General features: G+C 37.3%; 7 protein-coding genes across 13 annotated transcripts; 2 read left to right on the top strand and 5 right to left on the bottom strand.

The window, feature by feature from the left end:
• Nucleotides 1-3010: 3010 nt before the first annotated feature.
• Nucleotides 3011-77875, top strand: slc35f3b (solute carrier family 35 member F3b). 2 transcript variants are annotated; one of them, XM_030156786.1, is made up of 8 exons: nucleotides 3011-3191; nucleotides 4167-4381; nucleotides 62568-62910; nucleotides 68587-68806; nucleotides 72595-72720; nucleotides 73131-73323; nucleotides 75181-75270; nucleotides 75561-77875. In XM_030156786.1, the coding sequence occupies exons 1-8, from the start codon at nucleotides 3094-3096 to the stop codon at nucleotides 75794-75796; spliced, it is 1521 nt and encodes a 506-aa protein (XP_030012646.1). In that variant the 5' UTR covers nucleotides 3011-3093; the 3' UTR covers nucleotides 75797-77875. The 2 variants fall into 2 exon arrangements, with proteins under 2 accessions (XP_030012646.1, XP_030012647.1); XM_030156787.1 differs by lacking the exons at nucleotides 3011-3191; nucleotides 4167-4381 and adding an exon at nucleotides 44604-44863.
• Nucleotides 77876-78529: 654 nt separating this feature from the next.
• LOC115434601 (5-hydroxytryptamine receptor 1D) lies at nucleotides 78530-83454 on the bottom strand. Its single transcript, XM_030156638.1, has 3 exons — nucleotides 83301-83454; nucleotides 80813-80973; nucleotides 78530-79852 (listed from the first exon to the last, which is right to left on the bottom strand). Exons 1-3 carry the CDS (start codon nucleotides 83449-83451, stop codon nucleotides 78530-78532), a joined length of 1635 nt encoding a protein of 544 aa, XP_030012498.1. The 5' UTR covers nucleotides 83452-83454.
• Nucleotides 83455-83690: 236 nt separating this feature from the next.
• Nucleotides 83691-100099, bottom strand: tarbp1 (TAR (HIV-1) RNA binding protein 1). The gene is made up of 29 exons (XM_030156591.1): nucleotides 99110-100099; nucleotides 97841-97938; nucleotides 97678-97747; nucleotides 97337-97485; nucleotides 97187-97239; nucleotides 96315-96412; nucleotides 96066-96201; nucleotides 95890-95986; nucleotides 94920-95009; nucleotides 93786-93909; nucleotides 93402-93668; nucleotides 92763-92860; nucleotides 92505-92663; nucleotides 92192-92409; nucleotides 91535-91778; nucleotides 91023-91211; nucleotides 90731-90930; nucleotides 90587-90658; nucleotides 90357-90477; nucleotides 89725-89835; nucleotides 89497-89646; nucleotides 89334-89420; nucleotides 89021-89232; nucleotides 88846-88927; nucleotides 87549-87720; nucleotides 87265-87450; nucleotides 86546-86670; nucleotides 85772-85908; nucleotides 83691-84427 (listed from the first exon to the last, which is right to left on the bottom strand). Exons 1-29 carry the CDS (start codon nucleotides 100002-100004, stop codon nucleotides 84247-84249), a joined length of 4821 nt encoding a protein of 1606 aa, XP_030012451.1. The 5' UTR covers nucleotides 100005-100099; the 3' UTR covers nucleotides 83691-84246.
• Nucleotides 100100-101410: 1311 nt separating this feature from the next.
• Nucleotides 101411-111965, bottom strand: zgc:172136 (FERM domain-containing protein 6). 2 transcript variants are annotated; one of them, XM_030155258.1, is made up of 14 exons: nucleotides 111805-111965; nucleotides 109373-109551; nucleotides 109148-109238; nucleotides 107971-108050; nucleotides 107714-107790; nucleotides 107387-107582; nucleotides 107141-107296; nucleotides 106634-106699; nucleotides 106088-106156; nucleotides 105803-105977; nucleotides 105034-105315; nucleotides 103763-103900; nucleotides 103596-103666; nucleotides 101411-103454 (listed from the first exon to the last, which is right to left on the bottom strand). In XM_030155258.1, exons 2-14 carry the CDS (start codon nucleotides 109448-109450, stop codon nucleotides 103179-103181), a joined length of 1755 nt encoding a protein of 584 aa, XP_030011118.1. In that variant the 5' UTR covers nucleotides 109451-109551; nucleotides 111805-111965; the 3' UTR covers nucleotides 101411-103178. The 2 variants fall into 2 exon arrangements, with proteins under 2 accessions (XP_030011118.1, XP_030011119.1); XM_030155259.1 differs by having other exon boundaries at nucleotides 103769-103900; nucleotides 111805-111964.
• A 1648-nt stretch (nucleotides 111966-113613) lies between these two features.
• fam135a (family with sequence similarity 135 member A) lies at nucleotides 113614-128407 on the bottom strand. Of its 4 annotated transcripts, none has more exons than XM_030155253.1 (21): nucleotides 128136-128407; nucleotides 126702-126830; nucleotides 125628-125707; nucleotides 124305-124444; nucleotides 123933-124003; nucleotides 123623-123796; nucleotides 123341-123467; nucleotides 122365-122518; nucleotides 121656-121733; nucleotides 121244-121293; nucleotides 120997-121155; nucleotides 120815-120888; nucleotides 120531-120685; nucleotides 118125-120072; nucleotides 117834-117994; nucleotides 117657-117748; nucleotides 117201-117298; nucleotides 116652-116803; nucleotides 116379-116489; nucleotides 116180-116293; nucleotides 113614-114751 (listed from the first exon to the last, which is right to left on the bottom strand). In XM_030155253.1, the coding sequence occupies exons 2-21, from the start codon at nucleotides 126776-126778 to the stop codon at nucleotides 114546-114548; spliced, it is 4221 nt and encodes a 1406-aa protein (XP_030011113.1). In that variant the 5' UTR covers nucleotides 126779-126830; nucleotides 128136-128407; the 3' UTR covers nucleotides 113614-114545. The 4 variants fall into 4 exon arrangements, with proteins under 4 accessions (XP_030011113.1, XP_030011114.1, XP_030011115.1 ...); XM_030155254.1 differs by having other exon boundaries at nucleotides 120997-121152; XM_030155255.1 differs by lacking the exon at nucleotides 121656-121733.
• A 3281-nt stretch (nucleotides 128408-131688) lies between these two features.
• col9a1b (collagen, type IX, alpha 1b) lies at nucleotides 131689-159718 on the top strand. Of its 2 annotated transcripts, XM_030156360.1 has the most exons (37): nucleotides 131689-132429; nucleotides 133559-133645; nucleotides 134219-134351; nucleotides 135202-135598; nucleotides 136329-136412; nucleotides 136921-136941; nucleotides 137246-137308; nucleotides 137423-137458; nucleotides 137547-137609; nucleotides 138602-138655; nucleotides 139199-139234; nucleotides 139337-139360; nucleotides 139458-139511; nucleotides 140388-140441; nucleotides 140628-140660; nucleotides 140745-140801; nucleotides 141441-141494; nucleotides 143215-143268; nucleotides 143361-143414; nucleotides 143555-143608; nucleotides 143689-143742; nucleotides 145284-145337; nucleotides 145422-145475; nucleotides 145617-145670; nucleotides 146307-146351; nucleotides 146455-146508; nucleotides 146596-146649; nucleotides 148024-148077; nucleotides 148773-148844; nucleotides 149034-149069; nucleotides 149179-149223; nucleotides 149338-149370; nucleotides 149472-149618; nucleotides 153821-153875; nucleotides 154779-154967; nucleotides 158545-158622; nucleotides 158705-159718. In XM_030156360.1, the coding sequence occupies exons 1-37, from the start codon at nucleotides 132390-132392 to the stop codon at nucleotides 158899-158901; spliced, it is 2727 nt and encodes a 908-aa protein (XP_030012220.1). In that variant the 5' UTR covers nucleotides 131689-132389; the 3' UTR covers nucleotides 158902-159718. The 2 variants fall into 2 exon arrangements, with proteins under 2 accessions (XP_030012220.1, XP_030012221.1); XM_030156361.1 differs by lacking the exons at nucleotides 131689-132429; nucleotides 133559-133645; nucleotides 134219-134351; ... (1 more) ...; nucleotides 136329-136412; nucleotides 136921-136941 and adding an exon at nucleotides 136708-136870 and having other exon boundaries at nucleotides 158705-158901.
• Nucleotides 159719-159846: 128 nt separating this feature from the next.
• On the bottom strand, nucleotides 159847-287161 carry LOC115434420 (collagen alpha-1(XIX) chain). The gene is made up of 53 exons (XM_030156358.1): nucleotides 287057-287161; nucleotides 283459-283580; nucleotides 281949-282023; nucleotides 281156-281255; nucleotides 275617-275740; nucleotides 274692-274967; nucleotides 273516-273596; nucleotides 272723-272842; nucleotides 271445-271507; nucleotides 265676-265720; nucleotides 262840-262884; nucleotides 253204-253239; nucleotides 251475-251504; nucleotides 251314-251340; nucleotides 250729-250773; nucleotides 233155-233199; nucleotides 231349-231384; nucleotides 226648-226701; nucleotides 226532-226576; nucleotides 216945-216977; nucleotides 211464-211502; nucleotides 211277-211315; nucleotides 210078-210113; nucleotides 209553-209597; nucleotides 207169-207222; nucleotides 206633-206686; nucleotides 202194-202274; nucleotides 200106-200147; nucleotides 194829-194906; nucleotides 194402-194437; nucleotides 194162-194215; nucleotides 193878-193931; nucleotides 193078-193119; nucleotides 191259-191363; nucleotides 191045-191098; nucleotides 189478-189531; nucleotides 188366-188419; nucleotides 188151-188204; nucleotides 183360-183404; nucleotides 181174-181224; nucleotides 180958-181002; nucleotides 179955-179981; nucleotides 178718-178771; nucleotides 177975-178019; nucleotides 177599-177643; nucleotides 177439-177501; nucleotides 176961-176996; nucleotides 175331-175375; nucleotides 174673-174816; nucleotides 172803-172869; nucleotides 172554-172691; nucleotides 169169-169246; nucleotides 159847-163353 (listed from the first exon to the last, which is right to left on the bottom strand). Exons 2-53 carry the CDS (start codon nucleotides 283544-283546, stop codon nucleotides 163253-163255), a joined length of 3327 nt encoding a protein of 1108 aa, XP_030012218.1. The 5' UTR covers nucleotides 283547-283580; nucleotides 287057-287161; the 3' UTR covers nucleotides 159847-163252.
• Between the last annotated feature and the right edge of the window lie 1197 nt (nucleotides 287162-288358).

Raw genomic sequence — 288358 nt, 5'->3', positions numbered from 1 at the left:
TATTACATTTATGTAAATAATGTATGGGTAAAACAATGTTAACCCTATAACGCTGAACATATCATATTTGATACATGAGTTTTGAAGCCCTCTACATGATCAGTGATATTTTTTGTCTTGGAAAAACCTGATGTATTCAATTAGATACATGCAATACACAGATAATCCACCAGAGGGGAGGAATTCATTCACCAGAGGCCTTTCCAGTGACACTACAACATTGTCAGGAGGCAGAACTGTGCCAATTTTGAAAAGTAATTACCAATTTGTTGGACATGTTTGTTCTATTATGTTTTTGTTTGTTCAAAAATAATAATATTGAGACCCGATGTATCAAATATGATACAAAATTGAAAATCCCACATGGAAATTGATATTTGGAAAAAAAATCTTTTGTTTTTCAGAAAGACCAATAAAGCCTCCAGTTTGAAAAAACTGGAATTTTCCGTCAATGATTTAATGGTTCAGGCTTTACAGGGATAATGAACATTTATTAATGAAGCACGCTTTAGATTAGACTAGATACTTTTTTATTGGAACCATATGACAAGGACGACAGAGGAGAAACCTCATTTCTCAGTGCCAAATACCCTCTCTCTGCATAAAATCTTATTATTTTAAGGTAAGAAAAGCATAGGGTTTAACAAATATCATCCACTAGTTTTAGGACAATTTTTCTCACTGAATGACTGAAATACTTCATGGAATTCAGCATCATTAGTATAATTAAAGACACTTTCTTTGCTGTCACATGTCAGTAAAAAAGTCTGTTAGTGCTGGTTTTATAAAACAGAATTTTTTATTCAGTTGCATTTTTCGATATGCCTGATGGGTGATGACTTCAGTCTCCTCTGTCTTGTTTGTGTTGAGAAAAATCATTCATCCTCACTGTATCTAGTTTATGGTTCTTGGCCTTCAGCTTAAGACTCTCACTTCATTTCTGATCCATATTTAGAAAAGAGTGCACTGCCCTGTAGATCGGGGGCGGCAATTATATCACTATTAGTCGTCTGCTGGAAGGGAAGATGATGTACAGGACGACAGTAAATATGGCAGGACCCCATTTATGTGAGCTATTCACTATTTCTTCAGCTGTGTCCGTGGAAAGTTGTCCACATTATTTTGTTTCGACAAAGCAGGAGGGCATGGTGTGAGAATTGATCTGACTCTGGCTGAGCTGTGAAGTTGAGAGGTGCATTATGCAAGATGAACTTGATCCTCTCCTCCCCAAGACTGTCGATGAGAGGCGTTGACCCGCTTATTGATGCTTCTACTTTTTTGCTCGAGTAAGCACTGATCCCCACCCGCTGTGAGGATTTGTGAGGTGTGGCTGTTCATTGATCAATGCAAAACCTGTCCTCAAAACCAGTCGGTGCTCTTGTGCCGCTCTCTGCAGTCAGGAGCCCACAGAATGCAGACGCAATGCAGCGAGTGGACCTCACACCTGGGACCTATGGACAACATCATCAGCATGCAAGGTAGCCCCACACCTTAACTGCATGTACTTCTAATGCTGAAAAAAATGCATAATATAAAGTTTGTCAAATTAAACATATGTAGTTCATCTTTGGCTTCTTTGGCACCTTTTTTTTTTATCATGAATGTAGAAAACTCCTAAAGCACACCGTTATTCATGCATGTCTTCATCTTCTACATGCAGAAAATAAAGCTTCTTCATTTCCAGTTTTCCATTATAAACATATTCGCCCTTCACTGGACTCATGGCGGTGCTTGGATGTAATATCCCTGTGATTGTTTCTGAGTTTTGTGCAACTGAACAGAAACATTTCTGTTGTTTCATTTCTACCATCTACTTCTCCTTTCACTCACACACTTGAAAAACAGGGTCTGCTTTCACCTTAAAAATATAGCCGGCCACTTTCTGTGAGATACACAATAAATAACAGAGAAAAGCAGCCACAGGCGCTTGTGAATCACTGGGGAATCTATAGTAGTATTTGCTGAAAAGTTCAGCAACAGCACTAGTCTGGTTCTGAAAAACATCAGTGTGACATCCTGAATACAAAATGGAAAATCCATGCTTTTCTTTAACGTTTTTTTTTTTTTTTTTAATTACTGTTAAAATGAGTTTTGACAAGAAAATGATTGATGCAAAGGAGTTACCAAAATTTATCTTAACCCATAAAGATACAGTGGTACTTTTGCGTAGGTTCCCAAATTATTTTTTCCTCTATATTTAACCTTTCTTATGTGATTTATCATCATTTATTGTAACATTATCCTCTTTTTTTTTTTTTTTTTTTTTGAGGTTTTTCATTATAAATCATGTATTTTACTATATTTCATAAAAGCTTAGATTAAAGTTGAAGGTTATTATATCTAAAGCAGAGAAAACTGAAGAAAAAGTGATTTTTTCAGGAAATCACATCATTAACTGAATATAAACAAAGTGTGTCCATTCACTGTCATTGATCCAACTCTATGGGTTTTACTGGTGAATCAATGTTGTAGAAGATGACGGTGTTTCCATGTTAACTATGGAGCCTCTGAACATCCAAATGGGTCATATCTAATGACCATGAGAAGATGACAAACTGCATTTTACACCAATTAATTACATGTATTAACAGGATTAGTGGATCAACAGGTATTAAACAGTTTAGATCAGGAGATGTTTGGGTCTTTATGGGTTAAAGCACAAAGTGTGAATGTTGCAAAATATTCTGTAACAAAGAAAATTTTTTTTTTTTTTTTTGCATTAATTAGGATTTGGATCCCACTGGAGATCCTAAAGAAGAAAAAAAAATCTATTTCCCCAAATCAGATCAACATCTCTACTGGAAGTCACTGTTCTGATACTTGAGCTGTAAGCTTTAACAGCTGGTACATATTCTAAGTTCATTTTCACACATAATAATAACCATAAATCCGGTAGATGGCGCTGACGCAGTGCCTCCAGCAGCATCCATCCACAGCAGAGCTCATCCTGTTAAATGTAGAAACAGTCAGTACTGTAGTGACCAGGCATATGTTTGAGGGAGTGAGGAGGAGCAGGACGATGGTGCTTGTCTCTGTCAGCCTTGATGAGGATTTAGATTTACAGTAAGCTGCCTTGCTCAGTGGCCTGTGAGGATGTATGGTGATGGAGAGGCCACCATGTGGGACCGGGTTGGACGACCACACCGGGACTGCATGTGCTACCTTGGACCTCCTACTACTTTGATGCCGATGTAAGACATTTAAACTTTCACAAATGAATTACAGATGAACAACAGAAGCGGTTGTTGCGCACCTGTTGCGCACTTGAAACGCACAAGTGCCAACATATCCAAAGCTGTCTAGATGTTGATTTTAGTTCATTTTAAATCAAATTAAAAAAGGGATTGTAAAGATTGTGTGGAGTTGGCTTAGTTTGTGCAATTTTGCTAAATTAAATAAATAAATAAATAAATGCACCAAATGGAATTGCAACCCAGGAACATAACAGTCCATTTTTACGCACGGATTGTTCTGTGGTTCTGTAAATTATATTCTGCATTTACGTTGTTGTTGATGGTTTTTATAACACTTAAGAGCCTGTCAGGTTATTATTGTGCTACTTTTGTCAAATAAATCATAATTCCAGCTTTATTTGCGCCAAATCCATTGAAAAATTATGATTTATCTCACCTGCTTGGAGCTCCCACAGCCACGTTATTGATATTATTGTACTTGATGGGGGTAGTGTATTAGTGTGGGTATAGCCTGGGTACAGTTTTGTGTTCCACTGCCTGTTTACGAAGCCCAGAGCTGTCACAAATCTTTCATCTCCAGCGCTAAATCATTTATGATCGATTCATTAGTTACAGATTCCTATAAGCCTATATAATCGGAGTCGCCCAGTACATAGTATACAACAGTTGCAGGACCAGTCACTTTCATTTAATGTCTTTCACCCATGTTTGTTGTGCGGACGCAGGGCCAGTGAAGGATGATGATTTATGGATTGTACAAGAGAGGCGCTGCAGGGGCCCTGAACGCAGCACTCTGTGGAACATACAACACTGACTTTCCAGTTTTTAGTCAAGCAGATCTCTTAAGGTTTACAGGCACCCCCTTCTTTTCTTTTCTTTTCTTTTTTTTTTTTTGTTATTACCCCTTTTGCCAAGCGCTCCCCCTTTTTTTTTTGTCTTGTAACACCGCCACCCCTTGTTCTCTCTTCCCAGCGGGATGCGCAAGTCTCCCGACGTGAGCCCCAGAAGGCTTTCGGACATCAGCCCTCAGCTCAGACAGCTCAAATACCTGGTGGTGGACGAGGCCATCAAGGAGGACCTCAAATCCTCCCGTTCAGTCGAGGACATCAACAGCGCATCCATAGAGGAGCGAATATTACGCATCACAGGCTATTATGGATATCAGCCTTGGAATGCAAGCTACAAGAGTAAGTGTGACTTTTAAAGGAGATTTTTTAAATCTTCTGTGACTGTGGGATTGGCATTGAAAGTGTTGTGATTGTCTCTGAACTCAGGGTGAGGCTGTTATTGATTTTTACCACATCCACAGAGACTCCTGGATTTATATAGAGCCAAGTTAGTGGTTAAATAAAAAGTGTTGTTTACCATCACTGAGGTCAGGATAGAGGATGATGATGCTTTAACATCTGCACCTTCTTGTGGTTGATAATGTTAAAGGGTTGCAAAAAGAAGTAGAAGCTGAATAAGTATATCATAGAAAAGTAAACTGAATCATAAATCTGTTCCAATGTGTGGATTGTCAGTTTTAGATGGAATGTTGTTGTGAAATTATATCTACTTTAACCCTTTCATGCACAGTGGTCACTAGAGTGGACAGGTATTCTTTATTCTACAGCTGTTCTCTTGTATATTCATGGATTTTGTTGTTTTACTTGCATATCAACCAACACAGTGGATACTTCGCACCATCCCATAATACACTGCAATTCATACCATTACTGTAACATTCCTGATCTTGATAAACCTGATCTGCAGCAACATATTTGAGTGTAAATCAATTGGTAATTGTTATTAGATTGTAATTAACAGGTTTTTTTTTTTTTTTTTTGCATATTATTTGAGTGAGTAATAACTTCTATTATAGTATGTTAAAATGTGAGAAAACATCAGATTAGCAACATAAAAAAAAAAACATTTATTTCATAGTTTTCACACAGTATGACAGTAAATACATGTTTCTTTGCTTCAACAATTAAAGGCATGATGTCCAGCTGAGTGGACATTTTTGTAACTCCATGAAAAATAGGTGTTTTTTTCATACTAAAGAGGAATAAAAACACTCGGGGAAAAAAAATCTTGATTAAGGTTCTCATAATTCATGCATGAAAGGGTTAAGAATTCTTCTTGTTTAAGTGTTGATTTAGCAAAATGGGGCTTCTAGGCAAAGGGTAACATGATGTGCACCACTGCATTAACCCATAAGGACCCCAAATACATTCTTTCTGGTTAACCTTTCCTAAGTGATTTTTCCCAATTTATTATACTATTATCCTCTGAATTTTGCTTTTTTTTTTTGTTGTGAAATTCATCTATTTTCCTATACTTAATTCACTGATCATGTAGATGTTCATAAAAGCTCAGAGTAAATTTAAAAGTTATTATATCAGAACAGAGAAAACTGAAGAAAAAGTGACTTTTTCAGTAAAATCTATCATTAACTGAACATATAAGCAAATTTTCCATCCACTGTCATTTATCAAACTCCATGGGTTTTACTGGTGAATCAGTGTTGTAGAAGATGATAGTGTTTCCACGGTAACTACAGAGCCTCTGAACGTCCAAATGGGTCATATCTGATGACCATGAAAAGATGACAAACTGCATTTTCCACCAATTATTTACATGTATTGGTAGGATTAGTGGATGCACAGTTTAGATCAGTAGATGCTTTTGGTCGACAGTGGATGTTTGGATCTTTATGGGTTAAAGAAATGGATCATCTTTCTGCTACACTGACTGTTAAAGCAATGCACACATGCTTAACCCATAAAGACCCAAACATCCACCACTGAACAAAAACGCCTGCTGATCAAAAATGTTTAATACCTGTTGATCCACTAGTCCTATCAATACATGTAAATAATTGGTGTAAAATACAGTTTGTCATCTTTTCATGGTCATCAGATGTGACCCATTTGGACGTTCAGAGGCTCTGTAGTGAACATGGAAACACTGTCATCTTCTACAACATTGATTCACCAGTAAAACCTATGGAGTTGGATCAATGACATTAGATGGACGCGCTTGATTTATGCTCAGCTAATGATAGATTTAGCCAAAAAAGTCATGTTTTCTTCAGTTTTCACTGTTTTGATACAATAACCCTCAATTTTAATCAGAGCTTTGATGAACATCTACACGATCAGTAAATTAAAAATAGGAAAATACCAGATTTTCACGGAAAAAATGCAAAACACAGAGGTTAATATTATAATAAATGCAGATAAATCACTTAAGAAAGGTTAAATATAGAGAAAAATTCATTTGGGAACTGACTTAAAAGTAGCACTGGGTCTTTATGGGTTAAGATGAGTAAGAAAATGATGATTTATGCTTTGTTTGCTACTATAACCACAAATTTTCATCATTATTCTTGCAAAATCTAAATGCACGCTCTCCTTTAGCTCTGACATTGAGTTGCTGAAGCGTTGCTGCTGCAGACATAGTAGAGCTGATGTTTGCTTCAGTGGAGCTTGTTGAGTTTAGAGGCAGACAGTGGAAATGTCGCTCAGAGCAGTTGATTCTTTGAAGAAAACAAAGTTGTCAAAGCTGCTTTTATTTTCCTGTTTTGGGTTTTTTCATCTGCACCACTCTAATGTCTAAGATGTAACTACTGCTCATCCTGATCATGTAATCGATATCTTTTTTTGACTATCTTGCCATGGCAGTTGCAGAACAAACCCCAGCCCCAACACCTGTCAGTCATCTGTTTGCTTTTTATTACTGCTCTGATGTAAATTCATTTGAGCAGACTTTTGCTGAGCGACCTTCTAGTTGCAGTTGGCAAATTTAGTTTTATAGGAGAGACTGCAATATTAAACAGGTTCAAAGCTTTAATATTCATAGTCCTATATCCAACATGAATAAATTGGACAGCTGATGGTCACATCTGAATCACTCTTCTTTGCTTCTAGTGCTATAAACCAAGAAAAAATGAGTCAAATGTGGTACATTATTTCACTGAGATAGATTCAATATTCAAAATATTTTTAATTAGAGCACGATTGGGGGTAGTTTTTATTTTATTTTGATCAAAGTAAGCATTTAAGAATGTCCCATAAGGATAGCTGAGCCAGAAACTTCTATTTTGCTTCCAAAAAGCATAGTGATACACAGACAGATGATGAAATAGATGAAAAATCAGATGGGAGTGAACTCTTGAAGGATGAAAATCTTATGTTAGACATCACTCCCCATTGCAAACCTCAAAACACCAAATGAAAAGAATGTATCCCAAATAAAAATCATCTTCCATCCTTCCGGTATAGAGTTTAGAGACTTGGAATAAATGTCAAAACCTCCTGAAGCTGGTGGACCAATGTCATAAACTGCCAAAAATATGTTAATGCAGAGAAAAAAAGCACTTGGCTATAAAAGGCCACTCGCTGGTCACAAAGTGTGGTCTGTTACTTAAAATAGGACTTTATGGACAACAGCTACAGTATAAGAAAGTATTTCAATGCGAGTTTCACTGTTGCGTCACACATTTTCCTGTGTGCACGGCCATCAGGGGAAATGTCACAGCTCAATTGACGCTGCGTTTTGCCTTTCAGGAAATGTTGAGGTTTGTTAGATTGCTTCAGTTTCTACTAAAACTAGCCTAAAGCAAATTAAAATGTGACACACACACACACACACACACACACACACACACACATATATATATATATATATATATATATATATATATATATATATATATATATATATATACTGGAAGGGCTCAGAGTGTCTGTGTGTGTATGTGTGTGTCGGCACAATTCTGACAAATTCAGACGTTTTTACCTGGCCAATTTGGTACCTACAGTTGAGGAATAGTCCGGTCTCTACATAAAATATCTCACCAAGTTGATAGGACCAATATTTTTGGAGATTTTAGTCATTTTGGAATATAATTGCCTTACAATCATGGAAGCGCAGTGATGGGAAATGAAGGCGTAGTAGCACGGTTCACATACTAGTATATATATATATGTATATGTTCAATCTAGCCCACGTAGGGACAGAAGTCACACATTGCACACAATTGTATGCCATGTGTTTGTACAGAGACAAGCCCAGCTCCCTCCAACACATATGACCTGACTATGCAGGGCCCATCGGCAACAAGAAAGCAATAGTTGATGGCTGTGGAGTGGAGGGTTAATGCTAAAGGCAGCCAATTTCAAAAAGAGGTAGGAGGCTCTACTTCACAGAGGAGTGCAAAGAGATGCCTGTTTGTTTCATTTACTGCAAGCCTCTCTACATTGGCACACATGCTCTTTCACAGAGGAGTAGAGTGCAATGGAAAGTACTGTAGAGCTTACAGTATTAAGCCATGACTGAGCTTCAGGATGAAAGCTGACAACCTGATTCAGGTGCTGCAGAAGTCATCCAAGCAAGGATGCATGTGTCAAAGAGGCAAATATAAGTCTTGTCTGAAATTTGATACATATATTTTCTCTGACAGGTCTCTCTCTTCACAACAGAAATGCACCCCAAATGCCAATAATTGATTTTTTTTTTCTAAACCAAAATGAAACATGTATCATCACATATGCTCTGTCTGCAAGAAGTATTGGACTCTGCCTTGAATGTAATCACAGCTGAATGGATTGATGTGTGCATCAAAGAAAAGGTCATTGGATGCTGGAGAAAGGTTGGTAGCAAAATACATTGGGTTACAATCTAGATACATATATCATGAAAAAGACAACTTATTGCTCTTAATTTCCCCCCTTTTTCTTTCAGTGTAGGACATATCTCTAAGAATGTATTTGATATCAGGTACAGTTTGTCCATTCACATAAAATAACAGGGAGTGCTTCTGTCAAAGCTACAGAAAAACTGACAGATATGTTCATCCATCTTGGTAAAACTGCAAAAATTATCTTCAGAAAAACTAAAATTCAATGTAAGTTGTGGGATTAAACCAGAAATGAATGTCTTAACCTTGGCCCAAAGAAATGTGATAGCACCGCCGCAGGTTAACTTACAAGGGAACTCATATCATATGCAAGAAAACAGCTGTGTACTCAGTCAAAATGCAGGAGTATTCTCCATTCTGTCTTTGGCTGAGAAAGCCTCAGGACATAAAACAGAAAAAAACATTTAAATGCCTTAAAATAAAAGGTAAGCTAGCAATGAAATCAAGTGATGATGCAAAAACTATAAGATTCATAGAGTGTTGGAATTCTTCCTGTACAGCATGTGTTTGAACCATCATATCATAAATAAAAAAAAAAAAATCAGTGTTTGATTATGTTATGCTAAGATATTCTTTTTTAGGAGTATTTTTTTTAATCCACTGACAATTTTAGACTGAGAGGCTTGTTAAACATCTGAACCTAACAGAAAGAATATTATAGAACTACTGTTTTCAAAGATTAGGTTTTTCCTTTGTCTGTGAAATTGTCCCTTTAGGTTTTGACAAGTTCCACTGAGAAGTGAAACATTTGTCAGACAAACAGACTTTGTTCTTTTCCTAATTTACGCGTACTATCTTTCACAAATGTAGCGTCCCCTCTGGTGCAAATTTAGAGCTTCACGAGGCATGAAATGAGGTTGGATTCTATTTTGAGCTCAGGGTTTGGGCATGGCTAGACACACAGTGGAGCAGGTTGGATGGAGCCTATGTACGCATATACGCATTCACTGCTTGCAGAAACAGGACAGCTGGAGGGGACGGGCAAGGTATGGGCAACTGCGACTGACAAGGAGAATGGCTCCTTTTACTCAGCTGGAGGTGCAGAGAAGACAGGCATAGTTATGTAAATACAAGGTCTTGCTTGCTCAGCGCTCCACAGTTACATCCATTTTGCTTGGTTGCAAAGTTCTCAAAGTCAGAGGAATAGTTTCTTAGTAGAGTTTCTACTCTGTACTAGTGTTCAACAGCCTATAAGACAAAGTGCATTATTGTAGATGAGCATATAGCCATTTTTTCTCACAAGGAGGAAGTGTCATTATTGCTTTCTCTCTGCTGAATCAATCTTTGTGAACAAGCTGGTGCATGTTGGAAATATTGTCAATATTTCCAAGAGCAGTTCTATAAGCCTCAGATCATATTTCATACACTCACTTAAAAATCTAGGTATCTAGGTTATGGTGTTCGACAGTGTATGTGTCTAAGTTTTTACATGTAAATGAACAGAGACAGACACGTTAATGGTCATGGAAAATAATCAGATGTAGTGCTGATGTTTTTAGGATAATCAATATTAGATTATCAGTTATTACCTCCGCCAAGGAGGTTATGTTTTTGCCGACGTTGGTTTGTCTGTCTGTTTGTCTATCTGTCTGTCTGTCTGTGTGCAAGATAACTCAAAAAGTTATTTACAGATTTGGATGAAAATATCAGGAAATGCTGATACCGGTGCAAGTAACCAATGAATACATTTTGGTGGTGATCAAGGGGGGGGGGGCACACTGATCTGCCTTGGCGGAGGTCTGTGCACTCCAAGTGCTTTTCTAGTTTTTACTTATTTTATTTGGCCAGGAAATGTATTTGTACACCAATATAATAGTAATGGTTTACAAAGAGGTGACATTTTGCATTTCCTATTGAAAAACATGGCATGGCCACTGTGCTGCAAAATGCTGCGGGCCTCTGTAATTATGTGAAAAGGAATGCACAGTTTTTGGTCAAATAACTTCAGATTCTTGGGAAATCCTCCAAATCCCACCACCGCAGCACTAAAGCCCTCAGAAAGACGGGGAAACCCTGTTTATTACAGCACAGAAACATGATATTACCAGAAAATGTTTCTTCACTAAAAACTGTGTGTGTGTGTGTGTGTGTGTGTGTGTGGGGGGGGGGTGTCACTGATCTGCCTTGGCGGAGGTCTGCGCTCTCCGAGTGCTTTTCTAGTTATCGCTTTTTTTTCCTCCAATTTTAAAACACTTTGTTGTTGCTGTAGCTGTTCGTAAAGACCACCTCTGATTGGTTAGATATAAATAATCGCCTGTTAACAGCAAAATGAGAAAAGAACATTTTCACTCTGTCATTATTGCAGCTCATCATAATTTATTCATTTTTACAGTCAGCTCAAAGGCATTTGAAGGTTTGTGTGGGTGTAATTAGAAAAAAATCATTTTTACATTGAAAATATTAGCTCAAAATGTTGGTTAGCGGTCGCCTGGATTTATTATAATCTGAGAAAAACTGTCAATTCCTACTATCTAGCACTAGGCTGCACAATTGATTGAATCTCTATCAGTATCAATCTATCAGCCTGTGCAATATTTTGTATATATTTGCAAAAGTCTGCTAAATAAATATCCATATTTAGGAGCATTTATGTTAATCTAATGGCAGAGATGGAAAAAACATAAGCACAATCTCTGCAACTGTTTCCCACAATAATCACGATATGAATTTTTCACCATATCATGCATACAACACATTTTTTTGTGGTGAAGCCACATTTCATCCATTTGTTCTGTGTGAGATACAGAATTATCACAGAGTGCATTAGACTGGAAGAGAAACCACTCCAACCTTGATCAACTTCCTCCGCATCTGTAGGGGGTTTTGAAGCCAAGTGACCGCACGCACAGAACAGCCATCGCTTCATAGACACTGAGGTTCAGTCAAGGAGTAACATCATCTACAACAGCAGACGGTGTCACTGTTACATTCACGTTTGTATACACATATACACATTTATTTGCAGAAAGACTCAGATAAAAAGGATAAATAAATGGATATAACAACAGTACGGGACTTAGGTAAACGATATACCCTGGTCTTCTCTGCTGTTCTTCCTTTAGGCATACATTTTTAAAACACTGCTGCATGTTTTAGTTATATGCATAACATACAACACACTAAAAAAGTAATTTACCCAGGAGACCTGAATATAGTGATACATTTAATATTTTATGTGTATAGTTATATGACAGAGAACCATTTATTTATGAGTTTTGGGTACAAATCCTTAGGAGATTTGTGTCACCACCTGACATGTTGCTTGACAGGATTGTCATTTCCACATTCGGATATTTATGTATCAGCAACTACTGAGTCATGGTTCCATCATCAAAGGAGTTGAGGCTTTGTATTAAGAGTAGAGGAGCTTCTGAGCGCCAAACAGCTTTCATTTTATGTCAACCAGTAGGGCAAAAAAAAGTGCTTTTTCATCACAGAACTACAGCCTCTTTAAACATCCTGGTGACTGACAGCTTTACTGTTATATATTTTTTAGTAGAATAGTTTGTAATTGTCTAGAAATGTATTATTATAACCAAACCACAGGAGATCTTTTAACACAGTTAGGGAGAAAACACAGACGTGTAATTGGTATAATTAATGAAAAATGGCTGCATCCCCATTTAGATGCATTAGTCTCATGGCTTTAAATTACACATACTGGTTCAGTGGAATGGCCTTCAGAGGCAGAGCTATTTAATATCATCGTCGGCACCTGTGTTTTGCCCACTTTTATAAACTAAAATGTCTGCTGTGAAAACGGCCTGCTTCCCTGTCATAAAAAGCGACATTTTTTGGTGTTCAAAAATCCTGTCTGAGATGAATATTTCAGGTTTCTGGCAATGTGAGCAGGGCTTCTGTGAACAAGCATATTTCATGTTTTTCCTCCAAATATCTTCACCAGTGTAGAAACAGCTTCTGTTATGTAACATCACGTCTATAATTGAGAAGGATGCATAGATCATCACACACTGGCTCCTGAAGTCCCGTTTGTGCCCAGCGGACTGAAAGATCTGCAAAACAGCTGTAAAGCTTTGAAGCCAAAAAAAAAAACCCTTCCCTTTTCTTCTTCTTCTTCTTCTTTTTCAGCATCTTTTTCTCAGCGTCAAAGAAAGTTGTAAAAGAAAGTTTACATGCAAAGAAGAGTAGCTGGAGAGGATAAAATGAGGAGGTCTTGTCTGTGTGCTGAGAGGAACATTGTGGAAAAGCTTTAGTTTCAGCCTGGAACTGAATATTTGATATTACTTGCTCCGCACACTTTGCTTGATGGAAATATTGCATGTGTTCACTTGTACTTTATCTGAAACAACTGTTCCCTTTAGTCTGGTTTTATCAGTGCTTGTGTTCCTCATTTAATCCGAAAGACAACAACAGTAACAGAATTACAGCTGTGGTGCTTCGTCTTTGGCGCTCACTGTTCCTTGTAATGGAAATTGTGCCAGTTTAATGTCAAACCCTATCCTGCTTTCATCCCTTTCACCTCCTCACTCCTTTTATCTGCTGTTAATTAGAAGTTGTGAAGTGATGACTCCTACTTCTGCGTAATTAATCCAAGGTCTGCGGTGGCCACACACAGCACATGATTGTCAGCGTTGGTCACAGAAGAGCAGCGTTCAGGAACAGAGAGTGAAAGTGTAAATGGGCTTGTGTGAGTAATGAGGAGGTTTATCTGCACATCTTGAAAAGCACAGATGAGTATTGACGGCGGCCTCTAGTAACGACACAAACTCTCTTCACTCTTGAAACTTAAATCTCACCCAAGTAGAAGACTCTTACATTTTGTGGCCACTTTCTCTGTCTTTTGCAGGTACAAAATGCAGTGCAGGGCTTATTAATATAAGAGAAAATGGTCCAAGAAGGAGGCGACCCTGTATTTTTGATGCAGGTGTCAAAAGAGAAAGTGTGGGAGAAAAAAAATAAATAAATAAGCAGATCTCTTCCCAAGTCTTGGCATTGTTGAATTTACTGACCTACTTATAAAAACCTGGCTATCATATTTGCTCAAGCAGTCCTGAGCCTTTCAATTTAAATTTTTCATCCATTTTTAACGCTAAAAAATTCAACTTTCTGTATGTTTCTGCCTTTTTCGCATAGCCAGTCACCACTGTGCTGCAGGAACCAGCCGCTGGCAACTAAAAACAACATTTAATGACTTTTGAACCACTAATCTAAGATGTAAAGCACAGGTGTCAAACATGCGGCCCTGGGGCTAAATCCAGCCCGCCAAAGGGTCCAGTCCGACCCCTGGGATGAATTTGTGAAATGCAAAAATTGCACTAAGAAATTAACAATCCTTTTAGTTCAGGTTCCACATTCAGACCAATTCAATCTGAAGTGGGCGGGACCAGTAAAATACGATCATAATAACATATACATAATGACAAATACAAATTGTTCTCTTTGTAAATGTAAATATTTTCAAGTATTTACACTAAAACATCAGATAACTTTGCAAAAAATGTGAATAACCTGAACAAATATGAATAACCTGAAATGTCTTCAGAGAAGTAAGTACAATTTTAACAATATTCTGTCTGTTATTAAATGTTTTGTGTGTTTGTAGATCCACTGTGATCTGTAAGTTATAATGTAAATGTGTAAATGATAAACTGAGGGAGAATATTGTTAAAACTACACCTATTTTTTCAGTTTGTTCATGTGATTCACATCTTTTGAAAGGATAGTTTGTAGATGTAAACCTTTTCGTAATGTAAATTTAATTTTTTCGCTCTAAAACATAGAGAAAAGTTTGAAGTTGACATTATTTATATATTATTATGTTATTACTTTGCTGGTCTGGCCCACTTCAGGTCAAATTTAGCTGAATGTGGCCCCTGAACTAAAATGAGTTTGACACCCCTGATGTAAAGGATTCAAGTAAAATGCAGTTTCTCAGTGTTTTTTGAATGTTCAGAGGCTCCGTAGTGAAAGTGGAAACACCATCATCCTCTGCAACATTGTCATTTGATAAATAACAGTGGTTGTAAATGCATGTTGTTAGGTTGAAAATGTGCCTTTTTCTTCAGGTTTGTCTGTTTTAATATAATAACCTTTGATTTTACTCTGAGCTTTTTATGAACATCTACATAATCAGTAAATTTTTTCTTTTTTTTTTTTTCCCTCTGTATTATTCATTTTCGGGGAGGTAATCATATAAGCCTTTTTTGGCTTCTAACCTCTCCTGTTACCTGTTTGAATGTTTTGTTTTGTTTTTTTTTAACTCTTGCTGTTTTATGATGTGCAAAAATAAATAAATAAAAAATTAAATAGAGGAAATACCTGATTTATACTGCAAAATGCAAAATACAGAGGGTAATATTGTAAAAAAAAAAAAAAAAAAAAAAGGTTATAAATCTCTTGGGAAATACTTTGGATGTTTCCACAAAAATACTTCTTAAAATGGTGCTCTATTTTATAAAGTGACATAAGAGACACATAGAAACTTTAGAGTCAGTGTATATTTCCCATACACTAACGTTAGATAGTTAACATTTTTCTCCATGTCTTAATTGTACACTTAGTTCTCTAACTGATGAATTGAAATGAGGGTGGAAATATGTTCTATTAAATATGATAAAATGTACAAATATGTAAATGATATTTCATCTGTCTAATATCCACTGAAAGGGCTGTGGAAATCTGTTTAATTTCAATGTATTTCAATACATGGCAAAGTAAGTCATGTAGAAATACTTATGCATTCAAGTCTTGCACTGTAAAAAATTTACTGTAGAATTAACACCAAAAAGTTGTAAAATTGCAACATGAAAAAACTGTAAGTGACAATACAATGCAAAGTTGTTTATTTGAAAAGATTTTTGTGTTAACGATTGAATCAAATATAGCTGTAGTTTTTACAGGAAGAGTATGTGAACAAAACCAGATTTGTTTGTAGAAATGATGTATTTCTATTGTTTTTAGAAAATAAAACTAAATTGAAAAACAATGTGGTGCTGTTTAAATTGCAAGACCATAATGTTGAAATAACAGCATATTTGCTTTTTTATACGTATATATATAAAAAAGTTATAAACAAGTAAACATTTAACAATGTAACCTTTTACATTTGGAAATTAATGGGTTGGTAGAGTTGGTAGAGCGGCTCGTCCAGTAACCAAAGGGTTGGTGGTTCGAATCCTGGCTCTGACTGTCCATATGTCAAAGTGTCCATGGAAGACACTGAACCCTAAATTGTTCCCAGTTGGACCTGGTGGCTTTGGACACCATGAAAGTGTAGAAAATGTGCTAAATAAGTGCAGTCCATTTACCAGTTAAATCTACATCTTAAAATGTTAAATCTACATGTTACTCCGCAAATATGTTTACAGTTGAATGTGTTTTTCACAGTATTATTCTGGTAACCACAGCTGCCATTTTTTCCCCATAAAAACAACAGGATTTTTTTTTTTACAGTGTGTGCATTCATTGTAAATCTGCATAAACTGTGTGATAATCCAGCATTTAGAAATTAATTGTAGAGTTAAAGGAATGTTTCTTAGATGACCAAGATGAGTAAACTGTCCACCATTAAAACCCAACACAAGCCTGTAAACATATTTATTAGCAGTAAGTAACCACATATCTGCAGCTGTGCGAGTGACTCGTGTTTCTGGAGGCTGACAGTAACAGTGTGATGACTAATTCTTCAAGTGTTTATTCATAATTGTCTTAAACTTGATACCTTGTCCCTCAGGACAAATGACGAACAGAGAGTTCATTTACAGATACGCCACTGGAACAGAGGAGACAATGTTTTAAGAAGCCACAGCTGATTAAGTTTGAGTTGTTTTGATGCTCGAACGCATGAAATTTATCACTGATTGTGATTGTGCACCGCTGTTAATATTTATGAGGTGTTCCCAGACAGGTGATTACAGTTTTGCTCGTGATTAGCATCATTAATGTAAAACCAGACAAATAATTTATCAAGAGTTGTGCAAGTCAGAAGAAAAGTCTGAATATTGAAGATTTTATTTTATAATGGATGTGATTATTCAAAAAGAGTTGTTTTATTCTTTACTATACTGTTTTTATTAGAATATTGTTTGTATTTTTTCTTAACATGTTTGGCTCTTATACTGTAATTGCAATATATTTTTGCATTATTCCTGCTTACTGAATGCAAAATGCTTAAAAAAACAAAAATAATAAAAGCACCCACCCTCTGACACTGACACCATGCAGGGTTACATGTGGTCCAGATGCAAGTTCTTGCTGGTTGCAAATATGAACAAAGCCTCATCCACTAGTTTACACTTCAGTATATCCTAATGCTCAATGGTGTGATTTTTCAGAGCCTCCACAGTGCATAGAAAGTAAAAATATTCAACATTGACGTAGGGATGCACACATACATCTACTAAACACTGGTTTAAGCCAAATATCAGATCTGATTATGACTCAGGTGATGAATTACACTGATGGCAGCGGCTGATGCTTATCTATTGTGTTATATTTAAATTTGAATGATTGAATTTGTGCTGAGTGATGAAGGCACCGAAGGACTTTAAAATAGGGTTGTTCTGTTTTTTCCTTAAAGATTTAACCCATAAGGACCCACTGTGACTTTTGTGTCAGTTTCCAAATGAATTTTTCTCTCTATTTAACCTTTCCTAACAGATTTATCATTTACATTTACATTTATGCATTTAGCAGACACTTTTTTCCAAAGTGACTTACAGGGGAAAACCAATCAAATCAATCAATCAATCAAAATTTTATTTATATAGTGCCAGATCACAACAAAAGTTATCTCATAACATTTTATATATAGAGTTGGTCAAAACCAGACTCTAAGCCAATTTACAGAAACCCAACAGAATCCAACAGAATTTGTCACTATATATTATAATATTATCCTCTGAATTTGGCATTTTTTCCAGTGAAAATCATCTATTTTCCTATGTTTAATTCACTGATCATAAACGCCCAGATTAAAGTCAAAGGTTATTATATCAAATCAGAAAAAAAATGAAGAAAAAGTGACTTAAAAGTACAATATATCATTAAATGAACATACAACCAGTGTGTCCATCCGCTATCATTGATCCAACTTTATGGGTTTTACTGGTGAATCAATGTTGTAGAAGATGACGGTGTTTCCACGGTAACTACGGAGCCTCTGAATGTCCAAATGGGTCACATCTGATGACCATGAAAATATGACAAACTGTATTTTACACCAATTATTTACATGTGTTGATAGGATTAGTGGATGCACAGTTTAGATCAGTAGATGCTTTTGGTAGAGAGTGGATCTTTGGGTCTTTGTTAAAAGAGAATAAACAATACAAATAAAATACAAACAGAAACTTCAGTTTGTTTGTTTGTTTTTTAACTTTATTGCCATTATGTTTTTCTTTTTTTTTTCTTTATTTCAAATTATACATTTACACAAACATGTACCCATACACAGGGAACTACACAGACACAACATATACAAACAAACCATACAACAAACGTACCAACCCCCCCCCCCCCCCCCCCCAAAAAAAAAAAAAAAAAAAAGCAACAAGATAAATAACGTTATCAACTCTTCTTTACAATACTCAGGGCTGAGTCAATACAACACATTTCTCCATCAAAAGGAAGTAGGTGACAGCATTGCCATTATCAAAAAAAAAAACAGGTGATTAACAGCACATAATAAGATTGCCTTGAGAGTAGCTTTCACCTTACATAAATCCATGTATAAAATTTCATCATACAATAATAATAAAAAAAAAACAGAAAACAAAATGCAGCCTTTCATGTATACATCTTTCTCAATGTAAATAAAAATGTATAAATGTACATTCGTAGAAACACCAGTTTTAACACCACATTCTAGTCAAAGTGCCTGTTAAATAATCAGTAGCAGCTCAGAATTTTACAGTAAGTGCATCCTACTAGCAGCCTCCTCATTGGTGATGCTCTAACCTTCTTCAACAACAGGTGACCAACATCTGCTCGTGCCATGTAAGTCCTAATGCACTCAGCATTCAGTCTTTTCTTACATATGGGACTGTGCGTGTCACACTATCGGTCATCCCCTTTAGTCTACTCCTCAGCATCCTCCCTGTTCTTGCTTACCTTCCCCTTTTCTCTTTCCTTATTCAAGGGATGCACAAGAGAAACGTATGCCACCTTATCTGCCGCCGCCGCAGCACAAGCCCAGTGAACTCAGCATGTGACACTTGAGATTAATTTAGAGAGGGTTTCTGTTGTCTAAGGCAGAGGAGAAACAAACAAGAGCAACCATGCATAACGTGTGGAAAAGAGCTTTGGTAAATGGTCTCATTTGGTCCAATGTTTGCCTGCTTCAAAGTCAGTTTTTGCAGTTGGATAATTAAATTGATGGACTTGCACCCCTGGGTTCATTTATCAGCCCATTGTGTTAGATAGTTCTTTAAATACAATGTGACGTGCTAATCTTAGAAAAAAAACATGCTGTAGGTGGACTTTGTGATGTTATAGAAGCATCACTGTAGTGACTTACAAATGGCACAGAAAGGGTTGATGTTGGAGGAGGGGTGGATGATGTGATGGTGCAGCCTGGGGCAAACCAGCAGGGGGAGAGCAGTGCAGTTAAGCCTCCAAGATACTATGCTTATTATGAGAGAAAAAAAAAAAATCCTTGTGTATAGCTAAGCATTTTCACTCTTTGTTACCAGTTAAAGCTTTGGATTAAGTAGGTGATGTGCTTTACATAATTGCCTGTCACATTCATCAGAACTAATCACAGTTATTTTGCACAATCACGGTAATTGTTCCCATTCACCTGTAGAAAAACAGCTGAAAAGAAATGCCATGTTACGTCACTATTCATTATTTTCCACCATTTTAGATGCTTCTCTTACTACCTGTCGTTATTTGTAATTTTTTTTTCTACATTTCTGTATTTGACTTAGTATATTTATGTTACTTATGTAAAATCTACCCTGCTTGTTCTTATTTACAAAGGCAAATGCATTTCTATTCATGTTTTCAAGTGTTCATTGCCAGTGAATAGCTTGTATTTTTCATTACATGTATGTATGTGCATAAATGAGTTATTTCTGGACTGATATTCATGATATTATAATAGTGAAGCTATTATTGTTAATCTTCCCCTTGTAAGTCGCTTTGGAAAAAAGCATCTGCCAAATACATAACGATGACCAGAATACAAAACCTCCTATCTGAAAAAATCACTTTTTTCAGGAAACAAAAAAAAAAAACCCTTTAGTTTTATTATAGTATGGTCTTTGTTAAAGATATCCAAGCATATTCTACTGTTCTCACACTCTCTTTCTATATTATGTGTTAACAATACATACTAGGTATACTAGGTTTAATGTGAAAACTCAAAATCTAAAAATTTGCAGATAGGAGGTGTTGTTTTTTGTCCATCGATAAATGCAAAATGTAAATGAAGCTAAGCTAAGCTAAACTAAGATAAGATAAGATAAGATAAGATAAGATAAATTAAGATACTACTGTGTTTATGAAAATTATTTCAATTTTTGCTGCTTGATATAATGCAATCAAAGCACAGCAAACACAGCAAAATCCTTATAAATATTAAATAACATGAATAAATTTGTCATTAGTAAAGTGCAAGAGGTGTGCACAACCACCCATTTATCAAAATGAACAGAAAAACACAATTAAATAATTATTTTAATGTCGGTCATCAACTAAAAAGTTGTCATGACATCCATAAGTTGAATATTTCTGATAATGCAGGACAGAAAAAACACAAAATCTGACCAGATCTGTCAGAAAAAGCAGAGCACAAACCTGTTTCCGTATGCTATAAATCCCCGTCTGTCTGTGTTGTTTACTGGTGAAAGGCCAGCTTGTTATCATCGGTCAGCGTTTGACAGCTAATTTCTTTTGTGCGTTCAAAAATGCACAATTCTCTCTGAAACATCATGCAGTGAAACTATCATCTTGTTAAAGATTTGTTTTCATGAACTGCCTGGGCTAATTTAAGCAGATGGAAAGAAAGCAACCTGCTGAGAGGTGTCAGCTGTGTTAAGTTGTTGAACAGAGATCTCGGAAAAAGAACAGTTTTACTTCAATTTCACATCAGAATCCCATTGTTAGTTGCTCACCGTCGTAGCTCAGAGTCTCCCATTCCATTTCACAGATTATTGTCATGTCTGTAGGAGTATCACTAATGACTGTTAAGGATGTGAGCAGTCGATTTCCTTTGGATTTGAGAAGCATGATAAAGTGCATCCAACCATCTCTCTGTTTCTTTACTGCATGTGGAGTTTCATAAATAGTAATGTGTAAGCATAGAGAACTCCCCAGATGACGAATCCTGACACTCTCAGATCTTAAAACGCTGGAAAGTTTCAGTGTGGTACAATACGAACTGTTCTGAACAATGAGTAGGACTTCAAAGAAGTGTCATGTTTATTCAATCATATACTCTGACAAAGTACAGACTGTCCTGAACGCATTTAGGTTTACAAAAAAAAAAAAAAAAAAGACGGCATTCAGCTTTTGGGCTGTATACGTTGAGTCAAAAAGATGAAGTCTAGACTTTTCACTTAATCTATTTCACTGAGAGATAATAAAGTGGACAAAACACACTGTGATAATATGTTTAAGTGTGAAAAAACAACTCTGATGAATATGAATGTATATGTTTATTTATGCATTTAATCCATAACCAAGTCATTTACATCAACCAGTATTACAAATAATAGAATGTACATAGTGTAGATAAGGGAAAAAAACTATAACGTAATGTAAAGGTTGCAATGTGTCAGTGTCAGGAAGAAACCTCGTAAGTCCATTTTTTTTTTTTTTGTTTTTTGTTCATAAAATGATTCTATTGGCCAGTCTTCATGTTGGCCTGACGGTTTTAGAAATATTTAACCAATAAAAAGTGTTGAAAATGGCTTGTGACTACATCTCTTAACCTCATTTATTTATTTAGAATATACATTGTTTTTCCAGTTTGCGGAAAATTAACCGTTTTGGACATAAGAGGTTGCCCAACAGCGATGAATGGCATATTTATTAATATTTAATTAGTTTGTCTAGCATTCAAAGATATACAACAACAAACACTCAAGTAATAAGTCCTCATTTGCAAATTAAGAATTGTTCAGCAATTACTTTAAACCTGTGGCTTACAATTGTTAACAGTTATTCTTTAATATACTACAAGTTAACTAGCGCATCGACACGCGGGGGTCCTTGGGTTCTAGATGTGGTAGTTTTTATGCTGTTGTGTATTCGTGCATGCTGTACTGCATTCGTCCAGCAGTCACTGCTAAAGCGTTCTGGGCATAGCAACGTTATTGTAAGGCTATTGTATTCCAAAATCACTAATATCTCCCAAAATATTGGTCCTATCAACTTGCTGTTTTCGCTACTGTCTTCCTTGACCAAAAATATATAAATAGGCCAAAGTGCAGCGGGCAGCTCTTTCCGGATTTTGTGTGATAGTTGAGACACACACATATGCATGCACATAGAGGCCACTTGGCTTTTAGTGACACCATTTATCATTATACACTGTTATATATGAAGTTAGAACAAAATATTTTTCCTCTTCTCACGAGATGATTGTGATGTGATTTATTCTTGATCATTAAAGTATAATGGGACTCAGTATGCAATCATTACTCCTGGTGGAAGGTTATTTCTAATGTGAATAAATGGCAATTAAAAAGAGGAATGCGTCTGAAAACAAATTTTATCTAACTTTATGGGCAACAGTGCATAAGGAACTAAACCACAAATGTTTATTCACACAAGAGAAGTTGTAATTAGGAAATACTTGAATACTTCCAAGGGAAACTTTGAGTCTCACAGGACTCTTCCCAGCACAGACTTTCTGTCAGACTCCGTTAGAAAAAGTGTTGTATGACCTAATATAAGGTTTAATTAAAGTATTAAATCAGGTGCTCTGTGATGAGGATGTAGTCAGTTGGCGCGAGTAGAGATAGCCAAGGGAGCAAGTCTTCCCCATGCATGTCACTATAAGTCATTATTATAACCCCCAGCCCCCAGCTTACAAAGTATTCTACGTGGGTCAGGAAATCAGGCAATTAAGGGAGCTGTGGACATGGATGAGAGCCGACAGCCAATGGGGGAGTGCAGAAGGAGCCAGGAAGGCTTGAACCTCCTCTCCCCCTCAGGGATCTGACTGGTCCACATCCTTCAGCCCAATACATGCACAGAACAACCACTTAATCACAATGCTTATTCAAATCAACCCAATGCACAATCCTTTATTCGCTTAAGTATTTCCTATGCACGGTTATTCCACACTTGAAGCGCAGTAGTTTGAGAGAATGTAGACTGAACATTTCAGTTTTCACCTACTGTTTTTTTCCCCAATAATATGTTGCTTGAAAGAGTTTTTTAGTGCCATTCGAACTTGAAAACATGGTCCAAGCTATAAGTCTATTACTTTACATGTAGGCGAAATTAACCCTTTAAACCCTAACCCTAAAATAGTCTATCTGGACTTTAAAAAGGGGAGAAAATAAGATGTGAGTGACCCCTTTTATCTGTTTTTCCAGAACACTTAGAACTTTCAAAATCTAGCAGTATTTACAATATACTGTGTGTTATAATACTGTGAAAATGGATTCTCCAGCTTCTATTACAGGTGTGAGTGAAATTACCGCAATGACCCTAAAAAGCCTATAAAGCACAATGTCTCAGGTTTCAGAAACTGTTGGAATTTTTCCAAACGCACAGTGAAAGAGCTACAGCCATCCAAAATGTATTTATCAGGGTAGAGACTGCGATCTGGTAGGATCGGCGATTCTACCAGTAGAGACTCCGATCGTAGTCTCTACCAGTAGAAACTCCGATCAGAATCTCTACTGGTAGAAACTCCGATCCTGCCAGTAGAAACTCCGATCGGGTTAGGATTAGGGTTAGGGTTAGGGTCAGAGACTCTGATCGGAGTTTCTACTGGTAGAGACTACGATTGGAGTCTCTACTGGTAGAATCGCCGATCCTACCAGATCGCAGTCTTTACCCTGACATATATGCGCAGGATGTGTCAGTGATGACACATTAGGTTTCAAACAGTTGCACTTCTTCCCATCCATTTTCAGGCATGTAAATGAAACTATTGTGCTGTTCTTCTTTCTAAGATTGTCTTGATTGTTGCCTGGATTTTACAAAGGTGAGAAAATATGCTGTGAGTGAGTCATTTTGCCCTTTTTTCCAGAAATTTCAAAATCTAGCAGTCATTTACAATTTACTATCTGTTATAATACTGCTGAAATGGATTCTCTGGCTTCTATTACAGGTGTGAGTGAAATTACCGCAATGACCCAAAAAACCCTTTAAAGCACAACAGCTCAGGTTTCAGAAACTGTTTGAACTTTTCCAATTGCACAAACAGTGAAAGAGTTACAGCCATCCAAAATGCGTATTAAATATGTGCAGGATGTGTCAATGATGACACGTTAGGTTTTAAAGGATTGCACTTTTCCCACCCCCTTTCAGGCATGTAAATAAAACTAATGTGCTGTTCTTCTTTCTAAGATTGTCTTGATTGTTGCCTGGATTTTACAAAGGTGAGAAAATATGCTGTGAGTGAGTCATTTTGCCCTTTTTTCCAGAACTTTCAAAATCTAGCAGTCATTTACAATTTACTATCTGTTATAATACTGTTGAAATGGATTCTCTGGCTTCTATTACAGGTGTGAGTGAAATTACCGCAATGACCCAAAAAACCCTTTAAAGCACAACAGCTCAGGTTTCAGAAACTGTTTGAGTTTTTCCAATTGCACAAACAGTGTAAGAGTTACAGCCATCCAAAATGTATATTAAATATGTGCAGGATGTGTCAACGATGACATGTTAGGTTTTAAAGAGTTGCACGTCTTCCCACCCCTTTTCGGACATATAAATGAAACTATTGTGTGTTCTTCTTTCTAAGATTGTCTTGATTGTTGACTGGATTTTACAAAGGTGAGAAAATATGCTGTGAGTGAGTCAATTTGCCTTTTTTTCCAGAGCTTTCAAAATCTAGCAGTCATTTACAATTTACTGCATGTTATAATACTGCTGAAATGGATTCTCCCGCTTCTATTACAGGTGTGAGTGAAATTACCACAATAACCCCCCAAAAAACCCTATAAAGCACAACGTCTCAGGTTTTAGAAACTGTTGGAATTTTTTCATTTGCAAAAACAGAGAAAGAGTTACAGCCGCAGGATGTGTCAGCAATGACACATTAGGTTTCAAAGAGTTACACATCTTCCCACCCCTTTTCGGGCATGTAAATGAAACTGTTGTGTGTTCTTCTTTCTAAGATTGTCTTGGTAGTTGGTTTTTGTATTATTATTTTGTATCATTATGTTTTTGCCGACGTCTGTCTGTCTGTCTGTCTGTCTGTCTGTCTGTCTGTCCGTGTGCAAGATAATTCAAAAAAGTTATGGACCGATTTGGATGAAAATTTCAGGAAATGTTGATACTGGCACAAGGAACAAATGATTAAATTTTGGTGGTGATGGGCACTGATCTGCCTTGGTGGAGGTCTGCGCTCTCCGAGTGCTTTTCTAGTTCTTTTTGTTTTACTTGTTCACATATATGTTAAATTTCATTGCATATTCGGAATAAATCATTCAATCAATCTATCAAAGAGTTAACTGTGAAGATGGGGTGATAAATAGTGTCAGAGTTTTCAGTGTCTTCACTACTTTTATTTACTTATGTTATAGTCAGTCCTAACAGTGCAAATTTTTTCATAACAGATAATTCCACCTATAGAGCCTGAGTACCCCTCTTCTTTTCCTCAGTGGGCATTTAGTCTAATATCTGCACTGGATGGAGCCTTATTCAGGTGGCATTTGTCAACCATGTTGCTTACACCAGGTTTATAATGAGGAGACTCCTTTATAATGAGAAGTGCTCTCAGTGGAGTGATAAATTGCCCCCATTTTTGCTGTTCCGTCACCCACTCATAAGGAAAGCAGTTCTTCCATAAACCCTATAACAAGCGCACAAAGCTGTACGTTTCCAGCTTTGGAAACGCAAGGGCATCGAGTTCTATTTTTGTCCAAGTGACTGCTCACCGTTTGCTGAGCTGCTTGGACTGTTTAAGGTTGGACTAAGGAGTAGAGATGGAGGACAGAATAGAGTGTGAATTTTCCACTCCTGACAGCACTCCCACCTGCTCCTGGCCTTTTGAAGGGCCTCCAAACACCTGCTGCTGTAGAGGATGGAGGATAGGTCTGCTTGTGATCAGACCCCACCTTGATGAGTGTTGAAAGCAAACTAGTTGAAAGCAGCATCCAATCTGAACACATCAAAGAATGAAACAAACAAATGTGAAGCTTGACAACATGATAACAGAGGCCAGAATAAACTCTTCATCGGATTTGGCAGTGAAAATAATTTCTCACGGCTGCAACAGTCGTCTGTCTTTAACTACCTTTCTGGCTTTTGAACCTTTATTCCCTTGTTATAAATGATTTACAATAAAAGGCAGTCTTATGCCCATTTGTGACTCCCCGCCTCCATTGTTTTCAAGTAAAAATGATTCATATTGCCAAATCTCTGCATAATTGAGGTGTAGTGTCTCTAGTGTATTATTTTACTGTTTGCTGGTCTCATTTGCGCACAGGATGTTCACAGATCTGTCGGCAGTCTCCATGGCACCGTCTGCAACGAAGATGGAGATTAGTTGAATCTCTCATTTAAGGTCCCATGTCGCTGGTGAGGAGACAGTTGAGCTGTTTATGCAAGAGTAGAGTGAAAAAAGAAAAAAAAAAGATGGCAACAGGTCCTTTATTGCCTGCATCCACAGCAGGAATCTGAGTCTGGTCAGTGCTGCAGCTCTGATAATGTTGTTTTCATCTATTTTATAAGTGTTTTAATGAAGATCTGCAGAAGAGCCTGGCTGTTTATGACTAAAGGTTAGAGTTTTGATCACCTGTGCAGCCACACACATAGGAAAGTCCTAATAATATTAAAAATCTCCGTTCGGTTTGTGTAACCTGATTAATTGGCAGGAACACACCAGCTTTCATCTCATTTAGAGAGAAGGGAAAAAAAAGATTTCCTGCTTGGGGGATCAATAAAACTATATAAAAAATTCAGGGAAGAAAGAAATTCATCGGGGCCTTGTTGAAATTCATGTTTCCATTTGATATTCATGTTAATTAACATCAGCTAACTGCCTGGATGTAAAGTAAAGCACCTGCAATGCACCAACATGAACGCTTTTTCATTTTACTGCAATACATGCACACCATATATTCCCCGAACATGCAAATTGTGGCTTTTTTTTTTTTTTTCCCCCAGGACACTTTACACTCATTCAAGCCTTTTGACACCTCACCATGACTGATGGGGAGCGAGTGCCTCAGAGAGTGAAAGAGCATTCGCAATGTCTCTCAAGAGGACAACAAAAAGAGAAATGATCCCATGGAGTCATCATTCTGCTTGTTATTTTGTGTGTGTGTGCCTATGTCGTTATGTTTTTTGTTTGTTTTTAAGCGTGCACAGTCTGTATTTCCAGACTATGTGGGTCACTCCATCACCCTTCATTACTGCTGTCCCACTTTTAGCTTCACTGCTGGGCTGCACTTTGATTTCTTGGCCATTTTTCATCCAAAACCCAAGCAGGTGTCACTAAGTCAAAACTGCACCGATGACTTTGTGAGGCCACATTGCCCTCTTTAGGTGAACAGCGGGCTCTGCAAGTCTCAGAAAATTGGATTTAAGTGAGGGCAGCGTATGTATCGGCCTTATATTCCCATTGTGTTCATGCATGTACAGTCATTTTTTCACAGCAACACATTGTATGAAATGTGTCACATATTTCCAGTTTGTTCTCATAAATCACTACTTGCATTTTAACATAAAAGCTTGTTGTAAGAGGAACAAAATGATGTTCAAAGAGCTTATTATTCTTAATAAAATATTAAAGTTGTTGTCAAATGAAAGGACTATCTAACGTATAAAGTTACAGCTTATGCCCAGATCCTCCATACTCAGGTAATTGCTTGATATGAATGCAAGTGATGGAGAAAAGCTTTTGGAAATGCTGCATATAATTACAGCAATTGAGAACAATTTGAATAATGTTAAGCACAGTGAGATAAGTGCTGCTTAAAGAGGAGACAGCTTCACCAAAACAGCTGGCAGGCTGTTTCATTTTCAGAGCCATAGACAGCTATGCAACTGAAGATGCATGAGATGTAGTTACAGCTGGACAGGTGCAATGTAAACGTTCAGTTCAATAAAATGGAATATTATAACAGGTTTTTATAACATATTCAAGTTAAAAGCTTTGCACCTTTTCACAGTGTAGAATTTAGAAAGAAAACTGACCAAAATATATCAAAATGTCATGTTAAAAGAGTCTGAAAATGACATTACTAACAAAACTAACAATCTGTAACATATTATATTTCAGAAATTACCAATACAATACTGGTCTTATTTATTGTGAATCAGGTGATATGGTCAATAATCGGAATCTCTCTCTTTTTTTTAATGTTGTCATTGGCTGCCTTTACTAAAACTAAATGCTTTATGTGCAGCATTATGAAGCAACAACAATAACAAGAAGACAGCATTTGCACTTAAATAATTAAATAAATAATAAGATAGATAGATAGATAGATAGATAGATAGATAGATAGATAGATAGATAGATAGATAGATAGATAGATAGATAGATAGATAGATAGATAGATAGATAGATAGATAGATAGATAGATAGATAGATAGATAGATAGATAGATAGATAGATAGGCTTTATTTCAGACTCATGGTCCACATTAAAAAGCAAACAGAAAAATACAAACACAATAACCCCCCCCCCAAAAAAAAACAAAAAACAAAAACCCCTCTATACTTTCAAGAGGCAGTCATACCAGTGTTTCCAGAACAGAGATGTGTAACGTACAGCACTATATGCAGGATTTGTCAGCAATAAAATTACGGTATTTTCTGAGTGATTCAGGCGACGCATAAATTTAAACATCAGATTTCTCAACACAGCACGCAATGAATTCATATGATTAGACATAGACAATTCACTGGCACTGGTCCATCTGGGCTTTTTTAAATAAAAGTCTTAGAGCATCATTGTATGCCACTGTCAGTTATATATTTATATAAATCAAATATAGAACCACTATAGCAGGGGCGGCCAACTCTGGTCCTGGAGAGCCACTATCCTGCATGTTTTAGATGTTTCCCTCTTCCACCACACCTGACGGTTGTTATCAGGCTTCTGCAGAGCTTGATGATAGACTTATCATTTGAATCAGGTGTGTTGAAAGGGGGACACATCTAAAACACGCAGGACCAGGGTTGGCCACCCCTGCACTATATCCCGAAACCTCGTACAAGACAATCCAGGCTCTTTTCATGGGTCGTTCCACATTGGTAGAACAATCTACCAAGCACTACCAGAACAGGGGTGTCCCTACCTGTCTTCAAGAAGCTCTTGAAGACCCAGCTCTTCAGAGGACACCTCCTGTCCTAGCACTTTCAAACATTCCTTTTTAAATGTATTATCATGTCTATTCTGTTGTTTTTACTTGGTATTTTTGTTTCACTGTTTTTAGGTGTGCAGCTGCTTTTATGTCTTTTTAATCTATTCTTGTATTTTAGTCTATTATCTTGCTGTTTATTCTTCTGTACAACACTGTTTTAATTGTACAGCTTTTTTTATGTTTATAATCTATTCTTGTATTTTTCTTTCATTTTTGGTTTTTCCCCTGTAAGTCGCGTTGGAAAAAAGCATCTGCCAAATGCATAAATGTAAATGTATAGGATTGGAGAAATATATCCACATGGATGTAATACTGTATAACAACCAAACAGGTTGTATTTTAAAGTTTTGCTCAGACCAAAAAAAGTCACTGATGTTAATTCAATGATTTCTCCCCCAATACTTTCCATTTATTTCAGTATTTTGCCCAGCCCTATCTGCTACCTGCTTATTGAAGATCACAGTCATACTGGAGTCTGACAACAGAGGGAGCCACTGCTATTTATTAAGGGAAAATGTCTCTGTGTGACATAGATTATCTCCTGAGGGAAGAATGTTCTCATATGTAGGACATCAACTTATTGATCTAGGGCTGTTTAAGTGAGAACTTAGAAAAATTTTCATTGCAACAGTCACAAGCTACATTCAATTCCCCCTGTCGACGTAGCTGTAAGTGCAGCTGTACTAGATTACAGCCAGAATCATTCCTGTCTAAAACTGAGGTGTCTCCACCCATCTGTCCTATGCTACAGCTTTTAGAAGATAAAATTTTTATACTGTACATCACATGTTGTGGTTGTGGAACAGCCTTACTGTGGAGGAGAAACGTGCTGTCTGGGACTGACCCCTCTAGTGGGATGTAAATTTAATGGAGGCTCACTCTCTCTGATTAAGCGTGGGCCACCGGAGAAGAGTGTGATTATATAGGCTATCACTAGGTATTACAGCTTGATGTATTTAATGGATGCTGCTGGGTTTTATTAGCTGTGGCGGTAATTAAGAGGAAGTCCCACATTACCACTTTTTAAGGTCTGCCTAACTCCTTCTGTCTTCCTCCCAAACAGCTCTGTGTTTAGAGTGGGAGGAGGTTATATGCTCTGTGACCCGTGCAGTCCTCTTCCAAACAACTGGTTCGAAAAACTGTTTGTTAGTGTCTGTGTCAGGATGTGAAACAGTGTGTGTACTTACTGTGTGTACTGTTACTGACACCAAAATGTTAATCAGATTAGTATGTTTCTCTCTCGCTTAACCCTTTAACCCCCAACGTGTCTGTGGTGAGCATTCTGAATGTATGATTTATTTCAAAATGTAATAAAAATTCAACCGTTTGCTCAATTAGAAAAAATCCCAATGTGCTTATAGAATAGACATTGTTCTTTCCATAGACATCTGAGCATGCTCAGTATACCCCCCACCACCTGTGGAATAGGGGGTAAAACACAGAGCAATGAATGAGCCTGACTCATAAAAATAGACAGTTTGGGCTTTTTTTTTTTTTTACACCATTTTCATTGGGGTTTTTGTTTTTACTATTGTTTGCAGTGTTGTGATGATTTTCTTTTCTTTTCTTTTCTTTTCTTTTCTTTTCTTTTCTTTTCTTTTCTTTTCTTTTCTTTTTTGTTGTGTTTTTACTGAATTTTGACCGTGTAACTGCTTTTTGGAGTTCAACCAAACACCAAAAAGCAGCTGGACTGATTTAGGAAAAAAAAGAGCCCCAAATCGAAAACTACTGGGCCAAAATTCAAATACTTGTTGTTGTTCAGTGTGTTCCAAGTCACAGTTCATGTTCAATGTCCTAAATCTCTTATTGATGTACATTCTGAGTACCCTATTTAGTAAAAATCTGTACAACTTCAATTCCTCTCTTTGTCTTTTTCTGTTATGCTACCCTGTTTTGACCCTAAAACACACAGTAAATCAAAACCACAGAAGAACAAGAACACAATCACATACTCACAGCAGCTTTTATGACACTGAAACAGACGCAAAGGCACAGCAGCATGTTTACCTGGAATAATGTCTCAGGAATTAAAGAGTTAACCAGAGTAGCAAAGTGACACTCAGTGACTTCTCATATCTCATCCAGCGACACAAACTATCATATTGATATAAATATTACATAGCTCATACTGGATTTAACTGGGTGTAATTAAAGTATTTCAGTGACACCAGGGAGAGTTAAAACCCTACCATTTATTTTTTTAAACATCATCTTAACAAGTGAGCCATAAAATTTAATTTAATTTTTTTTTTTACATGTTGTACCTTCAGACAACCCTCAAATGCATTAGTCAGAGTAACTTAATTATATAAGTCCCTTGGTACATTTTTACGTTATACCATGTATAATGCATGAAGTATGTATTGATTTCCCCAGACAAGGAGTTGTTAAAGAAGAATTATCTTGCCATAAGATTCTTCACTGATCAGCTGTATTTGTATGAACAAATGTGGTGCATTTAGTGGCATGTCATGCAGAGGTTACAGACTGTGACCAACTGAACCCCCTGTCCTCGCCCCTCCCTTTACACCCACTTCAGATGAACCTATAAGGTGGCTTTGCAGCTGTTTTTATTTGCATTTTTGAGTTTGTACATTCAAAACCCCAAAATGGTGTTGGGACAAGTTGAAAAATATCAATAGAAAACAATTTAGCAAATGATTATATGTCAACCAATAAACACCTGCAGCATTCACCAAATAAATACAATCAACAAACATAAGTAAGATAGATGGAGTCAGATGGAAACAGCAACAAAAAGCCACCATGTACTGAAGAGATATGACTTTGTCAAACCTTTGAATATACAATATTGTGCATAAAATTTGAATAATTTTATTTTCAGACACATTCCTCTTTTTATTCCTATTTCTACACAGGTGCAATGATTACTGAGTCCCAATTACATTGTATCTATCAGGAATAAATCCCATTGTCACAATCATTTTGTGAAAATATTTTATCCCAACTTTATGGGCAATGATTTTCTTTTTGCTTTAGTTTCTGATGGGCTGAAATCAAGGGTGTCATTTTTTCCTAAATCCACAAAAGATCTATTATTCTCAAATTTTGTATAAATATTTGGTTAGATCTGTGTTACCAAGGGGATCTGCTTTGGCCACCTGATAGATGTGCACATAAAGATGATGATTAGAAAGCACCATTACTGCACAGGTATATCGTAGGTTCGGCACAAAGAAATGTGCAGTTTTATCCTGAAAAGAGGCATTTATCAGGCACTGAACTATGGATTTCACAGATATGCAGAGGTGTAGTTGGCAGAAAACCATAATTTACCTCACATAGTGCAATACATTTCCTTCACTTGACTTTGTGAGGTTGTCTATTGTGGATCTGTGGAAGGTCGGTCCATTCCTCGTCGATGGCTGTGTGCATTGTAATGACGCAATGACAGGCTGCAGTCAGGTTAAGACCTTGGGGATGAATACAAGCTGCAGGTGAACTTCCGTGGGATGAATACTGACAGTTGGTGCAGACTTTCTTTGGTTATACAAAGCTGTTGTTAGTGGCTAGTTTCAGATGATCTTAGATGTGGAGATCCTGGTTGGATGTAGAGAGACTGGTTGGATGAGTTTGAAACAACATTACATGATCCAAATATTTGATTCTGGGGACAAAAGCTAATGTCAGACTCAGGTTTGTTACCTCTTACGTCATGTCTGTGCTCCTCAATCAACAGATAAGGTAGTGTGTTACTGCATGAAATACTGTACTATACCATGATGATGATGATGATGATGATGATGATGAGGATGATGATGATGATAATGATGATGATGATGATGATGATGATGATTACAACAAGCTCTAATTTTCCCAGCAGTAGTAGAAGGAAGCAGGCATATATTTGCATCTACTTTTGCAGATTTTCAGAAAATTGCATTAAAATTACAACCCATTTGGATGAAAACTCACCCTGAGTTAGCCGTTACTTAAAATGTGAACTCCCTAGAGCAGGGGTGTCAAACTCATTTTAGTTCAGGAGCCACATACAGTTCAATATGTTCTTAAGTGTGCCAGACCAGTAACATAAGAATGACAACTACAAACTTTTCTCTATGTTTTAGAGCACAGGTGTCAAACATGAGGCCCGGGGCCGAAACCAGCCCGCCAAAGTTTCCAATCTGGCCTATGAATTTGAATTTGCAAAGTGCAAGTTAGGGCATCAGACTCAAAAACAATATCACAATAACCTATAAATAATGACAACACCAATTTTTTCCTCTTTGATTTAGTGCAAGAAACATTAAATTCTGAAAATGTTTACATTAACAAACCATCCTTTAACAATAAAATGTGAGTAACCTGAACAAATATGAACAACCTGAAATGTCTAAAGAAAATTAAGTGCAATTTTAACAATATTCTGCCTGTTACTAAATGTTTTGTGCCTTTGTCGATCTGATCTGTAATGCATATGTATAAATGACAAGTCAAGGCATAATATGATAAAATTGTATTATAATATATACTATATTTCTTTACAAATTTCATTTTTTTCAGGTTATTCACATCCTTTTTGTTTGGATGGTTTGTAAACGTAAATATTGGCATAATTTAATGTCATTTTTTGCTCTAAAACCATTTGGAGTTGTCATTATTTATTGGCTATCATGCTATTATTTTACTGGTCAGGCCCACTTCAGATTAAATTGGGCTGAATGTGGCCCACAGAAGAAAATGAGTTTGACACCCTTGTTTTAGAGTGAAAAAAGTAAAATTACATAATGAAAATGTTTACATCTTCAAACTAGCCTTTAAAAAAAACCTGAATAACATGAACAATCTGAAATTTATTAAGAAAAATCAGTGCAATTTAAACAATAATACGTCTCAGTTTATCATTTACACATGAACATTGCAACTTACAGATCACAGTGGATCTACAAATACACAAAACATTTAATAACAGGCAGAATTTTGGTAAAATCCCACTTACTTATCTTTAGACATTTCATGTTGTTCATATTTGCTCAGGTTATTCACATTTTTTGTGAAAGGATAGGTTGTAAATGTAAATATGTTCATGTAATTTAATTTTTGTACACTAAAATCAAGTTGTCATTTTTTATGGGTTATTATGATAGTATTTTTTACAAGTCTGACCCACTTAGATCATAATGTACTGTATGTGACCCCTGAACTAAAATGATTTTGACATTCTTCACTGTTTTTTTTATTATTATTATTTATTATTAGTGGGAGTTAACAAGACATTGTGGACAGAAAAACAACAACAACACATAAACAAAGGCAAAATCAAACAAATAAACAAACCAAAAACAAGAACAATGACAGAGTAATGACAATCAACAACAATGACAACATCATATTACAATGAAAAAGATAAGAAATGTAAAGAGCAACTAAACAATATATCTTGATTAGAGGTGATAGGGAAAAGGGAAAGAGGGGAGTGAGAATGAAAGTGAGAAAGAGAGAGGGGGGAGTGAGGGGTAAAAAAATAATTGCTGTAATAATACAAAAATATGTAATAATAATACCGGTAGTCTAATTTGCTAGTATTATTGTGGCGGCGGTAGCAGCGGAGGCAGGCACAATACAACAATGGGTTAAATCAGGGGTCTCAAACTCATTTTCTTTCAGGGGCCACATTCAGCCTGATTTGATCTCCAGTGGGCCGGACCAGTAAAATAATAGCGTAATAACCTATAAATAATGACAACTCCAAATTTTTGTCTTTGTTTTAGTGCAAAAAACAAACAAACATTAAATTATAGAAATACTTCCTTTTATAAACTATCCAAACAAAACAGATGTGAATAACCTGAAAAAAAAAAAGAAATTTCTTGAGAAAAATAAGTGCAATTTTAACAATATTCTGCCTCAACTTATCATTTCTACATGTGCATTATGGACCAGATCTACAAAAACATTAAACACTTAGTAACAGGCAGAAAATTGTTAAAATTTTGCTTAATTTTCTTTAGACATTCCAGGTTGTTCATATTTGTTCAGATTATTCACATTTTATTGTTGCAGGATAGTTTGTACGTGTAAACATTTTCATAATTTAATGTTATTTTTTGCACTAAACAAAGACAAAAGTTTGAAGTTGTCATTATTTATAGGCAAAATGTAACATTATTTTTTCACATCAAACTGAGAAGAAAATATGGAGTCATTATTTTTTGTAGTTTATTATGCTGTTATTATTTTACTGTAGATCATATTAGTCTGTATGTGGAACCTGAACTAAAATGAGTTCGACAGCCTTGACTTTGTGCTTTGCAAATTCATCCCATGAGCCGCATTGGAGCCTTTGGGGGCTGCATGTTTGAGACCCTTGGGTTAAATAATTTAATATTTGTAATGATGTATTTGCATCAGTTACTATCCATTTGAGTTTATATGAATTAATTTAAATTAATATGGCTATGGTGGGGTGGGGGGGTGGAGCCAAGCACACAGAGCCCCCCTCCACAACCTCCAGCACCCCCAGCAACATAGCCATGACCAGCCAAAGGGTATTCCTCACTCTTCACTGTTAATATCTTCTATAAATTCATCCCAAAGGCCAGACTAGACCCTTTGGTGGGCTGGTTTTGGCCCGCAGGCCGCATGTTTGACACCCCTGCCATAGAGTCATTTTTTGGTTTGTCTGTTCATGGATACTGTATAGATGTAACAGTGTATAAAATGGGAGAGGACCTGCTCCCTTTCTAGATATAAAGGGCCCACTGGGCGTTGAGTAAGCGATACTAGACTGCAAACGGATCATTATAGTGAAATAAAGCTTATGGGGATGATACATTTACAGTGGGGTCTTGATCCCACTTATTGATTTTGGAGCTTCTACTAAAAAAAATAGTCATATAAACAACATAGCAACAGTGTGTTATACTGAAATACTGAGCATGCCATCAATAACCGATCACAATAGAAAACTCAAGAAAGCTGTGGATTAAAAAAACATATTTGTAGCTATACAGATGATTTTACATTAAAATATTATAACCCACATCTGCTCATAGATCACTGTAAAGTCATATCTGTCCCTTTTCTTGCAGTTATGGTATGAGTTACAGCATCTCTCTGGTGGAAGGTTATTTGAAGGATCAATGCTAGTGTGGGACGACACAATAGCTCTGTAATGTAACAAGAATGAGAAGTGTTTTGGCAACAGTTTTCTCCCTCCTACCCCACTAAGGGAACCCACTGAGGCCATTAATCCAATAAAGTGCTGCTGGTTGCAGTACCTTGACAGCCACTTGCCTCCACAGATGAGCTGCATCTGTTCTCAGGAAAAGCCCAGGAAGAGGGGAAGTTCATTTGACTTGACCTTTAAACACACTGTTGTTTAGGACTTGACGCCACCCCAATCATCCGCTCTAATGCCTGAGGAGGTGTTATTAAGTGTGAGGGCAAAGAGACAAACTTCACTTCAGTCTTGTAATGAGCAGTTAGTGTTCACGTATACAACACTACCTACTTTGTATGCTAAGCAGGAAGTGACCTATAGTCTGGAAAAGTGCAGTAGAAGTGGTTGACAGCTGGAACACATTGATTTCCTGATATACAGCATTAGAAATACTCTACAAATTATCGAAGAAAAAACACAGACACCAGTTACTATTAATATTAATCACTGCTGCATTAATATTTATGATAATATTAAATTTAATTGACCAATTTTTGCGTGTTTACAAACCATCACAACTTTTGCCTCTTAAGCAAAACCCAAAAGTTTGGAAAATTAACAAATTACACTTTTCTCCCAAAATTCATGTTTCAGTATTTTTATGCAAATAACGGTTCTTGTGTTAACTTTGGGTTTTATGATGATTAACCCTGTAAAGCCTGAACCATTAACTCCCTGACAGAAAATTCCAGTTCTTTGAAACTGGAGCCTTCATTGGTCCTTCTGAAGAACCAAATAATTTTTTTTTTCAATCAATCAATATCAATTTCCATGTATGAGTTTCAATTTTGTATCATATTTGCTCAGATATTATTATTTTTAAACATAAAAAACATAATATAACACAAATATGCCCAACAAATTGGTAATTCCTTTTCAAAATTGGCAAAGTTCTGCTTCCTTCCTCATGAATGACAATCTTGTAGTGTCACTGGAAAGGCCTCTGGTGAATGAATTCCTCCCCCCTGGTGGATTATATGTGCATTGTATGTATCTAATTGTTTACATCAGGTTTTTCAAGAAAAAAAATATCTCACTGATCATGTAGTGGGCTTCAAAACTCATGTATCAAATATGATATGTTTGGCATTGTAGGTTTAATTGTGTTTCTTTGGAGTCTTCAAGCTTCTTTCATTTACTCTTAAAACTCCCATTAAGTTGTTATTACTGGAGTTAGATGAGGAATTGATTTGTCTTAAATGAGGATTAGCTCCATCATCGAGAAGGAAATGCCAATAACAAATCTGTTAATGTTTTGGCAAAGAGGTGTCTACAATGGCACAAACAGACAGACCAAACAGCTGCTGTACACAAATTAAGCCAGGCAGATTTACTCACGCTGGCGCACTATTGGTTTATTCAGATCAGGCTGCAAGAAATCACTTGCTCTCACGCATCTTTTATCTCTACGAGTCAATCATCTTTCGCCAGAGGAGGCTCCGTGACGTCTGATTTGCAGCTGAAGCACTTTTATGTGTAATCAATAAAATCGATTTTCAGACCACCTCGTTTTCTTTGCTCATCCTGCTCTGTGAGATTAGAGTAAACAGCTGATTAGTAATTGTGAATGTGATGAATACACAGAGCACAAAGGCAGCAGATATTATTAGAACCGATAAGCAAACCTGATGAAACCGCTGCTACCTGCCTCAGAATCGTCATGGTGCAAATTCTGCTGTGTCATGCAGGTTTGTCTGGTGATGGTGAAATTTTAAGAACTTTGGTAGCATATATTGTCTATGGTTGTTTGGCATTTTTGTTTATGTCATGTGTAGACCTCAAAATTAGAAGCAATAAAACTGGACAAACACAGGAAATGACAATAACATATAAAATATACAACATCTACAACAAAATTCACCTAAAAACATTCATTCAATTCATTCAAAGATGCAAAAACTTACATTAACTCCATGATTTATTTGTTTATTTATTTTTGCATATATTATACTGCTTTTAACAACTCATCCACTACTGTAACAGAAATTCCTTTGTTGGTAAAAATCTTATTCACTCTTTAAAGCCTGACGTGTCATCACTGACACACCCTGTGCATATGCAGTTTGAATGGCTGCAACTCTTTCACTGTTGGTGCCATTGGAAATACTCCAACGGTTTCTGAAACCTGAGATGTTGCGCTTTATACGTTTTATTGGGTCATTATGATAATTTCACTCAAGTCTGTACTAGAAGCTGAAGAAGAAGCCATTTTAGTTGAATTATAACATGTTAAATTAAATTATAAATGACTGCTAGATTTTGTAAGAACTGAAAAAATAGGCAAACAGACTCACTCACAGCATATTTTCTTAATTTTTTATAGTCAAAATAATAATAATTGATCGTTTAAATGATTATTTATCTAAGTTGAGAGTGCTTGCACTGTCCTTTTATGTGGTATTGTTGTGAAAGATATTAATGTTCTGTCTTTGTCTGGTTTGTTGTCATGGTTGTTAGTTTTTGTCATGGTTTAGATCTATGTTTTTGTTGTCATGCACAATTGCAAATTAATAAAATGCAGGGTAAAAAATACGAAAAAAAGTCCAGGCCGACCATTTTAGTCTAAGGGTTTAAAGGGTTAAATTTCAGTGCACGTCTCTTATGTGCAGTGCCTAATGGTTCAGCACCTCCCTCATTTAACCCTTTTTTTCGTTTCAGACAAACATTGGAGACAGATTAATACAATCATCCTTGAAAACATCCTTTGGCCCTGACATCTGTCATACTAAGAGCTTCCCAGTTCTGAGTCGACTTAATAAATATGCGATACGGTATCCTCCCTCAGTTGTTTGCATTTTCTTACATTGTGTGATGCTTGTCTGATTCTTTTAAGCTCATGTCAATATATTGGATTGCTGTATTTGTGCCCAGTGTTTGCCAGATTTCCTTTAAACATTGTCTGTATAATAATGTCTTATATTCTTTTTTTTTTTTGCATTGCCTTGCTTTACATGCTGCCTGTGTCACTCCTTTGGGATTTTAGTCAGTTCTGTCTGCTTTCTCAGGGCTAACTATGAATGTTATTTTGTTGTTTTACCAGCTAATTCAACATCTGACCCCGGGTCTATAGCTGAAAATTAGCCATTTGCCAAACTATTGGCTGATTACCAGTTATTCATGGTTTGGTTAATGCTTTAACCCTTTCATGCATGAATTATGATAGCCTTAATAAAGATTTTTTTTTTCCTGAGTGTTTTTATTCCTCTAGGCATTAAAATAACAATGCGATTGATATTTTTTTGTAACCTATTTTTCATGGAGATGCAAAAATGTCCATTCAGCTGGACACCATGCATTTAATTTTCGAAGCAAAGAAACGTCTTTACTGATATACTGTGTGAAAACTATGACATAAAAACATTTTTAATGCAGCTAATCTGATGTTTTCTCACATTTTAACATACTCTAATACTGGTCATTACTCACTTCATGGAGATAATATGCAAAAAAAGTAAGCTTTTGGTTTAAGCCATAAAAAACCCAGTGCTGCTTTTGTCATCATTTTGTTTAAAAAAACAAACAAACAACCTGTTAATTACAGTCTAATAACAATAACAAGCAACTGATTTACACTCAAACATGTTAGTACAGATCAAGTTTATGAAGAACAGCAAAGTTACAGTAATTATATGAACTGCAGTGTATGGGATGATGCATGAGTGTCCACTGTGTTGGCTGATATGGAACTAAAATGATAAAATCCATGAATAGAACAGCTGAAAAATAGCTGTCCACTGTAGTGACCACTGTGCATGAAAGGGTTAATTGGTGATCTAAGCTCTGTCTGTTGTGTATACCAGTATGCAACATTCTTCTTGGGATATAATACGTCTTCATCACCAATCATTGAAATTAGGTGTAATTATATGTAATTCAAGTGGCTTCACCAAGATTTAATATGGGTAGAGCTCATTGGTGAAGTGACTGAAAACACCACTGTAATTGTAGAGGTCCTTAACAGTAATTGCATGTGTTTTTTTGGTTTCTAGAGTCAAAGATTTTCTGTTCCCGAAGAAGGAAATAAGCTTAATCTGTAATCATGATTATTAGAAGTATGACTTGTTTAAAGATCACTTGACCTGAGAAACAGACTCCCTTATTATTCAGCATTAAAATCATTCTCTGGAGTGCACAAAAACCTTTCAGTGTATGTGGAAAAATAAACCCAGCTCTACTTCTAACCATCTCTAGGTAGAATAAGACATTTAGAGAGAAGAGATTCAGGCTGTGCTAATGCTGAAAACTCAAAGGATATAACTTTGTAAAAAAGAAAAAAAAATCTTTTCTATTGCTCACACACATTTATCTCTTTTTATGTACAGTATGTGAATATGTGTGTGTGAGAGAGAGTTATCTTGTGGAGTCTCAGAGCATGGACGAGTTTGATCCTCCTCCGTGTTCAGAGATAAAAGTCGATGAGTCACTGACTGGGATGTTTTAATGATCTCATCCGCTCCACCTATTTCCACCTCCCTGTCTTTCTATCAATAATAGCATGTATTCTGAAAATTACAACATGCTTTCCCAAAGGCAGCTGGCAGCTGCAGAACCCGAAAGACTCAAATCGAAACATAGACACAAAAATACTGACACAGATTCTTTCATGGCGACACACAATAATAACATAATTCACAGCTGACATGTTTGTAATGTTTATCCATCAAACATCCTGTGCTGCTCTTTTAGGTCGTTCATTGTGAGTTCTTACACTTCATCAGTTATCTCCCATCCGCTGTTTCTGACATTTCCCATTTGGAAACCCAAACACAGGAGGAGCGGGAAGCGATGGAAAATAGTGAAAGATCCAGTGGGTTTTGTTGGTGAGGGATGTCAGAATGGGTCTGGGCAGTAAGTGTTTTTAGAGCTCCCTGTCCTAGTTAGGCAAGGCAGGGGATTCTAGCTTGAGTGTGAGTTAGAGTCTAAGCAGTGAATTATTCAGTGCAGCTTCCTTTAGGCATGCCCACACTCAGCAGCTTTTACACATACATGCAGAACCACTGCAGACATGTATGACTTTAAAAGACATTAAAGCATAGTCAGAGGCACTTTCTGATCAATACTGAGCAGTTCATATCAGATCTGTCTCTTCTAATATATCGTCTTGCTGTGCAGTGTAGCTCCACTAGAGTAAAAACACAAGTGACATGTGGAATGACATGATAAAAGTAAAATAAATAAATAAATAAATAAATGCTGTCAAATATAATTTTAGCCAGCCAGCTGCTACCACAGAATGTGTCAAACAGCTCTCAATATGGATTGTCACTTCGGGTTTCAACATCTATCACTGTGGTTGCTCAGACAGCCTAATAGACAAGAGTCAGGGGAACAGTGCATCATGTGCCCATCTAACACCTCTGTCATGGATGAGTCTGAAAATGTGACCAACTATTTTCACAGTGTCTCACACGGTCCGGGTGAACCTCTTTGGTGACTTTGGCAAAGTCACAGACAGGGCATGTAATATTTAGAGGAGGTTTTATGAAACTTTAGCCACCAGGAGTCTAACTCAGGTCAGACAAAAACAATTTCTGTTTTATGCTTTACAGTGCAGCATATGCAAGTGAACATAAATGAATGAATTAGTTCAGTTTGTGTGATATTTTGCTAATCAAGGCAGTTTTCAACTTTAACGATTTAAAATCTAAGCTTAAAATGGTCTGTTTGGACTTTTTTTTTCTTATTTTGACAATAAAAAGGTTAGAAAATATACTGTGAGTGAATCCTTTTGCCCATCTTTCCAGAGCACTTGGAACTTTCAAAATCTAACCATCGTTTACAATTTACTGCATGTTATAATTCTGCTAAAACAGCTTCTTTCCCAGCTTCAACTACAGACGTGAGTGAAATTATCATAATGACCCAATAAAACTTACAAAGTGCAATGTTTCAGGTTTCAGAAATCACTGGAATTTTTCCATTTAAACAGTAAAAGAGTTACAGCCATCCAAAATGCATATGCACAGGGTATGTCGGCGATGACACGTCAGGTTTTAAAGGGTTAAAGCAGTAAGAAAAGACATTTGAAGTGTCTGTTCATTATTTTTTCAATGACAGTGTAATTTATTGATATTAACACAACCACCTTTTATTTAAGTCATGTGGAGCTTCTATATTCAGAGCTTTCAGGCTGCCATTTTATTATTTTTATTTTGCTGTATCATGACTGAGAGCAGCAAAATAATGGATTATAGAAAATTAAAGGAGAAAAAAATAATACCTTGTGTTACATGTCGGGTCTGGGAAGCTTTAATGAACACTAAATGCAGGGATTCCACGAGGGTCCCCTGATAGAAATGAGGATTAGTTAGTTTCATTATGATTTAATTCAGCAGAAAACACTGCAATTAGTGTTATGGCTATTATCCATCCACGCACACACTGACTGCACCGTCCCATCACATGTGTCACAGGGTCCCTTTATAGCACAGGTGTCAAACATTCGGCCCGGGGGCCAAATCTGGCCCACCAAAGGTTCCATTCTGGCCCGCGGGATGAAAGTGCAAAAATTAACCTGAACAGTCAAGGTTGTCCAAATCATTTGGTTCAGGTTCCACGTACAGACCAATGTGATCTACAGTAAAATAACAACACAATAACCCAAAAATAATGACAACTACAAGTTTTCTTTGTGAAAATTTACGAGGAAAAAAATAACATTACACTGTGAAAATATTTACATTTACAAAACTATTCTTTCACAATAAAATGCAAATAAATACAGGGTGGGGAAGCAACATTTACAATATTTTGAGGCAGGGATTGAAAGACAGTGTATGACCAATTAGTTTATTGAAAGTCATGAGAATTTATTTGCCACAAGAAAATGGACATAATAGAAAATGTTTTTATTCTATGTGTCCTCCTTCTTTCTCAATAACTGCCTTCACACGCTTCCTGAAACTTGCGCAAGTGTTCCTCAAATATTCAGGTGACAACTTCTCCCATTCTTCTTTAATAGTATCTTCCAGACTTTCTCGTAATAGTTTTGCTCATAGTCATTCTCTTCTTTCCATTATAAACAGTCTTTATGGACACTCCAACTATTTTTGAAATCTCCTTTGGTGTGACGAGTGCATTCAGCAAATCACACACTCTTTGACGTTTGCTTTCCTGATTACTCATATGGGCAAAAGTTTCTGAAAAGGTATGGATAATAGTGTTAGGTATGATTATGACATCAATATATGTTTGGTTTCAAAACAATTGACGTAGTGCCTGCTGAGAAAAAACAACTAAATGTTCATTGTAAATTTTGCTTCCCCACCCTGTACATAAATAAAAACAACAATAAACAACCTGAAATGTGCAATTTTAACAATATTCTGCCTGTTACTAAATGTTTAGTGCATTTATGGATCCACTGTGATCTGTAGTTGTTTTAATAATAATAAGAGATGGAATATGGTAAAAATTCTTCAAATTTTAGTTCCAAACTCCAAAATTTTAACAATATTCTGCCTGTTACCAAATGTTTACGTAACATTGTGTGTCATGTACATGTATAAATAATAAGTCGAGACATAATATTGTTACAATTGCACTAATTCCTCAAATGAAATTTCTGTTTTTTCAGGTTATTCACATCTTTTTTTGTAAAATGTAAATATTTTCATAATTCAATTGGGGTTTTTTTCATACTAAAACAAAATGAAGAACGTGTATTTGTCATTATTTATACTGGTCTGGCCTGCTTGAGATCAAATTGGGCTAAATATGGCCCCTGAACCAAAATGAGTTTGACACCCCTGCTTTATAGCATTGGCTTTTACTTGGAGTGCGTCTTTTGCCCCAGAGGGACCAAGGAAGTGGATGGGTGGAGGGGTGGAAGGGTGGGGGGACTCTGCTGCTTTGGGACGGGGAGGTAGTGGGAGGTGATTGTTATGCTGTGAGGAGACTGATGGGAGTGTATGACGTTGGCGAATTGCAGCTATTACCAAATTGTACGTGAGGAGAGACCAGCCAGGACGCACCTCATACAGCAGATTTGGGGAGGGAAGGCAAGTGGAGGAAGGGGGTGGGGGGATACGACAGAGGAGAGAGAGAAAAAGAGAGAGAGAGAGGAGGAGGAGGAGGAGGAGGAGGGGAAAAAAAGAAGAAATACTCAACAGGGAGTTGGATGGATGCAAGGGGACAGAGAACAGAAGAGCGGCTCTAGACGCGTCGTGGGTCCCATCCAGAGGTCTGGTGTCTGCACCAAATCAGCTTCAGGGATGTAGTCGAAGCGGTTTAGAGCTCAGCCCATCCGAGCTCATCACCATGAAGAAACACTCCGCAAGGGTTGCCCCGCTGTCCGCCTGCAACAGTCCGGTGCTCACCCTCACCAAAGTGGAAGGTAGGGAGAGTTCTTATCGATTCAGTCCAGCCTGCACCGCGCACTGGGCACAGGGAGCTGCACGGAGGAGGCTTATAGGCATAGGGGTTTCCACAGAACATGATATGCATCCTTTTTTTTTTTTTTTTTGGGTTGCATTTCAGAGGAATGCATCAACCAAAATCTGATCTGGATGCTTTCCAGACAGGGATCAACTTTTTTAGGATCTCACAGTAGAGAATCAATGAAGCGCGCAAGTTATTGTTAAATGTGTTGCAGCAACATTAAGGCAAGAAATAAAAAAAAAAAAAAAAAAAAAAAAAAAACATCTGCTAAACATCCGTATTAAATAACACCAATGCGGTTTTTAATTTATTTGTAGTGTTTCTTCTGCTTAAATACCCCCTCTAATGGGTACTAGAATGCTGTGGTCCAAATTATGATACTGGTGCATTGATTCCCTTTGGAATAAGCACATCCAGTCTATATAGCCTTGATGAAGAATCTTGTGCTAAATTTACAGGTCCATTGGGAGGATCTTAAGTTGTTATTGCAGCAGGGATTCCCCTCACATTCTCCACCCTCAGCTCACTGCTTCAAAAAGTCACAGCTCAAATACCAGAGCATTATGTCAGAGCAGATGGGACATGAACCCAGCAGCAAACATGTTAATGGTCCTTGTAAAATGTGCTACTGATCTACACTGTGCTTCAGTGACTTTATGACAGATCAGTCTTCTCACGCTTTATGTCTGATCAGGAATATAATTAGGTGGCTGACATTTTCTGATGATATTATAAGTGGGGGGACAACTCCAGTCTGATTTCTATGTATGTGTATGTGTGTGTGTGTGTGTGTGTGTGTGTGTGTGTGTGTGTGGTCAATTTGTACCTATGTGTGTCACAGCATTACCCTGAGCGTACATGTCCTGCTGTCTTTAACAAGTATATCTCCTGACTACATTACGCAGCTCCTCTGATGTTCTCCTCAGCTTTTTGCCTGTACATTTTTTTTTTTAATCTACCCCTCAGCACACAGTGTTTGGCATAAGTGCAGCGTAAACACTGAATCACGCAGGAATTAGCTGCTGCTTTCACAGCACTCTTAACAGAAACAGCATTCAAAGCTCATTTGCATAAACAAAAAGATTAAATTTGGTTTTAAAAGGGGAGCTGTATATAGCCTAAATGTACATCTCAAGCATTTAATTATGTCTTTACCTTTTATATGATGAAATAGTTTAGGATCTTAAAACGTCACATAAAAGAAATGAAGTATCTCAGTAAGGTGCCAGTGCACATTTCTTCAAAAACAAGTAATATTTTTGTCATTTGGAGTCTTTTTTTTTTTTTTGAGCACTTTGGTTTAAAACCTATCATTTCAACTGCAGTCTGGTAACTGTGAAGGCCATAGAATAATTCACATCCTTTTTACACTCATTGAATAATTCATTAAGACCTTATGGCAAATGAATGGAAACATTGTCATCCATGATAAAACCGCTCCCATCCAGACAGAACTGTTTCATTACTCAGTGCAACCCTGTATTGATTTGCAGTGTCTCTTTTGTCTCTATGAGGACAGGTCAATCCAAACTGTGCCAGCATAGAAACATTCTCTTGGTGGATGCCACAATGCACTCGCCCACTTCTCGAGAATATGGAAAAGGATGACTCATCCGGCAATATCACTTTTTTCCACATCCTTAACTCTCACATGTGCATTCATCTTTGTAATGACAGGTTTATGCTCTGCTATCCTCCCATAACATCTCTTTGTACGTAACTGTCGACAGATTGTTCTCACCAACAGTCTAATCTTGTCTTGGATTGATATTCACAGTCATCTGAGGAAGAGTTGTTCTTTTACATATCACACAACCACACACATTTCTTGATCATCAAATGTTGGCAGTAGTATTTTATATATTAACCCTCTTCACTGACATCTTTCCCATAGATTTAAAGGTACATGTAGTGTTTCTACTGTCAAATATTTAAAAATGAGCTAAAATTATCAGTCTTTAGAATAAAGAGCTCTGAAGTTATGCCAAAAATGCCAGTGTATTGTATCTATTCATGTTCCCAGTCCTCCAGATTTATGTGACCACTAGAGGAAGCAGTGATTCATTTAGCCAGTCTCTCATTGTGAAGAAAACTAATGCCACAGGGCCTTTGATCGAAATGTCAGAAAGTGACGAGATGGGATGAGAAATGCTGAGAAACAAGTTTTACAGTCAGAGAAAGGGTTGTTTTTGCCACTGGACATAGCTCTAAATGAAAAGAAAGGAGTTTGATGCTGAAATCGCAGTGTTACTTCTATATGGGTGAGTTTGATTATGAATGTTGTTGATATTATTGTCCTGCTAATTTGTTCTTTGCTGATCCATGGTTCAGATTAAACTGACAGTTCTGACCTTGTTTGGACAAAACAGATCTTTAATGCATGTATTTACAATAGGCAGCAAAATTTATGGGAAACGGAGCTAAGCTAACAGAGATTTAATGTAAACTATCAGCTGATGCAGCACGAGAAGATTATAAGACATAATGTTGTTTTGACCGACTGTCCAAATGAGTTTTAGCTGGAAGAAAACTTGATGATACCATAATCCAGATGTGTAAACAATGAGCTTTATACTTTGTTCAGTGAGTGTTACAGTCTGCAGATACACTGAGTTTATTCATATGTGGTTTTAGTTTCATTTTCATTTCATTTCATTTCATTTCATTTATTTATTTGTATCAGACATGTAAATAGTTACAGTCCATAGAGTATAAAATAAAAAGGGTTATAAATGTAAAAAAGCAAAACAAAACAAAACAAAACCAAAAAAACAAAACAAAACGTACGCACACGTCCTATCTTCAATAACAAGTATAAAGATGCTGGTGCCAGTTTGTTTTATTTTTTTTTTTCATTTTTTCATTTATTTATTTGTATCAGACATGTAAATAGTTACAGTCCATAGAGTATAAAATAAAAAGGGTTATAAATATATATAAAACAAACAAACACAAAAAAACAAAACAGAGTCCTAAGTGAGTTCTTCTTCCCCCTGCTGATGAGAATTCACTACTACATACTGTCGCGGAAAAATTATTAGACCACCCTTGTTTTCTTCAATTTCTTGTTAATTTTAATGCCTGGTACAACTAAAGGTACATTTGTTTGGACAAATATAATAATAACAACAAAAATAGCTCATAAGAGTTTAATTTCAGAGCTGATATCTGGCTGTTTTCCATGTTTTCTTGATAATAACCAGAATCACTTCAGTTCTTACATCAATAGCTATGGCATTGTACTGACAAAAACAGTGCTTTTAGGCATTCCGTGTTTTCTTTTCTGTCTGTTTTAGTCGCATGATACACACAGGAGTTAGTACTTGATTGCATAACCATTGTTTTGACTTTTGATGGTCTAATATTTTTTTCCGCAACTGTATAATCCTTGTAAAAGCAACTTTCACTTTAGACATCACAAATATCCAAACACTAGACAGTTAATAAGTCTCAGTCCTGTACCTTTGCCCCAATAGTGAACCTCCTCTGAAAGTCACTTTGGTCTTTTCCTCTTGCCATCTGCAGTTTCATACATTATACATCATATGATTATATGTTAATGGCTCAATTGTACCATGTCGTGCTCCTCTGTTAGAAATGCATTTATTATGTCCACTCATTTATTCAGGGTTTTTTTTTTTCCTTTTTGGTCACTGCTTTGTGTATGCAGTGCAGAAATGTACGATAAAGTAAACACTCACATAAGCTGGAGATAGCTACTTTCCAAAATGTCACTGCATCCTCTAAAAAAGCCGCTTTCATAGATTTAACACAAAAGGATAATACATATAAAACCTGGTGAAAGTAGTTTCTAGAGTCAAAACTTGAGCTGAGCTTGCTGACTAAGACCTGTCATTGAATCTTAACTGTGTGTCTATTGTTTGCAAGTTCATACCAGTCTGGAGTATTAACGTGGAAGTACTGAAAATACTTTGTTATTCATAATTTATGAATAGCCCAGCTGCTAGAATATGCATGAAGCATTTCACACAGTTTTGTATGGACACTGCAGTAATCAAATTTAAAAAAACAGTACTTCTAGATGCTGTATCCAGTGTCTCTGAAGCACTGGAATCTCACAGCTGCTGGATTAGCAATTTATCAGTGTAAATGCCAGTTTATTTTCAGGGTGACTGATTGGCAGGCTGTAACACACTTATAAAGACAGTATTAACAGAGGCAGCTTTGTTATGACACAAGACTGGGAATAGAGAAAGGATTGTAAATATGTGTGTTTGTGTCAAGGTGATACAGTATGGTAAATTGTTGAAGGGAGTCAAAGCTTTGGAGTTTATGATGTGAGATTTTGGCTCCACATTTCAGCAGCTGCTTTGAAGGAGGAGGGAATCACAGAGGGGTACACAGGATCAACACACAGCTTTTCAGAGACTCTGCTGCTTATGTAACATCAGCTCCAAAACCTCTGTTCTCTTCACTAACAACCTGACTGTCGAAAGAAGTGTTTTTTTTTTTTTTTTTTCAGTTTGGGATCATCAGTGGCTTTTCTTTTTCTTCTTTTTTTTATGTCTTGTTAACATCTAGTTTCACATATAATGTCGCACCACATCGTCTGTAAACAGTAGAAGACTGATGAGATGCTGGGATGAAATGTGTTTGGCTCAGTTAATCCAGTATCAGATGTCTGGCGGAAGGTCGGCAACATTTTTTAAATCAAAACAGACCGGGACTTTAAGGGGAAAGGAGCAGCCAAAAATCAATTTAGATATGAAATTAAGTGCAGTGTCAACACTAGGCCAGTAACATGACAGACTATTATAAAGTACATCCCTGCACCATCCTGTTTTCTTCTTCTGCTGTTGCTGTCTCTTATAGCCAACAGTTTGTTTCAGTCTCGAGTATTTACCGCCTCCTCTCTGTGTTCTTGTGACTAATTCACCTGACCAGTGACCCATGAATGATGATTATTGATCTCTCTTACAATGCGGTTCTAGGGACGGTGTCTTTGGGGAATATCTGTGTGGCTCCTGCGTTGTCACAGGCAAAAGCACCGGAGTAAGAAGTTCACAGAAGTGTCTTTAATCTCTTTAATCTCATTACATGCTTTGAAATCGAACAGGCATCTTTATAAAAATGAGTCAGCACTCATACTTGCCCCAGGAAGCAGGTTGTTTTTCATCAGCAGCTGCTGTCGCCCCAACAAATCTTTCCCCAGGCCTCCATGCACCTTGATCACAGATTATACTTGTGAATTACCTAACTTTTTACGAACGTTGATAATAGAGCCGTTGAAAATGTGCACATACTGCATAATTTAATGTTTTCTCAAGAGGCGACATGAGTCTTTCCTAAACTAATCCCATTCTGTCACTGCTGTAACACTAGATGTTTTTACTTGTAACACTATTAACTTCTTAAATACATTACTAGTGGCAAAAGCAGAACATAGGAACAGCTTTTTATTCCTATATTTATTTCTCAGCTGCTGGACAACAGAAAGTCACTTTGATCACATTCACCAATCTGAATAATTTCCAATCACATGTAGGGATGTAACAATTACCGGTATAACGATAAACTGTGGTAAAATTGCCAACGGTTCGTATTACCGTTTAAATTCTAATTGTCATGATAGCTGTGTTTGATTACCGCACTTTTCCGGAGAAAACGTCTATGTAAAGATCTGCTTTTATGTCAAATATTTGAGTATAGTTTTAATTTTTTTACAATTTTAATTTTATATACCTAATATTTAGAACCAATATTCACTTTTAAAGTCTTTGAAAAGGTTCGTTAAGCATCTTTGTGTTATTTATGCAATAAATTATATACATTTTTCAAATCGGATTTTAGATTTTTTTTGTGTTTTTTGTCCTTTTGTGTTGATATAGTAGGTTAAAGTGAAAAAAAAATAATAGGCAGATTATATAGATGAAGTTGTGTTGAAAAAAACAATACCAAACATGGGTATAGTAAACATTTTTTTATATAGTATATAAAGGCAAAATCAAAAGTACTGAAAAATGGACAAAATAGGCTCAGACCACTAAGGGTTAATATTTGAATGTTTCTGCCAAAAGAAAGTACATTGTGCCAATTTTTTTTTTTTTTTTTTTTTTAATACAATTTGGTTAAATTATTTCAGTGTGTGTATAAGTACTCTTTTGAACATTTTGAGCACAATGTTAACAATACCGCGATAATAATGATAACCATGATAATTTTGGTCACAATAACCGTGATATGAAATTTTCATATCGTTACATCCCTAATCACATGCAAGATGTACTTTTAATATACACTGTGACCCATGAAGTTGGAATAATTTTGTTTTCAGATGCATTCCTCTTTTTATTCCTCTTTATACACATAAGTAATCACCTTTGACCAGGTGCAATGATTACATACAGTCGCGGAAAAAATTATTAGACCATCAAAAGTCATCAAAAACAATGGTTATGCAATGAAGTACTAACTCCTTTGTGTATCATGTAACTAAAACAGACAGAAAAGAAAACATGGAATGCCTAAAGACACTGTTTTTGGCAGTACAATGCCATAACTGTTGATGTAAGAACTTAGGTGATTTTAGTTATTAGCCATTAACATATAATTATATGAGGTATAATGTATGAAACTGCAGATGGCAAGAGAAAAAAACTTAAGTGACTTTCAGAGGAGGTTCACTAGTGGGGCAAAGGTTACAGGACTGAGACTTATTAACTGTCTAGTGTTTGGATAGGTGTGATGTCTAAAGTGAAAGTTGCTTTTAAAAGGATTATATAATCATGGAAAAAATTATTAGACCATCAAAAGTCATCAAAAACAATAGTTATGCAATCAAGTACTAACTCCTGTGTGTATCATGTGACTAAAACAGACAGAAAAGAAAACATCGAATGTCTAAAAGCACTGTTTTTGTCAGTACAATGCCATAGATATAGATGGAAGAACTGAAGTGATTTTGGTTATTATCAAGAAAAACATGGAAAACTGCTAGATATAAGCTCTGAAATTAAACTCTTATGAGCTATTTTTGTTATCATTATATTTGTCCAAACAAATGTACCTTTAGTTGTACCAGGCATTTAAATGAACAAGAAATTGAAGAAAACAAGGGTGGTCTAATAATTTTTTCTATGACTATATAAAATATAAATCCCATTGCCACAGTCATCTCATGAGAGGGGGTAAACATATTTTATTCCAGCATTATAGGCAACATTGTTCATTACTTGTGGCAAAACCAGAACATAGGGACAGCTTTTTATTTTATATTTACATCTCAAGTCCTGGTAGATAGAAAATCAATATCTGTATGACACATCACTCCCTCTTTTCAAAGCATTAATCTTCCAATCTGAATAATTACCAATTACATTCAAGATGCACAGCGAGCATAAGCAAACAAATGTGGCATGTTGGCTTCGTATGCTTAAAAAGAACAACAGTCTGGAATGTAGGGCTAAGTGATGAAACCATGTAAGTGTTAAAAAATGTAAATGTAAATTCAGTAGTTTGTTGCTTGCTTGTATTTTGAGGTTGAAAAGAGATGTTATATTTTTAATCGTTTACAATAATTATCATCCTTTTTCAAGTTCTGATCATAGCTAAATTAATTAATTGTTCATTAATGCTGAAGTGCTTGATAGTGTCATTAATCAAACATTACATTATTACATTTGAGCATGCTGTATTTCAAGTGGTCTGAGAGGAAACTAGACTTCTGTGTCTATTCCTTGCCTTTATGTTTTGGCTGTGACAACCAGATTTCAACTAATCACAATGGTTTTTAGACATGTAGGAGGGTTAAATGCATGATTGACAGCACTAATCACCAGTCAGAATCCAACAGGCATGATCTATTACAGTGGTTCTGCAGTGGGGGGGTGCGGACACTCTCTCAGGGGGGGGCGAGCACATGGGGGTCATGAGTGACATCGTCGTGCGTGCATGCAGGTGTGTTAGCGACTACTGTTGTACATCACATTATAAATCACTTGGCACATACTCTTCTCCCCCTGCTCACGGATTGAGCTCTGTGAGTGGGAGTGTGTGTGTGTGTGGGGGGTACATATGGTCTGGCACATTGTCGCAAATTTGTTTTCGGGGGGCAGCAGGTAATCAATGATAAGGTGAGTGGAGCTCAGTTTCAGTTTCACTTTCTCACAGCTTTATCTGCAGAACTATATAACCCACCACATCCTCCTCATACAGTTTTTTGGGCATGGGGGGGGGGGGGGGGGCTATTAGTGGGCCATGGTTAAAAAAAGGTTGAGAAACCCTTTTGAGTGCCAGAGCCCCTCCTCTGGTTGTACCCCACGGGACCTTTTTTCAGACAGAATAATATAATATAATATAATATAATATAATATAATATAATATAATATAATATAATATAATATAACATAATATATACTTTTTCACCTCACTGTTGAAGTGTGTTTATAGAATAATAAGTGAATAATAAAATGTGCTAAGGTAGTTGTCATTTTGATTTTGGTGTGGATGTAGATGCAGTACATTGAGCTGTTTAACTCTAAACTAGGTGTAATTTCATTTACCTACCGTCACTACAAACCAACACTTTTTCGGTCAAAAAAATGTTTTTTATGTTGACAAACATAATATGTATAAATAGTGGCACAAATGTATCACAGTGGGGTACACTGAAAGGGATCAGTCTACTCCATGTTTCTAAGTGAAAGCTTGGAAAAGTGGCCTCATTTTTCCATAATAGCATGAAACAGCATTAGATTAATCTATGTAGGGGAGAGCTGCAGAAAAGAGGTGTGTATTTTCAAATTCGGGTTTTTTTTTTTTACCTCTTGATTTTAGTGGCTGCAGCTTTAGTACCCACTGATATAGAAATTTTAACACAAAAACATATTAGCCATATCCCCCAGCCTTACCCACATCAGCTTAACTCACATGAAGATGAGTCTATTTGTACAGTTTAGACCCCAAACAAAGGTCAAATATGTGCACATACATGATAGTGAGTCACAAAGTCATCAGTCTTGACATTAGGTCTTTTCCCCCAGAGAAATTGCATAATAAGAAGAGTCTCACTTTCATCTCATGGATTTAATTGAAGTTGACTTTGAAGGTAGTCAGAGGAGTGAAAGTGAGCCTTCTTCTGAAGTCTTATTCGTTTTAAAAGCAGGTAAAACAGGCCTCTCTTACTTGATAGGTGTGGAATAAATACACAGTGACAGGGCTTTTATTTTATTAAGAGGCCAAGCTTTTGCTCAGGGTTAACAGATGCAGTGTGTGTGTGTGTGTGCGTGTGCATGTGTGTGCATGTGCGTGCGTGCGTGTGTGTGTGTGTGTGTGTGTGTGTGTGTAGAAGGCTATCAGTTTAAGTTACATTGAGTCTGTTTTTAATCAGATCCACTCATGTTAAGTGGATGCCTGAATTGCTAAATTGATTCATGGTATGAGTTCATTTTAGGTCAGCTGCCACTGCTTTTCCTGCTTCTTATCTGCATTTTTGTGTTACATATATGCATTACCTTCTGTAATAGTGTGCCAGAATTTCATCTATGAGCAAAATCCTCAGCAAAAATGTGCAAAGAGGAGGGCCCAAAGCCATAATCCTAAATTGAGTTGATCCTAAAAACTTTCTTCAGGGTGCAGGAAGGCTGTCTGTGTAGCCACTGGACTAAACTGTACACTTGTGGTATATGCAGAAGGCTAATTATTACAAAGCTGAAATAACAAAATATTTCCGCCATGCCTACAGCATTTGTTGTAATTGTGACCCGCCTGGAAATTGTGTCAGCAAAAAGGCGTGTTGTTTGCTTCGTTGCATTTCATTTCTGAAAATGACTGAGCTGGCACTTCAGACCTTCTAAATCTTGTTTTTACTTCGATAAACTTTTGATCCTGTTAAAAAAGGAATCTGTCATCAAACTGCACCAGTGACGTGATGGGAGAGCGCAGCAAAGATGTGTGTGGATTTAGCAGAATTATGAGTTATCAAAGTGTCATATGTGCCCTCTTTTATTTGTGGCCTTGAGGTGCAGGGAGGGAATAAAACCACTGTTTGGGCAAACACTTTCAGAGGACACCTGCGGTGGTTGCTTATCCATTACTGCAACAGGGACGCTGTGGCCAATCTTTTAAATATTGATTTGTCGCTGGAAAGTGCTGGATTCTTGCCAATCTTTAAAACTGCAGGTCCATCACACTACATACACTGTTATAAGAGACTGCAAGAGAGAGGGAGGGATACTGTAAGACTTGGGGATAAATTGCCAGGCAATAACCAATGTCATATATGAGTTATTGTTTTTTTTTTCTGCTCTAACACATAGTACACAGATGGGCAACACTGTGTTTTACTGTGTCACCAACCAGTGGCACCAGAGGGCTGCAAGCACTGACCTGCACTGTATCATGAGCATCTGTTGAACCAGCTTGGTAGGTCACAGCTGTAATTGACAACAAGTTTTCTACTTAGTGGAGAAGTTGCTCGATTGTCCTTTGAGGTTGAAGGAGAAACCGTTTGGGAATTAAGGAGAATGGGATCAGTAACAGCCATGCCGCCCTTGTCTGCCCTCCTACCTTGTCCTCAGCCCATGTGGCCCCACCTATCAGCTGGTGGAAGCAGCAGGGTGTGTGTTTTCCACCTGTCTCTCTGTGGTGTTATTGAGCGAGACAGTTCGTCAGATGAGTCGGCTCTGGTGTGTTGAAAGGCCTCAGACTGACAGCTTGGCCTGACCAAACTGTCACAGCCAAGTATCACAGACTCCCACCGTCCGTCAGACAGAGACATTACAAAGACAGTGAATGCTGTCTGCACGTCGCCTCTCTGTCTGTCCTGATAAAACGACCAAATTACAAAATGTGATGCATAAAGTTCTCCATTTACTCTCCGTATGATTTATATAAAGCTGTTTTTCCAAAGAGCACAGGCTGTAACCATGAGAGCGTTCAAACCCACACTTCGACTTACATGTCAGAAATGACAAGGCGCATAAATCAACATGCGATTGAAGGATTTATTTTTAAGATATCAATTCAGTGATTGATGGTTTGTGACAGCAAAGATGAATGTGAGGATAAAGAAAGAAGTTTGGATGCATGATTGACCATATTGCTTTTAGCTTGTTTTCAATCATCAGTCTTATTACAGTATTACTAAGGTCTCTTCTTTATGTTCCTCAGTGAAAATTACAGTTGGCATACAACTCTGGGTTGAAGTCTCTGCCAAGAAATCCTCCTCAATGGCTTTTATTACTTTTTCTTTCTTTCTTACCCCCACTATAGCAAGAAACCAAGACCATACCAACATTCCTACAATATTTTTCCATTTACTCCATTTAACATTTTACAATGGGATACAAAATGTCAACTGAAAAAGCTACTTCACTAAACTTCCAATGAACACTAGAAGGTCCCTTGTGGTCTCAGTCTACAATATTATTGATGTTGGCCTCAGGATCTCCAAAGTTAAGAAAGTTAAAAACACTAACATCATCCTTTTTATGCATCAGCTCCATAATGTTAGCAGTTTGTCCTTGGCACATGCCCTATCCTTCCACCAAGTTTCATGAAACCCCATGCAGTAGTGTTTGTGTAATCCTGCTGACAGAGTAAATAAGTTACACTAGTCAATTCATATTCATCGCCAAACTGAGGCCCACTAAGACTGGAGGCCTCACTTTGAAATATGTATTGGTGATTGATCTGTTTACCCTCTTAGATCACTGAGGCAGAGCACTGCAGTCTACTCTTATTCCCATAGAGGTGTCACCCAACAGACAAACCACCGTTTACCACAGTATCTCCCACTTAGCTGAGATCCCAGTAAAGCTCTCATGACAGTCACATGGCCACTTTGGCAAACTAACACACTGCACAGTGGTCGAGGAAAGCCTGATACCATTCATGCCGCTGCCTGTGATGCTCTTGTTCTTGCACTTGGAGAAGCGGGGTGGCGGAGAGAATGGGGGATGGCGTAGGCGGTGGCCTGTTCAGGGAGCGGTGGGACACAGGGATGTAGCGGGGCTTTCTCGGCCTGTCACAGCCAGGTTCTGTGAAGTGTGAGAGCAGGCAGTCAGGCAATGCTCTGCTGGCACGTTTGGGATTTGCAGCTATCAGCAGGAGAGATCTGCACTGCAGAGACTGCAGGGGGAGGAAAGAACAGAGTGGGAATGAAGCTAATTGGAAACAGGGAAGTATGGACTCAGATGGAAAAAAAACAGGAAAACTGGCTAGTTAAAGGACAAATAAATCTCAACACCGTCCAGTTTGACCCTAGTGGAAATAGGACATAAATTCAATACCTAACTGAGGAGGCGCCGAGGGTAAACATTAGAGGCAGACAAATAATTGTATAAGATAAAGATTGATTTACTGTGCCTTTAGCAGTAAGACTCATTACTCATAAATTCAGGTGTAGAGGTGACCAACAAAACTCAATTGATCTGTTAAAATGTTAATTACGGAACAAAGGCATAATTTGTTAAAATGGGAAATAGAGATATCCACCACTTCAAGTATACAGTATGAAAATATGGCACATATACAAGTGGAGCAGATTAATGTCTCACTGAGAGGATATATGATGATTTTATAATGTTAAATTATGTGTTGTATGCATTTACATAACAAAACCCCCAATAGAAAGGGTTTAAAATGTTAATTAATTCATTATCTTATCTTTAACTTTACTTTTTGTCAGTAAATTTTTAATTATTATATATTTTTCTTTCATTAGATGCATGATACAGATGTTACCTGCGCATACTGAACATAATAGCCACAATAGAGCTGAATGTAGGGATGAATATATTTGAGAAGGCATCAAGGAGAAACCATGTACAGCTGTCACAGCAGATCCAAGCTTTGTCCAGCAAAGATGCCAAACATTCTTTTGCTGTCCCAGTAATTTCACAGATATCTGTTAGTTCCATTCAAGTACATTTGGACATAGAGCATGCTGCGAAGATACGGTCATACAATGTTGAATTAGATCTCTTCTTTTTATCTGTTTTGGTATGTAATAGTCTCAAAACAGTCCCAATTCTAAAATATTGTAAAATATGCACATAATGTGACTAGAATCTGCAGTAAGTGCAGGTTACATCCGGTATTGCAGTTGACCTTGACAGTTATTTGATTATGATCTGATAAGGTTAAGAGCTTTCACTTAATCATCAAGCAGTTAAAGGTCGAAACTCTTTCTTAGTGTTTCTGTCATGGTAATTATGGCTTCAAATGTCATTAGTAGAGGTACTTTCCTATCTGTCTGAGCCGCTCCACTGGCCCAGATCTCTCATACTGATGAGTTCAGTTGTGCCTCATATTGTCTCTCACTGGTAGTCAAGGTTGATGGGTACAGTAGCATTAGTCACTGTCAAGCTAGGTGCAAAAGTTTGTTTCTTTTAAATTGCCTTCATTGATTTCTTAACACTTTATATTTTCATTTAATACGACTGTGTTTTATTACGATGTAGTTTCATTGAAGAATGAAGGGAAATCATAATGTGTAATGTGTGACTTGACACTAAATGTGTTGCCATATGCCAGGACTGTAAATGCTTAGCTGGGCCTTGGTGCCTCTCTGGGGGCTGATTGGCTTGGCCCATCACTGCATTTGGAAGATTAAACTGTGCTGCAGTATGGAGCAGTGGCCAGGGCCATGAGATGTGGAATGGTGGCCTAGGAAGGACAAACAAATTGGCCAGCGTGAAAGAGAGATGACCTTCACAACAGAGCAAACCAATGAGGCTTGGAGCTGAAAACAGAGAAGCTGAATTCTCACCCTCATGCCCAAGACTTTGATTAGACATCCATCTGTGTGTCTGTCTCTTTTTCATCTTTGCTGATTCATCATTCTTTTGCAATAACAGACAATGATCTTGAATCATTTTTCATCGCTGCCAAATTTGTCTCTCATTTGTCAGGTGCTTTTACAGTTGTAGATTGTTGTGGATGCCCAAGCAACACAGTACAATTTGATCATAATTGCATCACGTAATCTTGTTTCTTTTTGCAGGGGATAATGAAAATATGAGTCTCTTGAGCATTTTGTATAGAGCCTGGGGAAGCCGGAGCATTAGCATAGGAGGCGATAGTCATCAGGGAAGTTAATCTCTGATACGATGAGACCACCTGGCAAGGTCAGTGGAGTCTCTTCCAGGAAGAATGTGCCGCCTCATTGGTTGTGATGGATGCCCACTAATATAGCTCCTTTGTAAAATATGCAGCAAGTTGATATATTAGATGATAGGTATATTGTTGATTATGTAGTCCGTATTAAACTGAGGAGAGATCATCAGGGTAAAAGCACAAACACATAGTATGCTGACTCCAGTGTCCTGTTGATATGACGTTCTGCTGTATAATATTTTTTTTGCCCAGTTTAAGTTTGATTTATGCCTGTCTTACTCATGCTTTTTGAAATGTATGCTGCATTTCAGCGTACAGGGGAGATGAATTGGCGAGACACTTCCTGCAGTACATCATTACCTCTAGAAACACCGTCAGGGAGATCCCACTATATTTTACTTGTAAGAGGGCAGGAAAGCTGCAGAAAAATGCACATTGTATGAGCATTAGGTTATTTACTGTTATTCTCTGACTGCTTCGATTGTGTGGTTGCGGCCTTTTGTTTTATTCTCTGCGGTGAAAGTATAACTACATAAACAGTTAAAATGATTTATTTGCTCTTTGCTTGTGTTCGCCAAAGTGTATTAATGTCGTCAGTGCATGGCGTCACATAGGGATGGAGCCAGATAAAACTGTCTGAATGAATGTATGTATAAAGCAGCTATTGTTTTCTACAGAATAAATGTGCATGTGTGGTACCTAGACAATTGGAGGATAAACTTGGAAGTCTCATTTCAGCTTATCAGCTTTTTCATACAGGATTATGGCTGCATCCTATTTGTGGGCGAGACTACATACAGTTATCAGAAAGTTAGTTGAACAACTCGAGGCAACAAGATGAGGTTCACTGTGGGTGTGAGTGGGATCGAAAACAGCGCATCAGCAGCTGATTGCCTGAATTCGCACTTTATTGATGACATATGGAGGTTATCAGGTTTTGACAGGTGCAATAGAGAGTTAAGTGTTGCTATGTGTGTGTTTTTGTGCACTCAGGAACTTTCTATCGCACACATACTCAGCCGTCATTGTAACTTATGAGGTGTACAAGAGGTCATCTTGGATTAGATATCAGATCTGCCCTCTTTTGTCCTCTGTTTGGCTGCATCCTGTCATACTCAGTCACCACAGCTTTAACTCTGATGTCTGATTGATTAGCTTCAAGTTCAGCTAACGTGAAAGTAGCTGTGTCATTCCATAAATGTATCGCTTCAGTAAATGTCAAAAACTAAAAACAAATATCCAGTCATGAAGAGCGACAATAACTGTACTGTGTACTGTGAGTTACAGAATAATGAACCATAAAAATGCGCTCGTCTGCTCCCTCTTATGATGCAGCAGTTTTTGTTGGTCCCACCTGATTAATTTTGAAGGCCAGCATGAAATATCTCCAATAAAATAGCAATGAAACACTTGTATCACATTTACGTCCCCTTAAAATTAGCTGTCCCACATCATTTCTGCAAGAATGGCAAGACAAATTATACTACACTCTCTTCAATTTCCCTATATTATTGCCTCTTGTCATATGCATTAATACTGTTCTGAATATTATCTTTTAGAAAGATTACATAATTTCTCTTCAGTAGGCAGAAAAAAAGTGTTTATCCATAGCTAACATTTATCACTTACTTCTTGTTAGCATTTGCTGAGATGGAAGCATTTTATTTTCTGGTGATCTAGGTCATTATCACAGTGAGGAAATCAACCAAAACAAGTTATTTTTTAATGATTTCAAGACCCAGATCCCACTCAATTTGTTAAATGACCAAATTATATAACAGGGACTGGCTGAAAAAGACAGTATTCATTGCTGCTGTTATGCTGATGACACTCCGCTCTACATTGACAGGATTGCTGTTAACCCTTTATAGGACACTCATTGAAATACTCTGAAGTTGAAATTTTCAACCTTTGTATGTTATTGGACATCATCATCCCCCTCCTCTTGCCATACGACATCTGAGCAGCACTTGCTATAAAACAAAGACATCCAATAAAACAACTGCTATAAGGTCATAAATGGACAAAAATCACTCATATTCGCTATTTACAGCTTCATTATATCTATAAAATCTAGTATTAGTAAAACCAACATGCTTCTTGACCTACACTGAGGAACGGGATTGGCTCCATATTTAATATTTGTGGAAATTACCAAAAATAGTCACTTCCCTGATAAAGGGTTAATTTTACAGCTCATTAAAAATATTGGACCCCAGAATGTTGTTGCAAAAAATCTCGGTGCTGGTGTCTCTGGTGGTGATTTAAGCTCTTTATCACCTCAGAACTATTGCTAAAATAGATTTATTTTTAACTTTAGACACCTGGAAATAATTATACAATGGCCCTCAAAACCTGCCTATCCAAGGAAATTAGGATAAATCTGAATTAATGTCTACTTTTAGAGAGTGTTTTACAAGAATACACATCCTAATTTTATCGCAGTTGACTGTTTATTTTTTATCGATTCATTTGTAGGTGCCATATTTATACACTGAACAAAAATATAAATGCCACACTTTGGTTTTTGCTCCCATTTTTCATGAGCTGAACTCAACAATCTAAAACTTTTTCTATGAACACAAAAGGCCTATTTCTCTCAAATATTGTTCATAAATTTGTCTAAATCTGTGTTAGTTAGCACTTCTCCTTTGTCCTTTGCTGAGATAATCCATCCACCTCACAGGTGTGGCATATCAAGATGCTGATTAGACTGCATGATATTTGCACAGGTGTGCCTTAGGCTGGCCACAATAAAAGGCCACTTTAAAATGTGCAGTTTTACTGTATTGGGTGGTCCAGGGGGGGTCAGAAAACCAGTCAGTATTTGGTGTGACCACCATTTTCCTCACGCAGTCTTCTTCATGAATTCTCTGAAACAGCTTTGGAGATGGCTTATGGTAGAGAAATGAACATTCAATTCACAGGCAAAAGCTCTGGTGGAGATTCCTGAAGTCAGCATGCCAATTGCATATTCCCTCAAAACTTGTGACATCTGTGGCATTGTGCTGTGTGATAAAACTGCACATTTTAGAGTGGCTTTTTATTGTGGCCAGCCTAAGGCACACCTGTGCAATAATCCTGCTCTCTAATCAGCATCTTGATATGCCACACCTGTGAGGTGGATGGATTATCTCAGCAAAGAAGAAGTGTTCACTAACACAAATTTAAACAGATTTGTGAACAACATTTGAGAGAAATAAACCTTATGTGCATACAGAAAAAGTTTTAGATCTTTGAGTTCAGCTCATGAAAAATGGGAGCAAAAACAAAAGTGTGGCATTTATATTTTTGTTCAGTGTACTTTGGTGGGTTTTATCATTTTGTATTTTATCAATTTCTTTTGTAATGCAACTTGTACTTTGAGAAGTCTTCAATAAATAAAACTTCGTCTTCTTTTTCTTCTTCTCCTTCTTGTTGTTCTCAGTATTATAATATTGTGAACATAACATCATTTTGTGTTTGAATCATATTAGTCTAAAATCTGAAGTAATATTTATATCAATCAATACGACTTCAATTAGCGAACATATCCAGTTAATAAAAAGCTGTGTTCTAAAACTTTGTGTGCCCTCCCACAGGAGAAGACCGCACCAGGGAGAATGTGGTGGGCACTACAGATGCACAGTTGTCCGTTGGTGCATCAGGAACGGAGTCCGGCTCCAACAGACGGAGGCTCCACTGCTGCATCAGAGTAACCACGGTGCAGGTCCGAAAGGCCCTGTGGGGAGTCGCCATGGTGATGTGCGTGTGCTCTTCCTGGGCAGGCTCCACCCAGCTGGCCAAACTGACCTTTAAGCAGTTTGATGCCCCCTTCACACTCACCTGGTTTGCTACCACCTGGAACTGCCTCTTCTTTCCTCTTTACTACATCGGACATCTGTGCAAGAGTCCGGAGAGGCAGACACCCAGACAGAGATTCAGGTGAGAAGACACTTACTGCAACAACAAAACTGAGCCAGTGTTATTTATTTAACATTTACTGGAAGAAGAGAAAGGAAGGGTTAGAAAAGAAAGACAGAAAAGAAAACCTATGATATGAAATGGAGATGGATAAGTGTATAAATGACAAAATAATATAAATTGTAAAAAATAAAGTGAAGAAAGAGCAGTTATTTTGGTTTTATAGCAGCCAGTAATAGAGTTAAAGAGCAGCAGAAAACTCCTTTAAAGACTCATTTTGCCCACAAACAAGTTAAATACCAACGTGCCGATGTCAGGCCAAAATATTTCTCCAGTGGGTAGACCAGAAGTTACTGAGAGAAAAATACCAAACAGTAAATGTCAGGTCAAGCTTATCTATAGAGGATGATGGTTGGGTGTTCATGAAGAATACAAAGATAAATCCATCACAGAGGAGAAGAGGATCGTTCCACCATCAGCAGCTACAATGAATCAGCATGAAATGGTGTCATTACAGATCATGGTTATATTCAGGGTGCGATTTGTCAAAAAAAACAGAGGAGGGGATGTTTTGGTTTTTTTTTTTTTTGGGGGGGGGGGGGGGGGGTCCAAAACTAACACAACTAATGCTTCCGTGAAACTTTACATCAGGGGTCTCGAACTCATTTTCTTTCAGGGGCCACATTTAGCTCGATTTAATCTCCAGTGGGCCAGACCTGTAAAGTAATAGCGTAATAATCGATAAATAATGACAACTCCAAATTTTTGTCTTGGTTTTAGTGCAAAAACCCCCCATTAAATTCTGAAAATACTTACTTTTATAAACTATCCAAACAAAATGTGAATAACCTGACAACACTGAAATTTAAATAAAAAAGCTTAAGAAAATTTTGTGCAATTTTTAACAATACTATGCCTCAATTTATCATTTCTACATGTGCATTCTGGATCGGATCTACAAAGACACAAAACACTGATTAACAGGCAGAAAATGGTTAAAATTGTGTTTAATTGTTTATATTTGTTCAGATTATTCACATTTTATTGTTACAGGACAGTTAGTTAATGTAAATATTTCCATAATGTTATGTTATTTTTTGCACTAAAACAAAGACAAAAATTTGAAGATGCCATTATTTATAGGCATAATGTAACATTTTTTTCCCACATCAAACCAAGAAGAAAATATGAAGTCATCATTTTTTTGTAGGTTATTCTGCTATTATTTTACTTCATCATCATATTGGTCTGTATGTGGAGCCTGACCTAAAATGAGTTCGACAACCTTGCTGTGGAATTTTTGCACTTTGCAAATTCATCCCGCGGGCCGGATTGGAACCTTTGGCGGGGCGCATTTGGCCCCCGGGCCACATGTTTGAGACCCCTGCTTTACATATACTTTCAATGTCCAACTCCTGGGTTCTATTCCTCTATTATACAGCAGATCTTACACGAAATTTTCACAACTTCTAACCTGTATCCACTGGACCCCCTAGACTGCTCAATGGGCCCCCCACAAATGCTGGGCTCCATGAATTTGTCACGTTCACCCCCCCGCCCCTTTACGGCGCCCCAGTGCATGGGGACGTTCGTGAATTCTGAGACTGCCGACAGTTTGGTTCAGGTGAATGTTAGTGCCAGTAATGTAGGATATAGGTGGAAGAAAACTCAGTCACAACCTTCCTGTTATTTCAATTGGTTGGTTGCCCCCCCTCCTCGAGGATGAAATTTATTGAGCAGAAGTAGGGATGTAAAATCCAGAGGGGAGGTTGATCCCCCCCCTACAAATCGCACCCTGGTTATATCTGTTTTCTGGGTTTTCAAAAGACATTCTCACTGTTCTTCTTTTCGCTATTAAAATGCTATAAAAATGTTAAAAAGCCTTTTGAGAAAACTTCCAAGAGTAAATATGTGAGCAAATAAAAAGAACCACTGTGAGTCAGATATATCACAAACAAGTGGTGCCAGGAACAACAAACTCTTCCCCTTGCATATATTTCACCCATTATAAGTAAATGGGAAGATTTTAAAAATCCATTAAAAATTTGAACTTTGACCTGCTGTTCCCAAAATGTAATGAGATCCATTCTGGGTCACTGGCAGTCTATAAAGTCAATTTGGTATGAATTCAACCAATAGTTTTGCAGCTACAGACATGTGAAATTTCGCCCATTGTGAGTAAAAAGGGAAAAAAAGATTTTAAAAATTCCTAAAAAATTGAAACTTTGACCTACTTTTCCCAAAATGTAAGGAATATATTCTGGGTCAATGGCAATCTATAAATCAATTTTGGTATAAATTCAAACCAATAGGTTTACTGCTATAGACATGTGAAATTTCATCCATTATAAGTAAATGGGGGGGGTTAAAAAAAATCATTAAAAATTGAAACTTTGACCTACTTTTCCCAAAATGTAATGACATCTATTCTGGGTCAATGGCAATCTATAAACCCAGTTTGGTGTGAATTCAACCAATAATTTTGCTGCTGTTGTTAACAAACAAACCGAACCACAAACAATACCCCTTGCCTCCCCTTCAGGGGGCGGGGTAGTTAATCCTAACATGAGATCTATAGCGCCTTGTGTTCTTGACAATTAGAAAGATATCCTCAATGTTTAATATTGTCTATATATTGTTAGTTATGCACCGTCATTCCCTATTTATATTGGATTTCCAAAAGTAAACAACAGTTATTTCATTTATAACACCAGGTTCCCATGCCAAATATACTTGTGGTAGAGCAGCAAACAGAGAGAATCTAATCCTAAGTGGGTTCAAAATACTCTCACAGTTGAAAAAAAATCCATTAATCACTGTCTTTAGAGAGAAGTCTTATCTCTGCTACCCCCTGTGTTACCTTTGTACATGAGACAAAGAAAGTAGCTTCGTAGAAGTTGTGGTGCATTCAAGAGCCCAGGGTTTCTGATGTTTCTCTCTGATGCAGTTCTTCCTTTTGAAGGCTTACACAATGATCTAGGGCTCTGACTCTGGTCGAAGCTGAGGCGAGGTGAATATCAAACACTTACGTTTCCTTTGTGTTTATTCAGATTGAACCTGCAGGTGAATCGCAGGCTCTACAGATAAATACAGAGCAACGTTTGATATTTGTACAGTAATAGGTGCCCTGTCTCTTTCTATAAGATGGTGGCCAATAGAGGTAAAGCACTGACAGTAGTAATAAATGGGTCCTGCTGTCATACATATGAGTTCATTCCAGGGTTCTCTATAAGAAGATGAGCGGAAATTGGTATTTTTTTCCTCACTTAACCTGCTCATCATGCACTGACATCCAAATAGCCTGTCATATGAAAAAGCTGCACAGAGCAGAGATACAAATGAACTCAATATTCCTGATCTGAATATGTTCCATGACCCCATTAAAAGGAGTCGTAGGAAATGTTTCTTTTACCAGTGAAGATTAGAGGTCTGCCATGTGTAACACTAAAGAAGAAACAAACTGCAAACTGTTATTGGGTTGGACTCAAGGTGGTGAACGCAGAAGATCGACTTTAACATATTCACTGAATTAATGTTGTGTTTGTGAATGGGCTGTGAGTGATGTGTTTTTAGAGCCGACTCAGCTCTCTGCAGCTGATTCACAACAATGCTTTTCCACAATATCCAGCAGGACACTTTGGCAAATGTGCTACCTGCCGCTCTTTGGTTATTGCTGCTTCAGTGGTTTTACAGGGCCAGATGCTTTCAGGGTAAACTGTAACATAAGAGCGGTGTAAACAGAATTGGTCCAAATGAAACACTCCCAAAATACATTAATGTTTCTTTTTCACAGGGGGAAATGAAATAGAGATTTAAAGAAGGACAGTAATCAATGCTTTACATCCAACCAATTGGAGCCAGTATAAACCATGTACAATTGGAAAAACAATAAAGTATTTAAGAGCATTAATATCAAATATATTAACTGTGACACATCATTTAATGGTTTAAAGAAATGCGCGTCTGTATTCATTCAGTCTGAATATGATTTAATGTCTCTGCACAAGTATAATAATAGAAATATAATTGTTCAGATCTATTTTCCTCCAAATAACAGATGCAAATGATTGTTCAGTTTTTTTACTTCAGCTCTTCAGTGAACAGCAAAGGCACATATAAGGGCATACAACGCATATATTCACATGCAATAAAAATAATAATATGATAATCTTTCTATATAGAGCACGTTTCTGCAAAGGAAATTGAGAAAATATAAAATAAAACACAGACAAATTAAAACAGTACATAAATAAAATAAAATAAAATAAAATAAAATAAATATACAGCACAAATAAAAATTCCCTCCAGTAAAAGTATGTTTTAAGAAGAGACTGAAAAGTGGATACTGTGTTCAGCCTGATTTCCATGGGGTTATTCCAAAGTTTTGTGGCCATAATTGAAAGAGCTCAGTCCCCACTACTATTATAAAATTCTGTATGTAACCCAACTAACCTAATTCATAACATAACATTGATATGGTGTTAAAAGGACTAAAATACAATCTGGAGCCAGGCCATGAAGTGCTGTAAAAGTAGGCAATAAAATATTAAAATCAATCCTAAAACAAATGGAAAGTCAGTGTAAAGAAGCTAAAACAAGTGCAATGTGTTCATGTCTCTTTATTCTGGTTAAAAGTCAAGTAGATTTTTAGTTAAAACAAGTATAAAGGCTGTTGCGATAATCAGGATGTGAGGGGATAAAAGCATATATGATTATTTCTGCATCTCTAATGTTTAAAATATATCTTATCTTGGCAATATTTCTGAGTTGATAAAATGTATGAACTTGTTAATGTGTCAAATTTTAGTTAATGTCAAAGATAACACCAGTATTTCTTGCAAGAGACAAATTATGGAAACGTAGGAGACTGTTTGTTTGGGAATCTTTTGCTGGTTAATAACAAGAATTTCTTTGTTATTTAAAATGAGTTGTAGGAAACTATTCCACATCCAGTTTTTGATGTCATACAAACAGTTTTGTTAATAACTAAACATAATAGGGTCAGAGGGCTTCACAGGAACATACAACAGAGTGTTGTTTGCATAACAATGAAAATAAAGACTCCTGGGGAGCATGTATAATCAGAAACAGATTGGTCCGAGACTTGAACCTAGAGGGACACCATGCTTGATTCAACAGAAAGATGACATGAAGTTTTAATTTGAACACTCAGAAGTTCCTGATATTCAAGTATGATGAGAACCATTCCAAGGCAGTCCCCGAGGACTGGCACAAAGAGGGGGATAGGAAATGACTCAACATGTGATCTAACACCTGTTTGAAAATGTAAATCAAAAGCAGAGTCTCATCGGTAGTCATGATTGGAATCAAATCAAGAAAACCCTTGTGTCTATTATCAAATGTTACAGCTTAATCTCAGCTCAGAATTATTGAGCTTAATGTCTCATGGCAGGTCTGATTGCTTTTCCAAATATTTACTCATTTTTTCCATCAGAGTGGATTCGGTCCCACTTGCACGACTATGCTGTGTTCATTTACTAAATGTTAAAGTGGGAATTATTTTACAAACTCCTAAGTGATTACAGCCTCCGGTATCTCTGGTATCATTTGTTCACACAGAGTTGGATATGCACTTTATATTGATTAAATGAATTTAAGATGTGATTTGATTTCAAACTGAACTAAACGACTTACTTCATATGTTAACACTTTGCTTAACATTATGTGTGTGCATAGGGAGTGCTGCAGGTTTTTTGGGGATGACGGACTGACACCAAAGGTGTTTTTCACCAAGGTAGCACCATTTGGCCTGCTGTGGATCCTCACCAACTACCTGTACCTGCAGGCTCTCAGGAAGATCAACACAACAGACGTGTCAGCACTGTTCTGTTGTAACAAGGCCTTCGTCTTCCTGCTCTCGTGGATTGTACTCAGAGACCGCTTCATGGGGGTTAGGGTAAGTATGACCGCATGTGTGTCTGAGAGATTATTTTAATCTTTTGTTTACAGTTTTTCTCCCCCTTCTCAGACGAAACACTGACGCTGCGTCTTTAGATATGAGTCTTAGAGAGGCACTAACCACAGTGGAAAGATTGGTAGTAAAACAATGATTTTCAGATTATACCATCTAGGAAATGCACCAGCGGCATCCGTCAGTAATAACCAACAGAACAGCAGCTATATAAATAAGATCATTTGCATAATATAATTGGTACATTTTCATTTCACAGAACGCCTATCGATGGTGCATTGCATGTGTCACGTCTGTTTGTATAGTAAGGTCACATATTATGAATAAAAATGTAGCTTTTTGCACTTGAAAACTACAGTATGACATGATATCTTTTAATTGCATATTTGATCATTTCCTGTATCTTGAGTATCATGGTCTTAAGGCTAAATGTATTTAAGATTAGAACTGAGTATTGCATGGAACTTTGATATTTATTAGAATATAAGAAAATATATAATTTACACACACATTCTACAAATCGATATAGCACTGGGATTTTGTTTGCAGGTCTGCAGGTATTTACACTAATGCGACAATGACTTGCTGACAAAGAACGCTTCAAGGTCTCAGTGGATAGAAAGTGTGTTCTGAAATACAAATGTTTGATCTACAGTGGAAGAAGTTCCTCTCAATAGCAAGAACAAATTTGTATGTATAGTGTGTGGTTGGTTTGGCTGAATTTATACTTAACTTGTATGTGTGATCTATACACACAGCAGACTCCAGCAGAGAGTACATTACCTGTTTGATCATCCATTTCCTACCAATGATTGCTGTGTCATACAAATAAGTCTGCTGGTGTGTATCTGTGCGAGTGTTTGTTGTTGATTTCGTGTCGGGAAGGCAGGGAGAAGCATAAGAATAAGGGTTTAGGTTTGTACGAGCTTTGAATTGAGGTATCCCCCACTACTCTTCCACTGCATGCCCAAAACTCTTTCATATCTGCAACTCTCCTACACTCTGGGAAATGGATTTTACCCGTTTTTTTTTCACACACTCAAAAGCATCCCATCTCCCCTTCATGCTGCCCTGCACTCCCTACCCCATTATCTGTGATAAAAGGCACCAGTAAGAGACAAATACTGTAATAATGCTGCTTCTCGCTCTCTTACACCCCCCCCCTCTCTTTCCCTCTCTCTCTCTTTCTTGCTTGGTAGCGGGTATTGCAGTGTCTGAATGTCCGCAGCAATGCAGGGGATCCTAGATGAGTTTGTCATGAAAGTGAAGGAGGAGAGAGAGCGATAGGGGCAGATGAATCAATCTTGTTAAACAGTGATCTCAGTGATATTGTGAACGTAAAGACATGACTCTATTTTATCGGCTCAGTTTGGTGGGAACAGCAGAGTGGGAATAGTGCACCAGCTAGCAAGTCGTTAGAGAACGCTTGTGACTTAGGGTTTGTTTTTTCAATTTACGACAGCAGTTAAGACACTCTGTAATTGCCGCTCGGTGTCCAGTCGATCACAGGTTTGTCCTAAATGCATCGAGTCTGCACAGGATTTAAAGTCATGACCTTTTTACACAGTGATCCTCACATTTTTGCTGAAGCACCTTAAGGAACTAAAACACTTAACACCCACAGGGCGGCTGACCCTGTAAGCAAACAGCCCTTCACTAGAAATGAAAGGTGTAGCTGTGACTGACAGGCAGCCTGCAGTGCAGAAAGAGCCATTTTGCCAAAGGTGCCCAAGGGCTTTGGCCAAGCAAAAACACATGGCTCATTTATCTTCCTGACACTTCCTTAATGCAGAGCTAATCCACTCAGCTGGACTGCACCCTGTCCCTATCGCTATTCCCCCAGCCAATCAAACGCACATAATGACCGCATGAGCTAAAACACAAAGCGGAGATAAATGCTGAAAATGTTGAGGGGTGTTGTTCGAGAGTTGGGTTAAACAGATGGTCCAGTGTTGTCTTGAAGCTGTGAGAATCCTGTCGTATTCCCAGAGGCGGGAAACGGGAGTGTAAGTGAAAAGAGGGGGTTGCTGGATTGAGGATGGTATTTGGTTTGTAAACACGGTGACAGTGCAACGGAAATCAATGTCAGACAATCAGTCCAACACTGTGGAACCTGCCTGCTCTGTGTTGGAAGCACTTGAACTGTGAATATGAGAGTAGATTCCTTCTTAGGGCTTATGTTAACATGAACAATCCTTTGTTCGCTTTTTTGGTGTTGTGTGACTAATCCTGAAAATAAAAATGGCACTGGAAAAGGTCTTTTTTAGCTGTTAGAATGGGTGAAAAAGATCTAACATGGGCAACAATAATGTGAATTTACTGATCAGCCCAACATGCAACCTGATTGTTCATCGTAAATCCATCCTCTATCTATTCTTACATCCTGTTTAAACCAGAACCACCAGACTGTAGACTGTACTCAAAAGTCATGACAATGGTGAACAACTGAATATGTGCAAACTCCAATATGTGCAATATGGGTATGATTGAGGACACATGGATGTGTATGTGCGAGTGAGTTATGAGTGAAAGAAGTGTGCATTACTCTCTTTATTTTGCTTTTATTTTGTACTCATTCTGCTTTTCTATTTATACTGCTACTTATTATTACTATCTATTATTAACCCGCCCCCCGAAGGGGAGGCAAGTGGTATTGTTTTTGGTTTGGTTTGTTTGTTTGTTAACACTCTAGCAGCAAAACTATTGGTTGAATTCATACCAAATTGGGTTTATAGATTGCCAGTGACCCAAAATAGATGTAATTACATTTTGGGAAAAGTAGGTCAAAGTTTACATTTTCAATGAATTTTTATGTCTTTTTTTCCCTTCCATTTACATAAAATGGGCAAGATTTCACATGTCTATAAAAACTTTTTTTTTTTCTCAACTTACTTCAAACTTGGCACATATATAGAGACAGTTGATATGGTGACATCAGCACATGTACAGACCTGATGACATCAGCTGGATCCATGCCAAAACTAGAAAAGCACTTGGAGAGCGCAGACCTCCGCCACGGCAGATCAGTCCCCCCCCGATCGCCACCAAAATTTTATCATTTGTTTCTTGTGCCCATATCAATGTTTCCTGAAAATTTCATCAAAATCCGCCTCCCAATCACCACCAAAATTTGATCATTTGTTCCTTTTGCCAGTATCAACACTGCCTGAAAATTTCCTGAAAATCTGTTCATAACTTTTGGAGTTATTTTACTAAAAGACAAACAAACAAACAAACAAACCCCGATGAAAACATAACCTCCCCTGTTCCTTGGTGGAGGTAATAAGCTACAGTATGTGTGAGGGGCGGGGTTTGAATTGTATTATTATTATATTATATTATATTATATTATATTATATTATATTATATTATATTATTTTATTTTCTATCTATCTATCTATCTATCTATCTATCTATCTATCTATCTATCTATCTATCTATCTATCTATCTATCTATCTATCTATCTATCTATCTATCTATCTATCTATCTATCTAAAGTAACTGTAACTAAATACACCTACTCGTGTTTTTTTATTCGACATACACCTATCTGTACGTGCATTCCACTCGTCCTCGTCACTGTTAATTATGCTATTAAAAGTCTTGTCCTGTGAGGTTTGTGATTACTGCACTTGAATAACAAAGTGGAAGCCATGTGTTCTTGCTGCGTCCCTACACAGCAGTAACAGCTCAGGCTTCTTAATCGCCACACTGTGAGCAGCATGTTGTCCATCCGTCATTCACTGATGTCCCTTCTTTTCTTTCTCTACAGATAGTAGCTGCTATCTTGGCCATAGCAGGCATTGTAATGATGACCTATGCTGATGGATTTCACAGCCACTCTGTCATTGGCATTACTTTGGTCGTGGCCTCTGCTTCGATGTCAGCGCTCTACAAGGTATTTACATGTGTTTGATAAGAATGACTTAATATATAAAGGGAGAAAAAGTTAACATTTGTATGTGAGCTTTTGTTTTATTCTCTTCTTTCTCTTTACTAATGAAAAGAGGGAGATCATGAGTGAAATGTGTGATATATTTAGGTTTAGTCGTCAGTCTCAGGTCATGACATCCTAACCAAAGAGAGGGTTTACAGGACAGAAAGTGATATTTTGATGCGTTCTGGTCTCCTTTGCACTGCTGTCTGTGCTGCCTAATGTGATAAACAGACAACAGCGGCCCTATGCCAGAGACATGGCAGGTATTTGGCAGGAGCGTGCTCTGCAGTTCCTCACTGCTCCTTGAGGGGGGCAGAGATTATAATTCATGAGATGTTCCATTTGTAAATGTCTTCTCTCCTCATCTCCAGGTACTCTTCAAGATGGTCCTGGGCAGTGCCAAATTTGGAGAAGCTGCACTTTTTCTGAGTATTGTTGGGAGCGCCAACTTTGTTTTCATCAGCTTTGTGCCGGTTATCCTGTATTTCACACATGTGGAGTACATCGGTTCGCCTGAAGACATCCCCTGGGCGTACATCTGTGGGGTGGCGGGCCTGCTGTTTGGTATGTGAAAATGAAGCGTAAAAGTCCTAATTATGATGTGATGTAGTCCAGGAATATCATTTAGCCAGTTTAGTTATACAATCTAGTCTGGTATTTATTTATTACATTTTTTTATTCATATGGGGGAGTATTTTTATTATTTGTAAGGCTAATTTTCATCTGTTGTCACCATAGAAACCTCTGCTTGCTGACAGAACAGCACTGAGCCAATTAGACAAAAAAAAAAAAACAAGCCAAATTATACAACTTGTAATATATCCCACTCTGCACCATAAATATACGCATCCTAGCCAAAAAAAACCCCTCTCACTCTCTAATATTTTGTTGCCTTCAGCTTCGATTACTGCACATATTCAGGTCATTTCAATGAGCTTACACAATATCACAACTTTTATTTCTATCACATAACGTTGCTGAACCTAGACCTAACCAACTGAACCAACCCTAGATCATAACACTGCCCCCACAGGCTTGTACTGAAGGCACTAGGCATGATGGGTAATTATTTCATCTACATTTTTTCTCACCCTGATGCACCCATCACTTTGAAAGACTCAATCTGGACTCATCAGACCGCATGACCTTTTTCTGTTGAAACACAGCCCAATCTTTATACTCTATATCAATCTGATGGTTGTTAAGGAACGAGAAGCTGCTCATTACATCAGTTAAAAAGCCTAAACCAGTAAACCACTGACAGAAAATTCCAGTTCTTTGAAACTGGAGCCTTTATTGGTCTTTCTGAACTACCCAATTTTTTCTTTTCAAATATCAATTTCCATGTATGAGTTTCAATTTTGTATCATGTTTGATACATGCTCAAGTATTATTATTTTTGAACAAACAAAAACATCATATAACATGTCTAACAAATTGGTAATTCCTTTTAAAAACTGGCAAAGTTCTGCCTCCTTCCTCATTAATGACAATCTTGTAGTGTCACTGAAATGGCCTCTGGGGAATAAATTACTCCCCCCTGGTGGATTATCTGTGTATTACATGTAGCTAATTATATATATTAGGTTTTTCAAGAAAAAAAATATCACTGATCATGTGAGGGCTTCAAAACTCATGTATCAAATATGATACATTTGGTGTTATAGGGTTACGACTAAAGAACTGAAACATATTAATCACTGCAGTAATTATCCAATGGAAGGACCTTATCTATTTGCACAGTTAGATCCAGTTAGGGACTTTTTTTGGCCCAGCAGTGCAATATTCATAGTTATGGTTTCTTTAATGTTTAATGACCTGAAAATAATAATTGTCAGGGCTTACTGTTTATATAGATGAAGTGGGTCACCTCCACAAAGCCATGTTTCTACAGTAGCTCAGAATGGACTTCTTCTTTATTCCATTTTAGCATATATTTTACTGTGGATCAGAGTTAAAATCTCTTTAACCAAAAAGCTCACACTAGACTAAATAAACGCTGGCTCTTAAAATTACATTTCATGTTTTTAGCGGCCCCTGTAGAGGAGGATGAGGGGTATTCACATGGTTAGAGTCTGCAGCTTTACTGCTTTATGCCACTAAAAATTACACTCTGAACCTTTCAAACCACTGCCAGAACTGCAGCTCTTTATGTTATCTACTAGAGCATTCCACTGTGTTATGACTTTTACAGAGAAAGCCAGACGCCCAAAGGCAGTGTGATGAAAGGGTACAGTAAAGTTTCTTATAGAACATAATCTTGTGGATTTTTAGTTTTCAGAACAAAAGAGAAACAGCACTACAATACCAAAAAGATATGGATGCTCTGGATCAAGATATGGAGACAATTATGGAATGCATAAATGACTTGGCTGTACTTTCAGAATGACTATTTGTTCTGATTGCTTTTTCTTTCCACAGCTTTCAATGTCTTGGTAAACTTTGGCATTGCCATAACCTACCCAACATTAATCTCCCTTGGCATCGTCCTAAGTGTTCCTGTAAATGCCAGTAAGTCTCTTGGCTTTCCTTTCACAACCTGTTTGACTCCAGAAACCATTTGGTAATAAATTACCCAGAAAATTAGAATCTATTTTGGCAGAGAGAAATTCAATTTCAATTTGGGTTTGTATCTTTTTTTTTTTCATTAAACATGCAAACCTTTTAGTAAATGTGATTTAAATTAAATTGCTTTGCTGGCTCGTATGAATTCTATATTTTGTCCTCTTCTGTTTTTTAGTTAATTGCAATATTGACAAATGCATTCAGTTTTACATTAACACACTTTCATGTATTTCCAGTGGTGGACCTCTACACGTGTGAAATTAATTTCAACACTGTTCGCCTCATTGCGGTGTTCATCATTTGCCTGGGATTCCTCATGCTGCTGCTACCAGAGGACTGGGACCAGTGTATTATCCAGCTCAGCACCAAGTTACGTAAACGGGATGAACCAGCGGAGGCGGAGGCAGGTGCCACCACCGGGCTCAACTGGAGAGGCAGAGCCAGGACCTCCATGTCGACATTTGCACATTGACTTCAAGAACGATTATCATGCAAACACAGTCACACACTCACAGGAAAGGAGACACGTTAACACATATTAGTGTTGATGCTGGAACTTTTGATTACCATTACCTGCCTGGTGCCCTGTCCTCCTCATGCAACCCCCACCAGACGAAGAGAAAATTTTTCAGACTGGCCTTTAATCTGTCTCGGCCAAGAGGGGAAGTGCTAGAGGCATAAAATACCTACCTTTTATTTGTTTTCTGTCCATTCCACTCAGAAATACCCCGAGTCTGTGCATGGACTCTTCTCAATTGTAAACCTCACCCCAAAAAAATGATTGACTCAACCATTAATTTTGCTTCACATCTTAATCATTCCATCGGCTCATTACGTGTCTTGCGCCTGAAAAGATTTGCCAACTTGCCTGATATTTTTCAGTTCTGTTTAGGCAGGTCTAACACACTTTGAACTTGCTGGCTTTAACATGTACACATTCACACACTTTTAAGATCCAAAGAAGAATGCCTGAAAATGCTGAATGCCTGAAGACAAAAAAAAAAAACAAAAACAAAAGGGAGGCCCACAGTGGCGTCCTTCAGGTGTACAGACTTCATGACAAATACCTGCCTTTCGTGCACTGTACATAGCTGTATTTCACACCTCGGATGTCCTAGAGCTGTAGACCTGATGGGCTCATCTGCTGTGAGGGGACCTGTCCGGATATCTGAGGATCAATCAGAGCTGAAGAAGCTTTCACTATGCCTCTCTCTTCTCAACCATAGAAGAGGGATGTCAGGGCCTCTTTGACCACGCTGATTGGCTCCCTGTGGCTACATGCTCTCTTGGGGCTAAACCCCAACCTTGTCAGTGCTGACACCCATTGCTCAGGCCCACGCTTTTGCCACGAGAGACCTACAACCAGTACCCTTTTGCATATGCTTACATATCTTGGGATGGTTGAGGTTTTTCACAGCCTCTCTAAGTATCGTGTGCTTTCAGTCCATTTACGAAGCACTCACTTTTGCTTTTGCTGAGACACTAGAAGCAAATTGTGTTAACATTTATTTGTTATCTTGCAAACAATAACACATTTGTTTTTAATCTATCATCCTTTTACAGTGCGAACTAACTGATATATTACATGTAAACAGTGTAATGTGATGGACTGAAAGCACAGCTAATAAAACAGCCAGGCTTCATGAAATCTTGAAATTACCCCTTTAACTACTTCGAAACATCAACCACCGCTATCACTGAGCCTCCCTCTGAATTCCAGTCACATTTAACCTTAGATTCATATGCACACAAACAAACTGCAGCAATTACAATCTAATCAGATGAAAGCTGTCTCACCGTGGCTCAAAGAGGGGTGTGATGACAGATGAGAATGACTCGCATTTATCAAGCTCTGCTCAGTCAAAAACAACAGAAAGGTCTTGTTGTATCTGTTTTGGTTTATCACACGTCTGAGGCAAGTTAACACCCGCGATGAACCGGAGAGCAACTGAGGCACAAGCCTTGAAGAGCAACTGATAGAAACTCTGCCTTGTTGTGAATGTATGAACATCACTAAACCACACATGCTCTCGACGATACGTGCTATTTGATTTTTACAGTGCCACCACTGACTGCTGCAGAGAGACTCTTTAATACTATACTTCTTCTACTCATCTGACCAAGTTGCATTTTTTTGATCAAACTCATCGTAATGGACTTTTTCTATTTTTGCATTTGGTTGCCGACTAACCTGAGGGGACAGTGAGTGACATCTACAGGACGAGCATGCACATACAGTATGAGCAGAAACTGCTGACAAATCCACTTCACTGCCTTTTCTTTGTTTTGCAATAGAGTACATTAGCACTGTTTCCCATTGTCATTCTTTATGACAATAAATGATAATATTGTATTCCTCTGGAATTATTGCTAGACATAAATGTAAACCTTTGTAAGGAATGATGATTTTTACACTAAGATGCAACATATGATTATCACATTTGACGAAGAAGTATTTAGAACGTGAATAAATGATGGGTTTATTAGATCTACTGTTGGCTGTCTTCAAGTGTAATCACATGTACTATATAAAAGATTTCTTTTCAATACATTTTACTGTCCAGGTTTGCTTTCTCACCATTTTTCACAATTGCTGTGCAGTCCATGTCACAAATTCCATACTTTCTCAGACTCATATTCTCATTACATTTTTCAGACCACATTTAGCATCTAAGTGCAGATAATTTGCTGCTATTATGCTAATATATGATATTTGAATAAATCAAGTTCCCTGATTTAGGCAGGTTTATTATCTAAGTCTGCCTCCATGAAGCCAGTTCAGTGTAGTTTGGCTTCTGTCAATCTGTCAACCTATGCTTGGAAACTGGCCATAATTGCTTTGTGAAATCAAATCAACTGAAACTATCTTGGCTAATTTTGTAATCTTACTTCATGGAACAGGCCATATGTTGTTATTTTGCCAAGTAATTACCATAAAATTGTAGGACTGCCTGCCCTCTGAAAATACACTTCTACATTACGAATTGACATTCAGAAATTCCAACAGTTTTGTGTTTTCCCATACTCCATTTTCTTTCTTCCATGCTTGTCTGGACCCGATAATTACTACAATCTCTCTCCATATTTTGTCACCCTGCATAGGAATGTTGTGTCTCAACCAACATTTTATTTGATGCCCATTGGCCCAACATTGCAAAACAGTTTGAATGTCACAAATGGTGAAACAGAATCTGCATAAATAATACTAAGAAACATCATGTTCTACTCTCACTGTAATCTGTCCATAGAAGAAAGTGGCCTGTCTCTCATGAGTCAGTGCAGAATAAGGAAGTCTGGTGCCCTCCTGTGGCCGTGGGGGGACCTGCAGACAGTCCACCCTCCTGTCACCACCAGCATCTTGGCACACAGAACAGGAAGGGGAGGTAGGTGTAGGGTGACATATTTTATACAGATGCTGTTCAGAGTGATGTTTAAAGTCAGCACTAACAGTGAACACTGAGGAGCAATACTTGGACTCATCAGAGGTTGAACTGTCTGAGCTGGAAGGTGCAGCAGGACTGGTGGTGCTTAAGGTGCAGGGCTCACTGCTCCTGCCATCATCACCCTCCGTTCTGGCCTCCCCTCCTCCCCTTCCCACAACACTTCCAAGCCGTGCTCTTATTTTTTGCCTTAGTCCCTGAAGAGCACCCTGGAAACGCTTGCTTAGCAGAGCGTACAGTAAAGGATTGATGTCTGAGTTCAGCAACACCAGCCAGTAGGAGAAGGTAACAGCACCACTTGGGATGAGGCTGGACTGACCTGAGATTGCAAACTCTGTGGCCTGGACCAGGGCCACTCCAATGTAAGGTGTCCAGCACAGGAAAAAAGCTGAGATAACTAAGAAGAGACGCACCACTCCATGGTGATTATGGTGCTGCTGGGAGTTATGCAGGGATGACTGGGAAACGCTCTGGGCAAAGAGGGAGAACAAACGTCTAGAAGTAGAGCTGTTCTGTTCTGCAGTGGAGTCAGGCAGAGCAGGGCTGATATCACTCCCTTGCTCTCTACTGACCTCAGACACAAACTGTCCACTTACATGATAGATGAGTTTTGAAGGAGTGTGGAGGCTCCCACAGCTCTGGTGAGATAAGTCAGCCGGAGGGAAGGCAGTACTTGCATTCCTGCTGCGCTGGACAGAATCCTCTAGTGTATGAATCCTCCTGGCATGGCTGCGGGCCACCTTGACAATGTTCACATAGCAGAAGAGGATGACCACTGCTGGTATGAGGTAGGACAGAGCAGCCATGAACGCTGTGTAACTGGGACTGCTGGCCCAGTTGACTGCACAGCTGTACATGGAATCAACATAGCTAAAAGAGCCCCAGCCCAGCAGAGGAGGGCAACTGGTGGTCAGAGCCTGCACCCAGATCCACAGGACCACGGCACAGATCCTCCACAGGGTGCAGCGTGAGCTATAACGCAGGCAGTCCACGATGGAGTAGTACCGGTCAAGAGCAATAGCAGCCAGTGTCAGAACAGAAGCGGTGCAGTACACAGAGGAGGTGTAACCAACAAACAGGCAGAGATCCTGCAAAAAAAAAAAAAAAAAAAAAAAACAGTGCAAAGATGTAAAATTCCACACAAATGCACAGGGTGAAAATTACAGGAGATGGGTGTCTGTTTGGACTGATTCAAAGCGTTTCATTTATTTATTTATTTGTTTATTTGGTTTACTTGATAGGGACAGATACAAAAGACATAGACCAACTGTAACGCAGCAAACCCATGCATGCATCATAGTGCTTATAGCAAAAGCTAATTTGCAGCACCGGTTCCTACATGGGCTTTTATGAAAAGTTAAAATACAGAGAGGAATGGAGAGACAATGACCTTTTACGTACAAAACTGTGGTATAGGAAAGAAAATAATCAGGTTAAAGTAAAGAAACAGATAAACATTATCCAAGCATTAAACATTAGTACACTGCTGTTTCTGGCACATCTATTTTTTTGTAAGTTTTTTGAATAAATCTAAGCTCGTCAAAGATTTTATTTCAACGGAGAGTAGGTTCCACAGATTAGCTTTTGTTGTCATGTGTTATGTGTACAGTAAAGAAACAGCTTTCCCTGTACAATGAAAATCTTACTTGTACATCCACACTGAATGCAAAAAGAATTTAAGATAAGTATAGAAGTATAAGCATAAAAATTTAAATAGAATGATTTAAATAGGAAATTACAACCAAAACAAAGTGGCATTTAAAAATGGCATGCAAAAAAAAAAGAGCATAAAAATATAAAAAAAAAAAAAAAAAAAAATATATATATATATATATATATATATATATATATATATATATATATATAAACTACTATTACAAGGAGAAAAATATACATTTACATAAAAGTGCCATATCTGGGTAATTGCAAACTGTCAGATGTAAATGGCATACAACACGCCTCAGATAAGTAAGATGTTAAATGTGCAAGACTGTCAGAGATGAACAGTACGATAAATGTATATATAAGGTGCAAATGATGTGACTTACAGTGCAGTTCTCCCATCCACTGTCCATGACTGACAGGGCGATGAAAGGCATCACTCCTGCTCCCACCAACAGATCACTGATGGCCAGGTTCATGATCAGCACCGATGTCACACAGTGGAAAGTCTTGGTTGCCGCAACAATAACAATGACAAGAATGTTACCTACACACAGATAAAAAAAAAAAAATCATATTGTTTAAACCAGATAGAATAATGAAATATTCATTACAGTGATAACAAAAGATACTACAGTGCAGAATACTTGAACGGACAGAAAATGTAAAAATATGCTGGATTGGGATACACACACTGGATTCCTACACCTGCACCCAAGAGACATATGTCCCACTGCACACCGCAATGAAGGACAGACTTGGGTGAGTGTGTGTCTTGCAAATATATTTGCAGCACTTGATGCATATGTATTGTGTCATCTTGTCCTTTCCTCTTTACCTTCACCTCCCTCTCATTTAGTTTTAATTCAGTACCATTCAAATGCATAGAGTTTTCCTTTTGCAGCTACAGCCAGTTGCTATCTTTCCTCATTCCTCTTGTGGTAAAAAAGAAAATCAAGTTTACAAGTAGTGAGATTAAAATTGAATACGATGTTGACCAAATCCCTAGAGGTAATGGAGGTGAACATCTATAACAGAAACAGTGGAGGAGAAGGGCTCAGCTGAAGGTAGAAGTGACCTAACAACAGTAATTTGATCCTGCAGTGTTTTCTATCTCTTCAGCAAAAATAATTTAAGAAGTGTTCAGAGTCTTCTAGAGAGGTGGCACAAAAAGCAACTGGGGAATCATCTACTCTGTTGATGGCACTGAGGATAAATCTTGACTTGTATTTCGAAATAGATTGGAAAAATAAGAGTTTTTGTGCTTTACCTGGAGTCGATAAACTCTTAGGATTTGGGCTTTTTCCTCAAACCAACTCTTCTAAATTGTCTTTTTATCTAATATTTTCATTTGAGACTTGATTTGGAGCTCAAATGAAAACAGCCTCTAGCTTTCATGAGGGCTATTTGGTCTAGAATTCTCAAGGACATATATATATTAAATAGATTTTCATCGGCTGTTCCCTTGACGCTTTACAAAGAGAAACAGTGCACAGGTTGAGTAATAGTCTGGAAAATGTGAGGCTACAAGACTGAATCCATGTGCGTACATGTGTCTGCAAATAAATGTGACCCAGACATGCAAGGACAGCGCTGGTAGAGGTCGTGTCGGGGTAGTATGACAGGAAAAAAAAAATCCCTAGATCTGTGTAGATTAGTTTAGGTTTGCTTATGCATGTATAGAGCCTGGTTTTGACCAGAATACCAACATCTCAGCCAAATGTTTTATGGATGTGATGGCTAGAACATAGGGTTGATGTTCATTTAAAAAAAAATATATATAATAATAATAATTAACCCATAAAGACCCAAATATACACCAGTGATCTAAACTGTTTAATACCTGTTGATCCACTAATCCTATCCATCCATGTAAATAATTGGTGTAAAATACTGTTTGTCATCTTTTCATTGTCATCAGATATGACCCATTTGGACGTTCAGAGGCTCCATGGTTACCGTGGAAACACTGTAGTCTTCTACAACATTAATTCACCTGTAAAACCCATGGAGTTTGATCAATGACAGTGGATGGACACACTGTTTATGTTTAGTTAATGATGGATTTTAGTGAAAAAGTCACTTTTTTTCAGGTTTTGTCTGTTTTTGGTATAATACGCCTCAAATGTAAATTCAGAATGATGATTAAATTACATGATCAGTGAAATACATATAGGAAAATACTTGATTTTCACAGAAAAAACGCAAAATGGAGAGGATAATATTATGATAAATGGTGATAAATCATTTAAGAAAGGTTAAATAGAAAGAAAAAATAATTTGGAAACTACCACGAAAGTAGCACTGGGTCTTTATGGGTTAATATTTTAATTAACTCAGTGTTTTAACTGTAGTTTGAGCCCTTGGGGTTTAAATTTGTTTGTTTTTTCCACATATATTCTTTAACCCCAGACTCCATCTCCATGCACAGCAATAAATATTTTCTATTCTTGCAACAGGTTTTACATAAAAGCAGAGTTAATGTCTACGGTTTTACAGAAATATCCTCAATGTCTACTTTAAGTTGTCAAAAAATGCTTGTTTTTTTAGTTTTAATGACATGACGAATGGTGCAGTAGTTTTCTCATTAAGTTACAATGACAGAAGGTTCAGAAACAGCTGATAGAAAGTCTTCTTACATTTATTCATATTTCTTTGGTAAATAAGTTGACCCAGTAAAGAATATCCTTTTCCATTTCTTCATCAGTGAAAATGATTGATAAAATATAATATGATGTAAAATGTGCATGCATATACTGCTACTACTATTACTACTACTAATAATAACCTTTATGCACATTTTAATAACATTCTGAAATCACCCTTCGATAAATATAGAACTTTGTGCATTTATCTGGTACCATGAACGACTACCTGTTACAGCTCCCACACACATCAGCACCATGAGGATCTCCAGAAACAGGTAGGTCTGGGTTGTCAGCGGGGCCCCGGTTCCTTCTGTCCAGCTTGTGTTGACTGTGTCTCCTGATCGGAGAAGCGACCAGGAGCCTCGCGAGCCACTCATGTCCCTTCAGGTCACTGCCATTCACACACCATGAAACGGGAAACAGATAACTGATGCACCAGGGTGATCTGAAGTGAGTCCATGCATCTCATCTGGTGGGCGGTCTCCAGGTGAGCCAGCTCCTTTTCTTCAGAGGGGAGGGTGTAGAGTACACGAACACCTACTGTACTGATTTAACTCCTTCGCTGCTTTATTATCAGTCTTGAACCACAACAAATAAAGAGAAAATGTACATCAAGTGAATCAAATGTCAAAGATTTACTCATTTATTCACTTTTATGAAAATGTTATTGTACAATTTCAAACCAAGTGGATTAAAATACTGTTAAAACATAAAATGAGGCCATGAACAAAAGCAGCATTTATTTATTCTATGTACTTGGCTCCTGGATCTCTGAGGCAAAACCTAATTGGTTAAACAAAGAGGACACTTATCCTGAAATGGGAAAAAAACCCACGTTTATACGGCTGCTCTGCCAACAGAAATTGCCTCTCTTAACAGGTCTAACAACAGCATACCCAGTGGAATATTTAGATATAATACCCAGCAGTGATCTCTATTCATGACTTCCATTAAGGCACAAAAACAATACCAAGTGCTGACCAGAGTAAAACCTCAGATCTGCAGTACTTTCATGCACAGAAACTGGATCATATTCACACGCTGGACTCGATTTCCTGAAATAAAATGTCCACAATCAAATACTCTGAGCCACAGAGCTGAAGAGATATTCAACGTTTCCACATTTGGAGGCTGAATGTCATGTCCTTAAAGCTGCGCTCATGGTTTAATCCTCACTTGAGTTTGGAGTTGACTTCACTTAGACTAGAGGTGAGATGTTGCCGCGTATACTCCCAAATCAGCAGGGCAGCGCTGACGTGCACGTTGAGCGAGCGGATGACTCCTTGTTGAGGGATTTCTACGCACACATCCAACATTTGGAGTAAGTTGGCAGGAATGCCTTCTCGTTCGTTACTATATGAGAGATGAGAAAAAAAACATGATATTATGTATAACGAGACACGTACAATGGAATGATCGAGTGCACATTAATGCGATTTCACCACCGATTGACTTTGTTTATTGAAGTTGGCAGCTGTGATATTTGTTGCTAGATTTCAGTCCTTGTAAAACTGATTATATTCAACTTCTGTGACGAGGAATCTGTGTTTGAACCACTGCTTCAATTACAACTTACAGGGGGAGAACCTTCTCATACAAGTCAGATTAACAGAGAAGAAAGAGTACATGAAGAAGTCTTAATTGCTGAGCATCTACTCAATAATAAAAAGCAACCTCCGCTGACCTCTAACCAACTGCAAACTGCTGCATCACTCTAAATTATACAGAGTCCAATTCGTGTTTTATGTAACTGGATGTTTGTAATTCCAGCTTTTGTTGGGTTCAATGACGCTGTGAAGTTGATCTAATTTAAGAGCACTTGCCAAGTTAATGCTTCATTTCTGTGCGATTATGAGATGAGAGGACTGCTTTTCATCCCGATGACTAATGAATCGACGTCTAATAAGAACAATTCAAACTGTAATCAAACTGAGTATATAGTTGATATCCTGTAGTATGTGCCATGCAAACCAAACATAAAGAGGCAATAGGTTTGGCAACCTACAGAGTGTGTCACGCAGTAAGAGACCGAGATTTGATGAGCTACATTTATCTGAAGTGCAACTGGGTGAGATAATAGTGGGCTGATGAGAGATTAGAGCTGTGCCATGCTGTGCTGGGGAGTGCACAGCTGTGAAAGCACTCAAGGTTCAGCTCGCATAGGGCGTTAAACACCTCTCCTACCTCTGCGACTGAACTGGATAGAACAAGAAAGGACGCATACATGTACATAATAAATATTAATGCGTCCCTCTTTGCATGTCCACGGACAGAACTACTGAGCACATTCAAGGTGAGATGATCTTCGAACTACTGAAGCAGATGGAAATTCAAATTGAACAAGCTACGTTTGTTGGAATAAGACGACTATACTAGTTACAGCTCGAGTTTGTCACTCTGCTCGTAGTGGTTTGTGTAATTTATTTCCTCTGCTCTTCCCTCAGGGACAACCAATTATAGCCCAGCATGCCCCGACAGGTACACTATGGAGAAGAGAGGCTCTGTGCTGCAGGGAGGCACACTAAACATGTGTGATAATATTAAATAGCCTCGTCAGCTCACAGCTTTCACTCAGTCAGAATCACAAGGGCACGAGAAGGAAAAGGCCTGAGTGCATGTTGTAGCTAGTTGTGTGCACGATGGAAAAACACGATGCAGAGTTGTACTTTCACTAAAGTTGAATCAAAGCCATCATACCCCAGCAGTAGAAGGGTCTTTTCAGGGAAATGGTATTCCTGGAGGCTTTGACTGTTGGCTGTCTGCTCCACACCAACAATACAGTAACCTTCACTCTTCTTCAACTGCAGAAAGTCAATGAGTTCCACTGGCTTCACCTAATGGGCAGAGACATTACATAGATACAACCTCATTGTTATTTCGAACAATAATTATCACAATCAAGTGCGGATAGGACACTCAAGACACAATTACACCCCCTGGCTTAAAGCGGTGATAGTAAAGTTAAACACATAGAGCAGGGGGTCATTGTGAAATACATGACAGGAATATTATGGCGTTCTGTCTGTGTGCGGAAGATACTTATGGGGGGAAAAAAAAAGGAGCCTGGGAGGAGCTGAAGTGTAAAGTGCATGTACAGCCAGAAATGTGTGACGTATGATCATGTACTGGAAGGTGACATAACTTGTTTTGTTGTGGAATGGATGACAGCACTTCATTTGTGCCTTTGTGTTTTTTTAATGACGCTGTTTGATGCTTGCAGTAACAGGCAGAGGGTGTGTAACAGCCTTAGATGTCTGAAATATTCACCGAAATGTCACCAAATATACTGACTTTAACAGCTGCATGATCTGGCTGCTGCTTGGTTTTGATGTTTGATGGGCTCGACTATGACCGTTCTAGCCTCAAGCTATCGATGTGACATCACACATTTCCCAGGTTACTAGTCCACTGTGACTGATATATTAGAGAGAAGAGATAAAAATAACCGTGAGACCGTTTAAAGCACTTCACCTCCAGCAGAGGAAGCCACAGCTCTGATGAGACGCTCAGGGATTGAAAGTGTTTGTCACTGACATGGCGGAGGCTATCCAGGACCAAAGCACTGGCACCAAAGATCTCACATGTTCGGCACAGACCTGGAACAGCAACAACAACAGGTAATATTCTGTATATGACCTGTGAGCGTCCTTGAAATGGACACTGGGTTTGAATAAACAGAAGCCAATCTTCCTTTCCATTTGTTTAAAGTGTCAGGATGACCTTTTTAGTCACAGTCAGTGGAAATAATGACTCAGAATAAAGTGGCTGATGATCTATCATCATCTGCACAGACGGATAAAAAAGCACCACTCGCGATGGCCGGATTTCGAGTAAAACATTTACAGATCGGCAGCGCTAATGTTCTCTCTTACATCATCCAGTATCAATATTGGTTTTGAAAATGGGTCTTTTCCTCTATAAACACATTCTGATTGATTCGGCCCCTTATCATCTGTCACAAAAGAACATAAAATGGGACTCCACAAGGTGCACTCCCTGTATCAACTATGATAACAGGACTAAAGTGATATGCTTCACAGGCTGTTGTGTTTGACCTCTTCAGCCCTATGAAAATCAACACATGACAACGTTTATTCATGTTCGTTAAAATTATTCACTGACACTTTACTTGGTCATACTTAACAGAATGATGGCTATGAGGTTAAATTGTTAGCTGTGCTGCTCCTGACCTCCTAAATTGGTGGGTTTGTCGATCAGTGAGGCTACAACCAGCAGGGCGCCTTGCAGCTTCCCCACTCGGGCAGCTCTCTGTTGAGGAACCAGCTGAAGTTCTGGTTCCTGATCCTGGATTCCCAGCCTCCAGGGGGTTATCTTCTTCTGTACATCTGCCCAGCGCTCCTCCTTATCCTGCTCACCTGGAAAAAAAAAGACAAAATTGCTCAACAGGAGGTATGATTTACATGATTATGGTTTTTCTCTTTGTATGTAGTTCTGCTTCTAGGTGCTACTGTACTTTTGTCTTGCTGGATCCAGTCTCCAGGATCGAGCTGGCTCAGGTCAGAAGCAGGGTTTCTCAACGGACAAGTGGGACTTTGAGAGAAAGAAGCCAGCTTCTCAAACTTCCACGGTGGAATCCACTCATCGTCAGCCAATTCTGACAGACTGGGAAAAGTGTAAAATATAGTCTAGGAAAGAGAAACAAAAAACACTATGCCTTAATACAGGGGTGCCAAAATCCTCATAGTTTAGGGGCCACACTCAGCCTGATGTGATCTCAAGTGGGCCAGACCAGTAAAATAATATGCAACAAGTGGTACCAGGCACAATAAACCCCAACCCTTGCACATTCTTCGCCCATTATAAGTAAATGGAAAGATTTAAAAAGATCCTAAAAAATTTGAACTTTGACCTACTTTTCCCAAAATGTCATGAGATTTATTCTGGGTCACTGGCAGTCTATAAACCATATTTGTACGAATTCAACCAATAGTGTTGCTGCTAACGTGTTAACAAACAAATAAACCAAAAACAATTCCCCTTGCCTCCACTTCGGGGGGCAGGGTAATGACCGACAAACAATCATCCTAAATTTTCTTTTTTTATTGTGAAAAAAGTAAAATTACATTATAAAAGTGTGAAAAACCTGCACAACCACATACAACCTGAAATTTCTTGACAAAAATAAGTGGGTGCAATTTTAACAATATTATCTCCCAGCTTATTATTAACACAATTTACAGATCACAGTGGATCTACAAATACACAAAACGTTTACACCAGTAACAAGTGTAATTTTGTTGAAATTGTATGTATTTTTCTTAAGACATTTCAGGTTATTCACATTTTATTGAATGGAATTTTACTTTTTTCACATTAAACCAAGACAAAAAAAGTTGGAATTGTCATCACTTATAGGTTATGTTATTAATTTACTTGAGATAACATTGGTCTGTATGTGGAATCTAGACTAAAATGAGTTTGACACCTTTGACTCTTAATAGCTTCAGTGTAATTGATGTACTTTGCAAATTCATCCCGCGGGCCAGATTGGACCTTTTGGCGGGCTGGTGTTGGCCCATGGGTCATATGTTTGACAACCCCTGCCTTAACACATTATTTTCTTGCAAATTTGCATATCCTCCTGAGACTCAGCAATGCATTTTTGTACTCGGCTTACTTAACAAAAAAGTGTCTGAAAAAATTGCTGTATCATGCTGTTTCCAATCAAGGCTATTATTTCATGTAAAAAAGCCAAATCTTTTACTTTCCTGGGTCTCAGGAGGATATTAAAGCAATGATCTACCCCTTACCTCAACACTGAAATCTCTGATAGGATGAAAAGCACCAAAGAAAAAGTGCTCCTGAATCCTCAACCAGTTCTTGTTTGCGTTCCTAAAAGATGAGACGGTATTCAGATATACACTTGATTGAATACAATTCCATAAGACATGTTTTTTCACCCGTTATAAGCTGTTATGCTCTCACCCAGTGCTCTGCATAGCCTCAGCCTGGTTCAGACAGGCCTTAATCACAGTAGACAGCCCTCGCAAGCCATCAGCTCCTTCCTCTGCCTCCATCCTGACTTCTGCCAAACTCCACACCCTCTTCAGTGCCAGCAAGGCGTACAGTCTCACACTGAAGTTATGGTTGAAACACCACTGCAGGATGATGTCCAGTGCTTTACGTAACTGTACAACCTTAGATATGTAGGAAAAAAAAGACAGTGATGGAGAAAACTAACGCTAATAACAAGGAGTTTTAGTTGAAAAAAAAAAAAAAAAACAATCAGTGGCTTTACCTTATCCTTAATATGAGGGAGGATGACACTGAAATGTACCAGGACTGACAGGAAAGTGCAGACACTGGTCTTGGTCTTTTCGTGATCCTTTACAAAAAACAAAGAAATTTTACCAAAATATTGCGTATATTTTCATAGTCAGGTGTCCAGATTGGGATCTTACCATGCTGAAGCAGTCCCAAAAGCTGTCTATGTGTTGAGGATTGCGGGAAAGGATCAGAATCATCATCCACTCGATGAGGTACTTAACCGAGGCCTGGTTACTACAGAATCCGGCCTCAAAGACGCGGCTCAGCAAAGTGGAAATGAACTCCTGCAGGCACACACGATCCATTACCATCAGACTGACCTTTTTCCTTTGTTAGTGGAAGTGCCAATGTCATCGTCTTACCTCTCTGAGCTTGGGCAGCAACAGCAGCAGCGTTTGCCATACCCTGTTTTTCACACGATGTTGCAAGGAGTTGCTATAGTAACGTACTTTTGACTTTGATATATCATTATCCTGCAAAGATAGGAGGACGGTGAAAGAATGGAAAGATATGAGAAAAAAAATACAGTTAAGTGTTGTTAAATTATCTTTAATTGATGCTCAGACTTCTTATATATGAAAGATGTCTTCCCCATATGCCCTATGATACAGAATATCTGGCAGTGTAATTAAGGTACAAAAATTTATTACCCCCACCTTCACCTATTGTTAATCTGGGATAGACTCCAGAACCCCCCACCCCCACCCAACCATCTCAGGGACTAAGTGGTTCGGAAAATGAATTAATAAAAAAAATAAATAAATAGTGGTTGGAAATTAGTCTCATTTTGTTAAAAAAAAAAAAAAAAAAAAAAAAAAAAAAAAGACTTCTTAGAGAGGCTTAATCTATTTTGAAATGAGAAAATGACCAATAATCTAATCTAAAAACATTAAAAGTACAGAAACAAAGTAAAACAAAATCCATGCCCTTGATATTGGAGTATTAAACAACCATCTGAATACTATAACTAAGTTGAAACTAATCAAAAGCCCACCTTTTTTAACAAATCAGTAATTAAATTTTCCATTAGTCTTTGATGCTCCAAGTCAGAAGAATCCAGTCGACTGAGGAAAGACAGTACACATGTGCGCGGCAACTGATCGTCCCTGTTATCACTAGAAAAGAAAGACAGCTGTGACTACATCTACACAACAAGAGAGACCTCTAGTGGCAGAATTTTTACTTACAGCCATAAAGGAGAACGGCACCAAATCTACAGCTCACCTCGATACTGCAATATTAGCCGCACACTCTTCACCCAGCTGCTCCACATAGGTCTGGACATCCTGGATGAGCCTATAAAAGATAATACAGTTAAGACTAACCCCAAAAGGTTTTTAAATGAACAAGTAATGGAATAAGAGTTACCGCTGATCTCTCCGAAACACAGGTCCATACACACATGCCTCTGTCAGTATCTTGATGTGGCTGAAAACACTAGAAAAGATGGATCCAGTCTGGTTCCTGCTGCCTTGGCCTGTGGGCATCCACATCTGACAGCAGTGATGGATGAGCATACTGAACACACCGCTCTTGGAGTCAGACAGCTCCATCAGCTGGGTGGTGATCTAAAAACAATCCCACAACACTCCCTCATCTGTATACACTTTATATATGTTCAAAGTGCACATACTTGACCAAGGCGCTTCTATTTAATCACCTGTTTCATGGCTGCTGTGAGCATCGGAGCCCGGGTCTCTGTCAGCTCTAAGAGTTTATAGTGGAAGGCCATGGAGATGAAGCCTTTTAGTGCAGGCCAGAAGTCGTGAGCGTTAGTGCTCAGTCCCTGCACCAGCACCCAACTCACAGTCACAGCATCCACACAAAGAGGCTCCTCCTCATGGACCAGCTGTGAAGAAAATGAGATTACATGTAGGATTTTTAGAGGTGTCCCACTCCCTTTAAAGTTCACGTTCATCCTTTGTTCACTGACAATTTCCAGTTTCCACCAAACTTTTATAACATGATAAATCCTGTTGATAGGCCTGCCTTTTACATTCAGATTTGTGTTAAGAATAGAAGCAAAAATCCCTCAAACTGTCACACTTGGCACAGACATCATTTTACCTACTGACAATCAAAACTTACAGTCAACAAACAATGAAAAAAAGAGTTTAATAAATGTGTTGATTGTTTAACTTTTACATTTTTTATTATAAAAAACTGACTCACTTGTGGCAGCACTCTCTCGGTAAAAGTGAAAACAGGCAGCACCAGGTCACTGGGCAGCAGAGCCAAGGCCTCCACACCACAGCTCAGAGCAGCTTTGAGAGTTTCACTGGCTCTGGAAATCTCCACCGACTCCGGAATCCCAACAGCCTTGATCAGAACACTCAGGCACGTCCACTGGTCCCGCATATAATGGGCGACTATGCGTCCCCAGTCCTGTAGTGCAGGTCCATGCTCTTCTGTATCACTGTAGAAAAAAGTAAAGTACTCATTATCATGAGCAAACTTTAACCAGTTTTTGCTTGGTGGCTGCCTTGGACCCTGTTTTTTTTGTGTGTGTGCACTGTGTGTTGTTGCTTGTTTTTCTTTTTGTATATCTTACTTCAGTTATGGTATTATGTTATCTGTAAGCTGTTTGGGTTTTTTGTTTTTTTCTTTTACCTGCCAATGGGACTCGAGATGGAAATTAGCTGTATGGCTATAATCTCTTGCATTTACATGTAAATGTTCATTAACTGCATCATTTTAAAAATAAATAAATCATTCATTCATTCTTAATCACTCCAGCCTCATCCATGCTTACATACGAAGTATTTTTGTTGTAAGATAAACTTTCCAGGCAAAGAGATAAAAAACAAACAAACATGTATTTTATCTTACCTTAAATTGTCTATTTGTGGTTTCAGGAGGGTCTCATTGAAGCGTCCCACAGACATTTGGGAAGATGAAACTGGACTGTAGAAGTACTCATTCAGTCCTTTGAATACTGACACAGTTTCTGATTGCATTTCAATCGCTTGCTCTTCCACAAGACTGGAAATCGTGGCAAGGGATGCCATAGCAACTACTCTAACCACCTGGTTTGCAACAGAGGGATTCTGAAGATAGAAAAGCAACACAATTATGAATAATCAAGCAACGTAATTGAGAAATATTTGTCATCTGACTCAGAAATGATACTTTGGCTGTGTACCTGCTTGTTTGGTTCTTGCAGGACCTTGAGGTTGAACCTGATGAGCTTCTGGAAATAGGCCTGCTCTGTGTTACTGTGGTGCTGCAGTGTTGACCTGGACATGACTGCAAGTTGCTTCAGGACACACAGATAAAGTTCTGCACGTTCTATGTCAAACAGCTGGAAAAAAAAAAACAGCATATGCATATATCAGTGTTTGCCACTAGGGTCCATTTACACTAAATTGCGTGCTTTTGACTTGACTGATTTGCGGATTACCTCATGAAGTTCCCCACACAACCGCCTCAAGATAAACTCTTGGACAGGATGTGTAATATTACAAATGGCTTTCTCCATGGCATTCATCACATTATCAACTGTGAAAAGCAAGTGAAAAGTGTTACACAATACTAAGCCACAACAGATAATACCACAGCCAGAATACTAAAAGATGAAATGAGAAAAAAAATGGGAAAATACTAATTATTTAAGGATAGATGAGATGCATTTACTGTGATGCAGTTGGATCTCTGACAAAACCAAGACTCTGTGACATTTTCAGTTAATTTTCACCATCAACTGTGTCATAGATCTTATAAGAAAAAACAAGATGAAGCCTAAGAGATATAATTTCCTAAACTGCTGACATACGGAGAACCTTTCATCAACCACAAAGACACCAACTTAAACTGACAGAACTATTAAATTAAGTGTCATGGGGGTGATATTTAACAGAATAGCCTCATATCTTTAATGCTACATCAAGCAAAAGATCATTTGGAATGAATGGTGACGCAAATTACTCTTTTTTTTTTCTTTTTTTTTTATCAACGAACTTGTCCATCTCCTGTGACTCTTCCATATGTATGAAGGAGGATTTGACAGCTTTAACAATGAACCAGTTTTATCTATACAGACCTTGGTCCTCTCCACCGGGCTGACTGCTTGATATTCGTCCCAGCTGCAGCAGTTGGAGCATAAGCTGAAGGCTCTTGTCACTCTTTCTCACAGGCAGGTAGATATTGGTGCTGACTCTGCTCAAGGTGTCCAGCAGTGGAGACAGTAATGACTCCAGAGTGCTCCTGATATCTCCTGCAGCTCGGATCTTTTCCATGTCCACACACAGCAAAATGGCTCTGGCCAACCTGTGGGCCTCGCTGGAGTCAGCTAACCTCTCGGTCTGACCTGGAAAGCAGGGAAACTTGGGCTTAAAAACCGCATGTAAAAAGCATATTAATGTGCAAAGGTGTGTGCAATGGGAATTTTTCACTTCATGAATGTCGATTTCTTTTCCAGACTCACCTGTGCTGGCTGGGACTTGAAGATAAGTGTACATCTCTTCTTGAACATATGCTCTGACACTTTCCTTGCCGCTATGCTCCCTGGTCTTGAAGCTGTCTTCGTTGTCTGACAACCACACACACAGCTGCAATGATGTAAATACAGTCCGGGGAAAAAATTATTAGACCATCAAAAGTCATGAAAAACAATCGTTACGCTATCAAGTACTAACTCCTGTGTAGGGTTGTGTACTGGCAAGAATCTGGTGATACGATACAAATCACAATACTAGGATCACAATATGATATATCATGATACTGTTAAAAAGGCCATTTTTTGTTTGTTTCTTTTTTAAAATGATTATTTCCTTGAAGAACAGAATCACACCAGAAATATGCACAAATACTAAACACATTTTTATTTGATCACAACAGGATCTAATGTTATATCACAAAATTTTCCTGTTTGAAAATGTTAATTATGTTTTACAGACATTACAGTTTAAGATCCTGCTCATATGTTCATTTTCTATTAGTTCATAACTAATATCATAACATTATTTTTGTGCAATCTCAACAAAGGAAATAACATTATTTAATAAAAAAAAGTGTTAAATAGTAATAAATAAAATATAAACAAAAAAGAAAAACAAAAAACAAACATGAACTTCCACAATATCTACATTTGTATAACCACCTAAAAATGTCGATACAGTATTGTGAAATGAAATATCGGAATATATTGTAGAACCGATATTTTCCTACACCCCTACTCCTGTGAGTATCATGTGACTAATACAGACAGAAAAGAAAACATGGAATGCCTAAAAGCACTGTTTTTGTCAGTACAATGCCATAGCTATTGATGTAAGAACTGAAGTGATTTTGGTTATCAAGAAAACCATGGAAAATGGCTAGATGTCAGCTCTAAAATTAAACTCTTATGAGCTACTTTTGTTCTTATTATATTTGTCCAAACAAATGTACCTTTAGTTGTTCCAGGCATTAAAATGAAAAAGAAACTGAAGAAAACAAGGGGTGGTCTAATAATTTTTTCCGCGACTGTACAGGACAGCAATAATTCAATCCAACACTTCCTATAACATGCTACTGTTTATAAGACAGGTGAATGTCTGAAAATGGTCTTAGAGTGTACCTGATTCCAAAGTTGTGTCCCTCTGCACAATGACTCATCTGCACGGAAATGCATCAGGAAACTAAATATATCATCAAGGGTCACTGCACTCTGAAACAACATATTGACTCTATATCACAACAGTACAGAGACTGAATATTATATACAGAAAAAAGGAAAAATGTCATTAAAATGCTAGATATGTGTTAGTATACAATCAATACAGTTTGCAGCCACGTGTTATATAAAATTACAGCACATTAAAAATGTCAGAAAAAATGAAAAATCCTCCTGATATGATTCATCAAATAGGGACCACACTACTGGTAAATCTATTTTTATTCCAAGCATCAAACGTTAACATAACCCATAAAAATAGTTATTTATCAGTATCAGAGACAAAAACAAAAGCTACCAACATTGACTGAAGAAGATTTAATGGCTTAATATCTATTAATATCCCATACTACTGGTGTGACACCTAGAACATCCCATTAAAACATAATACAATTAAGACGACTCAGGAGTTTAAACCATATTATTATGAGTGAATGGATTAGTATGTTGTAATAAATGGTGTTTCAGTTACTTTGACCTCTTATGTTCTATATTTGTGCTGACTGTGTATCCTGTTTAGTCAGGGTGCTTGCACTTTATCCACAAAAAAATTCCAGACTGCTATTCCCCCTGCAGTATATTATGTTTTACTGGCAGAAACATTTAAAACACATGAAAATCACAAAAGTGCATGGATATCACACAAACAAGTTTCCCTAGAATCATTCCATTCATTTTTATATGCTTTCCTCATGTATTTTTTTGTCTTACAAGATTACGTGCCTTTGAGCATACTCTAAAATTCAGCTTTTTTCCATACTTTATTAAGACTTTCACACAAATTTCCAGATTTAAGGTCTGGAAAACAGCATTTTAAAATTCCATACTTTTTAAGGCTTTCAAGACCTGCACAAGCACCCTGTTAGTATCTTACCACATCTGTCAAGGAGAGAACACTTTTCAGCAGGAAGCACTGGGCAGCGCCTCTCAGCAGAACCTGATGTGTGATCATTGTGCAGCGCAGCACCTCCCTGTTAAACACGACAAAGATAATGACCATCCTGCATCGCCAGTGGTCTTTTATGAATGAATGTGAAAGTGACGCAGTACCTGAGCGCAGTGAGCCCATTGATCCCTAACAAAGGGCTTGGGGGCAGTTTGGATAGAGCCTGGGAGACGAAGAGGAGGGGTACAGCACACCAGTGCTTAGAGCCCAACTGCTGGATCAGCTGCAGAAGGACACAAGCTGCAAAACAAATACAACAGTCACAAAAAGAAAGATGTTTCAGTCATGAAGGGTGAATCGGAGCTTTATTTAATATTTTCTGTAACTTGAATGTTAAAAACTAACTTTTCTACCTCTATGATCTGATGGTAGACTATTGAAGAAGGTGGTCAGGAAAACTTCAAGTTTAGCTCCCAGTTCAGGACAATCTCCTACACTCTGTCCAACTGCCCTGGATGAAAACAAAATGTTTATTAATTATGGAACAGCACTGATAATAATTAATGCAGTGTATTGTAACTGTATGGTTTAGAGCACAGGTGTCAAACATGCAGCCCGGGGCCCAAATCTGGCCCGCCAAAGGGTCCAGTCCAGCCTTTGGGATGAATTTGTGAAATACAAAAATTACACGAAGATATTAACAATCCTTTTAGTTCAGGTTCCACATTCAGACCAATTCAATCTCAAGTGGGTCAGACCAGTAAAATACTATCATAACAATCTATAAATATTCACAACTCCAAATTTCTCTCTTTGTAAATGCAAATATTTTCATACATTTACACTAAAACAAGGTATAATTTCACAAAAAATGTGAATAACCTGAACAAATATGAACAACCTGAAACGTTTTAAGAAAAGTAAGTACAATTTTAACAATATTCTGCCTGATATTAAATGTTTTGTGTATTTGTAGTGATCTGTAAGTTTTAATGAACATGTGAAAATGATGAACTGAAGCAGAATATTGTTAAAATTACACTTATTTTTTTCAGTTTCTTCATGTTATTCACATTGTTTGAAAGGATAGTTCGTAGATATAAACATTTTCATTGTTTAATTTGACTTTTTTCACTCTAAAACATAGAGAAAATTTTGGAGTTGGCATTATTTATATATTATTACGTAATTGTTTTACTAGTCTGGCCCACTTCAGATCAAATTTAGCTGAATATGGCCCCTGAACTGAAATGAGTTTGACACCCCTGGTTTAGAGAGTTCTGACCTTTGGAAGAGCGAAGTTTCAGACAAAACATCCATAAAGGGTCCAATGATGAACTGAGGATTAAAAGTGCAGAGAAGATGGTTCTTTAATATATGTTCATTCATTGCAATTAAGTTTAATAAATATTTAATTCTGACTGAGAAGCTGCACCTGAGAAAAAGCCAATGCAAAAGCAGGCTGCTGGAGGACCTGCAGCGCCAGCAGATGATAGACTCCTTCACGCATTAAGGTTTTATTTTCACTGTGGAACATCCGTTGGTACACACACAAGAGCCAGGACGGATGGAGGAGGCCATGACCTGAACACAGCAGACAGAAAACCACAAACCTCTGTTAACTTTGTATTAACAAAAATGATGAAGCCATATCATCAAGAACTACTCAGACCAAGTAATTCTACACCATTCAAGATTTAAAACCAAGTCACTACATCCCATTCACACCCAAAAAAAAGTTAAAAATGTCAGAGCAAACCCCCAAAAAACATTTACCTTGGCTGTCATTTGCTGTCATTTGGATCAGCGTATCTATTCTGTTTAGAACAGGCCGAACGACATGAACCTGCGGTAGGGAAAACACAACAAGGTTTACAGTGAGGGCATGATATAATAGACACTGTTTTCTGTGAAAGTGCAACCATCTTCTATTTTCTACCTGGTTCTCCTCCAGAGTCTCCATCACCAGAGCATAATCTTCCCAGAACTCTCTCAGCAGCTTGCTCCTGTCAGAGGTCCATTTGAACAAGGTCTCATCTGTAACATGATCAAAAACAGTCAGAATTCTCTTGATGGAGACATTTGTTGTTAGTATACATAATATTAACTCTCAATCAGCCCTGAGCATTGTAAATAGAAGTCAATAGTATTATTTATTTGTTTTGTTGTTGTTTTTTGTATGATTTTGCCTTGTTTTCTTTTGCTGAATAGGTTTGTTGGTTTGTTGTGTGATTTCTTTTTTTGTATTGTGTTTGTGTGGGAATTTTTTTTTTTTGTCTAAGTACACGTTTATGTGTAGAGCTGCAACCGATTAATCAATTAGGTGCTTGAAGCGAATGCAAAAATTCACGATTTGATTAATCGATTTGAATTGATTGAAGGGAAATATTCTGTTGCAGTTTTCCTGAACTGAAGCTTCTTTGTGCGTCACAATAAGCGTCCGTGTGAAACACAACAGTGGAACCAATGTTTAACAGCAGAGAAATGAAAGAAACAAAGCTTTGATTCAGGAGAATTGTGGCTGAATGATTTTTTTTTTTATCACTTTGATTCGATTAATTAGTTGCAGCTCTATGTAAATGTATAATTTAACCCTTTCATGCACAGTGGTCACTCCAGTGGACAGCTCTTCTACAGCTGTTCTCTTGTGGGTTTTGTTGTTCTTTTCATTGTTTTTTTTTTTTTTTTAACACATATCTTTATTAAAGTTTTAAGACACTACATATCTTTTCTGACATGAATTGGTAACATTATGTAGATCTCTCCTGAGCATAAACCCCCAGAATCACAACCCCTCCCCATAGTTTTCACACAATTTATCAGTAAATACATGTTTCTGTGCGTCAAAAATTAAACGTGTGGTGTCCAGCTGAGTGGACATTTTTGCAACTTCATGAAAAATAGGTTCATAAGAATTTGTTTTTTTCATTATTATTTTTTGTATGTATTTTTTTTTTTTTTATTTTAAATAATTTTTTCTTTTTTATTTATTTTTTATTTATTTTTCAGAAGAAAATTTTCAATCGCATTGTTTTTTTCATGCCGTAAAGAGGAATAAAAACACTCAGGAAAAATTTTTGATTAAGGTTCTCATAATTCGTACATGAAAGGGTTAATTAAAAAAAACACAAACAAAAAAAAAAACAGAAAAAAACAGAATTTAATCCACAGAATCGCACTGAAATTAGCAATTTCTGCACATTTTTACCTTGTTGGGATGGAAAAGTGTCCACCCCCTCCTCCTCTGACAGGGCCACACACCTTTTTAGCAGGTACAGCGCCCTCTTACGTGAAACACTATCCCTGTGCGTCAATCCATCCTGAACCATCCTCCAAAATTGGATGTTCACCCGTGGGTCTGGGTCACTGTGGGGTCTCATCAGGTGGTCTGACAGGGTTGTCAAACACAGGAGTGAGCGCTCTGTTACTACAGATGTGCGACTATTGTAGTGCCAGTTACTCAGATCATCCATGATCAACTTGAGGATGGTGCTTAATCTTCCATCGCTGCAGCAATTCAGGAGGTTTAAAAGAAGCCGGACTGTGATTTTAGAAACTAGTGCATTAGGGAGTGTTCTGATGCAGGACAAAACACGTGACAAGATGGTGTGTGTGAGATGTTCATCCGCTGATAGAGAAGGTAACAGAGCAGCCATGAGTTCATTTGCAACCTCCACGTTAAGTCGTCCTGGACCGGGTAGCTCTTCTTCTGACATCTGGATGGAAGGTAGGACGGACAGAGCCACCTTCCCCGGTACAGACCTGTCACACAGCCGGACACAGGCGCTCACAAGCCCGCAGACAGCAGCGGTGCTCTCCCTGCAACGCATGCTACCATCCGCAGCTTCCGTCGATATTTTACAAAGGAAAGGCAGACACTGTATCCAAATTACCGACTCTACATTTTCAATAATCCGCTGTCTTTTCGCGTCTGTAAACGTGTCCGAGTCAGATAAAATCGAGCCCAGACCCTGAATGAAAGCTGTCAGAGCCTCCACCCGCTCCGTCTCCGGCCACGACTCACTCGGCCACGACAGCGTTTTAAACAGTAATTCATAGTCCGGAGAGCTGGATAAAACCGCGTTAATTAAAACAGAATTCATTGTAGATAAATGCTACGACGCGACATACATTCAGCAGCTAAAATTTCCCGCAACCGGCTTCTTCACGGCTCCCATCTACCAGCGGTAACACGTTTCTCCAAACAGAATGTAAACTTCCGTAAACGTCATCTCAAAATATCGCGAGAAGTACGGGACTGCGCGTAGAGTAGACCTGTACACTATTAAACCCTTTCATGCATGAATTATGAGAACCTTCGTTAAGTATTTTTTTTTCCTAAGTGTTTTTATTCCTCTTTAGGCACGAAAAAAATGAATAAATAAATAAATAAATAAATAAATAAATAAATAAATAAATAAATAAATAAATAAAATAATGCAATTGATTTTTATGAATCTTTTTTTCATTGAGTTACAAAAATGTCCACTAAGGGGAAACCATGCGTTTGATTTTAGAAGCAAAGAAACATGTATTTAGTGATATTCTGTGTGAGACCTATGAAATAAAAATATTTTTAATGCTGCTAATCTGATGTTTTCTCACATTTTAACATACCTGCACGAAGATAATATGCAAAAAAAAAAAAAAAAAAAAAAAAAAAAATTAAAAAACAGACAAAACAAAACTGTTAATTACAGTCTAATAACATTTATTTATTTATTTATTTATTTATTTTTTTTACACTCAAACATGTTACTACAGATCAGGTTTATCTAGAACAGAAAAGTTACAGTAATGGTACAAACTGCAGTGTATGGGATGATGCATAAGCGTCCACTGTGTTCCTGATATGCAACTAAAACAACAAAATTCATGAATATACAAGAGAACAGATGTAGAATAGCTGTCCACTGTAGCAACCATTATGCATGAAAGGGTTAAATCCCATAAGATTCTCTTTAATTTATTTATTATTTATTTACATTTTGTCTATATATGTTTAATTTTATTTATTCTTGCAGTTTTTTTTGTTTTGTTTTCTTATTATTAATTTATGATTATTATGGCTTGGAACATCTGATGTTATGTATATTCTTGTTATATTATATGTTTTATATGTTCTTTCGATGAATAATAAATAAATTCTTGAAAAAAAAGAGGGAAAGTGTGAAGAATAATAAAGAAATTATTGAATGGGGAAAAAAAGAAGGAAAGTGTGAAAAAAAATCACATAATTGTACTGATCAGCAACAAAAGTTGCAGAAAACATAAACATATCCCTGTCTGCACCATATGAAGATATCACATAACTAAAAACCTAACTTAATCCTCAAAATATTTTTGCTTTAAAGTCCCATATTTTGTTCTTTACAAAGCTGTCAGACCTTATATTAATACCCCTAGTAAAAATAATGAAAACACCACTGTTGAGGGATGTTCTTTTAATTGTTTAATTTACTAGAGAATGATAAAAAAAAAAAAAAAAAAAAAAAGAACACACAAAAACTTGCCACAAAACTACTTTTATTTCAAGTGCCAAACTTGAAAAGCGATCATTAACACCTGAACACAGAAAAAAAACAAGGTTCCATTGGGAAAAGCAGTCTTGACCTGTGAATGACTGGGTAGAAGTGATATTCCGTGATAAATCATGGATCTGCATTGAACAAAGTGATGATGCTGGAACTTTTGTTTGGTGTCATTCCAGTGAAATTATGAAGGTGGAAACATGCATATTTCCACAATAACTGATGGTGAACTCATGGCTTCATGTCAGGTAAAGGTATGGGGGAGATGGCAGTGATAACATTTTGAGTAAATGATAGAAGAATACTGTTTGTCAATAGTTAAATCCATACATCAGAGAAGTAAAGCTCTTATAAAAGCCAGAGGAGGAACAACAGTATTCTTAGGGTGTAGTATTTTCTTCATGATTCCATATTTTCCACATAGAGTGATTCTATAATTTTGTTTTGTTTTTTTACCTCTGCTTGCTCTAAAAGAGTAATTGTAATTTACTACAATTTTCCTTTTTTAATGTTTCTTAAATCCTGAGATTAGCACTAAAAAGAGTTTTGGGGCATGCCTGTCATTTTTTTTTTTTTTTTACAAAATTAAACAATTGAATGAACATCCTCCAAGAGTAGTGATTCTATCAATTTGCCAGATGTTGTATGAGTGGGATTTCAGTTTTGGAAGCCAAAAACCAAAAAACATAGAAGAACATGGCACCAAAAATGTTTTTTTTTTTTTTTATTTTCTCTATTATAAAAAAAAACAGTGCTTTAGATAAAAAGAAATGTATTATCCAGTATTCTGCATTAACACTGTCTGCTGTTTATACATTATTGGCTTAAGTATAAGTGTTGAATGGCCGACATTCTTTCTCAGTGAGTTCACATGGCTAAATATATCAGTTTTGTTGCATACCATTTACTCACAAAACAAAGTCTAAAAAAAACAGAAAGGCTCTTTGTTTGGAGGTTACATAATACAAGTATACTGCAGATTCATTATACACTTGGTTACAGAAGTAGTGCTTAACAAGTTAATACTTTTCTGTTGCAATAATGAAAGGGGAGGAGTGTGTAGAAATTGGGAAGCTTTGGATGAATGCATTACCAGCTGTAAAGGCTCAATTTTCCACATGAGCTGCTACATGGCTGTGGCAGACTAATAGGAAAAACATAACAGAGTAAACTGTACATATATAGTGTGTATAGTAGTAACATGATAAAAAAGACAGACAAAAAATATAGGTGCATTAAAAATAGCACCAGGTATCTCGAGTTCATTTTTTAGAGTTTACAAGTTAAATGAAAACTATCTCAACGACGCATGACTCATGACCAATCTGCAACAGCAAATTATATGCCCTCAACACACACACCCTCAATATAACATTCAGTGAGATTCTTACCATCAGAATAAAATAAAATCGATTAGAAATGTTTTCCAGAGAAGTTAAGATGTAATAAAATAGTGCAAGAGGTATGTACACAATATACAGTTACATCAATAAATAGGTTCTGTTTATGGATTGAAATATACTGGATTAAGCTGCTGCTATCCCAAACCCAGGTTGTTGTTTTTTTTTTGTTTAAGAAAAGGCTAAAATGTTATCGGCATTGTGAATAATGTCTCTCTGCAAACTGATGCACACAGATCCCTCGTCATTATCAGCATTCATAACACACAATTTGTTGGCAACCTTCAATTTGAGCAAAATGAAGGAAGAAAATGGGCGCATTTGTGGAACTCAGCACTTAACACGTTCAAAGTATGAATTCCAACAGCTGATCATCTCCTAACAAGTCCAGGGAGAGACAATTGGTAGACCTGCGGCCATAGAAGGAGGGTTTGTCTTGGCAGTGCAAAACTGGGTAATAACTGTGATCCACGGGGGTTTTGTCTGGGAGCCCGAAGGTGTAGCTGTGGGATGAATCAGGTGGCAGCGCTGATCCCAGGGATGCTAGAGGCGGGAGCAGACGTACGTCATTGAGACTTTGGCTGTGTCGATCCACGTTAACTTGTGCCCTGGATTTAGGCACCTAGAAAGGAGAGGATAAAGAGAAAGATACCTGAGATTTGTTGTTACGTAACCACTGGTTCAGGTAATGCGACTTGAACTTTGTTGCATGACTAAATAATGATAATGCAAAGGAGGTAAAATGAGGGACTGGATGACAAACCTGTTTTAACACATCCTTATTACGCAACTGCTCTTGCTCTTTGTCACCATCTGGGTGGCTCACTTTGTTCTCTGGAAAAATCCAAATGTTTCATTAAGGAGAAATCAAACTGAGTAATAAACAAATATTACACTAGTTAAATATACAGGGGGTAAAATTGTAATTACTCGCACCTGATGTGTGAGTCTGTGATGACAGTTCTGCACAATCTACTGACACGCCTTCAAGGAGATCAGCCAACTGGAACATCTCATTGGGATCATCCACAAGGACTTCGTCTGGACTTCTGATGTCGGACTTGATATCTAGCAAAATATTTTTTTAAATGTTATAGTCATCCCAAAGGAATACAATTTAACAATAAGTCAACTTAGGTCTCTTAGAAAGTAGGATTAAAAGACATTTACATTGCACCTAACACCTAGACTTAAATATTCAGTGAATGTATAAATTATACATTTCATTAATACAGTGCTAACCTACTCAGTTTCAAGAACCAAAGTTACAGATAATTAAATTACATTACATCGAGTGGCAGGGGTGTGACGGTATCTCGTGCCATGAGATCTTGCGAGATTAAATGCTGATGATATTTCTCATCAAACTGTGAGCAATCCAAACTTCTAGGTAGGAGGTAGGTGAGGTATGTTGCGGTACTTACAGAGAAATCCCCCTGTCTTATGAACTAATCAATTTTGCACATATTGTTTGCACTTTAAGAAGAAGAAATATTTAATTTTATTTGTGGAAAGAAGTTCAACAGTTAAAAGCTCATGCAGAGATGCAAGTTATAAAACATTTCAAAATGCACCTACATTGTTTTGCAACTCCGTTAAGTAAAAAAGTCTGTTTGTCCAGTTTGTCATTTTAGTTTTCTTAAAAGTAACGTGAGATATCGTCTCATTCTCGTGAACCCAGTATCATGAATCGTCACACCCCTATTGAGTGGTTACAAAAAAATAAAATGCACTAATTAATAACATAACGTGCCCGCACTTGAAAACCCTTGGCCTTCAGTCCATGCCAAAGTTTTTCCACAGACGGACGACAAACTAACAATACCCTGCAGCAAGGGCTGAGGGTAAAAAGCACACAGAGCAAAAGAACAGACACGAAGTAAGCCCCAAGTCTAATACACAAATGAGGACCTTTACTGTGCAATGTATTTTGAATTGTAAATATCTTACAAAAGCACAGTGTGTGTGTGTGTGTGTGTGTGTGTGTGGTTATCACAACTGTACAGTAATCTCCTACAGGTCTAACTATCTGGAAATGTAAATTATATTCTCAGCAAGACCTAATAATGTGCTACTCAGGTAACTTAATGGTAAATGCAAGATGAATTTCAAGTAAACAGTATTTATGTGAATCACTCTGCAAAAACCATGCAGTCGGATGGCAAAAATATCCATTGAACAGTTCTAAATATAAAACTCACCTTCCTCTTGCCACTCATCTTCTATTTGAGCCTTGCTTCCGGCTTCAATCCCAGAGGTACAGGAGCTGCCGTGGCTGGCTGCGGAGCTGAAACAGTTCTCCGCTTGCATTTGACCTTCTTCATCCATGGAGGCCATCTCTGCAGAGATGCTGTGTTGGCGGGCGTCGGCTTCGATTCCAGAGCTGCTGGTGGAGCGTCGGGAGAGACCGGGACTGCTCTCACTGCCAGGGGGGTCCAAGTCCAGGTCATCACTGATGTAGGACTCCCTGTACCGCTTTTTTTCTAAAATGAAGAAAAAGAGAGCATAAAGAAATATTCTTTAGAGACTAACATTAGATTTTAGGATGATCTTCTCTATGCAGGACTGAGAGGTCTGGACGATCCCTCAAGTCCACAGGCATCAAACTCTACAACACCCATGGACTGATGATTCATGGATTGATGATTATTAGTCTGTCTTTCTTTCTAATGAAAAAAGTGAATATCCCCCTGGAGTTCAATAGTTAATCTGTATCTGCATTTTAACCCTAAATGATTAGTTGGCTCTTTATATGGAACATAGTTTTTCATCACATTTAAAGGCAAAAAAAAAAAAAAATTGGCACCTATACTAATATTGCACTTAACACTAAGTGTACAACATCTTTTGTTGTTGAAGAAAAATCAATATTGTTATGAATTGGATTGCTACACTTCCCCTGTTGAATACATTTGGCCCTCAGCTTCGTGTAATTATCAGTGATACTACTCTTGTCCTAGTATTGTCCACCTTCGCTCTCCTCCAGCTGCCGGAGGTGTTTGAGTGCAGGTTGGAGGCTGAGGTAGAGGCGATGGCTGCTGCTCAGGTGCAAAAGAAGGTGGCGCGAGCGGAACGATGATCCAGTGTAATAAACGAGCTTCCTCGCTGATGGCAAACCATCTGGTTGGATCTCAAATTTCTTACCCTGAATAGAGAAAAGGCAGTACACATGATTATACATAGTTAATGACCATTACATAATTACCATGACTGCATTTATTAGTAACAAAGAAGGGAAATGAGCTGTGTGCGTACCAGGAAGGTGAGACGTCCCACATTTGACCAGGGGAAGTCGTACAGCAGCTGTCGCATGTTGTTAACCTCCTACAATAAAACAAACAAAAAGAAAACAAAAAGGACATAAAACATCATGAGTTAAATGGATAACACAAATGCATATGGCAATAAAAAACATAAAACAGAGAATGTGTTCTCTAATACATATTTCAAATACTCAACAGCAATCAATTGTGTTTTGTGCACAGGTGCCATCTGGACTTGGCAAAAACGCCATGGATTTCTTGAGGTATCTCACGGTCTGTTGGCTCTTTAATCAGCCAGGCCTGGAGCCCTAATCCACCCAGATGGCCCCTGACAGACAGATCAAACAACTGACAGGCATGGCAGACGGCCCCTATCTGCTGATGCACTGCTGTTGGTGGCAATCCCACACATTCCTCACATGTCTATTCAGAGGTTTTATTGGACTACACAGGCTGAATCTTTGAGCAAACGCAGGTTTGCACTTTCGTACGTACATACGCACATGCATTAATAACACACACTCACACATGTTTGTACCTGATAAACCTGCATTCCTCGCAGGGTCAGACCAAGCAATGCCGTTCCTCTCTCTTCCTTTTTGTCCTGGAGAACATGAATGATGAGACGTCAGAGAGGCATCTGAGAGGTACTGATAAGGTAGCTATTCCACAGTTTAACTCCTCTGCTAGCTGGGAAACACTGGGCTGCTGCTGACAACAAATTAACAGTGAGGGCATATTATGCAATGGATGGGCCAGCTTTCAAAATATCACTCTGCAGTTGAGCAATTTTGAGCTGTGGAAGACAATAAACTAGTACAGATAAAAAGATTACGTAATTGCCCCATAGTAATTTGTCCAACACAGCACAAATGAACCCAACTAATCATATCTGTCTTGAAAAAAAAAACACTAAGGATGTAGCAACATTAAAAAAGAACTTAGCTCCTTCATTCAAAAGCCTATAATTTCTTACTTGAACTCAATCAGTCAAGGAACTTGTAATGAATATAATGGCACAGTCACACTGCATTTTGGGCTTGACCTTTTGTAGTCTGTAAAATGTGACGGGTACATCCTCCAGTCGACATGACTCCCTGATGAAGAGCAGGATGGCATCACGAGTCGACATGCCCCACAGCTCCTGATGAACTTTGGGTCCATGGCAAAGGAGATAATCTGTGCCTCTCTTGGCTAAAATCTGTAGAGAAATGAACAGACAGAGGGTATAATCCAAGTCAATCTAAGTCAGACAATAAAGAGTCCCACCGTGCCACAATGCGACACCTACCCACGGTGGAAAGTAGTTCTTCGGTTCAAAGTAAGGAGTGGTCTCCATATCCTTGCTAGGTGGTGGGTGGTCACCGAGGTCAGCCTGCAAGGCGTACCCTGCCAGCTGGAAATATACCTCCTCCTGCTGACGACATTCAGAGCGCAGTACTCGCTCACGCAAATCTGAGTAGTATAGATGCCGTGCCTTACGTTCACTGGTACCAGATAGAATAATAGGAAGGAGAAGCAAAAAAAAACCCAAAACATGTCAATGAGGGCAATAAAGATGGATGGGAAAAAAACACAGCTTTTCATCAGAGAGATACATATATGAAGAAAAACATACCAGATGAGTCTGCCATTCTCAACATAATACTGCACTTTGAGGCAGAGAACCAGAGGCAAAGGTCTCCTCTGTAATCCCTGTATGAAAAGAAGAAACATGAAATAAATTGTGTGTGCTGGCATCTTTTTTTAATGTAGGTCACTATAGGTCACTGAACTTTGCCTATTAACTGACCGACATACACCATTCAAGAGTTTGTCAAAGCAAGACTGATCCCAATTGATACTACCCACATTTATTGCAACATGCTGCTTTACCTTTCCTGAATCTTGCTTCCATTCCTTTGGAAAATACTTGGTGAGTTTCTCCTCCATGTCAATATATATGTGTTCATTGTCTGGGATGAAGAAGAATCATCAGGAAGAGAGCAGACAGTTAGTAAAGCAAACACAACAATAATGTAACCAAGCGTATAATGTGAGCAACAATGGGCTTAATTAGGGTAGAAGAAAAAAAGCGCCCTTGTTCCTGTTTGTGAACAAGGATACAAGGAGGATAATGACAAGATCTAATGTTATGGTATTTTTTAAATCCCAGTGGTATTATGGCTGTCCAAACATTAGTTGTTTGGTTTCAACATGATATAAAGCCAAGCTGTTTAATGGACATCCAGTTTAAACTGTAGACGGAGGTGAAGATGTTGTAATACTCCCAGCCCAATCCTGTGAGTCATGACATGGGCATTCTCTATTTGACCCATTTTATCTTTTTTGTTCAACCAAATCTTGCTCACCAAGCGGTTTCACAACTCGTACCTTCAACCATCCATCTTTTCTTTCAACTTGTCTCATTCCTACTTTGATTCATTCCCAGTCTTTCACCTCTCATCCTTTATTGAGGCCTTTGACTAACATGGTGTGAGTCATGACAAATCCCCCTACCTCTTTTCCCTCCACTCCCACCCTCCTCTACCCATCATCAATCTGTCCCTCCCCTCAGTGAAGAGGAGGAATGCAAGGGTGCATTCCAGGCTTAATGAAGTTAATATTGCAGGAATCCAGGCCTAAGTGATCGCTGAACCAACACCGCAAAAACAAAAGACTGCTTGTTTTAGAGGTGAGCCGCACAAGATTAGTAAGGCATTTCATCATATTTGTACAAAGAAAGTAGGAGGAAATAGAAAGTTCAAAACTTTACTTAATGGCTGAAGGCATTCTACACCATTTAATTATGGAGACTGGGATAGCGGAGTGATATTTTTTTGTTTTGGTCGAGAAAATATAGTTCTAGGAAATTATACAAAACAGATAGTAGTCCAAAATCCACTAAAATAAATAGTTTTCATCGGAACCTGCTGCTAAAATGAGATGTGAATGGCCTGACCAACCATGTTTTTACAGTTTGATCATATTTTTCAGTCGGACATTACTTTAGTGTGACCTAATGTAAACAGTCTGGCTCAGAGACTGAGGGGTCAGTGAGGAGTGAACTTACCTTTCACCACTGTGAGGCCAAAGAAGTACAGTTCTTTGATTCCAAGAAGCTCGGCCACACGATTGAACACATCCTGGCCTGTGGACCTTAGCTGGAGAAGATAAAATGACATCTGTATCAAAAATATGGGTGGACAAAATACAAAAACTACTTGGTGAAACTAAAACACAGTCCTGTTGATGTGCACTTCTACTTCTTTGTGATGGTCAAGAGAGCAATACTTACTCCAACACTGATGTCCAGCTGTTCTTTGTTGGGGAGGAGGACACAAATCGTTCTCTCTTGCTTTATTGAGGCAGACATGATTGGATATGTCTGTGGTAAGAATGTTCTCTCACTTAAACAGCTTCAGATTCCTCTTTCTCAATTTTTATCTGCTTCAGGGCAGTTCATCCATATTGCATCTAAAAAAGAGAGATGACATCAGAGTGAGGTCAGGAAGAATTTGAGCCAACAACATTTCAGTGAGAATGATAAAGATGGCAGAAACTATTTCACAATATACTCCTTTATGAAATGGAAGAAATTCCAGAAGCCAGGCCACATGAACCAGGCTTTCTAGAGTCTGCTGGGTAGTAAAATAACCTCTGCACTCATACTGTTTTCGCATAATGTTGTTTACAGCTCAGAAAGAAATCCCACCGTCAGACATAAGAACACAGATTTCTTCTCTTATCCAACCAAGATTAGCTTAACATAGCTTTATTCCTCTGAAAGATTTCAAAGCTGAATGTATTCTCATCACATCTAACATCCAAAGATGAGTAAAAAACATGAACGATATCATGAATTAATGATATTATCTAAACCTAGATTAACAAACATTACAATGATGTACAATAAATCCAATGAACTCATTAAATTATCATCCTAAATATAGCAATTAACTGAAACAATCAGCTTAACTGGAAATACTGTAATAGTGTAGGAGGGAAGGCTATTTCCAACTAAGGCTAACCTAAGATTTGCCCCAATATACTGACCCGAAGCCCCAACTGGTACAAAGCTCATCTGATTAAGGTCTTAAAATCAATTAATCAGTTTAATTACTGCCGCACACTGACTGTGATCCCCTTAAATCCCACTCCGGAGAATATGACTAAAAACAACACAAGGAACAGAGAAAAAGAATGACATAGAACTAAGTAGGTTACCGCTTGTTCCATTTTCTACCAACCATATCTTCTGAAACATTCAACACAAAAGCAAGCTTCAGTTTCTTTGAGCTCCTCAGGTGTTTGGCTTTTACAATCAGGTATATCAGGTGGATCAATATTTTTAAAAGCACCTGATGTAACATGCCTCCCTGCTAGAATAAATTAGGAGAAAATGAAATGCTATAAATGTACTGTCAGTATACAAAACAGGCTGTGGGAACTGCAAAAGCGAGCATTCTGGGCTCAGAGGGCAAAACACTTGTCTTACCAAATATGATTTATAGACATGCTGAAACACAGCCTTACTCACAGCTACATGTCAGAGCAAACAGACATACAGAAAACCTGAAAATCCAGTAGCTTTATTAACACTTGCCTTGTTTGTGAAAGAGTCAAACTACACTGTATTTCAAGTTTGACTCAAGTAAACGGACAAAAGAAAGAACATAATCACTTGAATTACTTAATATTTTCCATTGTATAACACTGCTGTGAAAACTACGAAGAATATACGAGTATAAATCAGTATAGTATAAATTAAAGCAGAAACAGTAATTTTACTGTAAAGAAAAGTACAAGTTTTACTATTACTAACAAAAATGGTACGCATTTGCATTTTACCATTACAAGACAACAATATCTGATGCCTTTGGGTTTAAGAATTCTATTGAAGGAAGAGCTTTGTAAAGTTTTCCCAAACTTGGTCTGTTTGGAAACAACAATAATGACAGCTAACATCTTCAGACATCCCCGTTGTTGCTGACCAGAGAGAAACCTGGCATCACATGAGAGCAGCCATCTGTATGGCTTAATTCCTCCTCAAGACTGTTATAATCCCTGCTTCTGAGCACTCGGACTGGCTGATGGAAAAACAACATCCCTACTGGACTGTACAATCCCTCTGACGTGAATTGCTTTGCGGTGGATCCTCTCTGCCCGTTAAAAATTTAGGAGGGTATGTGAGTAAACGGGGTAACACCATTTACACTCACCCCACTTGAAAACAATGATGTGGGGGGAGCAAAGCATTCTTTACGCTTGAGTCAGACCCATATCGGGACATTTTAATTAGGATTCAGTGACTCAATACACATTAATTAAAACTTTACAACAACAGGCTTTCTATATACCCCTGCACTGGAATATAAAAGCACTGATAACATGGGTTAATTTACGCTTTAACATTAGCATTCCTAGCGTTTAATCTCCATAGCTAATTAGACAGTGGGCTATTATGCTAACTAGTTAAAATAAATTAACGTTAAACCGCATGCATAGTTATGTGAAAACCTCTATTTCTACTAGTATTCAATGAAAATCAATTCAGAAAAAGTAAGAGAAAAAGAAAACAAGAAGCTGTATTGTTATTTTACACTGCTTGATAAATATTACAATGTAAGAGTCTGTACTATCTGAATGCAACAAGTGCATTAGCTGTTTCTAACTTCAGCTACTTAGCTTAGGTACTCATTTAGCTAACTAACTATAACAGTAACTTACCTTCACATTATACGAGGGGAAGGAGCTTTAATTCTTGTCTGGACTCTTCTTAAAACTTGCTCACTTCGGTCCCAATTTCTTGTTTGTTTCTCCGTCTCCTACCATGACAGCAGTAATGAGGACAACGGTTTTCCCCCTGCCCATTGCGTGTTGAAACTTCTTCAACCACCTTACAACGAGAAAGATTGGGCCGTACCAATTGGAAGACAAGCGGGGGTGTGATGTTGTGACTCAACTCTTTATATTGAACATATTTGCACCATTATGATATTATATTCAACAATAATTTAATATTTAGTTGTATTTACAATATCAAACAATATATTTTATATCTTTATCTATGTATGCGGATATTATTTTTTTTTTAAGAAACAGCACAAAATTGTAACCCCCCCTTTAATTTCTTTTGCTCACGCTTTAATTGGGGGTCCAAGCGCAGTGTTGTTGGCAACAATTAGGACGTGGTTTGGAGTTGTGTGAAACATGATGCTGAGGAAAACACATGCTTTAGAAATGTTTTAAAGCGTTTTATTCATTATTCATTACTTTGGATTTAATTAGACAGATGACTGGTCTGGTATTATCTAGTGAAAAGACTCTGAAACAGTGTGTAGGTATTCGACGTAAATGCACAGACAATATAACCTAATGTGAGACCCCTTGTTTTCCAGTTGCCTAAATGTGAACTTTATTCAATTAATTTATGTGATGATCAGTGACATCAATCTTAACCTCTGTCTCAAGAGAATCTATAAAAAAGGAACAGTCAGAAAACACTGCAATCAGTATTCCTCACTTTTTTTTCTGTAGGCATTGGGAAATATCTGTTGTGTTTTTTTGTTTTTGTTTTTTTTCCGCCTGATAAAATGTCTTTCATCTCTGTGCTGCAACAGTGTCCTCTGCTGGTCACTCTGGGAACATCTAATGCCTACATCTGTAAATTAACCCTTTCATGCATGAATTATGAGAATCTTTATCAAGGTTTTTTTTCCTGAGTGTGAAAAACCATGCCTAAAGTAAATTGTCTCATGAACCTATTTTTCACAGAGTTGCAAAAATGTCCACTAAGCTGGACACCATGCCTTTAATTTTTGAAGCAAAGAAACATGTATTTACTGATATATTGTGTGAAAACTATGAAATAAAAACATTTTTAATGCTGCTAATCTGATGTTTTCTCACATTTTAACATACTTTAATACCAGTCATTACTCTCTTCATGGAGATAATATGCAAAAAAAAACAACTTTTGTTTAAAAAAACAAAACAAAACCCCTGTTAATTACAATTTAATAACGATAACAAGCAATTGATTTACACTCAAACATGTTACTGCAAATCAGGTTTACCAAGAACAGCGAAGTTACAGTAACAGCATGAATTGCAATGTATGGGATGATGCATAAGCATCCAGTATGTTGGCTGATATGGAAATAAACCAACAAAATCCATGAATATATCAGAGAACAGCTGGAGAATAGCTGTCCACTGCAGTGACCACTATGCATAAAAGGGTTAAAAACATCCTGGATGTGGGTAAGTGTTACAAGCTACTAAATAACCTGAAAGAAACCCAGACCTATTATGTATGTATGTATGCCTAGTTAATGAAACTACTTAATGTCCATATATGACAAATCAAATTTATTAATGGACAGTTTCAAAAATATATCCTTGCTCTTACTTACTATAATTGGCCATGCTCCAAAAAAAAAAAAAGACCAATATTTAAAACTAATATATATTTCAATGCAGGATATATGACCTCAATAAGTAAAGTATGGAAAGAAAAGACACAAAGACATGTAACACATTTCATTATATGCATATTTAATGGTAGAGTATGATGATATATAAACAGTTATCAAGAAACTTATTTTTGTTCCGAGCAATACTTTCCAGTTTAATCACATAAATAATCACCAAAAGGTTCCAAGCAAATACTTTCATTACAAGTTCATTTTACCAACATGTGCTTATTTTTCTCAATCATGATCATTGTTTAAAACCCCTGTAATAAAGTGTTATGTTTTAGGCAAAGCTGTATTCTCCCAACACCAGGTCGGGCACATGTGCAGAATGCTGCAATGACAAATAACAGCATAAAGGTTTTAAGACCAAAGCCAAGGCTGCAAAGTCTGAGCAACAATCCTATTTTAAATCCTATTTCAAACTTTGCCTTTAGAAATGATGGAAAATCGTTGATAAAAAAGTAACTTGTACAAATGACAGTTTTCAGTACAAAAGCTTGTAAAATGTAGTTGTGGTGCAAATGAATGCAGAGTTTCTTAAACTGGTGAAAAACATTTGCAATGGTGAGGACAATATGTGCAGACTTGACTTGGGCCAACTCACCAAAACAGCCATTTTACATTGTAGCAGCTACATTTCCAGTTGAGCATCTGAAATCAATTGAAAAACCTTGTAACACATAAATAACATTGAAATATAGCATAATATGGGGGAGAGCAATTCCCAAAAACGAGCCCAAAACAACTGATGTTTATAAAAATGGCAGTAGAAAAATAAAACTGGTGAACACAATAACCATTGTGATTTCATTATAAACAATACGGAACAAAGGAAATTGTGATTTTGCTCTTGTGTCTTTAAAAAGGAAGTATTTGCATTTAAAAACCAAGTGATAATCCAGATACCATAATCAGAATAAGGTTTAGATGCAGTGAGGTATTGGCTCCACATTCCTCTTGTCCAGCCATATGTTTTGTTCGGTTGCAGTTCTACTGAAAGAATTTAAGGCCTGCAACAAGGAAGAACTTCTCCAGGAAGATCTCAGAATCAAGGACGGCAATGTGAGCTGCCCGGCCTATAAGAGAGTTGGCTGTATTGGGCAGGGCGTGAATGACATCATATCGCACTAGATTGCAGTCTTTGTTCTGAAGAACTGGCAGCAGCAGGTTCTCAATCATCTCAGCATATACAGGACCTGGGAAAGAAACAAAGAAACAGTTTGAAGTCTGGAATATTTATTGTATTTAGTGTTTTTTGTATATTATAGACCTGCATGTGTGGCATTATGTGGCCACAGATTTGGATCATAGAACTCATTCATTGCATGGAATAAAATAACTGGCAGGCGTCATTATATGTAGTATAAGGCACATATACTAGAAGTCGACTGATATGGGTTTTTCTGAGGCCAATGGCCAATATCTACAGCCAATTTTTAAGGCAAATTTTTTTTTTCAAAGCTCACTGACCTTAAAATACAATTGAAACACTCAGATAGTTAAGATTTTTATGCAGCAATAAAAATTAAATTATTAATACACGTACACATAGTACTCTTAACATTTGTTAAACTTCAAGCGCTGCCCACACAGGAGCCTCATCAAATATCGTATAACATTTTTACTACTGATCAAATACCGTCTTTCAAAAAAAAACATTAGGGCCGACATTGAAAAAAAAAAAAAAATCAATATGTCATCTATATATTTTTTTTTAATTTATTTTTTTTGTTTTGTTTTATAAAATGACTGAAATACAGATTGATAACATGGATGGTTAAAAAAATCTACTGGCACTGTACATTGTATTTTTGTTTTGCAGTGTTTTATTTGTGGCCTTTTGTGTAGGATTGAAGTAGTGTTGCAGCCAGCCAGACCCATCTTCACACTTAACTTGAGCACTGTGCCAACACAAGAGAAAAGTCGAACTGAACACATTATTATTCTGGAATAGGAGGGAAAAAAACACTAGGTTTTATATTTCTTTGAAGCAAATGCCTTGGGCACCACTAAACCAAGAATGCAGTAGTAGTGCCTTTGAAATAAGTGTCAAAGGGAAAAGTTGTTTTGGTGGAACATTTGCTCGTGGAGAGGCAAGCCCTGGCATTAAAATGGTTAGATCCCCACAAAAAAGAGGAACCGAGAACCAGGCAGGCCCGCCTTACTGCACGATCCAAGTCTCCATCAAAACGTGTCAGTTTCTGTGTGTAGCTGTTATCTCAAAATCACTGTTGTCGTTTCATGTAGCAGGGGGACTTTGAAAGCTAGAACATGCAGAAAGCAGAAGGGGAGGAGAACACCGGCTGAGATAGTTGCCCCATGGCAGGTGCTTTCCAACACACTGAGTCAGGCAATGACTGAGGAAAAGGAAGGAAAAAACACAATGCATACCAAAAGTACAAAACATAACAAACTAATTAGAACTTAGTTTGTAGGACGCTTCAGTGGGAGCAGTTCACATGCTTTCTCTTCTGCAATTTAAAACCAAAAAAACTTAGAAACCACACTTAGCAAGGACATCTTGTCTTGACAAGTCAGTACAGCGTCAGTGGGAAAACAACTGTACAGGGTACAATAAGGAAACAAGGAATTAACAACAGTCACTTGATTTTTTCTGAACGCACCTGTTTGTTTGTCCTTTAATGCAGTTTTGCACATTTCTATGCGAGCAGAATGATACGGGACATAACGATCCTGCAGCGACCCCACCAGCACAACATTCTTGAAAAACTGTAAACCTACAAAAACAGATCAATAAGTAAATATATATTTTATATATAACACATGGACATTTTTTGGTGGGGAAAACAAACCAAAGCTAACCAGATTTCTTGCTAAGCTTGTAGAGGAACGTTTGGCGAGGATCAGAGTGATCACGGCAAGTGAGCTGCAGGAGTGAGCCTGACTTTTTCCACTTCTGCATGAACCAAAGGCCTAGAAACAAAGAGTAACAGTTATTAAATGGCTTCACTGTTGTGACAAACTGGACAAAAAGATAGGATACAAACATTTCAATCAGCACTTGGTTGACCTAAGGAAGCCTCAGTGGAATTTCTGAAAATGGCAATATGTACAACTCTGTTTGAGCAGTTTTACCTGTATTGACCAGAGCAGAACTGTTGTACAGTGTGCCCAAGTGAGGTCCAGAGAGGGAAAGGAAGGTGTGCAGCCTCCCCAGGTAACATTTGAACCTTGGCCTGGTCAGCACTGAGCGAACTATGAGGTTTCCCAAGGAGTGACCCACAAAACTGTCAATTAAATATAGGCATTAGTTACCAAATGACTTTTATTCAATTCATAGTCATTACTTGGAACATAAGATATAAATAAAAGAACAAAATAAAAGGATGTTTTTCCTAACCAACATGGATATCAAATGGGCAAAAAGTTGGCACCATCCTTTATTGTAACTGGATTCTAAGTAACAAGAAATTAAAAAAAAAAAAAATCCACTTGCAATGCTGGTTTGAGTATGTTTACAGCAATAAGAGATATCATATCTTTTTAGTGTAACTCCAACACTTCCTGACAAGGTTATGTCTCAATGAATCATACAAGTTCTTGATGACTTAGTAACATATCATTAAAAATTAAAGAATATTTTGTGTAATACTTCTCACATTCAACTTTAGTAAAACTTCTTACCTAATCTTTGACACTGTGAGGTTGTAAATCTGGATATACTGAACTATTTCATCCAGCAGTCGGTCTGTCATTGACTCAAAGTCAGCAAAGGTGTCATTCTGTGGATGAAAATAGCATTGAACATAAGAAAGAGACTGTATAAAAAGGCCATGTCTGATACAGTAACAGATGTTTCAGTGAAACTGACTGATGCATCCCACTTCAGCACAGCTGTAGAATGCTGATTATGAGTAGGCTTAGGGACTCTTGTATAATCCAAGATGACCCATTTAAACTGAAGGCGAAGCATATACAGTGTGTGATGTAAAATATGGTCATCACAGAGCTCTTCTCACTCTTACTTGATTCATTTATGTTTGACAAATATTCCAGTTTGAACAGTTTATGTTAAAAATATGTAATTCAAATGTATGGACATTTTATATTGAATTAAAATACAGAAATCTGTGCATTTACCTGGTTCCTCTCAGACATGAGAAAGTCTATGCGGGCACCAGGCAACCCAAGCTCCAGGTAGGTCTTCACCAATCTCAGGTCTGCACTGTTACCTACAGTAGCAGTAAAGTAAACGTAAGGGGCATGAGTCATTTTTAAAACAAAACAAAAAAATCTACAGAAAATGAATTCTCTTACCATCTAAGCCATGGACACAGACTATGAGGTGGATGCCCTCTTCACAGCTTTCATCTTCCTCCAAGCTGAAGTAGGGGACAGTGGAAGCCAACTCAGGCACCTCACTGTACAAGAAGCCAGGTAGCTTTAGCTGCTTCATTTCTTCCTTAGCCTTGATGAATCTTCAAGATTAAAATAAATGGGTTAATGAATATTACATCTGATGTCTAAGAAAGCAAAACATCTAGTATAAAAAAGGAAGCACAGGAAGACAGAGACAGGGATGTCAAAAAATTGTGCAACATGACTCACGCTTTCATCTGTGGTGTGGGAGCACATTCATACCACCTCAGGCAGGAGGAAAGTGAAGAGGTGGCACCAGAGGGTCTTCCCATGCTATATCCAAAAGCGCTAGAGGCTAGTTTAGAACAGATTGGAGCTCTGGATGAATCCTTTGTTTCGTGATGGTAGCCCATGTCTAGCTGTTCAAACAGAAGACTTGTCTCTTGAGCGGTTGCATCTCCAATTTGCTCCTCATCAGTAACACCATTCACAAAAGCATAGCCATCCCCTTCCTCATAATAACCATTTTCAATCATCTCATGCTCTGTCTCATCCTCATCATCCTCAACCTGAGGTTCAGCCTGGATCCCAAGTGTAATTGCAGATGTTTCCACAGGGCTAATCTCAGACACATCTGTACTAGAGCATGAACCAAAATAGTTCTCAACCATCCCTCGTTTTACCAGGTCAGTACTACTTGTGGCAGAGTTACTGGATGGACAGGCTGTGTGGGGTTCACTACGTGATTCTTTACTGCACTCTGCTCCCTCTAATCCAAGGTCAGAAACACTTGCTAATTTTTGATCAGTTTCATAATCACAGACAGATTTTGAAGTCAGGGAATCACTTATCACAGTGTGAGGAGTATTTTTGGAGTCAACATCAATGGCAGGCCGGGTAGTGTTATCCCCAGAGAAGACTACACTCTGCTCCTGCACCAGGACACTGGATTTCCTAGTACGGACCTCAGCTCCACTGGCATCTCTAGAAGAACCATCACCCTCATCATCTGAGGGCAAGGAGTTAATGGATGTGAGAGAGGACTGGACTCCACTGACAGCACTGGTATTCTCTGGGATAAGTATTTCACTTGCACCACTGGGCTTCTGTGCTAAACTTTGCTGAAGAGACCGCAGTGCAGGACTCAGAAGAGGTTTCTCAGACTGCAGGGAAGCAGCACCTGATTCAGTGACCGCTTGCCCTGCACAGGTCTGTGGTCCAGGGATAAGCTGAGTGGCAAAAGAGCTAGGCTCACTCTCAATCCCCGAGTCTGACAGACGGGAAGAGGCACTGGGGACTCCTCCATCTGGCAGTCTGATACAATCACCTTTAATGTGCACTGAGACCACACCAGGCTGAGTACCACGTGATGCTTCCTTACCGGGCCTCTCAAACACAGAGTCCACCATAGGCTGCTTTGAGTCACAGAGGTCAGTCTCGGTAATCTCTGGAACATTACTGCTTGGAGTCGCATCAGTCCGACAAGGTAGGAGAACGGTAACTTTGTCCCCTTGGTATGGGTCCTTGTTACTTGGTTTGACCTCAATTTGTTTAAGTCCAGCAGGCCACTGTAATAGCTTTTGGCCACAATGGTCAACTTGCTCTTTGTGAAGTGGTTGGTTGCATGTAGTGATAGCCCCAGTACCTGCCTGGGGATTGTTCTGTGCATCCGTGTTTGAAAGATTTTTGATGGAACTTTTTTGACAAACAGCAGCAGTAGTTATATTGTCCTCAGCAATCAAATCAGCCCCACTCTTTTCAGAATGTGCTGATGTGGCACCCAAATTACAAACAGAATTGGCATTAGTTCTTAAAAAACTACTCAAGTTCCCCTGTAAGGTATCTTGCTCTTCCTCTGGGTTTACTGGATTTTCCTTTTCCTTGCACTTTGTGCTGGCATCACCAAAAGGGACTTTAAGGTTCTTATACCCCACTAGAACTACAGAGTCCTTAGAGCCTTGTCTAATTAGCTTCTTGGAATTCTCAGTCTTTGAATATTTCTTCATTTTGACTGACTTTCCCTTGGACTTTGGCGGTGGATCATAGTTCTCTGCCCAGGTGGTATCTTCAGGGGCACCCCGAGGATCAGGTATGAGGCTCGCTGCAGCGCTGCAGTCCTTAAAGTTGAGCTTATCACTTTTACTGGAAACTGAGCCGGTCCTTGTATTGTGCATGCCGAGCCAGGGTCCATCACGATCTTCAAAGGCAAAGCAGGTGAAAGATTAAAAATCAGAGCAAATAAAACATAGTTGGTAAAATGGAAAATGTGGCTCATGAACCAGATGACTGTGTAATTAGCAGACCAGCATTACTGTTATTTCTAACAACGTGTATGTGTGTATATGTTGTTGCAATAACATGCGTATATGCATGTGCATAGGTGTGTATGTTTATATATGAGCTCACTGTAGACTGACTACCTCCTTGCGGTGTATTTATTTAATTTTATTGTCTCCTGGGTCGGTGTTTATGCACTTACAGATAGATAGATAGATAGATAGATAGATAGACTTTTTTACAGAATTATGTGTTTTTTCTAGTATCTTTTATCTGACTCCCTTTTCTGATTTTCTGACTCACACAAAAGCTCCAATGAGTATATGTATGCACAAATGGGAAATAAAATTTTAGAATCTTTTGAATCTTGAATCTAACCTTCAGTGATGGAATCCAGGTATCTGTCTTCAAAGATGATTGGCAGTGAGCTAACATCACCATCCAGGTCTGCACATTCCACTGGAAGCGGTGGCAAAGACAGAAAATAGCTGGAGGTTTTGATTGCATTAGTCATCTGCTGGTGACTGTGAGCACTAGGTGAAAGATGGTGGAAGACAAAGGAAAAAAATAATTTCTGTGATTTCAGACAGGCAAGTATGGGCACAGACTTGTTGAAACGCTACTATGTTTCACCAGGAAGAAGTATATACAGTCTCACTTACTGTAACTCTTGATATGCCAGAGCAGATTGTCGTGGATGTTCCAGACAAAAGAAAGCCTCTGCAAACCGCCTTACCTGTGGTAACAGGACATTCAGTTAATAAAGCTATCGGACTGAAAGCTGTCATTTAAAGATAACTGATACAATATTACAATTTGCAGAGGACTTTAAGCTAGATCTCACTCTCAGCGTATGGTGCTCCATAGCAAGCAGAGCGGCAACATGTTCCTGCAGGGACACAACCTCTAAGAACTGCCCCCAGAGTGCCATGAGTAGAGAGCAGAGCTGAGCCAGGTTCATATTTACTAATTCTGCCAACTCATCAGGGGACTCTGCTTTTTTCTGAAAATATCAACACGTATTATTATTATTACCATCATTACTACTATTAGAAATTAAATATGATCATGGTATGTGACTCAGAGCTTACCTTGACTTGGTCACATAGCTCAGCTAGACGGGCCTCTAAGTCAAGTTGTTCTAGAGAAGCAAAGAAAAGGGATTAGTAACACTAAGACTTTTGCAGGTTATTCATAAAGTTAACAGAAGGGTTTTAGAAGATCCTGTAACACAGGATGAACAAGAATGGCAAGTCAAAAAACATTTCAGTCACATTTTTGACAACAACAGAGTCAGTCTACCGCCTCTAAACCACTGTTACGGTGAAAAGCACTGAGCACACATAGTAGGAAACGGATGAGAATGGCAGCAGATTAGATATATTGTCCTTGGACTGTGCGTACAAGTGTTTTCTACAAGAAGGAAACTGAAATGAGGAGAAAATGGAAAGAAAGGGAAGCTCAAGAAAGGGAAGCTGAGGTACTGGAAGGGTCGGGACATACCTATGTAGACGTGCCTTTGACTTCGGGGATAGGGTCTTCTGAGTACTCTCTCATAAAGGACTTGCATGCTGGGCTTGGCTAGTAAGATTGCACATATAGGCATATTTAACCTTTTAATTACTTATGTTTCTCTCGTGGGTTAATAGCTTTCTACTTGTATAGATTAGATTTCTTGTACCAACAGGACACAGTCACAAGAGTGAGTTTTTAACTGGAACTCTTCAGATTTTCTGTTTAGTCTGTTAGTTAAATGATGTAGCAACTGAAGATAACTGAGATATATTTTTAAATGTTAGTGCTCTTAAGATTAGTCTGTCGTACTTAGAATCCCAAATTAAGTTGTGTACCTTGTTTACGGAAACAATATAATAAGTAGGATCAGGTGAAATGACATGGGAACACACAAAAAAAAAACAACTTATGAGCAATATAGACCACAAACACTGCTGCAGAAAAACACAACACCATCAACAATCCATCTGAAACTAATGATTCTGACAGTATCTTTTCAAACTCAACAATTAGAACACAAAAAATTGGCAATGGCATCCATTGCCTTGAATAAGTAAATACATAAAAGGCAATGCATGCCAAATGAATTTCCTTAATATATGGAAATACATGCATAGAGGTAGTGTCATTGATCAAACAACCAATTTTAACCCTTATTCTCAATCAAGAGTTTATGTGGAGCTCAAGTGCAGTATACCTAGTTCCATGCGGTGGGAGGAGGGCAGGTCCTTGGTAATGTTGGTGAAGTACCCAAAGAGACCCTGATAGGCCAGTAAGAGATTGGAACAAAGGTTTTGGTGCAGACTGAAGGCATGCTGAAGACAGGGGTCAGATACCAAGAATGTCCTGCCCTAAGAGATCAAGAAAGACACAGAAAAGATGCTTTAAATGATTTATTTTAACGCTGTGAATATTACTGCAGCTTTAGATCTGCCTTAATATTACAGCTAGCAGTGACAACCACAAAAGGATACAGAAAAAAAAAAAATGTTAAAAGAATATATGCCACTGTAAGCCTCATTACTAAGACTCATTTCAGTGTCTAAATCACAACAGATTAATCTGCCTGTTGTTTCAACTCATCTATTTTGTGTACTGTTTCTGGCTAGCAGTGCTATATAGTGAAAAACTCCAGCACAGATCCCTGTGGTGAGATGAATCGTGGTCAATGGGTTATTGTTCCTGAGCTGCCCATTAGTGATGTATCAAGAAGTAATGATGGGCTTTGCTGCGGCTCTGCCTCAATGGCTGTAACATATTCACAGCAGTGCATTTTAGGAGCAGCTCAAGCTGGCTACCTTTCACTGGCAAAGGTCCTTACTCTTGGCAAAAAATGACAGTGTCTCTGTTAAATAGTTTGACAAATACCCCTTTGCATAATAACTGAAGTCCACTAAAAAAAATACAACCAGTCTCACTTTATTTTCTCTCTTACTACAGGAAGTACCTTGAGTTCCATTGAATACTATATTTGTTGTCATATTTTTTAGTTTATGACAGCCATTTACTATTTAATTGCTGGACTGATGTGATACAATTCAGCTTATAACTTTAGATAATGGCGTTACCATTCAAACTTTGTAAACCTCTCAAAGTTTAAGTGGCACCCTAAAATAAGAAAAGGAGGTTGTCAAAGACATTATGCTTTATAGACAGAAGTGAAGTTCACTTACATCTGGTGACACTTGCTTGACATAACTGCTGCCAAACACCACATTCTCCAGGGGTGGGATGACTGAGTCTTTGCTCTGTGCAGGAGCATTGCGGTTTAGCCATGTGGTTTTCACTGGTCTAGGAAAACTACATCAACAAAGAGAGAAAGAGAACTCAGGTGATTGCCACAGGAATGTAAAGGAAAAAAAATAAACATCTACGCTAAATGTCTTGGTATCCCCTGGAACGTACTTCTTTTTAATTCTGTAGATAACAAGAAACAACATAGGTGGGACACTGACCTGATAAGAGGCTGATGTAATGCCACAAGGGAAGCATGGATGGCTACAGATATGACAGACAGGTGAAAGTAATCAAACATGACATTGACATGTTGGTGGATGCCTTTCTGAAGGCTAAAGTGCAAACGAAGTGTGCGTCCACTGATATTCTGTAGAGAGTTTGGATCATCTGGCCTACAGAAAATAAGGAAAGAGCAGAGAGGAGTCAGTTGGTGTCTCATTTGCACAGTAAATGCAAGCATAATTTCACAATTATCAAATGCATGAATGTATACACAAATGCATACATTTAAAATGTTCCAACACCTACGTGTAATCACCATCTGTGAAGTACAAATCCAAGAATAGTTGGAAATCCATGTCATTGAGAGACTCTTCCACCTGAGAAAAAATGTAAAGGCATTCAGTCTCATTTAGAACCTTTGTGTCAAACAAAGGATGTCCTGCGTCAATCCCTAACCATGCTTAAAAAAACAGATAAATACATAAATAAAAATAAAACACAAGATCTCAATTTCAGCACTATTTTCCAGATATGAAATATTACTTAGAGGTGAAAAAAATACTGATAGTAAGGATGATCCATCAAACGAAGCCCTGAATACTGATGATAGGGGCTTTTGGGAAACAAAAAAATGTATCAAAAGATCCATATTTAGCACCACCTTTTATTGAAACTTACCTTCTTCTCATCTAGCAGCATCATCACTTTAAAGAGGAGGACATCATTGACAACAACCTCCTCGTTCTTGTACAGGATTTGGAAAGTTTTGCTGCAGATGACGTCATCTTGGACTGAAGCAGGGAATGCCAGATCAGAGCCTAACACAAAAAAAACACTGTGTTAACAAAACAAACAGCTGCATGATGACAGCCAACTCTAAGGTTGTTTGGGATTTGAATGCATAGTAAGACATTGGGAAACAGAAGATTCTTACTTGTATGTAATGACCCTATTCTTTGCCTGAGGTAAAATACGTCTGAATCTTGTCATTTTGAAACCTTACTTATGTTTTGGAGAAAAATCAAGATATTTTTTATGCATTGTTACTTTTACCCTTACTCTGTGAAAGGACACTAGAAGAAGAGAAAATTAGGCTAATAAGACTATCTAGCCTTACCATTTATTTCCATAATGGAGTCTAAATGGGTGGAGGCTGTATTTATTCAGCTATAACTGACAGCAAGAAAAGAAAAAAAAGTAAGACACGCTAAAAGACAACAAAAGGTTACACACACCCACCAAACCACATACAATAGGCAACACGTTTTCAATAATCTGCAGTTAAAACACCATCAACCTTAAACTGAAGTAACCTGGCCCTGATTACATGTAACTCAGCAGCTACAACACAATCGTACCATGAAATATTCCCATCACCCTGTATAATAATAGAACTGAATTTCCCTTTATGTGACTCATGATGATAGAGATCATTCATTGGTCATCTGGTGATCGTGTCTGTAAAGCATTCTCTTATCATTTTATTGAGACACAGCTCACACAAAAGTCATAAATTTAAATTGAGAGGAATTATGAGCATACATTCATATCTATAAAATGGTATTTTATTATTTTAACAAATTCGGAGTATGAAAATGTCAGTGCAGATGAACTGTCTTTATGACCTGACAGCTGTCTAAATATGCGCATTATATTAAAAAAAGAATAAAAATGCGTAGATTTCATACTGAACTATGAGGGAGTATACAGTATAAAATGCAAATGTGAGGGCAGCACATTAGAAGGTTAACTTTGGTAGTATGGTGGGTGGCAAACAATACAAATGAAAATGCTCAACAAACTTGAATCTGATCTGTCTGCTAAACTCCAATAAACATGACACAAGAATTCATAATCACTGACTTCATGAGACAGGGCCCAGGACAACCATAATGAAGATACTTAATGTTCCCAAATATCATTTCCTGTTGGCAGTGAGAATTATCTGGCAAGAGAGAAAATGTGTATAGTAGTAGCATTAAATGTATTGTATATATTTACCTCCAGGATGGAGCAGACTGGTTTCAACTTTGTGTGGAACCCGGGGAGGCACCTTCACACTGGCACGAATTTGGTAAAACCTGTTAATACAAACATTACTTTTCAGACAAAGACTGGTTGGAAAGTCATGCTCTGTTTGTTTAATTGGGAGCATCAGTGGAAGCATGATGGAAAGGGAACAAAATGCACAGGTTAGTGACATGCGTCTTTCCTTGAAAAATGACACTACACCTTCCATAAATGAATAATGAGCACTTTCTTTTGTAGTCACTCATGTAGTAAACCTGAGCTCTTAAACCAGTAATGTGGTCAGAGCTTTATCTCACCACACTGATGTACTATCCCACGGCTGCCAAATTTCCAGACATTGCAGACCATAGCTGCTCCAGTTGTACTAATAACACAGTGCAAGTCATTTTTCCTTCTTAGTTTTACATTATTCATAGAAATTATTGATAGCTGAATTTGAAAGGGAGTCTATGTAGAGTAAATTACAGAGGTTAGACACTACACTATAATATAAAACAAATTCTCTTTGCCACATATTATGTTATGTTATTTTATGCTTATCCTTAGAACATTCAATTCACTAGGTGGATGCCTTCTAGATCTCTCTCGGAACAAGAGGCAAGCTAACAAGTCATAAATTCCAAATGAGTTTGAAAAGAAATGCTACTATATAGTAATGCACAATACTACAATTCAGCACTCATAAGTTTTCTTAAAGTTATTGTGTCATTCACAGAAAATGTTTTCAATTAATGCTAACAGATTTTTTAAATACATCTTAACTTCTTAGTATACACCATGTCTGTACAAAATGTAGATCTTAATCTTACTGAAAGAGGAGAACATCTCCTAATCACCCAGACAGGCCTACATCCTCAAGGAATCTACATTTCTAACCCCATCTACCGCAGGCTAAACACCAAACCTCTCAAATATGTCACCAAGCTTATCTTTTTTATTCACAGGGTAACCTTGTCTTAAAATGTCTTTCTTAAAAGATTAGCCAATTGACATTTAGTGGAAAAATGTTAAAAAGGGAAGAGAAGAGGCACTCTAAGGACTCACCCTCTTTGGAACAGGTCCACATTGTAAAACTTGTGGAGCTCCACAGAGAACTCCACTGTGGCCTGTACTTCAGTCATCTTGTCTCTACAGGCAGCAGGGCCTTACATCATCTTGGATACACCTGTGAGCCTACGGGCAAAACCAATTACTACATTAGCTCCAACATTATTATTACCGTGCAGAGGAAAAGAATGAATGACAGAAACAGATAAACATTTTTTGTGATCTTCTCAAAACATTTCAGAATGAAGATTAGTTCGACAAACTTGGTGATGCAGTAAGCGGCAGAAGTCTCAAGAGAGAAACTGGCAATAACAATTACACAGATGCTTCCTGAATTAGTCATGTATGAAATTAATAAATCATCCACAAGGATAAAATGTCAATGTGGTCATGCCAGTGAAAACCAATATGGGGCACAAAAGGGCACAATGAATTTGACCTGGTGCACAGACACAGCACACAATGGTAGTTTATAGTAATGCCCAAAGCAGTAAAGAAGGTCATCTTTGAACCTAAAAAAAATCTTTACAGAGAAATCTACAAGGGGAAAACACAAAGAGCCTCAAAGAACACTTGCAGTTAAAAAGATGTCTTAACTTCACCTGACATATTTATGATCATAGAAATAGCAATTTGGCCATGACACAAATGAACACTCTAAAAGGGTATGCAGCAACAGTAATATGAATCAAGAACCAAGTTTAGCTAAGGGCTGGGCCAGTCTGCAGATTGGACGCTGAAGCAATGGACTGACTTTTTGAAGCTTTATGGACAAAACAGAGGTCAGATCAAACGTTGACAGAGTCTGTGCCAAGCACTGAACGTACCCTTCATACGGCAGCAAGTCAAAGCTGTTGTTTCGGCACAACATTGAGAAAACCTAACGTTTTTAAATCGAAATAGCTTGAGAATGCGCTTCACGTTCCCTAAGAATTTACCGGAAATGGTTATTTATTGGTACTTAAGACACAACTCTTAAAAAGTAAAGTCTCATAAGGTCATTAAACCCTAGCTGGTTATTTTACAATCGATAACATTAACAACTGAATATACAAGAGGGAAATATTTCTGAAATTCTGAGAGAGAGGGTTTAGAAACAGCTGTTTCATTCATAGCTGAGGCCAAATCGATCAAATGTCCTTACTTCAGTGAAGTAATAAATGTCCCAAACTGGTGGGATGGCAATCTCAGTGTGGGTATCCTTGGGTTACAGGTGGGACCTTCCAAAACAACAATTTGCGAAGGGCCCTCAAAATGTCTGGAGCGACCCAGCAAAGCCATAATATATGGTTTGTTTTTTCAACAAACCAACGAATAAGTCCCACTTGATAGCCAGTGAGCTAACGGTAAGTGTTAGCGTAACGTTAGCCACCCAAAGAGCAGTTGTCACCGGTCTAACATTAGCCGCTTGGGCAAACTAACGCTACTTACCATTGCGTTGGTAAGCTAACATGAGCTAGCTAACCAACGTTAGCTTCGATTTCAGTCGTCTCGTCGTCTTTTCGCTTTGAAGTGATGAGAGAAGAGGCGACCCTGGTGATTATTATCCTTCCCAGTTTGACTAATGATATATGAGACACGCCGAAGAAATTACACAGAGAACGGACTGACAGTATATCCCGTTGATCAGCGCTATTCGGTAGCTGTCGGGCTAACTGTGCTCAATCTGAGGAGCTGACAGTAGGCTCTGCTCCAGCTGCACGCTTATGAACATATAACTGCGCGTTACTGCACATACCAGAGGCGCAGTTGACGCCACATGCAAATTTGTTACCTATACCAAACAGTAACTTGGACATAAATACGTTTAGTCTATATTTTTAACATTAGTTGTGGTAGAAACATTTGTATTATGTCCAATTATATATTTTGTGAAGGTTGTTCAAACTAGGCAGACACTTTATTAATCTACACTTAGAAAATCCAGGTTTCCAGTGGCTCTTGATTGAGAGAATTATACACATTAATGAGAACATGCAACTAAAAAGATCAAAAACATAGTGTTATAACATAATGATTTAAAAGCAAAGTATGGTCCTTTTTGACCAGAATCCACCTGAACAGTTTAATCCTGTATCAAAGAAGGATGCTGTTGTGGGATTGTTATGGTCTGCACTTCATTCCATGTGCATCTCTCCACCACAGCCCCATGTGAGTCCAACAATAATCATCACAATATTTCTGGATGTGGCCAGACTCAGTGTTGTACATAGAGACTGCCTTTTCCTATATTAACTGGAAGGGAGCCAAAACAGTACTCTGCGGTCTTCCAGGCAGATATCCACCAAACAAAGGAGGGACCTATACCCAAATGCCTCCAAGTACCAAGTATGTTGGCTTGGATGGTGTTGTACTCAAAAAAAGAAAAGAAAACATAATCCTCACACAACCATCTGGTTCGTCCAGGTCAGAGTAGGCCCGGTGCCGGTGGATCATGCAGAGAACAGCATCATCCACTCTGATCTGGTCTCTGTACTGTATTCGAGCCACAGAGACCTCAGGGACTAGTTTCACAAAGATCAAATCTGTTTTAACCCATAAAGACCCAGTGTTACTTTTGTGTCAATTCCCAAATGCAATTTTTCTCTCTATTTAACCTTTCTTAAGTGATTTATCACTATTTATCATAATACTATCCATTACATATCATGTTTTTTAATGAAAATCAGGTATTTTTCCATATTTAATATTCTGATCATGTAGATGTTCATAAAAGCTCAGATTAAAGTTGATTGTCATAATATCAGAAACAGAGAAAAATGAAGAAATGTGACTTTTTCAAGAACTGAACATAAACCAAGTGTGTCAATCCACTGTCATTGATCCAACTCCATGGGTTTTACTGGTGAATCAATATTGTAGAAGATGACACCATTTCCACATTCCCTACAGAGCCTCTGAATGTCCAAATGGGTCACATTTGATGACCATGAAAAGATGACAAACTGTATTTTACACCAATTTACATGTATTGATAGAATTAATGGATCAACAGGTATTAAACAGTTCAGATCAGTTGACAATTTTGTTCCATAGTGGATGTTTGGGTCTTTATGGGTTAAGCTTAGATCCAGGCCATCGTATGACTTCAGATTGATGTCTAAATGTATCAATTTCTGTTGTTAGTTTTTGACTAGTTTAAGTAGTGCTTTGGATTTTACTTATATATATATATATATATATATATATATATATATATATATATATATATATATATTTTTTTTTTTTTTTTTTTTTTTTTTTTTTAATGTATAAAACCCATATCAAATCATGCCTCCTTTTAAAACCTACCAGCTCATTTTGCTGACTTACTTTCAGGATTAATTTTAGCAGTTCAAATTATACTGTACTGGTAAAATTCAGGTACAAATTTTTTTCAAGTAATTTGTAAAAAGTATGACTCCTAATTTGAGAGGGTTCAGCACTGATAACTCACAATAAGACTTGATTAGTTTTCAGTCAAGCTCAGGATGGTTACCTTTGATGAAATAGTTACCAATCTCCTTAACACATTTATCTGCTTGAAATACAAAGCCATATCTGTGAACATAATTTTCCCTTCTTATTTCAAGGTCCATAAAGTATGGAAGAGGATTAGGGCCACCGGAAAAAATACTATTATGAGAAAAAAGTCCAAATTCTGAGATTAAAGCCAGAATTTATTCTGAGAATTCTGACTTTTTTCTCAAAATAATAATAATAAAAAATATTGGTCCTTCTTTTTTTTTTTCAAGTAGCCCTAATCCTCTTCCGTAATAATGTATTAATTAACACTGTTAACAATTACGACCCTCGTTTTCCCGCTTTGTGTCGGCTGGTGCCACTGGTTAGTGTTATTAACTATAACAACAGTCTTATTTCTAAATTATCTGAGGGGTAGGTTTTGTCATTTAAATGTATAATAAGCCAGCCTTTACCTCCGTTAAACAGTGTAACTTTCAACAGACTAATCTCAAAGCAACATTTCGACTGTTGTAGTGCTATAGACCAGTTTAAAACACCGCTGAGAAACAAGTGAAATATTTTTATTAACATGGGCACTCAGAAGGCACAGAAGCAATCACTGCCAAACTTTTCTAATGTGTAATGTGAGGGCTACTAGTCTGTGGTGCTTTAGCCTGGCTAGACATCCTATTTTGATCATCAGTACAATCATGATGTACTCTACAGACCCTGGACCCTTCCCATCTATACATTTGTAGACGCTCACAGTGGACTCACATGGGCAGTACAGTCCTCAAGCAGCATCAGAAACACACAGCATCTGAGGTAGTCTTCCCAGGGCACAGTCTCTTCACATTATTTGCTGGGAGATAATGGAGCGTGCCCAGATGTGGAAGGAGATGTTACTGCAGTGGACACATGTGACAGAGATGGAGAGGGAAACAGAAAAAAGGTTAAGTAGGGACGCTGCTGTTGAATAGTGGGAGAGTGAACAGGTCAGGCTGTGTTAGACTGTACATGGATTGGAAGAACATACATTGTAAGCCTATCTGTATGTACTTGAATGCAAAAAGAGGTTTAAATCAAGTTCCATTTACTTTTGTGTCAGACTCTGATATATGCCTATATGCTAATTATGAGTTCAGTTTATTATTTGGCCCTGGATGTCAGCATTTGGCCAAAGAGTTAAGGGTATTATAAGGCTACAAGCAAGTGGTTAGTCTCACTCACTCTGTCTGTCTGTCTGTCTGTCTGTCTTGTGCTTTTTTTGTGCTTTCTTCTGTTCAATTTGTCTGAGTTTGCAGACCTCTGTGTAATGTGAGGTGAGGGGGCGAAGTAGTAGACAATCAGCAGTTTCACTTCTCATTAGCTTTCACTAATTTTCCCAAATTCATAAAACAAATTCTCCCTTTAAAACATTCTTCATTGTTAAATTTTAGTTCTCTCGTAAATAACAGGATGTACGGAGTGAATCTTATGGCTATGAAGAAGAGTACAGCAATGCCCTAGCTCTAATTTCAGCAAATGCCAAATAAGCGAAAGGGCATTTGCCTCTTGGCCTGACAAAGCAAACACTGTTTAAATTGTTTCTTAGTCAGCGTCTCTTATTTTCAGTGTTAGTCGCACTGAAAACAAAGGCTTCTGAATACTGTGTGACTATAGTTATAACAAAGAATGTGAAAACAGGAAGCACCGTGGAAATATAGAAGGTCATATTTTGTTTTGCATCTAACTGACATTATTATTGATGATTGTTAACAACAAATCTGATATAGTGAGGTAATTATATGTTTAAATAGGCATTCATCTTTGATTTGAGCAGAGTGGGGGACCCCAGTGGAATGTGAAGTTGACATTGTGGACAGTGTTGACTTACTCCTCCAAACAAATGACAACAGCCTACACCTATAAGAGACTCACTGTGACAGGGGGGGGCTTTCATTCAAACTGAAGAAGGGAGTATCTTGGGTCTTCTCTGCTGGAGGTGTAACAGAGGAAACACTAAGAACTTTGTAGTTTTATGTCCACATCAAGCTATGACATGGATGAAGTTAAGAGGTAAATCACTGACCTAAACGTAGATGTAGAAAAATGTGATGTGCATTTGATACTAATTATGTTCGACTGATTTAATTCTATAATTTAGTGTTTGTGTGTCTACTTAACATAGTACATACTAAGGTTCACTGCTTCTTATTACATTCCAGATACATTCTTCTGTACTCATTCTACTGCTTGTACATGATCCCACAATGTATCTCCACTGGACTCCACTCTCAAAGTAAGTCTGCACTGCATGGTTAGAGGAACATGATAGATAATGATGTCAAAAGGCAGACAAAGTAATGAAAATCTGTCATAAAAAAAAAAAAAGAGTTTGAAATAGCAAAAACTACTAATGAAGATGTTCGTGCTGAAGTCATGTTCAGTTGCAGACCAATTAGCACTATCTCAACCCAACACATACTGTATATGCTAATAATATCCCTAGGGGTTACTGTTAATCTTTTCTGAAGTACTTTGGCATATGTCATTGCACATGTTCCTCTTGACATACTGGATAATTGCAGTTTTTCTCCTCTTTTCATTTTTTCCTCATACATATGCATTGACCTCTTTGGAGATCTGCTTGCTGCTTTAAGTTGTATAAGTCATTACAGCTGACCATTTCACTTATTGACATTTATTCATACAAAGTGCTTATGTCACTATTGTGTTTCAGAGATAAAGTCCTGTTACATCAGGCCATGGTGTAATCTTGGTTTCCCTCTGTACATACTGGCGCTCTTATCTATTTTTAATAACATATATCCGGTGTGGTTCTGTGCAGCGGCACTAACATTGCAGTGTAGCTGTGTTTAGAAGAGACCAGCTGTGTGCATAGTCAGTATCTACATACTGAGCAGAAAAGAGTAATGTTTTTTGTGTTTTTGCACCGATGAAAACAATGTTGATTGTGTTGTACATACACAGCATCAGATTCCTCATGCTAGGATGCTTCCTACCAAACAGAAAATTGAACATTTAGACTGCAAAATTATACTGCATATTATAGGAAATGAAGTGTAACAAAGGTCACCCAGAGCAAAGCCAAACCACCAGTGTTCAAACTTGATAAAAGAACTTAAACTTCCTGTTCAGATGTGTAAAACAGGCAAATCTTGAGCTCAAGTGTTAAAGAGGAAGCCACAAACAGGCAGAGAGTGCCTAATATTTATTCAAGGCAGTGGTGCAGCTTTCCAAACACAGAGCTTTTATTCCCTTCCCTAATGCGCCCCCCCCCCCCCCCCCCCCCCCCCCCCCCCACCACCACCACCACCACCCACACACACACACACACACACACACACACACACACACATACACACAGTCTGACTACTAACCGGCTGCTTTCTGTTTCCATCTTGCAGCTGTGAGATTTTCATCTCAAGTTGGTATTCATATGGAGCAGCAGGCCATGTGCCCTCGGATCAGCTTTGGGGAAGAGAGTTTCCCAGGTGGATTTGTAAACATTAAGCATCTATTGTTGTTTCTATCTGTCTGTCCGTCCGTCTATCTATCTATCTATCTATCTATCTATCTATCTATCTATCTATCTATCTATCTATCTATCTATCTATCTATCTATCTATCTATCTATCTATCTATCTATCTATCTATCTATCTATCTATCTATCTATCTATCTATCTATCTATCTATCTATCCATATGAAGGGATTCTGCAAGCAACACTGTAAATATGGGCCCTTCAGCAAACATTAAGCATCTATTGTTGTTTCTATCTATCTATCTATCTATCTATCTATCTATCTATCTATCTATCTATCTATCTATCTATCTATCTATCTATCTATCTATCTATCTATCTATCTATCTATCTATCTATCTATCTATCTATCTATCTATCTATCTATCTATCTATCTATCTATCTATCTATCTATCTATCCTAATGAAGGGATTTTGCAAGCTACACCATAAATATGGGCCCTTCAGCACTCTGCAGGATCTACCCTAAAACCTCATTCATTAAATGGTTTTGCATCTAACCCTTCTATCCCTGAATCCTCAGGATTCTATATAATGTCCCAGTTCCATATTGCTGAGCTAGCAAGAAGGGGCACTGTGAAAAAGATTGCAGGATCATCTTCTCAGCATGTTGCGTATGAAATTGGCCCAGCATTCAACTTCAGAATTAACACAAGGTAAGCAGCAAGGTGTTTAAAGGCTTTTATAAGTGAACAGCGGCACCTAGTGGTTGAGATGGTGAAATGACACTTACCTGTCCATGGTCCTGAACATTAAAATGCTCATCTGTACCATGTTACAGTTAAAGTACACAACACAAAAGCATGCAATTTAACCCATGAAGACCCAAACATCACCATCAACCAAATGCATCCACTGATCTAAACTGTTGATCCACTTATCCTATCAATCCATGTCAATAATTGGTGTAAAATGCAGTGTGTTATCTTTTCATGTCATCAGTTATGACCCATTTGGACGTTCAGAGGCTCCGTAGTGAACGTGGAAACACTGTCATCTTCTACAACATTGATCCACCAGTAAAACCCATGGAATTGGATCAATGACAGTGGATGGACACACTAGGTTTATGTCTAGTTAATGCTATATTTTACTGAAAAAGTCACATTCTCTTCAGTTTTTTCTGTTGTGATACAATAACCTTTGACTTTAGTCTGAGCTTTATGGACATCTTCATGATCAGTTACTTAAAAACAAAGAAATTGATGATTTTCACTGGAAAAAATGCAAAATTCAAAGAATAATATTGTAATAAATGGTGATAAATCACTTAGGAAAGGTTGAATAGAGAGAAAAAAATCACAGGGGAACTGCCACAAAAGTCTCACTGGGATCTTATGGGTAAATACAATAAACAGTTTAGACAGCTGATATACTGGGTGATTACATAAGGCATTTGTGTTGTAATTGGATATAGCCTGTTCAGTTCACAGTATATTACATACACACTGTAAATGTATATTTTTGGTACAAGCTAATCTCTCCTTTGTTTGGTATATATTTCAGATCAGCATATCCCTTGGGACTGCCACAGGAGTTTGCCTTTGTGACCGTGCTGCGCATGAGTGGTAGCACCATAAATAAAAACTGGAATATCTGGCAGATGCAGGATGCGAATGGAGACGAGCAGATGTCAGTCAGACTCAAGGGGGAGTCTGAGTCTCTGGAGTTCTCCTTCAGAGGTCTGGACACCGTGACTCAGACTGTCATGTTCAGTCCCCTGCCTTTCCTTTTCAATCATCAGTGGCACACTGTCTTGTTGGATGTCAGGAGGATGTCGGTGACTCTTTTTGTGGATTGTGTCATGATCGGTTCCCACAAAGTACCACTCCGACAAAAAGTCAGTCTGGATGGTTTTACACTGATAGGAAAACTCAAGGATAATCCAGTCATGGCAGTTCCGGTACGTCTGCTTATAAATATGACGCATAAGCTCTTCACTTATTCAATTTAGTGTCCTCATTAGAATAAGAAATAGTTTGGTGATTAAAATACGACGATCAGATACCGAAGTATAAAACAATTAATTCAATTACAAAAGCAGACACTTATCTGACGCGTGTCACTTATGCGTAAATATGGCGACCCCATTGTTTTGTCTCTAGGCTGTATGGATGTGACAAATTGTTCTTTCCATTCAGACTCTCCGCACAAATATGCAGAAATTGTTGCAGGTCTTCTCGAAAAACAAGAGGTGTGCACATTGGCCATACCAGCCAGCAACACAGTCACACACTGTGCACTTAAAGTAGGCCTACATGATTAAAAAAATAACAGATTTACGCACGGAATTACGCACACGCGGCCTATTCTTTTGTTAATTCGTATGCACCAGTTTTGGCCACAGCACTTCTCATTTTAAGTGTCTGATTTGCCTGTGGTGGTGTTTTGCTAATGAGTCCCAGACTGTAACGGATTAATTGTGCAAACATTGCCTGCGTTCTGTTACTTTTATGCTGCAAAAATGCAGACTGGTGCGTTATTGTAAATTATACAGCCTCTTGCCCGTAGGATGCACAGATAATATAATAGTCTTTTTGTTTTGCTTAGGAGGCGACACTGAGCCTTTAATGAAGTGACTTTGCCAATTAATTATTTTCTTACTTATTTATTTTATTTTTATTTATTTAAAGTTTGAACTACAATCAATGCTGATTCACTGCGATGTCACCCGTGCAAGAACAGAAGCATGCCATGATCTCCCAGCCACAACATCGGTAAGGAATGAAAACAAGGAAACAAATAAAATACTTACTTCACTTTTGCCTGTGTTTCTTTGCCTGATATTTTTTGATGACTTGATTATAACTTTTTTTAGTTGAAATAAAATGTGTGAGCATGGCACAGATTAAATAACCCGCTCATCCTGCCTATTGGTGGTGTCCGAAATGTGACCCCTCCCCGCTCTTTCTCCCCTCCAAACCCCTCCAATCCCTTCCTGTAACCAAACATTGTATGAATATACATGAGCCCCTGAGACCTCGGGCGGTCTAGATAGCTGAGGAGGATTCAGTTGGGTTGTTTTGTCGGGGGCTCCTTCAGCCCAACAAACCCCAGAGAAAGGACTACAACTTTTACCTTTCAAGCCCACGGGGAGATCATGGTGCGGGCCCCCAGCTTCCGAGGGCCACTTCTGGTGCTGCTTCTGCAGCTTGTCCTTATCTGCTCCGCTCAAGTAAGACTTATACGTCTCCATCTGTCTTTCTTCTCTCTTTGTCTCCATAGACTGACGTTACCGAGGTGCAGGTGCGCGTTCTGCTGGTGGTCATGCAAAAATAACAAGATCCATTTTAATGACAATATGACATTATGGTATTGTTTTATAAGATACGATATGCCTTTAGTAGTCCCACAAGGGGAACTTCCAGAATTTATGTATTGTTTACTGGTAAAAGAGTGAGGGTGCATGCCTTTATCTGAATTTTCCTATTTAAACTTTATTTAAACAAGAACCATAGAGTAAAGAAGAACTTCATGACATATATTTTCAGCACAGCAGTATGCTGAAATGAAAAAAATAAAATCATGTCATATTCATTTATTTTCTTAGAGGAGCCAAGGAACTCCTGGCCCTCCTGGACCTGCTGGTGTCCCAGGAATTGATGGCATTGATGTAAGTTTCCTCTGCTCTGTCTATATTGTTTACATAATGTGTGAAATGCCAATGCAGAACATGCTTATAGTTTTCATTTTTTGCCTTAAAAGCAGTAAATCTATGTTATTATAGGGGGAAAGGGGAGAAGATGGTGTGGAGGGTCCTCCTGTAAGTATAACTTTAAATGCAATTTTATATTCATGTATTATGTTGGTGCTATTTGGCTTTTCTCTGAGTTGTGTATGTTTGTCTTTAGGGACCTGATGGAGATGCAGGTAAACCCGGCTCTACAGGGTTACCTGGAATTCCTGGAAATGATGTGAGCACTTCAAGTTTTATATATATATATATATATATATATATATATATATATATATATATATATATATATATATATATTTTAACTTTCTAAATTTTGTGTTTGTCTAACAATATTCATCCCTAAAGGCTCTAGAGGGGGAGGAACCATCAAATAATTATATTCCTCCCACAGAAGAGGTTATAATCATCCTCATGAGGCTTGGTGTAGATTCAGTAAGAAAAATGTGTGCAGAAATGTGAGGAATTTTTAAAACAGGATGGACAAATTGCAATTTCCTTTATAGGGGTGAGGCACTGATTTTGTCCAAACCAAGAGTATGAGCAACTTCCATTAGTTTATAGTGGGGTTAAAAAAAACATCCACTCATCATACTGCTTAAGAAAATACATAAACATAGAGAATCTTCAGATTCAGAAAGGTAGATGAAGCACCATTGTTGCAGCTATTATTCAATGTATTACTTATATTACGATCCGTTTGTTTTATTATACCTGGTCACATTTAGCAGAGTTTCAGAAACAGTAGAGGCTTTGTTGGCTGGCTCCTGTTCGTATCTCCTGTTGAGAATCCTCAAATCAGTGAGGAATGATTTCTTTCAGTGGGCTTGTTTGAAATAAGCCAAAGGAATGTTGCTCTCTGCTTGGTTTGCAGTCTGAGAGTTTTGGCCTCTGCCCTTTTCTGTGTGCCTGCTAAGCTAAGATTACACTGTTATGAATGATTTCAAAAAGTGACCAACATTACCCCGCAGAGCAGTATATATATCTCAACACCTTAGAGGAGGGGGTTGGCCAAGTTAGTCCCATTTATGAATATGAAACACATAGGACTCCTCCCACTGGAGCGGGGTTATGTCAGGATGATGTAGCATTAGAATGTGATACCAAATCCAGAGATGTTGGGTGTGGAAAACAAATGAAGTTGAACAACAGGCACTGAAGTATTTCTCTGTTTTGATATAAATACCTAAGCATGATGTCTCTTCTCTGTAGGGTTTAACTGGCCCCATTGGAGATCCTGGTCCCGATGGCCCTCCCGGACAGAAAGTGAGTAACTAATGAGCCCTTTCTTTTCCTGCTTTGGAGACAGTCAAGGAAATGGTGCCAAGCTGCTGTCCAGTCTTTTGGCATGGCACAGAGAGCTGCAGTGCATAAACCAATTTCTCATGACAAATGAGACTTAATCCTGCAAGTCCTCTGTGTAATCTCCGTGGGGAATGAAGCCCCAACATCGGTCCTCATTAAGCTAAACATTGCTGGGTCAAGTGTGCCCGGCTCAGTCATGTGATGAGCTAGAGGAATGTTAACACAGACTGTCTGCAGGCTCAAAACAGCTCAATTTTACAGAAATAAAGGCTGTTTTTAAGTGCACAAACCAAAATAAACAACATTATGATTGCATTATTAAGATATGTGTGTTTATCTTTGAATCTTTGAATTTCATTGACTTTTATGTGCTTAGAATAAATGAAATCTATCTATCTATCTATCTATCTATCTATCTATCTATCTATCTATCTATCTATCTATCTATCTATCTATCTATCTATCTATCTATCTATCTATCTATCTATCTATCTATCTATCTAGGGTGAACCTGGGAAAGCTGGACCTCGTGGAACAGCTGTGAGTTATTAAAATACTCATCTTTCCTCATCTTTATCTACATCTTTATTATCCTTGTCCTGTTGATAACGCTCATTCAGACTTATATATGTCCTCCTCCAGGGTGTTGGGCCAGATGGACCCCCCGTAAGTAATGTATTTATGTGACAATATAAATTAATATTTTCTACTCAAAGCGATCTCCACCCATAGAGTTTTATTTTCTAAATTTGATTTTCAAAAGGGACCACCTGGGCCTGGAGGACTAGCAGGTGAAGTAGGAAAAGGTGGACCACCTGTGAGTACAAGAAATCAGACACAAACACAACTTGTTGCATTTTACAGACTTCATAGTTGACCATGTCAATAAAAAAAAAAAAAAAAAAAGGATTAAAATCCTTTCTTTATGTCAGCACATTTTGAATAAACTCAAGAAACTGGCTAAAAGTTACAAAAAACTATTTGAAAGATAAGAAACTATCAACTTGTCTTTCTTGGAGTTTTATTGTTATTTCATTTCCCTGAATCTGTCTCTCTATTATAGCTAGATATTGGTTATTATTTTGCCCTGTGGCTGTAGATATCAGTATCTTCAGATAATGTATTGATTAAAGCATAACTAAGGTAAATGTTTGTGTGACATTGTAAAATGTATTATGAGTTTTACGCATGTTTCTTGTAAGGCAAGGCAAGGCAAGTTTATTTGTATAGCACATTTCAGCAACAAGTCAATTCAAAGTGCTTCACACAGGGCATTGAAATAAAAAGAAACACATTTAAAACATTATAAAAGAAACATATAAAAGGTGATTAAAAACAGCAAGTAAGAAAACAACACATAAAGTCCAAATAAATAAATAAATAAAATAAAATAAAATAAAATAAAAACACATATTAAAGTAAGAGTTGCAGTGCAGAGTTTCAAAAGAGAATATAAAATTTAAAAAGTCAAAAGCCTTTTGTAGTCAACATCAGGTTGACTACTATTGTACTACTCTTTAGACCACTGACATGGACTAAGAACAGTATAACAGCAACCAAATCAAAGCTTTTTTCCCCATAATGACATCTTATATTTCAGATGAATAAGGTTTCTTTTATTTACTCATATCCGGTATATGTACATTTTCTTTATTTCTATAGTTTTGACTCTTTTATATATTTATGTCTGCAGGGGGCCATGGGTGTGAGGGGGCCACAGGGACCTCGTGGACCAACAGGGCCCAGAGTAAGTGACACAACTTCGTGTGATGCCAGGGATGAAGCATGACACAGTTGCGACATTAATCTGGTCTTATTAGTGAGGCATCGCTAATTGCTGTCTTTTTTCATGTCATCTACAAAATCTGTCATAATGCTGATAAATTAGAATATCAAAGCTCTGATTTGCATTTGTATCTTTTCTCTGTTTCAGGGGGCAGCTGGAATGCTTGGCAGCGCTGACCTGGTAAGATGTTGATTTCTGAAGTTATTCTGTGATTTATTTATCTCAAATATTCTCTTACTCTGTGTTTATGTTATTGTTGTCCAGTGTCCAAACTCCTGTCCACCTGGAACTCCTGGACATCCTGGTCTTCCTGGTATGAAGGTGAGCAGAAAGGTCTTTTTTTTGTTGCATGAATTCAACCCATAAAGACCCAAACAGCGACTGGTGTCCAAAAGCATCTACTCATCTATGATGTTTAATACCTATTGATCCACAAATCCTATAAATCCATGTAAATAATTGGTGTAAAATGTAGTTTGTCATCTTTTCATGGTCATCAGATATGACCCATTTGGATGTTCAGAGGGTCCATAGTGAGCGTGGAAACTTCAAACACCGTCATCTTCTACAACATTGATTCACCAGTAAAACCCATGGAGTTGGATCAATGACAGTGGATGGAGACACTTGGTTTATGTTCAGTTAATGATATCTTTGCTGAAAAAGTCACTTTTTCTTCAGTTTTTTTGTTTTTGATGAAATAACCTTCAACTTTAATCTGAGTTTTTATGAACGTCTACATGAAAAGTGAATTAAATACATGACTTACACTGAAAAAAAACCCAAATACAGAACATCATATTATAATAAATGGTGATAAATGACTTAAGAAAAGTTAAATATAGAGGAAAAATTTGTTTGGAAACTGACACAAAAGTAGCACTGGGTCTTTATGAGTTAACATGTAACAGAATATAATGTGTTTAATGTGTACTCCCTCTTTTGTGTGTGTGTTTCTAGGGCCACAAAGGTGTAAAAGGTGAACAAGGAGAACCTGGAAAACAAGGGCACAAGGTAAACAATCTTGCAAAAGTTCTTGTTTGTAAACCCAAAGTTAGGCATTCATACTTATATTAAATGTTACACATTTTTCATACATACCAATGAGTGGAAAAGTACATAAGTAGTTACACAAAAAAGCAAAATTCCCTCCCACAGCAGCTTGAAATGCCATAATATTTGGCGTCAACAAACAATTATGCATGACTTAAAGTTGAAAAAGGGATTCTCGGCACCTTTGAGACAAGTAGTATTTGTATCGCTCTATTTCAAGAAGAAGTGATACATGCTTGTGTGTACTGCCTCCGACTCCTTGTAATGCATGGAGGATGATTTATTTGAAATGATGTTCAAGCACAACTACTGTTTCCCTGTAATGTGTCCATGCACTATATAAATGGAAATGAGTCTGGGCCTATCTCCCTTTATCACCCAGCACCAGGATATGATTTACTGTCCGTCTGCGTTCCATCCTCAAGAATGATTTTCTCCTTCAGTGAGATTTGAGAGGCCTTTTGGCTGTTTTCCTTTTACAAACATCAAGACACTTATAGTAAAATCTTATCAAATGAAGAACTAGATGTTTTGCTGGGGTTGAAATTATTTTATTCTGTGCTTTCAGCAAAAAAAACATAAATAAGTTAATACAATAAGTATGTATATCCTCCCGAGACCCAGTAAGTAAACATTTTCGCCAATTTACATTAAATAATTGCCTTAATTGGAAACGGCATAATGCAACAGTTTTTTTTTTCAGATACATTTTTTATTTAAACTTTTTAATAAATATATAATGTCCCTTTCAGTAGATTTTTTTTTTTTTTTTAAAGTAAAGGTCTTAAACTGTTGTCCACTACAGAGGACAAAAATGCATTGCTGGGTCTCAGGAGGATATGAGAGAACAAATGTGATTCTTGGTTTTTGTGGCAAAAACGAAACAGAACAGTTCACATTCAGTTTGAATCAGACGTTTAACTCGTTTCTTATCACATATTCATAACAGTGATTTTTTATTCGCTTTCAGATCCAAGACATCTAAACAAAGACATGGTTTCTTTCTTATCATATTATCAAGTTCATTTTATAAACCATTCTGCAGTCTGTTTGACTCTGCTTTACATCTTCTTCTTTTTGAAGAACAGACATCGCTTCCATTAAGATGAAATCCAATTTCTTCAATCTGAAAGTCAAACAGAAATAAAACTGTGTAAAAAAAAACGCACCTCATTTTAATTCAATCTCTGATGTAAACAAGTATGAACTTTTTATATCATGTATCTTTATGCTTTATTTGTTGTTTAGCACTTGGCAATATATTGTTCTAATCTAATAAAATAGATTAAAAGAAAATGTGCAGAGCTTTAGATACACAACCCTGTTATCTGTCTTAATGGATATGCCTCCTTAGGTCTACCACAGAGTCAGCAATAAATTATTTGTAATTTGCAAAGCAGGAGAGCACTCATTTGGAGTTAAATTGTCTGCTTTTGCCCTCTTGCAATCCATTATAAAGTAGACATTAAACACTTTTTAGAATGGTCGCCTCATTTTCTAATTAACAAGCTGTTGATAGAAAGAGCCTCTGGATTTTTCCTCAAAAGAGAAACCCTGATGGGATGTCACCTGCATTATGCATTAGGATGTGGTTGCCCCTTCAAATGTTACTGTTTTATTGGTAATTTCTTTGACTTAGCACCACTTTGTTGAAGTTGTTGCTTTTCTTTCACACATTCAGGGTGAGGAAGGAGACCAGGGAGTTCTAGGAGAAGTCGGAGCCCAAGGACCAACGGTTAGATATTTATCACATCATAGTACAGACTCTTAAATTATTTTCTTCTCTGTGCTCACTGATCTACCTGTTGATCTGTTTTGTCATTTCAGGGTCCTCAGGGAATTCGTGGAGCCACAGGAATGATGGGCCCCAAGGGAGAGATGGTGAGTGGGTTTGTTGTTTCTAAGCCCATGATACCTTCAGCAACATAAGATTTTTTTTTTTTTCTGAACTAATTTCTATATGAATCCTTGGCATATCTTTCAAACAGAACAGAACTAAAACTAATGTTATTCTCTTGCAGGGTGCTCGAGGTCTTGATGGAGATCCAGGTCCCCAGGGTGTTGCAGGAGCAACTGTAAGGTGTTTCCATAAACTAAATATTTTTCTAAAAATTGGGAACGTAGCAGTCATGTTCGTTTTGATGTGTGATTTCAGGGAGATCAAGGCCAGAGAGGTGTAATGGGTGAGGCTGGGCCTAAAGGTGAAATGGTAAGTAAACATGCCACATCCAAAACATTTTTATATTCTAATAAAACTGGGACGCTGTATAAAATGTATATAAAAACAGAATGCGATGATATGCAAATTCAACATTAGTCCCAACAGACTGTGCAAAACATATCAAATATTTGCTCCCACCATATTAAAATAAACCCTTTTTTTTAATACTGCATTTTCGCAGTTTAAACATTTCTACTGTGAATAAAATATGAGTTTATGAAATGTGCAAATCATTGCATCCTGGTGTTGTTTAGATCAGGGGTGTCCAAACTTTTTTTCAAGAGGGCCAGATCTGATAATGTGGACATTGCCAGGGGCCAGTGGTCCCTTCAGACATTTTTTAAACAGTAAAAATTACATATAAATGCGCTGTTCTACAACAATTTTATCTTCATTGTCACAATATCATTTTTTAAGATGGCAATGTAACCAAATCTAAGCCACTCAGGTGTGAACAAATTTAAAAAAAAAAAAAAAAAAATTCTGCCTTCCTTTCACATCTGGAGTCAGATAACATAGAACAAACTGTATGGAGTATCTCAAACTTCCCAGTTGATAAAAATCTTAACCCCACATTCATTTTAAACATGACTTATATGAGTAATCATTACTCATATTTTACTCAGTAATGCAAAGTCTGTTAACGTTTAAGATGAAAACATATGACTCTTACTCTTGTCTTTCATAAAATCAGAAAGTAATATTTTGTGTCACATCTACAAGTACATAACACCAGCAGTTAGAGGCAACTAACCTGGCAACTTGGTAGCCTGCCTTGGTGGCGAATTCATTTCACTCCCAGGTTCACGTGAAGAGTCACTGTTGTGAGTTTAAAGCAGCTTGAATTTGCTTCACTTTTTTGGAGCGCTCACTCCCTGCTAGCTTGCCGTATGCGTTAGCATATTTTGTCTGCTCGTGTCTCTTTACATTGAATTCCTTAAACAAGGTAACAGTCTCTTGACAAATTAGGCAAACATAATTGCCTCGATTTTCAGTGAAAAAAAAATGTAATTCCCATCTCTCCTGGAAGCGGCGGCCCTCACTGTCAACTTTCGTTTTTTTATTTACAGGCGCCGTGGTTTGAAATTAGCGAAAAAGGTTCACGGCAAAGTCACAAAGCCAGATAGAGTTAGAGTGGTGCTGCCACCATGAGGTGAAAGGAGAAACTGCATTTGGAACCTTTTATGATTCATGTACTCGGTTCAACAGTCCAAGCGGGCCATAAGTAATATAATATAAAACCCAAGCTGTGGGCCGTATAAAATCTGACCGCGGGCCGTGATTGGCCCCCGGGCCGGACTTTGGACATGCCTGGTTTAGATTGTATCTAGCATCCCAACCATTTTGGACATGTTGTAGAAAATACACTCAAAAAATGCATAAGACAACATGTTTGTAAGTGTCATATCCAAAGACAACCTCAAATAAACTCATCTTTGGGGAATAGAATACTTACAATAAATAAAAAAGTGTCATTTGTTGGACTTAAATATTGATTAAAATCATTGTTGCTTTATTTTTTAACTCAGGGTAGTCAAGGTCCAAGGGGAATAACAGGACTTCCCGGTCCTAAGGGAGAAGCGGTAAGTATTGTAACAATGATGGCAAATAAAGCTTTAATGTTCAGTAAATTGTCTAGAAACAGCTCATTTTAGTTTGTCCTTTAGGGTTTACCAGGTGTGGATGGTCGTGAAGGTATTCCTGGGATGCCAGGAGCAAAGGTAGAGCATGGATTCTACTGATGTACCCATAAATCCATAAAGTTTATTTTCTCCTTCTTTCTTTCTTTCTTTCTTTCTTTTTTTTTTTTAACAGTCATGAGTGTTTTAATCTTCATTTGTTCACTGTCTGTTTTTCTACAGGGAAGCATTGGGAAGGCAGGAGTTCCTGGAGAGGTTGGCCTTCAGGGACTTCCTGTAAGTATGACCCTTGTGACCTTTGACCCTAAACTGTCAAGTATGATTGGATGCACCTGAGTAAACTCCTTAGGCCCAGGGTGAAGTGCAACAGCTTATGTCTGCTGTACTGCGCTGCCCACTCATACATGTAACACCCATTTTATTGAATCACTTAATAGCACAAAAAACCTAACCTATTACTGTAAATAATGATAGACTTAACATTTTTTTAGCCATGAAACCATAATTACTGTCTTCCAAGGACAGAATTGAGAGACTACATTTTTTTCCAGCCCTCTGTTCTGTGATTAGTCTAATGAAAGGCATTAGAGAATCTGTTGGCAAACATGAACACCCTTGGCTGTGGCAGCATTACCAAAGGTTTTGTAGGCATAAAAAGTCAACACCTGATTTAAATATTGAGAGTACTTTTATCACCTTAAGCTTATTCGCATCAAAAGAAACTCAAACAAATATATTTGTATCCACTAAGCCTGTATTCTGTCTGTTGCAGTGTATCCTATTGTGAGCTATATCCTCTTTAATCCCTGACACTTTTTGACATATCTGCTGGAAATAATTTTAATTCTTGTTGTGAGAAATTGTTGTCATGATTATTGATGTATCACTTAAAGACGTCTTCTTTGTTTCTAGGGGCTGCCTGGTGTGCCTGGACCAAAAGGGTTGAGTGGCCCGAAGGTTGTTTGGTTGAATAATAAATAAATATCACCTACACTGTTTTTCCAGAAATGTTCTTCTTGAGATGCATTGAGAAAATGTAAAATCTGATTGTTTTTTTTAGGGAGATGCTGGTCAACCAGGGCTTCCTGGAACGATGGGCTCTGCAGGAAAACCAGTAAGTATGACCAAGATGTGTGGTAATTGCTGTCAGTCTTGTGTCATCTCTGTTGTGTGACTGTGTCATTTTACTGTCACTCTACAGGGAGAGCGTGGAGAACAGGGTGAGGTGGGACCTGTTGGACCCATTGGTGAACCTGTAAGTATTTCCTCCTAGTTTTTATTAGTTTATTTCTTAGGATCCTCATTAGCTTCTTCCACAGCATTCATGCTTGAGTCTACAAAAAATATCTCTCAAAACTTAATATCTTTCATTTCAAATACATCTCAAAAGCATTTATGAACACAGATTTAGGTATCCTTTAGGTATCATAACCATGGAAGCATTATAATTTTAAGCACAATAAACCAAGGTTACTATTAATCAATAAAATACCAGGTAACAGTCGTATAGCAGCTATGATATCAATCACTTATTAAAGGTAGGAATGCCGGCTAATTCTCTTGTGTCATGCATTATTTTCATTTGGATGATGCTCTGATAACAAGTGGATTTTTTCAAAGTTATTAAATTATTAAACCGGAGTTACTTGTTAAATTATTATTTATTTTGTTTGCATGTTGTAGCTGGTCAGATACTAAATGGAATGCGCATGACAATATTGCTTTCATTAAATATAGAACAGTGCCAGAGTTATTTTCTGTTGGCTTGTGTTGTTTCTGTTATTTATAACCCCCCTTTTTTTGCCAAGAAACCTTCTTCATAAACAGTAATGTTCAGCATATTTATGTGCATCCCTGGCAAATAATAGCGACACTTCTATAGAAAACCAGCAAGTGAATTTCAATGATGATGATGTTTTATGAGTATCTCAAAACTAACTTTGCAGCCTTAATCTGGACTGGTCTGAGGTCTTTCCAATCAGTAATGGACCCTAGTAATGAGCAAATTTCTAAATGACTCCAAACACTAATGAATTAATGATAGTTTCTATTATTAATGGAGTGGCAAAAAATAAGATTTATTTCTAAATTTAATCCCCAATATGCTAATTTGAGTCACTCATTGCATCATTACCGCATTATCATGGCATTATTACTGACTGAGTTAAACACAGCAGATAATCCATGTAGCAACAAATTAGTTATCACTTGAAGAAAATATAGTAGAAGGAACTCTGTACATTACATTGAAGATTTGTGTGTTTGTGAAAAGTGAAATACCAAAGGTAGTTGCCTAGTGGAACGCCATAGCTGTCATAGAGATTGGTTTTATAGCCAACTCTGCCTTCTGCAAGATACATAAAGAAACATTTTAAGCTAGATGAATAAATCATGACTTATGCTGCAGTAAAATCAAACAATACATCTTTGCACCTTTGGATGTCATATGAATAACAGCTGAGGAGAAACAGTGTTAAATCTTCTCGTAGAGCAATTCTATCTGTAAGTTTCCTGAAAACTGTAATTTTTGCTCCATTAAAACTGGATAAAAAAATTATTGTAGCATATTAATATAATTCATATGCCGATGGAATATTTGACTTTTTTCAACGTCTTTTCTACCATATAGGGAGATGTTGGAGAACAAGGACCCACAGGACCAGCCGGCAAGCCAGGTGCCAGGGTATGTCACTATTATTATGTTACTACTATTATGTATGTGTACAGAACACAATAACACTAAATACAGGATCTCAAAATATAGATTTAGTTTGCTGAGGGCTGTAATTTGAAAAATGTGATTAGTCTAAGTGTTAATTAATCATTGTACTATACAGACAAATCTCTCGAGGACATATTGATAAGGAGAGGAACTAAACAATAATGTGGCAGTTCTGTGGCTTTAAGTCTAGTGTAACTGAACGACACTGAAAAGGAGGGAAACCTGACAGTGTAAAGTTCTGGCTGTTGTTTCACTGGAATGTCTCAGAGAATAGGCCGGGACCGGATCTCACATGAGGTCTATTTTCACAGTAAGGAGAGACCAGAAAGTAGCAGGCTGAAAGAGCCCTCTGTTCTCCTGGCATTCCTCAGACAGTCAGTCGGCGATCAAAGCAGTATGGTGCACACAAACCTGTTCCAGAGAAGAAGATTTCTCCAGCATGATGTGCAAGAGAAAACAATATCCTCACTTTAAGACTGCAGTTGTAAACTTGAACTGCTGATATTTTGATGTTTTCAGGCTTGTTGACAGGTGTTATGAAATACCTGATGAATAAAGAGCCTGAGGGTATGATATTGGATTTTAAAGGTTACTAAGGAATCTTGACATTTTTTATGCAACCTTGCTTACCAGACAAACTTGTTTATTTGTTATAGGGACCTAAAGGTGACCCCGGCCTTCCTGGTCTTCCTGGTCCCCCTGGTCTGCCTGGTGTGAAAGGAGAGAGGGTAAGAAAACACAGCAATACCATTCAGATAAAAGATTATGTTTTTTGTTTTTTTTTTCTTCAAGAAAGTATAGTATGATGAATGATCAACAAACAGCTCCCTCTAGTGAGAACAAATGAAATATTTTGGCAGATATAAAGTGTGTGTTGGTAATTTAGTTAGTTAACACATTTATTTTGCATGTTACAGGGAGAACGTGGCGAAGCAGGACCCAAGGGAGAGCAGGTGAGAAATCCTGATAATAAATAATTCTCCTTGCAAACAGTAATTCAGCATTTAACCAAGAAGTGTTTTGCTTTGCATAAATCATCTCCATGCTGTTTTTTAATCATAGGGCATACAAGGTGATGAGGGAAATCCTGGAGAAAAAGGGGATGTTGTAAGTTGTTAAAACAAGCACATTTGCAGTTTATTTATTGCAGCTATTCATGAATACCAACAATATCCATCTTGATTTGTTTAAATAATTTGAGTTTTATAAATGGTCTCGTAGGGTGAAGCAGGAGAACCAGGAGTGAAAGGAGAGGTGAGTTTATACCATTGGAATATTTTCTGTGATGTCAAACCGTTGATAAAGTACTGCACTTTGTAATGTTGCTCTAATGTGGCATCTTTTTTTCTGTCAAGGTTGGCAACCCTGGTGAGGTGGGCCGAAGAGGTCCAGAGGGAAGTCGAGGTCAGCCCGGTATCGAGGGACCGCCCGGCTCACCTGGACCACGAGGGATGCAGGGAAACAGAGGTCCACCTGGAAGCAGAGGGTCCCAGGGTCCTGCGGTAAGCCAGTGAAAAACCACTCTTCTCTATGTGTGGATGTACAATACCTGAAACACATGACTTAACGACTAAAACTAAAAGTCACCACTTAGATACATGATTATATCAGCTGTGATGAAGAACAATGATGAAGGTGTGAATCTTAACTGGCCCCCAGATTCACAATGCACAACTGAATGCACAGTTCCTGATGCTTCACAGTTTGTGGCATTTTCTGTTTTCAATTTTCCATATTACTGCACATGGCTACTTTTTCATCAGTTAGAAGAAGTCGTATAAATCTGAACTCCCATTTTTATTCAGAAAGTGCTTTCAACAGTCAGACTACTACAGCATATAAGATAAACAGCTGCATACTTTTAAAGGTGCTACTTGTAGTGTTTCTACTATCAATTATCAAAAAATGACTTAAAACTATCAAGTCTCTTGTACCGAAAATAAAGACCTCTGAAGTTACAGCAAAGATGCCAATATATTGAATTGTATAGACATGAATTGAACATATTTACAGCAATGGCCCAAGGGGTGGATGTGACCACTAGAGGCAGTATTGAATCACTCTGCTGAGGATAGTGATGTTCGATACTACGGATTTCGTCTCTGATCTGATACCAAGTGAAATTCAGGCTGGTATCAGTGATACTGATCTGACACCAATACTTTGTACAAATACTCTTAATGTCTGGAGATATATATATATAAAAAATAGTGTATTTCAAATCGTAGCTTCATAAAGAATACAAGACATGAGAGTAATTATTGTTTAATTATTAAGAATTATTATAAAAATTAAACTTGCATATTAACCCTGTAAAGCCTGAACCATTAAATCACTGACAGAAAATTCCAGTTCTTTGAAAATGGAGCCTTTATTACTCCTTCTGAACAACCCCCAATTTTTTTTTTCAAATATCAATTTCCATGTATGAGTTTCAATTTTGTATCATATTTGATACATCAGGTCTCAATGCTCAAATATTATTGTTTTTGAACAAACACAAACATAATATAACACAAACATGTCTAACAAATTGGTAATTCCTTTTCAAAATTAGCAAAGTTCTGCCTCCTTCCTCATTAATGACTGTCTTGTAGTATCACTGGAAAGGCCTCTGGTGAACGAATTCCTCCCCCTGGTGGATTATCTGTGTATTACATGTATCTAATTGTATACATCAGGTTTTTCAAGAAAAAAAAATCCCACTGATCATGTAGAAGGCTTCAAAACTCGTGTATTAAATATGATACATTAGGCGTTATAGGGTTAATTCATGCGACATGAACATGTTAATATGAAATATGAAAATACTGAACATGTAACACTTCAACAAAAGCATCTAACATCGACACTTTCACTCATTCACAAGTTTTTGTTAAGGAACAACAGCATATTACTGTTTTCCCCTTTAGTCTGTTCAGTTTTTTTGCTCAGAACCTCTCCTGCCTCTGAAAAGACCCTCTCTGCTGGTACAGAAGTGACAGGAATTCCCAGGTATCTCTCTGCTAGTTTGCTTAGGGTCGGGAAGGACTGACTGAGAAACAACACACAGTACACACCTACCCACGTGGAAGAAGAAGTAGTTCCCACCAGTCACGTATCCCAGTAGTTTAGCTACTTTCCATTGTGTTCCTGATATACATTACCTCAAATGTCCGAAGTATCAAAAATATCAATATTTTGATTTGTGAATCAGTTCTAGAGTGTAAAGAGCTAGTATCAGAGATGTCGATATTATCGTATCGACCTCAATCACCAGTTGAGGATACCAGAGGGCCTTTGAACAAATCAGAAAGTATCAGAAAGTGATGGAATCGCAAAGAAACTCATTTTAGAGTCAAAGAAAGTGACAAAGTGATAAGAACTAGAAGCACAGTTGTTGTTTTCATCACTGGACACAGCTTTAAATGAAAAGAATGGAGTCTTATACTGAAATGGCAGCGTTTCTCTACAAGGCTGAGTTTGATTATGAGGCTTATGAAGGTATAAAATTATTATGTGATGTTAATATCTTTGCTAAGTTGGCTGTTTGTTGATCCACCGTTCAGACTAATCTGTGACAGTTCTGACTTTTGGATGATTCCAAACACCTCTTTAGTACAGCTATTGATAACACAAACTGTACAGAAAATGGAGATGATTTGTGGTTTTACTGTGGCTGTTGTAAACTACCCGCTGATGCAGCACACATAGATATAAGACATTTTGACCGACTATCAAAATAACTGGCTATAAGTTTTAGTTCGAGGAAGAAAACTTGATGATACATAATACAGAAGAGTGTAAACATGACCTTTATACCTTATTCAGTGAGTAATACAGCGTTTGGACACAGCGATGATTCATTGGTGTGTTCGGGAATACGACTTTCCCCTGCTGTTGAGAGTTTACAATATTAATACTTCATATAACCTTTTTACCAAGAGCACCTGTGTGAGGCTGCATGGTACATAAACATTACAAAAACAGGCCATAAAATCTTATACAGTGTATTACAGTTAGAGCTGTGAATATACACTGGCCTCATAATTCTGATTTAATTATGATCTAACCACTGGGGTGCCCATAAGGGGGGGTAAACATGACAAATTCATGGGGTCTAGCATTTGTGGGGGACCAATAGAACAGTGGAGGGGGTTCAGTGGATACAGGTTAGAAGGTGTGAAAATTTTGTCGAAGATTAGCTGTGTAATTCAGGAGTCAGACGTTGAAAGCATGATAAGTTTCAGTTTCAATTCACGCTAGCGTAAGTGAGTAAGTTTTGTACATCCCACACCCTCACCTACACCCTCCCCCTGGTCCAACAGATTGAGAAGATACTGAATTTATAAAGGGTCTGCAACGTTTATGCTTTCATGGGGCCCACGATTGGTAGCAGCGCCCCTGTCTAACCATATATCTATATTATAAAAGCCAAGTGACCTCTGTGTGCATGAATGTGTGTCTGGGGATTCATACAAAATCAGGAAAGAGCTGACTGCTGCAGTTTGGCATACTTATGTATTTTTGCTCAAAGAACAGACTAGCGAAAACGGCAAGTTGATAGGACCAGTATTTTGGGAGATATTACTCATTTTGGAGTATAACAGCCTTACAATCACGCTGCTATGGCCAGAACGCTTTGGCGGTGACTGCTGGACAAATGCGGTAGAACATGCATGAATATACAACAGCATAAAAATGACCACATCTAGATCATCATGGGTCAACATGGTAGATATCATTTATTTGTATAATGAAACGCTCAAAATTCTGTCACTTCCTAGAAAAGCAGTCAGTGAGTGCAAGGAAATAGGTAAAAAAACAAACAAACAAAAAGAAGTTAGCTACACCATAGATTTAAACCACCACTATATTCTTTGCTGCTACTATCAAGTCTCTTTTTTTTATTCTCTCATATTATCATTTTGACTGAAACCTCCCCATGCACTCTATTATATCATGCTTTATTTTGTCAAACAAACCACACAGACATCTCAGCCTTACATCTTATTCTGCACAGTTTACTTTTCATGTATTTCAAGATGCAGTGCTGTATGTGGAGCTCTTTTATCTGTCAGTAAAAAAAAAATTTAAAAAAATCTTTCAAAGGCTCATAAAACATGTATAAAACATTATATACTAAGTCATGACTATGGCTTCTTCAGCCTTGTGTTTCTATATGCACACTTTGATTTTTTTTAGACTGATGTTGTTTTAGTGGTCCAAATACACAATCAAACTCCAGCAACAGCAGTAAATATGTCAAATTACATCAGTAAGACGCTCTGAAAAAGCTGTTTCATGGAGGTTTTTAAGTTTTGGTACCCACCACAGGCTTCAGTAAACTAGTAACTGCATCCCGATTTCCTGCAGGCATATCTGTATTTTGACATCTTTGTAGAGCAGCCAGGAAAAAAGAGCATTTTCTTATAAAGATCAGTTAAATCCTCACCCGTATACAATACCCAAGTTGTTGTAAAAGGAGACGCTTGGAACTCCAAATTGTCACTTTTTCAAACGATAAAAGGGAAATCAAATTTTTGCTTCTTTATTCATCCAGGTTTATTCGAGGAAAATAAGGCTGTTTTTCCACCATGTGCTGTGAATTCAGTCGTAGTGAGAACATGTGTCGTCAATAAAGGTTAATGCTTTCAGAGCTGTGGAGTCTGGGTGTAAATGTTTCAGATACTGTCATAAAATGTGTTACCTTTTCTTCTTCCAGGGTAAAGAGCCAAGTGATCAGCACATCAAACAAGTTTGCATGCGAGTCATGCAAGGTAAGAAGTGATAGGCCTTTGACCCCATTTATCATTCCCCAGTGCCTCATTTCATGGCTTTAATCTTTCCTAGAGTGCCTCATTACACAACCACACATAGAGCCGCCCTGCGTTGTCTCATTGATCTGGGTGTTTTCTGAAAACTGTGAAGTTCAAAAGGAGGGTCTCATAACCAAAACATGTAATAAGCTTCAGCCTTTGTTTATTTGATGGATGAAAGATTTTTTTTTTTCCTTGAGCTTTAGAAATGTTTTCACTGAAGTCACAACCTCTGTTCTCTTCATTCTTTGCTCTTATGCCTTCACAGCTCATCTCCTATACTCATGACTTTTTTATACCCGAAGTGCTGAAAAATTAATTTCACCTCCAGCAGACCTGCACTTCTCTGCTCCAAGCAAAGAGTCTGCCTGGGAAGGAAACCTTAAAGACAAAAAAAAAAAAAAAAAGAGTTGTCGAGGAGCCACTGCATGAATTTTCATCAGCAGCCAGAAAACTGGAATTTTAAGTGCAAAATACCATGCAGCTAGGAGCCACAAGAGATTAATATTAGAACCGTTGCACCGTGAACATACATTTCCTATCGCTGATTGCTTGAAATAAAGAGTATTATCTCCTTTCTGCTCAATTTACTGAGGTTCTGTGGGGAAAGGTTGAAAAACAGGAGAAGCTCGAGGGATATTGTGACCACAGTTTCACCTTCACTCTGAGCTGAAGTACAAGAATTGTTGGACCATCGTTTTTATAAGAGTAGCTTTGGGCTTTCCAAAGATGAGTCTTCTGCTATCACATGATCCATTTCGCTGGTCTTTAAAGTTCCCATGATAACACTGAGCTACAATTGTTTGGAAACATTCGATGTGTGGTGGCCAAGTCTGCATGTCTCTGTCTTGTTTTGTCCAACAGAACAGTTGGCTCAGTTAGCTGCTAGTTTAAGGAGGCCTGAGTCTGGCGTGGCCGGTTTACCTGGCAAACCTGGACCACCTGGGCCTCCTGGGCCTCCGGGAGACAATGGCTTCCCTGGGCAGGCTGGATCAAGAGGCCTTCCAGGACTCAAAGGGCCACCGGGACAATTGGGACTGAAAGGACCCAAAGGTAGGAAATGAAATATCACTGAACGATAAAAACTCTGATGAAAACTTTGATATTAACCCTTTATAGCACATGTGTCAAACATGCAGCCTGGGGGCCAAATCCGGCTCGCCAAAGGTTCCAATCCAGCCCGTGGGATGAATTTGCAAAGTGCAAGTTAGGGCATCAAATTCAAAAATAATATCATAATAACCTATAAATAATGACAGCACCATTTTTTTCTCTTTGATTCAGTGCAAAAAACTTTAAATTAGGAAAATGTTTACGTTAAGAAACTATCCTTTAACAATAAAATGTGAATAGCCTGAAATGTCTGAAGTAAATTAAGTGCAATTTTAACAATATTCTGCCTGTCACTGAATGTTTTGTGCTTTTGTAGATCGGATCTGTAATGCACATGTATAATGATAAGTCGAGGCAGAATATTGATAAAATTGTAATTATATTTCTTTGCAAATTTCTTTTTTTTTTTCAGCTTATTCACATCCTTTTTGTTTGAATAGTTTGTAAATGTAAATATAGGCATAATTGGATGTTATTTTTTACACTAAAACAATTTGGAGTTGTCATTATTTATTGGCTATCATGTTATTATTGTACTGGTCTGGCTCACTTCAGATTAAATTGGGCTGAATGTGACCCCTGGAAGAAAATGAGTTTGACACCCCTGCTTTATAGGGCACTCATAGAAATACCGTCATTTCCGGTCTATAAACCGCTACTTTTTTCCACACGCTGTGAACGTGCTGCTCAAAAATGATGCAGCTAAATTATGTTTTCTGGGCTAACGATCAATCCGGCTGTCAAAGAAGGAAATAGAGCTGCTGCACGTAAGCTTGGCATCAATGAATCGATAATGAGCTGTTGGAGATGGGTGGGTGTGGCTTATAGTCAGGTGCACCTAATAGTCTGGAAAGTACGGTATGTGGAATTCAAAATTTCAACCTTAGTGTGTTATTGGAGGACCTAAGAAGAATGTGTTACTTTTGTGAAATTTTTAAAAATATTTTATTGTTATGTAGAAAATCAAGGTCAGTGGAGATACCATATTTGGTTCCTTGCCCATAATTGCCAAAAAAAATAAAAAATCCAAGAAGTTTATATAAAAAATACAAGAAAAACACATGTAAGGTGAAAAGAACATCACTTGTAGAGTATTACAACAACTTAAGTGCTGATCCAGACACCTGTCAACATCCACATTATCCCTTTGAACATCATTCCTTACATTAGTACCATTACTTCATGGTACCTAACAAAGCAGGTACACTCACTGTTCATGCAGAGGTGGACCTTACAGACCTTGTAGACCCCACTTGACCTGAGATTGTTGCCTCACTGTCCTCACTGTAACTGTTGCTGTCACTGTCTTGTAATGTATGTGGAAATGACCAAAAATAGTCAGTTGCCTGATAAAGGGTTAATGCATGTTACAGCTGCACAAGAGACAAAAACACAGTGATCTGAAATAAGGTCGAATATAATATAAAATGTTAATGATAAATAATCATGATACATAAATGCTCCTGTTTAAATATACACAGCCTGGCCAGAAAACCCACTCTCTAACTGGATTTAACAAAGCAAATATGTAAAAGCCCAAGCCATAATTACTGTTCTTTAACCCTGACTGATGCACAAAGTAGTTTCTCATCTCTTAATCCACCAGCATTTTACTAGAAAGCATAAATACTGGACATTGCTCAGGATTCATCAGACTCAAACTGTTAAAGAGTGGTCCTGGGAGCATGAGACATCATTTTCACACATGGATTAGTCACCACAGAGTCCAGACCTGAACCCCATTGAGAGTCTTTAGGATGTGCGTGAGTGGATTTGATGCAACGGTCTGACTTTCCCCTTGTCAATACAAGATCTTGGTTAAAAATTAATGCAACCATGGGCATAAAAAATATTGTCAGAGGAGATAAATTATGTATAAATGAACATTTCTGGCTGTTTTATTTCATTTCTCTTTATATTTTCTTGAAAGGGTAAACGAGCCAGTTTGCACAATACATTTGATCCATTAAAACTCACCTGCCTTTCACACAAGGCTGTGGTTCAGTTGGTAGAGCGGGTCGTCCAATGACCAAAGGGTCAACGGTTCGAATCCTGGCTCCAACTGTCCACATGTCCACATGATGAAGTGTCCTTGGGCAAGACACTGAACCCTACATTTCTCCCAGCGCCTTGCATGGCAGCTGCCGTCCACTAGTGTATGAATGGGTGAATGTGAGGAATTGTAAAACGCTTTGGGCACCATGAAGGTGTAGAAAATGCGCTATATAAGATCAGTCCATTTACAAGATTTAATTTAAAGTTACATTAGTTTAACATATAATTATCAGAAAAATATGAGTGTTCTATGTTAAAAACTTTCTTCTTCAAGGTTGTTTTTTTTTTAATATTTGAAATGCGAGTTTAGATCGTGATCCAAATAAAATGAACAACCACCTCCATCTATGAGAATATATTTATGTACATACGTAACTGTGAAAAAGTCCTAGGCCAACATCAGGTTTGTTGTAAGTAGGACTCTAATGACCACACAGATTCACGGCCTCTATGTTAAGATGCAGTGTGGATATATGTGAAATATGTACAGCAGTAAAAACAAAAGTTTCAGGGAAAAAAACATCTCCTACAAAACCAAAGTGGTAGTATTTAATGGGACCTCCCTTTCCTCTGATAACGTCTTTAACCCTTTTGTTCAGACAATATGACATTTATTGCATATGCTGTATTTTCTGATGCTTTATACCAGGTTTCATTCAACATGTCAGATTTCTAATTGTTTGTGCTGTTTCTTATGAAGAGGACAGGGGGCACACTATGTAGTAACTTTAACTTTTAAAACCCATTTAATACAGTTTTTTGTGTGTCCTTCAAGGCTCTCCACTCATTTCATGCATTTATTTGTTCTATCTGAAGAAAAGAAAATGAGAAATAATTTGTATGCCCCTTTCAACCCCAAAACAACAAAGCGAAAGGTGACCTAAGACTATACAGTACTATATATGTAGTAATTTTTATATTCTTGTATAATATTTTTTAGAATTTTACTTTGTTTTTCAGTCCACAGCTTAATATACTCCTCAGTCCTTCTACAAAACAGTGGACCAGATGATTGAGATTGTTATGTGAGACTGTTATGTATAATAGATTCCAGGCAAATGTGACCCAGAAGAATGTAATATTTTTTATGACAGTGTGAACATCATAAATCACACTGAATCTGTTTGTGCCACTTCCATACATAGCCCTAATTTAAATACACCTGATTTTTTCCTTTACTCCAGTTTTAATACTCATAAATTAAACTCATTCAACTTTTATGTCACTCTCGATCAACATTTATCGCAATCCTGTGCTGGCAAAAGTTGCAAATTTATAAATTATTCCAGTGACCTCCATGTTTGTTCAGTATAATAGCATGCTCTGTGTTATTTTGTACATGTAGATAGATAAAACCAGTCGATGCTGGATTGAAGAGTGAAACAATAAAAAAAACATCAAATGAAGTTATGACACAACTGTCAGATTACACAAAGGTCCTCACTGTATTTATGTGTAACAGGTGAAATGGGTGACAGAGGTTCCAGAGGCCCCACTGTACGAGGACCAAAGGGTCAGCCAGGACCTCCTGGACTTCCTGGTGAGTCATTCTTATCTTTTGAATAAGTATTTCTATCCTAAAATTAACAGTGGCAGTCCTAATAAACACATTGTGGTCACAGGTGAGCCTGGCAAACCAGGTTACGGTCAGGATGGACGGGACGGACAAAGAGGACCTCCTGGAGTTCCTGGACAGCCCGGTGTCCCTGGACCACCTGGTTCAGCTGGTCCTAATGGTTACTGTGACCCATCAGCCTGCAACCTGCCATCAGGGGCTGCCCAACAGTCTCTGGATGTGAAGGGACCTGCAGGAAATTAAGAGCCACTCTGGCATAGAGACAGAAAAACTGTTGGATTGTCTCCCCCAAGCACACAACATTTTTCACACTTTGTCCTCAGGAGCTGTGGTTTGTGGTGCTTTCCATCCATTAACCTCTAGTCTTGTGAGCATGTTCTGTGCCATTCACGTCTCCATCAGAGGACGCCAGCCTCTTCAAGTTGTAAAACACAAAACATTCTTTTTTTTCCATGTGCTGCAAAAATCATTCACTTTCTGGTGTTATTTTTTTTTTTTTTTACACGGAAATGTTTTTGATAATCTCAGAAAGGTGTACTCATGCTTCTGAAAAGGAATGAAATGACTGGAAACATTTGTGTATCTCACTCTCCCTGGACCTCCGCTTACATTTTCTTTTTGTATGTTCTCCATTTACCCTGTTCTCCCCGATGAAAGCTCACAGATTGCATTTCATATAATAACCCAAAGCAGATCAGGGTTTAAATGTATGGTCTTAGTGCCTTTCCAATGAGTTTGTGCCGTGTGTGTGTTTGTGTACGTACGTATAAACCTGCTGAAAAACACACAAACAGATTTCTGCATGTCCGACTGCCTTTTCAGCTCTGCAGCTCAAAATAAAAAGGAGAGAGGAAGTAATTTTCATTAAAGTCACACTGACTTGAGCGTATGATGTAAATCTGTAAATTGTTTGAATTGTGGTTAATTATATTTCCTATAAAATGACCTGATGTGAGATTTTGTCTCATTTTACAGAAGAATATAGTTAATATAGTTTGACATGACATGACAGACGACACATACAAACTGTTATTTATTTCACAAATAAAATAAACCAAAGGTATGCTTTGGTATGTTTTTATTTTATATTCTAGCAGGACTATAATAAAATGTGAAATAATGATGTTTTAAAAACCTTCAATTAAATCAAGAAAGAATGTGTGATGAAAATACAACACAACACAGGAATAAAGCAACGGATAACATTTATTGCACACGTGTAAGGCAGGGACTGTTAGTCAGTGTAAATAAAAGAAAAGTAAAATAAAACAGAACCTCTGAAATCTGGTAACCACAAACAAAGTGGACGATCCTCCACTTGAGGGACATTACTGGCCCTCTTCTTTAGCCAACCGATTGTGATGCGTGGGACTAAAACACATCCCTTTTCCCACAAACACAGAAAGTTTCAATTGCTTTTGAGCGGAAGGCAACAGTTAGTGTTGTACGTTAACATTTCACCAAAATAGCTCATTATGTAGACGTGGTAAACCAAGACTGAGGTAGATGTTCAACGAAACAGACTTTTTCAGAAACACACATTTAATTCACTCTACACAACATGACCTACAAATAGCGCAGGAGATACAGCGAGAGCAGCAGGTGGACATTTTTCATCTGAGGGACCACCTGAGAGACTGAGCTGTATTGTCCTTTATTACAAGCTTATTTACAAGAGTAGATTGTATGTGACAGCAGGGTCAGCTGTGAGTGTTAAAAAATAATCAATAATGAAATATATGCTCTAAATAACTTCTTCATGATTACATTTGCTTTATGTGCCATGACTATTTTTTACATGTATAACAGCGTCATACAAAGAATTTAAGTATAGTTTGTTTTAATGTGACATTTTTCTTCTCACAATAAATCTTTCAACTAAAACCCTGATGGAAATTGCCAGTGAAGTGGTCTGTGACACCAGTAGCCATTTTGTGTTAGTTATCACACCGTTTAGCTAAATTGAAGTCACAAACCAGCGCACATTAATATCAATTCCAACTTAATTACATACAAAGTGAGAATAGCTTTCATCAGAATTAACAGTTGAGATCATGTTTGTTTGCTGACGCTGTCTCGTTTAGATTCGGTCAAGGTCGGTTTCATTGTCTTTGAGGGGAAGCCATTAAGTCAAATATGAAAATTATTAAGCTTGAAGAGAGGGAAGTCAAGGGAAAATAAGGAGATTGTACGTCACCTATTCTATAACCCAAAGAAAAATTGTTTTTCAGTCACATTACAAAGCATAAAGAGATAGAAACATGTCCAGCAGGGGGCTCCTTTAACCCACAAATGAAGTCGCTGGCACACTTGTGATTTAAAACCCATCTAATATTAAACCCACTCACACTGATAAAGTTTACCAGAGATAAAAACCAAGCTGACATTTTATGAAAAATATAAAAAAATCATGCTCTGTTACTTCAGAGTAGGATGTGAGTTATAATTTACACGTGTAAGAGAAGTATGAAGCCTTTCCATAATTCTAGACTGAAAGTTTGAAAGAAGAGAAAAAGCATCAAACTGATCTTAAAAGATGAAATACAGAAAGACATGAGTTTTTATGTTTCAGATACACCCACATAACTTTTCAAACATTAATCACAGCATGACACTTAAAAGTAAAATTAAAGCCTTTGAGTCAAATTCTCATTAAGTTACGCTCAAAACATAAGCTTGAGGAAAGTAAAATGCACCACAATCCAATTATCTGTTTCTGCAATAGAAACCTTCATTGTTTATGGTGATTAATGCATTTAAGGTTTGTTGAATGAACTAAATTGGATATTTTCCTTAACATCTTCAAACAGAGTAAAGCTTAAAGACTGGGGAAATTTTTGTCATTTTGAGCGAGCCATTAAAAAGGGAATTTTCAGAGCAAATACACTCCAACATGTGAATTTCTGGACATGATCACGTCATCTGTCGAGAAGATTTGACTCAAAACCTTTGGAAAATCATTGACAACCACAAAAAGAGTCTTAAACTTGTAACAGAAAATAAATAAAATAAACTCCAGTCTTTAGATGACCCCAAAAACCAAAGATGCACAGAGACACACAGTGCTGGTCAGTTGTGAAAGTGAAAAACCAGGATATCAACCAAGACTCTGTTAAACAAACATGAAAATTCAAGTACATTAAAAGAGTATAAAGTTGTACCACGACAAAAAGATAAAAGCTGCAGTGAAGTTCTCCGATTTCCTTAGTGTGGCTGAAAATCAAAAATATACATATAAACCAAAGGAATCATCATACACGACAGTATGTAAACAGTAAATGTTAATAACAGCTTCTCACACACACACAAACTATCAATAACATCTGCAGAGATGTATGATCGATATTAAAAGTGAGAACCTTAATTCATCATTAAGATGACAACTTGCTTATGTAATTATATTGTCAGGTCCCATTACAAGCCCCATTAGACAAGAAAAAGAAAAACAAAATACACACCCGCTCAACTTATTTACAGATTAAACCCACAGTAAAGATGAATGTGAGGTCACATCGCACTTATTAAAGATTAATGACGTTTAAAGTACATTCTTTAAATCTGCCCTCAATGTGTTTGTGTGTGTTTTTAACAGTTTCGCACTAAAAGTAGGAGTTTTTGTGTTAAAAAAAACTATGGCAAAGCTCTGTGATGATACAGTATATTATGGCTGACTGAGCAATTTTAACTTAAAAAATGGGAAGACCTCCTCATCACTGATTACACTGCAGGTTGTTGTAAAAATGAGTGATAAAAGGTTAATTTCAGATAAAATAAAATAAATAAAACTCAATTATCCAGATATGTAAAAACCCACCTTCTAGCGATAATATTTCTTAATATTCATGCTACATTTAGTACAATAATCAGTCCCCTCATTTAAGTACATTCTTGAGGAACACGCTTTAAATAAATAATTTTCATATCAGACACATCTGCTGCACTTTGGTTGCGTAAGGGTTTTCAAAAATAAACAAAACAAAAAAAAAAAACAAACAAAACAGTTATTTCCTCACACCCACACATTAAACAGGCGTACTCATTCAGCTAATCTTTGTCTCTGTTTCACACACAAACACACTCACACACATACAGATGAGATGTACCTTCTGCCAGCACAATGGCTTATCTGAATAAGAACAGAAGAGTGCATAGGCATGCCCATTAAGCAGGCAAACAAATAATTAAGATCACGTTTTCAGACGGGACTGAACTTAACGAAACAAAGTCATTTCATGGTCTTGAAAGACATAATGAGCGCTGACAAGGAATGCATTACATCACAGTAGGGGGTGTGAAAACAAGAACTAGCTTGAAAGAACAGCTTTGCAAAAAAAGAAAAAAAAATGTTACTCAAAGGCTTTTTTTTTTGTTGCATTCAAAACAAAATTCAAAACAGCAATCCCAGAAGTAAAAGCCCAGACTGCATACAAATGTTATTGTAAAAGTGGACAAAAGAGGTCAGTTGTGAGTCTGTCTGACAAACCGCAGCTGAGGAAACGTTGTGATTCAGCTTCTTGGGCTCTCTACTGTATCTGTATCTGCCAACATGAGTGTCAGTGATGGACAGTGTTCAGTCTGGACCGTTCTGCCGAGCTCATGAAGAAGGAGGAAGACAGTCACTGGGGTCACACGTCCCAGGAGGTCCACGGGGTCCCGGAGAGCCAGGAGGGCCATGAGAAGAGATCCCAGGAGGGCCTTAACAGAGAATTAGATATTATGAATTCCTGCACCGGGCTATACTTTATCACTGTTGAGTGAAGCTTTCCATTATTGATAACACTCCAAAGGGTGTTTTGGCACAATCGTTTGCACAAATTCTGTCTATAGCAAGTGGCCATAGAGGATTAAAAATGGAAGTTGTGAAAATCTGCATGCAAGGCTGAGGAGGCAGGGAGCTGGCCCTGAGAGAGAGAGAGAGAGAGGCCTATTTACTTCATACAGATGGCAACATTAAGTGTGAAATACCATATGGGAAGGAGAATATAAAGTAATGTATGACTCCCTTACATCCACAAACTTACAGATATTTTTACACTAAAACAGATAACTAGGCTCATGTGAGCAATGATAATTTAGAATATGATATTAGACCCCATTTTCATCCTAATATGCCTTGGTTGTGTAGACTGAATGAGTGAAATTGCTTAGGGTTTATTGTGATGTAACATTTTTTTCTTATGTAATGCTTTAAAAGTAGAACAGTGTGATTTTTATTTTAATAGACAGCAATAAAGACAGTGAGAGTAGCTCGCCCTTCCTTTAATTCCCTCAATTATTAAGATACTTGGGCTGCATGCTTTGATAAAAAATTATACCATATTGTGATTACTTTGTGCAGTATTACAATTGCAATAATGATTTGAAATTACTAGCTTGGTTATCAAGGAAAATGCACAGATAACTGATTCTGAAATGTTTTTTTTCCACGTGAAAGATACAAAGTGGCTCACTGGAGGAACTCTGGTGGAATATGGCTGAATATTTCTATTGTGTCGTGGTCTTTTTTAAAATTTTCTCCTTACTTTTTCTATCTGTGCATTAGTATTTTGAAAGGGCCCCTTACTATGCAAAAGAATAACCTCCAAGCTCCAACTACAACCTAAAAATGGCAAGCTTTCACACAGACTGACTTGTTTTTATGTGTTGTTTCATTTTGCAAGATTTAGCGATTTTATTTTTTTCCTCGTGTTAACATGTTCCAGCAAAAAGATAACTTTCATCACTATTCCAGAAGGATAATGGATGGGGTCAGACTTATCTACAGCACTAGGAGCACAAGGTGTTTTTTTTTTTTTTTTTTGCCCATAGCTCACCCTAAATCCTCATCAATATTACCTTCTGGGCCTTTGAATTGCAGTGTTTTTTCCGATTATGTAATTGCTGCCAATACCAAGCAATATAAACAAATAAAGCTTCCACTTTCATGAAAGTACATTGATTTTCTCAATAGCTGAATCATTGGATACATTTTCGTAACTTAATGCATTCTGTCTTCTATTTTTATGATGTTGAAAGAGAAGCAAGATTTTCCCATCGTCTAACATAAGGTCATCATGCAGAATACACATTAGAATCTGTTACTTAGCAACAGTTTGAGGAAATTCACTCCACTCCACACCATCTCCTTGTCTCCCTTGTACAAACACAAACACAAGACCTCCTCACTGCTTGTTCCTTTCTGCAAAAGATACCACTTTCTTTCCAACTTAATAAACCAATAAAAAAAGTCCTCCAACCACAGGAGTGTCTATTACATCCAGTCACAGCACGACAAGGGAACTCAGCTTCTTCTACAGTTTATACAAAGTGAATCACAGCTACCGCCTTGTCCTCTCTCTCCGTGTACAAACACAATTTGCCCTTTTCGTCACCACCACATCCATCTTCTTCTTAACCACAGTGCTCACAGCGCTGTGCTGGTTGGTACAATCATCATCAGTGCAAAGGTGCAAAAAGTACTATGATCAAAAGTTTGCCTCTATTTCAGTTATTTGCATTTGCATGTTCAGACAGAAGACTCAGCTTGTTGCCATGTCTATTATGGTATTTAGACCTTGTACCTTGTTGCTGTCGTCACTATATTTCTTTACTGTGTATGTGTGTGCGTATGTGTGTTGCTACGGTACTTTTTATTCCATGCCATTTAACAGGATTTTAGTCAGCTTCGACTATGTTTAAAAGGACTTAATTACAACATTTAGAGATGCTAACTTAACCCTACTAATATATGCTGTCATGTCTATGGAGATTTTTGCTTATCTCAGTAAATTTACAGCTGTGTTCTTTTCTAATTTTAAAAATAGTCCAGAATTGAGCTTAACAACAGTGCAATCAGGCATAATTACCATCAAACATTAGGACACAGTGTGATGGCAAAGAGACCAAAAGCATAATATGGTCGTTCTCACCTTGAAGGGGTTATACAGTATGTAGTATTGATATTGCAAACTCATAATAACAGAAGGAAGTCACGTACCAGAACCCACCTATATAACTACCAAAAGTACCACGAACAATTAACAAATGCTTTGTACCCCCAGACGGTATCACAAAACTATAAAGCTTAATGCTTACACACATCACAATAAGATTAAAAAGGTCATTAATAATTCTCTTGTATCCTAGTAACACCCAGACAAATAGATAGAGAGATAGATAAATAGAGAGATAGATTAAGATCATTTTATTATTAATTAATTCAGATCCTCTTATTGTTAGTATACAGTACAATTTACCAAAAAATTTAATTCCACCTCTGCTTTTAACCCATCTCTAGAACATGCAGGAACACACCACAAACTAGGAGCAGCGGGCTTGCCATAGCAGGCGCCCGGGGAGCAAATGGGGGGTTAAGTGCCTTGCTCAAGGGCACATCAGCCAACAACTTTTTCTGCCAGTCCATGGAATCGAACTGGCGACTCTTCGGTCACATGCCGACTCACCAGCCAACTCTCCAGTCTTCTAGGCCATGACTGATAGATAGATAGATAGATAGATAGATAGATAGATAGATAGATAGATAGATAGATAGATAGATAGATAGATAGATAGATAGATAGATAGATAGATAGATAGATAGATAGATAGATAGATAGATAGATAGATAGATAGATAGAAATTACAGGCTCTTGGCTAAACTGCTTGTCACAAATAAAACAAATGACTAGCAGCTTAGCTCCTTTTATGGACAATGATTTCCAATCAACCCTGTATAAAAACGAAGTGGAGTAAAGAACGGGGAGAGATCCCAGATGTGCATTCCAGTTTGCTGTCTCTTTTTTCCTCCGACAACTCAACAACAGTACAGTCTTCAAACAAAACTCATAGCCTATTATTTTATATACAGTAGTTGGTCAGTAATACAAAAATAACACTGTGTTTTCCAATCTCCATGTGCTACATTAGTTGATAGTTTCTGTTATAGCTCTGCATTCAGACAGAAAACCGCCACAGTACAATCACAAATCACCTCTATTTTCTGTACAGTTTATGTTATCAATAACTGCTCTAAAGATCTGTTTGGAAACATTCAAACAAGGTCGGAACTCTCACGGTTTAGTCCGAACCATGGATCAACAAATGGCCAACTTGGCAAGGATAATAACATCAAATAATAACTTTATACCTTCATAAACCTCATAATCAAATATTTGAAGAAACACTGCCTTTTCAGTATAAAACTCAAACAGATTTCAAAACATCAACAGTGCTTCTAGTTTTTAGCACTTTGTCACTCATCCTCATCTATCTCATTCTATCTCATCACTTTCTAATTCTTTGGTTAAAAACCTCATGGTGTTAAGTTTTTCTCACTATGGCAGAATGACTCACTACTCCCTCTTATGGCCACATAAATCACCTGACCCATCAGTATGAATAGAATCTGAGCAGAAAATACAATCTAACACATTGGCATTTCTGGCATAACTTCAGAACTCTTTGCTCTCAACATTCTAATGATCATTTTAGGTCATTTTAAGGCAGGGGCGCCGCTACCAATTGTGAGCCTCATAAAAAATAAACGTTGTGGACCTTTTCATAAAATTCTGTCTCCCGTCAATCTGTCAGAGCGCGAGAGGGGGGGGGGGGCATGTGGGGGTGCAGTCCATACATAATGAACAAACAAAACAGAAACTTAACATTCTTTCAACGTCCGATTCTGGACTTCTATTCCTCTCTTATACATTGGATCTTACATGACATTTTCACAACTTCTACCCTATATCCACTGAACCCCCTCCACTGCTCTATGGGCCCCACACAAATGCTGGTCAGCATGAATTTTTAATGTTTAACCCCCGCTTATTGGCACCCCAATTTTAAGGTCATATTTCAAATTAAAAATACTGCATATAGCCTCTTCAATGCCGTTAAATAATTACTGACATTACTTCCTATAAATGTGTTAGTTTTGTAATATCCTAATCCTGACCAAAAGTTAGGCTGATAATGTGCAGTGCTCCCTCCTGTGTGTGACTCATGAAGAACATCTGAGTCTCTGTGAACCTGTAGGAGACAGAGGAAATCTGTTCTATGTGGATATCAAAGAATACAAACTACACCTTCACAGCATGATGGCCAAGAAAAACACAGTGTCTCACACACATGATCCTGCTCCTGTCCTGTGTGCTGTGTGCACTTAGGAAACCCAGTAGTATAGGCCACCCATTCACAGCAGTTTCATAAAATTATATCTAACTCTTTTCAAGATGCGACTACATCTGAAGCCAGGTAGATATGCTTATAACTGAGCCCCTAGAGATGCTGTCTTTCTGCAGTCATGATTTGTTCTCTCCAGAGAGGCGAAAGCCAAGTTCTTTTAGCCCTGCACATACATTATGCACATGCATAGATAGGGTGAGTGACTTAAGGTTCAACGATAAACTCCTTCTGTCACAGACGGGAAGTTTCATCTCTCCATCAGGGAATGGGAGGTTATTTTTTAGTTCACAGGACCAAGGGACAAGCTGACATCTTGGGTTGTATTTAGTGAAACTTTTGTTCAGGATAGCATCAAGCTCCACTTTTCTTTAAAGGATAGACTGCATTGCAGTGTATGACTGAAGCAATCTGTCCATGTTGGGGTTCCATTTATGACGCAGCAGTGCATGAGTTTTTGAAAACATGTCACAGTCTGAGAGCAACATTTATCTCTAACATGCTGAGATACCAAATGAAGGCTGAGATTGAATTCAAGATTTGAGACTTGATAACTCCAGTTCCTTTCAGCGGTCAGGCAAAGAAATCCCATGAACTGATGTAGATGTAAAGGGTCTTTTCTGCTAATATCTGGTACTGAGTATATGTGGCACTATATCATAACACATACTGCAAATACATTCATTTAAAGGGGTCATATTTAGGTAAACCCACTTTTATTAGGCTTTGGTACATTTAGGGGACCCTAATAGTTCATACAGTCTGAATTTGAACCCTCCAGGTGCTGCAAAGCTATCTTTGTATTCATTTTGGCATTTTGGCATTTTGAATGCATTTCTCAGACCCGTTAAAATTCTTTCTTAATTTGTTGCGTCTATAACTAGTTACATCACAAGATTTGCACATATAGGGTCAAGACTTCCGACGAACATTTCACTGAGTACGACATAATTGTTTGTCCGCAGCAGCGGTTGTAGTCCATAATGGAAATATGTCTAAACTTCAAGCCGATTACCTAAAATGTTCAGTTGTTGGTTGTATTAACAAACACAAGTAGCTCAACTGGACAGAGAAGCACAGCCAGCAACCTGGAAGGGGTGGGGCGTGAAGTGGCTCATTTGCATTTAAAGGGCCAGCGCTCAAAACGACTGGTGTCATTTCTCAGAAATAGGGTTAAAGATGAACCTGTGGAGTTTAATTAATGAAGAATTCCGACCCAAGCAGAGCATTTACAGTTTACGTAGACCGCAGGGAAATGTTTTAAAATGCATAAAAATGCATAAAAAAAGCAAACTATCACTCCTTAAAGTATTCATACTAACAGCTGTTTGATCTAATGTTGTGTTCTTACCTGGTGGTCCCATGGATCCTAGATCTCCTGGTAACCCCAGCCCAAGCTGGCCTCGTTCTCCTTTCTGACCCCTGTATCCTGAGGACAGACACAATACTCTGATTGGACTGTGTACGACTACAGCACAAATGAAGACAAATGTGGTTTCATGTTTATACAGTGTGTTTACTGTTAGTAAGGTTAGTACAAAAGACATTCAAGGGCTTTCCAGATACAGACACACTTCTGCAACCTTTATCTCTGCCTGTCAAACAGACTAGCTTTTTGATGACATAAATAACATCAGTGCAATGACAATGTCAAGCATCGGGTTTGCTCATATTTTGAGAGAAGGAGCTGTGGTTGTCAGTGTAAAAACAGGCTACTCTAGATTCCCAGTTTCCATCCCAAACCTTTGAATAATAAAAGACGTACTGACATCCTGTCAAAATAGAAATCATCAAACAAGCCATCTGTGTGTTAGTTCGAAGGAGGAGGCATCCTGGGCTTGTTCAGCTTTCTGTCAACAATAAGGCCACAAGCAAATGTCTTTGATGTACTTGAAAACACAGCGGAAAAGCCCCTTTTTTTGATTGAAGGTCAGATACGTGGGTGGCTAAAGGCATTGATCGGCTTAATCAAAGGTGGTTTCACTCCAGATGAAACAAATCATCAACAGATGCATGAAACAATCATGTCTATTCATGACAACAATAGGCTGGTGTTTGTAATGCTCAGAAGGCACGTAATTCACACAAACACAGTCATGAATGTGATTCATACAAACAGATGTGTTTTTGTTGGAAGAAGCTGAATTATTTAGTGTTAAATCAAGTCAGCCTTTTATGTAATAGTGATGAACTGCTGCATCATGTTAAAAAGCAAGCACATGCTTAGTCAAAAAGAGGTTGATGAGTATAAAAATCCAGGCATTTTGTGGCCTTAGTTGCTTACAACTATATGCATGCGAGAATATTAATCAAGCTTTGTCACTCCATCCAGAGCCATTATGATTTTACAGTTCAAAACAGAAGCATACCAAGTACAAATGTAAGGAGCTGTGAAAGTATTTCCCCATGAGGCACTTAAAGTAATGGAGTCTAAGGACCAGCGGTTCCATGGAGTGCATCAGAAACATTGACAGGAGTATCAAGCATTGCACTGCCTGGCCCAAAGGGGAAACGCTTCAATGCTTAAATGTCAGAGGAAATCTTAGAAAAAAAGGCTCATGAATGCTCCAAAACTGAGTCTCAAAGAAAGAGGGGCTATCCACACATTGCTGCAATAATGAGACTTCTTTCAACACTCACAGAGCCTGGGGCATTCATTCAGGGAGGAGACGTTCCATGGAGAAAAGAGCACTGTACCTTAAGCAAAAAAATACTGAATAGCACACAGGGCAATAAGCTTGGGTGGCACGCTGGATTGCTGCATTCTGATATATTGAAAAGGGAATAGTGTGTCTGTGCTTGGTTGAAAACAAGTCATTCTCAGAAATGCTAATAGACAAACAGCACTAATAAAAATAATACTGCACAGTTTTTTAATGCTAGGACTGCAGTCCTGCGTGTCGTACATGGTTGTAAACAGTATTATTAGCAACATGTTTATTTATGTAATTCCTTGTAACACTGTTGTAAACTGTATTAGCAGCAACATGTGTTCATGCTAGTCTTTACAAAAAGGAGAGAAAAAAAAAAAACCTTTCTTTGAACAGCTGTTCCATGAAAGATCAATATTATTTCTGTTACTGATATTTCCATATTATACAGCATAATGCACAACAACTCTAAAAACAGCCTCATATCATAAAAGACACTTTGTTTAAGTCAGTATGAATAAATATAAAGAGCACACTGAAGTACAAAATTTAAAATGAATGTTATAACAACAAAATGACGAATTTATAATACAGTATTAGTATGCACTTAAACACAGTGATTTACATCAGCAAGTGTTTTCATTGTACAAAAGGAAAAGATGAATAGAATGATAAATGAACACTCAATTACAACAAAGGAGGGGAAGAACAAAATAAAAAAGGAAGAAATGATGCTTTTCAGCATGCGTCCTTTTGGGTATTCTGTAACAGCTTGAGACTTACACCCATGTGAAATCAAACCATGAGGAAAAAAAGAGCGTGAATTCAACAGAGGGGTTATTTTTCTCCATAAACAATTCATTTTGGCATATTGGAGAAGAAGTCAAATTGGATATTCCAAAGGAGCACAGTCTCCAGCGGAGGATGACGAGAAATAATGAGGAAATATTACCCCAAACTCTCTCCCCAGCTGAGTGGAGGCACAAGTCAACAAAGAAAAAATTAAGAAGTTGTTGAATTTTTGATTTATCAAGGGAAATAACTTTCCTCTTTATTTTCAATAAATATTTATTGCGAAGCTGCATTAAGAATCACCTATAAAACATTCTTCTGAAGCATAAAAAAATAAACAGCCAAAACAAAATCCAAGACATGTGTAATGCAAATGGCATTAACACACAGCACAAACATTTATAGTCTAGTAGCTGTCTACTTAAGTTATATTATTCATGAATAAAAGCAGCATTTTCTATTATAGCAGTAAGTTAAGGTGTAAATGGTCTTGATAATGTGAGGTAGATACAAAACTCAAAGAGAAAGGCTAATGCAGGGGCGCTCGCATTTGCACCAACATGTAACACACTCCTCTTCAAAGGTTAAGATAGTTTTGCTGCGGACAAAGTACAATTCTAAGCAAGTCCGAAGTATAAAGCCTGAGTAGCAAAATATTAGTGTTGTATGAGCAGTCAGACAGTTGCATCAGTTTGATAAATATTAAGATGTCCACCCTCTCTCCTGACTATGCTCCTTTAGTATTTTTGAGCTTTCTTTCCTGGAGTGAGGTATCAAAACTCAGGCTCTTTCCTGTCCGCACTCATAATACTTTCTCTTAGTCACAGCCAATTCTTCTTTTGTCTTCATATTTCCCAGAGAGCCGCTGTGCCCAACACTCCTGGCCTTTCCTCTGCTTCCCGCCCCTCAGTCTGCATTGATATATGGGTCTAGCAAGAGAGAAATGCCCATGAATCCCTATAAAATACGCCAGCATGTCAGCTATGTTTCATCCCAACTCTTTATGCACAACAAAACATTGTAGGCTGTTGTACTTCATTTTGCAGTGTTTATGTCAAACTGCTGTATTATACTGTGTATATGGTGGTAAATATAGACTCCTTCTCATGTACTAGTTTTCATGTGTGATCTAAGTGGTGTATCAGATCAGAAAACAAAAGGTTAATCAGAAACCACCAATAGTTTTGATCAAAGGTTAAAAGTGTTATTTTTAACCATGTTTTAACAGAAGTGGTTATTTTTATGAGGTGGTGTTAACTTTTGGCAGTTCACTTTGGCAGCCTGAGCTCCTACCTTGAGGACCAGGAGGTCCAGGCTCTCCAGGAGGGCCTGGTAATCCGTCTCTGCCAGGAGGTCCTGGAGGGCCTTGGACTTGTGAAGCTAAAATGCCTGCAGGTGTCTTCTGCAGCATGGCAGCACTTGATACTTTCTCTGCAAGGTAAGAAAAATATAAATTCAAAAGCAGTGATACCACAAGGCAGGAGAAGAGTGAACAAAGGTGGAATGGAGAGAGGAATCGTGTCAAATACACATATGTGCTACCTTCAAAAACTCTCAAAACTTCATTTTTGATGAACAGTTTCAGTTCCTCCATGAAGCCTGGATCACCCTGTGTGCAGTCAGGGAGAAGGAGAATACAAACTTCACCACTTCACTGAACCATGCACGGCAAACTTAAGCGACAACAATCACTCACGTTCTACAGAGATACAGCAGAGACAATAGTTATCTCAGCATGTGGACGCCTGTCTAAATTCACAGATTTTCTCACAGTTCATGAAAACCATCCATGCTGAAAACACCGGAAGGGAGATGAGATTACTTTTATATATATGTGTGTGTGTGTGTGTGTGTGTGTGTATACAGGGGTTGGACAAAATAATGGAAACACCTTCACCTCAAGATGATAATGCCCCAATCCATACAGCTAGAATTGTTAAAGAATGGCATGAGGAACATTCTAATGAAGTTGAGCATCTCGTATGGCCGGCACAGTCCCCAGACCTCAACATTATTGAGCATTTATGGTCAGTTTTAGAGATTCAAGTAAGACGTCGATTTCCACCGCCATCATCTCTAAAAGAGTTGGAGGGTATTCTAACTGAAGAATGGCTTAAAATTCCTTTGGAAACAATTCACAAGTTGTATGAATCAATACCTCGGAGAATTGAGGCTGTAATTGCCGCAAAAGGCGGACCTACACCATATTAAATTATATTTTGTTGATTTTTTAAGGTGTTTCCATTATTTTGTCCAACCCCTGTATATATATATATATATATATATATATATATATATATATATATATATGTATGTATATATATATGTATATATATATATATATATATATATATATATATATATATATATATATATGTGTGTGTGTGTATATATATATATATATATATATATATATATATATATATATATATATATATATATATATATATATATGTGTGTGTATATATATATATATATATATATATATATACACACACATATATATATATATATATATATATATATATATATATATATATGCTTTTTCATTTTTCTAACTATTCTGTGAAATTTCATTCTGGGTAAAATAATGTAATTGCCGCAAAAGGCGGACCTACACCATATTAAATTATATTTTGTTGATTTTTTAAGGTGTTTCCATTATTTTGTCCAACCCCTGTATATATACATATATATATATATATATATATATATATATATATATATATATATATATATATATATATATATATATATATATATGCTTTTTCATTTTTCTAACTATTCTGTGAAATTTCATTCTGGGTACATGTCTACTACAACACTGGAACCTTTTACTTGAATTTGATGAATTCAATTTAATTGAATATTATGAATATTATATGGATAGAAAGAGTATAATATCCAGAATCCCATGGATAAAAGTCGACAGCCCACTTTCTATGAGCAACAGGACTGCAGCAGTAATAATGGCAAACAATAGTAGCCTTGGACCTTGAATCTCCGCATTCAAACACATTTTTCATCTCTTCTGTGAATGTTATATAACTGTTGTGACTGCATACAGTATGTGTAAAATTTCTGTGACACACGGAGGTGTTGTGAATGCTCTGCGGATCTCCAGGCACACCCACATATCTCTGTCTCTCTCTCTGTCTCCATCTCCCTCACTCTCCTTCCTGCTCTGACCTTCTGTTGTGCCTAGATGATCAGGAGTGGGAAGCGTTGAGCAGAAAAAGAACAGTAACCTCCCTTGCACAGCCTTATTTGATGTTTCATGCAGAAATCTCTGGCTGCACCATTTTCCATATACAGAATGAGAACTGAGCAAGTTACACAAGACTGGCATGGAAGGAGGCTGAATAAAGTTGTAATCATTTGGAGGGATAGTCTTTTTTTAGCTTCAACTTACCAGGAGGTGTACGCTGTCAAACTGTCCTGGAGGGCCAGGATCACCTTTTTGGCCTGGAGGGCCACTGGGTCCGGACAGTCCAGGGTCTCCTACGCGTCCTCTCTCTCCCTGAACACCTCTTTCTCCTGGAATCCCTGGATCACCCTGGAGTTTAAAAAAAAAAAAATAGACATGTATCGGCTCTATGTGATAAAATGCTGACTAAACTGTTAGGAACAAAGCTTGAAGCTAAGTTTCATCACTGGCATAAGCTGCGCCACTTTTATTTTTCATGCCAGACACCTACCCAAGTGTCTTACTTAACATGCTGCGCACATTGACCTTTTTCTCTTATTGTGTCCAGTCAGCCTCCTATCCTGAGGATGTGTTGCCAACTATAAAACTAAAAGTCTCATTTTGCATCCTCTATTACCAGCATTTGCAATAGATTACTGCAGCAGTGTGACAGAGCTCTTTAATTTTGCCTTGCAAATACAAAAGGAAACTGCACTGAGCGTTAAATGCCTTTATCTAGTGCTTATGTGCTTGTGGGGATTAGTCCTATTTGTGCAGAAGTGAAGGCTTTCATTAGTATTCATCAAAACCTTGCTTGTGTATTATATTCTGACTCATAAAAACAGCTTCGTTTTTTTGGGAAAACAGGACTTTTACTACTTACACGTTCTCCTTTGGATCCTCTGTCCCCTGGTCTACCTGTATCTCCCTTGGAAAAAAAATACAGAAAAGCTCATGTGAAGGATTTGCTGTCACTTAAAAAAAAAAACAAAAAACAAAAAAACAACAACAAAAAAAAGTTAATTTTAACATCTAAATAACTGGTCGAAGAATGTCGCTATCACTGAAATCTACACTGGTGTTGACTTACAGGCAGGAGTACTCACTATTCAAATCTATACATATAACACACAGACAGCTATTACATATTTAAACCCAGCATACAGGCATATCGTCTGTATTTACACATATAATATTTGCAGAAGTTTCTGTTCCGCTGCCTGAAAAACCTGTGAGCAAGCTTATTCTTGAATTACTTGACTTTGAGAAACGTACACTTGTGAGATGACTGTGCATTGATTGCTTTTTACTTAGCTCAGGTGTATTGCTTGTATAATATCTCCCTGTATAGTGTTTCACCTTCTGCAATGTCACAGTTCCTCTGCATCACTCTTGTTTCGTTTGAGAACTGCCTGCTTTCCCACCAGCTGTCTCTACTGTATGGAAGAGCTGGGAGAGAAAATACCTGTCTCTGGCTTTGTGTCACAACATCTTGTGTCTTCCAATCCCTCCCTGTCACTCCTCATTGCCTTCCTTTACCACGCTCACAGCAATACCTCTGGGACCATCTTTGTATCAATTTCCTGCTGGATTACAGGAGCCATGCAAAAGACAATCTGGCATGATGTGGTTTTAAAGCGGGCATCTCTTTGTGATGCTGTTCTCCCCTGCCTGCTTTAATCTGCAGTACTCTGTATTCCCTGATGCCTGATGGGAGGCTTAAATCTATCATCTTGCCCACTGAAATGTGCTTCCCTGAGCATTACATTAAACCTCCAAGCAGTATGCGAGGAGTCTGGGTATAGGTGTGAAACCACCTGCTAGATGGCACTGTTGCCCCACCATTAAGTCAGACAGCAGGGCAGAAAGACACAGGGGTACAACTTTACAATATGGCCCTGTGCAGAGCTCAGATTCTGGTGGAAGAATATGAACTGATTATAATAAGAACATATTGACCTGTTAAGGATGTCATTAAGGCATTAGGTAACATGATCAGTTGTAGACAGGTAAAGCTCATGGTCAAGCCAGTTTGCATCGTGCACGTGCATCCTTTAGCCTGAATTATGTCTTTTCTGTAACAAATCTATTCTGCATGCTGCAAGCATTTCTGGGGTGATTGTGTTGTAAATTGTGTGAAATATATTTGATCAGTCATGTAATAGCAGACTTTGGAGCAGTGTTTGTTTCAATTTAAGCCAGGTTCATCAGGCAGGAAAATGCATATTTAATCTAAGTGTCTACTGCCCTCTATTACAAACATTTTATCATTGCCTGAAAGCATTAACTGCATAATTAGGGTAAAAAGACTAAAAGTCAACAAAGCCTTAAACCTGCAGTATTCCATTTAGTTTTTATCGTTAAAATCTCAAATATGCAAATAGGTTTAATGCACTCATGATGCTGTAGCCTGAGGTGGGGGGGGATAAAAATCTGCTGTGCCATCTTTCTGTAGCTCAGACAATGTAAAGCACTTTCTATAAGGGGATTTGCAGCGCGCTCGCACAACTCACCTTGTATCCTGAAGTTCCATCTTTTCCAGGTCTCCCCTGCTCAAGAAGCGCAACACAAACAAAGACATTTTGTATCAGCTCTCACCTTCGATTGGATCAGCACTGTTGCACTCCTAGTAATCTCCACAGTTAATGAGATATCTCAACCAAGGGATAATGATCCTGATTGCTGTGCGAACACTGTTTCATTGTGTGCTTACAGGGAAAATTACAGAAACCATCTCTGATGGTAATTACATAGCGGAATGTAATAATCTACAGGACAAGTGATAGCTAACATACTTATTTCATCCCTATTGTCCTTGAGTAACTTTTTTTCTTCATATAATGTTAAAATAATAATGCTTAAACCATCTGACAGAAAATGCAGTATGCTATTGTAGTCTATTTAAAACCTGGACATTATTGGAAGATGCTCTCACAACATCTCTTAGTGATTAAAAAAGGAAGAGCAACAAAATTCATGTTGCATCCTTACAGCAGCACCTTGGGGTCCCTCGGGTCCTGGGAATCCTGTCTCTCCGGGCGGCCCCCGCTCACCCTGTCAAAGAACAGAGACAGTCAATGTGTCAGTCGACTGTGACAAAGGAATGACGCATGGATTGACAGCTCAAAGAGAGTTAGAGGCTGCAGCTCACCGGCTCTCCTGGGATCCCTGGCTCTCCACGAGTGCCGGGCTTCCCCTGTCAATCACAAACATAGGAGAACAGTCTGTTTTGGTTTGACAGGTCCTCAATGGTGTCAAATCTACAGCACCTTTGCAGCCTCTCGTTCAGACCAACCTGTCTACTGTCGCTGCACAGAAAGTCCTCTGAATGGACTGAAGTTTATATCCCAGATACCTTAACTGATGTAGCATAATGTAATGGGACTACTGTTTTGAAAACAAGCTTTCTATGCACTTTATGAAACATTGTGTACTTGTTGTCAGCAGCAAACAGTGACGATTATTCCAAGGAAAAGCATGAGTTAGCTCAAAATATTTAACAACAACAACAACAAAAAAATACTTACTGTCGGACCTGGTATTCCAGGTGGGCCAGGTAAACCAACATCACCCTGAGGGAAATATTTAGGGTTTAACATTTATATCACTATTAATTTCTACTAAGAAAAAGTATATTAAATTATAAACAATCTTTAAACTGTTTGCTAACAGCTACACTGTGATGATGGATGTCATTTAAGTATGAAACCTTCCATCCCTAACAGATGCACAACATATATGTGTGTGTGTGTGCGTGTGTATGTATATATATATATATATATTTATATAGTTTTGACAGTCATACACTGTTAATCAGCAGTGTTGTTGTAGGAAGCTGTGAAATGTTGCATTCAGGAATAGTTGTTTTTTTTTTTTTTTTCAATGCAGCCAATAGAAGCTGAGCATTGTGCAGATGGTAAGTGATACATGAAGCCTTGTCTTCGAAAAATATGGTATTTTTTCACATTACAATTCAGAAATTTTGCTCCCATCAATGTTTCAAAAATAAAGAAAGAAAATATGACAGTAACTGAATTCTTATTTTTAAGTCTCAAAACTTTAGCAGGAATGTATAATGTGTTTCACACTGGCACATTTTGAAAGTTTGAAGTTTCATTTCTGTTTTTTGCCAAAAGCTGGATATCTAATTCCAGAAAGAAACTTTTTAAATGTTCTGTAATGAGCATGAGGTACACAGAAAACACTTTTGACTCTCTGTAATTGGGTTAGAGTATAACAGATGCTTCTATGGAGTCATACTGTTGCTTACCTTGGCACCAGGAAGCCCTTCAAGCCCTGGTAATCCCATGGCCCCCGGTTCCCCCTACAAGAGAACAACACACCACCTTGCTGTGTTAAAACAAAAAAAGTCATTACTAAAAATGGAATAGGTGTTGTTAACACCCACTTTGTGCAACCAAAAATGATATATATGTCTTGCGGTGCTCAATAGGTGGGTAAGTTTGGTTATAATTGATTGAAATGCTAAATTATTACAAAGCAGTCAGGCTGTAAACATAAAAATCCAGATCAAAGCTACACAAAGGTGGGTAAATTAAATTGCAAGAGCCAGGCTTTCACACATTTCCATCTCTCCTTTTGATATTCTTGGTCAGGTATTAATATAACCTCTTGTGTGTCAATCTGATGTGAAGACAACCCTAAGAGGACGATACTTCAATCTCAGTATATTATTATATGATCTCTGACACATGCTGTCACACCTTGTAACACACAGAAGGGACAGAAAAAGAGCCCCATTTGACAATCACAATCAGACTCACTTTCTGCACTAAAAATAGAGACCCATTCCTAGTGCCTGAACAAGTGATGGCCTCTATCTACCTCATCTTGCTCAAGCTGCCATGGAGAAATGCCATTACACAGAACAGAAGGGCAACTGGTTCTGACATAGACGGATTGTGCAGGTAATTGTCACACATGTAGATTGTCATGAATAAGCGAGTGTGGCTAAGGGGAGAGTGGGCCAGCCAGAGGATCAGCTGTGAGACGGATTGGGGCAATTCCACCACAGCACTGGAGCTGCTCACACAATTTATTAAAATGTCAAATTAACATCCTGGTGAAAAATCACTGTGCCACAAAACAATAAAAAATGCAATTGGCCCCATGAGAATAAGGAATTCATGTTGATGGCACATGCATAGAATTGTTTCGTATACATGTGGATTGTTCTCAGGTATCTCCGTACTGAGGAAGGGCATCTGAAGTGCAGAGTGGGTTCATAAGTTGCCACTGGCGAGACAATATGGTTACAACAGTTTCGTGTTTGCAGGAGACGTGTTCATTTTTTTTCTGGTGTTCTGGAGTTCTACAGAGAGTGGTTAAGTGCTCAAGCTTGAGGGCGTATTGACTTATTTTGTAGAGAACCGCAGAGAAGATGATAGAGAGTAACTGGTAAATCTGACTTCTCTATTTTTTGAAAGGCACAAAAATAGACAAATACATCAAATAAATACAGCCAAGAATGAAAAGCTTCAACTCACTGCAGGTCCATCATCTCCTTTGGGGCCCTTAAAAAAAAAAAAAAAAGAAAAAAGAAAAAAGAAAAGGACAGATTATGCCCATGAATGGGACAACCGCTACCATAAAAATCATAAATACAGTCTGAAATGACATGTGGCCACTGAATGTTATCGTCATTAAAATTTATAGTATTCATTACTGGCTCTCTTCTCACACAATTTCTGTCTGTAAATCATGCTTATATAGCGTTATATGTATCTGTGGCCTTTCGTAGATAATATTAAAAACGATCAGAGTGATATACTACAAGTCATGCTTTATAAACAGAGGCCATGTGAGTGTACATTTAAAGCAAATCTGCACCTTTCTGCAAAAAAAAAGAAATGAATTATTGATAAATTAGGCTGCTTATCCTTAACACTGATGAAGATGCTTTCTTATTGATTGCTCCACAGGGGCTGTTTGGCTGTGATGGATGCAGTACAAGGAGAAGCATCCTTAACATTTAGCTGTGGTTCATGTCCCATTGTGCACTGGGAATATTGGAGTGCGTATTTTTGTCACCACCTTCAGCATTTGTTGCAGTGGACAGATATCTGCAGGACCTGACAGTGACTGTCTCCCAGGACTGGACAAGATTACAAACTGTCTGATAAGGACGAGCAGTGGGAGTTGATAAGCAAATCAGGTCACTTCGACTCTGTGTAGAGAAGCTGAACCTCTAAGTCCTTTTTGCATATCACTGATGTTATGTGTCCTGGGGCGGGTCAGAGATCTGGGCGAGAGTCAGGAACTTTTTTTTTTTTTTTCCCCTTCACCAACCAGCAGCTCTCAGCGAACATGATTGACTGGAATATAAGAGGCCTCAGAAGCTAAGATAACACCGGAAGCCTGGTCAGAATATTTGTTATTCAGGTCTCTTAGGTCCTGCGGCTCATACAGTATCAGCATGTCTGTGTGCTAGTGCTTCTCCACAGTACAATGTAAAGGATTCGCTTCAGGCATAACAATGATTGTGCTTACCGGCGCACCAGGAGCTCCAGGGGGTCCTAAAATAGCTCCACCACTCTGAAAAGGCATTTTTTTTTTTTAACTTTATGACTATACGGTATATTTTACAATGTGGGTCAAATACACTGATTTATTTTTACCAATATGATTGAAAGTATAATGCATGCAGTGAATCAATTTGTCAAAATCACATCATCACTGAGTTATAGTCATTGGAAAACTCTTTACCTGAAGTTTGTAGAGGCTACTCATCCCATTGCCCTCCACATAGGGTACACCCTAAAACCGAATCACAATTCAATCAGACAAGTCTTCCTCAGTGTTCTCAGAGGTGAGTTTTCAGCACCAGGACTCTTTAAAGATAACAGTACAGTAGGTCTGAAGTAGTTATACACTGTTAAGCCCTTAAAAGCTACATGAGAAAGATCAATAACACATTTGGTGACTACACAAAGAAAAGAGAAGAGAGAGAGAGAGAGAGACGGAGAAGTAAAAAGAACAGGAAAAATAGGGAACAGCATGCTTAATAATCCTTGAGCCACTGGTGATTTAAAAAAAAAAAGAAAAGAAAAAAATGAATCTCAGAAATACAAAAGAGTATGCTGATTAAAAGAGATTCAGCTATGAGAACTAGGTAATCTAGTCTTCTTGAGTAGTATAAGAACATAAAAAGAATGTTTTTCCCTTGATAGATTGGTAGAGGGCAGCTATTGTAAATGAAGACCGAGTCAAGGTTCTCATTTAGAAGCAAGCAGACGCTTGTGCCCTTTTCAGGCCACTGAGCCATCCCCTGTCCTCCCAGACTGCTGTTTATGAGACCAGGGTGTGTGTGTATGTGTGTGTGTGTGTGGGGGGGGCACGGCGGGTTCAAGGGAAGGCTGATGAATTATAGATTTGCCTTTGGAAGTGCTTACTTACTGGCCTTTTAAAGGAAGGGAACATGATTCAATGCCAGTGAGCAGGTCACTACAATTTTATCACATTTGTACTTGTTTGTCAGTTATATTTCTATTGTTACACTAACTACTGTTAGGAAATGTAAAAGATGACGCTACACTGATGTTTGTAGTATGGCTAAAATTTGCTTAGAGGTCTTATTTCTGTCTTTGTGCATAAGAAATCAATATAAGTGAATCCCCAAAGGATCTTTGTGTTGGTAAATGCAAGTTATGCAAATTGACAGGATTTCAGTTCTGTTGCAACATGTTGATGATCATAAGAACTATGTTTTCAGGTCAAAAATGTCCAATTTCATCACAATTAATGTTATATTTTCATGTCACAAATGGCCAAGTTATATTTGAACTGAATTTACCTGAAAAACAAATATTCTATTCTTTTAGATTCCCCAATTTTTCTTACAAGATTATATGCTACATATCACATGTTTTATTTTTACAGGTTGCAATATGGAGTATGGTGCTGATCCATCCTGCTTATGTTACGCCAATACATACATTAAGAATGTCACACGTCACCTTTTAAATCAACAGCTTTCTAATAATAAGCATTTATATAAATAAATAACAATTCTATATTGTTATTTACTTTTTAGTACGATGATAAACTATACAATAAATAATTCTGATCCTAGTTTTTGCACAGGGATCATTTGTGGAAACGGTGACATGGCTGCCGAGCATCAGTATGATGGGATCCGTAACAACCATGTCACATCCGTCCACTGCCACATTTTGTGTTTTTGTGTCAGCTGTTATTGTTTTAGATCCACAATACTAACATTTATGAATAAGAGGAGAATTAGCAATAGTAAGTATATAAGTTTATTACTAATAAAGCACTGGTACTGACCAGATCATCATGGGTAATGTCACGTCCGTCCATCAGCAAAAGTTTTCACATACACGTGCTATTCAAAATCCAATATTTCTGAAAATATAGCTTCCACTGTCAAATAATATCAGTAGTCTGTGCACAAATGTATTAGCATTATTTCAACACAGTTTTATGCATTTTTTACAACCCTTTTTTTTTTTTTTTTTTTTTTTGACAAAAATGGCCACTCATTTGACCCCTTAAGTAAATTTTAGCCGAGTAGGAGATGACAAGGATGGGTCTGCTTTGCTAAGAAACAGTATTATTTTTGTGCACAAGATGAGAAAAAAGTGTTTTTGCAGCTCAAATAATATTTTATTCAACAAAGACACTGTACAGGAAATACCATCAGATTTGGTCTCCTTGCTTTACTATAGTGCTGAGATCTGAGCTTGTATACTAATAAATGGATGAATTGTGTAAATCCATCTTTGTCTCCGGAGAGTTCATCAGTCTTCAGCAACAACCTACAGCCACTCAGTTGAATTTCCATAACACATCCTGACAGAACCTGTGACCCTAATATAAGTTTTGAAGGTTATCACTATCAGGCTCTTATCAAGTTATGAAGAACTTACCGGAGGCCCTGGAAGTCCAGGTCTGCCCGGGGGGCCTTCATTTCCCTGCAAAACACAACCAAAAGTTGATTAATGTCCTCACACGGGTATGAAAATGGTGTTCTTTTCTAGCACAATGCCAAGGAGACAGCAGAATACAACCAGTCTTACGGAAAATGGTAGAAAAAGCAGGTATGCACAATATTGATTAAAGTTCTTTTATGCAGTTAAGTGAAAAAGAACAGGCTCTGATATGTACTCAAAGTATGAAAGTAAAAGTATTTCTTCGAAGGGCATTTCTACCAGTTGCTTTCAGTGGAATGTTAACTGAATCTGACATTATATAAATATACAGTGAAGACAATCAAACCATTGTAAAATAAAAATAAAAAACAACATAAGTTTCTGAAGATGATGAACAGTAACAGTAAGGCATTACGACACTGTTTCTCCACTTCACCTTCTCTTTTTATTGTCTGTTTTGTTGTTTCATCTCAGTATGTTTGCAGAGTGTGTGATATACAACGATGATACACCAATAGTTGTCTTTTCTATTTGTTATTATCTCATCCATTTAGTCTGAAATTGTTCTTGTTGGCAGGAAGGTATATAAAAAATAATCAATCAAATAAAAAAATTAATAATTCCCCTCAAGTGCATTCAAACTACAGTAACAAGCCAGTTTTGAAATGTAAGTAAAAAGTAAAAAGTACAGGTCTTATTGTTTAAAGGATGCAGTATAAAATATTCACCCCTTTTGATGTGATCCTTTTTGTTTTTATAAATGGAATCATGTTATATATATAATATAATTTGTCTTTTTGACTCTTTATAGTTAAAGTGGAAGATTTCTACAAAGTAACATAAATCATTCATTCATTTTCTGTAACTGTATAATCTTCTGGAGGGTTGTGGGGGAGTTGGAGCCAATCCTAGCTAACATCAAACAAAGGCGCTCATCACAGGGCTGGTGTATAAAGATGAACAACCATTCGCTCTCACTTTCATACAGGTCATTTAGATTGACCGGTTGACCTGCTGAGGTGAATGTCTCTTGATGGTGGGAGGAAGTTGGAGTAAACGAGGAGAACATGCAAATTCCAATCTGTGATGGATTTGAACCCTGGAACAATGCAAACATCTGCCCCACTGTGGTACCATGTAATGTTAATTAATCCATCCATTTTCTGAAACGCTTAATTCTTGTGGAGGTCGCATGTCAGAACCTATCCTAGCGAGGATGGGGTACACCCTGTATGCATCGCCAACTCATCACAGGCCTGACATATAGAAACGAACAACCATTCACTCTCACGTTCACGCCTAAGGACAATTTAGAAAGTCGGAGTGCCGGGACAGTATGTCAAACTCCGAACAGAAAGGCCCACATGGAATCAAATCCAGGACTTTCTTGCTGTAAGGCGATAGTGCTAACAACTGCACCACCATTCAATTAGTTAAAAATATGTAAAGCATAATTACATAAATATTCACCCGCTTGAGAGTGATTGACCTAATTCATCAGAGCATCAGTTGTGCTAGTAGTCTCACAACTAGTAAGATTTTCTTTGTAAACTGTCATTCATTCATTGATTAATTCATTTTCTGAATCCCTTAAGGGTCAAAACACGGTATTTGAAATCTTTCTGGTGGGATATTTTAGAGACAATTTGACAGATTAGTGTTGCTAAATGACCCACATTTGTACTTTTAAATTCAGTTTTGCTTTAGTTGGGCCATAAGGGATTATCCAAAACAAGGAGTTACTTTATATTGAAATAAATGTTGGAACGGCAGTCAATTAAAGTTTGCTCTCTGACGGCACATTACTGTGTTTTGACCCTTAACCCAGTGTTTTTCAACCTTGGGGTCGGGACCCCACGTGGGGTTGCCTGGAATTCAAATGGGGTCACCTGAAATTTCAAGTAATTGATAAAAAGAAAAGACAAAAAAAAAAAAAAAAAAACATACTAAAGTGGCAAGGTTTCACTGTAAAAGGATCGACATTATTACAATGCAAACTTTGGTGCTGCTGGTAGATACACACCCCAGGTGAGCCTCTAAATAAGACCCTCTTTCCTCCTCATTTCAGTTTAACCCCTTGAACACTGGTTTCAGATGTTTTTGGTGCAAGATTTTATCAGTTTGAGAAAGTACAGACTGTACCACACAACTTAAAAAGGGGATTGGGAGCAGTTAATGCAGTGTTTTTTAACCTTAGGGTCAGGACCCCCACGTAGGGTCGCCTGGAATTCAAACGGGATCGCCTGAAATTTCTAGTAATTGAAAAAAATTTCTAAAAAATGTAAACTTACTAAGAAAAATGTACATTATATAACCTAAATGTTGTGTAAAATTAACATTTATTTGCAACATATTATAGCAAACAATTACATGATCAAAAACAAATTAATTTTAGCAAAAAAAAAAAAAAAAAAAGGCTCCATTTTGAATGTCTGGGGTCACCAGAAATTTGTGATGTTAAAATGGGGTCACGAGCCAAAAAAGGTTGGGAACCACTGCCTTAACCCTTAAGAAGGTCACAGGGATGTTAGAATTCATCCTAGTTACCATCGGTAAGGTGTGGCACACCACTCCAACCTGCTCACCGGTTCATCAATGCAAAGCAGATATAAAGAGACGCACACACAAACATGCACAACCATTCATATAGTTCATTTAGAGCAGCTGTGTCCAATCCTGGTCCTCGAGGGCCAGTATTCTGCATGTCTTCGATATTTCCCTCTTCCAGCACACCTGATGGTCGTTATCAGGCTTTTGCAGAGCTTGACGATAGACTTATCATGTGAATCAGATGTGTTGGAAGAGGGATACCTAGTAATAATTCTTATTGCCTTTTTTTGAAGTAAAAAGATAGGATGAATATTTGAATAGTAGTTGTTTCCCCATATTTCTGCATCATAATTTAGGCATGGAAGAATGATAGAATTATATAGTTTAAGAAGTGAATATTTATGAAGTATAGTTCTCATTTTACCAATTATGGCTATGTTTTTCGCTTATTTTGTCTTTAACATGTTTAGATGCGACTTATATTTGACTTCCACTCAAGATACATCAGAATATTTTGTTAATCAAATACGTGCAGTCTTTTCTTCTTTTTTTGTCCTATGTATAAGATACAGAAATATAACATAAATTAATGAGTAGGATCTGAAGTGGACTTCCAACATAGCCACTATTAGCAAGAAAGTCCAGCAGAGGATGTACTTCCTGCGCCAACTCAAGAAGTTCAACCTGCCCCAGGAGCTGCTGATCCAGTTCTACACCGCAATAATCCAGTCTGTTCTGTGCACGTCCATCACTGTCTGGTTTGGATCAGCCACCAAACAGGACAGGAACAGACTGGAACGGACAATCAGGACTGCAGAGAAGATTATTGGTACTGATCTGCCCACCATCCAGGACTTATATACATCCAGAGTCAGGAAACGGGCAGGAAACATGTCTGCAGACCCCTCACACCCCAGACACAACCTGTTTGAACTTCTTCCCTCCGACAGGCAATACAGAATACCGTACGCAAAAACAGCCAGACACAAGAACATTTTTTTCTGCCAGGCCGTCACTCTGATGAAACCTTCATGACCCATCCAGTGTCAATACCCCCCCGACCCCAATTCACCAACTCACAAACTTATATTTTTGCACTCTGTATAAAACTGTCTAATTTGCACTATGTAAAAAAAAAAACTTCATTTGCACTACAATTATATATACATATACAGGGTGGGGAAGCAAAATTTACAATGAACATTTAGTTGTTTTTTCTCAGCAGGCACTACGTCAATTGTTTTGAAACCAAACATATACTGATGTCATAATCATACCAAACACTATTATCCATACCTTTTCAGAAACTTTTGCCCATATGAGTAATCAGGAAAGCAAACGTCAAAGAGTGTGTGATTTGCTGAATGCACTCGTCACACCAAAGGAGATTTCAAAAATAGTTGGAGTGTCCATAAAGACTGTTTATAATGTAAAGAAGAGAATGACTATGAGCAAAACTAGTATGAGAAAGTCTGGAAGATACTATTAAAGAAGAATGGGAGAAGTTGTCACCCGAATATTTGAGGAACACTTGCGCAAGTTTCAGGAAGCGTGTGAAGGCAGTTATTGAGAAAGAAGGAGGACACATAGAATAAAAACATTTTCTATTATGTCCATTATCTTGTAGCAAATAAATTCTCATGACTTTCAATAAACTAATTGGTCATACACTGTCTTTCAATCCCTGCCTCAAAATATTGTAAATTTTGCTTCCCCACCCTATATATATATGTATATATATATATATATATCTATATCTATATCTATATATATATATATATATATATATATATATATATATATATATATGTAATTTTTTTTTTTTTTTTACAGACTGTATTTGTGTACATATCCACTCCCTGTATAAATACTTCAATTTGCACTTTCTGTACATATTGCAATGTAAAACCCACTATAAATAATATACACATATACATATATTTTTAATAGACCGGACCCACTCACCCACTCAGTGTATAAAAACTCCAATTTGCACTCTGTACAAATTCCATTGCAAATCTACTGTAAATCTCAACCCATTGTTGTCTTTGTCTCCAGTGGACTGTTTGTCTATATTATGTCTAGGTCCACATGTTGTCTGGGTTCATGTTGAAACTGTATGTTGTGAGCAATGTAAAAACCGAGGCCAAATTCCTTGTATGTGTTCACATAATTGGCCAATAAAGCTGATTCTGATTCGGATGTGTAGATACATTTGTCTATGGTAAAAAGCCTTACTTTTTCTCCTTTTGGTCCTAGTTGTCCCATTGGACCTGGTCTGCCCATGAGCCCCTGTAAACAAAACATCATCCTTACAACAGGAAACGACCTTCACAGAATCATAGAGAAAGTGTGTACACCAAAAAAGAGCTGTAACAAAAAAAAAAAAAAAAAAAAAAAAAAGTTGTCATGCTCTAATAAAACTCTATCCCCAGTCAGTATGCTTGTCTTACCGGGGCTCCTGTACGACCGGTCACACCAGGAAGACCTGGCGCCCCAGAGGGTCCCTAGAGGGGACACAGAGGATCAAAATAAGTCTGATGACAAACTATATTTACATAGAAATTATATGACAAACCTAGACACACTGTATAAAACCATGTTGTGTTCAGAATAGAGGAGAAATATACCTGTAGAATTCTGTGTTTAAAGGCTCATACTCCTTGAGACCTACTATAGCTGTTCCATACGTTATAATCATCTGAGTGAAAAGGAAATGATCCAGAAGATGAACTTTTTAAATGTAATTTGTAGTTAGAGTGTTAATAATAGTGTCTGTAAATTACTGTCCAAACATGTTTTCATGGTTATTGGAAAAGCTTCAAAGAATCCATTAGCAATAAGCATCACACAATAAAAAAGATACTCACAGCGGTGGCGGCTTTAAGTGTAAACCATTTAACTGCCTACTGGTACATCTTCACACCGTACCTCCTTATTTTTAAGTACTTAAATATACAAAAGCACTCGGCATTTCATGTTACATTATCGACTGTAACATGTTTGCTTATGTAGTGTGTAGCATCTTTATTCACTTGTAAGATAAGGCATTTGAGTACTTTTAGAGATGGAATGATGTGTTTCTCCTACTGATTTCTTTTATCACTGAAACAGGAAAAAGCAGGACTATAAAGCATGTTTTTATTGGGCCTATAAAATCTAGTAACATCTATAAAAAACATAAAATCGTGTGTGCCTGGTTGTGAAAATCTCCGTCCATTGCAGTCTGACGCTGAAAGTTGACCTAAGAACTGTTTTCGAGGTCTTCTGAAGAGTGCCTTGTTTTTTAATTAGCACAGATAGACATGCAGTGCAGGTTTCGTTCTTTATAAAGTAGCTCTCCAAGTGCAGAAGATAGGGCAAAGTGCAGATGCAGCATTGTGGATACCTTTTGATAGTTTCTTTTTTTTATAACAGACTCTTTAAGCAGACAGGCTTTAAGATGAAGCAGACATTACAATATATTTACATTCTTTTGAAAGCCTACATCTCAATGTCATAGTGACTTCCGCATGGTTAGATAATGGCTGGATTCATTTGTTTAGATTAAACTTTATTCGCTCACCTCATCGCCTTTATCTCCTGTAGGGCCTGGGAACCCTCGCTCTCCTTTTACTCCCTGCAGGAAGGCAGAATCAATGAGGGAAAACTGAATGTTTTTCACCAAACATGAAAAGACCTAAAACTAAAGGCTGATGGGTGTAAACTTCAAAATACCCCCCCCCTTCCTTACAAGCAGATGACTTGAAATTGCCTAGCCTCTTTCACCATGGTGCAAAACTGTATCCATAGCAACTACTTCTGCAGCAAGCACATAAGAGTGTACAGAATAATAGGAGTTGTAGAACAGCTGGTTGAGCTTCCAGCGATCACCCAAACAACAATTTATGAATGGCATTTGTCACTGTAAATCTCTCTGTAATCTCATTTCAATATACAAGATTTAACACACAGCTCAATAAACAACATCACACATAAAGACCATTAGTTTAACAAATGCTTCTCGTGCTAAAATGCTGATAATTTGTTTAGAATCACACATACTTAAAATACAATAGTGATAATAACAGTAAACAATTCATAGTAAGATACAGATAATAACAATTATGGAGCTATTTATTTCTATCTATATTTCAGGAGGACATAGCTTTTCCTCTGGGTTCTGCAATACAATATACTATATATATGGTGCAATAACAGAAAAAAAAAAAGTTTATATTGTGTTGTTAATCATACTTTTTGCATTTCTTTCATGTGTGTGCGTTAAGACAGCTCCAAGAACCACAGAGGCGATTCAGTATGATAGGAGGATGGAAGGATTCTGACAAGACAGAGCAAGGAGCTTGCACTAAGATTGACTGACGTAAAAATGTATATTTACTGTCTGATGGTGGAGAGCTAGCAATTCAATTCCTTTCCAGCCATCTCTGTGTTTCTGTATGAAATGTTGGTTATTTTAAAGTTTTTCTTAAAATATATAGAACTTTGTAGAAGTTACTATGAAGTATGAAGTTTTTAGAATCCAAGTTACTGTATAGTGATGTATCATATAAAATTACATATATCTTGATTTAATGTACATGTAATTTACTGGTACTTAACTAGGAGTTCATTGAGCTAAAATGTCCTAAGTTGTTCGCCAGTGTTTTATAAGGACAAGTCAAGGGCTAATATACTATCGTTTAACAATTATATTATACACTAATAAGCAATTATTCGATCATTCTCCATATTCATTTAATTTTTGTAAGGTCAAGAAAGGGCTGGAGCTCATTCCAGCTGACATCAGGTGAAGACAGTGAACACCCTGGACAGGTCAGCAGTTCACCACAGGGTTGATATACAGGGACAAACAACCATTTTCACCTGCAGGCTATTTATGGGGACCAATTAACCTATAAAAGTGCATGTCTGTGGTAGGAAGCTGGAGTACCCATCAAGAACCCACACAGATACAGCAAAGTCCACACAGAAAGGCCCCTCCCCTCCCCTAACAACTGCACCACCGAGCTGCCCAAATAGGCAATTAGTCAGTAGTTAATATATGAACCTTGATTTAAAGTGTTACAACAACTACTACTAGTACTACTACTACTACTACTGCTTCTAATAATAATAGTAGTGGTATTAACCTTGGGGCCTTCTTTCCCAGGGTTACCCATAGGACCTCTCACACCTGGATCCCCCTGTTCAGAACAGAAGGTACACAGTTAATATTATTTTAGGCACAGATGCAGGCAGACATGATTTCATATGGAACTGCCGTTGAACATGCAACATCGAATTCCTGTAATTGACGCATCAGATAACCATATTTTTTCTCTCCAGCTGATGAGTTAGTTTTACCTTTTCTCCCACCATGCCTTCTACTCCTGGTGCTCCAGGGGAGCCCTTCTCTCCCTTCTGCCCAGGCAGCCCTGGGACTCTTGTCTGGCACAAACTGCAGGCATTCTGCCAGCACAGGCAAGGAAAGAAGGAAGAGAAAATGGTGACACAGATAAGATTTCATTAAGTTGAGCTTGAGCACTGCATTTTCGCCCTTTATTATGTCACATCCCCTGGGTGGAGGACAAGACCCCAACTGACACAAAGTGTTCTCTAAATGTCTGCAAAGCAGAAATAATGTGAACCCACCTAGAGTGTATCTCATCTAGGTGAGTGGTGAACTTTGTCAAACTCATTGACTGTGACATTTAGGTGAGAATCTTAAATATCATTGTCCGCGATCCAGTCTAGATATAATATAGGCACTGTACCTTCCAGGAAAGAGCTAGAACCGCTGAGTTAAAAATGGTGCATTTCAGTACGGAACGGCTGCATTAAATTAGATGTTGAGAGTGATACAGGAAAATGAAAATAATCTACATGTCACTGTCCTCAACTTGTGTTCCAAGATACCAAGGAGAGATTCATTAATGATCCGGTATTACATAAAAATAAAAAAGAACCAGGTAGAAAAAAAAGCTAAATGTAGCTATTCCATTTTTTGTAGGTGTCATGAAGCTGATGAAAGTATTAATTAGAGCAGCAATAAGAAACCGAGAACTTATTGGGAAATTAGAGAAAGAAAGACATAAAGAAAAAAGAAAATGAGTGAGAGAAAATGATATGGCATGTGGTATTATCTATTAATGATTCGTCATATGAAGGCATTACATTTATTGCTGATGTACATTCAGTATCCAAAATGAAAAACCTTTAATTTAGCTAAGTAATGTCCTGCAGGTAACAACATGGCATAAGGTGGCTAATCTGCTCCACTCAAATGAAAAAAGCAATTTGCAAGGATTTTGATAGAATATGCCCATTAAAAAAGTGGAGCAGCTACAAATTAAGTACTTGATCTCGCTGTAGTACGTAGGTGATATAAATGGAAAAGTCCTCCACAAGGGTTTGGCCCTAAAGTCCATAAAACTGGTTCCAAATTCGTTCACAAAGGTAAGAGAAACTTGAAGGTTGCCGCTTTAACTGAAGATAAAATTAGATTTCAGATGTGATGAAAATAAATGATTTGATGTTTTGAAGGGGAGAACATAAAACACTAAGTTTCACTTGCAAATTCTTTGGCAAGAGAGCTAAAATATTGGATTATTTGTGTTTGAAGTGGGAAAAAAAACACATCTGTGAGCTTTGCTTAAAATGCTTATCAGGACTCCTTTGTTTCCCACAGAAGCTGAATGCATATGTCACGCTTCAATTTTCCTGGTTATATGGAAGGTGTTTCAAAGAACTACACATACAGTTGCACTATATGTTCAGTATGTATTCAAAATAGCAGGGATGTTTGTTTGTGGTCACACTCATTTATAAGCTTACAAAGGCACAGTATGTTATGTATTTATAGGTTTATATTATATTTACAATGCTGATCTTTTAATTGCTTGTATAAGTCTCACGTACCTCAACACAAGTGAATGTACTGCTTTAATGAAGTGAGATAAATTAATTGCATGTTCTTTTGTATGGATTCTTCTCTCAGTCATCCTGATGGAGGCACTCAAGGGCTTTTACGTTCTTATTAAATTGATAGTATGCATACAGTACCCAGAATAATACCCACTGAAACTACTAACATTGGTATTTTTTTAATTATACTCCAGGCAACCCATGGCATCTAATTGTTTCTGAAAAGCTGTAATCATCATTAACTGGGAAGATAAAGTACCTTAAGTAATGCACCCATGTCGCCAACAATTGGCAAGGCAGTCTGTCAAAAAAGAAGAAAAAGAAATCCATGAAACATTCTTCAAACCAGTCTTCATTTCAGGGGGAATAATCTTTCATATTTTAAAAAATATCCTGCTGTTGTTTGATGACAGTGCATCTTGCAAATTACTCAAAACACAAATTTATGAAAGCATCTTATTTGCCTTTAAGGGATACGATTTCACCACAAAACACTTTTAACAAGTTTCAGCTCCAGTGTTTCATTTTCAGTTTTTATCTGCAGTACTCGAGGAAACAGTTTAATAACTTCGCTGGAAGACAAAATCCTCAGATGTTGAAAATATTGTTGTTCTTGGGAGTTGAAAAAAAAAAAATGCTTCCACTTGCATCCTATGCATTTTTCAGACATAAAATAGGGTAAATGGGTTTCATGGGTCTTTACAACACATGAATATAAATAGGTTAAAATGCTAAATTTACAAGGCTTTGATGCAACGGCTGCAGCAGCAGTCTCTCATGGAGCTCACACTGCAGATACCACAACACTAGTAAATGTTGCTCACTTGAAAGACATGAAAAGAATAAAAAAAAAAGGATGAAAACATATGCTGACAACAGGGTGCGCCAATTTGTCATAAACAGCTCTGTATTTCTGAACGTTATGAGGCTTGGTGCTGCTAGTTTCTGCAGAAAAGAAGCTGCACACTGAACGGTGACTTTGACTTTAAGGTGTCATATATCGTCATTACAAATCAGTGATGCTGAACTGTAAAAGGAAAATTAGACTTTATTACTTACTGGTTCACCCGGGGGTCCAGCAGGGCCCGGGGGTCCTGGTCTACCAGGGGAACCCTTTAATTGGGACAAAGAAAAGTGTTAACAATTCTCCTGGCTACACTATCCTTTAGACATGCAATGCTATAACTCTACTTTTAGACCTTTCTCAGTTGGTGGGCCTTGGAGCTGTGATACTTTGTGTTCCTCCACAGTGGGTAACTGACATTCTGTTATGCTTCCAGCTATCTTTTATCTGCAGATGTGTGAGGGAGATATAGGATTGTAAGGGTAGTGTTTTTACTCACCTCTCTTCCAGGAACTCCAGGAGTGCCAGATGAACCTGGGGGTCCACGGGGGCCCTAAAAGAAAAAAAAAGAAAAAAAGAAAAACCTCACATCATTTTTCAAATCATGCTTGACTGACCACCTAGAATCCTATATGTGTTATTTGAAATGTAAAATAGAGCAGCTGGACACAAGTAAATGTAAAATCTGTTAAGGTAAAAACACATTATCTGTTATAGATTCAGAAAATTTGCTACAGACCTCAATTCCTGGCTTTCCTGTGGGTCCCACGGGGCCCTAAAAACACATCACATATCTTGTTAACACCATCTGCCCTCTAGCACCTATGATCCAATAAAGGCATTGGACACCTTAGACACCTTTTGCTCTATTGATTCGCCGTCTCCAACTATTCCATATGTCAAAAATGAGAGCTAGGTCTTTCACAATCAACTCTTCACACTAGCGGTTCAGAGCATATATAATGTAAGCGGGGATGTAATAATACAGTAGAACCTCACAGAACTGACCGGCCTTTTTATCTGACTGCAGTTAATGAACACTGATCTTGATATTCAAAGAGAAAGTCTTTCTTTTGACGCCTCAAGACAAGAATTTGAGAGGTATCATAGTTTGAAGTTAATAATAAATGTGGGAGATAGTCCAATCAATACGTCATAAAACTCACCGGCGGGCCTTTGACACTCTCTCCAGGTTCACCTTTTTCACCGTGGTCTCCTGGCAATCCCGGGATGCCTCTCTCACCCTGACAAAAAAAAAACAAAAAACACAAAGCAGCAGTCAGTGGGGTTTCAGTGATAGTGAATCCAGAAGTCATGTTGAGCTGCTGCTCTGCATGATCATTAAGTATTTAGACTCTGCCGGAGCTCATTTTTCCTTTATGTTTAGCTTTTAATCGCTTGAAGGGAAAGAAACACAGCAATATTCAAGGCCACTGGCATGCATATGTTCATTATCCATTTAATTAATGTGAACTTGTACATCTGTTCAGCTACAAAGCACATTAGAATATGATTTTTTTCTTATTATAATACTATAATAATTATTAGGTCCTCTTATATTTCTAATTTGCAGTGATGCCCAGTATGACATGTTCAATACTGCACCTGTATTCAGGGTTTTCAGATGGATTTGGTCTGACTGGATTCCAGCATTTTCTCTCGGTTTGTTCAAGATTTAGGTGAATGAACAGGGCAAGACATTTTTTTGTTTGGGTTTTTTTGATTGACTGATTGAAATCTTTATTTCGAACATGTAGACAGTGAAATCAAAACAAAAATCTACCAACAAAATATCAGTACCGGTACATAAAAGGTTGATAAGTAAACAAAAGAGAAAAAATATAATAATAATAATAATAATAATAATAATAATAATAATAATAATTATTATTATTATTATTATTATTATTATTATTATTATTATTATTATTATTATTATTACTATAAATATAATAATTAAATACATGAAATGAAATTATACACGCTCGAAAAGGAGTAGGAAGAAGTAAAAACTTATATGCTCCTACCCTCAATCTCTATTCCTTATTACCTCTATATAGTAACTATTATTTTATATGAATATCAATATAATAATAATAATAATAATAATAATAATAATAATAATAATAATATGACACATCCTTTTCCTATATAGCCTACACTAATATAATAATAATCATTTACAAATTACCCTACCAGATATTAATACCAGATATTAATAAAAACAAACAAAAAAACCCCAAACAAAAACACATATACATATGTAATATAAATACGTATAATATTCTATTTTGTCTTATTTAGTAATTTAGTAATAATATATTCATAGATCTATATTTAAACTAGATATTATCAATACATATGTGGCAAAGCCCCACTATTAAAACAATAAGAATACATACACTGTTGTCCACAAAGGTGAAATAAAATATTTTTACCTCTTCTCATGAAATGATTGTGACAATGTGGTTTATTCTTGATAAATAAAGTGTAACTGGGACTCAGTATGTAATCATTGCACCTGATAAAAGGTGATTACTGATGTGTATGAATACAGGGTTTCTGCAGGTATCAGCAAATCTAATTTAATGTTTTTTAATGCCCTTTTTAATGCCACTTTAAACAAATTTAATGCTCATGTCCAAGTGCAGATACAGTTTTATGTATAGTTTTATATATACATGACGGTTTACCATCAACAGGCTTTATCCAGGCTCTGAATAGTTCCTCCTCCAATCACTTCTGCTGTAACTTGCCATTTTGCAACATTTGCTAATATTCCCTCTGCTCTTTCGCCACAGCATGATCACACTCACAGCATGTTGCATTCAAAGCATCCGGTGTTGTGACTTTGTGTATCGGCTATAAACTATAGCCAATTAAAGGGTTCCGCCTGTCAATCATCACACTATACTTCCAGTCAAAATTATTAAATGTTCATAAAATCTAAATAAATTGTGAATAACAATGCTTTTTTTCCATTAAGTGTATTTACGTTTTTAATGCCTCTGGACATCGAATTTAATGCTTTTTAATGCCATGAAATTATCGCACCTGACATATATGAAAATACTGACCTTTTTTGCCTCCAAAGCATGATTAAATTTATAATGTTAATGAAACATGTAAATATTTACTCTGAACACAACAAATATCAGATGACCTGAGTCCTATTATTTTTAATCTTCTTCTAACTTTAAAATTTACATATTGAGCAGGATAGGCCTTGTACATTCAACAGTATCACATAACTGTGTCCTAAAACTCACTATTACCATCACTTTAAGTCTGATCACACCTGATAATGAACGCACAAGTAATTTCACTTCTTCTGTGAAGGAAAATGATTGTGTGCATTGATAGTGAAATAAGTTTAGTGTGTTTTCCTTGGAAAACAATCTAAATCTCCTCATAATGGCTCTATTCTATGGTTTATAGAACATGATGTCTTTGTAGATGTTTTATTCCTTTTATGGGTATTTTAATGGCCAATAAAACAAAACAAAACAAAACAACAGATGAAACCTCTTAATTATGCCACATGTTCTAATAATTTTGGCCACCGCTGTACATATTTCACATAATTTTATAATAATATTCCTCAAGAAATTCGGAAAAACATGGGGCAACATAAACATCAATCTGTACTTCCTCCACAAAAGTCTGTTCTATTCATATTCTTAGTGTGTGTGTGTGTGTGTGTGTGTGTGTGAGAGAGAGAGAGAGAGAGAGAGAGAGAGAGAGAATGTTAATGCTAATGCTAAGTGCTATCTGATAGGTAAAATCTAACCAAAACTTAAAACTCAGTACAGTGTTAGTGTTCTATTTATTGTTCTATTACTGTTTTTTTTTTTTTTAATACATCTATATAGTATTGTTATCTATTCTATTTAAGTTGACTTGCTGTTTAGTGCTAGGCTTTGTTTTCATCACATATGTAGCATACAATGACAATAAAGTGAACCTTGAACCTCATCCTATTTTCTATTCTCAGTGAATAGTCTATAATTCTTACAAACATCTCTCATTGTTACATGGGTTTGACACTGCTGTATCTATACTGTAGTATTTTTTATTACATTTTCTGTAACCCTGCTGCATTTTGTACAAAACTCTTTTACATTTATCTTATATTGTTTTGCATCTAACTGCTGCCTCTTGGCTAGGTCTTAATTGTGAATGAGAATAGGTTCTTAATTGACCTACCTGGTTAAACAAAGGTAAATAAATAAAGAAATAAACGTAGCAAATAAATTTCCCTACGGAGACAATAAAGTGAGTGAGCGCTGAACAAGACTACACAATCAAATAGGTAAAACACTCCCAGTGTATACAGATATGCAGATTTACATGGCCCTACAGCAAAAAAATGCCTAAAAGTTGTCACTAGGACTTCTGCATTATGCAGTTAGTTAGTTTAGTTTTATTTCAAGCACATAGAATCATCAGATAACAAAGAACCATACAACATGGTCAAACAAAATTTTTCAGCGCTCAAAAATGGGGGAGTGGGAAGGAGTATAACTTATAGACTCCCACCCCCTTTTTACAAGCTAATAATTAAATTAATTCCACTTCCTTTGCTTTGTTAACACCCTTTTTTTCTGTATGTTTTTACAATAACACGAAGCATTCACATACACTTTTTTTTAGTCACCTCACACACTATCAGATTTGCATAATCAACCGTTTTTAATATAAACTATAATATTTTTATGCACTTTAAATATTTATTACAAAAACAATCATTAATAAATGTGATAGCTCTTTGTCATAATAGTCTGTATCAATTAATTAATTACAATAATATCTTATTTTACGCATTCTTCTATTTTATAATTCGACATTCACTTAATCAAGTAATGTTCTATATTTTGTTATTATAGTGGATTTATACATTCTTTTAAATGCACAAATTGAAGAAGTTGTGCTCATTAGTTTACATACCCTGGTAGAATTTGTGATTCTTTGGCCATTTTCCAGAGAATATGAATGATAATACAAAAAAACCCCTACAATACAAAAACTTTTCTTTCACTTGTGATTAGTGGTTGAGTAAAGCCATTTAATATCAAACAAATGTGTGTGCTTTTTTTTTTAAAAATCATACTGACAACAGAAACTATCCATATGACCCTGATCTAAAGTTTACATACCCTGGTTCTTAATCCTCTGTATTGGTCCCTTGAACATCAATGACAGTTTGAAGTCTTTTGTGTAGTTGTGGATGAGGCACTTTATTTTCTCAGACAGTAAAGCTGCCCATTTTTCTTGCCATAACACCTTCAGTTCCTTTAAGATTTTGATGATATTGAGGTCAGGACACTTAGGGCCAGATCTACTAAAGGTTTGCGTGTATTAAAACGTATGCAAACTCATTGCACTCGCAAAAAAAAAAAGACAAACCGATTTACTAACAGCGTGCACTAATGCGTCTTTCAAAGGTGCAAAATAGCGTGTCTGCATCCAGTTGGTACATTTACCACAATGAATATGCAATATGGGGCGTTTACACACAATTGTGTGTGTGCTGGGAGGAGAAAATGTAAATATATTAATTTAGCACACGCATATATTAATTTATCAAACCCGAAAGCAATTTTGCTGATAGAAACTGCGTCTATATTTAACACGTCTCAAAAGGAGGTGCAAACGGTTTGGATGCGTAATTGCGCACACATGGCTGCGGTTAGGAGACATCGAAATGATGAAATGAGATGCAGAGAACGCATTTTTCACCCTCATATGAACATTTTTGGAATGACGGAGGAAAAAATAAGTGAGACATACGCTGCCGTGCTCCCCCCCCCAAACACACACACACACTTTATGGTACTCTTTTCCACTCCTGATGATTGTGATTAAAAATACGCACCGACATTAGGCTACAGTGTGACAAAATTATATGCTCCTGACAGTCAATCCAACCCCCCCACCTTTAAAATGACGAATACATGAATGAATGAGTCATGCCATACCTTCTATGACAAAACTCCTCCAACGTTACATTTCCGTGCGTCTGGATCATTACAGTCCCCGTTCCCATTAGTGCTGGTGTATCCCAGAGCAGTGTTCCAGCATATTGTCTCCAGTATCGCACGCAAAACCCTCATTTAAAGAGGGCGATCTACAAGACTTCGCACCTGTTGTAATATGTGCAATCTTAGTAAATCCTCCACAAACCACGGCTCAGCCCCTCACGCAAAATTCTAGATTGCACACACAAATTACTACACGCAAATTGGGATCTTAGTAGATCCGGCCCTTCCTCTTTACTTCTTTCTGGTGTAACCAATGACAGGTCAACTTGTCCTTGTGTTTTAGGTCATTGTCATGTTAGAACGTCCAAGACCATCCCATACGCATTCTGTCAGGGTTTGTAAACTTATGAGCACAGCTGCACGTGTCTGTGTTGGTGATACTCCACCAGTGATGCTTCTTACCTTGGGTCCACGAGACCCTCTAGATATAGACAATCCGTCACCCTATAAAACAACAGGAAGAAGACATTAGAACAGAGATTCAGCGCAATTTCATCAGCAATTCAGTCCTCACCAGCTGCCCCTAAAAAAAGTTCAATTGCTGAAATTAAACATAAATATTGAATCTGTATGAGTTATACTCTACACTGCAAACAGTCTGAACATAGTGCTGCATTATGAGCTCATGTTCAATACTATTTACAACATTGTTAATAGTTTCTGTGTACAGAGGCAGACTGATAGTGTCGTACCGCAGAGAAAAAAACCTTGATTGGAATTGAGGCTACTGTAAGCATTATTTACAGTACAGTTCAGATGAGAAATTGATTTCTGTGGTCAGCATGTATTAGTGTAACAAGTCCTGCACTGCACAATGTAAATTAACAGTGCAGAAGTTAGATATGGACTTACACAGCAATTCTTCAGTTTTTTTGTTAGAAATGTACCAATCCACCCAAATGAAACACAGAGTGAAGTTTAAGCAATGCACAACTTTTTGAGACAAATAATATGACACTATATCTCCATTATCTTCAGGTTAAATTACATTAAATATTATGCAACACCATCCGACTGAAACAAAATCTTTACGCTAGTTCCTCAGAGTGAGAGAGACTGCTAATCCATGTGAATAATAAAAGTCAAGAGAAACAAACGGTAAACTGCTCATTATTCATTTAAAGGCACAATCAATAATCTGACATTAGCTACTTGAGAAGGCTGACTCAATAAAGTCATGCAGAGATCTGAATTCGGTTGCTCTTTTCCTCTCTTTGTCTTATTTAATAAAGGCCATAAGGCAGGTAGGTGTTGACCACTTTGCTTTTTTCGTGACTGATAGTGATTATTGATAATCAAGGACAATCACAGTGAAAATAAAAATGTCTAATTTTAATGCACAGTAAAATGCCTTTAAGCTGACATTTAAATCAATTAAAATTCAATTTGGCGATATTTCAACAATATTTATTGCCTCTTTTCACACTGAACTGGGGGCATTATAAATATTAAATACTAGTAAATAAATAAATGTTCTTTTCTCATTTCAGTGTTGATAGGCTATTACTCAGGATGTGTAATGAATTAGACAGTGCTGTGAACAGGAGTTCGCCAAGACTACAGAGTAATGACTGGTACTGACAGAAAGAGGCAGCGGCGTCACAGCCAAAGTAGTGCATATTTAAATTCATTGATTTCACTGGACATCTCATTAAAAACATAACAATTCTGATAGACGTAGAAATGCTGAACATGGCATCCAAAAATTGCCTAATACCTTATGTCTTATCAAGTTAGAAGAGGCAAGAAAAAATAATATGGATCTGTCTAAAACTGAACATATTTGTCCTAGGGCCTTCCACCAAATTTCATTCAGATTTATACAGTTGATTTTGCATTATCCTTCTGACAGACAAATAAACACTACTGAAAACATCAGAAATCACAAATGACAATAGGCATCTCTTTATTGAGCTACACAACAATATAAGATGTCATTAAACTGCTCTATAACACAGTATATTCAGAGATTTACTTCTAAATGAATACAGTATTCCCAGTATTACTGTGATGGAGTGAACAGTATCACTTCTCAGATGAGTAGGTTTGTTGTCAGACGTAGTTAAGCACTTCCACATATAACAAACGTGATTGTTGTAAGCTGTCGAGTACTCTCCGGTGACTGAAGAGTGCGAGGACCGTCAACAATGAGTGAGGCCTCGCATGCATACGTGCATTTATTTGGGGGTGCTATAATGAACATTTCTATATGCAAAGCCACATCCATAAAAGAGAGTGCTTCAACAGCTATAAGCTCCAAAATGGGAGGATAGGTGATTATCCAAGCCGGGCTTAAGCTATGGTGGATTACTTAATGGTATTGCATCTCCATAAAGTCATGGCGGCTAAACAACTGGGGAAGCTAGCCCCCTTGAATCTGTTTACAGATGATGTACGCTTTGTGTATGTCTGTCAGCGTTTTCCCGGCTCATGTTAGCTCCTTTAACATATGTGTCATGTGACTCTATATAAGCGCTTATATGTACCTACCACATATCCGCCTCCAGGCTCTCCAGGCTCGCCCTTAGGTCCTTGAGGTCCTTGCGGGCCCATCACTCCACCAGAGTCTCCCTACAGGGATACAGACAGTATCAACAAAGGGAGGTGAATAAAGAGGCTGAAGGGTAAAGGAGGGTTGGACCACTTAAACCGGGGTCATCTGTTACGTCTGTAGATATTGTCAAGATTGTTCCGCCTCTTGATTCCGAATGGCTGAGCTGAAGCCGTGGCAGAATAATCTACAAACATACACCTGTGACTGCATTGCATTACCATGATGGTGCCAAACAAATTGGTTTTAAAATGTCACATTTAGCTGTGAATTTGATTTACTGTGAAAACTCCGGGTGGATGAGTCGTGGAAAGAAAACGACAGGATAGGGGAGGAAGATCAAAAAGAAAAGAGACATGCAGAAATTAATGAGAGCGAAACTGAAGAGCTGGAAAAGTTAAGATACGAAGCAGGGGCTGTCAAAGAGGCTACGTCGTCCCTTTGCGATTTTCGGATCGGGTGTGAAAGAACTGTACAAAACCTCTGTGATGCTGACCTACAGGCAAGAGCACGTGAGTAAACCTGCAATGTTTTACTGTCACCTAAACCAAAACAAGACACTGGAGCAGTTATTGTTTTTGAGATCATCCAATTAAAAGACTCATTTGTAAAGTCAAACATTTCAAACAAAGCGGTGTGTGAAGTTAAATTACCTCTACTTCTACAATTTGCACAATTAATTATGATATCCAGATAAATCCCTGCTTTAAGCATGCTTTCCATTGTGTCTGACTGTTACTGAGGAGCTATATTTACATTTACCAGAAGTTAAATTAGGATATTATTCATTTTTGTTGCAGTGTTTATTTAAAGAAACACTGATGACATGTGTAGTAACCATTTTATAAAAGTAATAAGCTCATAAATAAATAATTTATATGGTTTTAGTAAATCTGCTTTGTGCCTGTTAGCTGCTGCAAAATCCCTGTAAATCATGGCCTCTTGGGGTTTTCTGTTTTATTTGGTTTGGTTAGATTTTCTTGTTAAAAATAACAATGGGTAACTTGATGTTTGGTATAAAATAAAACAATTAAACTTGAAATACTCTAAAATGTTTTTACGGTCAGGAAATTTTAATACATTGTTTTATTTAAATTTTGTATTTTGTTGTTAAAAAAAAATAAATAAAAAATCAGTACAAACAGAAAGAAGAAAAGGCCTGTTTTTCCATTTTCTACGACTGGAAGCGATCTTTTACAAGGTAAGAGCGCCAGTGAGGTAGTGATAATGTGTAATAGACCATAATACATGGACATGGATGGAGCTCACCATCATTCTCTGAAACATTAAGTGTGTGTCTCAGGGAAGAAGCCATGACAGTAGAAGAACTTAATCTCATATTTACTGCAGTCGAAGTAGCTGCCTGTGTTTTGAGTGTGCAATTGATCTAATGTTTACTGTAATCACAATGAAACAGCTCTGAGGAACAGCAACAATACAGTCTCACATGTATAAAACAGATTTTATAGCGATACTTGCACATTATTATGCTTAAAGAATTGAATTAATAGGCAGTTTCATATATTGTATATATGGCCAATGTCAGTTACAATGACCACAAAAGCCAGCTGATCTCTGGTCTGTGATGATTAAGGATAAGCAAGACAACCTTTTCTCTCTAATACTGATGCTGCTGAGTATTTAAAAAAGATTAGATCATTCTTTAGTAGTTTGATGGTGAAGAAATTAGCAGTTTAATAGCTGCATAAGGGATAGTAGACTTAAAATCAAAGAAAAAATGAATAAAAAAAGTTAACAATGAAAGTACAAAATAAATAAAAACCCAAAATATACAAAATGTTGACAATATTTACACCATAACGACACAGTAGTTTGATTATACGAACTTTGGCTACAAGAATACAATAGAATATTTTTACACTACAAAGGTTTTGAGACATTCAATGACAAATTCCCTTCCACAGAACAACAATCCAATATTTCTTTGTTCACAGCTCTGAGCTCATTCACAGCCCTGAATCCTTGACAACTGCCATATCAGGTCACAGAGTGTGGGGAAAAAAAGCTTTTTATTTTGTTTCTGGTGGTTTTATTTTTTTGTTCTAAAAAACTGAACAAAGAAAAAGAAGAATGCATGGTACTTTAGCACTTTAAATGAAAACCAAATAACTGCTTCTTTCTTCAGTACCTATTTCTGAAAATGCACAGATTCAGGTATAAACATTAACACTGGGCATGAATATGTAATTTTTTGTTACAATTACATTCAAATGTTTATAATGCTCTTCTACAAGAGGAACATTTTTATATTTTTTCCATCATATTTGCACTTGCAATATATAATGTAATGTTCATTTTATAATGCAACTTAAGACTGAAACTGAACTTTTTCTTTTCTAATGTATATGTTAAAGGGGTCATATTTTGCCAAACCCACTTTTATTAGTTTTTGGTACATTTATTTGTGTATATGGGGACCCTAATAGTTCAAACAGTTTGAATTTGAACCCTCCAGGTGCTTATATTCATTTTGGCAAAAATCTAGTGGATTTCTACAACCTGTTTTAAATTCCTTCTTAATTTGTTACGTTTTATAACTAGTTACGCCATGACATTTGCACATATAAAGTCAAGACTTCTGATGAACATTTCTCAGAGTACGCCATAACTGTTTATCAGCAGCAGCGGTTGTAGTAAAAACTGAAAATATGTCCAAACTTCGAGCCGATTACCTAAAATGTTCAGTTGTTGGTTGTATTATCGAACACAAGTGGCTGAACGGGACAGAGCAGCACAGTCAACAACCTGGAGGGAGGTGGGATCATGTGCATTTAAAGGGCCAGCGCTCAAAAGGACCTTTTTCATGTCACTACTCATAAATAGTGTTGAAGATGGACCTGTGGAGTTGAATTAATGAAGAATTCAGACCCAAGCATAGCATTTACAGTTTATGTGCACAACAGGGAAATGTTTTAAAATGAATAATTCCATTTAACCCTTTCATGCATGATTTATGAGAACCTTAATCAAGATTTTTTTCCTGAGTGTTTTTATTCCTCTTTAGGTATAAAAAAAAACAATGTGATTTTTTTTTTTTTTTTTTTTTTTAAGAATGCATTTTTCATGGCACTTCAAAACTGTCCACTCAGCTGAACACCATGCACTTAATTTTTGAAGTAAAGAAACATACATTTACTGACATACTGTGTGAAAACTATGAAATAAAAATATTTTTATCCTCCCGAGCCCCAGCAATGCATTTTTGTCCTCTGTAGGGGACAAAAGTGTAACAGTTTCACTTAAAAATGCTGTCCATTGCAAAGGACATTCCATAGAAATAAATAAGTAAGTAAGTAAGTAAGTAAGTAAGTAAGTAAATAAATAAAAAAATAAAATGTATTTGGAAAAAAAACTGTTGCATTATGCAGTTTCCAATCAAGACATTTTTTTAATGGAAAAAAGCTAAAATTTTCACTTTCCTGGGTTTCAGGAGGTTAATGCTGCTAATCTGATGTTTTCTCACATCTAGTTATTACTCACTCAGATAATATGCAAAAAAAAAAAAAAAAAACTCTGTAAATTACAGTCTAATAACAATTAGCAATTGATTTAGATAAAAGAACAGGAAAGTCACAGTAATGGTATGAATGTCAGTGTATGGGATGATGTATTAGTGTCCACTGTGTTGGCAGATATGGAACTAAAACAAGTGAGTGACCACTATGCATGAAAGGGTTAAAAAAGCAAAATATCACTCCTTTAATAAGATCCTGGATTGGTCAGCAAAGGCCTTTCTGTGTGGTGTTTGCATGTTTTCAGTGTGTCTGAGTGGGTTCTCCATGGATTCTCTAGCTTCCTCACAACATCCAAGTCCATGCATCTCAACAGTTAAATGGACAGTCTAAAAAAAACATAGGTGTGAATGTGAGTGTGAATGGTTGTTCGACTGTATATGTCATCTGTACAATGAACTGGTGGCATATCCATTGGTAACTGGGATAGTCTTCAACATTTCATGACCAGTAAGGAGAATGAATGAATGAATGAATGAATCCATATGGTCAACTACACTACTGATTCATCTGTGCTGTATCAAAATGAAGATCAGTGCATTTATTTTGCATTTTGACAAGTGAGGCCCCATCAAACATGGAGACTAAATGCAGTTTTTCATTTAGTCACTTTCAGCAGAAAATTTCTAACAAGTCCTACCATTAGGAGAAATTTGTGAACACATAACAGCGTATTCAGAGGCATCAAATAAGGGAACAAACAGTTACGATACTGTGAGAGTGGCATGCAGGATGTGTATTCTGAAAGGTGTCTTCACGAGTTGTCTAGCATGTTCAACCTGTGATAAAACATCATAGCGTCATATTTTTCTTTGAGGTGAGAAGTAGATTTGAAGTTTACCTACCTTTTCTCCTTTTAGGCCATCTCTCCCAGGCACCCCTGGCTCCCCTGGCGAGCCCTGTAAATAGTGGTGAAAAGAGACACATCTATCATCAGGCCTTCATCTCCTCACACACATTTATCTCCTCCTCCTCACTGCTTCAGCGGGCTGCTGTGTTCCAACATAATTTCCCTTAGCCAGGATTTATGAAATGCCTCTTTTCTCTCCCTGCTTTTGAATAAAGACAGATGCTCATTACTGAAGCAGGTGTGGAGAACAGATTGGGCCTCTGCCTCCGTTCCTGGCATAAAGCGCTTAGATTTTCCACTTTCCACTAATTAATTCTTAAATTTGATTACTGATCGTCTGTGTAAAAATTCTGGACTTTCCGCCATTACTTCCTCTCCGTCTCTGCCTGTTGAGGTTTATCTGTTTATCTCTCTCTTTCCACTCTGACAGGCTGAGATAGGGAACATAGAATATGGCAAGGTGACAGAAAAGGCAAAGAGAGAAAGTAGGGCTTAACATGAAGTGCTCCTGTCTAGTGCCAATATACTTACTGGCTCACCCGGGAGTCCTGGGAGTCCAGTGGGTCCAGGCAGGCCTTGCCTTCCCTGGCAAAACACAAAGAAAAGCAATATTTGTGCTATTTTCTTCCTTTTGTGAGAAGCAGAATTGTCTGGGCTTTCATTGTGATAGCTTTGCCAACTACACTATACTCACTAACTTGCAAGGATATTTCAAAAGCAGTGTTCTTCAAGTGTTGCCACTGCTCGTTTGACAAAAAAAAAAAAAGTGACGTTTTCTGTTTTTACTGTATACAGAGGATGGTGGAGGTTTGCGTGCACATGTTAGATATTTCAGTTTAAAGCTTATATTTTCACATGCTGTTATTCTAAGCTGTTTATATGCATTCCCCTCTCTGGTTCATTATTGTCTTTGTATACACAGATCAACTGAACGTTCCACATATTACCATGGAAACTGAGCCTATGCTGAATGAAATCAGCTATGAAAAGGGGGTAAACAGGCATCAGCATCCTCACTGCTATCTTTATATACCCCTTTTCATGACTGGGATAAGAAAAAAAAAAAAAAAAAAAAGCATTTGTATTCTTGTGAAGATTTTATGATACTGTTGTTACGAAGCAGCACATAAGCATCATCGACGATAACAGTTTTCAGTTTAATTCATTTGAGTGGGTGTGTTTACAGGGGATGCAATGATAAAGCTACAGCAAAACCAGATATTGCCCTTGTGTTGCTTCATATTCTACTAACAAGTGTACCAGTTTCATAATAAATATTACCTCAGAGACCGACCTGAACTTGCTGAAGAAAACATCAGTGAATTAAATGAGTATTTTAGTCAACACTAGTTCAAAGAAGCTCTTATGCTGAATATTGAAATATATTAATGTCAGCTAATTTTAACCCTTTATTGGGCAAGTGACTATTTTTGGTAATTTCCATACACATTACAAGCGAGGACAGTGAGTCAACAATCTCAGGTCCTATGTGGTCTACAGTGTCTGTAAGGTCCACCTCTGCATGCGTGTACCTGCTTTGATAGGTACCATGAAGTAATGGTACTAATGTAAGGAATGATGTTCAAAGGGATAATGTGGATGTTGACAGGTGTCTGGATCAGCACTTATGTTGTTCTAATGTTCTAAAAGTGTTGTTCTAATGTTCTAAAATACATGTTCTTTTCAACTTACGTGTGTTTTTCTTGTATTTTTTATATGAGTGCTTCTATGAAACTGGGTTCATTTTGGTATCTGGCACTTTACAAGCTTTTTTTAGACCCAATAATAAAAGAAAAATTCAGACATATTTCCCCCCAGGATGTACCTAATGATGACCTCAGATAAATGCAAAAAAGTATATACACTTGCTCTGAGCCATCCCAAAATTAATGAATTTTTTAAAAATATTTGGGCCAAAAATATGACCAAAATTGGGACATGAAAAACTACCTAGGTGTCAACGCATTTTCTCTTAAAAACATGGCTTGAAATGGTCTTGTATACCGCTATAAATAAAGACACTGTGTTAAATTTGATGATCCTAGTGGTTTTTCTAATCCAGACATGCGGGTATTTCATGAATCGGCAGTCTCATTCAAGGTTTTGTATGTCACCCATCGTGTCCACTCACATTACATGCAGAACCTGCCCATTTAAACCCAAATAAATCATGAAAGATTTTGCCATAGTGGCCATTTTTGTGAAACACTCTGCCTTGCATAATTAGTTCAATTCCAAAAAACATACCTGTGAGAGAATAAAGAGGTATTAAAAAGAATAGTAGTGCATAATTTTTAGTCCTTTTGACTGTGTTACATACAGATTTTTGTATTAATTATAATGTAAAATAATATAAAAATGTGTTTTATCTGAAAAATAGTTTCTCTTTTATCTCAGTAAATATTTATTCTTAAAATAGACCCAAAGTGCTCCCAAACTTGCTTCATAACATTAGTCTACATCTGGTTTGAATTTTTAGCCCCATGTCCTGTTTTTAGGGACCAGTTTCACAGAAACACTCATATAAACTTCTTGGATTGTTTTTCCCTTGCCACATACAAGCAAGGAACCAAATATGGTAACTTCACTGATTTTGATTTTCTACATGACATTAAAAAATTTGAAAAATTCCACCAAAATAATGAAGTCTCGTTAGAGCCTCCTGTAACATACTAAGGTTGAAGGTTTAAATTTCAGAGTATTTCTATGAGTGCCCTTTAAAGGTTTAAAATTGTAAATGAGACCTAATATTATGGTCAGAGCTTTATTCTTATTACTCATTATTAAGAGCATAAGCCTGAGCTGCGGTACTCTTATGTGTCTGGGTATCGTCTCAGTAATGTTTATATTCAACAGGATATTAGACGTTTCCATTTGATGTACTTTAAGTGTCAGAGCACAGTCAAACAACTCACCTCTAGTCCTGGATCTCCTTTGAGTCCTGGAACCCCTATAGATCCCTGTTATTAAATGAGTGAGAAATAGGAACAGATGATAGAAAAGAAACACATCAGACCTTTGACTTGGGATTATTTTTCTTTTTGAAGATGTGTGATTTCTGTATTGCTTGAAAATAAGAGAAGAACTGGTAGACGAATGTTTTATAAAAGGATTTCAGAAGTTAAAAGAACACATGCTAGGTCAGGTCCAGTTGAGAGATACAACTTTGTGTCACTTTATGGTTTCAGGTCACAAACTCCTGCAAAAACATTTCTGAAATGCTCTCAGGCTAGAGACTGTTTGTCAAAGAAAGACGCATTCCTTTAATACATTCTTTTTTATAAAACACCTTTGGTCAACAATCTGTATACTCTATCCAGACCTATGCATCTGTGACATGTGTTGCCCACAGAGTGTTACTGTGGACATAAATTACTCCGGAGCAGTCAATCGTGATGCTGTGAAGTTACACTGCAAGTGCTAAGGCTTTAACAAGCTACCTTGAAGCCTTGGGGTCCTTGAGCTCCTTTTTCCCCCTGCAGAAAGTAAAAGAGACAGACAACCATCATTTCATAAAACCTGCATAAAAAAATCAGTCAGGTAAGCTATTCCCCATGAATGACTGGGTTGAAGTTTTTCCAAAAATATTTCCTCAAGGACCTTCCTGAAGTTAACTTTCACATTATGTGAAGGTTAAGAACACAGAGTATTTCCTTTTAACTTCTTTTTTTTTTCTGAGCCAGAGGATTACATCAAAATTTTATAAGAATTTTACCCTCTGAGGCACCATTTTTTGGTTATGCTTTCATACTGGTACAGCATCAACAATGACGAAAACTCTTTTTATTTTGCAAAATTTTCCATCTTTACATGTAATGGATATTTTTATTTAACCAGAAGTCTTTTGATTTTCATCACTGCATCAGTGATCTTTCAGATCTGCTTGTCTCTGTGCATGAATCTGTTATCTGGACATTTTTAGGGCTTAACAATAGTTGTACATATAAAGATTTCTTTTTCTTTTTTGGCAGACAGATGGAAAAAAAGTTCATTCTTTTACCTTGACATGTTTTGGCTACAACCTGTAGCCTGTCAAGGTAAAAGAATGAACTTTTCCTCAGAAGGGTCATTTGATGTTACTGTGACGTGTCATTGTCAGCTGTTTTATCCTGGTTTGCCAGGCAACAGGGGATGATTATGCCCCCTGCTGCCTGGCATCCCACAGAGGACAGCATCCGAGTTGTGGGCTGACAATGACACACCACAGTGACATCAAGTGACCCCTCTGAGGAAGGCTACAGGTTGGAGCCGACACATGTCAAGGTAAAAGAATTAACTTTTTTCCATGTCTGACAAAAAAGAAAAAGAAATATTTATAAGTTCTAGTAGACACTATGAACCTAATCGGATTAATAGTTGTACATATTTATTCTGTGCTCCAACACTACTGAACACAAACATGACACTGAACTTTACACCCACACAGCAAGTGACATTCAATTGTTCTTTCAGAATCAAATGTCAATAGTGTTTTTATTGAAGTTGCATGAAAAATGGAAACATTTTGTCATGCTGTAGTGCCAAATGTTGGGTTCCAGGCTTGAAAACAAAGACATTTCATGGTTAAATGGTCTTTAGTAAAAAAAAAAAAAAAAAAAAAAAAACAGGAAATCATAATAATAATGAGGGAAACTGTTACCTCTTCTCCTTTTTCTCCCTTCTGGGTCTTCATTTCATCCTTGAAAACAAAACAAAACGGACCTTTTCATGCCCCGATTCAGTTCAAGATCAAACTCTACAAGTGCAGCCAATTTAAAGAAGAACCACAGAGAAATATAATGCTATACGTAAACATTTCAAGGTTTATGACACAAACAACTGCTTACAGTTCCAGAGAGCTGTCTTAATCCATGAGCAGTCATCACCTACAAGTAATAAAAAAGACACAGTTTTCTCCACTGATCTAGCAAGTGTTGCAAGAAAAAGCTGAGAAATCTAAAGGACAGTCTTTTAAAGGGAATATAGAACAATCCATTGAATATCTGTTTAATCTGTTTTCTCTTTTCATACTGTGTTACAAACAGTAAATTAATTAAATGAAAGTTAAATTTGAATAAAGTTACATTTACAGTTAAGGTGACTGTAAACATTACAAATCCTATATTGTAAACCTCTTATTTGTAAGAATATAATTACATATTATAAATGGTATTGCTTTATATTTATAGTATATTTATATCATTTGTACAGTCACAGAAAAAATTATTAGACCACCCTTGTTTTCTTCATTTTCTTGTTCATTTTAATGCCTGGTACAACTAAACTGTACATTTGTTTGAACAAATATAATGATAACAAAAAAAATTGCTCATGAGAGTTTAATTTAAGAGCTGATATCTAGCCATTTTCCATGTTTTCTTGATAATAACCAAAATCACTTCAGCTCTTACATCAATAGCTATGGCATTGTACTGACAAAAACAGTGCTATTAGGCATTCCATGTTTTCTTTTCTGTCTGTTTTAGTCACATGATACACACAGGAGTTAGAACTCGATTGCATGACCATTGTTTCCGATGACTTTTGATGGTCTAATAATTTTTCCGCGACTGTATGTATGTAATAAAGAAAGTGAGGGAAAAGCCACCGAGATGTGACAACAAAATTGCATGAAATGACATTACAGTCATGACTAAACAGCTAATGGCCAAATCCACTAAGAACAGATTAATCTGCTAATTGTGCACAGAATTGTACCACATTTCCATCCAGAATCTGCTCCATTTTGAGGACCAATTCAAAAAAGGCTTCACACTAATGACATACTGGTGCAAAAATATCCATAAAGAGTGCAATTTGGCTTTGCTTTGTCTTGGAGTTTCCAAGGATATTGGTGCTTTTCTGCATATCTACACACAGATTGGTCCATAATAAAAAATGTAGAGAGTAAAATCCTCCAAACTGTGTATTTAATGAGCTGAAATTTGATGAATTAAGCTTTTTGTTTCTAAGATATTTTGTATTATACCACAATCCAGTGAAATACTCATCCAAATAGGCTCCAAATATTCATGTAATTCAAGCAGGTCTGAAACATGATTGATTAATGTTTTATTTTTAATACATGTGTTACTGAATGTATCAAATTAATGTTGTGCTTGGTATGACAGCATCTCCAAACTCCAAATGCGGCTGTGCACATTTACATATACGGCAGCTGTAACTTCATCAACACCAAACTAGATAGGATCTGATTGCCATTAATGTTGTGTGTTCCACTAAAGGATTGTGGGATAATTAATAAGGTAAAATGTTTAGAGTAAGCCAGTCTGATCATCATCTCTTTTTATATTTAAGTGCCCAAAACTGTGAGATAACACTCATTCTGAGATGATCCCTTTGACAGATTCTGCATTTGATGTCACTAAACATTAATTCAACACCATTTAAGCCTCACAAACCGGACGATTAGAGAAACAGAGATACAGCAAAAGACACAGTGACTCAGAACTGAACTTGTAGTTAAAACTGGCTTTCAGCAAGCGTTTGTGTAGAAAATTGCATTTGGTTTTTGTAACAGAAAAAAAAGCAGATTTTTCAATCAATGTATGAAAATTCCCAATTGCAAATGACACAGGTGCAACACTGAAACCTCTAATTAGCGCAGTCTGTAGTGAACTCTGCCTTTTGCGAGTGCTTTGTGAATTATACACTATATTTTTGACTCATTTGTCCCAGTTTTGTGCATGCAAAAGCTGTGCAATAATTATGTGGATCTGACTCAATGTGTTGCTTGTGGCTAAAAACACAAACTCTTTCAGCAGTCCAAAGCATGACCAAATAATAGCAGACATTGCAAATATTCTTCTCAAAGCCTTTTCTGTTTAAGGTGCTTTTGGGATAACGTACATTATGGGTGATCACAATTAAATACAAGCAAAAAACTTGATAAAAATAGAGCAGGAAATACAACCAAAACACGGTAAATAAGAGTAAACAAACTGAACCACGAGGAAATACTGTGACATTATGTGCACTTCCAGTTATTTAATGGTATTTTTTCTGTTTAAATTACAGAGATCTACAAACATTTAATGGAGAAGAGCAGTTGGAACACTCTGGATGTGAAACAGAAATGGGAAAAAGAACTAGGAATGTGTATTTCAAAGGAAGAATGGATCAATATCTGGAGAACTCAACAGTTGACCACTTCTTCAAGAACATGGAGGGAACACTGCTGGAAAAATATAATTAGATTTTTCATAACACCTAAAATTACAGCTAAATACTTGTCCAGAGTTCAACCTTGTTGGAGAGAATGTGGAGATGTCAATGTAAATCATGCACATGTCTTTTGGTTATGTCCTAAACTTGCATCATTCTGGGATAAATGTATATTCAACGATTGTTAAAATATTGGGTTATGCAATTCCTAAAACATGTTTGGTGATGTATTTTGGAAGTATTATTGGTAATAATGTAAGAAAAAATGATAGATATTTGTTTAAAATACTATTAGCAGCCTGTAAAAAGGCTATTACTAAAAAAATGGTGCAGATTAGAACCACCTACAACTAACGACTGGATCCAAATAGTGACTGGAATGTTTGAGATTGAGATTCTGACCAATAGACTGAGGACTCAAGAAGAACAGTGTCATGATAAATGGAAGAAATGGACAATTTTCATTTCAGCGTCACATTACTAAAAACAATTGTTAGTCACAAAGATTTTTTATGCTCAGTGTATCCCAAATGTCCCTTATGTTTGTTTCGTTTTGTAATCTACAGAAATCAAACAATAAAAACAAAGTAAAAAAAAAAAATTATAGAGATTGTCCATGTAATGCAGTTTTAAAGTACTCCGATATTTATCCTGCACGAGAGAGGAATGATAACTTTACCTGATAATATAAGCAATTGTTTCATAACATTAATGCTATCACTGGAGACATACGGCATATTAACGGAACTGGGCATTTTAATAAAATGTGGATATTAGTCGCACAATATAATTCACGGAGAGACTGACAAGAGGCTTAAAAACGGACACAGCTAATGTTGTAAGGCCCACTGTATTAAGAAGTAAGTGCTCTAGAAAAGCTAGTCTAATTGTCTGTCTATAATAATCAGAACCTATTAAATCTAAATGTCCTAAGGCTCTCTTCGTGTTGATAGTAACCACATGTTTCACCCGTGTATGCAATTATAACCAGTTGAGTCTTGGGCGGTTTTAGCCTAATGAAAAATGAGGAAGGACACAAGAGAAGCAACCTTGAGACTGGAAAGTCAGCTTGCATAGTATACATGTATAACAAGATATACCTTCTCCACATGTCATTCTCTCTTGTCCTTATTTTTCATTTAAAGCTGTCTATTTAGATTGTTTTTTCCCCTTCATCCTGTGCAGCTGGCTTTATTTGCTGATTTAAGTATGCCCGTGAGCCTTGTGAGAGTGTTAATGTAATGAAGCGCTACACAAATAAACTTCACTTGACACAAAGTACTTTCGCCTCCTTCAAAAAGAATGGATTCAGGAAAGTACTGAATCTCCCCACTGTCCCTGCAATTCCTCAACGACAATTCCACACAACCAGATGAAAGATTTCAGCCAGAATTTCTCTAAAGAGCGGTGAACTAATGCAGGCGACCATTTATTGAACATAACTTGGCATTACAGATTTACTTTAATAGATTTTAAGAGTATACTGTAAAGCAATACTGTCATCTATAAAAGCGGGACCGTCTCAGAGCTGGAAAGACTGTTTTGCCATTTTAATACCATCAGGGGAAGTGATGTCCGTGCAGGCCTGTAAGCCCACTGTTCCTCCTCATCACTAATAAACAGAGGCACGAGGAGGTTTATGAAGGGAGGGTAATGATCTGAACCCTTGCTTCTGCTGTGTAAGGGAAATCAATGCCTAACTGCCAAAATTATCTGCCACGGGAAAGCACAGACAGAGACTGGTACTAAATATTTAAACAGCCTCATTCATCAAATGAGTAATGTTTTCCCCTCGACTGTTTGCTATATAGCATCCATCGCCTATATCCTGGTTGGCCCACACCTCACTACACAACAATGAGCACAAGTGAGAATTTCAATTGGAATACAGCATTTCTTTATCATCCTCCCCCAGATGAAATAAAATTTAGGAGAAACAGACAATTGTTCAGAAATAATTGCAATGCAAGACCTCGGTGTTTTGAGCAGCAATTAAAGGTGCCTACATTGATATCTATTCTTATTTAAGTGAGGAGACTTTTTGTTGGGTAGACAGAAACCAGTGAAACCAGTGGAGAGTGAGTGATATTTGTGCGGTTTATAATTAAGCTGTCTCATTTCCATATGAATTACTTACTAACAAGCAACGTGAATTGGAGTAAGAATGAAAGCCATCAAACTTTGTTTTCAAGCTCATGTCTGAAACCTTCAGAATCTAAATAGGAAGGAGACTTTGAGAGCAAAACCCATTAGGACGGAGTCATTGAAATGTCAAGCTCCAAACTTTGTGACATGTTTTTTTTTTTTTTCAAGTGGCAATTTTCATAGTTTAAGGTTTAGTTTTTGAAAGAAAGGTTCACATAGTTTCTGCGTGTCTTTTTTTAGAGTAATTACTGCCTAACTTTTAAACTGATTTGTCACAGTGCATTTTTTATTTTAAAATGTCTAAGCAATAAGTTCTATCAACCCTGAGCCACCCACTCCGTGTCACCTTCAACGTACATCAGACACCGACCCTGAAGTCAGGATTTTGCTGTTACTGCTTTTTTTTTTTTTTTAATTTTTTTTTAATTAAAAAGGCTTATGTTTTCCAAAAAAAAAAAAAAAAAGTAAAAGAAAGGCTTTTTATGGTTCACAATTATGAGCATGTGCACCATGGTTCTCAGCAATTCACGATATACACTTACATATCTTTAGTTCTATGAAAATGTAACTTAATACAACCATAACTGAAAGCTTTTCATCAAATCCCAACGCAAGTTCGACATGAGGCTCATATGTGTCACACCATTTGCCATATCAACACACAGGGGTTTTGAAAACTATATACAACATCTAAAGATAGAAATAATCTGCAAGTCTGTCAAAGAAAGGAAATTGGTTTCAAGATGACTTGCCATGCTGAAGGTGTGACAGCAAAAGTAAACTCTAAAATGCTGCTGCAGTCCCTAAAACTCTGCACAGTACACCCAGAGCTTAGTTATGGATGAAAATAAATCTTTTGTCTTGTCACAGAGAACAAAGCATAATCATTCTCTTGTTGTTACTTATCAAATTGCATGGTGCCCCTGTGAGACATCTTAGTAAAAACTCATTTTCTGACACTGAATGATATACTATAAGATAAGACTTGTTTTACTTACAGGGCCAGGAGGACCAGGAGGACCAACATCACCCTAAAAAAAAACAACAACAACAGAGACGAACACAAAACCCGATATGAGTGATGACAGAAACACAGAAAGTAACCCAGACAGTGACCCAAAAGGCATAAAAACAAAATAAAATAAATATGCAGCAAACAAAATGCGCATGAAAAATTAGTTCTGATAGCAAGCTTGGCAAGTGTAACCTCGAAGAGCTACATCAGTGAGCTTTGGAGCAACACTAGCGGAAACAATAATACGAAAAGACTTCAGAGAAAATACTGTCTAAAGTGATGTGAAGAAGCTATGAGATGAGTGGGAAGAAAACTAAAGATTCCTGTTTATGTAGAAATGAGCTGCATTATGTGCATCATGCAGAATGTTGCAGTACTTAGTAATTGGTGTGTGCATATACTTATGCTGTTTATAACCCTTTATAATGGATATACTGAGTGCTCCAGGGAACTCTAAGGTTCTTAATTGTGATGCACTGCATTTGGGAGCCTTCATTCTCCCATTCATAATTTACAAGCTACTATACCTCCCATGCCTTCCATAAAATAAGAAAACACAGCACAACAGAATATCATTTATACATTACTATAAAAACTGAAAAGCAATATTATCAGTGAACATCATTTCTATTCTCCATAAGGATCTGGATTGAGGTACAAAAATGAGACATTTTATTGCAAAAAATCTGTTTACCATGTTTTATTCCCCTTTCTATTGTCAACTATGTACCTTGTTGCTGTCATTTCAGGTTTTGTACAGTTTTTTTCAAGGCGAATTAAAACTTGACAAGGCAGAAATTAAGGAAAATAATTGATAAATGCACATACTCTCTTCCTGCAGCTCTTTTCTTTGTATCCTAAAAGGAAAAGCAAAATCCCACCTCTTCTGGTTTTGCCCCATGGGACGTCATTTCAGAAAAGAACTGTATTTCTATCCTTATCTACACATGCGATGTCTGTTTAACCCAGGGGTCTGCAACCTGTGGTTCCTGGGCCAAATGTGGCTCTTTAGCATCTGTCAATGGCTCCTTTGGTCAAAAAAACATGAGGAACATTTTGACATGAACTGAAAGAGTCATTACTTTTTAACATTGTTATTGGCCTAAATCTATTCTAACTTTGTCCATCTGCAGAAATGCGCAGGCTTTACATGGAAGAAAATCATTTTTTCACATCATAAAAACCAAAAATCGGTTATTTTCTTCTTAAATTCAATACAAGATGCTCAGTTTGCATTTGGTTGTAGTTTGTAAGTAAACCACTATACATCTGAGTTGCGCTTTTTCTCCACTGCACAACGTAATTATGTTTTGGAAATAGTGTCCATCATTTAAAAAATTTTATAAATCTTGAATGTTTTCTTTCTTGTAGTTGTATAATTTCATAAATGCACCAGACATTGCATTATTGGAATGGAAATACAAAGTTAAATAGCAAACTACTACCAAATAGGCTACAGCAGAGCAGCCACTTCATGGTGAAATGTAGATGGGGTCACATTTTTTTTCATGGCTCCTGTCAGATTTCTTTTTTTCGAGACAAAAATGGCTCTTTAGGCTGTAAAGGTTGCCGGCCCTCGGTTTAACCCATAAAGACCCAAACATCCACCAGCGACCAAAACCTTCTATTGATCTAAACAGAGATGTCAAACTCATTTTAGATCTGGGGCCACATTAAGCCAAATTTGATCTGAAGTGGGCCGGACAAGTGAAATAATAACATAATAATATATAAATAATGTCAACTCCAAACTTTCCTCTGTGTTTTAGAGTGAAAAAAGTAAAATTATGCAATGAAAATGTTTACATTTACCAACTATCCTTTAAAACAATGTGAATAACATGAACAAACTGAAATGTATTAAGAAAACTAAGTGCAATTTTAACAATATTCTGCCTCAGTTTATCATTTAAACATGTAAATTACAACTTATAGATCACAGTGGATCAACAAATACACAAAACATTTAATATCAGGCAGAATATTGATAAACTTGTACTTCAGACTTTTCAAAATGTCCATATTTGTTATTTGTGTTTTTGTGAAATGATAGTTTGTTTTAGTGTAAATACAGTAAAATGACATGAAAATGTTTACATTTACAAAGATAAAATTTTGGAGCTAGGAGTATTTATAAGTTATTATGATAGTATTTTACTAATCTGACCCAATTGAGATTAAATTGGTCTGTATGTGGAACCTGAACTAAAATGATTCATATCTTCAGTGTAATTTCTGCATTTCACAAATTCATCCCACGGGCCAGACTGGACCCTTTGGCGGGCTGGATTTGGCCCCCGAGCTGCATATTTGAGACGTCTGATCTAAAATGTTTAATAACTGTTGATAATCTAATCCTATCAATAAATGTAAATAATTGGTGTAACATACAGTTTGTTGTCTTTTCATGGTCATCAGATATGTCCCATTTGGACGTTCAGAGGCTCCGTAGTGAACATGAAAACACCGTCATCTTCTATAACATTGATTCACCAGTAAAAACCATGGAGTTTGACAAACAACAGCGGTTGGAGACACTTTTTTTTTTTTTTATCAGCTAATGATATATTTTACTCAGAAAGTCACCTTTTCTTCAGTTTTCTCTGTTTTTTTGGTATAATATCCCTCAAATTTAATCTGTATGATCAGTAGATTAAATATTGGAAAATACCTGATTTTCACTGGAAAACTGTGAAATGCAGAGGATTATTTCATAATAAATGGTGACAAATTAAGAAATGTTTAATATAGAGAGAAAATAATTTGGGAACTACCACAAAAGTAGTATTGGGTCTTCATGGGTTAAAAGCTAATTTTCCAAATCACAATAAGTTGAAGTATCAGACTATGAAAATACATAAATGAATAAAAAGAGGGAGATGTCACTGAAACTTCCACTCTCCACACTTAAGATCTGTCTGCAGCTTCTATATAACAAAACTGGTAGTGATTTTTGATTTTTTTTTATTACTGTCTCAACTCCCTCTCAAAGAAGAAGGTGAAGTCTGTCAGTCTGGCAGCTGTTTCAGTGTCATTGATGTGAATCACAAGCGACATGCGATGGAGCCCACTGGGTCATTACCACAAACTGCCTCTCTCTGTTGTCGTGTAAAATTAACCTTTAACCCATAAAGACCCAGTGCTACTTTTGTGTTACTTCCCAAATGAATTTTTCTCTTTATTTAACCTTTCATAAGTGATTTATCACCATTTATTATAATATTGTCCTTTATATTTCGCATTTTTCGCCACAAATCATGTATTTTCTTATATTTAATTTCCTATATTTGATTTAAATATTCATGAAAACTCAATGTTATTACATCAAAACAGAAAAAAACTGAAGAAAAACTGATTTTTTCATCAAAGATATCAATAACTGAATACACAAACAAGTGTCTCCTTCCACTGTTACCGGTGAATCAATGTTGTAGAAGATGGCAGTGTTGCCATGGTAACTGTGGAGCCTCTGAACGTCCAAATGGGTCATATCTGATGACCATGAAAGGATGGCAAACTGTATTTTACACCAATTATTTACATGTATTGATAGGATTAGAGGATCAACAGGTATTAAATATTTTATATTAGTAGATGCTTTTGGTCAACAGTGGATGTTTGCGTGTTTATAGGTTAAATTGACATCATTATTGACATTATATCTGCAAATGGCTTCACAATTCAAAGAGGATGAAAACATGTGTACATATGTAAAGGTCAACCAGGAGTCACGTTAACAGATTAGGACATTAATGAAATGAAATTATATGTTATATTAACACAGATACTGTCAACATATCTTCAGATTGGAGCACATTTGTAAGCACTACAGGTCATAGAAAAGTGCAGGTGTTAAGGTTCAGGAGGATCCCATGGTGCAGGATTTCCTCCTGATTCACCAGGAGAAAGCTCACAGGATCAAGAAATCGCAGTCTTGCTGAGTTCTGATAAGTTCCCTGACTTGGTAACTCTGGCTGAAGCGACGCTAAATCCTTTCATTAATGTGGCAACAAAGTGGAGGTTCAGCACTCAGAACAAAACTAAAATAGCTATGAGAAAGGCACAAACTTACTGACAGGTTAAGTGTCTAATTCTGTAAAATTGCACTGTCTACATTAGTCTGTCTAGACTCAAAGTGTTCTAGTGTACACCACTGCCACTGTGGAGGGAAAAAAAAAATCATTGATCATCATCATTCTGCTTTGTGTAGCAATGTGAATGAAAGTGAGGCCCAGTCAGTGTCTGTAATCCTGTGGACTTCATGAACATATAAATGCATAACCTAGAAATATGTCCTCAGTTTTAAATATCAGTATCTAGTCTGGATCTAGTTATTTCTGAAGAATAAATGTAATTAACTCATAAAGACCCAGTTTTTCTTTTGTGACCATTCCCAAATGAATTTTTCTCTAGATTTAATCTTTTTTAAGGTTGACATATATTAATCTCTCTATTTTGCAATTTTTCAGTCAAAATCAGGTATTTTCCAATATTTCATTTACTGATCATCTACTTTACAGGGTGGGGAAGCAAAATTTACAATATTTTGAGGCAGGGATTGAAAGACAGCGTATGACCAATTAGTTTATTGAAAGTCATGAGAATTTATTTGCCACAAGAAAATTGACATAATAGAAAATGTATTTATTCTATGTGTCCTCCTTCTTTCTCAATAACTGCCTTCACACGCTTCCTGAAACTTGCGCAAATGTTCTTCAGATATTCCGGTGACAACTTCTCCCATTCTTCTTTAATAGTATCTTCCAGACTTTCTCGTAATAGTTTTGCTCATAGTCATTCTCTTCTTTCCATTATAAACAGTCTTTATGGACACTCCAGCTATTTTTGAAATCTCCTTTGGTGTGACGAGTGCATTCAGCAAATCACACACTCTTTGACGTTTGCTTTCCTGATTACTCATATGGGCAAAAGTTTCTGAAAAGGTATGGATAATAGTGTTAGGTATGATTATGACATCAATATATGTTTGGTTTCAAAACAATTGACGTAGTGCCTGCTGCGAAAAAACACCTAAATGTTTATTGTAAATTTTGCTTCCCCACCCTGTAAACATCATACTGAGATTACATTTGAGGGTTATTATACCAAAAACACAGATCTTCAATTCTTTAAGATATCTTTAACTGAACATAAAACCAAGTGTCTCCATCCACTGTCATTGAACCAACTCCATGGGTTTTACTGGTGAATCAGTGTTGTAGAAAATGATGGTGTTTCCATGGTAACTATGGAGCCTCTAAACGTCCAAATGGGTCATATCTGATGACCATGAAAAGATGACGAACTGAATTTTACACCAATTATTTACATGGATTAATAGGATTAGTGAATGAACATTGATTTACCTTTTTATATGAGTAAATGATTTTGGTTACTGGTGGATTTTTGGGTCTTTATGTGTTAAAGATGTGTTATTATTATCATCATTACAAGGCAATTTTAATGTCAAGGATTATGAGGACATTTTTTTTTAACTCGTTTGGTCAAAATGATAGACAGTGAGAAAGTCTAGTACATATGTAAGATTGATGATGCAAAAAAAAATGCGAAAAAGTAAAGATAAACTATCGTGAACAGGGAAGCATGTTGTTTCTGAGCCTGTGAAAACACATGTGACAGGCTAGAATCTTCCATTATGTCTTAGATATTCTGAGATAAAATCACCCTAATTACAAAACACTGAAACATTATAATGGATTTTACTTCCAGTGATGCCAAATATAAATTGTGCAATGATGTAGATGCTAGAAGAAATAATTTGCAATTATCACGTATAATAGAACACAATGGAAAACTTAACTGGATGTCAATCACCTGTCAGTTGTGTGACCTACTTATCAACTGTCTACTTTCAGAAGACCTTTCACAGGTTTATCAATTAAAGAGAATAACTACACTACAAAAATACTCTTAAACTCATCAATGTATGCAGAGTTTTATTCTAGTCTAGAAGTGATTAAATCCCAATTATTTCTGCTTAAGTCTAATTTGGCTAGTAAATTTAATTAAACTCCTAAATTTTGAGATAAACACTGGAGCTCTGAATTGTACAAAACTGCATGATTATCATAATTCACATGTGTTGTGTTCTGTCAAATGCTGCTAAATTTGTCAAGATTGTATCAACTTGCTGCACATCTTAACATCTAAATTAGGTTCCCACCGTTTGATGCCTTCAAAATATTTTCAATATTTATGCCCTGGAACACAGAATATGGTTGCTGCTTGTTGTTGTGTATCACATTTAATTAAGACTGAATGTAATGTGTGGCAATTGTGAAGAAAAAACACTAAAATATGGGTAGATTAGAAGAGAGATTTGAAAGAAATAAACTTGCTTCTAAGCCTTACGGTTCAGGAGAAAAATGTTTCCCTAGCGCAAAAGCAAACTTTGTGAGAAATTTTGATGAAATTACTGTCAGATATAAAAACACTGGGGTATTTAAAGAAAATATGCAAGGGCAAACCCGACCTGAATCATTACTATGGTTACTCACTGTAATGATTTAGTTGAACATACACTGCAAAAATCCAAATCTTGCCAAGTGTATTTTTCTCATTTCTAGTCAAAATATTTCATCACACTTAAAATAAAACATAATCACCTAAAGAGTAACTTTTCAGTGAGATATAAGAACTGATTTTTAGACAACGGATCTTGAAAACCTTATTTCAAGAAAACTTACCAAGATAATTTTCACTTCAGATTGGCAGAATTTTTTGCTTAATTCAAGAGTTTTTTGCTTGAATTATGCAAAAAAAAAAAAAAAAAAAAAAAAAAGATCTTGAAATAAGATTTTCAAGATCTATATTCTGAAAATAAGTTCTTAAATCTCACTTACAAGTTACTCTTTAGGTCAGGGGTGTCAAAAAATTTGATCTGAAGTGGGCTGAACCAGTAAAATAATAACATAATAATATAGAAATAATGTCCACTCCAAACTTTTCTCTATGTTTTAGAGTGAAAAAAGTAAATTTACATAATGAAAAGGTTTACATCTACAAACTATCCTTTCAAAAGATATGAATAACATGAACAAACTGAAAAATTAAGTGTAATTTTAACAATATTTTGCCTCAGTTTATCATTTACACATTTACATTATAACTTACAGATCACAGTGGATCTACAAACACACAAAACATTTATTATCAGGCAGAATATTGGTAAAATTGTACTTACTTCTCTTAAGACATTTCAGGTTGTTCATGTTTGTACAGGTTATTCACATTTTGCTACATTATACTTTGTTTTAGAGGAAATACATAAAAATATTTTCATTTACCATGCAAAAAAATTGGAGTTGTCATTATTTATATGTTATTATGATAGTATTTTAATGGTCCTGCCCACTTGAAATTGAATTGGTCTGAATGTGGAACCTGAACTAAAAGGATTGTTTAATATCTTAATGTAATTTTTGCATTTCACAAATTCATCCCAAGGGCTGGACTGGACCCTTTGGCGAGCTGGATTTGGCCCCCGGGCCGCATGTTTGACACCTGTGCTTTAGGTGATTATGTCTTATTTTAAGTGTGATGAGGTATTTTGACTAGAAATGAGAAAAATACACTTGATAAGATCCCGATTTTTGCAGTGTAGATATACACAACTAATTTTAATCATGTCTGAATTAACAAAAGATATGACCAGAAAAGTACAAATAGCACTGGTCAACAACAAATTTATTGTTTAAGTTTTTTGAGCTGATTTAGGATAATTTTGGTGTGCTGAATCCAAAAATCACACTAATTTTGCTCAATCAGGTCAGCTTTCTGAACTATGCTACATATTGGCTTTTTAACATTTTTGCTTACATTTATGGGCATTTTCACATCATATGATACAAAATTCTTTCATATTTCTTGCAATAAATGAGTTCTGAAGATTTTACTTTTGCCAATTTATGATTAATGTTTTTTTTAATATTACAAGTGAATGAAATGGCTTTGGCTAGAAGATCTTGCAAAATAAGCCTGACGTATTCTGCTACATCTGCGGTGAATACACCATTGTACCTAACAGGAATCAAGTCACAAGTTTCATGAAGTGTACTTACCAATCTTATTTTTGGTATTAATGTAATTAAATGTAATCAATTTTGTGAGAAGATCTAATTTTTTAAAATCAAATTAGCAAAAAAACCTGACCTGATTGAGAAAAACAGATCTCATTTTTGGATTTAGCGGTGCAAAATGGTCCTAATTCAGTTGAAAAAACCTAGACAACTTGCAAAAAACATTTTTTTGTAACCCAGTGTAATAATCTCCTGCTTATTCATTATTTGCTGTAGAGTGATTTCAAGGACTCTTCCAGGACAAAAGAAAATAACAGACTGAAAAGGTATGGCCTCTTTATAATACCAATTATATATTACTTGATCTAGCTTACCTCCACCTCCCCTATTATCTAAAAATAAGTTATTAAATCTCACTTACAAGTTACTCTTTAAGTGATTATGTCTTATTTTTAGTGTGATGAGTTATTTTGACTGGAAATGAGAAAAATACACTTGGTAAGATTTGGATTTTTGCAGCGTAAATATACAGAGCTAATTTTAATCATGTCTGAATTAGCAAAGAATATGACCAGAAACATACAAACAATAATCTCCTGCTTATTCATTATTTGCTGTAGAGTGATTTCAAGGACTCTTCCAGGACAAAAGAAAATAACAGACGGAAATGGTATGGCCTCTTTATGATACCAATTATATATCACTTGATCTATCTTACCTCCACCTCCCCTATTATCTAAAAATAAGTTATTAAATCTCACTTACAAGTTACTCTTTAGGTGATTATGTCTTATTTTAAGTGTGATGAAGTATTTTGACTAGAAATGAGAAAAATACACTTTGTAAGATTTGGATTTTTTGCCGTGTAGATATATACAACTAATTTTAATTATACCTGAATTAACAAAAGGTATGACCAGAAAAGTACAAATAATAATCTCCTGCTTATTCATTATTTGCTGTAGTGATTTCAAGGACTCTTTCAGGAAAAAAGAAAATAACAGACTGAAAAGGTTTGGCCTCTTTATAATTCCAATTATATATCACTTGATCTAGCTTACCTCCACCTCCCCTATTATCTAAAAATAAGTTGTTAAATCTCACTTACAAGTTACTCTTTAGGTGATTATGTCTTTTTTTAAGTGTGATGAGATATTTTGACTAGAAATGAGAAAAATACACTTTGTAAGATTTGGATTTTTTGCCGTGTAGATATATACAACTAATTTTAATTATGCCTGAATTAGCAAAGAATATGACCAGAAACATACAAACAATAATCTCCTGCTTATTCATTATTTGCTGTAGAGTGATTTCAAGGACTCTTCCAGGACAAAAGAAAATAACAGACGGAAAAGGTATGGCCTCTTTATGATACCAATTATATATCACTTGATCTAGCTTACCTCCACCTCCCCTTGTTCTACCTCTTTCTCCCAGCATACGCTCACATGAAAGCTTCCACTGCTTTCAGCGAGCACAAACAGAGGGAAAATCATCATGTGTGACACTTGACATTGATGTGACTTACTTTTTGTCCTTTCATCCCGCTGGCCCCCTCGGCACCTTGCTGACCCTGTGGGAGGAGGCCTTGGTTAATGACTCGGTGGAACAACATTGTAAATGTCACTGCAGGAAAATACGTACAGCTTCTCCTCTCTCTCCTTTCTCTCCCGGGACTCCGGACTCACCCTTTTCGCCCTGTAGGTGAACACAGCAGATCAGTGACTGACAACAAAGACACAAAGCTTCCAAATGAAACTTAGGCAAGGGCATGTTGTTAAAGATAAATAATCAGAAAGATATACTGTGTCATCTCAGAATTCAATTACTTATGCAGGAAAAAAAAGGGAAATCTACTATGTGGCTTTATGAGTTCATGGTGTTCTATCAGTGTAATGAAAAACTCAAACCCCTATTGCATAGAAACACTTTCATATGTTCCATGTTCTAATCATTCCGCTGTCTACCAAAAGGTGGCACTTTATGACTGCTGCTCGTCCTTAGAGTATTCATAATAGCGTTTCCTCCTGTTGGTAATGTGCTGAAAACTAAACAGATATCACCCTTAAAAAAATTGTATCTCGCTCAAGATGTACAGTGAAAGGATATCGTTGAATGTTTGTCAAACAAATATGAGTGCTATTGTGAATTTATCGCTTCCATTTCAGGGTATGACTTACTGCTTTTGCTCATATTTCTTATTATATTTAAAAAAAAAAAAAAAAAAAGCATAAGGTGTTGGGTACACGGTACATGCTATTACGACATATTATTGAAAAGGCACTATATTTGAGACAAGTATAAAATATACCTCAGCTGACATCTGACATGTTTAATAAAGTTCACTTGACATTTTCTTATTTTTCATACCGCAACCCGCAACAACAGAGAAGAAACAAGTGGGTTGTTCATCAAAGTTTATTGTTGTTTTCGGTGACATGTGTTAAGATTTGTAGGTGATGCTCCAGTTACTCTGCGGTGAGATATTATGGAGCATCTGTTTAACAATCTGAGAAGACAGAGAGGCATCTGAGAAAGGTTGCAGCATATTTATACACTCCTTAGCGGTGCCTCAACTCTAACAGACAATAATTGCCATTGAGTTTCGGCCCCTCCCCCTGCTCATTCGAGTCTCTAACGACAGCCATTGTCGCACTGTTCATTTAATGAGATATAGTCACTGTTTCCTCGTCCAAATTATGAGCTGTTATTAAGTAAGAAGACGGCTGCCATGTATGAACAGATGGATTGTCCTATTAATATTTTAGGTGGGGAGGAGGGACTAGTAAAAATTGACTTTGAGCACTAATTGAATTCTGTAGGGCTTTATTAGTCACATGGGAATGCCACAATCCCGTAGAGGTCTCGACTAGATCACTGCTGTCACGCTCTAAGTCAGAAAGTAACCGTTAACCACAAAGCGAAATCGTACATGAAAATAGTTTTGCATTTTTAAGAAAGTTTGCTCTAAATCATCATTGTAATTCAACTTAAAGGGTGTGAAACTGAGTGTGCTGGCAAAAAAAAAAAAAAAAAATTAGAAAGATATCTCCGTGGAAAAAGCTTTCTGTTTTTTATCTTTGCTAGATTTCAGTGGCAGATCCATCAAAATCAAATAATTGCCATAGATATAGAACAAGTCAATAAACCTTTCAAATGAGATTAACCGCAGCTCAGTTTGTATTTAACAGCTTTTCGGTGTATTTGCATAAGTAGAAAACCCAGTGCATACAGGATGGTGAAATGGTCCACCTGTGGATGTCTGTGAGTGATATGTTGACTTTGAAACACCTCTAGTCATCAAACTGCAATTAAGCCTGTCTGCATCCCACTCCGTCTCTCCATCAATATCTGCGGCGTTCTGTCAGAGCCCGTTTGAGACTGTCAGTGGGAGATACAGTCATGGAGATGTGATTCATGAGAACACTGTCTTCCCAGCACATCATGCACAGCAGACTTTTTTTTTTTTTACCTTTAAAACATTCACACTCTGCTGAGTGAGTGAGAGGAAGCTCAGCTCACACAGATGTTACACAAGTAGCAGTTTAGTATGACTTGCATCTGTTTTGTCCAAACTAAAAAATGCACAAGGATGGCCACTGAGAAGCACTGACAATCCCTAAAGCTGCTCAATAATTACTGCCCATGGAAACTGTTACTTTTCCATTCCTCTCTGATGGTTTAATTTGTCCCTCTTATGCTCTGTAAATTCTCTTCAATAATTACCCGGGCTTGTTTCGGTATAGCAGATTTAAATAAGTCATTCACGGGTACAAGAGAGTTTCCATGTCATCCACAGTAAGCAAGAATTTAGAATGACGATAAATCTATCTGTAATGTAGGTACATGACTGATTTATAGTGAGAGCACGACGCGCTTGTAAGCATTAGAGCAGTGAAACTGTTTCACGCTGTATTTCTCAACTAACACCACCATAAGTTAAAGGTCTCAAACAAATGCTTTTATAATGTTCTTTATAATCTTAATAAAATAACCTGACGCAATGTAATCTAAAATGACGACTTCCATTCACTGCAGTCTGTAGTCGCCTGAACTCAGTTTTATTCTGTATTATAAAATTAGCCAGGAGCATACTGTATTGCCAAATATGTATTTATGTGTCTTGTTCATTTAATGTAAAATTGGAGGAAAAACATCCTATAAAACTTTAAATAGCAGCTGAATATCCTGAACTCTGACAATAGATATATGCCATCGCAGGATGCAGATTTAGCTTTACTTAACTTTTAATTAACTTCTGTTTGTCATTTCTTTCTGTCCTTTCAGACACAATGTGATGTGCTCAGCGCTCGCCATCGGATTCAGCACACTGTTCAGGGGAGTCATGGAGGACAAAGCAAAATAGGCTGAATTTCCAAACTTTTTCTCCTTAATATATCTGTCCTTGAGATCTAGTTATGCTCATCCTCCCTCCTAATGGAGAAAGTGTGATATGTTTTCTCTAATAATAAAATATTCTCTATGGGAACTATACCTCTTTACCTTAATTAAGAAACTTTAATTGGTTTGTAGAATCATTGAGGGGGAACACACAAAAAGCCTATGTTAATGAATAAAGGCTACTTACAACAAGCTGCCTAACTACTTGGGTAGGAAAAAAATGAATGAATGAATGAATGAATGAATGAATGAAATCTTGATTTTGAACATGCAGACAGTGAAAAAAAACAAAAATCAACCAGCAAAATATAAGTACTGGTACATAAATGATTGATAAGCAAACAAACCACTAAATAAATAAATACATTTAAAAAAATAATAATAATAATAAGAAGAAGAAGAATAAGAATAATAAGATAAATAAACGAAATGAAATGGAATTATACATGCTCGAAAAGGAGTAGGAAGAAGTAAAAACTTATGTACTCCTACCCCCAAATTCTATTCCTTATGATTACTATATAGCAATTAATATTTTGTATGAATATAATAATAATAATAATAATAATAATAATAATAATAATAATAATAATAATAATAATAATAGTATAACAATATCACACATCCTTTTTCCTATATACACTAATATGATAATACCCATTTACTACTTATCCTACCAGATAAATGTTTCCGAGATAGGCTTTTTTCTCCTGCGATCTCAACAAAAAATACAAAGTCCAGTCATACCATTCAGAATTCAGACACACATATCTGCTTTTCTATCGACCACGTAGATGTTTGACACAGCACGGAGTGATCCCAGTTAAACATGAACAAACTGTGACCACAACTTGGAGACAAACTGTCACGCCACAGTACAAATAAGTGGACACACGGCTTCAGAGTGGTGCTGTTGTTGTTGTTGTGTCTGAAAGCCCCATTAGAATTGACTTACAAGGACACAAAAACTCAACTTTGTATTTCATTTTTCATCCAAATAAAACCATGATCCGTAGTGTCTTCACCTATGCTATACCTACTGGAGTCCCATTTGTTTTGAAGTATAATAAGTGTGTCCTCATACAGACAACTTTCTTTTTCAAGGTTGTCCAGCTGACACGTCTCCTTCCTCTGGGCAGAGGGAGCAGGAGGAATTCTGCAGCCTGAGCTGACACCTCAGCACACCATGCACCTATACATCAAATGAACAGCTGCGGCCAAGAGGTTGTCCACTACACAATAGCTTTCACTCTCAGTATGATCACAAGTGGGCCACTGGAGGCTTGGTGGGTGGCAGCTGAGGGAAAGGGGGGTAGGTTTATGAAGAAAGCAGGTAACAAGAGAAACAGTAGGCGGCACAGTATATGTTCACGTCTGAGAATTTTGTGCACCACATATCATGTGTGCCTCTGGTGAGCTACAGCACCCCTGGGTTTCATGAAAATGATTGCACACCCTTTTTGCAAAAGCACTGTATGTAATGGCCATCTGTCTGTTCTGAATGTGAGTACTGAGTCATGCTGTGCTACGCTGCAGGAGGTTTAGGGTGGGAGCCGCTATTTAACTTGCACACTAGATAGACTACAATTGACTGAAAAGTGCCATTTCCGATGATGGAGATCTGCTCCTAACTGCAAACGCAAAAATGTCAATCAAGGACAAAGCAGGCTGTGCTGATGGTCACCCATATGTCTGACTTGCCCGTGCAGCTTACAACTGCTTACACGTGGTACATCTTTATAAAGACAAACCGTGTGCAGATGATTAAACTCCTTGCCTATTTGGAGGACTGCTGGAATGAACACTGTTCAGTCATCTTGACAATTCACCCTTGCTGGAAGTGCAGGTATGCGCTGGTTTATCAAACACAGAGACAGCTCAGATCTACTTTGTATGCTACGTGTCAGTACTTTGTTTTGTGATAAATAATGTTTTTAGTGATACCTTGACACTTGCTCCTTCAGATGTTCCTAGGGGACCCTGCAATTACAAGCAATGAAAAGACTTCACAAAGGATAAAATGATTCCGTGTCACACAGAGACATTTACATGAACAATACAACCTAACCTTTTCACACCCCTTATATAAACAACAGAGTTACTGGGGAAAAAATAAATATTTATTTATAGGAAAGGCCTTTTTTTTTTTTTTTACCCGTGCACTCATGTTAGTTCACATAAAAACATGGCTGACCCCCAGCAGTCTATAGATTATTGTGTCTTTGTTGTGTACCTTTAACATTCTCCCCTATTGTATTGCAGTGCTGATCTGACTTTGAGAATTAGCTGCTGCCCCTGCGACTGTGAGCCCTGTCCTGCTGCCAATGGACAAGAGAGAGTGATGCCCCGGTGTGTGTTTTGAATAGATGATTTTGCCCCTGAGATCTACTTCAGCAAAACAGGTGACTCATAAATGTCAATACCAGGGGATAGAAGCAAAGCTGGCACATGCTAAGGCTATCATCGGGATACTGCCATTTAGAAATGTCACACCTTCTCCATCCCCTCTTTCTTTTCTCTTATGACTTTGTGTCCTACAACTTTATGAGTTATTAAGGAGGCAGGGGATACACTGAGTCATGCGGGAAATGTTTAACAGTTAGTAGCCCAATTATACCAAAGATAATTGAACCTATTGGGCATAACGGTGATAGAAGCAGAACAGAATCTTACTGGATTTCTGGATGAAATAAAGACAAACCTCATGTCCTGATCTAAAGTGTAATGAGGCCAATAGTGCATGAAAATAATGGGACACCCAACGCATCAGAGCTACATGATGCCTAAACACTCCTGTTTGTCCTGACATCGGAGCAGTTAAGAGTCTGACAGGCTGTCTCCTTTAACGCATCATGGTGTTTGTGCCCTTTTGTGTGTGGGTCACTACACAAACACTCGAACAGTGTCTGGGATTGGTTTAGACGCCTGAGGAAAAGACCATAATTCAAGGAGTCAACAGGCCTTATAGGCAGACTTGTCCTTCTCATCAATACAAGCATTCTCAAGTGCTACCTTAATATACCCCTTGTGGTTTTGTGCTGACAATATAACCTGCTTGCAGCAGCATGGGAGAATAAGAGATGCTTTAAACTGATCAATACAGCGTTTGCATGGAATTAATGCAAAAATACTTTCTGTTGCATAGCTTCTATCAAGGGCTATTCACATTGTTTTTATCATTACGACAATTTTAGAACTTTAATTGACATTGAACTGCAGAAAATCCTGTGCCTTACTTTCAAAACACATCATCTAAACATATTAGCGATGCGCATTTTAATTACTTTATGACGTCAAAGAATAAGACTGATAGAAGGCAATTAGTGGATGAGTCATGACATCTTCTACCCATAGTATAAGAAACAAATGAACAGAAAAGGAGTGGATGAACCAGACAAATACCATTTTATTTTTTAAAACACTGTTACGTTTTTCAGACTTTATTCAACATAATGATGCAATAACTATTAAATTCTTCTAAACCTTCCTTCCACCAGCCCAAACTACAATTAGTCGACTCTTGAAAAAGACGTCAACTATGCTTCGCAGTTTTACTAATCGATTCGTGCACGTCCTTAGAACATATGGCTTTCATTGGGTTTTCTTCAAATAATTGCTGACATCAAACTAATTATCTACTATAATGACATAAGAGCACACTTGAAGTTGCGCATCCACACAGTAATTGTCGTGCTTTAGAATTTATAACAGTGTTTGTGCAATGTGTGTATGTGTATTTAAAGCACTTACAGACAGGCCTCTGGGTCCAGGCTCCCCAGGCTTTCCTCTCCGTCCCTATGGTGGGCAAAAAAAAGGACAAAGATTTAGATGAGTGACTGAGGATGTACCAACAGGTGTGGTTGGGCATACATGCTGCCAGCAATTAAGGCTAGACAGCAAGTCCTGTCGCAGTCTCTAATTTGCTTTTAATTAACAACAAGAAAACAGCTTAATTGCTGCACCCCGTGTGGCCCACTACTCTTTGTTCCCTCCTCAGGTTTACTGCCTTCTTCCCAGCTGTGTGAGTCCCTTGCTGCATCAATCAGCCCAAGAGCAGATACAGAAACAAGCAGGCCAGCTACTGAATACTGTCCAGCATTACAAAACAAGGTCAGAAGGAAGACACCATTCTCAAACATGATGCTTGTTTCCCTTTTTTTTTTTTTCCCAGTGACATTTTGTGAATCGCAAAAAGCCTCAGTGCTTGAAAGTCTCGAGAGCCTTAAAAAGCTGACATCTTAATGAGATGTAATGCTATCTGAACCACACCAAAGTTGGTATAATTTACATCAAGAGGGTTTATGTCCTCATGAGAAAAGAGGATAAAGCTCTGTGGATGTCCTTACAGCTATCCCATAAACTGGCAGAGCATCACTGGCTCTGTGTTATGAGCGGTGCCTGGAATTAGCTGGCTTTCACACACACACACACACACACACACACACACACACACACACACACACACACACACACACTCATATACACACAAGACGGATGTAGAATCAACTCAATTAAGAGATGGTAATATTCTGGCCAATGCCAATTCACTGTACAGCAACGTAATCAGCAGCAAAAGTCTGAGACAATGCAGATATCTGTATTATGCCTGAGAATGATTACCTCTTTCTAATACGAGCTTCATTATCTGACACAAACAATGGGGCTCTGCTACTGTATATGTCAGTATGGGTGACACAAAAACACTGCCTTCCTCCAACGAGTTAGTGACTGTGTTGATCTGTGGAGAGCAAAGGATCACTAGCTGCTGAGAGAAAAGAAGATTCACAAAGCACCGCCCCCGACTCTTTCCTCTGACACTCCATGTACGCATACTTTGATTAACTGGGTCGAATTTGACACGTTTGCCTGCAACAAAGACAAAGGAAGAAACTTCACTGAGAGCTATAGCTTTTAATCATCTGTTTGCATGTGTGCTCGGGCTTATATGCTGTGTATCGTACATTTTATAGTCTACACATTACAGGACTACGAACACAGTGTAGTACAGTAAATATTACCTTTAATAATGACACAACAGAACCAGTGTATGCCTCCTCACAGGAATAATGCATGTTCCTCTGTTCATTTTGTTTGATGTACCAACACGACCTCAACCCGGCATCTTTTTGATCATCTGTGTTAATGCAGTTCCGAGGTTTCACGCGTTTTAAAGTGAGCACGGCTGAGGGCATCTTTGAGAAAGATTTAGAAGGTGTCGAAATATGGTAACGGGCAGGAATAAAACCTTTAAATCCAGAAAACCTTTTGCTTCCAACCAAATTACATTACGCTAGAATGTCCTCTTTGAAATGTAATTGAGGTTAGTTACCTTTGTGCCACTAAAACAGCACTCAGAGTAGCAATATACAGAGTGCTCATGCAACAGGATGCTTTATATAGATTGAAAACACGTCCTTTTTGTGTAAAGGGAGTATTTATAACAAAAACAACAGCATTTCACTGAGGGCAAAAGGTGTTCTATTTATTTTCTTTTCACCGATAATGAATAAGGTGACAGTGAATCATTGCCACGTTTGCAAAAAAAAGATCAGGATGTTGGTTTTAGTCTTGGCCCCTGCTGCTGCCCTTTCTCCTCTGAACTCGACAACAAAAGGAGATTACATAGATAAGTAATTTCACTAATGAATATTTCATATGCTATTATTCCAAGCAGGTCATGAATTATGCAGTTTTGAAAATTATTTCTCCACATCTGCCCTTAAATCTGTTTTAAACTCCAAAGTGCACACTAATTTTATGTCCATGTGTTTGCATAACATCAACAAAATAAATTGTGGATCTGAGTTCAGCTCCTAAAAATTATATCAGCAAGATACAGTGATGTTTTTTTATGATTTAGACACTAGTAACGCACAATTTACATTCACTTGCAAGTTTTCTAGGTACAACTAATGCACTCCTGCTGGCCTGTAATTAATCCTTACACTTTCTTCTTGTCACTTTGTAACTAAGCTGCCATGGTCATTTTTTTCGGGCTGTTGTTAAAAGCCTTACATTGACACATATTTTAATGCATAGACTCCTTAATATAAATGCATTGGAATGGAAACAATTATGAGCTATAAAAGCTGGTAGTCAACTGTATTAAAGTTGGTTAAAAGTTTTTTGGACACACTTGGTAGAATATACACACAAACATCTCTTTTTGACAATTAAACAATCCAGTGAGAGTACATCAGGTGACCTTGTAATCACACTGATACAAGTCCAGAGGAACATCGCTTAGCATGCCTTCATCTGCAAATCTGTGCACAGTGCATTAGATTAGAAATAATTAGTGTGGAGCACAGCTGTCCTCACTGTTTGCACTCAGTAGAATCTCCAAATTGAAACACCTCCTAGTGTTTTAGTGCCCATGAGCACCAAAATGCTCCAGCAGCAGAGCTTAGCCTCTATCCTAAATGTGTGAAGTATTACAGAGAGTTTTAACTACAACTCTGGTTTAATACAACAAAGATCAATTCTAAATGTCATGTTTGGAACACCCTGACTTTTATACAAGTGCAACTAAAAGGATAAGTTAATGGAGGTCAGATGCAGTTTTGTGGTTTGTTTTCTTTGTACAAAAACATGCTAAAAAGTAGATTTATGTAAGGGTGTCAAAATAGAACAGCTTTTATTCAGCTACAAATCTACAAGTTTTACTTCTTCATATAGGATTTAGAGGCATACTTGATGTATGTGTCTTCCAGAGAAAATACTCTAGATCTTTACTGTGACTGTATTCCTTTATTTATTTTTCATTTTTGTTCTAAAACAAAAATGTTCTGGTACAGAATGCAGATAAAATGCAAAGAAACAGTGTCAGAGGTGAACTGCAGTCCACCACAGTCTCTAGGCAACAAGGCTGAACAGGAAACTGAAACCAAGAATTTCAAAAGAAATGTGAGATGATCTCCAGAAAGACCAGGAAATGTTTTCCTTTATTTATACCCATAAAGTGATTCTAGATAGACTAAGATAGGCTAATAGATAATATTCACACCAGACTTAAATTTAACCTGACAGACTATGCCAGAATGCCATTATAAACTATGTCAACAAAGACTTAATAATAACTCAGACGCCCACTGAATGACTCGGTCAAACCAACCGTGTCTGTTTTCTTTCACTTAAACGAAACCCCAACTTCCTCATTTCCTTTTCTGATTCTCCGTCTCTTATTCTCTCTCCCTTTGTGTATAATAACACAACTCTATTTCTTTCTTCTCATCCTGTTCTCCTGCTTCTCTTGTCATGTCTCCTTTCCTTCGCCTGTCTCCTGTCACTCGCCCCGTTTCTTCCTCACCCAACTTCCAGCGCCTGTTGGATCACCCTGGCAATCTCTGTTGCTATGCAACGCTCAGTGTCCTATAAATTTGACAACATCCCAGTGCTTGATTATTATTTGAGCGCTGCAGTGTGAAGCCCTCCTTCAGGTCATTGCAGTAGATTAGAGGGAGGGAGAGATAGAGGAAGGCAAGGAAGGAAATGAGGGATGAGAGGGGGAGAAGGAGGTGGAGAAATATGAAGAGACTGTAGAAGAGAGTGATGGAGAAACAGAACAAAATGAACTAGCTTTCTGAGTAAATGAAAGATGGTTTAGCAAGACCAAACATATTCACATTTCTATGTATGTGTTCAATTCTGAAACGTGTAATGAGGGAAATATTAAAAGCACTACACATTAAATACTGGTTCAATAATATTATATGAGTGTATATTAGTGCTGGGGCAAGTAGGAGGCCTCTGTAGACTGACAGCATATTTTGAACCCCTGACTTAATCCACATGGATCCCAGCCTCCACTGACTTCAACTCTGCTATGAGTTGTAAAGTGTAAAAGGAAACACAGACATGAGGCCTGGCTCAGTCCTGCAAACGCAAGCCCCAATCTTAGAGCGAAGTGAACAGCGACAGTGACACACAGCAGAGGCACTCGTTTATGATGACTCCATAATCCTTATCCCAAATGTCAACATGTTCTCTGAGACGTTCCGTGTCCATCCACCCATACTGGGATAACACAGTGGTATACAATGTAGAGAGGGCCAAATGTGCCATGTTTTTTTTAACAAGAAAAAAAAAAAAAAAGCAGGTACACCACCAAAAATCCTCATAATCCACCTTATAAATGCCCCTGTTAAGGAGGGGTCAAAAGATAAGCTGGAAGTGATATGAACACTACAGGAGAACCTCAAACCTGATAGCAACCAAAGGACAGAATTATGTAATTTTGCGTTTTTCTTTTTGCAAATAGATTCAAATGTCAGTAGATAATCTATTCAAGCACATTTTAACACTTGGTTTGTCAATATTTCAATTTCAGGTGCAAAATATCATCTTTGGTTTTGTTTGCCTAAATCAGAGTCATACTCTCTTAATCCCAGGGGGAAAGTGTTGTGTGTGGAAAGAAAATAAAGCTGCTTCACAGTGACTATCCCTATTCCCATTTTATTGATCTACACTAACATATTTATTAGTAGCACAACATTCAAATTTCAGCTGTTGATTCTATGATAAATACAATATGTTTTTGTTTTTTTTTCACTCAAGTTTTTTTTAATTGAAATTTTTTCACATATATTTGGCAAAACAACAAAAGACGAACAAACCAACATTGCTCAGGTACATTACACATATTTCTACACATTTCCTTTATCCAGTCTTTCCACCATTCTTAGCTCTGTAAACAGTCCATTTGTTCCACTTTTTGTCCATTTGAGTGTTCTGTAGTCGCAGTCTGTGAGTCACCCTTTCCATTGTATATATTCCATCAATAATTGCAATCCACTGGTCCTGTGTTGGTGGTTCTGTCCCTCCCCAGTTTCTTGTAATAGCATTTTTGCAAGCCACTAAAAGTATCTTAAAAATACAATATGTTTTAGGAGTAGGGCTGTGTATTAGCAAGAATCTGGCGATACGATACAAATCACAATACCGGGAATCATGATACGATATATCACAATATATCATGATACTGTTAAAAAGGCAATTTTTTGTTTTTTTCTTTTTTAATAATGATTATTTCCATGAAGAATTGAATTACACCTGAAATATGTACAAATACTAAACACATTTTTATTTGATCACAACAGGAACTGATGCCACATTACAAAATTTTCCTCCGTTAAAACTTAAATTATGTTTTACAGACATTACAGATTAAGATATTGCTGAAATGTTCATATTCTATTAGTTCATAACTAACATCAGAACATTATTTTTGTTCGATCCCAACAAAGGAACTAACATCTGCCTCTCAGACAGAAAAAAGTGCTTTTGAGATGCTTCAAATAACCATTATTTAATAAAACAGTGGTAAATAATAACAAATAAAATATAAACAATAAAGAAAAGCAAAAAACAAAAATGAACCTCCGCCATATCTGTATTTGAATAAATACCTACAACTATCGATACAGTACTTTTTAATATCGATACAGTATCGTGAAATGAAATATCGCAGGATATTGCAGAACCGATATTTTCTTACACCCCTATTTAGGAGTAAATCGCAGTATTTATTTCTAATATGTACAAATAACTACTCAAAACATGAATTGTACATTACACGATTTTTTTTTTTTTTTTTTTTTTCATCTTTCACCATCTACTCACACATCCTCAGCTTCCTGTTTTCTTTGCTTTTGTTATCTTATGTGTGACATGAGTTTGACCTGGAGGGAGACTATCTGACATCACCAAACTAAGATGGTGTCCTGCAATGTTATATAGCTCATGGGAGGGATGACCTTTTCTTGACTGAAAAACTCACATGCCACTCCCACTCTTTCTGCCTGAGTTAAGTCTCGTCTCCCTCTGGGGACGTGTACTCAGGCCACCTGAGACTTTTGTCTAACTGCTGTATGATGTTTAACTGGAACTGACTACGTAGCTATTGGACAGCAGCTGTATTTGCTCTGTAAACAAATATGTACAAAAACACTGTAAAAGATAAATTGTCTTAATAAGTGCATGTCGCTTGGTAATCTGCAAGGCACACAGTAGGTGGAGGTAGCTTTGTAAGGTATAACTGGCCATTAAAATCAGTGTAACAATGGACAATGACCCCACAATGGAGAACCAGATGTGTGCACTTGTATATTTGCACACACAAGAAATACACTACACTCACACACATAGGCAGGGGAGAGGATGTTTTCCTCAGGATAGCCTGTCACGATATCCATTCCCCAGAGAAAATGCTTCTCCACCTCTGGTCAGTGAAAGATAGAAGAAAAGGACTGAGACTTTACAACCACATGTGTTTGATCACTTCAGTCGGTCAACCCACAGTCCCATAGGAACACTTATTGTATCCAGATTCAGACAAGATACAGACAATTACTCAGACTGCCAGCAAAAGCTAATTTATGCTGTAATTAATTTTGAAATGTCATCCAGTCCCCATGCTAATATCTTCTCATTTCTCATTTAAAGTTTGCACCATGAACCTTAAGAACCAGCAAGACTAGGAAATAACAACAAAAACTATATACAAGATAAATGCCAAGATTTCTGCAGCAACTCCACAACCATGATAACCTTCAGCTTTTTTTGTTCAAATATCTAAATACCAAGAATTACATTGGGAATGATTTTCAGCAACAGCTTCATTCCAATGTCACTGGCCTCTTACATTTTTACTTCTTTATTATGAAGCAAGCAATGACACATTATCTTTATGTTCATTTTTTAAATATAAGAACATGAATTCTACTAAATAGGCACATTCTCAGCCACTTACATGAAATAGTTCCCTGTTTATGCATCAGCCCAGCTGTTTTTGGGCGTGAGCTTCAAAATGTCATCTATTAGCTGGTGAATGGACCAAATATTCGGTGGAATCGCACCAACTATGCAGCTTAATATGCTGCAGTGGTCAAAATCTTTAACAAACCTGTTTTCACTGTGTCAAATCAGCTATGAAGCACATATTGATTATTCTGCTTGTGTGAAATGTCACAGACCACTGCAGTCTCACCTGCTTCTGATTACATATCCAATTAGAGACAGACCAGTGTAAATTTCCTACTTCTCCCTGCCCTCACTGGATGCCATCTTAGGACACTGCACAAGCTCAGAAAATGCCTGGGCATTGGAGCTTGCAGAGATCCCTTGCACTTGGTAAAAGCCTTAATAAAATAGGATTTGTTCCAGTTGTTTACTGAGGGTTAAGAGGAGCGGCCGGGGCAGGAAGAGAACGGCAAAGCCGACAGCTGCCTGGCAGGGGCTCAAATGCAGCTTAGCATTTTTCACCATTCTGACTGGCACACAATGCTCTCTTTAACTCCCAGCCATCTAAATATTCAGGGACGTATAAAGAGATGGCTGACACTGCAGCCGACTTAAGACACAGCTCAGCTGGCTAAGATTGCACCTATAGTCTCTTGGCTAAAGCTTTCCATGAAGGCTTTCCTCACAGAGACTCAATCATGGAGTCCATGTGACTTAACAGTCGTTTGTGCATGTGCCACTAGATGGCAAACTAGCTTCATCACAAATTTTACTCATGATGGGGGACAGGGCCAATAAGGAAACTGCAAGCTCTCTCTGAGAGAGGATGGATGTCCTCAATGCATGAATGTAAGATTTGTGTTGGGTAACATCCCTAATTAAGCAGTCTGGCAATTAGGCAGTGAATACCATAAAGAAGATTTTTCTGTTGAAGGCTTACAAAGATGAGAGGAGAAGGAAGTTGAAGTCGAACGCTGGTGAGAGAGAGTGACAATAATTTTCACGCAGCATTATGCCTCTTTTCAACTGCCACACAATACAAAGGGACACAGGTGGCATTACAAGGGTAAGCAGTCATAGAGCGTAGCATATCATTGTGCAAAATAACCATTACAGAGCTATTCCAGCAAAATTCAACTCCTCTCTACCACACAGTATGCAAACACTAGAGCCAAAGGCAAACACAGGAAATGCAGACAGTGAATGTCTATAGAAACTAAGCCAAGGCAGTCCCATGGGATGCTCCGAACAGCTCTTTATAACATCCACGTCTCAACCATGTCTTCAGCGATAAGTTTTAAGAGCTCATTGACTTTAACAACTCCTAAGGAGAAGAAAGAGGGCTGATGATATTATCTGAATTTGCATTTTTATGTGGTGAAGATGATAAATCTATATTAAACTATGAGCTCAATTCCCACTGATCAGTTGAATGTCTGTGCAGCGTTTCCATGCAAGCCTGGTGCCTACTGCTTTGGCTCTTCAATAGGCCGGCATTGCCTTTTGAATGTTCTCATCTCCTAATGGATGCTGTTATTAGTCTTGGCTCTTAGAAATTTCACAGTCTCATCTGGACTTTTGGCCGTATTATTCATCCAGAGCAGATTGCTTCCATCCTATGTTTACAGATATGGAGTGTTTCATTAATGCATTATCCAACAAGTGAATAGGAGAGGCTGAAAATCTACTTTGAATAAACCCTGGTTCATTTTACAAACCAAATATTTGAGGTCAGAGAGAATACACTGTGCAAAGATCCACAGGGCGCTTACTCCGGGTACTGTAGCCCTTGGCAAGTCTTATGCTTCATATCACTCACCACACATAACAGATTACACTAAGGTCTTACACACTACCGTCTGTATAATATCAGACCACTGTCAATGTGCTGCTCCCTGGCATGCCATTAAGTGGACACAGATGAATGTATATAAATTGCTTGAATGGTAGAATGGGAGTGTGGAGAATCAGAATATGGATGGCAGGCAGTAACAGTGTGTTGTAAGTGATGCAGCCTCCCACTACCACGCCTCTGTGTTCTGCAGTTTTCAGGGCTACATCTCCTCCCTGTAAAGCTTCCTTCACCCTGCACTCTGAGCTCCCTGTGTCCTCTTCTCCTTCTCCATGCTGGAGGGAAGAGGACACAGAGACACAGCTTACTCCGGGCATGCTTCAATCTAAGCATCCAGGATCCAAAATGCCCTTTTAAAGGTATTTACATTCTCAACATTTCTCAAACTCTGTCTGCCTCTCAAACTGACCTAAAATGCCAGGAGAGTATGTTTGCGAATTACTAGACTGTTTGGAGCCAGAGAAATCCCATTGTTTGGATGACTAAAGCATGGCGTACACCACAATACCTGGAACAGTCAAGGGGGCCAGTCACCTCCTGTCCAGAAACATACCTCAATGAGTCAAGTGATTTCAGTTCAGCTGACCCTAACAGACGCATGACACTTGAGTAGTGCTGCTTTGACCTCGCATGACATTGAAAGAGCACTTTAAAAAGTTGGAGCGCTAGACACAGGCCAGAAACATGGCCAGGCTGTGCTGAATTTGGATCGTGGAACAGAAGGAACATGTATAAGCAAGCAGTGTCCCTGGTGTGTGGTAAGGTTCTGTCTCCAGACATCAGACATGAGGTTATAGATACGTGAATGAGGGCTGTGCTCTGGCCAACTACAGCAATTCTATCTAATGCTCAGAGGATGAATTGACCTACATTACCCCGTGTAGAACATCGGAGCATCATTCTAACACATATGCATACACATCAGCTCATGTACGCACTTACTATAAAAGCCAGTGAACAATGTGCAATCAAAATGGCCCACTCAAAGCCTTGCCCCCTGTATTTGTCCCTGTAATTAATTGGCCAATTAATGTGTGTTTATTCTGGACACCCATGGATGTAGCCATACTGGGGCTCCGTGGGAACGACGAGAGTCAGACAGATAAATCAAAGCTTTGTGCATCTGTCCTTGCATGTGCCAAACGTTTCCCCCTGTAACCCTCCTCTTTCCCAACTGGGCCCAAATGTGAGACCTTTTCATAGCCAATCAGGTCAAATCTTTGTTTCATCCTCTCTCCCAATGCACTTGACATTGACAAGATTAATTGCTTTGTGCACTGGGCAATAGTGTTACCTCCTAGTGTAATGCAGGTGTCAAAAGCACAGCTCTCTGCATTACTTCAATATGAATTTGGGCAGAGAAAGAAGAATAACCTATTTCATCTTGTTCAACAAAGGGTTAACAAATCCTCCCTCTGCTTGTAAAATTGCAGAGGGTGTAAATCTTGCCATAAAATCTCAGCTGTGAGCCCTGCTGACCTGTAAATTCTTCCCTCTGTGTTACTCTGCCATTCAACGGGTCGTGCCAAAACTGTAACTACATAGCTACATCACACTACTGTATTTAAACACTACTTTAAAGACACAGACCGTCAATATAATCACCAGCTATGTCTCAGTAGTTTGGCTAGAAATAAACCACCTCACTAGTGTTATTCACGAAGATTACACATGCTGTTTGTATACTACTACACAGTATCACATAGTAATTTTTTTGCATGTTTGGATGTTGGACATACAGTACATAACTCTGATTTGTATGCTCTCTCTAACAGTTATCTAAAATATATGACAGAATAACTGAAAAATACCAACATGCTATTAAAATTACTAAGGATGCTTGAAATAGTGGCCTTACTAACCAAATTTACATTTTGAGCTATAATTGTTTTATGCACAGTGTAAGAAAACTTAGTCTACATATTAGAGTATGCATACGGTTATACATGAATGGGTAAAATTAGACTAAAAGCTGTTTAAACACAACAAAACATGAACCATTCTGCAAATGTAAATTGTTTTTCATCAGCTACTTAAAAAGTCGTGAAAAATTTATCTATTTTTGATTCTGGGAAAAGCACTTCGGACATGATTATGCAGTAGGTACCAAGTCTGACAACTAAAAGCAGCGCTCCAATCAAATACCTGCTGCAATTTCATGCATTTACTGCATCACCCAAATCAGCGGCAGCCTCCCATGGAGAACTTCTGGCAGGATGGCTGGTATTCTCACCAGGGACTCGTTACTTAATAATCTCACCCTGCAGGTGCTCTGGTAGAGGTCAACAGTCTGTTACAGTTGTATCGCTGTTCCTGTCTGCCTCCACCTATGGAGCAAGAAACCGCTGCCAAATGTTCCAGTCGCCACAAACCAAACCATAACTCCTTCCCTATCAGTGTCACTGCCTGCTTTGTCTCTGTAGACACACAGACGGGTCCAAATGAACCTGTGCCAAGTCCATCAGATATAATATGAGCATTATATATACGGTGGTGGCTCAATTATCTCAAAACAACATTTGCTCAGTCCTGTGGAGCAGAGGCATCTAAATTCCAGTTATAGCATGCATTTAGCTTTCAGAGAAAGCCATGCTTTTTCAAACCAAATTAGGTTAAATGACAAAAACTATTAACTATGCAATGAGGATACATAGATTAAGTTTTAAAGTAGATGAATGTTATTGCATCTGATCTGAACTCTCTGTGCACCTGCATAATGTTATTCAATAGAGAGCACCAGTAAGATACCACTACCCAGTGACAGTAAATTGTCTGCGCAGATGCACACATTTGGACACAGCCAAGCCAAACACACAAATGTGACTTGTGCAGCTTGGGAGGAAAGAAATTGACATGATTGAAAGATGATATAGTTGCTTCTTGGCAGAGAAAAACAACAACCGTTGAATGGACATACAACATTTGACACATGTGACAGTACAAGGGTAAAGGAAAAAGGACAAATATATGTCCGTGCATGTTGGTCAGGACTTATGGATGGACAGCTGTTTCCGTCATTCAGCAGGGGGCACATGGAAAATGTAAACACCACTTCCATTTCTAAAAGACAGCAATTACCACTCCCTTCTTTAAAAATTTGGACCACTTCAGCTGCCAAGTAGAGACAAGATGAACAATGTTTTCTATTGTTTTGATTCATCAAGATGCCCAGGCAGCTGCTGAGTCTTATATTGTTTCCCCATGTTGACACATGTAAGAAAGTATGTTTGTGCTACACTTACAGCATTGCACTGATCTATGATATCACATGATCAGACATGATGATGGATGACAAATGTGATATGACAGCGATTTAGGTCTGAAATACTGCCCCGCATTATTTTACAAAAAGCTGTCTCTCCCATATCACCGGTTGAGGGTTACTTTACTCTAAATCATATTCCTACCAGGCAACAACAACTGGACATCGTGTTTACACCAAACTTGTTTTCTGGTTTCAATTGACTTCCGGCACAAGGATCACATGTCAGTGCAGCCTGTCAACCTCTATGATATGTCCTTGTAGTGAAATAAAAAAAATACAATGAAAAAATCTTGCCTGTCTTTCATCAGAGGATAGCTACAAATCCACTAAAATGAACATCAGGAAAATAACTTCAGAGTAACCTTGTCCAGTGTATCTGTTATATAGACATAAGTTATGCTAGTTTAATTCTGACACATGACCACCTGAACTATGACAATGAAGTGCATTCAAATATATACAGTAGTTCTACTCTATCAGTTGAAGCTATTCAGTACATCATTATGCTTACAGCATCTCCTATAACATAGCATAGCATAACATAGCAAAGCATCGTAATGTATCGTATCGTACTGTATCGTACCGTACCATACCATACCATACAGTATAGTATAGTATAGTATAGTATAGTATAGTATAGTATAGTATAGTATAGTATAGTATAGTAAAGCATAGCATAGCATAGCGTAGCATCGTATAGTATTGTACTGTACCATACCATACCATATCATACCATACCGTATAGTATAGTATAGTATAGTATAGTATAGTATAGTATAGTATAGTATAGTATAGTATAGTATAGCATAGTATGGTACAGTACAGCATAGAAAAGCATAGCACAGCATAGCATAGCAAAGCATCGTATAGTATAGTATTGTATTGTATCACACCATACCATACCATACCATACCATACCATACCATACCATACCATACCATACCATACCATACAGTATAGTATAGTATAGTATAGCATAGTATAGCATAGTATGGTACAGTACAGCATAGAAAAGCATAGCATAGCACAGCATAGCATAGCAAAGCATTGTATAGTATTGTGTTGTATCATACCATACCATACCATACAGTACAGTATAGTATAGTATAGTATAGTATAGTACAGTACAGTACAGTACAGTACAGTATAGTAGGCCTATAGTATAGTACAGTACAGTATAGTAAAGCATAGCATAGCATAGCAAAACATCGTATAGTATTGTACTGTACCATACCATGTAGTATAGTATAGTATAGTATAGCATAGTATAGTACAGTACAGTACAGTATAGTATAGTAGGCCTATAGTATAGTACAGTACAGTACAGTATAGCATAGCATAGCACAGCATCATATCTTATTGTACTGTACTGTACCATACAGTATAGTATAGTACAGCACAGTAAAGTATAGTATCATATAGCATAGCATAGCATAGCATTGCATAGCATAGCAAAGCATTGTATCGTATCCTATCGTATCGTACTGTATCATACTATGCAGTATAGTACAGTACAGTATAATATAGAATACTGTAGTATCGTACAGTACAGTATAGTATAGCATAGCATAGCATCGTATTGTATCGTATTGTACCATACCATACAGTACAGTACAGTACAGTACAGTATAGTATAGTATAGTATAGTATAGCATAGCATAGCATAGCATAGCATAGTATAGTATAATAAAGTATAGTATAGTAAGGAAAATGCCATATCTACAGTTTTTCAGTATTTTAAACTATAACTATCAGTAATCTTAGTGAGTTCTTTTAAGAGATTCATGTGGTACATCATTTCATTTTATTAGGAAAATTATTTCTCCTACCTAAGTCTTTTCCCTCTGCTGGGTGATTTTCAGTCTGCAGGCCTTTTCACCTTTATTGTGACTTTTGTACTTTCTTATCTCCTTGACATATGAAGCAGACGTCTCATGTGGCACAGAGTCATCCCCACATATCCCCAGCAGAGGCACATATTTCAATGAAAGGCAAGTGATACAGGTGATAATCAGTATGCAGTCGATTGAGAATGTCACCTTTTATCAGATTAAAAAAAAATTCTTTGCAGCATCAAAGATTAAAAAATCCTAACTTCATGTGCAAGAAATCATGCATACTCTAATGGTTCACTAATCTCCTGCAACTCATCAACTACTGGTCCAAAGACACAAACTATAGCAATTCTCAAAGGGAAATATCTAAATAAATAACCAGCTAACTAAATTAAAATAAATAAATAAATCAGTAAGAGGATCTATACTGCATTATTCATTTGAAGGGAACACATCCGTAGACAGAGCTGTTGCACTGTTCTGCTTCCTTTAGGGCTTGCTGGAGTTTCATCATCCCTACACTAGGACAGCTACGTCTCATAAGAACAAACACTGCTGCACATTTATCAGATACGACATGAAATCTTTCACATGGCATGAGGCCTTCAGCTGATTGCGGTGTATTTAACATATGCTATTTACATTCTAGTGAAAATAACTGGCGTATTGTTTATCAGAAGGAAAAAAAAAATTCTATGCATAGACATACATGCAATAGTCTGAAAACATTTGATTAGAGACGAGGCCTGTATATTATGTATGACGACATGTTACTGCCTCCTCTGCAAACCACAGGAATCATAATAACATATGTCCTATTCAGATGATGATTTTTTTTTATATACAGGTACATTTCTATTGCTAATAAGACTTACACGGAATTAGGCACGGAATTAAATACCAAGATGCACCTTGTAATGGGGGATTTCTTAAGGTGATTATTTATTAATCAGCAAGAACCTACCACCACTACATTGCCTATGGATGTACCCATGTCTGCACTGAACCCACTCGCAGCATCTTGCCAACTACTGAAGCAAAGTATGCTGGGAGGACTTGGCACAACATGAATAAACCAAGCTTCCCATGGCGTTCCTGTGTATTTTGGCTTTAAAAAAAAAATGCAGCAAACATTGACCAAGCGTAGGCTTTCAGTCCTATTTTGAAGACACAAAATTACGTCATTTTGTATTTTTTTTAAACTGTTTTCATTTAAATCCCTTTACATTTTTCCAGTGTGTATGGACGTTGTTCAAGTATGCCTAGATAGTCTTACAACTGGCTACACTTACTGAGAACTCAAGCCTCCTTGACCTGTGTAGGACATGGCCGGCCTACAACGACAACATGGAGCTTAGCACATCATTACAGCACCTGATGAATATTTTAGTACGCCACATTCAGCGGGGGTGGGCATATCCGTTTTACTGGCACTCTCCATCTTCTTTTTTGATCTGCTGTGAGTCCCAAAGTCCTACTCTTTGCCTGCTATTCTGTGTCAATGCCATCCATAAAAGATAAAACCAAGCTATTCACATTACTATTAATGGTAATGTGCTATGTGGGGGCAATACATTCCCATAAATTCCTCGACATGGTTGGATTGGCCCTTACCGCCACCCTGACAAACTGAACCAGTCATCCATCAAGGTAATAAGATAAAATCAAGATTCTGTGAATGTTAGACATGGGGTCACAGAGGGGCTTGGGTGACTGCCCTTGATATCCTTTCTTGCATATGTTGCTTTAAGCTTTAGAGAAGGATCAGTGGAAATGGCATCATTCCTCTTTTCCCCTCTACAGTGTCCTCCACATCTCCTTGAAGTAAATCTAAATGGCTTAGAGTGGTCGTATTTTCCTCAACAATAAATTGAAGTAGACAGTGTGAGAGATGTTCTGACTTGAAACTAAAGCCTTGTGAAAGCTTTTCACTCCTGGCTATTCTATGAAGGTTGTGGAGTGGTCAGTCTACATCAAGACATTCTGCATCATTTGCACAGCAGCTATGGCTTCTAGTGAAACCAATAAGTTGCAAACACGTCCAAGAGTTGCTAATTAGGTGAGAGTCTCTTGCTGTATCAGCTGGCCACTAGCAAGCCCCTGGTAATGATACATGTCCACCTTCCTAAAATAGGCCGTCAAACTGCAGAAACACAGGTTGGTCAACAACTTCGGGGGATACATGTGACTCCTCGAGCTAAGAATAAGCAGAAACCTTAGCACATTAACAGTCACCATGAAGTCAGCCAGTCATCAAAGACAGAGTATTAATAGATCAGAACTGTGTCTTCAGTAACAACAACAACGGAAAGTATGAAATAACCAGCTTAAAGCCATAGGTACGCTTTACTTACAAAATCTTTGAAGAAAAACTCAATGTTGGAAACTTCACTTACATGTAACAAACCACAAAGTAAAAACATCAAATACGAATGACGATCTATTACCTCGCCACCAATTATGACTGAAAGTCCACAAAAACCTACATCCCAAAGGAAAAGTTTGCACCATAATTGATGCCTTTGACACTTTGTTCCTTTGACGCTCCATTCCTGACTAAGGACTGGTATGAAATAACACCTTACTAATGAGGTAGAGAAACAACGGCATCAAAAACAACCATACCGTCGTCACAGCTCACTTTGTTGATCATAAAAACTTTGCTAGAAAATAATTTATCTTACTTTCAACACTGTGGGAAATGATCCATTGAGGAAAAAAACACAACCAACAATAGGTCGTAAATTGTTAATGCTACTGAAGGAAGTTTTGAGTTTGAATGCATTCACAAGAGGGAGATGCTTGAGATATTTGTGTCCAGATGTCTTGAGTATTGTGCATCATTTTAGCTTTGCTTATTCTGAACAGAACATTTGCTTGACCTACTTATGGGTGCTCCACTGCTCAACCTGCTATATATTTTCTATTTGCTGCAGAGGAGCCAAATGTTTTCATGATGTTTTATGACCACTGTAAGACAAGCATGAATACTGAAGCATCTGAAGAGTCTGTTTTCAAAAACTGTAACCGAAGCAAAGGTAGTCAGAGGGAGTCAATTAAACTAGACAAAAAAGAAAAGAACAATCAATTCACCTGTCCTTGAGTATTGTCTTTCAGCTGCAATGTGACAGAATACAAAAAAAAAAAAAAGAAAAGTAGACTAAGAATGCTGTTGTAAGGAAACTTCAGGCCATCATTGTATTAGAAAGTGTGTCCCATAAATTATTGGAACTCATTCTCTTCTCTATTTAAAGCTTTGGAACAGATCCCACTTGGATGAAGACTATTACACTAAGTGCACACTATTCCTTTAAGCCACATTCCATTACAAAACAAGAATTAAGGGGGAAAAAAAGTGGTTTAATGTCCAAAATCTTGTAACCTTTGTAGGAAAACTGCCCACCACAGTCACATGTGCACTTCTAGTTGTACTCTGTGTGTGGCCTTTTGACTGTGGAGACCCTTCAGTAACCGTAACACAACTAGCCACTGTAATACATCAGCCATACATCATTCAAACAACCTCCATTTCCCTCCAGTCCACAAAACAACATCCAGTCAGCTGTCAGGTCTTCTCCCAGTTTATACAAGCGTCCACTAGGCCACAACTGGTGAGCTGTTTGTTTACTCACCCTTTTGCCCTCTTTGCCTGGTTGACCTGGCATCCCGGCCATTCCCTTAAGAAAGAAAAGACATCATGATGGTTTGAATGCACATTAAGGTACTAGCAAAAAAAAAAAAAAATTACGGCTTGGTTTTTAAAATTAAAACTAGACAGATGTTTGTGCCACATGTTCTCAGCAGACCAGTGGATAACTATGTGAGCTTATTCGCAGTGATAGAAAACACACCATTAGATCTGTTTAAACTGCATGAACAGATACAATGCAGTAGGTAATACTGCTGTTTCCAGACTTACACATGAATAGCTTCTCGGTGACTTCTCCACCATCCCATTAATAGGCAATTTGCAGCCTGGGCTGATCAGTGTTTCATTCCATTATTCTACACAGTATCTTGATAAGGAACTATTTGCAAGTTAATCAAGGTGTGCGCTGAGTCATGATTTTGTGTTGAGTTCTACTTCAAAGATATGCCGATGGTGCTTCAACAATTGCTTATTTGACTTAATAGTTGTGTTTGATTGCTTATGAATGTGATACATGAACTTTATTCAAGTGTAAAAACTGTTAATTGACTAATGTTTAATAAGTTACCTTCTCTCCTTTGGCGCCTTGGGGGCCCTGAATAAAAGATATAAAGATTAATGTTCGCAAGAAATCAAATACACAAATAGTATAATGCAGTTTGTTTATATTTTGTCAGTGAAAGCTATGTAACATATTCAAAGGTATTTAATTAGTAATAGTTAAAGTACCTGAGCTCCTTTGAGACATTCGTTGTCAGCCTAGGAATGAAACAATCAAGGACATGTCAGTCAACACTCATACATGAGCATGTTTGTTTGTTATAGCCAAGTGAAGCAATTGGTCGTGTTGTAATTATCCTTGGATACTATGACCCTATAAGAAGTCAAGGCATTGCTATTACAACTCCCTAGACACCCTGCTGGCCACTGGTCAGGAAAGGCCAGACGAGTCGTCTATCCACTGAGCCACAGAATGGACGCAAGGCCACATACGATGTCTCAGCTTTCACATACAAGCCAAATAATTGGTGTCCTGTTTCAACTGGCATTCAACAGCCAAAATTGTTGACTTTTCTTGGAAGCAGCTGCAAAAATGTACATCATTAAAAACATATGTCTTCCACATTAGTCAAAAGAATTACAAAAGACAAAAAATATTTAAGCAGGACGCTAAGAGTCCTGAGATATTTGCAGCTGTATCTATAAAAAGAGTGACAGCCCTGAACTGTGACACTAAATAAAACATTCCTGAGCGTCCCTGCAGAGTCTTTGCTAATAAATAAATTATTCATGCATTATGGTATATCTTTTGTTGCCTTGTGAGCACAAGATTTTTGACCTTGGGTAACAAGCAATATAATGCAAATCTACCAGCAGCAAGTCTACTCTAACAAGTTCCTCTCAGTGTTTCCCACTCACATTCAGCAAGCAATTTACAGGCAGAAAGTTGGTTGGAACCATGTTTGCAAGTAAGGGAAAGATTGTTTTGCTTGTCCTTATAAATGTAAAATTAGCATTAGAGAGTAACTAATGGATGGCGGCAATGTTCTGTGGGTATCGTAAGCACTTTGGTGACGTAAAAGGGCCAAGCTAGAAGCAGTGGGACGAAGCCTTTGTATCACTCCAGAGCTGATTAAAACTGGCATGCCGATCCCCCTATGATGTGAACATAATTAGCTAACTACCCACAGAATATACCTTTAATCTCTAGCGGCCTTCCACTCCCTACTTACCATACATCAAGAGTAGGTTTGTTTACAAATGTGCCCGCATTCATCGTACGTGTTGGTAGTGAAAATGCAAGCTTCCACAAGTGCACATCCAGTATCTGCCATCCACTGGCATCTCCACTGTCAATTTGTGTGAGAATATGTGCACTGGGATGTGTACATGTCTAGGTTATGTTTTCGCTTCTCTAGGTTTTACAGGACCACAGAAAAAATACAAGTACAGGCAGTCCAATTATAAAACTGAAATACATAAAGCATGGTTTAGTTCTTCTCGGGTGTCTGTAGTAGGTAAGGAGTGGCACCAACCCAATAAGTGCATGTCTTACCCATGTAGGATACAGGCAGCTACTACCTGTCAACCTCCACCCCCACTATGAGACTTGGAGTTCCATTCTTCTCCGCCTGGCTGCTCATCTCTATCCTTTCTTGGCCCAAGTGAGGATGCCCACTGAGCCCTGCCTATCTGCTCCTTGTTTGACCCTTTTCCCCGATGGTAATGTGACACAGAGACTGCTCACCTGAGTGCCTCACTTTCCATCTCTGTGGGCCAGATGTTTTAACACTGTGTGTAGTATCTGGTTGGCCAAAAGGCTGTGATATTTACACAGCTCAGTCCCACCATTTCAGGTCACACCCGCATGAGTACAATTCAACATTTCTAGTTCTTCTTCATGTTCATACATATACACACTGCATAATGAGATGGAAATGAAACAGTGTGGACTTACAGGCAGCCCCGGAGCTCCAGGCAGACCCACATCACCCTGTTGAGACAGATAACAATTAGTGTGGACTCCTTCAACTTAAGTCAATTACAGCCTAACGTGAAAAGGCTGAAGCTAAATCCTTACAATTTATTTTAACTAGCCCAAAGGTCAGCCACTGTGCTTGAGAGGAAATGGAAAGTAAGGTAAAATAAGATTCAGAGCATTTCAGGGCAGTAATATTTCAATAAATGCAGTGTGGGCAATAGCAGACCATTAACTGATATTTACGGTATGTCAAGAAATGAAGCCTGTTTGATGAGTTTCACACTCTCAGACAACTGGCAGGTGGGCTGGTGCTATTAAATGTGACAGGCTTTAAAATAAACACAGCCGTACTATATCATGTAAAAGCTCTGCAGTATTAACAATAGACAGGTATGATAACATTGTTTGGTGACTGTGACATACAGGCAGTCATGAAAAGTCATATAAGGAAAGGACTAGATGTCTTTTGACGCCAGTGTCATCGAATGTAAGCAATGATCTCACATGCTTTTTACTGCCTTGCTTGTGATTTGTCTTTTCTGATAAAGCTCATGTGGCTCTGTCCAATATTTTTGCACTTCTCTCCCCCTTTTTCAACAAATTCCCTACTGTACGCTATAAAACCCTGGGTGTGTAGAGAATCAGTGGACTTTACAACTGGCAAGACTCTTTTATCAGATGTGGATGAAAGAAAAAATAAGGCACTTGTAGTTCATATCCATTTTGTTGTCTAAATGAATGTCACAGCTAAAATATGCCTGCTATGGGATATTCAGGGGACTCATTACTTTATGCTTCCAAATCTGCCTGCCTCTGTCAGTTTCAATACAAACAAACGTTCTCTCCACCCCCACCCCCACCCTCCCATCCGGAAAATAGGATAAAATACCCTGTGATTCTCTGTTGTCTCCACAGAAACACACAGACCTCATTATAACTTCAAGGCTGGCAGACAGAGCATTGCACCTACAATTATGCGGTGAGTTCTACCAAAAGACAACAACAACAACAAAAAAAACCAATAAGGCAGGAAAAATAAAAGAGCAGGAGATATGGCAACTAATTACAGGAAAAAACATTTCATCTCATACATGGAAAATAATCCCACTGTGGGATGAAAAGAGACACAAACTTTAAAGAGACCAATACATTACCACTACATTGCAACAAGAGTTAATCTAATTCATGTCAGTGATGTCAGTGAACAGACTGTAATAGGACTGCAGATGAGAACAAGATAGTGAATCAAACTCTTTTGATGCATTTCCAGGTTGTATTGAATCCCAGGCTTAAGAAAACCCATCTAAGGCTACTGCACAGGACATTCCTGCAGAACTTTGTTTAAAAAAAAAAAAAATAGTCTCAGAGAACCAAAGTCAAATATATTCAAGTCAAGAGTCCCTGGGAGCGGATCCAACACCAGAAGTTGATAGTATGCGCACCACAATTTTCCTGTGGGCTTTAGTCCCATAAAAACTGTTTAGAGAGGCCAAGATAAAAGGATTTTGGTGGGTATGTCCATTACAAACAGCAATGAATATACAAATAGTCTGCAAATATAGGGAGTGGAACATTTTCTCTGAGCCTAGATAGAAGCTATTTGACCATCAGAGGGGTTTTGCTAAGTTATGATAGCAATAACAATATTCTTTAGCTGACCATGTTTAGAGTAGCAATCATACAGGCACTTTAAACAGATGGGCAAACACATTATTGAGACTGAAATTACAGCTCATGAAAGTCAAGCAGATTCCATGAACAATCGATTTTCATTAAAAAAAAAAAAAAAAAAAGGAGTGGAAATGAGAACAATTACAGTCTAATTTTGTCCAGCCCCGTATGTATGGCAGGCTCACTCACTTTGTCTCCTTTGGGACCAACCAGACCAACTGGCCCTAGGTCACCTTTCATACCCTGGGAATGAAAAATATATAATAAAAAGAAGTGTTTTTCTCTCCATTGAGGATTAAGGATTAAAAGTTGTTAAAAGAGCTCGACATGTGTTATATCAGTATGTTGACACTCCAGTATCTCATGCAGGTGTAAGATTCTCATGCCTGTCACAACCAGTCAATGAAAACAGAGCAGATAACGTCAATCAGTCGACACTACATGGCTGATATTCTGCTGAGAGATTCACAATCAGCTGGTTATGTAGTGTCTAAACCCCTCAAGTCCCCTTCCTCTGTTTTCACTCGCTGCACGTAGATTTAGCAAGGACTGTGATTGTCATTGCGGTTGTGCCTTGAAGGAGAGGACCTGGGGGTGGGATTGAACTACGCAAGCTCAGGGCAAAGTCAGGCCTCTCAGTAGTGAAATGTGAAAGAAGAAGGACAGCTGAGATAAAGACTGATGGCTGATGAATGAGGCTTGACATATATTGACAGGCTAAATTTGCAGCAAGCCTTGTTAGGTGTGACACATTTGGGCCAGTAGCAGCAACTCTTTGAAACAGGTTAACGGGAGAACAGGGATGATAGGGAGTGTGGACAGTCTGTAAAATGACTCAGAAATACAATAATTTGTCACGGTTAAATATAGAGTTAGAAAGGCTATTAATAGTGAATTATATATCTGCAGAAGATGATTACCTACCCTTATCACATTAAGTCTGGCTCCAAAAGAGACATGACTAATGCATTGCCTCTACCTTGCAAGGCTCACCTTGAATGCCACTATTCAGAAAACAGACCTCCTGAATTTTTTTTTTTTTTTTTTTTTTGGTGAAAAATAATTGTCCCCATGGTAACACTAGGTACGGTAATACAGCTTGTCTAAAACTTGTATGACATGATTGTGCCATGATTTTATCAGATTGTATCACTTTATGTAGGCCCTCAGCCCACACACGCAGTCAATAATAGAACAGCCATCCAGTAGCTGCACATGTGAGCCCAGTTCTTTCTTAAATCGACAGCCTAACCACTTTACTGGGGCAAACCGACACGAGGGAATCCAGAAGCAAATTTCCCTCGGAGTTATTACCGGAGCAATGGCAGAAAATGAGGGACCAACAGAGAACTAGGCTCAATTGATAAGAGGGACATAAACAAATTCCTGAGAATACTTGATCTTGATCGTGTAAGATTTTTTGTCTCGTGACAGTCAAAACAGTGATATTGTAAAAATAAAAAATGTTCCTCTTGCTGTCATTACTGGTCTGCTTTATGGAATTCTAACTGTTTATTCAAAACATTCATAGTTCTGTATTTGTCCCTGACAGAAAAATGTGTTAAAGTAATAAAAATTAGTTCAGTTTGATGGAAAAGGTAATAATTTGGAGAAAAAGAACTCAAACGAGCTGCAAAAAAAGTGGAAAATAGAGAATTGAAGAATTTTAGTTCAAGGATTTTCAGTCCAGTAAAAGAAACTAAATTGCATAGAATGAACTTTCACTATTAAATATGAAAAAAAAAAAAAACATTACTGGATGCCTTACGATGTAAACAAATCTGATCTGTGCTTTGGATGTGGTCTTTGTTTTAACTCAGTGGACATTCCCTTGTCAAAACTAAAGACAACACAAGACTTCTATGTATTTTTTTTTTTTTTGATAAATCATTCTCCTTCACTTCATTTTCCTTTTTAAGTTACATTGTCAATTAACCTTGTGTGCGCACAGAAGGCTACAAGGAAAAAAAAAACATTCATCACATTTGGGCAACACACGAGACAAATTGTTTTGTTTTATTTTTATTTTTTTAATAATACTGATACATTGCTTTCCAAAGACGCGAGCCAAAATGAAATGCTTTTACTAAAAACATACTTGTCACTCCTCCAAGTGTTGAACATAGATATATGTGATAACTGCCAACTTTATACATTAGTCAGTATGTGAGGCTTTGCCACAACACTTTCTCATGTCATCTCTCTCCTTTATAAGCTTCCTTCTATATTAGACGTCAACATTTACACTATTTTACATTAACTTAGTTTAGTTTAGTTTTTTTCGAATACTCAACAAAACAAAATAATCCTACTTAGTCCTAATAAATGAAACAGATTATAAGAAAACAAAACAAACAAAAACATATACATATACATGAAAACAAAGTGTAACTTCATCTGCATATTCGAAAGGAAAATGTTATCTCTATGTTTAATTAAAATGTTGAGAAAAAACATTAAAGACTTTCTTTTCATTATACCTAGGAAACAACAATGCCTTATTATCGAGGTAATTGCAAAGAAAAAAAAAGTTATGTAGTGTATAGAGGTCAAAATAATTAACAAGATTGAGTTATAACACAACATTTTGAACATGTGCTGTAAATGCAAATAAACAAATTAGCGCGTGACATAAATAGCTAAATGTACAGTAGTTACAGAAAAATTCTGTAGGTTGATGAATGCTGAAGTTAGAAATCTGTATTTCTGTGTATTTGTGTTTTCTTTCTTATCATTTCTACTGTTCACAGCATAGCATAAGATTCTACCCTAAAACCCCCAGCCGTGAGCCCACAAGCCCAATTTAGACACAGACCAGAGGAGCTGGATATATTGTTAGCTTTTGTGCAAGCTGTGGGCTTTGTTGCATTTATAGGGAGGAAAGAAGGAGGGACAAGGGGCTCGAAATTGGCTGGTGCTGGCTCTGTGACTGCCGTTCCTGCAGCACGAGGTCAGAACACTGTGGGGAGCTGTGTACACTTGCCTGCTAATTACACACACCACTGTGTCTCGTCACTCCTGTAGCGGTGAGGCCACAAGACAATCTGGCAAATCCCCAGCAGAAGACAACTAAAGCAAGCAAATAAACCAAGCCAGAGAAGCAGGGATGTACAAATGCAGTCTAATTATGTTTACTTAAACCTTTAACTAACCAGACCAGCTCCAGGTCAGCGTCCTTGTCTGACAAGAAGTAGAATGATTGCAAGTTCCAGTTGTATTAAACTGCGAAATCCTCAAAAAAAAAAAGAAAAAAAGAGGGGGTTTTGCCTGTTAGGAAAAAGCTAATTTAAAATGCAGGTGTAATAAGTATGAGGAAGATTCTCGTTGGGAAATGTTGTTATACTGAATGACAGGCCTTTAAAGCTCTGTGGAACAAGATCTCCAAGTAACATAGATATCTTGAGTGCCGGCCTACAAATGCCAGGGAGGTTACAGCAGGAAATGCCTTTTGTGACTTTCCATTTGCTCAGCGATACACCACCACATACGGTGTGCAATAAGACTAATCTCAATGACATTGAGTGTGGAAAAGGTTGCTTATTAGCATGTTTATTACACTTTATGAATACAAAACTGAAACAGGAGACCACTGTGTGCACATATCAGTATACGCGGGTGCAAAGGATATCAATATATCACTGCTGCGATTCTTTGACACTTTACTCTTCAATTGAACATCATGTATCCACAAATGTAACTTGGATTACCCACAAGATAACACGGTGTGCACTCCCTTCTGTCCCATAGGACGTGTATCTGCAAAATGATACTAGATCACATGCTCATACATAGAATTCTGACTTCTCAGGTGTCTACTCGAGCCTTAAATAACATACTAGCTTTAAAAATGGAATATGAGTTAATTGCAGTAAAGGGAGAGATCAGGAAAGACAGTCTCACAGTCACAGTAAATAGGTTAACTGAAATAATCATGCCACTTTATTTGCACAACATAAATGCCTAAATAGTAACATAAATCTTTGACGATTTATCTTTTTGCTGCCTTCTCCTGGTTTTTCACCTTATATTAACCCTATAAATAAATACAATGTGTATTGTAAGCAGGTTAATATAAATATACTGAGTGGTAAACAACTGAGAACAATAATATTCTCATTAGCATCTCATTAGCAATTCAGAAACAACAGACAAATTAAAACTGGATTGACGGCATCAACCACCACTTGATCGGAGATTTGTATTTACCAGTATTCTCTCACAGGACTCCAGGTTTTACAGACCTCAGAGAACTATACAATGCCCAAACAAATGAAACATAAAATATGTATGTCGATGTGCCTAGAATAGGGTACTGTTAAATGTCTGCACATTAATAAGTGGTTAAGAAGGGACAGCCTTATTCAGTCAATGAACACCTACTTCATTCACTCATTATGGAAGCAGTGGGGATACTGGTGGTTTCAGCCCATTAATCCTAAACAGTCTATCGTGCTCACTGATGAGACAGGGAGCTATACTGCAGGTTATCTTATACGTTTTACTTCTGTGCCCTGCCTTAATATTCATCTACATGAAAAAGAAGTGTTGGGTCAAAGCTTCAAATAAATCAGAGAAAACAGCCCACTGGCAGAAAAAAACTACTAATGAACATCCCTTCATGGCTTGATTTATTGTGTAATTTCAGAGGCAGGCAGCCTATATGTAGTATGTTCGATTTTCTTGGTTTACATAAAATTTGTAGGAGGTATTACACACAAAGGGTGCTATGCATTGTGTCAAGTCATAGTAGTCATAGTAGTCTGAAAAAAAATGCTGAATTTGCCACAAGAAAACCTGCAGAAAAAGAGGACAAGCTCATCTTTTTACATAAATCCAAGCAACTATTTTGGTAATTTTTTTTTTTTTTTACTTTTACCTAATGAATAAAAACGTAATTTTCAAACATTTCAAATTTGACTAAGAAATGAAAAGCTGCTTGTACAAGGTGGGGAAGCAAAATTTACAATATTTTGAGGCAGGGATTGAAAGACAGTGTATGACCACTTAGTTTATTGAAAGTCATGAGAATTTATTTGCCACAAGAAAATTGACATAATAGAAAATATTTTTATTCTATGTGTCCTCCTTCTTTCTCAATAACTGCCTTCACACGCTTCCTGAAACTTGCGCAAGTGTTCCTCAAATATTCGGGTGACAACTTCTCCCATTCTTCTTTAATAGTATCTTCCAGACTTTCTTGTAATAGTTTTGCTCATAGTCATTCTCTTCTTTCCATTATAAACAGTCTTTATGGACACTCCAACTATTTTTGAAATCTCCTTTGGTGTGACGAGTGCATTCAGCAAATCACACACTCTTTGACGTTTGCTTTCCTGATTACTCACATGGGCAAAAGTTTCCGAAAAGGTATGGATAATAGTGTTAGGTATGATTATGACATCAATATATGTTTGGTTTCAAAACAACTGACGTAGTGCCTGCTGAGAAAAAACAACTAAATGTTCATTGTAAATTTTGCTTCCCCACCCTGTATGTATTCATGTCATGAAATAATTTTCACTGATAACTTTCTCTAGACACATACTATAAACAGAAAAACAATTTTTGCGTTTATTGTTACACAGAGAGAAAGAAGGACATTCATAATGTTTTTCTGTTGTTGTTATTTGCATATTTTGTCTGTTTCTGTCACCAGACAACACAGAGAATAAGACATCTGCTTACTATGAATACTTGTGACTGGCGAGTCATTATTTTATGATTCAACAATACACAAAAACAAACAATAACACAGCATGAGGACAGTATCTGTGCTGTGGCATCAACAATTGACTGAATACATGACATGAGATTCAGAAATTCATTTTAGGTGACAAAGTTGCCAACTTTGCACCACCAATCATAATGCCTCCCACACATGCAGGAGGAACAGGACAGCCTGTCAGCAGACCCTTAGTCTGATGTTGCCAACACACATTTGAATCAAACTACACATTTTGCACGTTCCCCGGAGACTTAATTTCTCAAAAGTGACAAATCTAGCAGCAAGACAATGAAGTGGATCATGAGTGCTGACTGCCCCAAATATGTGGCCATACACCATATTACAAATGCATGGCCATAGATTTATAGGCTAACTGATTTATAGAGACCTAATGAACTGCCATACAGAAAGACATGTCCGTCCTCAAAGAGCAGAGGGAAAGACTCAGCTGATGATAAGCAACATATGATATCAAGTGCAAATTCCCAGGCAGCTGCTTTTCTTTGGAAAAGGGCTTAACAATACTGCCTCAGTTTCCCTCTAGTGAATGGGTTTCCATTTGCGTACGGTACCACTTGTGTCCAGTCAGCTGAAGCCCAGAGGGAAAACAGTGAGAGAAGAAAGAGGGGCTGCTTACAAACTCCGTCACTCTTTCTCCTCGATTGTGTGGCAACACTGGCAATCAATGAACAAACAAAAAAAAAACCTGACCCAGGAAATCATGTGTGCTCACATTCATCCATTATTGTTTGACTACAAATTAGTCAGGCTCTGATGTGGATGGAGTTAATTTCCAGTCAGGTGGCCTTGCTTTCCATCATATTTCTTTGTAAGTAAGCCTGACTGTGTCATTCATATGCAAATGTATGAGTGACGTCAAATGGCTTTTGGAGCTGTCAAAGGCTACTTAACCTTCTAACACAGCGAGCCGATGTTAGCTGTGCTTGTGTTTAGAGCCTGCCAAATTTGCTTTTTTTTTTTTTTACCTTTTTTTTTTCCTTCAAACCTGCTTTTACTTGGTAACTGGACTTTCACAATTACTTCTATCCATGGCAACTTTATAGGTGCAATGCAGGCAAATACTGGAGGGGACTGATGATGAAAAGCTACTAAGAAACCAGTGCAAAATCCAATGTTGACCAAACTGATCCTACAAAACTGATTAGTATCCTTAATCTCTATAATGAAGTATAAAGTAACAAAGCTTGTTTGCTCCCCATTATCATCAACAACAGCACCATTTACATACAACTGCAAACACCTTCCAAAAATATTTTTTATGTGCACGTACAGTACAAAAATTCGGTATATTAAATGTGCGATCTTAATTATGTCCAGTCATTATGCTAATTAAATGTTATTACGTGCAATCATGTCTTAATCAACAGAGTCTGCAAGTCCAGAAACTTTTTGTATCTTGCATTTGTTATGAGTCACTTTGAAATTTGCTGTAAATATTGCAAGTAAGAACTTAATCATGACCACTGTAGTTTGATAATGAGTCTATGATGTAGCTGGTTCACCAAACTCTTGCCTTTTTTGTGTTATTTCTCTCTGAGTTACTGTTAGGACAGATGACAGAGGACAGGGACACTGATTTTCTGGCAGCTGTCAACTAAAGAGCGAGGAGGAGGTGATGAAAAAGTCCCTTTATTAAACCTCTCTAAAATGGCCATCTGTACATTTTGTGAGTTTGTACTTTATAACAAAAAAAAAAAATCTATAAAGCATCGAACAAAAAAAAGTTGTAATTATGATTTGTATCATAACTATCTGCTAAAATTCCATTAAGTTCAAGAAAATCATTATTTACTAGTATATGTTGCTGAGCAGTAACACAATGGTTTACTCACATACATTAGCTAAATCACTGCAGTCAGATTTAAAAGCATGCAATAAAGTTTAACCTGAAATGACATAGAAGGGGCTTACAGTAATTTGAAAAATTAGTTTAGTCCATTAGTATGCCAAGCCCATGGTAGCATACATATCAATTAATTTTACTGCAGAAGGACATTGCAGGCTAGGACACACTTAGATTTACTTCAGATAAGACAGGCACCTGAAAACAGCCACACAGAAAACTCTGCTTCGCTTCTACCTCCGGGCATCACACAGAAAATGAAAAGCCTATAAGAATTGATTCTCTGACAAAACGAGATCTGGCTGATGTGCTATGTATGGAATATATGTCTGCTGGAAAGAGTAGTACTTACCTTCTCCCCATCGATTCCCTTTTGCCCTTCTGATCCAAGTTCCCCCTGCAATGACAAAATTGAAAGTTAAAAGGCAAAGAAAAGACCATTGAAAAGTTCATACTTCCATGTTCTTTCTCTCACGGGTTTAAACAATTTAGCAACAGTTCACACACATTAGAATAAAAAAAAAAAAATCATATAAATATCCGTATATCTCTCACAGGAAATTAATTTTCTTCTTATTAACCTTATATAAAGCACAGTACTTTGAAGAAAACAAAATTTCTGTCATCCATTGTAAAGATGGACCTTACAATATTGATAGGGTACATTCCCATTCAGTGGTGACCTTTAGTTGTTTGATTTATCTTTTGTTTTTCATTAATCTATTCACAATAAAGTCTAAATTCCCAGAAATACACAAAACCATGAAATGACTCCTTCCTAAAAAACTACAGAGAATATCCACAGTTTTATTACCTTTTACTGATGCTATAAAGTTTAACCTCAAAACTCTATAACTCAGTCATAACTTCTTTAGGTTGACCTTAGCAAAGAACACCACGTTTGCATCACAGCAATACAGAAAAAAAGAAAACACATTTGGGAGCAAGATACCACATTTCCTGCAACACTGTTTGCTTTGTGGCTTCTCTGCATTATTTCAGTCTCAGCAAGTCTATAGCATGCCTAAGATTATATGTAGTCAGGGAATAAGCTGTTGGAGGCTTATTTCCACGTACTGTATGACATCTCAGAGGCTTATTTCCACAAATATCACCCTGATAACTGATTCCTCCCAAGCTACCCAACCCCTGCTTTACAAACTCTCTGGCAGAAATGTGTGCGAGATGTCTTGGAATTAGCTGCCCGTTTTTAGAGTATAACCTATACAGTTTTCTGACCTCAGTCGGCCAATAAAGCTCGAGCAAACTGCCATATTATAGTCCAAGAGTAACCATATCATTACGCTCGTTATATCGATAGCTTCTGGAAACTGTTGTTGTAATATGGCCACAGAAATGACTTAAAATGTACATTCAGTAGATCAGTAGATTTTCTCCAAGGGCACTGTCTAAGTTACTGTTACCTTATGCCATTTGTTCAGAATACCACATATAGCCTAGAGCATACATTGTATTGAGAAATGGCACAGTAGCATTCATTAGCATCAATATCAATACCACCACTGTAGCTCCTGATGTAGACTTTTCTTGTGCACCGTTGTGGAACGAAACAGCTTTAGCCGCCATCTAAGCCTCATCCCCATAAGCTCAAGTGGGGAGAGCTATGCCATTAACTCTTATTTCTATTCCATGTATCAACCTTCATAAGCAAATATGTCCCCCCTCTGGAGCTTAACGGCTTTAACTTGTACAGGTCTGGCATTAAGTCATCTTCCACATCTTATTTGTTGCAAAAGCATGAACTGCATCTGCAGCAGCAATCTACCATTCAATTGATCACTTGGATGCAATAAGATGCCCTAGTGGATATGACTTTATATCTTGTTCTTCTAGGTCAAGAATAGAAGTGCAATCTCACTCTCATTTCAATTAATACCAATATTCTTCTCTTAGAAAATACCCTACTTACTGTGTGTTTGTGCTCATGGAGGCTGGACACTCTTACCAATGACTGTGACAGAAACTGTGATAAGCAGCGAAATGTGAAGCTGGGAACATGTGATTTATGATCACAAGATAAATCTAACAAACGTTTCATCTCTGCAAGGATGTAACATCCATGACAACCACCAAGCCAGTCTACAAGCCATCATTACAGGTACTGTGCATACTTTCAAAGGGCTTCAGTCAAAGAATACCAACCCCAACACGCTTCACCAGGGAAGGTGTAAACATTTACATGTTATGCAAATACACCGAAAGGTTTGCTTGCCACTTGTTTTTTCACTAACAGCTAAATGCTTCACCAAGAGGGCAAAAGGGCTGCTGAGAATGACACTCAAATCCCAACCCCCTCTGCCCAGACAGCCTGATCATCTCCAAGAGGCTGTGACAAGGACATGATCCTTTTCTGGCTTTCCACCCAGACACTCTGCCAACTGTGTCCATTGGTGCCCGAGGCCAAGCCAGAAATGACACTGCTTAGGACTGTAGTTGGGTCTTTGCTGGCGTACCATTTTTCCTTCTGCCAACTGTGCACTCACTTGTTGGCTTAATTATTACCTACACTAAGGAAGTTATGTTCTGACCTGAGTCTGTCTGTTGTTTGTGTGTAGTGTTATGATGTAGTATTCAGCAAAAGCTGTCAGATATATTGATATTGAGATTGCTGTAAAGGTCTAAGTTGAGATTTGAAGTATCTAATTGCAGTAATAGAATATACTGTGATTATCACAATTATGTCTTCATTAGGGCATAATCACTTGAAAATTAGAATGTTATGCTTATGCTGCCTTCAAATGAGCCTTTAATATCTTGACACTGATATCTACTGGACATAGGGTGGTGATTCCCTTCCACAGAGTCCACCATAGTGCACTAAAAGGTTTTAACAGAAAAAAACTTCTTTTTTTCTACTCCATACTATGTGGCACTGAGTGTTAAACTGCATTACAATCACCTACTGTGTCTGTCTACCAGAGTTAATATCTAAAAAGCCAAGAACAGACAGCCCAAGTGCTGACTCAAATGAGAACTGTTCACATTTTTAGCAGCCATTGTGGTCGTTCATTTGGTTGGAATTTCACCACCGCTTCCAAGTATTACACATTGAACCTGTAATACCATGTAGGCCACTGAGTCAACCCAGTGATAGGAAATAACAAGCCCCCAAAAAAGAAACCATGCAAGAAACTCACAAATATATGGTTAAGGAACTGATAACATACCTTTTGTCCAGGGTCTCCTGAAAGGCCAATCTGTCCTATCTCACCCTGTGATGGAAACAAAACACAGCACAGTTAGTGAAAGGTCTCTCGTTCACACATTAGTGAATAGCTCTATGAAGGCTTGTCATTTCAACAGAGGTCTGTCTGGTACAGCTGTTCCACAAGTTCTAGCTGACACAGTGGCTCAGCAGCTGCAGAGCTGGATAATATTTCTAGTTATTCCCCAACAACTGGAACTCATAAACAAGAACCTTGTTAAGGGTTAGCATTGTTCCTAAATAGAGTTAGTATTTTAAAGAAAACACAAAGGACAAGAAAGTAAGGTTCGATTGTCCTAAAGGTATATCTTTACAGGGCGGTATTGAATAAGAAAGAACAGGAAGGAAAAGAAAAGGGGAGTGACGAGATTGACCACAATATTGTTCAGAGGAGGCAGATAGTGGTTTTACAAATTAAGCTCACAAAGAAATTGCTGTGAGCTAAGAATCTAATTAAACATGATGTCCATTCATGGTCACATCTTCAATTTAAGGCCTGTTTTTTTCTAATTCAATACGGCATTTTGGGAGCTATAAGAAACTGTGGCTAAACCTAATAACAGACATTAACTCTACATATTAATTATTAGGAATTATTCTAGACAGCATGTCTATACTTTTGAAAAATACTGAGTGTTGGATCTGTGCAATCATTTACCGAGATCTTTACAAGAACAATGAACTCATGTAGAATGTACCGTGCAATTAAAGTCAGTCGGTCCATTTGTAAGAAATAATAAGACTTCACACCCGGCTGATGTTACTCATTAAGAACAGACAAACCTCCTATAGAATACGTAAGTGGTTCATTCATATTCATTTCAATATTCTGTACAGTCATCGACATAAACCTACATTTAAGACATGTTTTAAAGTGACAATGTAATTTGAAAGAGTGGTAGACCCATAGCAAACTTTAAAGTCCTTTATCTGTTGTTTGGCCGGTACAACAGGTATAAAATTAATTGAAAAGACAGCTACAACAGCAGGAGAGTTGTAAAAGGTGCAAAACAAATTAAGGGCATTGTAAAAGGAGAGGAAGTTTTAATTTCACTATTATGTCTGTCTGTTTTTTTTTTCTTTTGCATGTACATGCAGGAGCTGTAAATCTAGTAATACCAGGGTTTATGTGCAAGGCCATAGAAAATGGATTTCCTTTCAAGTAAGCTGCATTCTTATAACCCACTACTTATCTGTTTAATTTCCTGAGGGATTCTGGATTAATCATAGCAGTTTAATCCCTTTGCAGTGCATTAGAATCCTCCATCAAACTCTCACTGTAATGCAGGATAGTACTTTCTGTTGGAGTAACACAACCAAAGTAATCCCCCCACACACTTTCCCAAGAAGCCCTCTGTGTAGGTCATGATGATTGGCCTGCAGTTCTCATTATGGGTGTTTTAAATGCTCTAAATTGCCCAGATGTCTTTGATTAATCTCTACAAAGTCAAGCTAAACTGTTATAGTATGACTATTTCTTAATCTTCTACAAAATGAGATTCTCATGTCGGTAATTGAAAGTCTCATGAGCTTACCTTATTAACAGTATTTGCTATGACTTTGTTACCCTCTTCTAATCTATTATAATGTAAATCCTAAAGAGTGCATCACCATTCAATAGTCAGTGAAGCTTCTTTGGAAATCTATGGATCAATATGAATTAAATACACCTTAAAAGAAGTGCTATGATAATTTACCATCCAGATTAAAGTGCAAGGAGGTCAGAGTGAATACGAAAAATACAACTGCGGTACAGAACTGCCAAAGCATGACGTGTTTGATAGACTGCACAGATGGCTCACAATAAACGTCTTTTCTAATGTTTTTTTGAGTGGTGTGGCACACGAACATCTGTAATCCCATAAGACATAAGAAATATCTTCTCTCGGTGATCAGTGACATTTTGTTGTTTTCAACTTCCTCAGTTCAGACACTCGTTTCAAGCTGCTTGCCTGTAAATCGTATATATTACATGCATGTGACATATACTATTTCCTGGTATCATAGTATGTGCAGCTGCCTACATTTTTCCCTAAATTTACTTTATCCACCAAATATCATATAGGCACATGATGTTTCATTTGTAGTTTTTAATTAATAAAATAACTTGTTTAACCCATAAGGACCCAGTGTGACTTTTGTGGCAGTTCCCGAATGAATTTTTCTCTCTATTTAAACTTTCCTAAGTGATTTATCACGATTTATTATATCATTCTCTGAATTTTGCCTTTTTTTCCAGTGAAAATCATCTATTTTCCTATGTTTAATTGACTGATTATGAAGATGTTCATAGAAGCTGAGAGTAAAGGCAACGGTTATTGTATCAAAATAGAAAAACTGAAGAAAAGGTGACTTTTTCACCAAAATATAGCATTAACTGAACATAAACCAAGTATCTCCTTCTACTGTCATTGATCAAACTCCTTGGGTTTTACAGGTAAATCAGTGTTATAGAAGATGATGGTGTTTCCACGTTCACTACGGAGCCTCTGAACATCCAAATGTCCGATGATCATGAAAAGGTGACAAACTGCATTTTACATCAGTTATTTATATGTATTGATAGGGTAAGTGGATCAACACTTTAGATCAGTCACTTTTGGTCGACAGTGGATGTCTGGGTCTTTATGGGTTAAAAAAAACTGTGACGACTCACTCTTACATAAACCGTGGGGTCTCATTGTAATTCTAAGTCATGTATATGAAATTATCTTAAAGCTCCACTGTCGGTATACTAATTGGTGGAGTGGCACTTAAGTTGCAGTGCCTGTAGAATCATTGATAATTCTCATCATTTTAACAAATGTCTTCCTCAGTATAATTAATCAAATCAATGTTTTTCCTTAGGTACACATGCTAGTTTTTTATTCTGAAAATGCATTAACCTCATACACTATGCCAAAGTAAGACAATAAACTATGCATAAGGGAATGAACACGATTGAACAAATAGGAAAAATAAATAAATGAACATGATGAATCACTCTGAAAAACATAAAACTAAACAAGCCACTCTGCTTCTTCATTCAGGTGTTATCAGCACCATTGTGCTTCCATCAAAACAGAGGCCTCTGTCCTGAATGTACTCCTGCTAATATTTTACCTTAACTGCATTGATTTAGTGTTCAAGGCTATAATAGGATTTGTTATGAATTTTGTTGTTCAGTAAGTAAACAAATAGTGCCAGGTATTGATTTGTTGACGATCTGAAATTAGATTTCAAGAGTTCGCAGCATGAGCCCAATTCATGGCACAGGACATGGCCTATAAAAATAATAGGGAAAATAAAATGGCCTGTGCTCCAGAATGGCATGCTTAAGTCATTGATCAGTATTGTGGTATATCAGTAATCCACTAGCAATCCCCCATTAGGCGCATGGTTGTGTTGCAAACAGATGATATCCTCAGATGAAGGATATGCTGTTAAGGCTGGATGTGCGTGCTCTTAGGCACCAGACTGAAGTGAATTGCGGATTAAATGTGCAAAACAGTGAGCCTCAGTGTTGACACAATGTCTCTGTGTCAACTGTAGAAAATTCCTTTTGTAAAATTTGAAATTACTTGACACATTCTTACCCACTGAGCAGTCCCATCAGTTTGTAGCAAGTAATTAATCATCAGCAGCACCACCACGTTCAACTTCACACACACAGACGCATTACAGCATGAGCTGATCCCTGCTAGGTCAATTAAGAATCATTAGAGGCCAATTAGAACACATTTACAAATCTGATTAGGACAATCTGTTGCTATACACACACAGTTCTGAATGTAATGCCATTTGTTCCAAATACAAAATGAAACAAGTGGTGCCAGGCACAGCAAACCCCATCCCTCGCACGTATTGTAGCTTATTTTAGCATCAATCCAGCTGATGTCATCATGTCTATGCATGTGCTGATGTCAGCAAATCAATTGCCTCTATATATGTGCCAAGTCTGAAGTAAACTGAAACAAAATTGATGTTTTTATAGACATGTGAAATGTTGCCCATTATAAGTAAATGGGAGAAAAAAAGATTTAAAAATTCATAAAAAATGTAAACTTTGACCTACTTTTCCCAAAATGTAACCACATCTATTCTGGGTCACTGGCAATTTATAAACCCAGTTTAGTATGAATTCAACCAAGAGTTTTGCTGCTACAGACATTTGAGATTTTGCCCATTATAAATAAACAGGGAAAAAAAAGATTTTAAAAATTCATTTTAAAAAAATGGAACTTTGACCTACTTTTCCCAAAATGTAATGACATCTGTTCTGGGTCACTGACAACATATAAACCCAATTTGGTATGAATTCAACCCATAGTTTTGCTGCTACAGATTTTTGAAATTTTGCCAAATATAAGTAAATGGAAAAAAAAAAAAATAATGAAGATAATAGTAAAGTAATAAAGAGGATACCTATGAGGTAGGCTGATTATTCTGAGCTACAAGAGTTCCAATAATTCTGAAGAGGTGTAAAATTATACAGCTATAAGTGAAATATAAAGTTATATTAATACATCTCTAGGTATGTATGTCTCCTTCTTGATATTAATATTAACTGCAAATCTTAATCACGGCAGCTAAATGCAAAAGCAGATTTGCTTAATGAACATTTACAGATCCTATATAATAAAGATGATCTTAAATATTAAAGTTGTTATGTATCACACTAGTTTATGTTTGTTTATTGAACTGGTGAAAAGCTGAGACTAGCAAGTACGTGTGTGTGTGCTATTAAACATAATGCCACTTTAAGAGTTATGTAAAAACTTACTCTGTGCACAGCTCAAAGAGGGAAAAAAAAGCACCTCCCCAGGTATAAAGATTTAACTCTCATACAGTATACAGTACATGTCGCCTTTGTGCCTTCTAGGAAAGGGAGGTTTTCCAGAAAGAGTCATCCTGCATATCTTAATCCCACAGCCACATCATGGTAATTAGGACACTGACCCCAAAAGCCATCTGGTCTTATCAGGCATACAGTACCAACACCTGTTCATCCCTAGGAATTCCATTCATCGCTGAATGCATTCTCTCCTGCTTCTTTTTTTAACCTGGTGCAGACTGCTAAAGGGGGAATTTCATACCCCAAACCATGTGATTCGTCTAGGGAAAAATAACAGTTTTTTTGTCCTAATATATGGTGGTTCATTTTAGGTTTTCTTGTTGTCCTTCAACTGACACAACACCTACAATTTTTAGTATCTGGGCATTTACTTCACAGTTCCACCTGTCTATTGAGCTGTCAAGGATAGAGGACCCTTATGTGATTGAACTACACCTATTCTTCTAGCGCCTGGATGAATCTTTGACTTCTCAATTCGCACATCGTGGAAATTTAGAGAAAAACACCATGTGAAGGTAACTGCATTGAAGTACTTTGACAGCAAAACATGAAACTTCCTCCATTATTATAGGTACAGATGTATCATAGCAGCTTCCTTTCTTTCTTGACATTTAGACCTTGGATCTGTTTTGAGAAACCAATACTAGTGTCCGCAGTAGTTGTTCACACCGCAATATGTGAGAACAAAAATATACCCGCTATATTTATAACAAAGGACATTGCACAATGATCCAATGATAAAACTCTCTCTGTGATTAAGTATGTTATTAGTTGGATCTCCTAAATCCAGACTGCAGTGAATACCGTGCATTTAAATTTTGCACTTCATTGTTGCTTATTTCCTTTGCAGTAGGTATAAGAACAAAAGAGCATATATCATAAAAACATTACCCGTACCTTTTCTCCTTTATCGCCCTTTTGTCCTGGCAAACCGACTACACCTGGAAGTCCAGGTTCTCCCTGTGCACAAAAAACAAAAAGATAACAGTGAAAAAAAGTTTAATCGAATGTTTTCCTCTTTATTTTAAGAGAAAATGACATTTACCATAGTAAGCCTGTATGCTTTTGTACATGGCATGTCAGTGTACAGCAATTATCTATATCACTGAGCGATATTCCAATATCTGTAATAACATTTATGAAACAGAACAATATAAGAGAGAGATAGAAAGACAACAGTAATTATATTCACAACTGGCTAACACACAGTTGCTAGCAAACAAACATGCTTGAATATTAACATTAATTATGAGATATTTATAATTAAGACATTTCCACATTTTTATAATATTTTTATATTTTTAAAATTGTACCCTTTCATATAAAATATCTCTAATTTGCACATATTTCAGTTTCACACTATTTTATATTTTGTAGATGTGTATTTTTTATATACGTCTGTATCTTATTGTTATTTAGATCTAAGTCCACTGTTGCTGGTAGAGGGTGCACCTGCAATTTTGTTGCACAACTGGTGTAACGACAATAACGCCTATTCTATTCTATTCTATTCTATTCTATTCTATTCTATTCTATTCTATTCTGTTCTGTTCTGTTCTGTTCTATTCTATTCTATTCTATTCTATTCTATTCAAGTTTATTCTTCTCTATTTTGTTCTATTCTATTCTATTCTATTCTATTCTATTCTATTCTATTCTATTCTATATTTGTGTTTAACTATAGGTAAACATATCATTTTTGAAAGAAAATATTTGATACCAAATAAAAGAAACACCCCCAGTATATGACAAGAAACCGAATTTTCTTATTTAGTAACAATTCTGTGCTGCATTAGCTAACTTTTTTTTTTTTTTTTGCATTTTACCTTCAAGCAAACAAAGACACATTCACAGTATTCACTAAATAATACCATCAATGTAGCTCTCAAATGGATATTGTAGTCTTTTGATTTAAACTAACCTTTAGTTTAAATGTTAATATTTTCACTCACAAACGTATTAAAAATTTATGAAAGACAAGAATTATGTCTTTTTTTACATAGAAGAATATATTTAGAAGGATACTACTTTTTTTTTGGCAGAAATGGCCCCTAACTGATAGTTTACTGTCTATAAAGGATTGAGTTCATGCGGAGTAAATCAGTGCTGTGCTCAGGTACAATAGACATTACACTTACTCAATTAGAAGCCCTTGTTGGAGGGAATTGATTGTACCTTTTCAGTTGGACAGTGACATCTGTCAATTGACTGTGAGGCCGGCTGAGACAGCATCTGGGGGAGCTGGGCTGTAACCAGGGGAGGGGAAGTCCCATTAAATGTCTCCGTGGCTTCACACTGGATCAATATAGAGATTTCACCATTTAGACACCTTCTTTATCATGCTTGCTACATGGTAAAAAAAATAAAATAAATAAATAAACTCTGTACTGCAGCACACAGCATGCAGCATGGCCCATTTTAACTGGCACACATCATGTTACGATTAACTAATACGAAAGGCATATTTTGCACCTACAATGTGCTAAAAATACAATCAGCGATGAGTTGTTCTCAAGGTTCTCTTCTTCTCAATTCCCTAGGAGTAACTTAATACTGACATGACAGCATGCTTATGAGGACATCTAATGGTATGAGGTCAGGGGTCATGTCTTCATTTGGAATCACTGTAACAGTAGCTCCTATTGATTTATTGTGATGGAAGAGCTCTGTTATTAGGTTTTTATTGGGGGACAAACACTCCCATTAAGCAGGCAAAAACCTTACCAAACTTAAATATTTGACCACTTCACAAATCAGTAATTAAAACAAAACAATATCATTTTAATGAATATATAAAAATGCAATACCTTTAGCTATAGCATGTAAATCAGCAGAAGTACTACTTTTTCTTATATTTAAAATGTAGGCTACATGTCTATCTAGGATAACCCGGTATAAAAACATTAATTCTGTACTCTTCAGTATTCTTCAGGTATTATTAGTGCTGAGATTCATTACAGCAATTTACCTTTGGCTCCAATAGTTCGCAGCAATTTTCCATCTCAGCCATATAAGGGTCGCAGTAGATTAGAATTTGTTTCAGTTCAATCTGTGGAGAAGAGCTCTTGTTATTTCAGCACCAAACCACACTTTGTAATCCTATTATGCTCCCTTCATCATGGCTTTTTTTTTTTTTTATAATGGGTTAAAGGTTAAGAAAGTCCAGCTATCTTTCATTCTAGCTGAAAGTAAATTTAATAAACACATTTTAATCATCTAAAAAATTAAAAGAAGCTCCACCAGAGCAGAGTGTCAGAACATCTTGTACATTTAACTCATAAAGACCCAGTGCTACTTTTGTGGTAAACAAATTTATTTTTCTCTCTATTTAACCTTTCTTAAGTGATTTATCACCATTAATCATATTATCCTCTCGATTTAGCATTTTTTCAGTGAAAATCAGGTATTTTTCTTTATTTATTTTACTAATCATGTGCTTTAATCATCATGCTGAGATTACATTTGAGGCATATTATACCAAAAAACAGAGAAAACATGAGAAAAAGTGATTTTTTCAATAAATCTATCATTAACTGAACATAAACCAAGTGTATCCATCCACTGTCATTGATCCAACTCCATGGGTTTTACTGGTAATTAATTTTGGAAGTAATTTTGTAGAAGATGACAGTGTTTCCACGTTCACTACAAAGCCTCTGAACGCCCAAATGGGTCATATCTGATGACCATGAAAAGCTGACAAACTGTATTTTACACCAATTATTGATAGAATTTGTGGATCAATGCTTATTAAACATTTTAGATCAGTAGATGCTTTTGGTCACTGGTGTATATTTGGGTCTTTATGGGTTAAGTCCAGTATTGCAGCTTAGAAAATTGTAGAAAAGTTGCATTTAACATGCAACACAATTCTGCCAGTGTGTTAGAGTAGTACAATGAATGCAATAGAGGATTAGAAGATTATATATTACCAAAATATGCCAAGGTTTTTGACAGAATTGGAAGTACATATCAAAAATGCATGTTTCAGAAAATTAGCAAGTTCCAGTCAGAAACCCCTGATGAGAGATAAAACTCTAAGACTACAACATAATTATCTTTGGATGATTTGTCTAAAGAAAAAAAGGATTAGATAGTTCTATTTCCATGAGCACTGTGCTATTATAAAGCTGCTGGGACATACGTCTACTGGCCGTCCATCCTCCACTCGTGTGGTGATGAGGGTGCGCCCACTGGTTTCAACGCTGTCCTTTTCTTCCGTCAGCTTCCTTTCTATGAGCTTACAGTCCATATATATGGAAACTATGTTACTCTGCACAGAAACACCCAGTTTGTGCCACTGCCGGTCAAAGAGGTTCTGTAGTTCGCGACTTTTAAATGTGTAACGGAGTGTGCTCTTGAGCAGGCTCTGGAAAGAAAACTCCACCACCTTCTTGACGCCATCAATTACAACCGATACCTGAGGACCAATGGAGACATAAGAGAACATGGTCATACCCCATGCCTTTGCAACATGTTTGTACATTGATATTTATTCTCTCTGAACAATTGATCACATATTGCTTTGTATTCCATTCGCCTGTACAGAAATGGGCCAAAGGGCTTTTGTTTACTCTGCACCTTATGCATGGAATCAGCTTCAGCAGGACTGGAAACTGAGTTAATTTCTTTGAGTGCTTTTAAGTCCAAACTGAGCGTTCTTAAGGCCGACTCCATAACTTGCACTTGTTTTCCTTAATCAGCTTGTAAATGTTATTTTTACTAACTGTTTATTGTCGAATGTGTCTGTTATATGTGTTTTAACTGTGTAATCCTGTAACTGTGTGTTGTATTTACTGCTGTCTATCTTGGCCAGGACTCCGTTGTAAAAGAGGTTCTTAATTTCAATGGGATATTTTGTAAATGAGAAGTACTTATTTTTACTAATTCTGGCATATTCATATGGGTGTATTTTTTATACAACAATGTTCATAAATATGCATGATCCCTATTAAATAAACCAATAAAATATAATAAAAAATTTTATAAAATTCCTGGTTAAATAAAGGTTAAATAAAAATAGTTTTAAAAATACACATTTGAGGTAGATAACATACACTGGGGCTCACCTGAGTGCCTCCTGATTGGTTAAATATCTGCCAAAGATACCAGCGGTCTTTTTTTGTGGTTCTCCTCACTCGGAAAATGGTGACAAGGGAGTATTCATTTGAAAGCCCATTTGGAAATATTAACCTAAAAAAGAAAATGTTAGATTATGAGATTCTCATATATATTTTACATTCAATACATGTTCTAAAAAATAATCTAAAATAACATTTGCATCTCAATATTGATTGGAAACTCTAAATCTTTTAGTGACAGAAAAATAAACAAGCCACTCAATGATCAATAAAACATTTCAATCCTCCTGTTGCAGAAAGGCTCATAAATAAACTTGACAAAATTGATCCCATATATTTTGATGAATATTATACCAGCTTCCTGGTCATTCAGATAATGTAAACATATGGAAATTGAGCCCACCCCAAAGGAGCTGGTCTTCCACTGTGCTGAAATACCGTTAGCTGCAGGTATGGGGGCAGTGCACTGCAGACAGAGGTTTGTCAGAACGACCTCTGCTGCTCTATAAAGTCGAAAAGCAATTCTGTGTTTGCATTCGTTCCAGCACAAGCAAAATATGGAAAGTAAATAGAGACTATATAGCACAAACAATATAATGTTTCACTTTACACCCACTCTCAAACAAATTGCAGCTTATTCGGCAACTCATCTCTCACTCAACACCCTCATTCCATTCCTAATTTTATATATAAAAGAAATAACATAACATTGTACCCTTCAAAATACTCTAACCCTGGCCCTAAGTCCAGACTCAGATTAACACTCAAAAGTGGAAGAGCATAAACATAATAAATCAAGATCAGGAAAAATAATAATAATGCAATGATAAGGTCATTGAGAAGGCAGAGCACAGCCTGGGGGAGGGAGAGAGAGGGTTTCTTCAGACAGGTTGGAAATTAGTTTTCACTCCAATATATCATCTCCTATTCTCTCAGAGCTTCACACCATCTTCTATTGTGTCCCTTAAATTCTTTGAAATTTTGGTGTAAATGGTACATGACTAAAATGATAAATACACCAAGTTAAAACTCCCCCAAAATCAAACACTTCAGCGAAAGGCCGAGGACTGGGAAGGTTATTTGTTGCCCAAGGGCTAAGGACTATTTTAGCTGCAATTCAATATGAAAGGTGGCATGGCAATTTATAAAAATGAGAATTTATGAAATAAATTCCACAATTTTTCCATATGGTAACTGCTTGTCCCACATGTATTGCACATGATAAAAGAGGCGAGAAAGCAACCAAAAAAAGAAACATGTAAAAGAGGAAAAACAAGAGCTAATGCATTGCAGAGAGACTGTGGGGGATCATACTTTGAATCCATGTTAATGTTGACTGAGATCCTCCACAGAACACCATACCACAGGATGGTGATCTGTTAGGGCCTTGGAGTTCACACACTGCTTTACAAAGTCCCTAACTAAGTCAGCTCTTATTTCAAAACATGGTCTGTCTACATAGTCACACACTTGATCTCTGAGAACCCAGAGGGTTAAAGTTCTTGACCTTGTGTTGACTACCATCTGTGACTAAACGGTTGAACCTGGCACTGAGTTACAGGTCACTTTTGGCTTGAATGTTGTTTTTCAGATACTTGTAAAACCACTCATCTGCATGTCTTGGTGCAGGATAAAAACTTAATCACTTAATCACAGTGATCTTCATCGGCAGGTAGTGGTTCTTGCTTTTCTCTCTTTGACAAGCTTTAATTATACAACTTATTTGCATTGGAAAATGCCCTTCACCATCTGAATTATGTTTCTTGTGAATTACCGAATTAGTTTAGTGTGAATCAATAACAGACAACAGAAGCACAAAAGATCTAAGACAAGCTCCTGGCAGCTCTGAGAATTATGATCAAAGCTAATTCCATTTTTATAAGGTACCACTATGAGCTTTCTGGAAACTATCACCACTCTTGGAACATGTCTTTGACCATGCATATTGCTTGGCTGAAACTACCCCTTGTATAATCAGAGACAATGGTTTGACAGAATGTCACAGCAACACTACCGGTCTGGGAGAGAATCTCCCGGAAGCGGCTTTAGTGTCCTGCCGTACAAGAAACCCTATCCAGGCGGATAGTTTTAAATGAGTCAAGGGAATCAGATTGCTGTGGCTGAAACAATCAAACCTCAAATGTTAGCCTAGTTGGCTCACATCCCTATCAGTGACACTCAATCCCCCAACAGATCAAAGTGAGCTCAACCATGTCGGTTTAAAGGCAAAATGCATCATTCATGCAAGCAAGAAATGTGACTTCCTCTCAGCATGAGCTCTCTTTCCTGTTTAACTGTGGAAGTGCTCTGCTTGCCAACATGAATGAAGACTGCATCTGATCAAGCCAAATCAAATGCATGTCTGTGATCTACAAGAATGATAGCCTACCAGAGAAGAGCCACTCACATGTACAAGTGAGTGTGTATGTAGAGCTCAGAAGTGTAGATTGGCCAAGCTGTTCCAGAGTAAATGAGTGTTCCTCTGCATTATAGAGTTTCTGAGTTTTTATTGAGACCTATTTATATAAGGGATAAAAGGCCACCATTAAAGAGTTTGCTTTTGAGATGCAAGTTTTGCAAATATTATCCTATACTATCAAATGAATTCATTGCATCAACGTACCCATCTATCCATTAATTGCAAGCATTTGTTTAGAATAAATGTAAAAAAAAAAATCATAACTTAAGTGTTAGTAGCAGCAAATTTGACAGTATGCTGCCTACAAAATGTTCTTTTTTAAAACAATTAATGCCCTTTGATCTGTGCTTCTGAGAACAAAAATCATAAACAGTAATTGAAACACACACTGAAAAGCAATTCTAAACAGAAAACCTAAACATAGCAAGCACTTTCAAATACTACAATCCAAAATATTCTGAATACTAAATACTGAGAGCATGTCAGATGCAGTATTGATTGCCGTAAAGCCATGTGGTTAATTATCTCACACAACAGTCACTAACCACTGAAACCACAGACTGATAAGCAAATACAACCCAAAGAGATTTGATCTCTCCATCTAGGTCTCACCTTTTGCTTTGTATAAAGTATATCTTCAGTATAAACACATCATGTGAAAATAGAGTACCCTATGTGCCATTTTAATGCAAATGTACCACATATAAAAACATTACACTCCCAAAAAATGACTTTCTGAGAAATCATGGCTGCATTCAGGAGGTGTTCACTCCCATTATCTGCCTTGAGATTAAAAATAAGAAAAGGATCCAAACATTTTTAAGGTATTTCCTATTATTATTTATTTAAGTATTTCTATGTATACATGCAAAACATGTCTCTTTTGATTTCCTAATTATATGTGAAATTTTGGGAAGTGAGGACCATTTTTTAAATCCCTGATGTAACTATAAAGCACATTAAACGTTGTCTGTGACAGTAATAGATATAAGTTAAAACTAGATGTAAATAGGGCAAGGTAAATCAGATATGCTCTTAAAGACCGTGACTGCAGTGCTGCGCTTTGATGCAGTGCATGTTATAAACACATGCATTTTGTCAGCAATTTGTCATCCAACACAAATCTTCCATTAGTGTTTCAGCTGTGATATATTAACTATATCACAGAGCTTATACAACATTCGCCAGATCAAGATGTAACCTACAAAAGCTCATGTAAAGACAAATATTTGCATAAATGTTTTTTGTATTACTTAGAATAAACATAAGTGCATAATGCATTAAGGCAGTGGAACCTCTATGGACTTTAAATTTCCTAATTATGCAGGAAAATTTGCCATGGGAATAATGAAGACATGTTTTTCATTCTTGATATGAATACAAAGCGCATTAAATGTTATCTGTACCATTTGTGAATGTAAAAATAAAGCCAGATGTAGATAAGGGAGACAATGACAGCACCACTGTGCTTTAATACAGTATGAAAGCACGTTACAACCACATGCATTTTGTCGGGCAATTTGTTATCTCACAAAATGCTCTGTGAGTGTGTCAGCTCTGATATATGCGCTGTAATATGTATTGTGCCAAAGAGCTTGCAGAACATTAGCCAGGTCTAGAGAGTCGAGCATCTATCGCTGCATATGCTGAGAGTAAAGTGAGCAATGTTTTAAAGGCTGTGGCAGGGGCAGAGGGGCCTCCTGCTTCGTGCAATTGCCCTCGCTTTCCCTCCTCAGTTGACATGCAGTATCACCTGTCAAAGTACTTAGATAATTGGATATGAGAGGGATCACAGTCTCGCTACTATAACCAATGACACTGTCAGCAGTGTCATTGAGACCAGCATCTTCTTGCACTATGGGCCCAGACTGAGGGAAGGGCTGAAGTAAATGTATTTTAGGTTGGCTGACTGAACAGGGGAGGAGATCGCAAATCACCTGGTTCAAACACTTTTTTTCACCTAGCCAGAGAGAGAGAGAGAGAGAGAGAGAGAGAGAGAGAGAGAGAGAGAGAGAGAGAGAGAGAGAGAGAGAGAGCGCGACAGAGAGAGTGGCAGTAAATGTTTATAGTTGTATGTCATGTAAAATACTAAAAATATCCTCCCCTCCCGGAAGAATGGCCAAGTGTTCTCTTTCACAGTTACAACCTTAGGACACAAAACAATGAACATCCCAAAATACACATTTTATAATGAGAGGCATCGCTGTGAAGACAGCCTATGTCAGGCTCACGTGTTCTGCCGGATATTCCTGATAAAACTAATGGGGTTTAATATAAAAGTGCAATAGTTCTTCATAAATATTATAGCAAATTGAATTCTCTAGCATATCATCATATCAGAATGAAGGTGAAGTCATAGACCACTTGACCTGGGAATAGAGGTCTTCAGTAAATGGCACCTTTGTGTGTCATTTATGCAGTTATTTTAATATTCTTGTCTTATTATGAGAGCTGAGACTTTTTTCCATTCCTTTATGTCCCACTTTTTGCCCTTCAGAGATTTCTTGAATAAATGTAATATATATTAATTCTGTTGAAATTATTCCCTGTCTAACAGCTCACCTCACAGCTTGTCCTTATTAACCAAGGCAAATGGAACTATTGCTCTGAGCATGAGTGTATGTGGGTTGTCAACCTTTTATGAAATCCAGTAATGGAGCTACAATGATTTTTACTTAGCATATTTCTAAATTTAAAGGAAATAAAAATTAAACGTATACCATGGTCTGCACAACAGAGATTTACAGTATTTTAAGAACGTCATCATACCATATGGTCTGTGACAGGATTTTTTAAAAATTTTTTTTAACCGTGTAATATTTGAGTTGTAGGAAATTACCAGGTCTCTCATTTAAAACCTGCACACGAGGCAGAAAACCAGTAATAGCCTCGGAGTAAATCCAGATGAATACTGCATTTTAAACTGTTCATAACCTTGACAAAACAGACCCACGTTTCCATAGCATCATCGCACTGCGTTGAGAGTGAAATAATGTAGCATATTATATACTGCACAGATGTTGTTTACTCCTTTGTTGGCAAGTTCTTGTTTCATGTTTACCCTGAATCTTTATCAAAACAGATTAAAACCTCTGATCTGCTACTCACTTTGTTGACTTAATAAGCGGACTACTTCCCAAACGAAACGATGGCAGGTCTTCAGAGACTGTCCCCTTTCGTAGAAGGAACTTCTCTGTTAGATCAAATCCTGTGGAAAGAATCGAAACGTATCAACAGGTTTAAAGGAGTGATATTTTGCTTTTTTTTTTTTCATGGAATTATGCATTTTAAAACATTTCCCTGTAAATGCTATGCTTGGGTATGAATTCTTCATTAATTCAACTCCACAGGTCCATCTTCAACCTTATTTCTGAGTAATGACACCAGAAGGGTCATTTTGAGCGCTGGCCCTTTAAATGCACATGACCCCCACCCCCGTCAGGTTGTTGACCATGCACTCTGTCCCGTTCATCCACTTGTGTTCGTTGATACAACCAACAACTAAACATTTCAGGTAATCGACTCGAAGTTTGGACATATTTTCAGTTTTTACAACAACCGCTGCTGCTGACAAACAATTATGTCGTACTCGGAGAAATGTTCGTCGGAAGTCTTGACCATATATATGCAAATGTCGTGATGTAACTAGTTATAGACGTAACAAATTAAGAAGTAACTGAAGCAGGTTGTAGAAATCCACTCGATTTTTGCCCTAATGAATATAAAGATAGCTTTGCAGCACCTGGAGGGTTCAACTTCAAACTTTTTAAATTGTTAAGGTCCAAATACACAAATAAATGTACCAAAGACTAATAAAAGTGGGTTTAGCAAAATATGACCCCTTTAAACAAAACAATAATGATTTATTTTTAAAAAATGACTGTGTTCATTCTGTATTTACCTCTGATTTCCAGGGGGCGATCTAAGACATCAGAAAACCTGTGATCCTCTACATTTAGGACTGGACATGGGCCATCTAGAAGAGAGACAATATCATATACTGCAGAAGAGAATGGACTACACTGGTCTACAGTTTTTGTTTTTTGTTTTTTAGAAATTATCTGCTTCAGAGATTAAATGTGCTAAATGTTACGTACTTTAATAAGATTAATTAGAAAATAAATGACAAAAGTGCTGGTTTGCTGATGTTTTTAAGGTATATGAGAGAGTGTTATTACACATATATATTGGTTTATGTACATTTATAGAATAGATTTATAAATGTTCCACTAGATAGAACCTGTAAAGTGAATGTATTGTATGTGCAGACATTGTTTTGAAGTAGATGTGGTCGCTTTGAGACAAACATTCCTCAATCTCACGTTAATTCTCGAAGATAGATAGATAGATAGATAGATAGATAGATAGATAGATAGACAGACAGACAGACAGACAGACAGACAGACAGACAGACAGACAGACAGACAGACAGACAGACAGACAGACAGACAGACAGACAGACAGACAGACAGATAGATAGATAGATAGATAGATAGATAGATAGATAGATAGATAGATAGATAGATAGATAGATAGATAGATAGATAGATAGATAGATAGATAGATAGATAGATAGATAGATAGATAGATAGATAGATAGATAGTTCCAGCAGTATCACAAACTTAACAACAACAGTAAAAACACAATAGTAAAAAATACTTTACATTTCCTGAAGGAGTCAGTGCAAGAGAGTGTTTTCACATTTCACATTTTGACCCAAGACTGTATCTTGGAAACTTCAGCCAACCGGTAATTTTGAATTTTTCTTCATCAGTGACTCATACATGGTAAAAGTTCACTACTTTTATTCTGGAAGCATTTTACTTGTAGACCAGTGTTATTATTACAAAAGACAGTAATGGACAGAATCATGAATTCATTTACACATCTTACAAGTAAAGCATTTCAGATCAGAATATCAGGAGCAAAATCTCACATTTTCCACCTTCTTACTCTTTGGTTTAATACTAAATTAACAATAGAGCTGAATTGTCATTTATACATAAGCATACATGGAAAATGAATAGAAACAAATCATAACTGTTCAATAATATAGACAGAGGGTTTGTTTTTAAACTGGTGTGTTATCTGATTCTGAATTACCTGATTCATACTGTCATTGTAATGGACTTCCATACTACTGCATACACATTGTGAATGATACATGTTTTATAAAAATATGGATGACAGACAGACAGACAGACTAAATTAATCACATTTACTTTCAGAGATACCTACTTTCTAGAAGGCAACCATGTCTATCTATCATGTCCTCTTGTCTGTTATTTATTTTACCTCAGTATTAAAAAGAGATTATTCATTTTAAAGACACCCATGCTATTTTGGAGATAGATCAAAGTAGGATCCTCCTGTTGAAAGATGTGAGTCGCAGTAAAACAGTGACACATACCTGTTCCCTCATTCACTGCCATTCCAAAACTGCAGGGAATGGAATTTAGAGTCCAGAGGAAAGCAGCCCATGTTAGCAAGCAAATCATGTCTGTGGCACTAGAAAGCAGTTCCCTTGAGAACCTGTAAAAAGGATTTCAATCACATTCAGTTTGATATTTGGCTGAAAAATAAAAACACACAGTGTCACATACAAATGCTAACAAACGCAGGAGCAAACAGCAGACACGTGGGTAGATATTTTATATACTTTTTACCCCAGAGCAACAACTTTACACAGATTTATGAATGGAAACAATGTGTTGTCTGTGTGATCATTACATAACTAGTGTGTGAGTTCCATTCATTATATTGTAATGCACCATTAGTTATATTACAGAAACGAGCAGTACGGATCATACATAAGGTTGGATTTCTAGAACACACTCATAATCTCTTTATCCAGTCAAAACTATTAAAAATCCATGATCTTGTTAAATATTATACAGCAATAATCTTATTTAAAGCATTCAACAAATTACTACCAAGTAATATATAAAAAAAAAACAAAACTTCACAATTTGGGAGAGTACTCATAATTTGAGAGGTTTTGGAGATTTCGCATTACCCAAATTTCAAACTACTCGTAAACATTTTTGTGTGTCTGTATGTGGAGTGAAACTTTGGAACAGTCTGCACATCCAACACAAGTAATGCCAAAATATCCACCGATTTAAACTGTTATATAAAAATATGGTCTGGTCCCAGTATAAGGATGGAGGGTCTTAATACTGTTACATCAATATTCTGTCTTAAATGTTAATGTGTGCTTGTTGTTCCACATCTAGTTAGTATGTGTTGTCCATTACCATCTAGTATTGTTCTTACCATTACTGGAATGTGCTGCTTTTTACCATTAGTGCTATTGTAGTTTTTTTTTTCTTTTTTTCTAACTATTATTGGTATGTAATTATTGCTGTTCTTTACCACTTGTGGTATTGCAGTTTTTTGTTTTTACCATTGTTGGTATGTAATTATTATCATGTAAGTTGACGGTTAAGTGTTACCTGTGGTAACACCACCAGGAATGTAATTTGTTTCTATTTTTTTTTTTTTTACACACATTTTGGTTATGCAATGTAAATACTGTCAAAGTTCATTCTAATTTGGTATAGGCCTATTTTGTTCATTGTTCTGGCTTGAAGTCAAAGGACAGTAGTGAGGATTTAAAATGTTATTATGTTAAGTTATTTGATGATGAGAATGGGGGTGGGATTAAATAAGTTTTTTCTTCTTCCCACTCCTTTTTGAGTATAAATGAATGATGTTTTTTTTTTTTCTTTTTTGGAATTTTGAATTTGTATGTATTCTGTAAATGCTCAAAATAAACAAACAAATAAAAATAATAAAAATAACACTATAACCCTACATGCATCATATTGTGTTGAATGAAACTAAGTCTGATTCTGTGGTTTCTTATCTTCAGTTACACGCCCACTGGCATGTCCCTAAAGGTACACAACATGTCCGGTCACTCAGCATGAAAAACCCTCATCGGTCCCTCATTCATTAGTTCAGTGGTACCACCTGTCACAGTGATAAAAGGAGATTTCTATACCGAGGCTAAATAATAATGCCCTAAGCTCTGTTTATGTTTCAGTTGTTAGCTGCAGATCCAAAGTGCCTTGTGTTCTGCTCAGTAGTTCTTTAGGTTTGTATATTCTCACACATTAGCTGTTGGCTTATTATACCGGTGGACTATTCTTCTGCTCTAATACACATGTTTACAAAGTGACCAAGTTAAAATAGTTTAGCTTTCAACACTGCGAAGACATATTTGCTCATGGACATAGTGTCTCTTAGTCCACTTCTCCTTTTTTTTTTTGTTTGTTTCTTTTTTGTTTACTTCTAGAAAGACCACAAATCCCTACTGTTTGTTATTGTAGTACTGTATTAACACTATTAACATTGTGTTGTGTTTGATTTGTAAGCTGTCAGCATTGTTTTGCTCAAGGGCATCACATGCAAAGATCAAACCAGGAACCTTCTACTTGCAAATAAGGCTCTTGAATCATTTGGCTTTGCTGCCAGCCAAATCCTCTGCATCGCTATCATGCCATTGCAACGAAGACAGGGATTCTTGGGGCTATAGAGTTATCTGGGATTGTAAGAATCTATTCCAAAATATAGTCGTCACTGATAAATAGTTACAAGCTCTACATTGGGAGGTGGGCTTTTCCAAATCCAAATAAACACTTTCAAAAAACTTCTGGATTACTTTGCCTTAACATTAATAACCTGTCAAAACAGCTATGGTAAATGCACAAATGCAAGACTAGTGATGAATACAATACGAATAAGAAGGATCATTTTTTATTCTGTAGTTATTCTCTTGACAGACAACATCTGTTTTTTTCTGTCCTACAGAGAATAGAACAAAATAACAATGCCTAGTGGCTATGTAGATTTTTTTTTTCTGCTGCCTATGATGTGTAACAACAAAACTGTGGAAAAAATATCAAAGAATATCATCCTTCTGTCTCAGTATACATTCATTTATGCAAGAAACCTGACCTCCACAGACAACTGAGCTCATTTAACAGTCTCCAGCAGGTTACTTTTCTATTTATTTCACTCCTGTTTTTAATTCACATACATGTTGTGCTTGCTGCATGCACCTCTCTCTCTCTCTCTCTCTCTCTCTCTCTCTCTCTCTCTCTCTCTCTCTCTCTCTCTCTCTCTCTTTAAATTATAAACTTTTGCATGCAGGCCTACAATATTATGAAGTGGCCATGCTATGCTACTTAAAACTACAACCATGCATGGGTCGTGGAACAAGCAGCACTACAGAGGTATCACATTCCTTCTCTGTGTGAAGGCGTAATATTATTCCTGTCATTTCTGCAAATGCATGCAATACACGTAGCCCCAAAGCCGATCTTTGCAGTGCTGGTTGTTCTACATCTATACATGACTAATTCTCAACATAGAGGATTTAAATGTGTAGGATAGTTTTTTGTTTTTTTTGTTTTTTTTTGCACATGAACGCAGCTCAGACATGTAGTATGGTTAAACCAGCTTAAATGTGAATACTAAATCAATATCACAGATGTCGAGAAAAAAAGAGAGAGAGCAAAACAGCAAGTTCCCTGTTTGTATCCATCATCCATTCAATGGTACTAAGTTTGCAATATTCAGAGATGCGTGTTTCTGTGCGCGACCGCTGATTGGCTGAACGGCTTTATTTTTTAATAAATACAAAATCAAGAGGTGGATTTTTCTAACTGTGTCCCGCACATTTCGCTTCTTCTTCTTTTTTTTTTTTTTTCCCCCTCTCCCCATATTTAACAAATGATGCAATCCGGTGGGTTACATGTTTACTACTGCTGCAAGAACGTTCATAAATCAGAAATAACCTGTTCATAAGACGTGTGTGTCCCGTTTCGGACATAAGTTAAACACATACATAAAAGTATCTACACGTTACCACGCAGCGACATCATGCAAAAAAAAATAAATTAAATTAAATTAAAAATGTGTTAGTGTTTGCTTTAACATGCTGGAATTTGCACTATCAGGATTAAGAAAAAAAAAACATGAATTTGAGCGTCATTACTTACACTTGCTGAGAAAGTTTCCTCTAAGGCAAAATAAACACAAAGACAGCGAAAAAAGCATAATCCATACGTGATCACGATCAGTCCGGATTCCAGGACTTGGAAATAAAAGTCACAGTGGGATCGCCTGCTAGATCGCGGTCTTTATTAGTTGCACCGAGTGGCCCTCCCACTCTGTCATTATTACTGAAATGCACTGGCAGAGACTTCAGCAAACAAGAGGAACACACACTGAAAGCTTTCATATCAGGGGGAAAATAAATGCCCAGCGGGGGAATTCAAACAAACTCTATTTAGGTTGTCCAGGTGTGGGAATTCAAGTCTGTTTGATGCATTATAATCTTATCAAATATTCTTGAATTGTTATTTTCCATGTGATAGGCTATACTCAGCTTTAAAGTGGCTTTGCATGTTTTATCTAGTATTAAAAACTGTCCAAAAACCAAGCTTAAAAGTCTATATGAAACAGATCAAGCAGTCTTAAAACAATTTCATTTGATACATGGAATAAGAAGAAAAAATAATAAAATATATAATCTTACTTTTATTGCTGATAGTAATAATAATAATCATAAGAGCAATTAAATAGCCTAATAATTCTGAGCTGGATCCATTAAAACTGTTCCATAATATAGTGACAGCTTTCTGCTTGTCCTACAGCAACATACCCCCTATACTATTTTAGTCATTAGACGCAAATGTCATGTGGCAATACTATGCTGACATGCTCTGAGGGCAACACTGTAACATTCCACATATCCTCAAATGGATTTATGCTCAGTCTAAACACACAGGAAGTGCTTTTATTAATTAAAAACTATAAGGTAAAACGTTTCTGGATTTTTTTTTTTATATATATATATATGTACCTCAAACATAATTTAATAGATATAATTATGTATCATTATGTTTTTACAAGTGTTAGTGACAGATGTAGAAGAAATACAGGTACTTTCCTCGCCCTAAAAGTTTTTTTTTTTTTTTTTGTTGAAATAGTACCAACAGTTCAAGACACTCTGCGGGAACAGGTGTTCACACTCCTCACACATAACTGTTTAGACAGATGATTTTAATGCCCCCCCCCCTCCCTTCTCTCTCTAAATCCCCCCTTTGGGACACACACACAGACATACTTTTCAAACTGCATGATGAAAGAAGCAAGAAACAAAGAAAAATTTAAAACAGGGGAATAAAATGAAGCAGATGGCCATAGGCTACATCTTTGCTGATTTTTCCTCCCCCAAACATAAGCATTTCTGTTTAATAGTTGCATTATGTTGTTTAACCATACCTGAGGGAAATGTA

The sequence above is a fragment of the Sphaeramia orbicularis genome, chromosome 15 (assembly GCF_902148855.1).
Source record: "Sphaeramia orbicularis chromosome 15, fSphaOr1.1, whole genome shotgun sequence".
NCBI classification, from domain to species: domain Eukaryota; kingdom Metazoa; phylum Chordata; class Actinopteri; order Kurtiformes; family Apogonidae; genus Sphaeramia; species Sphaeramia orbicularis.
This window is presented reverse-complemented; position numbering and strand designations above follow the sequence as displayed.

Bases quoted from the DNA above. Each gene is read 5' to 3' on its own strand.
- fam135a (XM_030155253.1), bottom strand. From the start codon at position 126,778: ATGACTGAAGTACAGGCCACAGTGGAGTTCTCTGTGGAGCTCCACAAG. The intron at 124,004-124,304 runs GTAAGTTTCAAT...ATTTTTTCTCAG, and splicing joins TGCTGCTAGATGAGAAGAAG to GTGGAAGAGTCTCTCAATGA. The intron at 116,490-116,651 runs GTAAAACTGCTC...CTTTGTTTCTAG, and splicing joins TTCTGCTCTGGTCAATACAG to GCCTTTGGTTCATGCAGAAG.
- tarbp1 (XM_030156591.1), bottom strand. From the start codon at position 100,004: ATGAATTCTGTTTTAATTAACGCGGTTTTATCCAGCTCTCCGGACTAT. The intron at 97,748-97,840 runs GTAGAAAATAGA...TCCCTACCGCAG, and splicing joins AGACTCTGGAGGAGAACCAG to GTTCATGTCGTTCGGCCTGT. The intron at 93,910-94,919 runs GTACACTCTAAG...ACATCATTGCAG, and splicing joins GGACACAACTTTGGAATCAG to CTGTGTGTGTGGTTGTCAGA.
- LOC115434601 (XM_030156638.1), bottom strand. From the start codon at position 83,451: ATGAGTGGCTCGCGAGGCTCCTGGTCGCTTCTCCGATCAGGAGACACA. The intron at 80,974-83,300 runs GTAGTCGTTCAT...ATCTGTGTGTAG, and splicing joins GTGTGTGGGAGCTGTAACAG to GTAACATTCTTGTCATTGTT. The intron at 79,853-80,812 runs GTAAGTCACATC...TTTTTTTTGCAG, and splicing joins GTGGATGGGAGAACTGCACT to GATCTCTGCCTGTTTGTTGG.
- slc35f3b (XM_030156786.1), top strand. From the start codon at position 3,094: ATGTATGGTGATGGAGAGGCCACCATGTGGGACCGGGTTGGACGACCA. The intron at 4,382-62,567 runs GTAAGTGTGACT...GCCCTCCCACAG, and splicing joins TTGGAATGCAAGCTACAAGA to GAGAAGACCGCACCAGGGAG. The intron at 72,721-73,130 runs GTATTTACATGT...CCTCATCTCCAG, and splicing joins CGATGTCAGCGCTCTACAAG to GTACTCTTCAAGATGGTCCT.
- LOC115434420 (XM_030156358.1), bottom strand. From the start codon at position 283,546: ATGATTTGCTTGCTAACATGGGCTGCTTTCCTCTGGACTCTAAATTCC. The intron at 193,932-194,161 runs GTGAGTAAAAAC...TCCCAATTAAAG, and splicing joins CTGGAGTTCCTGGAAGAGAG to GGTTCCCCTGGTAGACCAGG. The intron at 181,003-181,173 runs GTAAAGAGTTTT...ATGCCTTTTCAG, and splicing joins GTAGCCTCTACAAACTTCAG to AGTGGTGGAGCTATTTTAGG.
- zgc:172136 (XM_030155258.1), bottom strand. From the start codon at position 109,450: ATGTCTGCCTCAATAAAGCAAGAGAGAACGATTTGTGTCCTCCTCCCC. The intron at 108,051-109,147 runs GTAAGTTCACTC...TCTTCATCCCAG, and splicing joins TGGCCTCACAGTGGTGAAAG to ACAATGAACACATATATATT. The intron at 107,791-107,970 runs GTAAAGCAGCAT...CTTTTCATACAG, and splicing joins GGAAGCAAGATTCAGGAAAG to GGATTACAGAGGAGACCTTT.
- col9a1b (XM_030156360.1), top strand. From the start codon at position 132,390: ATGATCCCACAATGTATCTCCACTGGACTCCACTCTCAAA. The intron at 139,361-139,457 runs GTAAGTAATGTA...GATTTTCAAAAG, and splicing joins TTGGGCCAGATGGACCCCCC to GGACCACCTGGGCCTGGAGG. The intron at 149,619-153,820 runs GTAAGCCAGTGA...TTCTTCTTCCAG, and splicing joins GAGGGTCCCAGGGTCCTGCG to GGTAAAGAGCCAAGTGATCA.